This window comes from Phycodurus eques, chromosome 21, assembly GCF_024500275.1.
Source record: "Phycodurus eques isolate BA_2022a chromosome 21, UOR_Pequ_1.1, whole genome shotgun sequence".
Taxonomy (NCBI): domain Eukaryota; kingdom Metazoa; phylum Chordata; class Actinopteri; order Syngnathiformes; family Syngnathidae; genus Phycodurus; species Phycodurus eques.
Window position 1 is genome coordinate 6,176,652 of NC_084545.1, and position 288,358 is coordinate 6,465,009.

The window sequence follows — 288,358 nt, forward strand, 5'->3', positions numbered from 1 at the left end:
TGGTAGTTGGCTAGTTAGCAAGCATATACAGTAAATAATTATTTGTAAGTTGTCCGCGCTAGTTTGGTCACTTAGCAACAGTTAGATAGATAGATAGATAAATAGATAATTTGTAATTTCTCTACTGCAGTTAGCTAGCTTAGCGAAAGATGAAACCGCGAATGGCGGTAAATGGTTCGTTTTCCGGGTGTGTTCTCGTAACATCGCAAACGCAATCTCGTTGGCTGCGAGGGCGTGGTGACGTCACACGCGCACTTTCTTTTTCTCCAGGAGCGCAACATTGGACCTCACACGCGCGCGCGCACACACACACACGCACACACATCGGAGCACACCGGGAGAGCACAGATGTGTTCAACTTTTCCCTTTTGTCACATTTGAATATTTCATTCCTATTTTTTGTTCTTCTTGTTGGTTCACTTTGGAAGCGGAGGCAGCGCAATTGTGTGGGAGCAGAAAGCACCTCCGCGTGGAGGACAAAGCAGGTTTTTTTTTCCCCCTTCTTTTTTATTTCCTCCGGGAAGACGAAGGAGAGTTGCGGGGTTCCGCCGCCTCGGAGGAGTGGAGGATAACGGGAGGGGGGGTGGGGGTGGGGGGGGTGGGGGCTAGGAAGACGACCACCTCTCGGATATCCGTGGACATGGCGCTGGAGAGGAGACTGGACCTGCTGCTCGGACTTGTCTTGCTTGTGCAGTGTGTCCACGACGCCGGAGCCCAGACCGGTGAGAACCGACAACAATGCCACCCCAACCAGACACACATGCAGCCAAATGCAGAACTGCTTAGTTACAGTACACTATACTCCATCATTTGCTTTCTGTTGCACTTTGCTGACTTGAAATGACATGTATGAGTGAAAAAGACGCTGTCATGGTAATTGTTTTTCCAAGCTACTAACGAGAAAGATTTTACAGACCATATTGAGTGTATTAACCCCTCTTTGTGGTCTTAATCGTGCAAGTAAGAAAATATGGGGAAAAGGCAAAACATATGGCTGTTATAATCATAACATCATCATCACCCTAAGCAAGCACTGAGCAATTCATTGGTTTACAGCTAGGGGTTGGACTAAATCCATGAAAACATGATCATTATTATGGATTATGGATTATGTATGTGGCAGCATGTGGAACTAATGGTTGGCATGACTGCCTCGCAGTCATGAGGTTCTGGGTTTGAATCCTTCTTTCCTCCCATATTCCCAAAACAGGCATGCTAGACGGCTCTGAATTGTCCATGGCTTTCACTGTAATTAATGTAATAATTATTATTGGCGGCGAGTCCAGGGTGTACCCCGATTCTTGCCTCAAAAGTCAGTTGGGATTAAGTTCTTTCTTGAGGACTCGTGCTGTAAAACTCAGATAGAGTTTAGGAGGGGCTTTTTATCACAGTTTTTTATTTTTTATTTTTTAAATTAACTAAAAGTGCATCCAAAACACTGCAGCTCTGCTTAGCTTTTGGTTTTGACATAACAGTGCTCCCATGTAGTCCAGCGACTTGAAAGCGCATCCGACAACACTGTTAGAGGACTAAAACGTCACTTCCACATAATATGTCTCAGGATCCTTTTCAGGAGCGTAATCATTCTTCCTGTGCGGTACATGAATGCACCTTCACCTGTACTGTATTCGAGACAGGGAGGTCACGTCAGTTGTAGTACCCGGAGAAAAGTTGTCATCCCAACATCAGCACGCCGCACACGACAGCCTCGTCAGCCCCCGCCCCACCCCGCCTCCGCCACGGCCCCCTCCCTCCTGGAGCATTTATTGCCGCCAGTGCATTTTCACCAGACAGTGGTTCGGTGAATATGTTCAGCCGCTGACAGCGACTGTAAATTAAAACAGTGTGCGAGAAGCCCACCCGCCCCATCCCTCGCTTTTTCTGGGAGAGATGCTATTGGGTGGCACGTGTGTCGTATTTATGCGCCAGCGTGGTTTGACAGTTCAGTCAGTCAGAATGCGGACCGCATTTGAACGCCCTTGCAGGAGGCAGATGGGCTGAGTTACTCAAAAGAACTCTCAACTGCATTTTTTCTTCTCCTATGACTTGCCCTTGTTTGTTATGTAGGACAATATTTTTAGATATCTGGCTGAGGTGCTTCCTCACTCCTAGACTGGAACAGGCCCCGTAGACCAGTCTTCTCTCTAAAACACCCTGTAAAGGGAATTCAGAGATAATTCAGATGAGATTCAGATAATTGCTGGAAATGTGCTAAGACTATATAGTACTCAATTGTGGAGAGATAGCATCACCATTTCAGTGTTCCCAATTGTTTGGGGCGTGGCTAAAATTAGGCCCAGTGGCGCACTTGGTCCCTGGCATGAGTTGCCCGTCCCCCACTATATAAGAACTTAAGCACCTTTGTTCGTGTCAGCAGTTACCGGGCACAATTGCAACATACAGTTAGCTAGCTAGTGTACCATGGGAAAAAAAACACATTGTGTCAAACGGTACCTCTTTGTGGAAACATCTGGGTGAAATTACACAACATCCTGCCAGTATAATTCTTTTTTTTAAAAGATGTGATTCTCAGGAGTGGCACCCAAAATTGGAGCTGATTTCCAAGATAATTTGCGACCCCATTGGAAAAAGAGATGTTCCTCTCGGGCCTGGAATGCGCCGGCATGTGCAATGAGCGTGAGAGCGGCGGTGGCGAACGAGAGAGAGCGGGAGAGAGAGTGGCCGGTGTAATGATGTGGTTTTCTTTAAATGCCTTTGCTCAAGGCTGTTAATGTGCTAAGATTGCGGCGGCGTGTGGATTGCACCCGGATACACTGTAGTTTAGCGTTCCTGAGATGTTTGAGAGTATGGGACTTTCCCATACTGTAACCATGCATCATGCATTGGGCGACCACTAAGCAGCCCGAAATGTATGTGAGAAGTCGGGGCCGTATCGAAATGCCTCTGAGCTCGAACCACCCAAACACCCCCCCCCCCCCCCATAATCTGGTTATGTGATTTTAATATGCTGCGATTGGCTGGCAACCAGTTCAGGGTGTACTCCGCCTCCTGCCCGGTGATAGCTGGGACCCTAGTGAGGAGAAGCGGCTCAGAAAATGGATGGATGGATGGATGGATTTTAATATGAAAAATATATAAATCTATAATATTGTCTTTTACAAAACCATACAGTAATGACATACAATGAAACAGTTTTTGACACATTTACTGCTTCAATTCATTGTGCTGCTTCTTCTGGTGTGCGGACCTTGGCCATCTGTGGGGCGTATAGCAGACATATACATATACATGAAGCAGGTCAGTCGCTGAAGTGAGTCAGTTAGTCGTAAGTTAGTTGTTCTTTGCCGATGACAAATAATCTATACCTCTGAGTTTACTCATTTTATCTGTCTACATATGTTGCGCCACCGTTTGTATTAAATTTTCTGTTGCTTAAAGCATTATAACAGCGATACCTGGCTGATATTCGTTAGCCTGTCTATGGCATTTACCATTATGTGTGTGAGGTGGTTAGGGTTAAAATACACAATGTATAATTGTCTTTGTTATATATCTAGTTTGCGAGTGGCAATAAACAGCTCAAAGAATACTTTGTGAAGTGTTCACTGTTTGCCAAACAGCTGCTGTTGTGAACCGAGTTGACTTTACTGCCCCCATACAGCGCTCATATCTCAAATTGTTGCTCGCGATTCAAAGAAAAGAAAAAGAAAATCAGCTGTATGATGACACATATCTCGAAAAACCCATAAGTTTGTTCACTCTTATCTCAAGGCACCACTGTAAACCAAAATAATAGTCTTGTCTCAATTTTCTCGAAAATGTACATACATTTTTTTCGTCTGCTGTCTGACAAGGAGCAGAATGGCAAAAAATCACTACAGGTGTTTGATCCATGAATCGAGTAACACATTTCGAAGAGAGACCTCTATGCCTTTTGTGACTTTTCCAGTCTCTCTGTATACAGTATCTGTTGCAACCTGCTGATGAAACGCTATGATACTCTAAGCTCAGTGGCCTCTTCATTCTGAAAACATCCTGTTTGAAGCCATGCAATGGTGAGGTACTGTTGATCCATTTTTAGGTGTTGTCTTGGTCTCATGATGTTATGATGTCAACAGCATGATGGAGATTTTAAAACCAATTTTAATCGAACCAGGATATTTACTGTTCCAATCATGGCTCAAACACTTGTTGTGAACTTTGTTTGTTCAGCATGCAAAATTTAAATGGAAGAGTCACAGAAAGGTATTAGAAGTGTATGTGATTGGAAATTAAATAGCGATATTTTGCTGTTCCGCTCCTTGTTAAAGAACAGCAAGTTGTGCAAAAACACTGAAAGAGTGAAAGTGCATGAACAAGTTTAGAGAAGGTCAAACAAGTTAACCTGCTAGATTGCATTCTGAAATTTCACCGGGAAGCCCTAACCTTCGGTAAGTAGTGCACTTTTAAACATAGACACAGCCATAGCTCGGTTCTTTATTGCCCGTCTGAATGACCTGCTGAAAGGGTCTGCTGTGAATGCATCACTGGGGTTGGGTGCTTTGAGTGTGGGGGGATGCACGGACAGGATTGGGGAGGGGGCGGTTTATTGCGCTGCCCTCCACGACGGCCACGGCGAGCCTCGCCATACAACCCAGAAAGAGGGGCTGTCACCCGTACCAGCATGGAGCAGCAACATCAGGCCGGCGCATTAGTCACGCCCTGGAACCTCGACTCTCCCTTCCACGCCCACTCGGGCCGCTGTGGAAAGAAGCTCAGACGGGGGCGGCTTTAGAGCTCAGGAGTGGCACGCTGGGGTTCAATAGGCGCCCGAAACAAAGAGCCAAGAGGCCAGTAGTTAATGAAACGCAGCGCAGTTAAGCTCCTCTTCAAGTTTGCATCATTGTCTTTTCATGTGGGCTCGCCAGATTCACATCTCCCTGTGGTTGCGGGATGTGCTCGGCGCAGCACTCCACTTTCAAGGCCCGCTTGAAAAGGTCACAAGCAGGGAGACTTGTGATGGATAAGAGTTCAGTGCGCGATGACAAGCAATTTCCGCCCCTGATCAACATCTTCTCTTTTTCCCCCCACAAATGATTGGAACGCGCCCGCCTCGCCAGCAGCCTGCTGCACCGCTAGATATTTCGTCATTGGCTAGAGAAGAATAAAAGTCCAATTTTGGAGGAAGGATAAAGCCTACTAAAGCGGGGTACACATACTGCTCTTATAGCACAACACACACCTAACGATAGCACCACCAATTATCATGAGTCTCCTCACCCGAACCAGCAGAGGTGGCAAAAGTACTCAACTTTGTATTTATCCATCCATCCATTATCTGAGCCACTAATTCTCACAAGGGTCGCGGGAGTGCTGGAGCCTATCCCAGCTATACACCCTGAACTGGTAGCCAGCCAATCGGCAGGGCACTTTGTATTTAAGCAGTAGAAAAGTACACCTTTACACCTGTATGTGGAAACTATATTGTTAGTCCCTGAGTGCTCCATCAATCAGTCAATCAAGATCTCAACCATGGTTGACTTTATCTCTCGTCTTCCTGACTGGATATTTTCTGACATTGCCAGATATTTTTGTGAGTTTACTCCTGAATGACATGGCGATTAAATATCACATTTGTAAGGGAAACTGGCCTGTGGGGCTGAATGTTTTCTTTGAAGGACCCTTGGAAATGGTCAAAATGACATCGATGGCTGCTTCAAACATAAATGGAAGACTTTCTGTGTATTTACAGGCATGGGTTTTTGAGAATTTATTTTTGTTAGTACTCCCATTAGACCTTCCTTTTAAAAGTCATGTTACTAAGGTAAACTGGCTGAATTTTTTAATTTATCTCAAGATTCAAATTAATTTTGCTGGTTGCATTCCTTAACCAAAGAGCACTGACGTCCGTATTATTGGGAAACTTTTATTTTGAAGGTGGTTTTCGCCGCGAGTTGGTGACCTATTACCGTAATGCTTAGTACGAACAAAATTAGGGGCGGCTGGCTTGACTGCTACTACAAAGTGACACGCTTACGAAGCACAGTTTAAATTGTAAGCTATCAGTTACGCGGAGGAACACGGGCATCGAGCAGCCGCGAGAGAATTCAAGATCAACAAATCCATGGTTCGCAGGTGGAGGAAGCAGGAAAACGAGCTTCGCCAAGTCAAGAAGACAAAGCTGAGTTTCCGTGGGAAAAAAAGAAAAACAAAATGCGGAAACAAGGTGAGGTGGCCAGAGTTGGAAGACCAACTCGAGCAATCGATTAATGAACTCCGACCACTGGACATCGGTGTAAACAGGGCGTTCAAAGTGAAGTTGCGAGCGGCGTGGGAGCGATGGATGACAAATGGCGAACACAGCTTTACTAAGACAGGGAGGCAACGCCTGGCGAGTTACGCCACAATTTGTGAATGGATTGTGGATGCTTGAGCTAACGTGTATGCTTGCACTGTTGTTCAAGCCTTCGTATTTCTGAGGAGCCGCACGGGACTGACTCGAACCTGGCGTGTTTGATTGAGAACTTGCCCAGATGTTCATTGCGGATACAGAACATGAGTACTTTGATGGATTTGTGGATGAGGATTGCTCAAAAAATAACGTGAGTACATTGTTAAATACAATAAAGTACAAACGAACTCAGTTTTGCCTCCGCTGCCTTTTTAAAAACATTGTTTTAGCGTGCATGCATGCTACCGTATGTTTTAAGATAGCGTATGTTTTACCATGCCTGCACTCAATAATACGTTGCACCTTATAGGTGTTACATACAGAAATAGCCCCCGTAACTGAGACTGCGCCTTTTACCACGGTGCGCCCTATGGTTGTGAAAATACGGTATATTCAAGCAAGCCTCGTCAGAATCAGAATCATCTTTATTTGCCAAGTATGTCCAAAAAACACACAAGGAATTTGGCTCCGGTAGTTGGAGCCACTTTAGTATGACAACAGACAGTCAAATGACAGAGAATACTTTTGGGGCATAAAGACATTGACAAAAAACAGTCACTGAGCAATAAATTATTTGCTAATTGTTACGTTGTTATAATAATGTAGCACATGCTTTCCACACGAGCAGATGGGCTTTCAACAGTCTGTCATTCTATTTGTAAATGTATTAAATTTACATCGTTTACTTTGTTTTGATTCAGATTTTCTAGCATGTTAGCATTTTCTCTATTCTCATTTGAAATACTACCCAGCTACTTAGCAGGATGTCAAATCCTTATCAATGCACCTTTGCACTTTCTCTCCTCTGGTTGATAATTTTCTATATGTTAGTATACAGACTGTTAGCCTGTTGGCTTTTTATTTGTAAAACTCCCCACATACAAGATATAAAATACTTATATACAATACAATGTGTATAAGAGAGTTCTGACCTCAGGTTGCTATCTAGCTTTACGTTAGCATGCCAACTATTAGCACGTTAGCATATGATCAATCTTCTTCTAAAATACCACCTACTACAGTGCATGATTTAAAACCCTCATCAATCTGTGTTAGCACCTTTGCAGCCAGATTGCTATCTTGCTACATGTTAGCATACCAACAGTTAGCATGTTAGCATTATCAATTCTCATTTGAAATAGTAGTGCACTACAGGGTATGATGTAAAATCCATACAATGTGATAATTTCTGACCCGTTGTTGTCTTGCTATATGTTAGCACGACGAGTGTTAGCATCCTCCCTATCTCAATGGTCCGAGGCCATATAGAATTTGGCTCCGGTAGTTGGAGCCACTTTAGTATGACAACAGACAGTCAAATGACAGAGAATACTTTTGGGGCATAAAGACATTGACAAAAAACAGTCACTGAGCAATAAATTATTTGCTAATTGTTACGTTGTTATAATAATGTAGCACATGCTTTGCTAAAGGGTTGCTCAGATGTCATGAGATCGTGCAGGTGTACTTAATGTGACCCACTGAGGGTAAAATTGTAACCTCAGTCGGAGGTCATTTTGAATAGAATGTGATGCTGAATATAACCCTGTTGAGAAGATAACAAGAGGAGGGTTATCTTCCTAATAGGTTTATCTTAAATCCGGACTAATTAAATATAAAAATCCCAAAGAACCGAGCCAATCCAACAGAGATGATGCTCCTACGGAGTTATCCCTTGCTTCACTGAGCAGTGAAAGCAGTCATATACAAATGGTGAAATTTCGCACAGACTTGCTGCACAGGCATGTAGCAACATGCCGTAAACTTTGCGGCTGACAACTTGCTTTGTGGACAGACCCGAATGGCCCCCTCCTGCCGGGTTCAGGATATGAAGTCTGAATGAGGGGAGGGGGGATCTCGGTTATCCAGCGGCGTGCGTTATCTTCTTTCAGCATGCCTCCGTTTCATGGCAACAAGGCATGTAGTTCTTGGTTCTCCTTCATCGAACGGCTTCTTCAGGCTTAGTGTGGAGGAGGAGGATTATTTCCACATTAAGAGATGCTTTGAGCTACAATGTGCATGCTCAGGATTTTCTAAACAGAATTGTTCAGAATGTCTTTGATTAGGTTCGGGGTTCGAAATGCGAGTTCGCACATTCGGCCTGTGCTTGCGTGGGTTTTATGCGCGTGCTCCTGTTTCTTCCGACATTCCAAAAACATGCATGCCAGGTTCTTTTAGAATTCTGCTTCAAGATTGTGAATACTTGTTTGTCCTGTTCCCCCTGATTGACTGGCGACCAGTCCACGATGCATCCTGCCTGTTGAAGCAGGTGCAGTCAGAGAATAAGACACAGGGGGTAGTCTTAATTGGTCATTATTTGCACACGTAATGTTGTGTGGATAGGTGCTCCTTAAACTCACTTGAATATTATTAGTATCGCCATACCCACTTTATTAAAAACATAAAAATCATCCAGATTAATTGAAAGAGTTGATTTTCCCAATTAGGTACATTTCTTCTAACGCTGGCCCTAAAGTTGGCCTGCCATGACTCACTTTTTAACGTCTGCAAGTCATTTGCAAAATCCTATCCTCCTTCCTCTCGTTACCATGAGACATAAAATACTTCGTGACAGGTCGACCGAGTATCAAGCGTGAGATCACTCCATCTGGGTTTCGCATCATTGCCTCTTATTTAAGATATTAGAGCAGGTTTCCGCCGCAGCCGTGGTCGCCCTGTTTTTGATTCTGTTTACCCAAAAAAAAAGCCGGGTGTCAGAAATGTAAAATTACAGCCATCAAATCCCAGCTACAGCACGTATGTTGCTCCAACGTGCCATCTTTGAACCCCTCTGAGAGTCGTTTGTGGTTAAGGAGTCTGAAATCCTACGTGCAATAAAAAGACATAGTAGTAGACATAGTAAAAAGCATCATCATCTAATAAATGACTGTTTGGTCAGTATAAAATGTTTAACTCTGATAGCACTTTAATTTGTCAGCCATGAAAAAACAAAAAGAATAATATATTCTGTAATCTTCAAAAAGTTAAATGGAGGCGACGAGCCTTCTTGGTTATTGACGATGCATTACCTGTAATCCAGGAGACTGAGAGCCGCAAGAAAATGGACTGCTGCAGCAAAGGAGAGACTGTAGAGTATGATATTGCAGCCTCAAGTAGAGGCACATCAATGTGTCTCCATTATTGCAATTTCTATGACTTCGCGATGACCAAAATGCTCGGCCAATCAGCGACTATGAATACCACCTCGTCAATTGTGTTGAGATGAGTCGGTAGTGTCCAGTGGATAAGGGGCATAAGGAGCACTGGCCCTTCATACCAAGACTCTGTTAAGGTCGTACCCTACAAATAAAAGTGACCTGTTCATGTCTGTCTGGTAGGAGGCTCAAGGTTGGACCAGGCCTGGGATCCCCTTAGGTGTCCCTTCAGGTCGTAGAGAGTTACTGGGTATCCGGATTAGCTTTTGTAGCTAGGCCATAAATATACAACAATCAAATGGAAAACAATAAGTACGGCAGTACTTGAATGTGCCTTGTGACGACGTATTCTTACCCCAGCTGCGCCTTTCGTAACCTCGACATGCTGTATGTCGAGACCGCTCGAAACCCAGGACTCCCTGTTTCTTTTCAATCGTTTCGAAGCAAGGGGTGACTCGTGGCAACCCCAGTGTCTTTAATTCAGCCTGTGACGACCAAGCACATGCTCGCTGCTTTAACTTGAGAACATTTCTCAAGAATGTGTCACTGTCTGCCGGGCCGATTGCCACAGTAAGAAACAGCTCAGATTCATGGGTCCCCCTGGGGAATTTAGCCGTGGACATCGTCATCTGTCATTTAATATGTTTGTAAGAGAACGTCAACATGGTTGTGTGACTCCAGTCCGCAGATGAGTTATGAAGATTGAAAATCTGCAAGGCTCAGTCTGTTCATCGTTTGACCGTTGTGGATGAAGGACTGCCAGGGAAGGGTGGATAAAGGACGAATCCCAGAGGCAGACTGAGGATTGCAGAGGTCAGGTTTTTTTTTTTGCATTTGCGCGTAACTTCGCACGAGCTTGACCATGTGTCTCCTAAATGAGAGCTGCAGCTGTAAACAGCAAAACTTTGGCAGCTTGCTTTCATCCTGTTTACCACAGAATCAAACAACCTTGACAACGCAAGTCCAGACATGTTACAGATGGCCAAAGCAAACCAAAAACAAATTCGTTTTTTTTACCCGGTGTTGAGGTTGCTGTCTTAGAACAAAGGGCGTCTTTGAGTTATTGTGCTGGGCTGCAAGGTGCAACCGCAGGTTTCTCACAGAGACGTCTGGTTTCACTGCTCGTCTTCTCCGCGCAGGTAACAGGAGAAGCTCAGACGCAAGCATACCCGGTCGGTGTGTTGTCATGAGTCTATGGTGTTTCTTTGTGCTGGCTGATATAATTGAAGGCCGGGGTGTGGTGGTAGTGATTCAGAAGGCTCACATCGTTTCAATAAGCTTCATAGATCACATCAGTAATTTGGCAAGTATGCAAGCCTGGGCCTGGTTGCATGTGGCATCTCCATCAACAGCAACTATTTGCTATGAATAACTGGGTTTGGTAACATTAACATTCAATGCAGGATCAGTACCCACGACCGCCCACTCTCCAGTGACTCACCTTAATTCTCATTTTGAGAAATTCTTGGAGTCTTACCAGTTCCATTCATCAATATTTTTTTGGGCAGTGGAGCCCGTACCAAATGACTTATGGGAAAAGGCAGATGACACACTGCCTGGATTGGTCTTCTCCAAACAATTTTATCCAAGATGAGACTGATCAGAAAAAGAACAGACCACCGTAGCAAAGTGGGGCCTAATCTAATACTGTAGTCGAAACACCATGCCCGGACTGGTCTTCAGTCTATTGCAAGGTGATTGTCAACGGGGTATTGAGCGGGATTTACTCCCTCAAGTCATTTAGTTCTTGCTTTCACCACTTCTTTCTTTAAATTATATACATTACCTCTACGGTTAAGCAGGTATGGATTATATAAACCTAAACAAGGTCCAAGTACAGTATATTACCTTTCCACATCTCTACTCGGTTTTCACTTCAAAATAGTACAGTGGAAAACTACGAAAATCATTGTTTACCAGAGGAGAACTCCTGTTTTTGCTTCTCACCTTGTGGCTGTCAGTAAGGAGGTTGATTTTTTTTTCCAAGAGGAGACTCTCAGCAGCAAAAAAAAAAAAATTAATTAAATAAATAAATAAATACTGCTGCAAAATGCACACTGTGGGTAGTAGAAAGACCCTGCCTGGACTGGGCGTTTGTGAATGGGGCATTGACAGGCAGTAGATCCTATAAGTCAGTTACGTACTATGTGAACCACTACATTTCCTGAAATATGTAATATTACCTCTTGACAGCAAGCTTGACTATTATCATATCCCCGATTGTGTTGTACAAGCTCAGTAATGCCCGTTATCCTTCACTTTGTCCTGACTCGCTCACCCACATGTAGTAAATTTGCTTTCGGCCCTTGCAAACGCATTTTAATATGACTCAAGTATCAATATATCTTGTTCAGCTCCAACCTTAACCTATTTTTCTGCCTTGACGAACAAGCCAGGGTGAACAAAACATTCTCATTCTCAACTTCAAAGCATCCAATTATAATTTCACTCCATGTTTGCGCAAGTGCCCGTTTGTCAGCAGCTGAGAGGACTATGACTCCTGATTGACTCCTGATTGAAGGTCTTCAAACACCTGCACTCCAATAGCTCTTATTCCGACGGCTAACAAAATTAGCGTAAGCTGTTTAATTATCCATTCATCTACCCATTTTCTACACCGCTTATACTCATTCGGGTGAGTATGTTATTGATACCATTGGGTATCAATAACAGGTCCTTCAGTAAAAGGCCAGGGGGCGAATGCCAGTGTGACAAACTGTAGAGGACCTCTGAATCATTAATGACAGTGAAAGAAATATTTTTTTCTAGGGTTATTTTGTTAGAGACGAAGGAGGGGTTTCATTTCACTGCTGCCCCCCACTCACCCAAGTGATCGGAAGCAGGCAGGTGAAATTATCGATGAAATGCCTTGCCAGCTCACCATTCACCCCAAAGGCCTCTGGGACTGTGCATCATCGCATTAGGAGCCTGCACACTGCCAATTTTGGTGAATCCAAACATAAATAGTCACCTGGATCTAATTTGACATCTGCAATGCAATAAACTTACCTCTTGAGTTTTAGCCATCCATTTTCTGGACCGCTTGTCATCCGCCGGGTGTATTATAAGAACAAAATTGGGGAAAACGTGTGCTGGTTGTCACTGGTGCTCGGGAGAGGACTTTAATTCAACGATTCCCTGAGGTATGTTCACGCACTTTTAATACGATACGGCTCGCAAGCAGGCAACAAGACGTTATGTAGCCTAGCCAGCTAGTGCTAGCGCTAACGGTTGTACGTAAACATGCCAGCGTTCTGTCGAATCATGCTCTAAGGTTTTGGTGTGTGTGATTGAATTGAATTGAATTACAATGAAGTAATTCATTTACAGTAAGCTAGCACCCATTATTTCTGTCATGTTATAAGGTTGGTTTGACCTGAATACATGACCTAAATAGAGAATACCTTTGAAGATACTCAGTATAGTCTATGAACAAGTCATTTAAATAGACAGATTGCTCCATCTTGTGATTGGCTCCAAAAATCTTGATCGCAAAAAAAAGGAACTTCTATAGCGCTTGTCTTCATTCGGACCATTGTTGAACTCGAGCCTTTCCCAGGTTACTTTGAAAGAGAGTACACCCTGGACTGGTCACCAGTTAATTGCAAGGCACATATTGACAACCACCCATTCATATTCAAATTGAAATGTAGAGTCACATTTACATTTATAGTCTGCAATGAACCGAGCATGTATGTTTATGGTATGTGGGAGGAAGTACCGAGAAAATGTAGAACCAGCACTGACCTCCTCCCACTGTTCTCCTGTATGCCTGTATGTGCGTACACAAGGGCGATAAACACATTGACGCGGGCGGTGTCGGCTGGTGCTGCTGCCAACGGCAGCACTTGCCAGGAAGCCGCAGACAAACAGCGCGGCTCGTGTGCAAACACAAAGACAGGCACAGGCCCATATGGGGGGTCTTAATGGAAGCGAATGCACAATTAAAAGGGCTCATTACATCTTCACCTCATAGTTCAGGCATTTAGGCTCATGAATGCAAAGACAGATTCTGTCACGCAATATTGAAAGACAAAAAAGTATTGTGCCAAAAAGTGAGCGCTGGGATCTAAAAAGCACCCTGGCTAAATCGTAGATTTTTAAGTGATCGTTTTTACAGCAAACAGGCAAGTCGGAATTTAGAGTTGCGCACCTTTTGTGTAGTAAGATGTTGTGCAGCAACATGCCGGGGAGCCAAATTAAAGACAAGAAGAAGATGCGGAGGTCCCTCTACTAAGATCCAGTAATACTTCTGTGAGTATTGTTGTATGCTCTGTTGGTCAGTGTTGCACTCCACGTGTTTTAAAGTAGCAGTTGTTTGAAGTTTTATGATTACTGTTATGCGAGTTTCAGTTAGCCTCTATGGCGTTTCACATTATATGTCGGCATTAAGTTAGGTGACATTTGTTAGAATAAATTACAAGGCGTGGCTGAACATTTTTGTGTTTAAATATACGTTTTAATCTTTTTGGTTTTGTGTGTCAGTTTTACAGTAAACTTCAACTGAGAGTGATAAACAACTTGACGCAAGCACGATTTGCCTCTTATTTGGGGAACTGTGTAGAGCGAGAAATTCTTCTTTCCGTTTCCTCAAAGTCCCACTTCTTGACTGAGAGAGTGAGAACAGGTGCTAAATAAGTGTATTTTAATATGTTTAATAAGTTTAAATGTTTTTGACGTGTAAAGGAGGGATAAAACAATGTAAAATAAAAAAAGGGCACAGTTGCTCCATATCGTAGCATTCCATCTCTCGTGGTTGGGTCTGGAGCATATGCCCCTTGGATGAATGGTGATGCACTGTAATGTCGCTAAACATTGCTTCATAGAAGCAACATTTGTGCTTCTACTGGTGGGCATCTCCAACTACCATGATCCTTAACGGCAGACAAAAGTAACTGCACCCTGGCAGAGTGTTTTCTGGTAACATCCGTTAGACATTTTTCTTCTTTTGCCACTATCCGCCCTTCCAGTAAAAGCGGCACAAAAAGCCAAGGGAACAACGAAAACACACACACAGAGTTCATCTTTTGATGCCGGCTGAAATGAGGTCTACTGGGGCACTCTGAAGACATTTCAACTTCAAGGTACTACTGTTGTCTCTCACAGGTGGCCTAGCCTCTGTGCACGAGCATGCTGAGCACTCCAGGGTGGGTCAGTCTTTCATACAGTCATCTAAATCACCGATACAGTGTTTCCGATACAGGTTCTAACATCCTCTGGCAGATTTGCAGTGACAGGATTGTTGTGTGGGCATGACAGGTAGCACGTCTCACTCGCAATCAGGCTACAGGTACGTTTGAAAGGCAGGCAATGAAAGGCACCCCCTACCTCATCTAACCCCCTCAGTGCAGCTGGGATTGACTATGAGCGCTGGATCTAATCTTCTAGGCACGTATTTCTTCACAACAAGACCTGATTGTGTCCAAGATCATCTGATTCGATGTCATGTGATTAATTGACCTTTGGCTAACACAGACTGACTAATCGCAGCACAAGACAGAATGGAAGTCTGACGTTTTGATGTTTTGTTTTTTCTTGTTTTTGCAAAATCCCAAACTAACCTCTTGATAAAGCTATAGCACTTGTCCAAATAATTTGAATTGGTCAATTTATTATAATTATTACTATTATCAATATTATTATTATTAATTTTATATGTATGTAATTTTTATTAAACTAGGCAACTATAAACATTTTTGGGGGTATATCAATTGCTCGTTTTTTTTGCGGGGGTTTACTGTAATACTATACAGTTGTTAGTTTGTAATCAAAAATGCTATCGTTGTTTTACTAATGTAAGGCATAGTTAGTAGTGACTGTCCTTACATACTCCTGGTAGCAATGTTGGCCTGTTAATTTTTATTTTTTTTTCAGTGGTAATTTAAAGCCTGTGAACTGCGATTAACGGTCCCTCGCACACCCTTTTTTTATGGCGTATCTTTGATCATCAAAATTGGCCCATGTTGTAAGCAAATAAGCTTCCCACTTTAGCATTAGCCATCTGTTCAGATTCTTCTTACGACTGGGAGGCTTATTTGGGCGAGGTCCCTAGTAGGAACTTGTCAGAGATCGAGCCCTGAAATTCACCCAAAATGGACTTTCCAGTTCACTTTTGGGCACTGACCCTTGAGACCTTTTCATCTCTCTTTGTTACGATAGACATGCCCACCAAATTTCGTGTTGACTGATGAACTGATTTCAGGGGCTTCTTTTTTCTAACTTTCCAGGGGGCGCTACTCTGTTTGTCTTAATCCCTAAAAAGAGCATTAAACAGCTGCAGCTCATTCAGAATGCTGCAGATTTTACAGTTCTGCTACTGGTCTATAAATCACTGAACGGTTTAGGTCCTGAATACATGAATGAAATGCTAATGGCATATAAACTCAGTAGTGCTCTGAGATTGACAAACTCAGGTAAAATAGTGGAGCACAGAGTCCAAAGCAAACATGGTGAAGCAGCATTTCGGTATTATGCTGCACACAAATGGAATAAGTTGCCAACAGAAGTGCGATCGGCCCCAAGGGTGTTTTTAAGTCCAGGTTAAAAACGCTTCTTTTTCCCCATGCTTTTTAGAGCATTTCCACTTTTACATGCTATTTCTTGCCCTGTATGTATGCTGGTTTAATTGTATTTTTTTCCATTTGTTTTAAATGTTTATAAGCTGTTTTTTTTCGTTGTTTTTAAATGCTTTTAATCATGTAAAGCACATTGAGTTAACTTGTGTATGAAATGCGCTATATAAATAAATGTGCTTTGCTTATTCTTTATTTGTTTCAGTTTGATATGGTGGATGTAACATTCAAAAGGCATTTTGCACAGCCTGCTGTCCGCTTCTGTTGGAAATGTCGCCGTTTATTAACTTTGACTGCTTTTGACATTAACTATTTGAGCTTTTAGAAAATGAAACAATTGGTGGAGATTGGCTGTCCGAACAACTTTTTGTCCACTGTCTAATTTCTGGCCCGCTGCGAAAGAACGGAATGAGAGGAACGAGAGATGGGAATACCATGTGGGACTGCACATCTGTCCTGAAGAAATAAACAGGTCCGGCCTTGTCAAGAAGACAATGAACAAAAGTGGATGATGGAGTTTCAACAACAACACGATCCACTAACTTTCCGAACAAGATTGTAGCCATTTATCGGACAAGGAACCTGAAGCGGGGTACTTCACACATCCTGATTTGTAACATCTTAACCGATTTTTAAAATGTGATGTCATTGTAAAAATCGTGCAAAGAAAACAAATCAAGTGTGTTTGTTCTTTGTAGTGTTCGGTGTGCTCGATTAAAAAAGCAGGACATGCCAAACGATACAGTCATACACAGCTGGCTTTTTCTTCTCCATCGCTCAATTGGCTGGATCTTGTTGATCACTTGGCCCCGATGCAAGCGGACAATGCATAAAGTGAAAATAAATTCTTCACTCACAAAATATTTAGTGGGTTATTCTTCCCTACTTAATCTTTCTAGATAACTAACAAATAAATATGAGCTCTTCCCAGCCACGTTAAATACTCGGCTGAGGTAATATAAAACATCTGCACAACTTTTATGGGATGCAAGTTTTAAAAGTCAAAGTTAATCGTCAAGCTGTGTAGAGATTATCACACAAAAATCCACTCGCAGGGCAACAATCAACATTTATCAAGTGTCAGCCGCATCTTGCGAATTCCCTGAAAGATGATGACGTGCATGTTTATCCCGTCTTCTTACCTTGATGGAAATTGTGAGCTTTTACTAGTGGAGATTTTTTTTCCCTTGAGCTCTGGATCGTATCAGCCAACCTACATTTATTGTTGTATTGAATCGTGCACATGGGGTTTCATTACAGATAAGGTGCTTTTTCGTGTGCCGGAGGGATTTCTTATCAAAGACAAGGTCAAATAAACAATGTATCTGCTCTAGACACAGTATGTTATATATTCTTTTCAATGGGTCAAACCAATATTAATCCTGAAAATGAGTGGAAAAATCATTTGTTTTTTGTTTTCTTAGATTGATAGTTGTGCAAAACACGAAAGCGCTTGGATAAAAGTGGAGAATCGTTTCAGCTCAATGATGCAAGGTCAAATGTGGACAAAATGTCCATCTGTTGGACTCTCGAGGGAACGCACAATTTTTATATTTTATTCACATCTTTTAACCTTTTAAACAGGATGGATTGCACTGTTTTTACAACTGTTTGTTGTACCGTTAGCCTCATTGTAGCTTGCTTACTAGCTTGGATAAAACTGGAGAAAATGCCCTCATGTCGGACTAAATGTTATTTACCCAAAAAATTAACTTTTGTAGATTTGTTTATTCCTTTTCAACTTTTTTATTTCTGAAATAGAATTGAATCCTACTGAAATGAGCATTTATGCAATATTTTGTGACTTCTTCGCAAAGGATGGACAATCCTCCTCAATCAATAAAACGTTATTTGTCGCTATTTTGTAACTTCCATCCATCCATTTTCTGAGCCGCTTATCCTCACAAGGGTCGCGGGCGTGCTGGAGCCCATCCCAGCTGTCATCGGGCAGGAGGCGGGGTACACCCTGAACTGGTTGCCAGCCAATCACAGGCCACATAGGAACAAATAACCATTCGCACTCACATTCACACCTACAGGCAATTTAGAGTTGTCAATTAACCTAGCATGCATGTTTTTGGGATGTGGGAGGAAACCGGAGTGCCCGGTGAAAACCCACGCAGGCACAGGAAGAACATGCAAACTCCACACAGGCGGGGCCGGGGATCGAACCCCAGCACTCAGAACTGTGAGGCAGACGCTCTAACCAGTCGTCCACCGTGCCGCTATTTTGTAACTTAGTTTATTTAATTTGGTCTTCTACTACTAGTCTTTCTTTGTAATTTCGAGCAGTCTGGATACCTTGTCGCTTCATACTGCCGCTCACAGATCAGTCTTAATCAGTGCCCATCCATAATATAATGGGGCCATTTCAGGCCCGTTCCAGTGGAATCCTCAAAAGATGCTACAACATCACTTCGAATAAACCTCTTTCTTCCTTTTCAGACTATCATCCTGAGGGTATCAAAGGTATTTATTCCTTTGCAAAGTGGGTCAGTGTTTACTGACTGTCAGAAACTGACTCGCACAGTGTCTGTTGTCTCCTGGGCACATTATATGCTGCTTGAACATGTCGACAGTGACTTACTTGTCTTACATTAAAGTGTGTCTGCCAGTTACCTTGCAAGGACAGGGTGTCACGCCTAACAGTCTAGCGTCTCTGTGAGTGTCTGTGTTTCGAGTCCGTCATCAACTGTTTAGCAGCCTTGATTTATGATAACCGGCTTAAGCTTGTCACTCAAAACGAGAGCTGAACATTTTAGCGTGAATGCGGCCGGGCGAGATTACTGTTCAAGGTCATCTAGTTCAGTGACAAGATCAGGGAGCTCGACGTGTTGGAGCAGGTTTTGACGTGAGCCCCAGCAGATGAGGTCATAAATATGTTGTGGGAGAGATTGATTAGAGGGAACGACAGCGGAGCACGCAACTCAAGTGTTTTCACAGATTCCACCCAAGGAGCCAGAGGTGTTATTGAACACTTTTTCTACTGCATTGCTTGCTTAGTGCGGCGGGGACAGGTCTCTGCGAAACCTATGATGACTTGTCTTCCATTGCTTTCTGTTAAAACAAGGGTGTCAAACTCGTTTTATTTTATCGTAGGCCACATCAGCGTTACAGCATTCGATTATAATCGTTTTTGTTTTTTTACCAACAAACCGATAGCTATCTTTCAACAAATAAGAATATGTCCAGTTGTTTTGATTCAACCTTTGCAGATTACCAGGACCTGGATGGCTGAGAATATACACACACTGATATTTATCGTTATATTCATCTTTGTGTACCTGCCAAGTTGGAAAAAATGCCAGTTGACTCCAACCATTCACACAGAACAGCGACATGGGAAAAAAGATGGGTTTGATTGGATAAAGGTTTGAAAGGAGTGTCTGATAGGACATCTCAAACTGTGAAATTTGCAGGTTTACTTCAATCCATGCCCATTTACATCTTAATACTTTTCACACTGAACAACAACACTGGCGAAAACTGGCAAAAAGGAGCTTCTAATACGACCCTCCAAGTTGAAAAAATTACAGCGAACAGGAGCATGTAGATTCCCAGTTTCATTTAGAGGTCTTCAATAAAACTACACGGTAGGATTAGGATGCCACGACATAGCGGGGGAATCCGCAAATGAAAGTCGAGTATGTTCCAATTAGAAATCCACGAGTAGCTGGGGACGCAATATAGTGGCTGACTGTTTGTTATTTTAGCCGTATTACTTCCACCAAGAATGTTAATTTTCAATTGTTACTAGTAAATTATCAACACTATGTATAACCCCAATTCCAATAAAGTTGGGACGTTGTGTTAAACATAAATAAAAACAGAATACAATGATTTGCCAATCATTTTCAACCTATATTAAATTGAATAAACTACAAAGACAAGATTTTCAATGTTCAGACTGATAAACTTTGTTGTTTTTAGCAAATAATCATTAACTTAGAATTTTATGGCTGCAACACGTTCCCAAAAAGCTGGGACAGGTGGCAAAAATTACTGAGAAAGTTGAGGAATGTTCATCAAACACCTATTTGGAACATCCCACAGGTGAACAGGCTAATTGGGAACAGGTGGGTGCCATGAGTGGGTGTAAATGGAGCTTCCCTGAATTCCTCAGTCATTCACAAGCAAAGATGGGGCGAGGTTGACCTCTTTGTGAACAAGTGCTTGAGAGAATAGTCAAACAGTTTAAGGACAATGTTCCTCAACGTACAATTGCAAGGAATTTAGGGATTTCATCATCTACGGTCCAACATTGAATGCTCGTGACCTTCGATCCCTCAAGTGGCACTGCATCAAAAACCGACATCAAACTCTACTATGCAAAGCAAAAGCCATTTATCAACAACACCCAGAAACGCTGCCGGCTTCTCTGGGCCCGAGCTCATCTAAGGTAGATTGATGGAAAGTTGAAAAGTGTTCTGTAGTCCGACGAGTCCACGTTTCAAATTGTTTTTGGAAATTGTGGATGTCGTGAGGAAAAGAACCATCCGGACTGTTATAAATTTCAAAAGCCAGCATGTGTGATGGTATGGGGCTGTGTTAGTGCCAATGGCATGGGTAACTTACACATCTGTGAAGGCAAAATTTATGCTGAAAGGTACATACAGGTTTTGGAGAAACATATGCTGCCATCCAAGCAATGTCTTTTTCATGGACTGCCCCTGCTTATTTAAGCCAAACAATGCCAAACCACATTCTGCACGTGTTACGACAGCGTGGCTTCATACTAAAATAGTGCGGGTACTAGACTGGCCTGCCTGCAGTCCAGACCCGTCTCCCATTGAAAATGTGTGGCGCATTATGAAGCGTAAAATACGGCAACGGAGACCCCGGACTGTTGAACAGCTGAAGCTGTACATCGAGCAAGAATGGGAAATAATTCCACCGACAAAGCTTCAACAATTAGTGTCCTTAGTTCCCAAACGTTTTTTGAATGTTGTTAAAAGAAAAGGTGATGTAACACAGTGGTAAACATGAACCTGTCCCAGCTTTTTTGGATCGTGTTGCAGCCATAAAATTCAAAGTTGATGATTATTTGCTAAAAACAATCAAGTTTATCAGTTTGAACATTAAATATCTTGTCTTTGTAGTGTATTCAATTAAATATAGGTTGAACATGATTTGCAAATCATTGTATTCTGCTTTTATTTATGTTCAACACGTCCCAACTTCATTGGAATTGGGGTTGTATAGCACTACTGAAGGGGTGTGTCATGAACCAAATAAAAACCCATTCAAATTTGGCGTTGACCTTTTTTATTTTTAATTTTTTTACAATCTCAATGACAGATTTTACGAACTTCCATCTTGCGTCCCCTTAATTATGCATGGATGTTAACTAAATAAAAAAATATGCATGAAGTGAGTGTCTATGAAATGCTATTCAAAATTCTCACATGCACATGCAAGCATGATGGGAAATCAGTTAGAGAATGAAACTGCGTCACAAACCTCAGCATGACCAGTCTTGTTGGGCTTTTGTCTGCTTGCCAGACAGTAATGGACATTTTTGTGTGCTTTATGGTGTGAGTTTACTTACTATCGGTTTCTATGGCCATTTACTCATGTTTGTTTGTTTTAGGAAGAATGCTTTACCACATTCACTGCACGCAAAACTCCTTTTTATTTCATTCCTTTATAGTTGTTTTATTGTTGTCTGTAAGAATTTGCTCTAAAAATATCCGACTCAGTCTGAATTCTGCCTCATCTTTCCTTCTTCCGGCTGTCTTTTGCCTACGGGGCCCCTGAGTCTGATCAATGGAGAGGAAGAACGTAGGGGGGCCCATGGGTGCCGATGGCAGGCTGCCCGGAGGCATGGCAGCGACAGTGGGGAGGGACATAACGATTAAAAGTCCCTAAAATAGGATGCTGCAAGGCAAAGTGAGTGAAGGGTTATGGACTTTGGACGAAGAACTATAGTGAGTTGATGGTGAGAGTTGTTCAACCCCCGAAATGCATGGGGTTGTAGTAGGTTGAGTAGAAATAAAACACCCTGCAGGACTTTGTGCTTCAAAGTTGATTTCTTTGATTCTTTGGTCGAAAACAGGAAAGCCTCAACTCCACGTATGAACCGCTAACAGGCTGATTAAGGGGGGCTTGTTGACTCACAGCCAATGCAAAGGCAGCCTTAGTCTTCAGCCTTTGTCGTCCTCCCCCACGGGAAAATCAGGACAGTTTGTAAGTGGAGGCTGAGACTTCCAACGGCATCAGTCTCCCTATGCCAACGCCAACAAAGCTTGCTCCTCTTCCCCTCCTTCATCATCACCGACAGAGGGACCAGCTAACTCTCATCTGCAATGACTGTCTGTCGAGTATGAAGAGGATAAACCAAAAGGCAAGGAGGGTTTTTGAGAACAAGATCATTTGCATTCCATCCCGGTGTCTCTTAGGTTGTTTGTCAGAGAGCTCCTTAGCTGTCACTTTCCATTAAAGACTCAGCGTGGCCATGTTCAGCCCCATAAGGCATTCCTGTGTCCTCATCATGAGATCACGAAGCATATTTGCAAAAGGAATAGTCAACTTGGCAGCATGGCGACCAGGTGGTTAGCAAGTCTGCCTCACTGTTCAGAAGCTCTGGGTTCCAATCTGGGTTCCAATCTCTCACTATGAGTTCGCATGTTCGGCATGTGCTTGTGTAGGTTTTCTCTGGATATTCTCGCTTGCTCTCACATTTCAAAAATCTGCATGTCAGGTTCCTTGAAAACTCTATAAACTGTCCTTTGAATGTGAGTGTGAATAGTTGTTTGACTGTACAGTATGTGCAATGTAAACCGGCGACCAGTTGAGGGTGTACACTGTCAGCTGGGATAGGATCCAGCTCACCTGTGACCCTTTTATGTTGGCAGAATGCAAACCCTCAAACCTGTGTGGTGAGTCCCTCATGGCCTTCAAGTCTAGTGCTTTAAACCCTCAAAACAACTAATAGGGTGCATTAGTGTGGCTTGTGCAAAAATGGACTCATACTGTTTCTGACAGTGCGCGGAAGCTTCTGTCGGAAAGCCAACAGTGAAAAAGAAGAATATAAGCTGCAAATTGGTAGGTATTAGAGGGTGGGCTGGAACAATAGTAGGAACATGCAGGAAGAAATGCGAGAGTTCCGCAGTCGTTCATATTTCTTACTTTCCCCCTTGGCTGCATCCCAGAATGCAAAGCACACCTGGCGAGGAGCTGATTATATGCAGTGCACCTGGTTGTTGGGTTGGATTAATTTTGACTTAGGCCGTCTGCCCTGAAGCCTCATGGGCCATTTCCACCCAACATTTGAATGCATCTCCAGTGACCGATAGTGGTAGACCCTCACTGTGTTTGTACCTTGGTCGTGAACGTCAGGGGGGAGCAGCAATGGCAGAAATGCCGTGACCTTATGGGAAAGTAGCCGGAGCTGTCTGAGTGGGCTCCGGCTACTGGAGTGTGAACACATTTGCCAGGGTGGAGAGCTAAGAGACTGCATGCTTTGGCCCCCACACCCCGGGCCCGTTTCCACCTAAGTCCAAAAGCAGATTTGCCAAAAAGACACAGTTAATACACTGGCTGGTCAATCAATCTCCACCTGCAGGACAAGAATAAGCCTGTCCGCACAGCAGCCAACACGCACAGGCATGCTCTTGGTCTCGAAACCACTGCTCGAATCGATTCCTATTAGAAGGACACAAATGTAAAAGTGGTCAATGGCCAAAAGCACCAAAGTCTGAGCCATGACCTCGATTTTGCTAGCAGCCTACGAAATGTTGTCTTCCTTCAGGAATAAACATATGAGCGCTGTCCGATGACATGTTGCACTTTGTTATTCAGCGATTTACAACTACAGTATGACCGTTATTAGATACGCGGTGGTATAGTGGTTAGCATATCTGCCTCACAGATCTGTGGTCCGAGGTTCCTATCTCAGCTCCGTCCTTCCTGTGGGGAGTTTGCATTTTGTCAACGTGCTCGTGTGTTTTTTGTTTGCCAGGTACTCCAACTTCCTGCCACATTCCAAAATCAAGTTCCTAAGGACTCTAAATTGTCCATTGATATGAATATGACAGTGAATGGTTGTTTGTCCATTTGTGACCTGTGATTGGCTGGCGACTAGTCCAGGGTCTCAGCCAGTCAGCTGGGATAGACCTGTGACACTAATGGATGGAAGAAAAAGGATGGATAGATAGAGTGACCATAATTAGGCCGTTTTAGCACCAGGAACATAAATCTATCTACCTTTTCATAGCAATCACATTATATGTATGTTAATGTTTTAAAATGTTGCAAGTTACAAACTTCTTTCCGTGATACGTAGCTTTCATTATGAAATATTTACGAGACATACAGTATGTCCTGTTGATGTTCCCAACAACTTGTAATTACTCATATAATTAATAATTCAGGGGAAATTTCAAGGGAAATATACCTTTCTTATTAGTCATCTGCTGATGACTGCAATGTTCATCATTATTCATGGTTGTTGGCACTTGGTTCTCTAAAACAAAGTCGCTTTGGTTCTCATCTTGACAGTCTTTTAAATGCATTGTGAAATTTGTCAATGTTTTTTTGTGTTTTATTATTGATTTATTTATTTATTTGTGCAACATTTTCATGAGCGCGAGTCACAGTTTTTTTTAAGTTGACCTTCCGAGGTCATAGTTTGTACTGTATATTCACAAAAGACATCCTCCAGACCATTTCCAATTTTCAGCTCCGTTGAGCAACGTTCTAAGCAGACTATGGGAACGGTGAACGCACAGATGTGTGACTGTGTGTGTGTGTGTGTTTTCATAGTGAGATTTAAGTCTGACTGAGCTACAGCACCCCCCCCCCCCCCCCCCCCTGTCTTGTCCTAATGCCATTTTAGAGATCAGTTAGCCTGTGACCTTCAAGAAAATAGTAATATCGCCACCGGTTTGTGGGCAGCAGGAAGACTAATCTCTTATAGACTAATCTCTTATATCAAGCCCTGTGTCCAATGATGCATTGATGCTGAATTGTAAGGCTCAGAGTAGAAAAATGGAGCTGAGCCAACAGTAGTGCTTCATGGTCCTGTAGTCAATCACTCAATCTTGTGAAATAGGAGAAAGACAATGTGCCTGACTGGAATCCTAAATTCCTAAAAGCCTGTGTCATCCAGGACACCAACACCTCCTCCTTTTTGCCCGGTTGTTTGGTGTCTTTCCCTGAACATTTTCATCTTCCTCCACTGACCAAGTGGCTAACCACCAATTACATGAGGGAAGCCACGGTGGTGACAGCGGGCTCCTCGTCCGGCCTGCCGAAACCCGTGTTTTGGGTTTCTGTCACCCACGTGCCTGGTTTAGTTTGTATCCAGCATATTGGCTTGTTTCATCCAACTGCATAAATCATGCAGATGACAAAAAAAAAAAATCCTTTGTTTTTTACCATCTTTTGTGCTCTTCCTGTATTGCACTAAGATGCAACCAAAGCTCTGGCTAATAGGAAAGTCGTTTACTGAGGTAACAGAGGGTAGTGATAGAATGGGGAGCGTTCAAATTCGTGTTATGTCGCCGCCGCAGTAACGGAACTCCATTGTAAACCGAAGACCCGCCGTACCATCTCACCAATGGCACCTTATAGCCATCCCTCAACCGGTCCAAACTCGAGCAAAGAAAGAAATATGCCACTAGTTCGGTACTAGATGGCTAGATTATTTTTCTCATCCCAAACATATTGTTTCTGGAATATTGGACTTTTTGTGAAAGATCAGACGCAATGATATTGCGGACAGCATTACCGAATTACTATTCCATAAGATTGCTCTGATGTTGTCTATAAGCTTCTGTCAGCCTCCTTGTTTTGTTGAGCAAATTTTATGGTACCTAATGGGGGTCCTCGCTTTATGATTGTCCTGTTATAGGACATTATAATGCTCAGTTACCGGCATACTTACTGTCTTTCATTTGATTGTTTTATATTTATGGCCTAAAAGTGTTTTTTATACAAATGTGTACTGTAATTATGACTTTACTACTGCGATCGTGTAGGTTAGTATTAGACTATGGCACGCTCTGACTTCTCTGTGTCTGTTCTGACACTCCTTGCCAACTTAGGAACAGACCTATCATAAACCAATCACTTGTTGTTAGGTAGAGTTCACGGGTTGCGATCAATTTCCCGATGGAAACAGGATGAGGAAGTCAGATAGACACACACTCAGAACATTCGTTTTAAAAGGACACTATAAGGATACATTTGCATTTTTAATAGCAATTAAATCACTTTTTATTCTATGTAGTATTTAACTGTAAAATGAATCTTATAAATAAAAAATTGCACCATGTGTTGCTTCTAATGGATGTCATGAAGCATCCCCTTTATTTCAAAACGAGGTACTTCTTTTGCCAGCCTTGCATAAATATCATGACTCTAGTAGCCAGTCATAATTAGAAATCACTGGATTGGAGTTTTACAGCAATGGTGCTCTCCAAATGTATGTGCCAATACCCGATTAGATTGTTGTCCATTAATCTCTAAAAAGCCTGTAATAGTTCAACAAAAAGCTGAAAAGCTTGTTGGGTCATACCATCTTTTTTAATTTTTTATTTTACCCATCAATCGGCGGCACGGTGAACGACTGGTTAGAGCGTCAGCCTCACAGTTCTGAGGACCCGGGTTCAATCCCCGGCCCCGCCTGTGTGGAGTTAGCATGTTCTCCCCGTGCCTGCGTGGGTTTTCTCCGGGCACTCCGGTTTCCTCCCACATCCCCAAAACATGCGTTAATTGGAGACTCTAAATGGCCCGTAGGTGTGACTGTGAGTGCGAATGGTTGTTTGTTTGTATGTGCCCTGCGATTGGCTGACAACCGGTTCAGGGTGTACCCCGCCTCCTGCCCGATGACAGCTGGGATGGGCTCCAGCACGCCCGCGACCCTAGTGAGGAGAAGCGGCTCAGAAAATGGATGGATGGATGGATTTTACCCATCAATCTAACACACTGTGTCTAGGCTTCCTCTTTGCGGCACCACTTATTCCCGAAGTACCACGAAGGCACCCTTTTTTAAATTGGACATGCTCTATGTAGTGTAATTACCATTTTCCAAGCTGAGAAATGTTCCTCTATTTCCTTGCTCATTTTTTCCGATGTGGTTGGTGTTATGCCAGAGCGATTTAATCAAAAGGTCAGATTGTTATGTTTTTTACATCTGATTTATGATCCCAATTGTGTCGGCAGGTGTAAAGGTCAGTATTGTTGTTTACACAGGATTTTTCATGGCTCAAATAGAGGCAGAGGTGGTACCTTTCCAACTCTTTTGTGCGAGGTACTTTCATGTATTTTATTTTTCACTAACCTTTCTATCCATCCATTTTCCATACCGCTTATCCTTATCCTCACAAGGGTCTTGAGGATGCTGGAAACCTATCGCAGCTGACTCTGGGTGAGAGGCGGGGTACACCCAGCCAGCCAAACTGGGGTAACCGGAGAAAACCCACGCTGGCGCGGGGAGAACATGCAAACGCTACACAGACAAGGCCGGATTTTAAACCGGGTCCTCAGAACTGTGAGGCAGATGTGCTAACCAGTCGTCCACAATGTTGCACTAACGATTTATTTTTCTAAAAACACTTGGTGCCACCTCGCCATGAAAAATATTTGCTTATTTCACAAGACATCTCTGAAAAGCTAAAAACGCAAAGTGAGCGCTGATAGTTAAGACGTGATATCAGAATCAGAATCAGAATCATCTTGTTCCTGGTGGTCATGTTTCCATTTTTTTTTGTTTACCTGTTTGAAAATCCAGTTAAAAATAATCCAACTAGTGCAATACTGGTCAGATAATAACAGATTTTGTATTTTTTTAAATAGAAAATCAAAAAGCACACAGACACATTTACCCTCTTTTCCCCCTCCCTCAACCACTCACCCGAACTTGGGGCACAGGTACAGGTATAAAAAAAAAGAATGACATCATTTTTAAAAGGTAAATAAAAACAGCAAAAAAAAAAACCCTTAAAAAAATAATAATTTTAGAGCTTTTAGAGCCGGATGTGGCCTGAAATTAGGCAGAGGTGCCCGTCTCCAAATGTTTATATGCAGGAAAATCTCTGCTGTTTACATGGTGTTCTCTTTTCTCTCCGTCTCGACTTTAACCCTGTTTTCGTTGTGGTTGTTGCATAATATTTAATATTTACACCACAATATCCACCGCAAGTGTGTTCTTCTGTGGGAAAAAGCAGCGTTTATCTGCCGCTCCAATCTGAAGCCCTGAGGAGGTCTGTGGTGGAGTGTTTTGACTGGGACAAAACGTGACTAATCGTCCATGAAAACAGAAACGCTGATCGAGAGACCACCAGGAATTTAAAGTGCCTGTGCATTCAGCGAGTATAGCAGGGTACACAGATGCCAAAAATCGGACGAAATATGAGGAATGAGCGGGACGACGAATCGATTTTGAATTCATTTTTCAAGATTTAGTTGACTCGTGTCCTTAATTTCCCCCCGAAGAAATAGACGCCGTGAGAGGAATAATTTTCACTTCGTTTTCTGTATGGCAAGAAAGGAATCCTCTCACATTTGATCGGTTAAGATTTCAAAAATCGATGTGTGCCGAGTGCCCCGCTTTACCCTTATGTGCTGTTTATACAGATTCATATGTTTTGTGTTGTAATTGTTTTGAATGCTGCCATCACCTGCAAGACTGGTGTTGATGTGCAGACATTTTGGGCTTTGTGCAGGTGCCACCTCACTTCTTACCAGCTATTTAACTTTTCCTTTATGTACTTGCCTAATGATAGAGTAGGCTTTTATGTGAGTGAGTGTGTTATAAAAGCAAGCTACGGCATGTTTTAAAAGCACACTTTTGTGCCATTTGTCCCTCCGCTCACTTCATAAATGCACTTAAAAGCTCACCGGTCTATTTATGTACTAGGAATGTAACAGTACTTGCATGTGGTGTGATACAGGGTGTACTAAGTTCCAACACGGAACATGTTAGGTAAAGGACAGGAAGTGCCACTGCCTCGCGCTCTAGCCACACTTAACTAAACTTCATGTTGGTTATGTTTTTGATTGAGATGACAATAAAGTAATTGACAATGCAAAGGCTGGTTTTGGAACCATTGAAAGTACATTAAAGTATTAGTAACGCAAGTATTGATATTGAATGCAAAGTGGCTAATGAGCAAATACACTGTCTGTTGTGACAGAGCAAGACTGAATTGCTTAATCCAAGTAGTAACTTGACTCGCTTTCTTGATATTTGCCACGGTAACTTGGGACTTGCTTAAAGGTTAAGACTTGAATCTTCCTTATGACTTGCACATGCAAAATACTAAAGACTTTAGTAATAATTGTACCATAGCGTTTCATACGATAACACAGAGGTAATAACAATTTTACAGTGTTAAGTAGTCAGTGTAGAGTGCGTTTCCTCAAAATAACCCAACACACAGCCATTAATATCTAAACCACTGGCAACAAAAGTGAGTACACCCTAAATAAATAAAACAAAGCATTTACAACAATGTGATGGGTGTATTTGCTCTTGTGATGTATATGACTTATTCCCACATCTGGAAAAAATATGGATACAATCCATCTCATAAAGCATGAGAATTTCCAGTGAAGAGAAGCAAAACAGGCAAAGAAGTGGCTGAAGCAACACTTACATCAGCCTCATTTGTATTTTGCTGCTGAGAAAAGCTCTTTTCTTTTGGATGCAATGCAGCAACAGGGTTCCTTTCTTATTTCTTATGTCAGCTTCCCGTCAGCGACGGTGAGTCGGGTGGGAAACAAGCGGATAAAAAGTGGGTGCAGACAAGACCTCCATTCTGCAGCTTTATGACCTGCTAAATGTCCTTGAAAGGTTTTAGGTGGAACAAAATTACGGCGGGCTGTCGCGTTGTGTGAATCAGACGCGTTGACAGCTTAGGGTCTGGCCAATAAGGCTACGAAGCTACGCGGAGACGTAAGAAGAGGAAAGATTTGCTTTCACGCACAAGCTAAGGAATAGTCCCACACTGAGGCGACACTTTATCATTTTAGGTGTCCCTCGATGCTCTTCCGGGCATGACAAATGATGCAGACTCTGTAATTATGCACAGTGTGAGTAAATCAAAGAGAAGAGAAACACAGGTTCTCCTTTTAATGTCAAGAGTGACTCATTGGTGACCACTCTTAGCTCTCATTTATTCACAGCCACTACAGTATAGTGAAGTTTTTTTAGTACCTGCTGTTTGCCAGCTTTCCATCATACATTGACGAAGTGATGATCCTTCAAGGGAGACCTTTTTTTCTTTCTGGGGCCATTTCAGTTTGTCTGCAGTCGTCTGAGGGCCATATTAAATTCAAGAAAATGGGATGCAACAAATGTACACTAAGTGAACTTCCACCTTTTTGTAGTTCGCTATTCACGAAGTCACCTATTCACTTTCTTTTTAGATATTTTTTGGTGGAACCTATCCTCAGTTATTCACGTTTTTTTGTGCTCGTTTCTGGAATGTCTTGTTACACCACAAGATGCCGCGAAAGCCCTGGCTACTAGAAAAGTAGTAATCGGTGTCAAGGAAATATGTTGAAGTGATACATCTCGACTGTTCTAAAATCTTATTTATACGTATATGTTACACATGTGCATTGCATTTTAATCTGTAAGCCATTTATTTTTCAGGGTACTTTTGCAAGATGAGTTTGAAATGATATTAGCGTGTTTTAAGATCGTAGTTTGTTGTATCTTTATTATTTCAAGTTAATTAGTAAACCCAGTCAAGCCTGTGGAGGTAATGCAAACACCACAAAGAAAGGCTGCAGTTGAGGTTCGAACCCAGAATGTCAGATCTGTGAGGCAGTCATGTCACCTGTGAGCCAGCCCCTTGTGGAATAATGCAGTTTACTTTTTAAAATAAAAATGTCAGGTTCCTAAATGAAATGGTGTGGTGTCAAAATGTTTATTATGAATAGATTGTCATATATTCTGGACATAATAAGCAGATGGAGCCAAATATTCAGGCGCAACTGAGAAAAGTGCTTTCAATGAGTTATCACTTTGGGATGGGTTTAACATACAGTATAACAGCGCTTTGCGGTGCATGACATGCATGGATACATTTGGATGTTGTAATGCATACAGTATGTAACGAATAAAGTCTCTGGGCTCGCTTCCATTGAAGGCTTTATCGTTTTAGGATATGGGGAAATCTTTGAATTAATGACAGAGCAACTGACCTTTCATTTCATCGTCTTGTCATGATTGTTTTGTCATATCGTCGTAATCCGTCTGTCGCTAAATGCGCCGGGATTTATGGTTTAGTCTGTGGTCCTGGCTCGAGTTTGTTCATCAATCATCCCGGTCTCTCTTTCATATGCTCTCGATCTTCTATGAGCTATATGCATCATCTCCACCAGTTTAGTGGTGTTACTGTGCTCCATGCTTATCATTGGGGTGACCGTGCGAGGCACTGGTTCTCAAACAGACCCCCGGCGGTCCATCAGCCATAACTTGGCGGTCTGTAAAAATAATTTGCAATCCATTACATCATATTATTTTTAAAAACTCCATACATACATCTGGGGACGGGTGCACCAATTAATTCATAATAAACCAATTACTACTCCCTACCTTATCGTTGGGCCAATTAAAAGCTCTGATATGTTTGTCTCGTCTCACAAATCTGATATGCCTTCATGTGAGCAATATTTCTAGCGCTCTCGCGCTCTTTTTCATAGAGAGTTGTATGGCAACCTCGGCAGGATATTTTCGGCTTGGAAGCACATAACTTGGGCAAAGTTTCCTTCGTGGACGAATCTCTGGTTTTGTAACATGTACTACAAATGGGCCCCATGTCTTTGGCACTGTTCAGGACGATTGACGCTGTCATTTCCTTCCACGGGGCTCCTTTCTCGTCATATGTGAAAATGATTCCGCTCATGTCATCGTTTTCTTCGTAGGAATTAAAGTCACTTTTTTGAAAAGTTGTTGCTCGAGGGGTCGGAAAACTCGCTAAGTTGGCAACACTGACTGTGCTTTTGTAAACTAGCTCTGCATTCGCATCCATGTAGGCCATGTAAGCAGGAGGGTGTCATGGGTGTGTGTTCCGGTTGTTGTCTTCCCCCTGTCTCGTACACACCTGCTCCTGAGAGCATCTTCACCACCTCTGCCTCGTTCACCCTAATTACCCCTTGCATTTAACCTCGTGTCTTTCTAGTCGCCAGTTCGCCAGTCGCGTTCCAACATTCCTTGTTTCCACGTCAGAGACTCACAGTAAGACTAGACCCTGTTCCGATTATCGACCTCGCCTTTTTGCCTCACGTTTTTGGATACCGCTGCCTTTTTTGGATTGTCTGCCTGTGTACCGACCTCTGCCCGTATATTAAACCTCTCTTTTTTTTTAAACTGTCCATTTGTTTTAGAGTCGTGCATTTTTGGGTCCTGTCCTCTGTTCCGTTCATGACAGAGGGATGGTTTTACCGAGTTCCGTTTGGTATGCTCTGCATGGGACAATATGCCCTGATGAGCAATTCACTTTGCATTGATGCTGTGTGTTTTTGTGTCTGTTGTGTGTTCACCTACTCACAGTCCTAACTGTATCTGGCTTCAAAGTGCAGCTCACGGACATGGTAAACTTAAAACCATAATAAGCATGAGCAGAGGATTTAAGAGATCAAAATTTGAAGAAGCACTTAATAACCCTAACCCTTTATTCAACTCTGAATTAATTTCTTTTTCACTGTTGAGTACGACAAGTGTGTGACAACTGTTGACAGATATTTTAGGGTCACAAGAGTTAAACTTAACCTGTGCAGTGCAAGCATTTATTGCTGAGGATTTGCAGCCCTTATCTGTGGTTTGGTTACGAAAACCGTACCGAACTGTGGCTCAAAAACTGAGGTACATACCGTACCATTGGTTACCCGCCCCTAGTAAGTAGTGGACAGAAACGTTAGCACAATTTGAACTACGAAATCCATCCATCCATTTTCTGAGCCGCTTCTCCTCACTAGGGTCGCGGGCGTGCCGGAGCCAATCCCAGCTGTCATCGGGCAGGAGGCGGGGTACACCCTGAACTGGTTGCCAGCCAATCGCAGGGCACATACAAACAAACAACCATCCGCACTCACATTCACACCTATGGGAAATTTAGAGTTGTCAGGCATGTTTTTGGTATCATGCATGTTTTTGGGATGTGGGAGGAAACCAGAGTGTCAGGAGAAAACCCACGCAGGCACGGGAGAACATGCAAACTCCACACAGGCGGGGCCGGGGATTGAACCCGGGTCCTCAGAACTGTGAGGCAGGCCAGTCGTCCACCGTGCTGCCCTACGAAATCCAATTTTAAAAAAAAGATTTTTTTTCATGATAAATAAAGTTGAATTTACGGATTGACTCAATTAATCACTCAGTCCTAGTGCTAACAAACTAATTAACATTAACCGCTAACATTCTTGTCTCCTCCTCAGGGGTCGCTTACTCCTATGTGCATGGTAGGCAAGTGGTGAAAGAGGATGTGGCCGTGGACATGAAAACACATGCGCACCGCTGGAGGAGATGGCTTCCGAACAGCCTGCGGAATAAGGACAGTAACAGGGCCAGTCAGGAGCAGGAACGTGACAAAGAGGAAGCGGCGCAAGAAGAAGAGGCCGAGCGCTTCCCGGACCTGATGTCAGTCGAGGACACTGGCAACAGCTCACAAATTGAGGTGGGTTGCTATGTCTGCATGTATGCCAGGTTAGGCTTGTGAGGATAAGTGGTCCAGAAAATGGATGGATGGATATGATTTGGGCCTGAGCACCTGGCAGTGGGGGTCCAGAATCCGAACGTCTAAAACTTACTTACAGCCCCCTAGAAAGTTAACCAAAAAATAAAGTACAAGAAAATCAGCCCCCGACACCAGTTTCACAGATTGACATGAAACTTGGCGGACATGTCTGTCAGAACAGGATGCGCCAAAGTCTCAAACACCCATTGTTCATGTATCCTATACACGTGGGAGATTGTTTTTATTTGATTGTTTTATATTTATGCCATAAAAGTGTTTTCCGTACAAATCTTGTATTTACTGTAATTAGGACTTTACTACTTCGTTAGCGAAGGTTAGTGATAAACAAAACTGCTTTTCGACTGTGCAATGGGATGAGAGAATCTCTCTCGAAGGTTCTGAACTCCTTCGTCCATGCTAGTACCATGATGTCTCGGATAATTCTTGCCCAGAGGACTTAGCTCAACTTCCCATAGTTGACGTCCTGTTTTGTCTTCCGTAAAGCGGGGAACACACATACTGATACTCAAATCCAATAATCGATTATTGGATGTCTCTAAAAGATTATCCTGAGCAATTATTCTGTGGTATGGGGTGTGTCAAGACTTTTTTTTTTCTTCCCCAATCTACTTGGAAAACAGATGGGACAAACAAATATTTACTGTTGTTTTGACTTCTGCGTTAGCATAGGTTAGTGATAGATGACAGCATGACAAACCATAAGTGATCGAAAAATTTTGTAAATAATTGCTTTGTAATATTGTAATTTGTTTCTGGTGAACAAATGATTTGGACCGATACCCCTCAAAAACTCTTGCCGTTTATAATGAAGCCACCACTAGACTAAAAGAACATCTACGATGCAAACATGGGAAAACTGTTTATATGGAGTTAAATGATTGTGCTCTTGTAGAGCAACTTCCATAAAAAACCTCACTGCCTGGTGAGGGGCTCATTTATAGAAAATGAATCCATAAAGTCCGCTGCGAAAAGTATTCCGTCCTCAGCAGCAGCTGCTATAAATTGCTCCAGACGATGAGATGTTTGCAAATGAAGTGCATGGATTGATATTGTATAACGAAATTAAGATTAGGGGGCCACAGGGGGTGGGTTTCTAAATTGGAACCAGACAACAGAGCATGAAATTAACCCAGTGAGGCACAAAGGTTGGTGAAGCTACTGGAAATTAATGGCCGAGGTCTGTTTATGGGTCTATGTAAATTAAAGGTACGAGGGCCACATATGCTCTGCTGTGGCGCCACGGTTTGCGCGCGGCATCGACGCGCTTGGCCCGTAATGATGCCGGCCTCCCTCGGGGGGTCGAGGCAGCTCATTATGTTTTTTTTTTTTCCTCAACACCTTCTAATCTTGATGGGTTCACAAGCCCCGTGTCTCTAGCGAAGGAGGGAGAAGGAGCTTTGATCGTCAGCTGTAAACGTCCAAACACACACGCGCGCACACACACCCAGACATGGAAACACAGCCATTTAACCATACATTTACATTGCACGCACCGTAAACACGCACAGCCCTCTACTTAAAAGAAGGGCGCAATGCACAAATGGAAAAAACAGTGTAAAACAGGTAATCACATATTTATATTTTTGAAATTTGGGCAGAGAGTAGGAACTCATATTTGGTTGATAAAAAGTTATTTACATGTGGACAAAACCACACAAGGGTCCTGGCTGATAGGAAAGTAGTAATTGGTGTCCAGGAAGTATGTTGAAGTGATATACAGTATATCGACTGTAAGACAGATTTTTGTCTATCAGGGAGGAGGTAAGTTTAGTGTGTTGCCTCCACAAGTGAAAATCCTGTTTCTGTCTTTACGGGCTAATTTAACTCGTCAGCGAGATCCAGCCCGCTGTTTGGCATACACTAGCCGGTGAGAGGACAAGAGGCTGCCACCCGGTCATCATGGTAATGAAAGCTGGAGTCCTCATTGGCCTAGCAGTACATGGAGCGGAACCAGCACTGGTTCACTTGCATGAGACAGGGCTAGCCCCTAAAAATAGCTCCCATAGGTGTGAACGTGAGTATGAATGTGGTGTGAAGGCGGTGGTTTGTCTATTTGTTTCTATTGACTGGCGACCAATCCAGGGTGAACAGTGCCTTCTCTTTCATCCCTCTGGATGGATAATGATTTATTAAAGACATTTTTTTCCAAAGAGCACCCAGCACAGACTTCAAGTTTGTTTGGATCTGCTGAATCGCTGTTAACAATCACTTATTACACCTTTCCCCTCCATCACCTTTATGGCCGCTTTACACCACTGAAGAAATCCCTCCATCTTTTTTATGGACTCTGCATTGTGGTGGGAGGCTGTGTTTGGATTAACCGGTGCCACCCAGCCAGCTTTGGATCCCTCACCTGGAAATGCTGGTGTATAACACTGGCGGCACCGTGACAGCAGACGGGGTGACGCCTGGATGGCTGTGCATCACTGAGCTCTCCAGATCATTAAAGTCCGAATTAAACCGGTCCTGCGTTCAAGATGGCTTCGAATAATAAGGCAAGAAGAATAAATTGTGAGCCTGAGTCAGTAGGATTCAATTGGAGAGTGATAGCGTCCATTTTCAGGCTTCTTCAGATATGCTGAGATTAATATTCCGGACTGTTTAAACGGGGTACACACATGCCAAAAGACATCTTAAACAAGTTTTTAAATGTGGGGGACTCCAAAAATTGGTAAGTGGCTCGGCCGAACTCTGTGTTAACCACATACATAAGTATTTGCGATTGTAAATAATGAACAGGTTTACGATTGTCGGCCTTGACAATTTTCCAAGCAGTTCGGGGAGGACAATTCACTCTTAACACACCCCACACCACAGAATAATCGCTGAGGATAATCTTTCAGAGACAGAATCAGGCCTTTGCTGACTTTGATCCGAAGAGAGAAAAAATGGCCAAATCAGGCAAGATTATCGTTACGTGTTACCTGCTTGCATACCGCCCATCCCCACACACCCCGACCCCCAAAGAGCTTCTCAGTTCATTCTGCTTTCTTTGCTTCCAAAACGGTTACTCGATATGTACCGTATTACTGGACTAAACTCATGTACACACAAGTCACTATGGACTTCTGTGTAACCAAGGGTGTACCTCATGGTTCGGTTCTCCTATTCATTTATTTTCATCACAAATTTAAAACCAAACCTGCCCAATGTAAACTCACCATCTCGTGCGGTGTCTATCACAGGTCAGAATACTAAAACATTAGTGTCTCAATGCAGATATGTTAATATTTTAATCACTGGCTTTCTCTCCATTAGGCAAATTTTATATTTACGTTTTACAAATGTTGCCTTTCCAGAAACAGACATGTGGCTTAGGATCTTTTAATGGGACTGCTTACATATTTTAACCTCATTAACCTTATTTTATCATGTTAATAATATGGTGTGAAGACCGCCTTAAATTTTATTTGTCTTTGTCCCTTTCGGGCAACATAAATCGGTGGAAATTTACATTTGGTTGGTGTTGTGACCGTGACTCCCCAAAATTGGCTTTTTTGAAAATTCAGCAGCCAAAGCCCTTTTCACTTAGGAGCAGCATGAAGTTCGGTGGGCATGTCTGTCATGAGTAGAAGCACAAAAAAGTCTCCAAAAAACCTATGCTTGAAAAAAAACACAGGAAGTCTGCTATTTTCTTTTGAAGACATTTTCCAGGGGCCATTCAAGAACAAACTGAGAAATTCTGTTCAATTTCTACCATATTTGAAAAACTTATACCATCCCACAACTACAGCATACTCCAGAGTGAGCGTTGAATTTCCCCATGAGGGATTAAAATGAGGATAATAAATAACGATACATGAACGAAATAAAAAATAGACAGATGGGACAATGCTAAATATAGAGAATTTTGAGTTTCTGTGATTGTGTGCAGCTGTAGCAAGTTTGAAGTCATAAAACAAGAAACTCTAATAACTCAGGTCAGTTCTGTCATTGGGCAGTTTCACGATGTCATTGTGCCAGTCTTGAACAGGAGGCCTTTTAATCAAAATGAATTTTTCACACATTAAATAAATGTTTTAAAAAAACATGTCTCACCAGGATAATGCATAAATATTCAGGGTCTAATGGTTAATGTATTCACTTTCCGATTTTTCAGTAAGGAACATTATGTAGAGTACTGGGGCGTACTAAGTTCCCACACTGTACATACAGTGTTAGGTAATGGATAGGAAGCTAAACGTTACTCAGTAAACAAATACAGTGCAGCTCAGCCTCTGGCAAGTGGACTTTACATATTTCAAGCTGTTATATATTATTAAATATCCCTTTTTTCAATTCTATTATATAAATGGATACATTATTTTTTTCATTGTATTTGCAGTTTTTAATGTTTTATTTTAAATAAGTATCTTTTGCATTTTGCTCCTTTACTCTAATTTTAATCTTAAAATCAAGGTACGCACTGAAATGGGATTTTTGGCGTACAGTTACACCCCTAATAAATATCAATATGCATAAGCATTACATTGAGTATAATCTCAACACGATCGGGATGCTTGGCCGACAATTTATACTGTAGCTTGAACATCTGCTCGTGTCCATACCAAACGAGCTGACGTGGGGCGCTGACCTCGGACCTGGCGAACAGTTTGAAAAATCCGCTCGCAGCTGTCTGTCACCATTTGGGAGTCTGCTCTCCGAGCGGCATAAATACACAAACAGGCAGTGGAGCAGAGCGTATGCTGTGGCCCACTCCCTGCTGGATGTTCCCATCTACCCCCTCCTCCTTTTCCAAATACCGAATCGTATGTCAACGCTGCAGGCCGACACCGCTTAGGAGGGCCCAGACAGACCTATTCCTCCCTGTGCGCCCTCTCTAAGCACCCGCGTGCATTCCGTGGCCTCATTTTCACACCCTGCTGCTCATATTTACACTACGTGCGGCCTGTCTTGAGGCTATACCCGATGTCAGACATGACGGTTTGCCAGGAAAAGCAAACTGGAGTATGTGGGGTCCGACCAGGGACCTGATTGTGTGGGTCGTTCTAATGTGCGGTAATGGGGGGTGTGCTTTACGGTGGTGAGATTTCATGTCTGCGGTCACTCACACAGAGGCTCTTTTGAGGGGGGAATTCCCAAAGCTCGGGTTCCCAGTGATACTCTTACCTTCAGTGTGCTTTAGCTTCAAAACAGGCTGGGAATGGAAGGTGGTACAGGCAGGAGATGAAGTGGAGTGATACATTTGGTATCGCATGCTTAAGTAGTTGATGGAGAGACAACCATATAAACAAGGACACCATTTCTCTTTCTAGCAGGCGTTGGCATTGACTAGATAAACTGAAATGGACTGCTTGATGGAAACATCGGCATCCACATTTTCAAGTCCAGAACAGCTTGGACCTTGCAAGTTATTAGAGTTTTGTGGTTTTTGGTGATTCATCAGACTATGTCGCCATACTCCACACGCAATGATCAAAACTCGTATTGTTCACAATTTAGCATAGCCTATCAGTAGTGTCTCATTCAAATTTGGTAGCAACGCAACAAAATCTCTGAGTAGTTTGTATTTGAAGGACTCTGGAAAGTGGTGAAAATTACCCTAAAATGGCTGGTTCAAACCAAAATGGAAGGATTCCTGACATGGCTTTTTGAGACTTTTTTGTAACCCTAGTCATGATGGACATCCATTCATCCATCCATTTTCTGAGCCGCTTCTCCTCACTCGGGTCGCGGGCGTGCTGGAGCCTATCCCAGCTGTCATCGGGCAGGAGGCGGGGTACACCCTGAACTGGTTGCCAGCCAATCGCAGGGCACATGGAAACAAACATCATTTGCACTCACATTCACACCTACGGGCAATTTAGAGTCCCCAATTTATGCAGGTTTTTTGGGATGTGGGAGGAAACCGGAGTCCCCGGAGAAAACCCACGCAGGGACGGGGAGAACATGCAAACTCCACACAGGCGGGGCCGGGGATTGAACCCGGGTCCTCAGAACTGTGAGGCTGACGCTCTAACCAGTCGGTCGCCGTGCCGCCTCATGATGGACATGTCGACCAAATTTCCTGTTGCTAAGTGAAAGCTTAAGTATCTCTTCCGGAAATTTGTAGTTGAGTTATGGGAGTTTTGTGTTTTGGGGGATTCATCAAAATTAGCCACCTCGCTCCACCAACATGCAATGATGAAAACTGGAATTGCTCACAACTTACCATTGCATCTTGCTACATTTCCCAACATTGATTTGGCCAAGGGACGTACTGTATTTTACATTAAAAATCTCATGGCACACCATCAGACAAAAATGTCAGGATACATATGGTACAGTATGTAGTATACTATGTAGTATACTTGAATAATGGTTGCTAAAGAGCAGTTCTGCTTGTCACTATATGTATAATTTTTTTTGATGAAGAGAAATTAGATATTTTCCAAAAGCTCAGTGGGTGTCTCTAGCCTATCTCTAGTGTCTGATTCAAATTCGGTAGCAATCGGACAAAATCAGTAGTACTTCGTTTATGAAGTATCCCAGGAAATACCCAAAATGACCCAAAACTGTCCGCTTCAAACCGAAATGGCAGATGTCGTGTCTTTTCGGGCATGGGTTCTTGAGACTTGATGTGGGTCTACTCACGATAGACCTGCCTATCTAAAAATAAAGCAATTTTAAGAGCCCATTGCAAAGCAAGGGACCAATCAAGCTGGTCTAAAACGCCCCTAAAAAGCAGGCTGACATTGCAGGATTGTCTCTCATCAGAGAAACATTGGAGCAATGCTTGTGAAAAGTCCACACTTTTTATTGTTTCCTGCACAAAATTAGGAAGAAGCGCTCATATCACAGGATTTCCTGTTGCTTGCCTCCTCCAGCCCTGCGGGTCGAATAGGATGCCTCACAGCTGTGCCTTTTAGCTCAAAATCCTTGTTAAAAACTTTGTGTTTCAGGGACCAGACTTTTAAAAGGGATCGCTTTAATCGGAACTCCCACAGCATAGTTGATATTTGGACACATAGTTGTTGTTTGTTCAGAGTGTCCACACTTAGTTTGACCAAAAGGCCAGTAGTTAATTAAAGCCAAAACCTTGCTGGATAAGACTTTCCTTTAGAGAATACATTCCATGCCTCTACATAATATTAGCCTTGGAATATGAGACTTGAGATGAGAAATATCTCCATTACAAGCAGGTGTTCCTCCCAGTGATGTGATTTAAGCCAGCACAGCCAGGCGCCTTTCATCAGCGCTAACGCAGACAAATCAAGTCAGAAGAAGAAACACACCGCCGGGGCAGCCTGAGTCGGCGTTTTTTAGGAGAGGGAAGTCATAAAAGGGTTCAAGCGTCCATACGATAAGCACAGGATGTTTTGGGAGATGGTCTGAGAAGGAGGAGGAGTACTAAAGGTCAGAGATGGACACCTGGTGACTTGTCCCTGCTAGGGCCAAGGACGATTGGTGGGAGGGGGCTGTCATCCGGCTGGGGACTTGACCAAACTGCATTCTGCCCTTAAATGTTAAGCTATGCTGTGCAAAGGCCCGCTTGAAATTTTGTTTTTTCATTATTACTTGAGTGAACCCACGTTCATTGTGGTGGATACGTTCCAGACCCACCCTTTTTGGTGAAAATCTATGATAATGAGAGAGCACATGCATTTTTTGGTTTTAGTTTTACTGCTCATACATGCTTTAAGCACATTCAAACTTATTCAAACACACTTTTTAAACACATTGTAAACATATTTGAACACGAAAAAAATTGGCTGATGGGTAGCGTGTGACGTCAGCGAGTCTCTGTGTGAGTTTCTGGGCTGCGAGCTGTGGCTGACAGCAGCTGCAGTGTGAGTGTGCTCATTGTGTTTGTGTGTTACTGCTCTCTAGGCGTTCATTAAATGGCAGAAATGTGCGACGGCTCTCCTTTCCAACATGCGAGGGCATTACACTGAGTAAATATACTGTAAAACCCCCAAACTTATTGCTATAAACTGCAGAGTATAGCAGGGACAAACAAACACACACAGACAGATACGTTCCACCAAAAAGCTGCAATACAGCAGAGCGTGACCAATGCGGCCACGGTATAGCGGGGGGACACTGTAGCTGCTTATCCGAAACTTGTGCTGTTAGCTTAAGCTCATTTGTGTAGCCAACTGCAAATGCAGCTCCATTGACCTTTTTTCTGATAGCAGGGGCATTTCTGCATGAGTGCCTTCGCATGATCGTGTTTCAGACTCTGGTCGTTGCTTGAAAGCGACTGTGGCTCTACATAGAGGCTAGCTCGGCGGAGGAACTCTGGTTATTATGTAAATTAGCAACAGTGGGGTGGAAGTAAAAAACTGCTCGCTCACAGACACATTTCCTTAAATCCGGCAGACAACAAAAGATTGACTTGGTGATTTAATTTCCACCTGATGGGTGGGTGCCCCAGAGACACCATTAATTGTATATGATACTAAAAAGTACATTTTCCATAATATGTATAATTTCTAATTTGAAATGACTAGTATAGGCGGAATACGACAGCAAAGTTGGACCACTCGCCATAAAACATAAATCTCTACTTTGAGTCCTCCATCTGGCGCTCCTCCAACAGATGTGGGGATCTAAATTTACCACTTGATGCACGGATTGCATTCCAATGACAACATAGAAGAAATTAAATTGCAGGATACTGTATATTTCTAATTGGGTGTTTATATTGCATACACAAGCAGGGTCTTCATCTTGTGTTGTTTCTCCCCCACACGCAGGAGGACACAGATCACAACTACTACACATCCAAAATTTACAGCCCGGCGGAGCCAACAAGCAAGGGTTTGTGGGTAAACATTGAGCAGATGGACAAGGAGAAAGTGAAGATACATGGGATTCTGTCCAACACCCACAGACAAGCAGCAGTAAGTCCACAAACGACAACCTGAGAAGGATTTGTCACATGAACGAGTCACATGTTAATTGATTTTCCTACGTTCGGATGTTTGGTTTTGATACTATCCAGATTCTGACGGAAACATTTGAGGGCATTTGGGCTTTGAGAAAATCAATTATTCAAAAAAGTAACAAACATACCAATGGCTGGAAATAATAAGAAGTTTGAGCCCTACTTTCCATCTGTGCCCTGCAGTTAAACTATGATTTACGTTTATGAAATGAAAGAAGTCGTCATTAATGCAATTTGGTGTTTGTGGTGGAATGCTAATATTAAATTACCCTGGTAAAATATCATTGGAAACTCGAGTCCCTCACAAGCTGCCGTGTGGAGTCAACTGAAAGGCAAAACTACAGTCCACATTTGATAGGATTCATCACAAAAGCAGTTATTTGCAGCAAGGTTTTAAAAATCACCTTTGACAATGAGCCTCATGCTGCTTTATCATGTCTAAAAACAAAAAGACACATTTCCATTACACGGTTCCTGGTGATATTAAAGTAAAAAAGCCATGAAAAGAGTTCTGCATTGTGCATTCTGCTCATTTTCCTTCAACTGGTGATGGATTGAGCCTCGCGTTGGTACAATGGAGCCTGGCATTGAGCTGATTCTCTTCCCTGGAGCAAAGTGGGGTCTGACTTTGGCTTTTGTCCTGGGTGAAAATCGATAAGTGCATCAGGCCAGGGTCCTGAGATGAAGTGAAGCTATACGTGCTTCCATTCGGTAGCAGTGTTGCATTTCAAATTAACCAAGTTTCTAAGGCTGGCTTTACGGGTCCAATTTCTACATCTGTGGAAATTTCACTTGACACATACTGTGTCCCATAAGGCTGTGTTTACACTGACAGAACAGCTCAAAATTGCACATACAGTAAGTAACTTCACAAGGGTTGTGACAACACGGGAGTAAAAAATAATACATACATTTTACAAATACAGTGCTGCCTTGAGATACAAGTGATCTGAGCACAAATTTGAGATTTGAGCGCTGTATGGAGGCAGGGAACTCAACACTTCACAACAAGCAGCAGTTTGGCAGACAATTCTTCAAAAAAAACAACCACATAGCTTTCACTCCGCTTAGCTTAATGCTAACAAACAATACAAAATGCCATAGACGGGCTAACGGATAGTATCTGTGGTGGTCTTATAATGCTTTAAGCAACAGATATTGGAGCAAAAAAGGTGCATCACACAGGCAGACACACTATACTTCGGAGTGTGGTCACAGAACGAATTAAACTCACAGAAAGCACGACTGTATTAAACTTTACATCGCGCTTAGCTGGCCTGGGCGGACTCTATCCTCCATTGATTTAAACCTCCATATTACTCCACTGGCTGCCATATGCAATTATTTTTGTAATTTAATTATGGACACACGTTTACTCCGGGCACTCCGGTTTCCTCCCACATCCCAAAAACATGCATTAATTGGAGACTCTAAATTGCCCGTAGGCATGACTGTGAGTGCGAATGGTTGTTTGTTTCTATGTGCCTTGCGATTGGCTGGCAACCAGTTCAGGGTGTACCCCGCCTCCTGCCCGATGACAGCTGGGATAGGCTCCAGCACGCCCGCGACCCTAGTGAGGAGAAGCGGCTCAGAAAATGGATGGATGGAATTATGGACACACCTCTAATGTAGCATATTTACACCATATTTAATTGTGTATGCTTTCGCTGTAGTCTAGATTTATAGCCGTTGTTTTCCAATGTGTTCATTCATGTTGTTTGGCCAGATGCGGGTGTGTCTCCCTCACCAATCAGTGTGTTTCAATGATCGCGTTGATGGAGTGTATTTGATTTGGTCTTTTACACTCACGCTCAGTGGCAGATATCTGATGCACATAAGATTTGAATCCACATTTGGAAGAGGCCTGAATCCGATCTGAAGATATTCAATTCCATGCATTTTCTTCCATTTATGCTGCCATGACTCATATCGATACAAAGATCGGATTTGCGTCAGCCTTAAACATAAAACTCAACGACATACTGTAACTTCCATTCGCATCACGGCATCGCTCAAAATCTGACCTTCCTTCATTTAACGCCTCCTCTCGTCATCTTCTATCCCTCACAGAGAGTCAATCTGTCCTTCGATTTCCCTTTTTACGGACATTTTCTCCGTGAGATCACCGTGGCAACTGGCGGTAAGTCAACACAAGTCAGTAGTTCACTTTTAAATGTTGTTATTGGATATGCTGTCTATGCTACCAGGCTGCACTCAGACACATTTTACTGCACTGTGGTTTGGCAGAGGAATGTGTTCGGGATTTGTAAACTGCCGAGGCATTTATGAAATGTACAGTGTTGTGTGTATGTGTGTGCCATTATTGTGCTTTTTTAAAGTATGGCTGCGGTGCGGCAACATCACAGCCCCTAAGCACTGAAAAGAATCCAGCAGCAAAGGCGTTTCTGATAGGTTGCGAAGTAAATCTGATAAGATTTGGACCTCAAAAAGCTCCAACAGTGCTCGAAGTAGTCATTCTGACACATGACCACTTGCCGTTCTCACCTCGGCGGGAACGTCTGCTTGGAAAAGAGGATAAGAAAACAACCCCCCCCCCCCCCCCCCACCCCTCCTCTTCCACGCCCGCCTATGTGCGAAATTGAATTAGAGTAGAAAGCAGGTGATGGGTTTGGACTGGAAACGAGCAGGTCTGCCAAGTGGCTTCGTAGTATTTGGTAAGGTGACTGCGGTATCAGAAGACGGGTGTGTATGTGTGTCTAAGGGTAAGAGTTGACAAGGCCGCAGTGGGAATTGTTTTTTTTCCGTTGATACATATGTTGCTGAAAACGCTGGAATACATATGCTAAGCCAATAGTTAGCAATGTCAATTGATAAAGAAACAAACATGTTTTTTCTCACAGGTTTTTCCCCAAAATTACCTTCTTTAGCAAATTTTACAATTTGAAGTATTATGTAAGCAATATTGAGAGAAGACGTCCCTGACTTCAGCCACTTTAGCCTTCAAGTAGCAGACAGAGCTCCCTTGTGCTTCTAACACCTGCCACACCGATAACACTAACCCACAATTGTGTATATAGTAGTTTGACGGATAACATTTTTCATCAAATTAAGCAAGTTTGATGAAAAATGTTTCCATCGGGCAGTTTAAGGTCATGTACAAGTGATTCTTTATCTACATGTAACCTGTGATTTGCTGGCAACCCTAATGTGGATAAGTGCTACAGAAATGGAAGGATGGATTGACCAGCACCCGTTGTAACTGCACTGCCCCATTTGAAATTTTTTTTTAAAAAATGTGTGTATATATATATATATATATATATATATATATATATATATATATTTATTTATTTATTTTTTGTTTTTTTTGTTTTGTTTTTAAAAATGTTTCAAAAAAAAAATTTTAAATTACAAAATGTATATAATATACATTTTCTAATAAAATAAAAAAAAATTATATATTTTTAAAAATTAAAACATTTATTTATATATATATGTATACATTTTTTTATTGTTTTTCAAATGCGGCAGTGCAGTTACATCGGGTGCTGGTCAATCCATCCTTCCATTTCTGTAGCACTTATCCACATTAGGGTTGCCAGCAAATCACAGGTTACATGTAGATAAAGAATCACTTGTACATGACCTTAAACTGCCCGATGGAAACATTTTTCATCAAACTTGCTGAATTTGATGAAAAATGTTATCCGTCAGACTACTATATACACAATTGTGGGTTAGTATATAGTTATATATAGTTAGTAGTTAGTATATAGTAGTTAGTATATAGTTTTATATATATATATATATATATATATATATATATATATATACACATTTTTTTTTTAGGGCATCCTTGACTTCAACTCTTGACTAGCAGAGCTACCCTGCGTTCCTGACTATACTCCGGAGCCTCAAGTAGAAACAGCTAATAACAACCTGGCACACCTGTAACACTAATGCACATAGTAGCTGGATGGAAACATTTTTGATTGAATTTTGTTTAAGTTCACATACAAATGGTTTGTATATGCACCCAGTCCAGAGTGTGCCCTGGCATTTTGAGCGTAAGTCCGAAATAGTTATCTTCAAGCTTTTAGATAACCTTTGGTCAACTCAAACACTTTTATTCAGATACTGAACACCTGTAATTCTTGCCCAAGGCTCCAGACCGAGCCCTGTCTGCTACTTGAGGGCTGAACTCAGGGACACCTGCACTGTTTTCTCTCAACTGCATGAATGAGCGGCCCCAGACTCTTAACATACTTCCTTGATACCAATTACCACTTTCCTCTTATCCAGTGCTTTGGCGCCATCTTGTGTCATCTGAGGGCATTAGAGAAAGAGCGCAACAATCGTAAATAGGTCAAGACAGATTCCACAGAAAAAAACGGTAGTTTATTCGTAAATAGTGAACCTCGAATTGGTGGTTCACGGTACTTTATCTTGTGTCCAATGAGCTCAAAGGTTCTTACCAGATAGCTGGCAGACGCACAGAGGACGGATATGAGCCGGACCAACGGGAAAGAGGTTAGAAAATAGGACAGCACGGAGCCAAAATTCTGGATGTGTAAGGAAAGACAAATAATTTTCCCCTCGATAAGCTGTGTTTTACGGAGGCCGTCTGTGAGTACTGCTTTTTTTGGGAACGTCCAAAGAAAACATCAATCAGGAATTAGCGGGCCTGCTCGACTGGAGCTCCACTTTATTTGTGTTTCGACAGGCTCTTTTTGTTCCTCTCTGCCGCGCCGCCTGTTTCGGTTTGGGCTCGATGCTCTCCATCGATCACATCTCCTCTGGGTCGCCGGAGAGCGATCACACGCATGTCCAAGAGTTTTTGTTTACTCTGGCTCTTTCATTATCAATTGATAGAAAAGCCATACAGTCAGTTCATTAAGTGCTTCCCAGAGGATGTGTGCACACATCCGTAAGTGATGGACCACATTTAGTTGGCCATAATAATAATACACCATTTTAGAGCCAGAAAGAACTCATCACCTTGTAGACCTTCATATAATCACAGTGGCGTTTATCATCCATCCATTACCGGGTCAGCACAAAGTAACACTACGCGGACAAAATTATTGGGACATATCTTAACAAATGTATAAGGCCAACACCCAAAAATGTTTTTTTGCCAAAGCCCTATTTAACCAACATATTTTGAAAGCTAAAATATGATTATTACGTGACTGTTGCGAGCATTGTGGTTATGTGTTTGACTATTGAAATGTGCAACAGCGACTGTGACTCTCCCACGTGCAAGGGCATTGGTTAGTAAGTATACTGTAAAAATCCATAAAAACCAATAGCTTAAAAAGAATCTGCCCTATCGAAGGGGTGTGAACAATGAACCGCGATACAGGGTGGGAACACTGTACATAGATTTTCATATTTACTGGTACAAAGAAAGTAAAGCACATTAGTATTACTTGATTAAGACTTACAGTGGTGCCTTCACTGACGAGTTTAATTTGTTCCTTTCATAACTTAAAACACCTGTATCTCAAATCATCTTTCCCTCTTGAAAGAAATGAAAATGCCTTTAATCTGTTCGGCCATTCCCAAAAACACTAATAAAAATTTTGTAACAAGTTTGTAACATGAAAGTATCACTCGTCTCTAATGTACACTATAAACAACACGGTAATATCAGAATTAAATAAAATGTAAAGAATTGAACAGTTTGTGGATCATGCGTTCATGCTTTGTACAATGGACATTTTTTCCTCAAAGGAGAAAGAATAATTGTCCGTTAGTGTTATTATGTTGTCTGTCTACGTGTGTTGCTGCATCATTTGTGGTCAAATATCCATTGCTTCATGAGTTTTAACTACTGCGACCGTGATGCTTTTTTCCCCCACACGCCGCTCTTTAGGCAAATGTTTGCTTGCAACTCAAGACAAAACATTCTCAGCACAACAGCTCATATCTTGAAAAACTCATTAAGTCTTAGGTCTTAACTCTTAGGTCGAGGTACCATCCTGAACATATGAGTTTTAGTGGCTCAAATTTGGGAATTAATAGGTCAATTGTCTTTGAGATTCTTCATCCCTGTTCAAAATGGTAAAATGTTGAGATATTGCCGAAATGGAAAGAATATACATTAAGCCAATTCAGGATTATGGAGGGTGTTTTCCCATGGGTGTGTTTTCTTCCATTACATTTTTGTTGCTGTTTTGGCTTTGTCTCAATACATTTGGATTAATCATGTATCTGTTGTATGTACTATATCCTACTAACAAACAGTGGTGCACTGATTTCCCAAATTTCATGGAGAAGAAGAAGACAAGAAGAAACGTACAGAGTGGTGACAGTGAGCACAGATGCTAAACTGAAACGGAGGGAAGGAAGTGAGGAGTCAAAGCCTTAGAGGACCTGCAGGCGGAAGATAGCTGCAACCACCTCCTTCTCATCCTCACTCTCCACCTTCCATCTCTGTCTGGAAGAAGGCTTTCTTATCGGCTCCCCGCCACCCAAATGCTTTTTTTTCAAGACGCCACCTTGACATCGCCATTGGGCAAAACAGCAAGCACTGATCATTATAAGAGATGCGTGGGATTTTACTTTTTTAGTTATTCCACTCAGATGTAACAGAGCATCTCCAGGATATTTGGCCAAGAGTTACCTTTGAGGATCTTTGATGTGATAATAGCTGGCTGGCGGTTGTGGTTTTCGTCGTCAAGACTCAAGAGTGGAAAATTGCCACGCTGCCTCACCTTGTGTCTTCTAACTCCTCATTCCCCCCGACATTTTACACACACACACACACACACACACACACACACACACACAGGAGCTGGTTAGGAGCTGGTTACACCACTTTTAACTGAAAATGTTTGAAAACAGTTTCATTCCGGCGGTTCCTTTAAAGCAGGTTCTCAATCTACAGTGCACCAAAAGCTCATATTTTATATTCTTGTATAATCTCAGAGCATACTACCAAACAAAACTGTTATAAAAACTACTGTACATAGTGGTACCTTGACTTTTGTTTTTTTTAAAAAGAAAACTAGCATTGTTTTGCAAAAAAACATACTGAAACATAGTATAAGAGAGTGTAAAGAAATAAGCTGGTTTTAAAAAGTATAACTACTGTACGTATGTAGTATTCGTGTGTTGGCTGTGTGCCTTTAAGGGGTGTGTCCTAGTGAGCGACGGCAGGAGCTGGAGTTGGTGAGTCTGTGTGTGAGCGTCTGGGTGTGAGTTGTGGCCTACAGCAGTTCCTTGCCAGTATTCTCGTTTTTATGTGTTTGTCCCACTCAATTAACGGCTGTAAGCGCATTAGCGACCGTGGCTCTCCTTGCCCACATGCGAGAGCATTACAATACCCTGATTGCAAAATTAATATTTTTTTACATTACACCGCATCCAAAGCTCCCTCTTAACTCCCACGTCCATGTTAGGTTAATCGAAAACGAAATTGTCCAGAGGTGTGAATGTGAGTGTGAATGGTTGTTTCACTATATGTGCCCTGTGATTGGCTGGCGATCAGTCCAGGGTGAACCCTGTCTCTCGCCCAAAGTCATCTGGGATAGACTCCAGCTGATCCGCGACCCTAATGAGAACAAGCGATGGAGAATGGATGGATGGATACATTGCAGGTGTGGCTGATGTGAATAAAATCACACAGCTTGTAGAACTTAGGAATTCAAGCATTTTATATAGTTTTGAGTTGTTTATACTGTGGAGGTACACATTTGTTCTAACATTGCATTCAGAGCAAGTGAATGGAAATGTATCCTGCTAGTGGCACTTGGCTAAACTCTACTGACGTCCTAAATGGTACATAGTTGGAATTATTGCTGAGGTTCCTAACTGAATCCTGGCGTTTAAATCAGAATCTCGATTCCTCAAATGTGCAGCTTTTGCAGTTTTTCCTTGATTTATGCGCTGCTGGTTGGACAGAAATGCTTGAATGATATTGCCGTCTGCTTTCATTTGCATTCAAGGGGTGGATTTCTTTTCCAGAAGCCACGTTTGTCGCTGTTCATTTGTGTGATTTGCAGAAACGTTAAATACACAACTTTTTTTTTTCGGGGCGGGGGGATTCAGAATACAAACGTAAGCAAGTCGGTAGTTTGACGGTACTAAATAAAGTCACATGGTCATCATCCTCGCCAGCCCTCTCGTGTCCCCTGTGCTGACTGTGCTCAATATGGACTCTTCTTTGAAGGGAGGTCTTAAGGGAACGATTGATTTCATGTTCTGCTCCCTCTTCTCGCTGTGATAGATATGTGTTTGTAGGTCTCTTTGCTGCGTAGCATGAAAGAAGAGTCTCCAGCTTTAGTCTCAATGAGATTCCCCGCCACTCCCGGTTTGCATCCACCAAATATGCATCATAGTTATAAAGGTATACTCTTTTTTTTCTCAGCTGTGATACTTTATTCTTCTTTAGAGTAAAAAAATAAATTAACACTGTATGCAGCCAAAATTGGGAGCCAGACGGAATATACAGTGTACACTTATTACACACTCGAACTAAACCGACCTATCATGTATACTTACAGTGAACCCCTATTTATCACGGGGATACGTTCCAGACCCACCAATAGGGGAAAATCCGTGATATCCATTTTTTATTTAAAAAAACATTTTTTTTATATATATACCGGTAGTTTTACCACTCCCACACAATTTAAACACATTTAAACATTTTAAAACTCTTGAATGCCTGTTCTCACATTCGTGCCCACACAGTTCTCCTACTGAGAGGCAAAGCATGCTGTCTTACAACTGATTATTTGTCACTAGTTGAAATAGAAATATACTGTAAAACTGACACATAAAACAAAAGCGTTATACACTGTATGTTTAAACACCAAAATGTTCAACAAAACCAGGTAATTTCATCAAATGACAATCAGCTATCTTAATGCTAACATGCTAAACAAAAATGTAAATAAGACACTTGTTTTTGTTTGTATTTTTCATTAAATGAACTCAGACAACTAAGGCCTGCCGCACACTGCGAAATGCTGTCATACCCAATTTGAACGGACCGTCACATAAAATGAGTTACCGACTGACACCCGCACATTGAGCGATGGGATATACAGTATGGTCGCCCCGAACAGCGAGCCTGTCTAGGCATTTGATGTTGTACATACAGTATGTTGTACTTTATCACATTTATTAAACCATAAAAAGATAGATTCGAGTTTTAAATCGCAGTATAATCCGTGGCATACTGATTGGCAATTCATGAAAACAGTTGCCAAACCACGCACACAGCTTGACAGTTCTGTTGGGTTCAGCCGCGTCGCTCGGTGAGCGGCAGCCTGAAGAATTTTATTTGCACAGTGTTCGTAAGCACTTCTCCTTTGCCGAGACAATCTGTCCATCTCACAGGTGTGGCATATCAAGATCAGGAGTGCCTTCGGCCGTCCACAGTAAAAGGCCACTCTAATGTGCAGTTACATCTGCTACTGTAACACACAAGGAACAGCAACAAATACAATGATACCAACCATCGATAGTCACAGGCGTATATTCTCTCTGATCTGTGGGAACAATGAATGTTAACTGGCTGTGTACTGTAAACCCCCTTAAAAATTTGTGATGTAGTGGAGACGCGAACGATAATATAGCAGGGGGTTACTAGGCTATTTGAACTGTGCTTGAGCCCACTTGAAACCAAGAGTCCAGTACGGTAGGCTAGAGTGAGTGATCTGATGCATACTCAAGACCGGTAGGTACACTTTGCTTGGAGAAGTGGCCCAGCATGATTGAACCTGCAATGTAGACGTCACTTATGGTCATGTGATCTGTACTTAGCAGTTATTTATAATAACTACCACTTTTTATAATAGAAATAAACAGAACAGAACAACTATAATAATAATCCAGTCTCGAAAGTCTGGCATGGTTCGAATAGCCAAGGGTGAGTAAACCCTTCAAATTCAAAAATTCCGCATGCAGAGGCTGTTCCCTTGTGATGAATAACGGTTGTTTTCTCCGTTGCGCTGGAGTCCATTAATAAGTATGTTTACAGGCCGCTAAGTGGTGCAGATCTGGTTTGTGTCGAGCTGGGGGCACGTGTGTGGAGAAATCCATTTGTGTGTCGCTCAGAGGGCGCCAGAAAAGTTGCCATGTGTTTGTTTTGCAGTGCGTTCATCTTGCCCGTGACCTAGTGATTATATATGAGTCACTCGGCGTATATTTCCTCAAGGCCCCTTGTGATTCGGCCCTTCTGTTTCTGATAAAGGATGCTACTGCTAATTAAAACCATCACTTAAAGCAGCCCGAAGCCACGCTCTCTGTGTTTTTAGGCACAAAACAACATTTAAAACAAGGGAATCTCTCCAAAGACGTATTTATGTACATTTTAGCGAGGGTGGAAACTTCTACACAATATCCATCCATCCATTTTCTATACCGCTTGCCGTCATTCGGGCAAGCTGGAACCCATCCCAGCTGACTTTGAGCGACCCTGGACTGGTCGCCAGCCAATTACAAGGCACATATGAACAAACAACCATTGACACTCACTACTCACATTGCCACATATGGCCAATTTAGAGTAGAATCAAACTTACATGCATGTTTTTGGGATGTGGGAGTAAGTTGGAGTACCCAGGGAAAATCCGTCATGCACGGAGAGAACATGCAAACTCCACACAGGAAGCCAGGAGAAGAGATTTGATCAGACCTGGGAGGCAGACGTGCAAACCACTAGAACACCGTGTCACTATAAAACATTACTATATTATCCACTGGTCTTAGAATGCAGATAGCAAGTATGTTATGAGGAACTTTCTTAACTGTATTGGCAATGTCAATGTTGACATTTTAACATGATTAACTGCCATAAAGTTATAAGCAGTAATCTAGTTAGTAATAAAATTTTAAAAAAATCAATTAATTTATTTATTTTTTATTTTAATGATTTATTTAATTTACATTTTTATTTTTATAATTATTAAACTTTTTAATATTTTAATTTGTTTTAATGAAATTAGCTTGATTGAGTTTTGTTAATGTGTTATATATTGGAGTACAATTTTAAATGAAACATTTGCTCAGCCTCTCTTGTTGATTGGTTGGTTGGTTGCTCAGTTGGTTACTTAGTTTGTTAGTTCATCAGCTAGGTAATTCGTCCATGTCTTCATTTGTTAGTTTGCTGATTAGTTAGGTTGCTAGTTAGTTACTTTACTCCAAATGGTGCAACTTCTCTGGTGCTGGGTTTGCTAGTTAGTTGATTGGTTACTTAATGTATTTGTTAGTTCATTAAAACGTGTTAGTTTGTCCATGCATCCATGCATTTGTTGATCAGTCTGTTACGCTGCTAGCGAGCTAGCTTGTTCGTTACTTATCGCCAAATGGTGCAACTTCTGGAATTTTCAAACTTGAAGGTAACACTGGACTAATTGTGTTTGATCTCCCTCAGGGTTCATTTACACAGGCGACGTGGTGCACCGGATGCTAACCGCAACACAATACATCGCCCCCCTTATGGCCAACTTCGACCCGAGCGTGTCCAGAAACTCGACTGTCATCTACTTCGACAACGGTAACATTGTTATCTTTCTTCTACGCTACAGTTCTATGGTGATATGTCACCTCTTTACAGAGTTCTGAACAAAGAGCGCTTCTTTATGGCAAGGTGTAAAATCCTCTTGACCCCCATGACGGCCTCATAAATTGTCACTTCACGCTGAATGGATGCCGTCGGGTGGTTGGTTATCCATTACGAAGGTCGTCATCTCATCTCGAGCTGGGCTGTGTGACCTTCTAAGCTAAGCTCACCTGACTAGAACCACACTAATCGATTCTCAGCGCGCCGCCAATATGAAAGAAGAGTTATATGGTGCGTTAGAGAGAGGTTGGTGGGTTATTCAGTTTGTTTTCATTACTTAGTTAGTTAGTTTGTCTGTCAGTTCATGAGCTGGTCAGTTTGCTAGCTTGCTAGTTGGTTGGTTACCTAGATTGTAAGTTCATTATGTAGTTAAGTCGTACTTCAGCACGTCAATCAGTCAGTTTGTTATTTAATTTGTTAGTTCATACTAGTTAGGTAGTTCATCCATTTGTTTGTTATTAAAAGTTAGTTGGTAACGTTGTTAGTTTACTTTGTTCATTAGTTTGTCCATCTGTTTGCCCCTCAGTCAGTCAGTTAGCTATGTAATTCGTTAGTCAGTTAAGTCTAATTTCCTCAACTGCTGGTGTGTACATTATTAGCAACGTAGTGAAACTTCTGGTGTGGCAGTTTAATTCAAAAGAGCATTGTTAAAAAAAATTTATGTTGAAGTGGGTGCGTGGTTATTTAAAAAAAAAAAAAAAACTGGGTGTAGGCTGTGAAGTGAAGTGCACATGAGAAATTCTAGTTGTATGGTAGGGTGCATTGTGATTGTCTGCCATGCATTTGTAGTTGTGATAAGGCATGGGCTATAGCTACCAAAAACATTGAAATGATTTGTAAAAGAATCCTGAAGGAGAAAGTGAGAAGGGGATTTGTGTCTGCTTAGTAAGATGATGTCATTTAAACACTAAATCCATGGCCATGGATAATTTCACTAAAATGAGGTTGTGGTGGTGCAATTTGTAGTTTGTGGATTCACTTTTGTTTGTTCGGAGCTTGCACAGCCTGCTGAGTCGGTAAGTGGAAATAGAAACAAGGCCAACATGCGCTTCCCCCTCTCACCCCTCTTGGCTCAGTTTGCACAGCAGCCCGCTCCTGCTGAACAGGACCCGGATCAACTCTAAGTCGCTGACAGACCTCTTCCTCAATGTCGAGGTGCAAACAGACAGCGCCACATCGGAGCCCGGTTTTTATCTGGTCTTCACCTCATCCTTCGGAACTCGCAGCCTACCCCTGTTCCGCACATGTAAATCATTACCGGTTTTCTTGCGCCACCACTCTCCAGAGCTATCAGAAGAAAGCTTGCTTTTACGTTATATAAAAGTGCTCCGGCGGTAAAAATTTATGAGAGTGTTGGCAAACCTTGGCGCCCGTTCCTTGGGGTGGGAGGGGGAATGGCTGTCACATCGATAGGTTGTCCAGAGTCCACAGTAAAATTAAACAGCTACTTTGTGAGTTTATTTATTTAGTTATTATTATAGCTTGTTAGTTCATTCGGTCTGTCCTCTACTTAGTGCATGTTCTTATGTGTATGGAACTGAACCAGCATCAGAAGTCATCTATGAATCCATTTTTAAAGGGGAAATTCACTCAAATAATAAACATCATTCCAAGATTTAGTCCACTTATAGCGTGTCGAAGAAGATATTGGGTGTTCTTTTCCTGACATAAGAAAAAGTCATTCACAGCAGTGTCATTCGGTCTGATTTCAAACTTGCCAGAGCTACATAATCCATCATCATAACCGCCCGGCCTTGATTCACTCTCCCCCGGCTCACTGTTTTTATTGCACCGGGGCTGGGCTTTCATATCAGCTCACATGCTTTTTTTTTTTTTAATTGTCAATCAGCTCACACTTGCAGCAGAGGCCTGAGGTGTCTGCCACGAAAAATAAACAGGATTGTTCCACTGCATGTGAAGTTTACGAACACTGCATGTGTGTTATTGACCCCTTCAGGTACGGCTCTGGTGGTGCAGTGGGACCACGTTCACCTGCAGGACAACTACAACCTAGGCAGCTTCACGTTCCAGGCCACACTGCACGACACTGGACGCATCGTCTTTGCTTACAAAGAGGTACATCCGGTTATCTTTACTCGTCTACTAAGACTGCGTTTGTCCACGTACTCACAATAGGAAAACCGCGCTGTGCTTGGGCCCACTTGACACCTGAAATTTGGTAGTTTTGTCTAATGCTCCGATGCTCACTCAAGTTCTGTAGACTGGCATGGAAGAAGTGGGCTATGGCCCAGCACGAGGCAGGTTATATAGTTACTATATCGATTGTCCCTGACTCCATTGAGTCACAAAAAAAAAAAAAAAAAAAAAAAAAGAGCCCACAGAATCCTTGGTCATGCTGTTATATTTTCCTTCCTTGTCTTTCAGATCCCGGTAGAACTGTCACAGATAAGCCCAGTCAACCACCCAGTGAAAGTGGGCCTCTCGGACGCTTTTGTGGTAGTCCACAAAATCCAGCAGATCCCCAGTAAGTCTTCAGTTGTAATCACAGTGTCTTATTTTTTATGGATCTATCACACTTTTTTTTTTTAATCGCTTAACCAAGCATCACTTTTGTCTTGTCGGAAAATATTTTGAGCCAGAATATTTTTGGACAAACAGCAAATGATTGCACTAGGAAGTTGATTCGCTTCAAGACATATGAAGTGCAAAAAAAGGAGACATTCTGAATGTGAGCAGAAAGAGTGAAGTGTCGAACAGTGTCGAACAATTAAGTGAAGTGTCGAACAATTAAGTGAAGTGTCGAACAATGAAGAGTTTCTGTTCTGTCAAGAAAGGTGACAATTAGCATTACTCACTTTCCATTTTGAAGCGCTGCGGCTATGAGGATGGATGCTTTTAAAGGCATGTTCGTGCTTTTTAATAGTAGAAGCTTGCGGTTATTGCCGTTTGCTCAAGACTAAAACATCAATACAATATTTTCCACTTCCTACATGCTCACAGTTGGGGTAATTGTGAAAAAAGCCATTCGTGTGAGGGCGTAATTAGTATTTAAAATCAGAGCAAAAATGTATTTTCTTACAATATAAGTACCCACAAGCAAATCGGATTCAGCATGCTTTCTATTAAGCACGGGCAATCTACAAAATTTCCCTGATTAATTTATGTACTGTATGTTATTCATAATAATGTTGCCTGTAGGATTTGTGCCTGGATGTCACTCAACTTTCCATTGCTGATGTCATGTTTTGTAATTCTATAAACAGCAAACTTGTTGAAACTAGTTTGAAAATTCATAACTCTTGTATTGGATCTCATGAGAATGTGCAGGTTATGTACCACATTCTGTCTCCGGTGAGAAAAGAAATAAAAATGTCAATTAGTAGGCTTTATCGGTGCCCTTGTTGGGTTTTCACCAAATGGTCCCTAGCTTTATGCGAAGCAGAATCTGACTCAAAAAATATATATATCACAAATTATTTTTTAAAATATGTAGATACAGTATATTTATACACCAGCTCCAGTATTGCTACATAAAATCACAGAAATAGCAAATGAACAGGTGTTTATACAGTTTTTATGCACCGCAGGAACAAATGATATACTTTGTAATATACACATTTATGACTCAATTTCCCTGATGTTGAAAGTATATTTGTAATTTCTACCTTTTTATGCACAGTAGGATAATATTTTGGCCATTTCTAGGGGTTCTTCAGAAACAAACTACTCCAATAGATTTTGTCTGTTTTCTATGAAACTCTAACCACATCACGACAGAGATGGGTGATGCTAATTGTGATGAAACTGTTTTTGGGGATTTTTTTTGTGTCATTTGTCAGAACAGAATGAAGATTAGAAAAAAATGCACCCTGTTGTTCCCTAAAGCTGGACATACAGTGGTACCCTTGAAGCTGTAAGATTTGGAGTTTGACTTACATTTTTGTGACATTATCCTCCAAAGTTCAAACACTTTTTAGCACGAGCCATCAGCACATCATATTAGACCTCATTTCAACCATCATCAAAGTGTTTTTCATAAAAATATTTTTTAAATATTTACTGTATTTACTATATGTACTGTAGTTATACAACCATACTATACGATAGTACTACGATGCGTTCCGACTTTGCAGTAGGAACGGAATTCCTTCGTAAACCAAGGATCACCAGTAGTTATATTTCGTGATGCCACATGATTGTCCACGTCAGTTTCCATGCAGAACTTGGTTGTTTCAAATTGTGATGTCGTTGTATAACCAACCCCTGTTTACCCCTGACGGCCATGGGGTCAAAATTCACCTATACCCTGATAATCGGCTTGCAGCTTTAAGAACTGATGAATTTCCACCTGCTTGGCCTCATCTTAATTCCTGATACTTTAAAGTCATTAGAATCAATCTGTTAAAAGGGTTCGCCACGGCTTTGTGTATTTTAAAATAACCAAGGATCAATTAAATTTTTCTCCTCTTCCTCTCTCTACGGCCAGCAAAAAAAGGAGGACCCTCATTATACACTGTCCTGAGCTTGAGTTATAAGGGCCGCAAAGCAATGAGAGTCTGTGATGGATCGCGTGCGTTCCTCCATCTTCGCCTGGCTTATGACTCCTCGCTGTTAGTGCGAATGCCCGTCAACAGCCTCTGATTTATACAGCAGAAAATTGCCGCCTCCAGCTGGCGAGACAAAGTGCAAAAAGTAGGCCTCCCCATTTGACTTCATTCTGCCTCATGCTCTCTTCCCCTCTTTCTTTGGGGGCTGCCTGTCCAACTTTTCTATCCCCTTTTCCTCTCTCACTTCCTGCCTTGTCTTTTTTCAAAATGTAGATGTGAGGCGGCGGACCATCTACGAGTACCACCGTGTGGAGCTGACCAAGACAAGGATCACCAACTCCTCTGCGGTGGAATTTACACCGTTGCCCAGTAAGAGACATTCAATGACCACTTGTTATGGTCCCTATCTTATCTGTCCATGTCTTGGATTTGAGAGAATGTTTCCCCTCTCCAGCGTGTCTCCAGTTCACAACCTGTAGAGCGTGTATCTCCTCCCAGGTTAACTTCAACTGCAGCTGGTGCCATCGACTCAACAGGTTGGTTGGGCTACAAATCTCAGGTTGTGTCTGGAAATAGCATAATTTTGTGTAAATTGTGACTTTTGCTTACTATACACTATCACCTTAATACAAAACACATTGCACCGAGTATTTAAACCAGCGCTAACATTAGCATCAACCATTTGTTTCCCTAACTATTTGAAAGATGGTCAAGTTGAATGGCATTAGAAAGCTGTCGATAATTATGCTCCTTGAACTTTATTTAGGCAGCACGGTGACAAAGTGGTAAGATTTTCTGCCTCACTGTTCTGTGGTTCGGCATGGCTTTTTCTCCAGGTACTCCGGCTTCCTCCTACGTTCCAAAAACATACATATTAGGTTAATTGAAAATTCGAAATTGTCCGTAGGTGTGACTGTGAATGGTTGTTTTATTTAATGTGCCCGGCGATTGGCCTGATGACCAGTCCAGGGTTTACCATGACCTTAATGAGGACAAGCGCTAAAGAAAAGGGATGTAAAGATAAAATGTATTCAACTTATTATAAGCATGCACTGTGATGTCCTTGAAAGTGAACCTAATAAATGTAATATTCCATGATGGATGATCTGTACTGGGAGGATGTTGAACAAAGTGCATTTACTCGAACGCCCTTTTATTAGTATTGATGTTTTACTTCCTCTTTTTATGGCTCTTTTGTGTAAATACATATGGCACATGCACTCTCGCAAGCTAGCACGTCATCCACAAATCATCCGGGCCACACAACCTGGTAATGATCTGTAGAAGAAATGACTTCCTCCAGACGGTAAAGCACTCGTGTTCCTCTTTTCCCAAATTCTTCAAATATCAGAAATTTGCAATGTCTGGCATATTGGATTGCAACTTTAGTTTCATCTGACCACAACGCTTTCTCCCAAGCCTTCCATTAATCATTTAAATGTTCACTGGCAAACTGAACGCATACCGTACATGTGCCTTCTTGATTAGGGTGCACTATTAGATTTTAGTCCATTACGGTGGTGTGTTTTCTTGATGACTGAGGTCCTCAAATGCCTTCAGAAAAGATCATTAATAAGTTGAAGTTGCACTTTGAGGCTGCTCCCTTACATTTATCATGCTCACCCTCACTCCACAAGGCAATATTTCCAGACCAGGCAATTGATAGTCATATTGTGTGTCTTCCACTTGGGATATAATGGTGCCAGTAGTTGTCACCATCTCACCAAGTCTTTTGTTGACGGTTTTGTAACCTTTTCCAGCCTTGTGCAGGTCTAAAATCTTGTCCCTGGCATCTTTTGACAGCTCTTTAGTCTTTAGTCAAATTGGGAAAGAGATTGAAAAGTAAGAAATTGATTCCTAAAACACGTGTGCATTATACACATGACGAGTTGAGATCGGGAGGTAAGTGGTTGATTGTGCGCAGTGAGGGGCCACATGGGCAACAGCTAATCCGTGGGAGCCAGAATTCTGGCTGAGCTGTGATGGATCATATACTTATTTCACTCAATAAAATGCACATTTTAGACCTTGTGTTTTGTTTTGTTTTTCACATTTTTGAATGACATGCTTTCTAATACCTTCATCAAAGACTTACAAATACGAAATGAGTAAACTTACAAATTAAGCAGGGGATCAAATAATTATTTCCCCCACGCTATATTGATCTGTATTTATTGGTTATAAAAAGACTTTGTAACACAACCGGTTCTGTATGGAAATTGGTATGTAGACAAAACGACTAACAAGCAAACAATCCAAGTTTGCATTTAGGTCACAGATATGCCTGCAAGTTTAAGTAGTCAAAGAGCCGCACACTGTTGTCTTTTTGTTTACGCTTGACTGAAACATTGGGGCACTTCCAAGTTTAGGACTCGCTTTGATAACGCAGGATGAAGTGGTGAGCACAGGATTACCTCTGCTAAGGATGTTATGTGACGACATTTTTTCATTGCAACTTTTTTCTTCTCCACGCCACTCAAACCTAAGTCAATATTACAACTGCTCAAGAGGCGTAGGTGTTTCCTGGCGGCTGAAGCGGGGGAGTTTTGTTTTGCTGGGGTCGAAAAAGTTCCCGTTGAAGGAGAAAACAATAAAGTGGAACAGCAGAGAAACAGTTTAGAGTCAATTGATAGTGGCTGTACCGCAGTATGTTTCTGTCTGTCTCATGCACTTTGAATGCCTTCCGCATTAAATATTAATATTTTATTTTGCGCTTGATTATGTGAACGGCTCCCACGGGCTTCATTATTTACGACTAACCTCGGGCTTTGCTTTTTAAACAGAGGCAAAGTTGTTAACACGCAAAAAGATAAAACAAAGTGGGTAATTCGTGGAGGGATGCTGTTTGCCTGTAGCTGCCGTCTCATTAAGCCACATTTTAATTAGCTTTCGAAGTGTGTTTAAACTACGACTCGGCCTGGCTCGGCCCCTTTGTATCCTTACTTTTCGGGATATGCTAATTAAAAATCATGCTGGCCTCCTTGGGCTGCGCAGTGAATGCGAGGCGCTAACATTTTTAAGAGAACGACCTGAACGAACAACAGGCACATGGCTCGAGCAGGCCGAGGCTTGGAGTAGCTCCATAAAAAAAAAAAAAAGGCCAGATGCTTTCAGCAGGGCTGCTGTAGGTCATAAATACAGGCCAACATGCGGGGGGCATATTCGCCTGAAACACACAGCTGTGATGCTTCAAAAATGACCAAACAGAGAAACATTGACTTTTCAAAAGCCGCTTTTAACATGCAAGCCCAACACGGGAAAAAAAATAGGGAGGATTGCGGTCAGGAAGGGCACCCGTTTGTAAACGCTTATCCAGAGTGACCCTGAAAAAGGAAAAGCTGGGAAGAGGACGACGACTATATTTAAAATGAAAATACAACATATTTTGCCTAACGACCCATCTCATTGATGCTTATTATTGCAGTCTATTATGACTGCAGCACATTTGGAGTTTTATCACATCAGAGCTTTCTTCAAACTGATCTACAGCTGAACCACCCCGCAGCAAACTTTCGTGCCAAATTAGGTATTGATATTGGAATGAATGTCAGCAGCCCATTTTTGGTGGTGCCATTCAGACATAACAAAAGGCTGCTCACGTCACACCTGCTGTGCGCTATTACATGCAGTCTCACAGACAGGCAGAAAGTGGGGGGATTAAGATGAGGAATCTGTCTCGCCTGATTGAGCTGATGAGGTTGATTATGTTCGAAACTGAAGGGGGATAAAACGACCGGCATGATTATAGCGGTTTGAAATTTCTACTATCATAATATGGCGATGAAAGGAATCAAACATGCTGGATATATGCTAAAGTTCTATTGGGCAGTACATCATCAAGCTGTGTAACAAAGGGGAATAGGTGTCAGCAGGGTTCACCACAGGGTGTCAGGGGGTTGACGGCAGTATATTTGAATCACCGGAGGATTTGAAGCTACCGCTGGTTTACTGCGGTCACTCCTCAGAGAGCTTCCTCATGCTGCCAGTCCCAGAGGGATAATGGAGATGGGAAGACTGGTTTCTTGGAAGAAAAAAAAACTAGAGGAATGTTTGATTTAAAAAAAAAAAAAACCCAGGTTTGTTTTCAGCCAGGTTTGCTACATGGATCTCAGCTTTGTCATCCCATAAATCTATTGAGTGATTGCTCAATCAGTTTTCGATCATCAATTTTCACTGATACCTTATCCTCTTGACGCAGATGTTCCAGTGGATTTGACCGTCATCGGCAGGACTGGGTGGACAACAACTGTCCAGATGAGGTCAGAGCACAGCATCAACATTTGGGTAGTTGGGAACAATATTGTACTCAGGTAGCCAAGAGCAATCCTCAAATAGTCAGGAAGAATACTCAGGTAGTCAGAAACAATACATTGATAGTAAGGAATGATACCATGGTATTTGTGAACAATATTTGAGGAGCCAGGAACAATCCTCAGGTAGTCCGGAAGAACAGGAACAATATTAATACTGAATACTGAATTAGTCAGCAGCAATACCCTGACAGTCAAGAACTTAACAATGGTACTGGTCAGGAACAAAAGCCAAGTAGTCAGGAACAATACTCAGGTTGTCAAAAACAATACCCTGATCGTCAAAGAACAATAGCCAGTTAGTCAGCATCAGGAACAATACTAAGGTAGTCAAAAGAAATACCCTTATACTCAGGAACAATATTCTTTCTGGAACAATATATTAATAATCAGAAACAATACTCAGGATGTCAGGAACAATAAAAAGATAGTCCGGAACAATACTTAGATGATGATTTAAAACAAAAACAAAAAGTTTCTGATCATTAGGGACAATACCCATGTAGTCAAGAACAATACTTAGTGAGTCAGGAACAATACTCAAATAGTAGAAAACCATACCCCGATCATCAGGAACAATACTTCGGCGTACATGAACAATACCCACGTAGTCAAAAGAAATACACGGATAGTCAAGAACAATACTCATTAAGGAACCATACCCAGGTAGTTAGGAACAATAGCCTAGTAGTCAGGAAAAATACCCTGATATTTAGGAGCAATACCTGTACTTGTCATACATAAACATTTTGAAATCCTGGTAATATGTACTTGTCTTTCTAGACAAAGGACAAAATGTGTGACATAATTGACACCACATACCTCTACCCGTTCACCACATCTGTTGGCGCCAAGACCACACCCAGAAAAAAAGAGGCCCAACCCTCGACTTCACAGCCCCCCACCAGCGCCCCAACTGAAGGTAGTGTCGAACACCACCTTTACTTTGTTTGAAACAGCTCATGGATGATCTACTTTGGCAGATTACTGGGACATCGCCTTATTGCTATTGATGTTTCACACACAAACTAGCTCATGGTCCACAAATCATCCTGATAACAATCATTAACAAAGACTCCATATAAACTCACAATTTGAATAATGATCTGCTCTGTGCTATTGTCTCACGTCGTCTCTGCTTAAAACTCTTGCGCGTCCCTCTAAGGGAGTTTTGCATGAAAGGTTGTGGAGGTCACGCTTTGATATTGCAGCAGTAAGTGTGAGCACATGATCTGGCGCAGCCCAGCGGGAGCCTAAACGCAGGATGTTCTCGCTCATGCAAATCCAGTGTGAAAGGCACATTCTTTTGCTGATGATAGTCGAATGGAGAAGGTGTCCTCCAAAGTGTGTTTACCCCTTTGTGCTTCCTTTCCCCCCCGTTTTTAAATTTCAATAGAAATTAAAGTTGGGTAAATAATCCTGCAGATGTATCAGATCATTTCCCCTTTGTATGGCATTTTCCTCAGATTATTTAGTGATAGTGTTGGAAGCTGCTGTTAAAATATGGTACACAGTGATAATGAAGGGATGGATATAAGCAAAGACCATAGACAGGGAGTCAGGAACAATAACAATGTTGTTAGAAACAATGACCAGGTAGTCAGAAACAATATCCTGATAGTCAGGAACTAAGCCCGTACTTTGGAACAATACTGGGGTAGTCTGGAACAATAGATGAGTAGTCGAGAACAATACACAAGGTATTAGAACTAATACTATGATAGGATCAATATTTGGGAACAATACTCAGAAATTCAAGAACAATAGACAAGTAATCAGGAATCAGGACCAATACGTAGGTAGTCAGAAACGATACACTGATAGTCAGGAACGATATCTTGAGAACCATACTCTAGTAGCAAGGAACGATACTCAGGGATTTAGGAACAATAATACAGTAGTCAGGAACAATAGCCAGGTAGAGAGGACCCAAAATATAGTAGTCAGGAACAATAGCCAGGTAGTCCGTAACAATATCCAGGTAGAGGGGAACAATACCAGCTAGTCAGGAACCATACTCTGGTAGTTCCTGACGACCTGACTGTTTTTCCTAACAATACTCAATTCGGGTGGGTCAGAAACAATACTCAGCGAGTCAGAAACAATAGGCAGTCAGAAACAATACTCAGCGAGTCAAACAATAGGTAGTCAGAAACAATACTATAATACAGGTACTATACTCGAGTACTCCAGAACAATACCCAGGTCGCCAGGAACAATACTCAGGTAGTCGGTAAAAATTCTCGGATAGTCAGGAACAATATTCTGGTAGTCACATTCTGGTAGTACCCTTACATCAGGAACAAAACCTCAAGTAGCAGCAACTAATCACAGCCAATATACTGTAACCCAGTATTTATAAGTTTGTAAATATGCATTACTATATAGATTTATAACAATCCAATTGCAACAAAAAGAAGCATTGCAGTCCACCGCCTCACCTCAGATATTAGTATCGATACTTTTGGAAAGTAACAGAGGCTATTCATTTTGTCCCTCATGGCTTCTGTCATGTTCCACAGGCGATAGTGATCCATATTCATGATCAGTAATCGGGCTTTGGATGGGCTTTACCAAGCTGCTTGTTTACATTAGCTCATCACATTTTCTAATTTCAGACACACCAAAGCGTGTCTGGAAATTTACATGAAAGATCCTTTTGAATTAATTTGTTCAGTGAAACAAGTCTGGTGGTGTTTCATATGCGTATGGTGAATCTTTGTGTGTTTAAGTGTCTGCGTGAAGAAGTGGGTCACGCTACATTTCCATACTTCACACGTACACTTAACCCCACAGTCTGCTCTAATACCCTGAATTATACATGTTTAACCATTATAGTCGAAGAATACATTTTTAATCAAGTGTAAAAAATTACCAGTTGAAAAGAAGAAGACCTTGGGGGAGCAATTAATTTGGTTAGCAGCTGGAAAAACAAACTACAGACAGAAATATTGATTATTTTCTCTGACTGATTTGTTTGTACCCTACAGATGATACCAAGATTGCGCTGCATCTCAGAGAAAATCAAGGTATGTGTTTCTTGTTGTCGCGACTGTTTTTATGGGCGCTTTGTTTTGACCCAAGCAGTTTGGTCTTCTTAGAGGATGTGACTCCGGCTGCTGATAAGACTTTTTCGACATTATCACCCAATACCCAAGTAGCTAGGAACAATACGGGGGATAGTCAGGAACAATACTACGTGATTCAGGAACAATACTCCGGTAGAGCCACATAATCAGAGACAATATGCCGTAGTTGTGACCTTCAGACTCCTCAGTTTGAATTGTTCTTGGAATCCCATCGGCCACATTTAAAGAAGGCTCATCTTTAAAACATGGCGGCACATCAGTGCACTGGTATTATTGGATTCATTTCAGTCCACTAGCATTTACTGTGTCTTCAGGCTCAAGGCCGCTCGAGACTCACATCAGGCCGAAATTAATCTGCGAGCATTTGTAAGAGGACATCTTTGAGGTTTTGAGCACAAATGTACGATGCTCGTGTATGTGTTCTCAAGAAATACAGCGCATCCATGAAGTATTCACAGTGCTTCACTTTTTCCACATTTTGTTGCTTTATTTCAAAATGGAAGTATTTTTTTTCCCTTACAATTCTACTGTTATCTTCCAATATGTTGATTTGTTATAATGAAGAGAGGATCCATTTAGCATTGCTTGGCATTAGTCTTTACAGATGTCGAGGTCCCACCCGCAACGGGAACCAGTATAAAAATCTACTTGTTTAAAGGAGGCACAGCACTTCATTTACTATAAATCCTGCAGGTTATACAGCTGCTCCCTTGTTGGAATCCCATCAGTCATGCCAGGCTGAAAACAGCTTGTAGCATTGCATTGGGCTTTTAAATTTCCCAGAGTATGAATGCAATTTTTAAGAGCGTGTTGTATAGGTTTGATTGTTATGCGTGCTGGAAATCAATGAGACCGGTTAATCTAAGGGAGATGCTGATTGAATGACGAGCTCAGTGGAGGCAATCGCTGCTAATTAAAAGCACAACAGGAGGAGAAACTGTCAGAGAAAATGGTGCGGAAATGTTCCATGCTATTTGCTTCTAAAATGATTTAATTGATTTTCAGTGGTGTGCATGCTAGCATTGTTTTTGTTGTTGTTTCTCAAACGTCTGAGCTACAGATTATATCCAGTTTCTAGTTGTAGTATATCCAACGTGCCTCCAACTTGGAGCAAAAATAGTAGAGTTTCTCCACACCAACCTGGACTGGTGCTGTCCTAACTAAATCTTATTGATGAAGTCTGCTCGGATGGGAGGCAAAATCTCGACCGAGACAACCAGAAAAAGTTTATTAGCGCTGCCTTTTCAGTGATGTTTTTCAGCATTTCAGGGGACCACCACCTCCTCTTCCTCCTCTTCCTCCTCCTCCTGTGTGGACTATATAGCGTTCACCTTGACTTGACTTGACTTAATTCTTGCTTATACGTGCTGAAGCGCTGCAGCTCATGAATAGCTAAAGAGAGCCTGTTTGCTTTAAGCCAAGCATGACCTTTTTAAACAAAGTATCCCACAGAAGACATACAGGACTTTGCAGCTTTAGATGCAATCATTGCAAATAGCTTTGAATTTTCATGTCTGTTTTTCAATTGAGAGCACTTTACTTTTTCAAATGAGAGCACTTTACTTGTCCACTAGCTTACATATTATCGGGTCCTAACAATAAAATATAAGGCTGTATACATAGTGCCCCCAGCTGGCTGAGTAGATAACAGCAAAGCATAGAACACTTTTTCTGAGTTAACTGAATGTGATGATTTGTGTATAATTGTTTTATTATTTTTTTTGTTACTTGAAATGAAAATAGATGTATTAAATTGTTTGTGAAATATAATTTAAAAAACTTAATATGTACATCTATTTATTCATTATTCACTTCATGACCAAATTATATTTATTTCATGACTGATTTATATACCGTATTACATGAGCCTTTTATTAATTACATTTGTATTTATTTCATGGATGGCATTTTTTAAATGTATGCGTTTCTAATTAGTTACTGACTTATTCATTCATTTGATGGCTTGTTTATTCCATCATGCTGCAGCTCATTAAATACAAATTCCATATAATACATATAAATGCCATTAATGTGATAATGGTCTTGAAATAAATGTTTATTAAAGTAAATATCATTATTTCTGATTATATTTTACAACTCCATCCATCCATCCATTTTCTGAGCCGCTTCTCCTCACTAGGGTCGCGGGCGTGCTGGAGCCAATCCCAGCTGTCGTCGGGCAGGAGGCGGGGTACACCCTGAACTGGTTGCCAGCCAATTGCAGGGCACATAGAAACAAACAACCATTTGCTCATAGTCATGCCTATGGGCAATTTAGAGTCTCCAATTCATGCATGTTTTTGGGATGTGGGAGGAAACCGGAGTGCCCGGAGAAAACCCACGCAGGCACGGGGAGAACATGCAAACTCCACACAGGCGGGGCCGGGGATTGAACCCGGGTCATCAGAACTGTGAGACTGACGCTCTAACCAGTCGGTCACCGTGCCGCCATATTTTACAACTCAATTAATAAAATTAATGTGACAATTTCCAAAATTATTTCACAGTTGCATGAAAAAAATCATAAATGCATTTAAATTGATTCATATTAATTTAATTTTTGAATAAAAATGGGAAATCCCTATTTTGTTTATTTTTCTTTTTTTATGATTTTTAAATAAAGCTGTATAAAATAAATTAGTAATACTACTACTTTTGCTACGACTAATATAACATAACAATAATATGCACCAGCCTGCCCACAGGTTGTAGTGAATCATCATTTGTGTGTTTGCAGTGATGCCAGCAGACAGCACGGTGGACCGTACGACGGGCCCACATCCTCTGCACACGGGTTTGATCCTGGGCGTCCTGTTGGTGATGCTCATCATGGTGGCGGGGGTGATGGTCACCGTCTACATCTACCATCACCCGACATCGGCCGCCAGCCTCTTCCTGATCGAGGTGAGCCACACGTGCCGCTGTCAGCCGTGACGGACTGCTAAATAAAAGAACATAATGCAGTAGTATTAAGTATACAGGAACCATATTTGGTAACTTAACTCAAAATGGACGGCACACGCCTCAAATATCAGGTGGTACAACCATCACTTCTTAGAGGCCAAAGAAACTATAAAGAAAATATAAATGTCATAGTGATGACTTTTTTTATTAAAGAAATATACTTGAATAAGTATATTAAAAAAATAGGTGATTCATTTTTGTCATCAAAAACCTAAACAAAATACAACATATACAATACAAAAAATGACTAAATTTTTTTCTTGAAAAAAGTATGGCTTTATTCATTTCATTACTTTTTTGGCAGAAAAGACAACTCCCCCCAAACAAACTTCATAACAAAAATATTGAAAAAAATGTGAAAAAGGGTATTCTAAAAAAGGCTACATTTTCCAATGAAAATGAGTTTGTTTCATTGAAAAGAAAGAGCGGGTTCATTATAATACTTTCTAAGTAGCGATGGTAGGCTATAGTAAATTAGCTAATGTTTATTATTATAATAATTAATATTCTCTATACAGAAGTGCGGCAGCAGCAAAAATAGTCAGCAACATTGTATGTATGTACAGCAAGTAACATCATCTGTGTGTAGCGTTTACCGAGCTTCACCGTGTATTCTCAGAGACGGCCGAGCAGGTGGCCGGCCATGAAGTTCCGCCGTGGCTCGGGCCACCCGTCCTACGCCGAGGTGGAGCCGGCGGGCCACGAGAAGGAGGGCTTCATCGTGTCTGAGCAGTGCTGAGGGCCAAATTTCCAGCCAGTGAGGGACGCCGTCACCTGGATCATCCTGGATCTGGAGAAAAGACTCGTTTTGCCGAGCGACTGAAGATGAGGACGCCACGGAAGGACAACATGGCTGCCTCGACTGCGACTGTATGGCAACAGGAGGGAATGGCACCATATATATTTTCAAGAACAATGTGTGAAGGGATTTACACTTTATTGTGGCTGAGGTACTACAATACAGTATAGGCTTTGAATGTCCATCCGGTTATGTCTTACTTTGCATTTTCTTCTCATGGCATGTTTTCACAGGCCTTTTCTTTTTTCTTGTTTTTTATTTCACTAACAGCGTAGCAGGTTTGATTGACTTTTGTACAGCGTTTATGTACACATTAATCCTGCAGAGCCTACATCATCTATCACAGCAAAGTTCAGAAAATTATGGTTTTATTTGATTTGTGGTATTATATATACAGGTATATATATATTTGTTACTATGGCTGACACTGAAAAATAATCATCCCATAGAAATGAAGTGGTAATGCTACGGTAGATTAAAAAGTCACATTTTCTCTATAAAAATTGATAATATTATGAGAGTAAAGTAATTTTACGGGGGAAATTATTAAAGGCAAATTTTAATGAGGACAAAAAGTCATTTATTAGGAAGTAAATTCTAAAACATTTGTTTACAACTATTCTTGTAGATTCCTACTTTTTTCAAGAAAAAAACTGCTATATGACCTTATTATCTTATGAATACAACCTTTTCTCTGAGAAGACTTTTTTCTTTTCTTTTTTTTCTTCAAAATACAACCATTCTCATAAGATTACTACTTTTTTCCCCATGAAATCTAATTTGTTTCCCCTCGATTACTACTTTTTTCTTAAGGAAAAAAAACAAATTTATTTCCATATTACTACTTTTTCTGTACTTTTTTCTTTAAAATGTTTTATTTAATTCTCGTACGATTATTACTTTATCCACCAAAGTCGGACTTTCCCCCCCCCCCTTTTGAAAATGTTTTAATTTAGATTACGACTTTTTTTCAAAGAAGAAAAATAAAATGTGTTTCCCTCTCAAAATGTTTTATATTTTATTTAGATCTTTTTTCAACATGGTCCTGACACTCCTTAGTAGTTTTTGAACAAGTGATTAGCACTCCTCTAAATGATTTCTAATGAGTTCTAATCCAATCAAAAGGTTAGTTGTATGTATGTACATTTTTTTCTTATTTTACTTTTTTTTCTTTGCTACGTGCCATTTTGTGTCTGAAAAGTTTGCACTTTTTTTTTTCTTTTTTTTTTTTTTTTTTTACATGTGGTACTAATGCAAAATAACAAGACAGGCGCTTGTGAGTGTGTATGGCCAATCTATTTTCTTATTGTTTGTCTGAATGGGAAAAAACTAAATGACAAAAAAACAAGGGTTTTTAGTTGTGGTTGGATTTCCATCAGATGGCTCTGCACAGATGAATTGTTCATTGATTATCCAGAAAAACACAATGGTCCTGCTTTTGATTCCTGTGTTTTGATTGAGCAGTGTATCCTTTTCTTTTGTTTAGATTGGGCAGTCTTTGTTTCCTTGGTTCTGATTGGACAGCGTGTTTCCACCTGTTAACGTGACCCTTATACTGCCTCACACATTAATTATACAATACAATACAATAATATACCAAGACCAAAACATTTGCAGATTCAGGTATATCATGGTAAACATTTGTAGTATGGCTGCACAGTACAGGGAAAAATATTTTTGTAAGTGTCCTTTTCGACTTCGTTAAACCCTTCCAGTCTTTAATTTCACACATCATCTTATGTGTATGTATGTATATATTATTATATATAATATATATATTAAATACACATTTCACACGTCAGCCCAACGCCAAATTGCTACTGACAAATATGTACAATGTAACACTTAATGGCGAAATTAAATAAAAAAAATTTTTTGCCATGACCAAAGACACGTCTCGCCTCACATAAGCCAAATAAAATAGTTTACAGATGGTAATTACTAATTTAAGAGGTTGTTGCGAAATTAACATTTAAATATTCTTTTCGTCCAATTATGGCGCTCAAAAGTTATCCAAGGTCGTTAGCATGCTAGGCAAATTGGAGCAATTAGAATTAAACCGTTCGTTATCTTCAGTTGTTGTATTTATTCAACACCAACGTTTGTGTCTATGCGTGTACTGGAAAGCCATGATTGGAATTGTAATATTTGTAGATATTCATTAAAAAAAATACAATACCTATTAGTCGAAGACAACACAACATTAGTATGAATTCCCGCTCATCCTGAGGAAGTTAGCAGTATAGCCCGGGCTGGCCGTAAGCTGCGGAATGGAAGAGCACAACAGTCTTTAATTTTTGAAAGAGAACATTGAATATTTATTTAAACATGTTGAGTAAATTAATTTCCACTTAATTACACAGCTGTCATAAACTTTAAAAAAAATACCGACGCCTGAAACTGCAAGTGTTTTTGGACTGGCTAATTTCTTGTTGTTACACTTTGCTATGGTAATATTTTCGATGAGGAAACAAAATGGCTGACTGGTGTTACTCACTTTTGACATTCTGCTTCTGACTGACCTCCCCCCCCCCCCCCCCATCTTATTCCACACCTATCTCATCCTTATAGCAATTTTTTTGGGTTAAATGCATTTTACATAATCAAAATAATGGTTTAAAAACAAATAAAAAACGTGGTTTTATCATTCCCAAAGGCCGATTTATTTTATTTTTCTATAGTGCAAATGTACCTAATGAAGTGGCCCGTAATTTTTTTTTGTCTGTGCTGTCATCTTGCGGCAAGAAGAAATAGCACATGAAGCAACAAATTGATTATAATACAAAATTAATATTAGATCGAAGGAAGTCAAATTTGATGATTGTTAAAGAAGTTATTAAGGACACTTACTGCTCCTTCACAAAATGGCAACACCAGGAGTTGGCGATATGGACAATATTTTTAAGCACGTACGCTACACTAGGCATTATGATTCCGTTCGTACTTATTGCGCTGTAATTTATCACTAATGCAGTAGTAAAGCCACAACTACAGTAAATATTTGTATGACAAACATCCATCCATCCATTTTCTGCTTCTCCTCACTCGGGTCGCGGGCGTGCTGGAGCCTATCCCAGCTGTCATCGGGCAGGAGGCGGGGTACACCCTGAACTGGTTGCCAGCCAATCGCAGGGCACATACAAACAGACAACCATTCGCACTCACAGTCATGCCTACGGGCAATTTAGAGTCTCCAATTAATGCATGTTTTTGGGATGTGGGAGGAAACCGGAGTGCCCGGAGAAACCCCACGCAGGCACGGGGAAGAACATGCAAACTCCACACAGGAGGGGCCGGGGATTGAACCCTCAGACGCTCTAACCAGTCGTCCACCGTGCCGCCTATATGACAAACACTACAATGCAAATAAATGCAAAACATCTCAAAGTACAGCTGTCATCCGCTTGTAACATGGAGATATCGGATGTCAAGGCCATAAACCAAGGACCTCCTGTAATGTTGAAAATATTTATTGAACACACTTTACCACAATTTTACAGTATTTTTTCTATATTTGATGGATTTATGTTTCTATTGAGAATGAGTAAATATTGAGACACGGAAATTAAAACATAGGTGGGAATAACTGAGTATAAAATTGTATGAAACTTTTAACATTTATGATTTTATAAGGGGCGGCACGGTGGCCGCCTGGTTAGAGCGTCAGCCTCACAGTTCTGAGGACCCGGGTTCAATTCCCGGCCCCGACTGTGTGGAGTTTGCATGTTCTCCCCGTGCCTGCGTGGGTTTTCTCCGGGCACTCCGGTTTCCTCCCACATCCCAAAAACATACATAAATTGGAGACTCGAAATTGCCCGTAGGTGTGCCTGTGAGTGCGAATGGTTGTTTGTTTGCATGTGCCCTGCGATTGGCTGGCAACCAGTTCAGGGTGTACCCCGCCTCCTGCCCGATGACAGCTGGGATAGGCTCCAGCACGCCCGCGACCCTAGTGAGGAGAAGCGGCTCAGAAAATGGATGGATGGTTTTATAAAGGGAGACGGGCTCCCCTCATGTACCTGAAATGTTTCTCTGTGCTCCTGCACCACGAAGTGCTTTTTTGTTTTTTTTGCAATATCAAAAATCTGACTTTGCATGGCAAAGATGCCACGAGATGGGGGCAAAGCACTACATGAAGTGCCTCAAACCACTTTAACATAGTTCTTTAGCACCAACACACAAGATGGTGCCAAAGCAGTATTTTTATATCAGTTCTTCGGTCTGAACAGGTTCCCGAAAAATTAATTATTAAATCTGTGGGGGAGACCATAACATTTGATTTAAAATTGATTAAGACTTTTGAATGAATGCGAAGACACGCTAAACAGATTAGAAATGAAACTTTTATTAGGAATTATTTTCAATGAGAACTACAAAAACAGAAAAGGACAGCATGAATGAAAGGCGGACTATTGTCATCACACTCAATAAGTTCCACTGAGAGGAGTTTGGGGGAGGTGGACAAGCACAAGCACATTTTTGTACAATATAAAACAGCAATGAGAACCCCGCCCACCCATGCACATTTCATTGTCTTTACATTATAACAGCCCCATCAGCTCCGTTATACTACAATGCGACGTGGTGGCGGTGATTTTAAAGGTAGTCGTCGGCGTCAGTGTTTGCTCTTCTTGGACTTTTTGTGAGATCGGCTGTGCGGTGACCTGGACTTGGAGCGGGATTTCTTGGTCGACTTCTTGGGTGTCCGGGAACGCGACCGCCGCGACCGCTTGGGAGTGCGAGGGGATGACGGAGATCTGGGAGGACAAAAGGTTGAAGAATGAAGAGTGTGCCGTTCATTTAGAAATGTGTGACATCATAACTTCAAATAAATATATACTCTATATCCCCACAAGTGTACACAAATTATAAAAAAATTAATGGTAAAGACAATTTATGAGCCAATACAATTACAATTTCACATTTCTTAGACATTACACGCATACCATAATTCCGTTTTAAAAGTCAAATGTGGGCCTTAAGCACAGACGTTTGTGCCCAGCAGCCCCTCGGTTTAGACCGAAGGAGCCATCTTGATTGCTACTTTGTTAGGCAAATACACAGGGCGCCCATTTTGTGTGGTACCTCTTTGAGGACTTCTTGACAACGGAGCGTGGAGAGTCCTTGTGAGAGGGGCGCAAGGATGTGTCCTTAGAGTATGATCGCTCGGACCGCTCCGAGCGAGGGGACGGAGAACGGCCCCGTCTTCCGCTACCGCTGCCACGCGTGGGGCTGGGGGAGGCGCTGTGCCGCCGCTTCCTCTCGACAGCCGGGGACGAGTATCTGTCCAGACAGGAAGTGAGCGCACGTGAACGATCGCTTCAAGAGGAACAACAAGTGTACATTTGACTCACTTGTCTTTCCTGGTCGGCGTGTCTTCCTTCTCCTTCTTCAAATCTTTCAGCCTTGCGTCCGCTTTCTCTTTGTCCTTCTTCTCTCGTTCTTTCTCCCGCTCCAGTTTCTCCTTCTCCTTCTCCTGCAACAGCACAATGAATACATATTTAACAAACGAAGAACATTTTTGGAGGCGTATTTCCACATTTTTCAATCGATTAAAACCATTCCAATTTCAAAATGTTTGGCACATTCTCCTGCATGTACCACTTTTCCTGGGGAAAAAATTCCCATTAAAATGGATGTTAACATTTAGCCCATTTGACTTTATTATTCCATACTTCTCAACCAGTTCAAACCATTCCAAATGTTCAGCTCATTCACAACATCTTGGAAACCATTTTTCACATTCCAAGAATTACTTTTTTTTTTTTTTTTTTAATTCCACATTTTCCATGACAATATACCCAAATAAATGCAGACATTTTACACACTTACCTGCTCCTTCCACATTTCTCAACCAATTCAAACCATTCCAATGTCCATCCATCCATTTTCTGAGCCGCTTCTCCTCACTAGGGTCCCGGGTGCTGGAGCCTATCCCAGCTAACATCGGGCAGGAGGAGGGTATACCCTGAACTGGTTGCCAGCCAATCGCAGGGCACATACAAACAAACAACCATTCGCACTCACATTCGCACCTACGGGCAATTTAGAGTTGTCAATCAACCTACCATGCATGTTTTTGGGATGTGGGAGGAAACCGGAGTGCCCGGAGAAAACCCACGCAGGTACGGGGAGAACATGCAAACTCCACACAGGCGGGGCCGGGGAATGAACCCCGGTCCTCAGAACTGAGAGGCAGACGCTCTAGCCAGTCGAACACCGTGCCGCCCATTCCAATATCAAAATGTTTAAATCATTCAGAAAATAAGGAATACTACTGTCCCATAATGCCACATTTTCTACAAGAAAAAACATTCAAATAAATGGAGGAGCTAAAGGTTTACCATATCTCAGCCAATTCATGCCATTGTAACATCTCAAAATCCCCCCTAAAATGCTACTTTTAGTGCAATTTCTAATTTTCCATGCAAAAAATTAAACTGATTAAAATCATGCAAATTCATTAATGGAGACATTTTTTACAAAACTTACCACTTATCTCACTACAAGTCAGCTTTTATCATTTTTCAAAGTCTCACATTCTACATTTCAATTCATTGTACAGCATTTCAGTAGTGTCAACTCTTTGGCATTCACAGGCAAATTTTAGTTACTATTCTGCGTTCTTCCTACCTTCTGCAGTAGTTTGTCCCTGTAATGTTCCACCTGCTCCTGAAAGCTCTGACCAGGTTTCTTGGGCCTCTTACCCGATTCCAGCTCATCTTGGAACTTCATGACTTTCACCTTGTTGGGAATGACAAACAGCTCATTGTAACTACAGTGGAAGTGGCGCTATTATGGACAGTATACTTTTTAAAGGCTTGTATTGTGTTCCCTTGCGAAGGGACCTAACATTGCCGAAAACACATGAGTAATTGAAGCTTTTACTTTACTTTTGTCTAAATGTCGCTCCTCGAATGACTTCAACATAGCACCAAAAATGGGGATTTGCGAATGCAGAGCCGCAAATATAAGTAAATATTTTGGCATCTGCTGACTTCTGAAAATGTAATTGAGTGAAGCTGTTACATAACAGCGGGGCTAATTTACTTGGTAACTGCCACCACACTCAGTTTCTCTGCCAATGACAAAACCAACTCGGCAAGGAGAAGGTTAATTTCAGTTTACACCTGTGTACCAAGTCAATTAGTACGCCTCCTCCTTGGTCATTTACGTTTTATTGAGTCTCTCACCTCTATCTCTCGTAGCTTGGTTCGCTTCTCCTCGTTCATTTCGGACAATTTAGCCTTCAGGTCCGTGTCGTCCCTGACGGGGTTGGAGTAGCTCGGGGTGGCAGTTGCCGTGCGGGGGCTCTTCTCGTCGTCGCTGTTCTCCGCATACCTTCAAACACGCCACGCCCATTAAGACACAAAACAGGGTAATGCTGTCCAACTGTGGGAATTATAACCCTCGCCTCCTTCACCTTTTCGGTTCTTCAGGCTGCTCAAATGCTTCCCATTTCGAGGTGGTCACAGCTAAAGGCCAAACAAAAGACGACGTGTTTAGACAGAGAAACATCCTATGACTGCATTTAAAAATGAAAGGTTTAACGCATTCCAACCTTGAGATGCCAGCTCCGACTCGTCCACGGCTTCCCATTTTGAGGGCGCCACCTTGAAAGTGGTCTCCTTGGACTGGTCGACTTGAAAAAAAGAAAGACCAAATTGTACATGTAGCTACATAACCTTTAAAATAGTGTTCAGTATTCCGATATTTGAGTGCATTTAAGAAGAGCTGATTTTTTTGACTTTCCTTCATAAAGAGGTTCCTTGCAGACTTGCAATTTTACATTCATGTTTGATACCTGAATGTTACTCCAATTACATTGAAATCGTTTTGCAAGTTTGGTGCCATGCACAATATGAACTTGAGAAATAAAACTGTTGATTATCTAAAAAAGAAACCAATTGGTCGTTCATTATTAAGTGACATGCCTTATTTTCTCGTGTCTTCATAACTGCTCTATAACCAAACAAAAATATAGTTTATCTAAATACTCAATTATTCAATACAATTTTCATTAGGTTACTCGAATACTAAAATATTCAATAGTTGCATCCCTAATAGCTATGTAAAAAGGTATCATGTTGGGATACGTTTATTCAGACAACAGACAATTTGGATGTGCTCTCCTTTTTTATTCCTAATGTATTTCAGAGGTATTGGATCAGGATACTCCAAATCCAATGACTAACGCAAAAATGTGATTGGGACGTTCTTAAAATAACTAGTTGGTTAGAACTCCATTAATAAAAGAGTACAAAGTTAACTTGCATTAACACTTAGTATGAATTTTAGGAATCTTCAGATTAAATAAATGTTTTCAAAAGGCAACATTTCAAGCCTGGAATTAATTCACTTTACATTATTTATTACGAAGGGAATTTGTTTTGAAATTAGAAGTAGCAGTCAACCAGCATCACAGAATTTATTGCGTTTGACTTTGGCGCTTCAACAATACATTCATTTAGCATGAATCATCTTTATCATATTTTCCTCCATTTGACTCACAAGGTATCCCATCGATGTCCTCCTCCACGGGCTTGATGGGAACGCCATCTAAGTCATCCAGGGGGGCTCCATCGATCATGGCCCCGTCGTTGGGCCCCGCATCGATGGGCAGCCCGTCCATGTCTTCGATCGGCGAGCCGTCCACATACTCTCCTATTGGCGCGCCGTCGATGTCTTCTGTGGGCTCGGGCTGCGGAAAACGTCATCATCCAGTGTTAGATTGGAATGATACATTGATTCATCCATTTTTCATAGTTAACACTTCTGACAGACAATGAGTTATGTAGCTTGGCATAAAGTCATGATTTACGTCATAATTGATTCAAGCCCTACTAGTTTGCTTCCTAAAAGGGCTGCAGTCCAAATCAAAACAGACGAGGAAATGAGTACAGTTTCAAATGAAAAATAAATGAATAAATAAAAATTAACAATTTGTGGTAACTATTGCAATACGTATGTAGACGTGGGAAATGGAGAGTTAATGTTTTTAGGCTGCTTTTCACGATGATACAAAATATTTTAAAAAGTTCATTACAATGTTTTTCAACAAAATAAAACTTCTCTAAATACACAATTTTTTAAATAATTGTTACCATTATGGAATAAGTATTTTGTTGTGGAAACACTTATGGGAAATTCAAATATTCACAATCCATAGTTGACTGTTAAACTAACACCACATTTTTTCTAAATACACCCTTATCATTTACCTCAACAGGAATTCCGACAGGCTCCTTTTCGGACGCCAGGTTCACGAGACCCAGGAATATGTTCTGCAACTTGATGAGGAAGGGGTCTGGATACACGGCCCAGTCCTCCCATGCTCGGAAGCATGACATCACACGTTGCTGTAACCATGGAGACAATATGGCTGAGTGGAAAAAACACATACTCCTGCCTGAGGTCAGCTTTATAAAATTCTTCATGTTTCGTTTTGCATACCTTAAAGTTTTCACTCTGCAGGTGACCTTGGGTGGTTTTATACGTGGCGTTGAGGTCTGCAAAAATCTGGCAGAGCTTCACTTCAAAACTGTGAAGGACGAAGGGACAAAAGGGGATGAATGTCACATGCCCGTGCAGTCAAAAATGAGTGTGAAAGTGTGTTGCAGCCATTAGTACAAGTACTATATTTTGCAGTTACAATTCCCTAATGTGTGTAAATGCCAAAAGGTGACTTTCATGACAATACAGTTTATGTAAAGTGCTCATATACATATTAGGTGACTTTCATGACATAATACAGTGTATGTAAAGTGCTCATATACATATTTGTTTTCCCATTTGTGATGTAATGCTGTATAAGCAATTAAAAAGTCACTTTCCTGAATATGTCCCCTTTAGGCGAATAATTCACATATGGAAGAGCGCTAACTCACTATTTTCTGTAGTAGGAGGCGTTGGTTACTTTGGCGGAGGAGTTGTACAGCACGTCAGACACCAGATATAACCGTGCAATCTGAAACAATGACCGAAGTGTTCAATTGATTGAGTGTATGATGGAAGGGAATTACTATGATAATAAATCTGTGTGGTTACCTTCTTTGGGAGAGGGGTCTTAAGGATGGAAAGGGACTCCGTGACACATTCCACGATCTCTTCAGCGGCTTCGGCGTGAGTGAGACAAAACAACATGGCCTCGGCGATGTCGCCCCTTCTGGGTGTCAAGCCACGAAGCATCTCCTCTAGCTTGTCTCGCTCACTGTAAACATGCAGAGGAAAACAACTATTTTTCCGAACACAACTTCTATAAATCGCAAGTGTCTTACTCTTCTTTCAAGCAGCCTTTCTTGAGAGAGTCCTCCTCTTCCTCCTCCTCTTCGCCGTCGTCGTACGGACCATGGAGGTAGGGATTGAGTGGTGGCGGGCGCCAAAGAGAGCCGTTCTTGAACATCCTAAAGTCATCTGTTCGCCATTTGACTGGTGCTTCGCCCTGGAAACGTCACCATGTAGTGTTAATATCACAATGATAGTCATAGACAACCACCTCTGGATTGTTTTTTTTGTACAAGTCTAAATTATGAGTGCAGTTGCTTTATCAAGAATGCTTAGTTAATCGTAATTGCAAAAAGGTTCACATCAAATATGTTCAGCGCTGCACCCCAAAGGTTCCTGGGCCCCTCGAAAGTACTACCCCCAAAGCAGAGTCATCTTTTAACACCAATAAATCAACCTGGAACTGAATTTTATGATAGGTCCTGTAGTGCAAAGATGCAATGGTCTTTCAGTAGTTCCTAGTTTCAGGGTAAAGTTCCTGTGGCCGAAATGGGCCTCAAATGCTGATACAGCTGAATTAGAAGCCTCTTTTACACAGAGATGGTGCAAATTGGCAACATGAGAGCCTTTAACAAATATTAACATTAAGCCACCTTTGGTTTTTACACGGAACAACATTACCCCCACTCTGTGTCAGTACCTGGAAAAAACAACAACCTTAGGAGGCAGTGGAAACATTGAACCAACCCACCGACTGTACTCCCAAGTACATCGCTTTACAACTACTTAATACCCAATTACTGATTTTCATTTGAGTGATTTAAATTTATGGATGTGATTCTAGAAATGTTTCTCATACAAATATTTGCTCAAATTATGACTTAATTACTGCGTTAGCGTAGGTTGGCGTAGTACATTCTAAACGCAACTATGACATAAGCCAAGCACCACCTGCGCTGTGTAAACAGAATAATGACAAATTAGTTAGGCATCTCACAATTTGCAGCGTTGAGGTTTATAAAAAAATAATAATAATAAAAATAAAAATAAATAAATAAGCAAACAATGATCAAAAATACACTTATTTACGGAACATACAATAGTTCACATTTGGGAGCGTCACCATATTGTGATATGGTAGTTGTGCGATTATTTACACTTGCACAGATTTTTATTTTATTTTATAAATCTGACCATGATCGTGTTCCCAAAAAACATTTATTTCTATTAGATACAATTAACATGTGTTACTAACCTGCAGTATGGTGTAGAGCTTCCACCTGTAGTAAACATGCGCTGGGCTCTGGTTCTCAAACAGAAACCTTTAAGAGAACACAAATCAAAATGTCATACCAGGTGGTTTGGTTTACGAGTCAGTGGGACAGGGGAGCGATGGCTGACCTGTACATGGGGTTGTTGATTTCCCGGTTCATGATCATGGCTTCAAACATGGGGCCTTCACGCACCACAAACTCGATCATTCGGTGGATGAGAGAGAGCAAATTCCTACAAGAAAGACACAGTTAAAGCGAACAGATTCAGACCAGCTGGCAAGTCTAAACAGCTACACTAAACAGTTCTATTTATGCTCGGCGGTTTGGAACACTTTGAACTGTTGCCTCTTGAGCGATAATTCAATAGTAACTAAATTTGCTGTTCTACTCAAGCACTATACAGGTAAACAGACTTTGTAGAGCAACAGAGGAATAGTTCAAGTTGCTAGTCTAACTACAACCGACATGGACGACAGTCTTAATACCGGAAGACCCAAAAGGGTGTTTACAGCTGACGACTGCTGAATGTCACATTTCCTCAAATAGTGACCGCCTCTCCAATAAACACCACGTCCATATTAAGTCACCAGGTGTGTCATTCAATTATAAAAAAATAAACACATCCCCTCACGTCAACCACCCCTCACCTAATCAGGAAAAAAAAAATAAATAAAAAAAGATCATTCTGTAACTGTAATGTCCTCAGATTAACTCTGTTGCTAACCAAATCAGCAGCATCGACTGAAACATGAAAGCAGTATTCCAGATGAATTAAAGTTGCCAACAACGCTGCACAGTGTTAACAATCTTGAGATCTTTAACGACTATTAGCGTTGCAGTACTCTGCCATGAAGTCGCTCCATAATGTTGTGCGGCCACATTTATGCTACAAGACCCGTTTTGTATTATTGTATTTTTTTTTTAAGTTTCTCTTGAAATTCATTGTAATGTCCAAAAAGTAAATCTGTACAAAACCAATGTTTATACCTTGGTGATCAATAGACACTTGAGCCCTTATTTTAGGGTCTTATTTTGTTTTGTTTTAAACTTTGTTCCTGTTTTGTTTTTAAATTATCTTATGTTCAACTTTCTTGTTTGATATTATTTTCGTACAGCACTTTGTTTCAGCCGCAGTTGATTTTAAACTGCCCTGTAAAAAATTGTAGTTTGCTCCCGGCCCCTATTTTTTTTTTTTTTTATTCATCCATTATTTTCAAATTCTATTCTAAAAATAACCCACAATATTTATTGCTGAACATTATTTTGGAATATAATTAATAAATGCCCCGGCCACTATAAAAGGAAATATGGTAGTTAACTACAAAATATAGCATAAACTGCATCTTAAAACAGAGGCAACATTCAAAAGGTGTCATGTGACCAAGCATAAATTCAAAATAATCTATCACTTTGCCTATTTCAATGTGAATGACTACTATCAAGTGATATTTGTGTGCAAGTTAAGGAATGCCCTGGTGTCTGTATTATATAAGTGCAGTTGAGTTGAATGTTTTTAATGCACTGCTCAGACTCTTTCAAAGACACTCGGGAACGTGACACACTGACAGGACGCCGGCTGGACAAAAATTGGTCCAAACTTCGCCTCTCGGGTGTGTCACTCTGCTCTGCTGACTGGTGTGATGTAGTGTGTAAGGAAGCATCAACGTGTTAGCGGTGATGCCAAGTGGATAACTGCCGGTCATTTTTTGGGAGATGGTGGCCAAATTGGACAAATTAATTAATTCATCATGACAACACAGATCACAATTACTTGGTATTGGAGCCGATCGTACCAATGGCGGGGTACAATCCCGTATACTTTCCCAATCCATCCCATGACGCCTTTTTCGGGTCCCGCGCTGCCGCAGACAGTTCAACGTGTGCTGCTCACCAAGGCCATTGTCAAAGGTCATGGCTAGTCTAATTCAGAGTGGCTTGTTGGGATTTGGCAGTGGGGCCGGATTGACTTGAGGTCCCAATGGCGTGACAGAGGCCACGAGGGGAGGTTGGCGTAGGTGAGCAATAGTCAGACGGCGGGTGTGAACGCCTAGAATCTGATGTGGTGTAGCGACAAATGCAACATGTTTAGATGAGCGCTAAACTAACGTGCCGGAGGAATACAGCGGAACCTTCAAAGTCGAACGCAATCTGTTCCATAACGGCAACCTCTTCAGGGTAGAACCAGAAGAGTTTTTCGTTTTATGGTGGGTCATTCAACTTCACTGCCATGTTCATACCACACCCAAAGATGATTTGAACTTTTGCCGCATTTAATTATCATGAAACTGTGTTACAGGTAACTCCATGCATCTCTGGGCGAGTTTCTCGTCTTTTGATTTTTTACTTTCTATTTTTTCATCCAATTGGTGGTGTACTTAATCAAGTTATGTTTATATTAGCAATCACATAACGACTGCGTGGTGTGCATTTAGGGACACTAGGGGAATTATTTATATTGGAACGCTTTAGCTAACAATGGGATTAATTCTGTTAATGGAGTCACAGAGCTCCGAGGACTGCGGTGACACTTTTACATAGTGCCCCCTAGAGATCACACTGAGACGCCACTTAACTGAAATGCCTTGTGTTACAGGTTATATTTAAAGAACATGCAGTTGGATGTTAAAATGTCAGGTTTGTTACACTTACAGTGTTACATTAGGGTGAAACGTATGCTATGTTCAAGAAAAGTTTGTGTTTTGGAAGAATATTTGATTAAAATAAAACTTATTCATCACAATTGCAAGACTTAATGGTATTTCAAGTTGTTAAGTGAAACTGGCTTTGGGGCCAGAACTAAAAGTAAAAAATACTCGCTTGACAGACCCGTTATGCAGAGAGAAGAGGAAAACCGTTCGGGTCTTTTTCATTCTAGTCAATGGCAATCATGCTTTGCATTTGCATCTGCTTGGTGAAATTATTTTGGATATACCATAAATATTTGACTAAATACATGTTATTTTTTTCCCCTGAAAATTCTGGTTAAAATCCAAATCCAGAGCGTTTCACTTTGGAGGTTCCACGTATAAGCGAGTTTGAACAATAAAGACCACATGTGCATGACATTGTGTGCGTGTAAGCGTCTGTGTATGAAGAGATGATGACCTCAACCATTGCTCACACACACAGACCACCCTGTAGAATGCAGTGATCAACTGATCCAGCTTCAATATTATGGGATGTCGTTTGTGTTGTTTTGGTTTCTGAGATTGTACACCAATTTAGGGGGAAAAGAGGAAAAAAGCATGTACCTTTCTGTTGGGATAACCACTTTGACTATGGCTTGCGACAGAGTCTGTATATGAAGTCACATCAGATAATAAACATAGAACGTGAGTATTGTTAAAAAGGCAACAGGTGAAATATAAAAAATGCATTTGAAAAGTGACACTGGCCTAGTCAAAACCTCTACCAAAATCAATCATCAAGTATAAACTAATTCAATTAAGCAACAATGATAGCTAACAGGAGCTACCTTTCACTCAATAGAGTAACATTTAACAAAACACTGGTAAAAACCCATGAGAAAAACAACACACACAAAAAGCTGTCATTGCGAGTTACCTTCTCAAAGTCCTCCTTGTTTTTGGGTGGAGGGACCAGGGGGGCATTGGGGTTCTTGAGCCTCTCGCGGGGCTGTGCGTTGAAGGGGAGGCCCGAGGGAGGTGGCGGGAGGGTGTGCTCCATCATGGATGGAGGGATGTAGATGGGGTGGGGTGGAATGGGCACGCCTTTGCCCCATCCAAGTTTCATCTCAAAGTTCATGATACTCTTTCCTGCAGTAGACATTGAAAAGAAGAAGAAGAAAAAAAACTTTACTTCTGGTTATTGCTATCTGAGCCTGCCATGGACTACTTTTTGACTCGGTTTTACTTTTTGATCATCTAATTGTTTTGTTTATTTCATTATCATTACCAGTACCACCTCAAAAATACTTTTCTCTCCAAGAACCACCATAATGACCAACATTAAAATACAGTAGCATAGTAGTAAAAAACAAGTATATTTCATATATATTATATATAATAATATATAATATTAAAATTATCCCAAAACTTGTCTCGCTCCCATCGCGCCAACCTATTTCTCCAGTGAGTCAGCAGTAACATTAGTCCATGCGGGAAAAGAATTATCGCTGCAAAGCCTTCAGGCTGAGATTTTGCTTTTATTTTTATCGAAAAATTTAAGTTGTTTGATTAATCGGTTCAGACCAAATTGAAAATGCATTGAACATGAAAGTTAATTTTACCTAAATAAAAGTTTAAAAACAAACGGTTCTTAAGTATTAAATGTATTGAACTTAAAAAGATGAATACAACTGAACTATTCTTGGGCAGTTAGCAATCGCATATTTTTTTGCTACTTTGTGGATTTATGCCCATTGTGCAAGGTGGCCGTTATCAGTAAGTGGTAAGAGGAGCGATGGCATAATAAGACTGATAATGCATGCATGGGCCCATACATGCAGTGAACTTATTTGACTCTGGTGTATGATTCCAAGCTGTTGCATTTATTTGTGTTATACAAAGAATGAAGGCAGTGATGTGCATGAGCTATAGTGCCAGGCATTGGCCCACTTCTTACAAGGGTGAAAGAGGAAACGCATCAGTGCATCAGACCACTCACACTAGCCAAACGTACCGACCGGAATGTGTCAAGGGGGCTTAAGCACGGTTCAAATGAGTATGCCCAAACACATTTCTGAAACGAGACAGCATACCATTAAGATTTTTGAGGGCCCGCTCGGCATCCCTCCTGTTCATGAAGGCCACAAAGCCACAGTTCCTCTCCCGTGCCCTCTCCTCGTCCGTCCTTGGCCACATGATCTTCACACTGGCCAGTGGTCCGTAGCGGCCAAACTCTTGACACAGCATCTCCTCGTTCATCTAACACAAATCAGGACACAGCATATGTGATGCATCTTAATAAATGTTTATTTTGGAAGGATCAACTAAAGTTACTTATATAGACAAACAACCATTCATTCACACCTATGCACAATTTAAGAGTCCTCAATGAACCCCTTTAAATATTACTGTAATAAACACTGGCGATTTGAAAAAAATAAATAAGAATTGCCTTTCCAGTACGTTTCTTACGAGAAAAGGACAGAGGTTAAAGATTGTTGAGCAGACGCATAGATTGCATTACACAAGGTCCTCAAGCTAGCCTCGTGATCACAAACACAAAACTGTTTACAGCTACTTGGAACCTAGCATATGAGAATAACCTTGGGTAACATGATGTTTCTATTTACATGTTGCAGCCTGTTGTGCTCTATTACATTTTCGCAGGCGTACCTAATGATGAGCATGACTGTGTGAATTTACCTGAGGATTGATGTTTCCCAGATACAAGTTAGTGGTGGATGGGTCGCCGACGTCATGCGAACCGGGTGCACAGTCATCCAAAACTGCAGAGACACAAAAAAGAGGAAATTTTCCAACTGCTGTCTGATGAGGAGACGTGTTGTTGGCCGGGGGGGGGGGGGGGATACAAATTTGTAAACATTTTTAAAACTCATTCAAAAAACGATATTCACAGCCACTGTATTCAAAGTCAAAATTACCACTGGACGGACGGTTTCTTCGTGAAGAACCATCCGCTAAAAGAAGCAAAGAGGCACTGTAAATTAAGTTTGAGGTTAAGGCGCAAATCAGCGGGGTGAGCGGTGGCACAGATGACATTGGGACCAAGTCAGACCTAGTCTTTTTATGTTCTAGTAGTCATAAAAACACAGTGGAGCAGCTTTTGGGCCACACTTACATGAACGTCTTCCCTCCACGCCGCCTAGAGGTTCAAAACGACTAACTCGCCCCTTCATCTTGTGTCTTTCGTCCCTCTCCTCCTGAATTCTAAAAGGAAATGGGGGTTGGGGGGGGTGAATGAAATCAATAATCTCACATATGAACGTCACAAAGGTTAAGTAGGATAGACACGTACAGACAATCTGGCCAAATGTGAGTAGTTTCCCCTCCCTTACGATCAAAGTCGGCAAAACACGATTATCGGATGTCTCAATGATTATCTTGAGTGATTATCCTTTGGTGTGGGGAGTGTTAAGAGTGAGTTTTCCTCCCCGATCTGGCGGGAAAACCTTCTGTGCTGACAATCGTAAACGTTAAATCTGTTCAATATGTATGATGGCAAATCCTTATGTATCTGTAACATGTCAAATAAATCATTAGGTGTGTCCCCTGCTTAAGACTGCAATGAATGTTGGGACGTACTGCTTAAGCTCTTCCTTGAAAAGCTCCAGGTTGCTCTTCTTCTTTTCCTTTTCGTTTGTCTTCTTGGCAGACTGTAAAACAGTTGGGAAATTTGTGAATACAAGCAGAAAAAAAAGACGGAAAATAAGGAGGTAAAATGACAGCGGTTTGATTTTGTCACTGCATTTGGTACTCACATGGCGTTTGTCTACTGTTGAAAACTGAGGTGGGGTTTCCAGGGGTAGGATGCTTTTGGATTGGGAATCAAAGCGTGACTTGGGCTTGTACAGTTTGCCTCTCTTCTCATCTGTTGCTGTCTCTTCTAATGGGAAGACCAACAACAAAATTAAAACATCAGGCTACACCAGGAAAATGGCAGGTGGGTTTTAGGGTGTTTAGACTAAATATAAATGGATTCTCTCTATATACTGAGACAGAAAGATGAGGGCATGACGTACTGCCTCCATGTCCGAAAATTATGTTTTTCCTCTTCAAGTCCACACTCTGAGATCGGCTTGGCTCCACAAGTAGAAGTCCCTCAAGCCCTCCTTCGGTCGTAATGGTGACAAAATGTGTACTTGCCATTGACCCAAAAGTAAATGCGGCGGGGTATACAGTTGCTACATAAGCCACAGAATGAGCATGGAGAGTTCGCAGGCTCTTCAGTACCCAACTCAATCAATGAGATAAAAAAAAAGGTGTGTAAAGTGTCTATAATTCCAGATCCTTGGGGTATTTTGACATGTTTGTTACAGACATGTAAAGAAACATGGGAAATGTTTTAAACTATGAAAGAAAATACATCTTTCACACAATACCTGTGTACGTATCGACTTAACATCAGCCATTAGATGAACAGGGTCTTTGTGTTCATGTAAAATCCAGGAATAGCGTACCTTTTGTGGCATTTGCAATCCCACCACGGACAAAAGCTTTGATCTTCCCCTCGCTGCCGCCTTCAAAGGCAGCAAGGAACTCCTCGTAGATCTCCGCCGCTGCACGCTCATCCTCCTGAACACAGGAAGCAACAAAATAAATCACACCATTCATTCATACCTTTAGCTGCAGTTCTATGAATATAGTTAACCTGGGCAATAACCTGGAATCAAGTAGTGGCTGAAAAATTCACCTATTCGCACCTATATGCGTAATTTTGTGCTCTTTCTGTAACCAGCCAACCGCTTAGTTCCTTCTAAGGGGTACGTTAGCGGAGCATTAGCAGTCCAACAGGCAGACGAGGCTCCTTGTGGGGTTGATGCCGGAGAAAGCAGGGTAGATACCATGGCAGTGAAATATCAAAGCTCGGCTATGTACTCAACCACTGAACACCCAATGTTTAGATTTAGATTAAAATAAATGGTAATGATGTTTTTTTTTTTTTTTTTTTTTTTTTTTAAACACACCGGAAAATTTCGGGAGGTCTGTCGGGCAGGCAAAGCAGGTTGGTAAATTTATCAAAATGACGCAGAGAAAGCGCGCTATAGGCAGCAAAGGAAGTTGACAGTTAAACAGCGTTAGGTACAGTGAGCATCCAACTAAATATTGTCATTTGCGAAATATGTATGACAAAATTTCAACAAGGGAAAAAAAAAAAAAAAGTTTAGTTTCTTTTGTAACCATGCATGTCTTATTTCCCAAATAAAAAGCATCTTAAATTAGCGTTATTCTGCCCACCCTGAACGTGCTGCGCGCAGTTCAGCACATAGCAAACAGTTTTCTAAATAAGAGGCAAAGCGTGCTTACTTCAAGCTGTTTGTCACCTCCAGTTGACGTTTACTGTAAAACTCACACTAAACGTGCAATTAAACTAAAATGTTCACCTAAACCACATAACCACAAATCAATTACAAACATTTTTAGGTGGGTCCGGTGTACAATAGTCGTAAATTTTCGCGGTTCATGTCAGGGCTTGGTCCAGTTAGCGAGGGTTCACCGTATTCCACATGTACATCAACTCACTTTCTTCTTGATCTCATCCTGCTCCTTCTTGCTGAGGGTTCTCTTGGCCACGGACATTTTGCCGATGCTGAAAGACTTTAGTTTGCTTTCCAGCAGCGCCTGTGGATGCAAAATACAGCAACTTTTAAACCGTTATTAGCAACGTGACAAACGGTCGCCATCTTTGTGGAATGACAAAAAAAAAAAAAAAAAAAATATATATATATATATATATATATACACACACACACACACACACATCAGCACTTTAAACGCCTCTAAAATCCTCCATAAATGAATTCACAAAAAAATATTGACAACCAAACTGCTCATCTCACTAATTATGCTCCATTTACATTAAGTAGAGTTTTTAGGCCAATTGACACAATTTCAAACATCACAGTAATTTTGACGTGTCAACACCTGTGAATTTCGGCCTGTACGAGCTTATTGGTGGATATTTTAAATTGAAACTCAGCCAATCGGAGAATGGGTTCCTCAAATATCAAGTGAAACTAAAGTGTCAAGGAGATATGTTGAGAAATGATCAAGTTATACTGTTTTACTCTAGTTAGGAGTTTTTTTGGTATTGTTTTTTTCAACTAGATTTTCTTTAGGCGATATCACACAAAAACGCTCCCCAAAAAGGCATTTTCTCCTCAGCACACAAAAAATATATTTCTGCAAAACTCATCATCCGATTTTCAAAATTCTTGGTGTGTTCTACTCAGGTTGAAGTGGCCATTCTTGCCGGTTTTAGCATTTTGACAGACTGTCAGATTTAGGAAACATTGTCACGTTGCTGCCATTATGGATTCATGTGGATTTATCATCATCGTATTCTTGATTTGTTGACAGCTCGCATTAGCGCTGCTTAATCTGACCTACAATATGGAAAAGTGTGCCGTTGTATTGTCGTAGTAACAGTACAGTTCACCTTTAATTCGGTTTGTTAGCAGCAAATTAGCACGAATAGCAGGGGGGGGGGGGGGGGCTTCCACCGCTCGAGTTGTTAGGCCAAAATGCCTGTTAGTTAAACCTTTTCTCCATTTAAAACGCATTTCATCGTAATAGCATGGATCAGATGCACTTAACATTATAGCTGGGTAATAATTAACGAATTGATCATTTTGCGGGGGAAGGGATTGCGACTTTCGGTCCGGGAATTGCTAAAGCTAACGCAGTAGCAAGTGTGGCCACACAAGCGAAGGTTAGCAGAGGCAAAGTTAGCATGTTAGCACAGTGGCGTACAAGCTAAGCACTGGCCTATAGTTCACATTGTCGCCACCGTTCGACCCACATTAATATAAACATTGTTCACACACCGCTAATATGAAGGAGTGGATGCAAACGGAAAGGGTAAATTCACCTTAGCACTAGCCTTTTGAGAGCCTCCTGGCGTTCGCTCCGCCATTTTTTTTTCCGTGTGGAACTCAATCACAATCGATTGCCGACAAGTGGATCATCAAGCAGGCCAATATAAAAGCTAGGCCTCGTAATCGATCACCGATCACGCCACGTTTCCTCAACACTGAAAAAAAATATCTAACGAAACAATTTTTGAGTACGAATTCGTAAAAATTCCTTTGGCTCATGTAAATTTTTATTTGACTTACATTTAGAATTTCCTTATACCATAGACTCGAAATCAGAATATCGATTGAAAAAAAATATATTTTACAATATAAATATATGCAAATCTTGCCGCTATACATACTACATATATTATTTTGCATTCTATTTTTTAGCATATTGTATAAAGGTTTAAAGGTAAGATCAATAATTATGCATATTATAAATAACATAAAACACACTATATAATTATAATAATGATTATGATTCATTATAGCCAGAATAAGACTAATTCTACATTTTTAGCTACAGTTTCCTTATTTCTCAACCGATTCCCACCGTTCCAACTTCAAGCTAAGCTTTATTAATAATTAGAGGAACTTGTTAAAAAGTCAACTACATTCTTTTTTTAAAGACAATGCCTACAGAGTAATAAAATTGTGGGGGTAGATAAAATAAAGGGCTCTATAAAAAATACATCTAACATACTGCAAACAGACACAGATGTTTTCTTTTGATTTTTCATCTCTTCATCAGAAGGGGGGGGGGGGAAACAAGGGTTTTTATATATTACAATTCTTAAAAAAAGAAAAAAAAAAAAAAAAAAAGTGGTTTGTGCATGGCTCTGATTTGTTAGTGTAGTACCATAATCCTACCGAATGGTGGCGCTCTTATATATATTTTTACCTATAGAAAATGTACATTCCTCATGCTGTGTGCACACTGGTACTCAATTTGATGCGTCCAATGTTACATGTTAGTAATGCTTTGGATATACTTAAATTATGATTATTACTATTTTAAAGTCTCCATACCCTCTCCACTCCTCCTCCTCCTCCTCCTCCTCCTCCTCCTCTTCTTCTTCTTCCTCCTCCTCCATTGGAACAAATGCGGCATTCATCTGGTCCAGACTGGAGACTCGCCGCTGCTGCAGGAACTTCCACTTCACTTTGGAGCAGCAGGCTGAAGTCAGGCCGACAATGTGGAGAGTGTGCGGGGTGGTTTGCGTGTGTTGTCTCGCTCTCCTCGCCCAAGACTGTAGCGCCCAGTCGCAGAGGAGGTAAACTGCTGTACCAAACACTTGTTTTAATATTCAGCGCGTAACATGTATTCTTTATTCTTGTTTTCCCAGACCCTCTTTTACATGTGGGGGAAACATCACAGGACAAACTGGAATAATCGGGAGTCAGGGGTACCCTGGTGTTTACCCTCCAAATACTAAATGCGTGTGGAGGATCACAGTAAGTAAACAATTTCAATAGTGACAGTGAACTGAAAGACTTGAGTCTGTGATACTTGATGAAGTACAGTATATTATAGGTAGGCCTCTCTCTCATCAAATTAAACTAAGACATTTTACAATAGCACATGAAGCAAAACATATAGCAATCAAGAAAATAATTTTGTCGACATGTATATACTTTAATACATGCATAAAATAGGCACTAAACTTTCACAGAGGTAAAATGTTTATTATCCTGACGTATTATTGAATTAGAATATTAGAATTCTAATCATAAAAGTACAGAGAAGTAAAAATAAATAGTCTTTATGCATCATGAGCTTAAAATGTTGCTTTGAGATAAAACCTGTGAATCTCAATAAATTAAAATAGCGTTGTAAGCTTAATTTAGATCAGTAGTTCAATTCAGAACAGTTTAATATTTAATGATTTTATTTATTTTTTATATTACATTTTGATTATAGCTTACAGCAAATAGCTTACAGCTTATAGTTTACAGCAAAGGTCTCCTCCCCGTGGGACGTGCCCGGAACACCTCACCAGGGAGGTTTTTTACCATATTCAAATTAATGGAGATGTACATATATACAGTGTGAAATGATATATACAATTTTTTTTTTATTTATTATTGTATTTATTAATGAGTAATTATTATTGTTATTATAGGACATCATAATTCATTTTACAATCCACAGATAGACACGATAAAACTATGGTCCATATAGTCACACATTTGGGGAGTTACTTTTTTCTTTTTATTCAACAACATACTTAAAACATAGTTTATTTTTTATTTTTTATTTAAAACAAAATTTGGAGCGTGTCATGATAATAATTCAAGATGGAGAATTCCGTTCCTACGACGCTAATGTAACCTGAACAATTGAATGAAAAAACAAATGCAAATACCCACAATGCCCCCTGCAGGTGCCAGAGGGCAAGGTGGTGGTGCTGACGTTCCGCTTCCTCGACTTGGAGAACGACAGCCTGTGTCGCTACGACTACGTGGATGTGTACAGCGGTCACGTCAACGGGCAGCGACTCGGCCGCTTCTGCGGCACGTTCAAGCCGGGGGCGCTGGTTTCCACAAGCAACAAGATGACCCTTCAGATGGTGTCGGACGCCAACACGGCCGGCAGCGGCTTCTTGTCCGTTTTCTCCGCCGCGCAGCCGAACGAGAGAGGTAGGCGTTCGTTACAGTGTGTCCCAAAGGTCACTTCATTTTTTTGTATTTTGTTTTAAGAATCATTCGCGCAAACGTGAAGTTATCAGCAATTGATAGAAAAACTGCAAAAAAAAATAACCTAAGTATCATTCTCCTGCCCATGGAATTGACAGACACATTGGATAAATAATGTCCTGGCATGAAGTTTTTCTGTCCCCAAAATGCAGCTCAGTGTTAGTTTGAGAAGTTATATGGCCATCACACTGTTCGAAGTACAAGTCACGATGACAAGTTTCTCAAAACAAGATCTATTCTTGACAAACCACGCAGCAGAAGGCCTGGTACTAATACAACTGATGAAAACGCAGAACTCTTAGAGCAGGCATACGTGCAAAGCCAGAGGAAGTCTATCCGGAGGGCTGCACTGGAAATCACCAACAACAAAAGCTCGATTCAGCGAATGCTTCGGAGAGTGATAAAGCTTTCCCTGGATCGACTTCAAGGTTGTTCAAGATTTCTCTGGATCGACTTCAAGGTTGTTCGAGATTTCTCTGGATCTACTTCAAGGTTGTTCAAGCCTTCCCTGGATCGACTTCAAGGTTGTTCGAGATTTCTCTGGATCGACTTCAAGGTTGTTGAAAGACTTCAGCGGAAGATTATAATGCTCAACAATAGCTCTGGCCTTGAGGCTGCCGTGTTTGGACAACAACAAGCAATATCTCCTCTCATTCGGATGTGAAATTTCTCTGGCATTTTTATTGAGCCCTACCCACCCTTTCTACCCCCCGCAGAGGACAACACATGGTCAGACAGCCTTTTCCTCTCTGCAGGGTAGCAAACTCTGGTCTGCTCTCCAAGAGGAATTTTAATAGCATGTTCCTTTTACCACAGCAACTGTAAGAAGGCAGCTGGACGGGCTCTGACATGGTGGATAGTTGCAGAGAGTTTGTTGCCATACTGCAAAACAATATCACAGGGCTCAATTATAGTGTGACTATTTTTTTTTTCAACATGGCTAACCAGAATTCTAAATCAGTTCATAGGCCTTTATTTGCCAAGGTGACTATATTTTGCATCCTAAATACATTTTTCATACTTAGTTAGCGATACTACTTAAACAAGTGAATGATACATTTTTGTGCTCTAAGATGCCACCAAAGCCCTGTCTAAAAAGGAAAGTAGTACAGTAATTGGTGTCAAGGAAGTATGTTGAAGTGACATCTAGGCTGAGAGACACGTTGGGGAGAAGCTAGGTTTAACTTGGGTTGTTACTGGAAGTTACGGAGAGTCTTCGCCGCGTCTGCATGTACATGTGCACTTCTGTCCATACATGCTAATCACCAGACCACCATGTTGCCAATCAACACACCAAAGTGGCACAATTTGAATACGTGTCATGACAGATGTGCCAATAGAAATAACATGTCAATGCAAACCTGACGTCGTTGAAATATTGTAGTGTCTACAAATGAGTACCCTGTACAGGGTAAAGAGATTCTTAGATCTGACCGTGTCATTAAAGTGTACTGGAAGACAAATTTGACATTGTCACATAGTACCTAACATTTCTATCGACTACAGGGGATCAGTATTGTGGGGGCAGACTGGACAAACCCTCCGGAACATTTAAAACTCCCAACTGGCCCGACAGGGACTACCCAGCTGGTGTCACCTGCTCTTGGCACATAGTGGCACCAAAGAACCAGGTAAAGAGCTTTTTAGGGAATATTTTGTCCTGAAAATATGTAAACATGTTTTTAAGATTATACAACGCTCTCGACTTGTACTGTAAGACAGTTGCGTCATCCCAGAAATTGCAATGGAACCCTTCAATCATCTTGTTAGAAGCCACTGCTTGATTAAAGACTTCCCCGTTTTGTTTTTGTTTTTCTCCCCCTCGCTGCAGATCATTGAAGTCAAGTTCGAGAAGTTTGATGTGGAGCGAGATAACTACTGCCGCTACGATCACGTCTCCATTTTCAACGGCGGCGAGATCAACGACGCCAGGAAGATCGGGAAGTACTGCGGGGACAGCCCACCAGCGTAGGTCTCGCCTCTTAAATTTTTTCACTTTTCCACTCCTGTCACGCCCCCTCTTCATCTTCTTATCATAACTCGTCTGATGTTTTCTCAATACACACAAGATCTTATTTTACCTCATTTTACCTCAACTCATTCAATTTTGCCTCATCTCAAAGCGTTCTCATCTCATTCCATCCAGTCTCTTCCAAGCTTACGTTCCATCTCAACACATCCCCGTCCCTGCATTGCAGGCCCGTGTTCTCAGAGGGGAACCAGCTCCTCGTCCACTTCCTTTCAGACCTCAGCCTGACCGCGGACGGCTTCATCGGGCATTACAAGTTCCGCCCCAAGAAGTTCTCCGTCACTACAACGCCACCGCCCACCACCACACAGCCGGTCACCACCAGGCCCATACGTAGGTAGCAACATTCATCTTACTTCTCGGTGAATATGACACAATGCTCGTTTTCCCCTTCCTGTTGTTAAACGAGATCATTTTGCCATTAGGTCATTGCGATGGGCGAATCTTTTCCCACAACAACGTGAAGAATATTGAAACTGTTTTTTTTTTTCCCAACTATTGTGTTTCCCCTCTTGGAAAGTAAAAACAGGAGCAAAATTTAAGTAGTAAATGAAATGTGTTTTTGCTAATAGATTAAAATCTGCCATATAGAGAGGGGACCATATAAAATATATATAATATCTTTTTTTAAATGGCCATTTATACTTATTAAAACACACTTTTTAAACACATTGTTTTTGTGAAATGTGAACATACTGTGTATATCGTAGTATCTGTGTGCCTTTAAGGGGCGGGGCCTGGTGGGGTGGCGCATGGCGTGGAGAGTCTGCATGTGAGTGTCTGGGTGTGAGCTGTGGCCAACAGCAGCTTCTGCGTGAGTGTTCCCATTGTGGTTATGCGTTTTAATGTACTAGCGGATGTGGCTCACCTTACCAACATGGAAGGAAATTAGTAAGTATACTTTAAGAAAAAAAAACGTTGCTATAAAGTACAGAATTATGTGATGCAGCGGGGGATTTCCGCCGCAGACAAATTGATATGTTCCACAAAATAATCTGCAATATATCAAGGGAACACTATATTGTATTTTCTTTTACGGAGAGTACAAAAAAAAATCAGCTTTGGCTCACTGGCCAAATTACAATGCATTAATTGTGTGTTTGTTTGTTTGTTTGCAGCACTCAAGTACTCGGTGGCTTTGTGCCGGCAGAAGTGCAAACGACGAGGAACACTTGAGAGCAACTTTTGCTCCAGCAACTTCGGTGAGGATATCAACAATTTATTTATAATTTATAATAAGCTTATTCATTTATTTGTAGAGCCTTATTTATATTATAAACATTTACAAGGGCGGCACGGTGGCCGACTAGTTAGAGCGTCAGCCTCACAGTTCTGAGGGCCCGGGTTCAATCCGCGGCCCCGCCTGTGTGGAGTTTGCATGTTCTCCCCGTGCCTGCGTGGGTTTTCTCCGGGCACTCCGGTTTCCTCCCACATCCCAAAAACATGCATTAATTGAAGACTCTAAATTGCCCGTAGGTGTGAATGTGAGTGCGAATGGTTGTTTGTTTGCATGTGCCCTGCGATTGGCTGGCAACCAGTTCAGGGTGTACCCCGCCTCCTGCCCGATGACAGCTGGGATAGGCTCCAGCACGCCCGCGACCCTAGTGAGGAGAAGTGGCTCAGAAAATGGATGGATGGACATTTACAAGGCAAAGTTAAAAAAAGGGTGGTAAGCAGTAATTACATGAAAAAGCAGGAAAATTTTGCTTGACAAATAAAAGGAACTCAGACATATTCAAAAACTAAATATTATAATAAATATATAATTTCATTTGTAGCCATATTTAATATTTGCATATATCCACTGATTCATGGAATGATTCCCCTAAAAATAATGAACTACGACTAAGTATGCATCCTATACTGTATAGTGCACAAAAAATACAATAATTATAATAATCATCATCATCATCATCATTTTAAAAACTTATTTTAATCTTCATTATTTTTTTTCTTATTATTGTTACATGGTATTTTATTGATCCATTGTAATATATATTTTTTTGCATATTTCCTTATATTTGTGCTCCCATTTCCTGTTTCTATGGATTCATTAGTTCCCCCCAAAATATGACGACCAACCAAGAAGAATCATTATTACTATGCTATAAGTGAACCGGTACTTAAAAAAAGAAAAGAAAAATGCAACAATTATTTGAGACTTTAAAAAATGTTTTTATTGTTTTTTAATAAATTAATTAAAAATTGTTTATTTTTATCATTGTATTGCATTTTATTGATCATTAATATATTTTTGCATATTTCCTTGTATGCCTATTCCTTATATTTCCTTTATGATTCGGTTATATACAATATGTTTAATGGTAACATAAATTGTATCTAGATTTGTTTAATTATTTCCATGCAAATATGAAAAATTAAGATGAACTAAGCATTAATTGTAATAGTGCATTAAAAAATTAACTAAATAAATATACTGGTAGATAGTTGCTTTGTTAGAATAGAAAATAATCATTTGAGTGGATTATTGGTTCTTATTAATGGTATATTGCCTTTATTTGTAGACCATAATATTGCATAATATTTCACATGGTCCATTTTGAACACCCCTTGAGGAACCGTTCCTCGGCCCAAAAAAAACAAAACAAAAGGGCAACGATATCAGTGCATTTATACACTACATCCCCTTAAACGGAATTATTGAATTTATGAAGTCCTATGCCTCTTGATAGGCATCTCAAAGGCGTCCTTGAGAGGAAGGTGAGGTGAGCGTACAGTAAGTGGCTTTAAACCTTGATAAATGGTGTATATTCACACTGTGGTGTTTACCTCTATGGGATGTTTACCACATGACTTAGTTTGCTTGGCATTCCTAAAAAGAGGAGAGGAGGAGGATTGGCATCGAAAGCGCGCTTGGTGTATTATGTGGCGGGCACCTCAGGCTAGGGAGTAAATCCAAAAATATTAAAGGGGAGGTAATTATGGAAACTGCCTTTTTGATTGCTTGTAGCCAAATAGTTGGGTCTCTGTAGTACCTGGCCGCCCATCAACTGGGAAATTAAATGAACAAGTTCATCTTTTATTAGCGGCCTATTTCCGAAAATGTTTCTTGAAGTGAGCCGATGGAATTTTAGCCCGGTTGTGATGTTACAATTCGGCTCATTTGCATAATACCGCCCCCTCGGTGAGTTTCTCCGCCCATGACTTGGGTGCTAGGCTAAGGGAAGATTAGCCATTTTCAAGCAAAGCACTATTGAAGTAATACGAGCTGCGGATTTAGTACAGATTAGCTGTGAACCTCTGATAACCGGCACATACTTGGATGTTTGTCAAAGTTTTCAATCTCGGGCAGGGAGTATTATTTGACAAGTGTCATTTGGCTGCTTGGTGATGAAGCGCTGCCTCCACGAGCGAAAATACGAATGGGTGCACCCTTTTTTCCTTTACACCCGGGGCTCGTTGTGGCCGCTAGCCTTGTCCCAGCCCCGGTAGCCAAGTGTTACAAGTGGATTAATTTTTCTATACTTTGTGTAATTTGATGGCAATTAATTATTATTCTCTGTTTTTAATACAAAAATATTGAACATTTGAGAAAAAAAAAAAGAGTGAATTTAGGAAAAGTAAAAATTCTTATTATTTTGCTTTCGGCAGGCTACACAATGCTCCGTTAAGTAATTTGTCATTTTCGTCTGCCGTGTTTGTCTGTGTGTGACAGTGATTACTGGCACGGTCATCTCGGCGGTGACGCGCGGTGGGAGCGTGCACGCCACCGTGTCCATCATTAACGTGTACAAAGAAGGCAACCTGGCCATCCAGCAGGCGGGCAAGACCATGAGCACCAAGATGGTCATCCTGTGTAAGAAGTGTCCGTTCGTCAGGAGAGGTGAGTGCCACTATCTGTTAGCGACGTTAGCTCGGCCTAGCATACTTTTCAATATCATCTCATCAAGTAGAACCTTTAAATAGACATGCATTTATTTCTTCATTATTTAATATATGCAATTATAAACATTTGTCGGGGGAGCGGGGTGTCAATTTCTGATATTACCAATTGGAAAGACCTTTAGAGGGTCCTCTGTCAATCAAAATGGAGTCTCCCGGTTGACTGTTAATTAACGAGCGATGGCTTTTGAGTTTGCCTTCTCTGCTGAGTCAGCACACTGAGGCCATAGGACGTTCACACAAAGAAGTGAGGTGAGCGGCACAACTCAAAGTCTAAACAGTTCCGTGGAGTATATATACACTACTCGCAAAACGTTTGGGATAATGGGCTTTCGGGTGGAATTTAAGGATGAGCCAAAAATGCACTCTCTCTATATATATATATATATATATATATATATATATATATATGCCGCGACAATGAGGCGCTCTAAAGCGGCCACGCCGGCGTAAAGCCCCAGTTTACACGGTGGCTGTCAAGTCGGACTTTATTAAAAAAAAATGTTAACCCCCTCCCAACGCTTGCGCCTTTCTCACCGTGACGTGCGTGCACTCATGGCCAGCAACAAGGCGCTCTAAAGCAGCCACATCAATGGACTATCTGAAGGGAAGATTCATTTTTGGGGCGTAGGCATAGACTAGCTCACTGCACGTCGCAAATGCGCTGGATAACAGTTGATGCAAACGAAGGGGCTCATATCGGGTTGGTTATACATTCAAAAGGTTAAAGAAGGTCAAATGAAGTTGACCTGTAAACAGTAGTGTATTTTATGGTCATCCTGAAATTTCACCCGAAAGCCAATACCCTGAACTTTTAGTCAACAGTGTATCATGCAGAGTACAGTACCTGTGTGGAAGTGGAGCAGATTCTCACACGCAGCCTCCCCGTCCCCCCTCCTGAATGTCTCCGTCGTTCCGCCGCCGCATTCAGGTTCTCTCTGTGTGACCTCACCAGGCTTGAACTACATCTTCATGGGCCACGTGGACGAGGAGGGCCGCGGCAAGGTGGGCCCCCACCACTTTGTGCTGGCCTTCAAGTCCAAGAACCAGAAAGCGCTCAGCGTGCTGAAGAACAAGCGCTGCTGAGGGGCGGAGCCATGTAAATCAACAGCTACCTGAGCAAAACATCGTTTAGATTAGGATTCATTCACTATGCATTATACTTGGAGCTCATATATTCCTCCTCCTCCTAAAAAAAAAATTAAAAATCAGCGACTAGAGTTCTATTCATTAAAACCAGAATAGTGCACATAAAAATGTAAAAAATAAATAAATAAATAAATAAAATGAAAATTATTTTACACTGATGTTTAGCTGTTAAACAATATTTACTTTAAAAGTGGATTTATTTAAAAAAATTTTTTTTTACCAGTTTTAAAATTAGCCCCAAATTATGTTAATGAAGGTGAATGAACAACCACAAAACGCTAATTTATTTAAAACTATTTCATGTGATTTTTATAAATTAAGTACGATTCTTCCCTGCAGCAATTTGCCAGTCTCATGTGTCGAGTGCAAATAAGTATTAAGGGCAGCCTGAAAAGGAAAAAAGTGAAATTACACTACGAGATTAAAATCGTAATCTTACGTGAATAAATATATCCATCCATCCATTTTCTGCTTCTCCTCACTCGGGTTGCGGGCGTGCTGGAGCCTATCCCAGCTGTCATCGGGCAGGAGGCGGGGTACACCCTGAACTGGTTGCCAGCCAATCGCAGGAATAAATATATTTAAGAAAGAAAGTAATGTTTTCAAGATTAAAAGTGATATATTATGTCATATATTAATATTGCAAGAATGAAGTTTTATCATCTCAAAATACAATATAACAACCCTTTATATAAAATATACAACCTTTTTCTTGTACAATGACGACTGTAATCTTGAAACTACACAATATGCCATTTCCCCTCAAATACACAACAGATTATTCTTGTAATATTAATCTCAGTCTCATTATTTATCTTTTTTTTTTAAGGGTGGCACTAAGAATTCCATATTCTATGGATCTGTGAAGTATGATGAACATTTAAAATTCCTAAATTTATGTAGAGCTTTTTTAAACAGTGCAATATTTGATACATATTGTATAAACTGTATAGTACTTTATGACCGTTACCCTTACTGTATTGCTTTTTAAAGACAGCACTATTAGATATTTTCATATGACAAAGAAAATATGTGAATATTATTTCTATTTTATTGTTGTCATGCGCACTAATAAAAGTGCTGTCATAATCTGACTTCAAAATTTATTTTTTTGAAGAGTGAAAGCATTGTGCCACACATTGAAATGCTTGCATAAATATGTATTCATATTTCTGTCCAAAACAATGGCTTTCTGTCTTTACAAAAACGTGAGACTACATGGATATGGTTCCAGTCAGTTTGTGTTTTCCTCTTATAGAATAAATGAGTAGCAGAAGATGGAAAAGCTAAAGAGGAAAGGTAAAGGCTTCTAGCTCCTGGGGTAGAACATGGCGTATTTGGAGGTACGGAAACCCAACAGGTCCCGCATCTCGTTGCGGAACTTGGACAGGTCCTGGCGCAGGTCGTTCAGGTTCTCCACGGTGGCCTGGTCCGTGCTCTGCATCTTCTGCCGCGTGGACGTCAGGTAGCGGTGCACCAGGCAGCACATGATCTTCTGGTAGTTCTCATCGCGCTTTTGCTTCAGGTTCTTCCACTCCTGTGAGAGAGAGCAAGCTGTACCTGATACTTCAGTAGACCTCATTTCAGCTAGCATCAAAGGATCGCTTTGTTTGAACTAATTTTTTTCCCAGATACATTTTCCTGAAAAGGACGACGGTGAAACCCTCATTTAAAACTGTGAAACCCAAATACTGGCATGAAACGCTTATTTGAACCCCGGACCTTTGCTAGAAACCCTGTCTCAGACTTGAAACCCAAAAGATGTAGACTGCAACGTCACCATCTTGCGCGAGCTGCCGACTGGGTAGCTGCCCTATGACATACAGTGGAACCTCGACTTGCGAGTGCACTCATTTACTGTACGATTTTTGAAAATACATTAGATGTTTGTCTTATATAGTAAGCATAAGTTTAAAAAGTTCCAAGCAAAAATACAAGTGCTAGATCGTGGCAGCAAACTTCAAAACAAGCAGCAGTTTGCCACTAGCAGTTGTAGTTTACAGTCAAACTACACATAAACAAAGACAATTACACATCCTGTACTTAACCAAACACCACATACCTTTAACTGAAGAAAGTCAGGTAGCTTAATGCTAAAACACAACGTAAAACACCATAAACAGGCTAATGGAACTAGCATCGATGTCACAGTGTTATTACCCTTCAAGCAACAGATATTTGATAAACATAAACAGTGCAGTGACACGTATACAGAAAATCATAATTGTCACAGGCATATACAGTATTCTTTGAACGACTGATATTACTGCAGCTTACTGAGCAGTTTTGACTGTCTTCTTCATGTACAGTATATACGTATGCATTTATTATACTTGCCCCTGGTGGCCAAGGCACACAAACTAGAAGAAGCCACTCAATGAATGCATGAAATCACAATGCAGTGTTTAATTCTATAAATTCAATTGAATCCTGTTAAGACTTTATGTTTTTATAAAGTACAAAACTGTATAGTGCTATTTTTAACAGGTTTCTGCATTAGACTCTGGCTATCTGACGGTATGCTGTGTTTGAGACAGCACTAGCGATTGTTCTCACCTTGAGGCTGTTCTGTCTCTTGACTCGCCCCTTGGAGGTGTGCGAGCAGACCCACTTGCTCATGCTGGTGAGCAGGTAGCAGACTGTTTTGGGCGAGGGCAGGATGTTGAACGGGGGTGGCATCGTACACTTGTCGTCGAAGTAGCTCAGCCACAGTTTAGCCCGGGCAAACTTCCACTCCTTGTCCTCGTGATTCTGACAAACAATCAGAGATAGATAATGATAAGTAACTAATTCTGGCTGGAAACCCTAATTCGTACCCCAAACCTTTGCTACAAAGCCTAAACCAGGTTTCAAACCATTGTTGTACATTAATATCATTACACTTAATAAAGGTAACGTGGTTGACATGGTTTTAAGTGGAACACTCACAGCAATTTGTCTGAAGCTTTTATGGAGCATGGCCACCAGCAGCTTGGTCAGCACAATGACCACCACAATGTTGTAAGTGCCTATAATCAGGGCACCCACAAAGGAGCGCAGTTCCTCGGTGTAGCTGATGCGGGTGACAAAGAGTGCCACGTGAGCCAGCGAGAAGATGTACCAGAAGAGGGCGTAGCAGGTGCCCATAAACCTGCGAGAAGTGGGTAACATACAGTATATTATCTCTCAAAACAAGATATTCACGGTGAGGTTAGCTAATACGTACGTGTGAAATGCATCGTTGCTCTGCTGCTGACAGAAAATGCCCTGGCAATCGTTGGGCGGACTCTTCTCCGGGTCTTTCTGGTCCTTGCCGTAGAGTTGGGTGAGTCCAATGGTGAAGGAGAACAAGACGAGCAGGAAGAGGCCCAAAAACTTGCCGAACTCCTGCAGCATCTGACCCATGGAGATCTGGTGGGAAATGGTTTTTAATGTGAATAAAGAGCCCGACAGGACAACTGATTCTGTAACTGATTCTCTTTACCATGAGTTTACTTTTATGGTGTATCTTTACGAGGGTCTTATAAATAAAATTTTATTCTGCATGTTCTTGTGGTTTTACGAGATGTCACCCTGAATTATCCCCGATATGTTCTTCATATTTTTGAGAGCCTTTGTTTCATGAGGCTGTCAAAATTCTCTTTTCCTTGGACCTCCTGCTCGCAGTTTCCTGCAAAGCATTTAACCACTGTCTTGTGAACCAAATGCCTACGTCTTTGTTGGGGTCCAGGTAGGTCCAATGTTCCCTGAATCATCCCGTATAAGTTCCTCAACTGCCTCCAAGGGGCTCTGTTCCACAAGGACAACAAAACCATATCAAGTCTTACCTGCCAGTCACTCTACATTGACATTGCCTGGAACTCAAGATCATATGGTCTTATTTTCTAGGAACATTTCTGTTTCAAAGAACGATGGTCCTTCACAATGTACCATAGGTATTAAGTTTCTGGATTCGGTTTTTCTTCAGGTTCCAAGTAGGTCCCATATTCCTTACCTTAAATAATCTGCCTTCGTCATATGGTTATGTTCCTTGGGTCTTCTTAACCGAATCACCAGGAAAATTACTTTTACCCTGATTTTTGTTTAAAGCGTGGGTCTCCAAGCATAATCCTTTACGACATACCAAGTGCATTATGTTTCTAGCTTCAGGTCCCAAGAAGGTTCCTTGTTCCTGGGGTCTAATTCTTAACTGAATCATCCCTCATCCCTTCTTCATATGGTATTAGGGCCTGGACACCAAAACCATACCAAGAGTTGCCTGGAGCCCATGATCCTGTGGCCCTATTTTTCCTAGGAACATTCATTTCACCCTATAGGAGCCTTTGTTCCAAAGGATGATTTTCCATGGACCCCATGATTATATGGCCACTATTCTATGGTCCTAGGACTATGTTCCAAAGGATTATTATCCTTTACGATGTACCAAGGGTCTTATATTTCTAGCTTCCATTATTCTTCAGGTTATAAGAAAGTCCTATGTTCTTGGAGTCTTATGGTACCTTGAATCATCTACCTTACCTTCTTTATATGGTTTCTAACTGCCAAGAGGACATAAAAACAAACCAAAGGTTTGGAGTAATGGCCGGACCAAATATTTTGAGACCTTGAGGGGGACTTATCTGTTTGCTCGGGCTGACAGACGCTCCAGGAAGGTCAGAACACATGCTCTCAAACCGCAAAATAAGATGACACCAACACAGTTACTGATGTAAGGGAAGACCACTGCGTCTCACATCTCAAGGCAAGCACACCACCGCACTGTTTACTTGGCTCTTTTTGACAAGAAGCTCGTCTATGAGTGTGATCCTTTCCCTTGTCACCATTAAATCCTCTCAGTTTATTCTGCCACTTGGGATGCGTCTAATTTGGGAGCTGTGGCGGCTCATACTCCCTTGACAGGTGGCCTGAGGTGAAAACTGTACAAACACAAGAGGAATGCAGAGGGTCAGTACATCTGCATCCACTGTAACTTCTGTTTAACTGTGTATACACAGTCCAAGACTCTATTTTTATGATCCTTTGATCCAAAGGTAGTGGTTGGCAAACCTTTAAAATTAGATGCAGTAGATTAGGCCAACAGGGTGTCTTTATGGTAAGCAAGTCTGCCTCTAAGTTATGAACGGCATCATTCACAGGTGGAGTTTGCATGTCCTCCCGTGTTTGCGTGGGCATCTGCAGGGACAAGATCAGGATCAAGACCTCCACTGCGGTTTACTTTACCTCTCCCTCTCTCTACTCATCTTTTTTATGTGGTTACACCATCTGTGCATGTTGAATAAACTAACAATTTGACAAAGTAAGGAGCAGAAAGGATAGATATCTGCTTTCAAATGTATTGAGTAAAAGGTCGACAGAAAAATGAAGTGCTCAGGTACAGATACTTTAAGTTTTTAGTTTAGTTCAGTCAGTTCTCACCACTGCATTTGAGTCCACTTCAACACACTATTATGGCCCCTGACATGCTCTAAGTCAGTGTGTGCATATGCACATGAGCACTCAACCTTTCCAACCTCAGTAGGTTGTAATAGCGGGATGATGATTGCAAGGACAGAATGAGAGAGAACCTTCATAGCACTGACTGACGCACACATGTGGAAACACGTGGGCATCAGCCTCACGCACTCCCGACACATAATCATTTTTCCATTTGGCACAGACAGACAGTGATGTCACAGCAACTGATCGGGGGCTGAGGGCGAGGTGAGCAGAACAGCGAGACGGTGGAGGGTGCTAATTAGTCATTGTCTGGCTCTGGTTGTTTTATAAGACGACCACAAACATGGCGGTCTGACTTGACTGAATACCTGAGGCCGTCTAAACAGAGGTCGCACACTTTTTTGTCTCGACCTGCCAGCTTGTGATGCAATAAAAAGGCTAGTAAGTACAAACTCTCATTCTTTACGGTGCTAAAAAAAGATCATAGTCTTGTAAATCTTTAATAAAAACACGTCTTTGCATCACTGCTGGCGTTGTTCGTAGTGTTCACTTCCACCGTGGGCAGAATTTAGACATTTCGGGAGGCATTTTATCATGATGACATAACACTTTTTAGAGCTGTCCTTTCACAGATGTGCTTCACGCATCCATCACTTCATCCCACGCACCATCGCCTATTTTGGAAAAAAGCAACACATCTCTCCTACCTGCAGAGGCCCCAGGATGGAGCTAGTGGTGTACATGAAGAAGAGGCGCAGATAGCTGAGGACGTTGGCGAAGGCGAACAGGCCCTCAGCCACCAGGATGGGATGGAAGGCGTCCCAGTTCTTCCTCTCAGTGTCCTCGACATTCTTGAACTGCAGAGGAAAAAAATAAAAAATAAAACATTTAAAAATATTACGTTGTATTAAACAAATAAAAACAGAATACGATGATTTGCAAATCATGTTCAACCTATATTTAATTGAATACACTACAAAGACAAGATATTTAATGTTCATCCATCCATCTTCTGAGCCGCTTCTCCTCACTAGGGTCGCGGGCGTGCTGGAGCCTATCCCAGCTGTCATCGGGCAGGAGGCGGGGTACACCCTGAACTGGTTGCCAGCCAATCGCAGGGCACATACAAACAAACAACCATTCGCACTCACATTCACACCTACGGGCAATTTAGAGTTGCCAATCAACCTACCATGCATGTCTTTGGGATGTGGGAGGAAACCCGAGTGCCCGGAGAAAACCCACGCAAGCACGGGGAGGATTGAACCCCGGTCCTCAGAACTGTGAGGCAGATGCTCTAACCAGTCGACCACCGTGGCGCCAGATATTTCATGTTCAAACTGATAAACTTTATTGTTTTTAGCAAATAATCATTAGCTTATAATTTTATGGCTGAAACACATTCCAAAAAAGCTGGGACAAGTTCATGTTTACCACTGTGTTACATCACCTTTTCTTTTGACAACATTCAATAAACGTTTGGGAACTGAGGACACTAATTGTTGAAGCTTTGTCGGTGGAATTATTTCCCATTCTTGCTCGATGTACAGCTTCAGCTGTTCAACAGTCCGGGGTCTCCGTTGTCGTATTTTACGCTTCATAATGCGCCACACATTTTCAATGGAAGACAGGTCTGGACTGCAGGGAGGCCAGTCTAGTACCCGCACTCGTTTACTACGAAGCTACGCTGTTGTAAGTGCAGAATGTAGTTTGGCATTGTCTTGCTGAAATAAGCAGGGGTGTCCATGAAGAAGACGTTGCTTTGATGGCAGCATATGTTTCTCCAAAACCTGTATGTGTCATGAACGGAACAGAGGATAGGACCCAAAAATGCACGACTCCAAAACAAATGGACAGTTTCACAAAAGAGAGGTTTAATATACGGGCATAGGTCGGTACACAGGCAGGCAATCCAAAAAAGGCAACAGTATCCAAAAACATGAGGCAAAAAGGCGAGGTCGATAATCAGAACAGGCTCAAGTCTTACTGTGATTCTGTGACGTGGAAACAAGGAATGCTGGAACGCGACGACGAGGTACGACAAACTGGTGACGAGAGAGAATGAGACACGAGGTTAAATGCAAGGGGTAATTAGGGTGAACGAGGCACAGGTGGTGAAGATGCTCTCAGGAGCAGGTGTGTGTGAAACAGGGGGAAGACAAAAAAACGGAACACACACCCATGACAGTATGTACCTTTCAGCAATAATGGTGCCTTCCCAGATGTGTAAATTACCCATGCCATTGGCACTAACACAGCCCCATACCATCACAGATGCTGGCTTTTGAACTTTGCGTCCATAACAGTCAAGATGGTTTATTTTCCTCTTTGGCCCGGAGGACACAACGTCCAGAATTTCCAAAAACAATTTGAGCTGTGGACTCGTCGGACCACAGAACACTTTTCCACATTGCGTCAGTCCATCTTAGATGAGCTCGGGCCCAGAGAAGCCGGCGGCGTTTCTGGGTGTTGTTGCTAAATGGCTTTTGCTTTGCATAGTAGAGTTTCAAGTTGCACTTACGGATGTAGCGCCGAACTGTATTTACTGACACTGGTTTTCTGAAGTGTTCCTGAGCCCATGTGGTGATATCCTTTACACATTGATGTCGGTTTTTGATGCAGTGCCGCCTGAGGGATCGAAGATCACGGGCATTCAATGTTGGTTTTCGGCCTTGCTGCTGAATCTGGAGTGATTTCTCCAGATTCTCTGAACCTTTTGATGATAATATGGACCGTATATGATGAACTCCCTAAATTCCTTGCAATTGTACGTTGAGGAACATTGTCCTTAAACTGTTCGACTATTTCTCACGCACTTGTTCACAAAGAGGTGAACCTCGCCCATCTTTGCTTGTGAATGATTGAACAATTCAGGGAAGCTCCTTTTATACCCAATTATGGCACCCACCTGTTCGCAATTAGCTTGTTCACCTGTGGGATGTTCCAAACAGGTGTTTGATGAGCATTCCTCAACTTTCTCAGTCTTTTTTGTCACCTATCCCAGCTTTTTTTTAGAATGTGTTGCAGCCATAAAATTGAAAGTTAATGATTATTTGCTAAAAACAATAAAGTTGATCAGTTTGAATGTTAAATATCTCGTCTTTGTAGTGTATTCAATTAAATATAGGTTGAACATGATTTGCAAATCATTGCCCGATGATAGCTGGGATAGGCTCCAGCGCGCCCGCGTCCCTAGTGAGGAGAAGCGGCTCAGAAAACGGATGGATGGATGAATGTATTCTGTTTTTATTTATGTTTAACACAATGTCCCAACTTCATTGGAATTGGGGTTGTACTTCAGGGGTGCAATCAAAGCTTTTAAACTCTGAATGAACCCTCATTCATGATCTGGAACATTCCAGAACCAACAAAAAACAAGATAACCCTTGCACTTTTGTGAGGATTATGAAGGCTGGAATCTTCTCGGGGACATACTATGGATTTTTTTTGTTTGGCTTATATAATAAATGGTTGTCTCTTTGGAGTGTCTGCCTTGGTATTCCTGCTTTGTGAAATATCCATGTGCCACATACACACCACATAGTTTATGAAGTACTGTCACCAAAAGTGAAAATGCTTTTATTTCCTTTACAGGCATGTGATGAGATGACGATAACCACCTCGCCGAAGCTCTACAGTGGCAAAGGTTGGGCTCGGCTGGGGCTGGATGAGGGCTGACTCATTTGTGGGTCAGCCCTCATCCAGAAAGAGAAAGTAGGTTGATTGCAGCAAGACAAAAAAATAGGGACAAAAAAAGTCCTATAATTCTAGATCCTTGGGGTTTTTTGACGAAAGTATGTCACAGACATGTTATTATAACACATGGGAACTGTTTTAAATTGTGAAAAAAATGCATGTCTCCTTTAAGTGTGTGTGTGTGTGTGTGTGTACCTTGCTGTTAGCGACAATCTTGAGGGCGAAGGTAGCCAAGTAAAGGGAATTCATCACAAAGCTCAGCTGGTTCCTCGACTCATCCAGGAAGTCTTCCAGCCCCTCGTACCACAGACGCTTCACATCTGACCACACCATTCCTGAGGACAGATGAAATTTCTGAGGGAGGATACATCCTGACTGTTTGCCCAGCCAATCACAGGGCATATACTGTACCTGTATAGACAAACAACCATTTACACTCACATTCACACCTACAGTATATGGGCAAATTAAGAGTCCTTCATGAACCCAAACATGCATGTTTTGGGAATGCAACCAGAAGCCAGAGCACCCTGAGAAAAGCGATGTCTCTATATGGCGGATTTCCACCAGGGTTGGTCTGTCATCATATTATTCAGACATATCCAGGGGCTATGGATCTTGGTGTTTACCTAACTTAGGCTTTTCTCCCTGTGTTTTGAGTTAAAGTGGAATTTTATCTACAGGAAACTGGATTTGGATGCTTAGACATGTCTGCCATGGTTCCACACACACATTTTCTGCCATTGATTTGAGGAACCAAAGCTGTATTTGTTTTGTCTGTTTTTTTGTTGTTGTTTTTGTGGGGGAGTGGGGGATTTTTAAGATGGAAGGAAAGTGGAAGTGCACACACCCAGTGGGCTCACTGACGCACGCATGCACATGCGTGCCGCATCTGATTTGCGCATTAAGGCCAGCAGCGTGGGGCTCGAGGGAAAAGCAAATGCAGAGAGGAGGGGGAGTGATGAAAAGTAGTGGGGGGAGATAGAACAATAGGAAGCACATCAGCGCATACTGTACTGTGCACGTGTGTTTGTATATATGATTTTTTTCTTTGATACCAGCCAATTCTATTTAAATGACAGTACATTTGGTGTACAGTAGAGGTACGCAAAGTATGGCCCACGGCCCTCTCCACTTTAATTCGCGCCTCCCCCCAATTCCTCCCTTTAATTAGTCATTTACCTCATTAAACATTTGGTTAATTTATTTAGTGTATTAGTAAAATGATTTTTTAAAAATATACATGCTTAACATATTTGCATTTATTTGTATGAACTAATTGGTGAATTAATTATATCAAACTAATTATACAAAAATACCATTCAAAATGAGAATTAATTTCTTATCAAAATAAACAATTGTACATATTCTACATCCATAGTTTAACTTTTTTTTTTTTTTTTTTTTTAAACCTCATTTACAAATGACCTGCCCCATGTGTCTTTTTTAAACCTCAAATGTGGCCCTCGAACACATAAATCTTCCCACCCCTGGTGTGTAGCTTCTGCATGACAAAGCATAAAGAAAATAGCTTAGATTTGCAGCGCTAATCACTGGATGTTTCTATGAAGAGTTACGACTCACCAACCAATGAGCTGCCGCCTAGCGGCCGTAGAGTGCTACAAGCATGACTCAAACTATCACTGTCGAGAAGGCAGAGAGCCAATCCAACGACTCCACCACGGCGCTAATGGTTTCTTGGCAGCCAACACAGTGTCTCAGCATCCTCACGTGAGCTCGCGCACGTGTCAACGCTCGAGAGGTCGAGAGCGGATATCGATTTAGCAAAAGCAGGCTCTTTGTCATCTTGCATCAAGACGGCTGTTTGTTGTGTATGCGCCTGATAGGATTATGGACACGGGATAGGCCTGCTGCACCTGAGCCAGGCCCATAACACAAAACATCTCATTTACACTCCACTAGGCAGTGTCAGACATCAAATTAAAGGATATGATTGGCCTCCTTCCCTATTCAGAAAAGGATCAATAGTCACTTAGTTGGAGGAACCTGGACATACGATAACAGGCATGTATTAACATGAAATGAGCAGGCTGGTGGACTTGGAAGCACTGATGCGAGATTGAGACTTCAAGGCGTTGAGACTTCGGGAGTTGGGGGTTAAGGCACTGACACTAGTCAAAAGTCAAAACCAAGATTTTGAGGGTTGATACTGAGTCAAGACTAAAACGAAAATGAACTAAAGGGAGGTTGAAGTCACGTCAACAACAGGACAAAGAGATCAAATCAAGATTAAGACTTTAAGGGATTGTGCCCAAATCAAGACGAAGACTTTGAGAGGTTGAAACAATGTCAAGACTAAGACTTTAAGGTGACAACACCAGTCAAGACCAAGACTTTGAGTGTTTGAGGCCTTTAAGACACAGATTCCAAGTCAAGCTCTTCAGCTAGCCTTCCTTGGATAAAGTCTAAATCCAATTTAAAATACAATCTATTACCAGACAAGACATAGAACCCCCTAAAGGGACAAATCTCGAGAACCAAGGCCGATTACTACAAAACGCCAACACATACTATTTGGAGCCTACCGATGATCCACAGAATGAGCAGGTAGTCTATCATCTCCAGCGCGGGGCCCATGGTGTTCTTCTTGCCTTCGTTGTAGACCAGCGAGTAGAGGTTGAGCAGCAGAAGGAAGGTGAAGTAGGAGGCGCTGTGGATGATGAACTTGACGAAGGGCGTGTGGATGATCTGGCCCACACGGGAGCGCGGCACCAGCAGGTAGCACACGGACAGCAGCGGCCACAGCATGGCCACGCTCAGCACCGTGGCGATTTTCAGGCAGGTGTGCTTGCGCCGATAGCTGGCCGTCTCGCCGAACCACACCGTGTTGAGGAACTGCTGACAGTTGGACTGAGACACGAACTGAAAAACACAAGCGAGTGATGCAATAATGGGAAGTAAAAATTAAATATTTCATAACTTCACTCTGGCTTCTTCCCACATTCCAAAACCATGTTTCTTAGGTTCACTGAAGACTCGAAATTGTCCGTAGGTGTGAATGTGAGTGTGAACGGTTGATTGTCTATAGATGCCCTGCGATTGGCTGGCAACCAGTTCAGAGTGTACCTCACCTCTCGCCCAAAGTCAGATGAGGTAAATGACTGTGGCCAAGTTTACAATTTATCAAGGTCAAAATCCTATTTCCCGTCCATTTGATTCACACCGTGGCTAAAATTAGCAGACCTGCATGAGCTCATAGGAAAATTACTGCTGACTCAAGGTTTTAAATGCACCTATGGCATGCTCGATAAGTGCTGCAAAGATTTCCAAAGGTTTCCTCACCGCTTGTTTGTGAGTTATCAAGATGATGTGAACAACCTCCAGACACTTCCGCGCAATGGCGGGAGATCAAGGGGGAAAAAAACCCCATCCCTCCATCCTTCCATAAATTTTCACCAAAAAAAAGCATTTACACTCACATTCACACCTATGGACAATTTCGAGACTTCAGTGACTCTAGCATGCATGTCTTCAGAGTTTGGGAGGGAATCGGAGAACAACAAACAACAAACTCCACTTTGGAAAGCCAGAGTCCGGCTTCCCAACTGTGAAGCGGATTTGCTAACCTCTTGGACAACGTGCGGCCCCTGCTCCAGCTAGTAAGGAGCTATTTCCAAGAATGGCTTTGACGGTGATTTATGTGCGAGTCAGACTTTTGAAAACAAACCCCGGTTATAATTTAGCAGCTGTAAATCTTCCAACTTTCCAGCCCCGAAGATGAAGATGTTATCGCGCGGGGAGAAGTATGGCACAACCACGCAATAAGCAGCTGCACGCATTGCCCGACTGACCTCTTTCTGGTTGTACTTGATGGCCAGTTTGAGGCGGCTAAGGTTCATGCGCTCCTCCAGGAGCCCCCGCTTGTCCACGGGATCCTCGTTGGACGTGTGGTTGAGGATGACCTCCAGCTCTCTGGAGTTGCGAGCTTGAGCCAGCAGGTCCTTTGCGAACATCTTGCACTGCTTGGCGAGCTCCTCGTAGTCGTTCCTGCACATGCCAGACCACCGATGAGTGACCGAGGCGACTTTTGCTAGACTCCTGATGAGCAGTGGTGGGAAATAATCAGGCATTTGTACTTAAGTAGATTCTTCAGGTAGTTGTACTCGAGTTTCATTTTTATTTTTTTAAATCTGACTATCTGTATTTCTACTTAAGTGCAGAGCTTGATACTTTTGCCACCTTTGTGTGATGAGTAACAATAAGCACCTGAACTCGACCTCCACCAGGCTGAGCTCCTTGAGATCTGTGCTCAGCTCAAAGGCCCGGAGGATGGGGTCTTCCTCGGTCAGCATAATGAGCGAAGGGCTGGCCAGGCAGCGGTAGATGTCCAGGCGGAACCTAATTCCCCGAGAAGAGGCGGAAAGATAATGTGAGGTACCAAAGCTAGAAATTGCAATTCCTGTACAACAACGCTTAGGAAGGTACACACACGCTGATAAATCAGGCCTAAGTTGAACATTTTGCTACTCTACCGACGAAGGCCCGATTGTCAGATGTCTTGAAAAGATTATCCGGGGTCATTATCTTGCAGGATGGGGTGTGTTAAAAGAGTGATTTTCCCTCAGAAAAACACTATTGTAAATGTTAAACTTGTTTCATATTCACAATCACAAATCCTTATGCGTGTGGTCCAAACCGAGTTGGCCGGACTCAGTGATTTTGACATGAAACCAAACAACAGGCAATTTGGAAGTTAGTTACCAGGTAAGCAAACAGTTAGCCTAGCTTCTTCTATTTCTTCTTCTAGTAGTCATCTCGAAAATAACTCAGGGCGCACCTGGAGTGCCTCAAACTGTCCTTCTTGTTCTTGGCGTTGCAGAGCGTACACTCGCAGCCGACGGCGTGCGGCCGCGGCAGCGAGATGTCCTGCTTCAGCAGCATGGTCAGGATCTCGTAGTTGTTCCTGTGTGCCGCCAGGATGACGGGAGCCACGTCCATGGTGGTGGAATACTCTGGGTTCTGGATCCGCTGCATCAGTTTCTACGAGGGAGGAACGAGGTGAAGGAAAATGTGAACAATGATGGAATGTTTTTTTTTTTTTCCTTGCGCTGACACTTCTGCGGGGACTCACGGCAATGGAGGGCTTGGATGCACGTCTGGGTCTGTGGTTGAGGAGAATGTCCACAGCTCCAACCACTTCCGAGTCTATAGCCACCAGCAGCGCGTCGGTAGCCTGCAAGGGATCACGGCTCAGAGGACGGCTAAAACAAAAGCGTCCAGACACGCTGTGCGTTATCTTGCGGAACAGCTGTCTCAGTTCAAAGGTTGCGCCCTGTAGCTGAAGTCCCAAGACATCAGGAAAGTGAGCCATATTTATATTTATAGAGTATAAAAATGTTGGGCCAAAAGTAGGTACAGTACCTGTATATACTTTCATTTGATTACATTTCCAAATATTTTGCTTCCTGACCTCCTTCCTTCCTTACCTCAGAGTTGCTTTTTATTCACTCATTCTTACCTCCATCCTTCCTTTGCTGAAACCTACTTTCCTACCTTCCTGCTCTTCAGAGCCCGAGTTTTCCAGGGCATCTTTTTCTCTCAGTTTCTTTCTATTCATGCGTCCTTACATCTGTAATTCCTTTCCTAAAACCTACTTTTCTGCCTTCCCTCCTCCTTACTTCATTCCCTCAGAGCTGCTTTTTATTCATCCATTATTGCAGCATTCCTTCCTTCACCGAACCCTCTTTTTTTGCCTTCCTTCAGTCCTTTGCACTTGGTTTTCATTCTTGCATCCTTACTTCCATCCTTCCATCACTGAAACCTTTCTGCTTTCCTTCCTTCTAGCCTGCCTTTGCTCCTTCCTTTTTGACTTCTTTCCCACCTTCCTTTCCCCACAATGCCGCTTTTTACTGGGCATCTTTTTTTTTTTACTGGGCCTTCTGTCCTCCCCTTGCTTAAAATTGATTTTCTGCCTTCCTTCCACCACAGCCTTGCTGTTTTTCTTCTTTTTTGGCACACTGTCTCTTTATGCACTTTTTTCAAATGATACAAAAGAACACTTTATTGCAAATTTGTGCATCCCACAACTACGGCATAAGAAACCTGTGTGTCCGAGGACCCTCGTTCTCAGAACCAGGGACGTAGACTATTTGTTGTCGACTGGTGATCGTCGATATAAAAACAGCACTGCATGATGGGAAGGCCTGCGAGTGTTTACTACCTGGCAGCCATGCTCGAGGAGAAGCTGCAGGATGTCGAGGTTTTCATTCTCGATAGCGATGGTGATGGCGTCGCGGCCCAGCACGTCCACGCTGTTGATGTTGATCTCGCCCTGCCGGTTCTCCTCCAACAGCTTCTTCACCATGTAGTAGTCACCTGGTGAACCAAAAAATAGCGCCGAATAGACTGAGGCCAGCACTCCCACGAGGGGGGTCGGCTCAGGGCTAAGTCCTGTTTACAGTAACATCTCCCACAAAGGGCTGCTCCAGTTTCTGGGCCACGTTCAGAAACTTTATATGGTCACAGTCGCTGTTTTGTGTCCTGCCTGTCACAGTCCACATGCCTTTGTTTTTTTTTTTTGCGCTTCCTCTGTATAAAGCAGGGGTGGGCAAACTTTTGTGCTCAAGGGCCATATTCCATTTTTTAAAGCAGATAAATGGGGAAGATCATTTATAGATGAGTTTAAAAATATTTTTTGAGTGTACATCAATTAATTTATTTTAACAATAATAATAATACATGCAAAATGTTTTTATTTCTAATTTTAATTAACCAACTATTGAATTGTTTTTGTTGAAATGTTTTTATTTTGCAATTTTATACTTATAGTGAATCAATTAAATCACTGAATGACATAAATGAATGCTTTAAACTTATTTATATTTTACATGCATAATTTTTTATTTTACAAATTTTAACATTTGCACTAAATAAATGACAATTTTTTTTAAATGAGATACATAAAAAATGCATTAAAATGTACTAGCACATTTGAACTCATCCATTATTTGTTTTTTAAACTTAAACGTATATATAAAATGGTTTGTTGCGCTTATATTTTTTCATGAGTTACTAAAAAATCAACAACTTATATCATTATGTACAGTACATGTGAACATGTTTAATATAATATTTCAGTCTTGGATTTTTCTTAATAAACCAATTACTAAATTATTTATTGAGATGAATGAATGAAAACGAATACATACATTTCATATAACCCATTTTTGTTTTAGGTGAAATTCTTTATTTTACTAATATTTCATTGTTTGATTACTCTTAATAAACCAATTAGGAAAGTTACTAATGGGATAAATGAATACGAAAAAACAATGTATAAATACATTTTCGCCAACCGTTTGGGAGGCGGGGGGAATAGCAAAATGAATGCAAATAAAAATATACTCTTTATAATGTAAATGCTCGATGGTCTGGATTGCAGAAGCGAGTGGTCCATACTTTTGCCCGGCGGCCATCCTTTGCCCACCAATGTATAAATCCAAAGTCCCACTTTTGGTGCAACCAGGTGTGTCTCCATACATGACATAAAAACACTTTCAACAATGTATACACACGCGTACACGCGGATTGGTCACTGACCTTTCTCGCAGGCCAGCAGGAAGAGTTTTTCGTCCAGCGTGGTCTCCTCCTTCACCTCCCTGACGTCTTTCAGGGCGAGGAATTTATCCGGTGAGGCGGCGTCCGTGCCCTGGTACAGTGCTGCCATAACGACGGAGAGCGAGCAGGGCCAAACACTGACGTGCATATCCGCCCCCCCTAGTGAGGACCTCGTTCTGGGGGGAGGGGGGGGGGCTCGACTCAGGGCAGCCTTTCGTCGCTCGCGCGTCGCGGTGTGACCATCACAATGTCACCGGGAGTCCAAAGTTCGGTTCTGTCTCTCGGCGCACCCGAGAGACAGAAGAGATCGAGCGCGGCTGTGACGTCAGACCTTCGCGAGGAAGTGGTGGTCGAGGGTCCGGGAAGACAGCAGAACGAGCGCCGTGTTTACATGCGGCATCATTGGGGGTGGGGGGAGCTCGGTGGTCCTGATGCTGCTGCTGCTTCTGATGGTGCTGGTGACGAGGCTGCTACTGCGCATGCGCGCTCCTGGAGCTAGCGATTACGTAACAGAGCCCCCCCCCCCCCCAAACAGCTGTTTTTCAGCGCCTCACCCAAATGCACGACTGATTATAATAAGAATAATTATAAAAATTATAATACCAAACAAATGTGGAAAATAACAATTTCAATATCGATACACACGTAGACTACAATTAGGAAGCATTATTATTATTTCTAAATTGTAAATGTTGCCGTTTACTATAGAATTGATTTATTTTACATATACAGAGCTGCAGCATTCTCAATGAGCTGCCCAGTCAGAAGACCATTACAACAGTCAAGTCTACTGGAGATGAAAGCATGCATTAGCTTCTCCTGGTCTGCTTGGAACATGAAACCCCTCACCCTGGATATGTTCTTCAGCTGGTAGAAAGCTATTTTGGTGATTGATTTGTTATGACTGATGAAAGTCACATTGGAAGCTATCAGCACACAAGTTTTCAGACTTGGTCTGTGGTTTTTAAAGAGAGTGACTCCACCAATCCTCTTTTCTTCCCTGCCAAAAACAACGACCTCGGTTAATCCGGTTATTTATTTGTTTCAGACAATGACACAACACCTCAATTGAACTGTAGTCATCTGGAGACACTGCTAGATATAACTGTGTGTCATCTGCATACCCATAAAGGTCAAGATTAAAGTTGTGAAGAATTTGACCCAAGGGTTGTATATGCAGGCTGAACAAAAGGGGTCAAAGAACTGACCCTTGAGGGACCCCATATGTCATTGCTATTCAATGAGATTGAACACTTTTGATGGGTACGAAGCAACTCTTTTCCTCCAGGTACGACCTGAACCATATAAGGACTGTTCCATTTAGTCCTACCGCGTTTCCAACATGTTCAACACTGTGTTATGATCTGCTGTATCAAACGAAGAAGACAAAGAAGGCACATGTGTATTAAAATGCGATATTCTTTATATTGAATATATTATATTTTTTTATATTTCTTCTTTTTTAAATTTATTTTAGATTTATGTTATGTTAGATGCTCCTGAAATACAGCTTGGTGTACCAAATAAAGTGTTCCGTGAGTGTCGTTTGTGTGCGTTGGTAGACTTTAAATTGGTGTGTTACACGTGCACGAGTGAGATTTTCTCGCTTCTATGGGCATGGGGAGGTGTAAAGTCACTAGTACTTTATTACAGCACTTTGATAAGTGGACACAAGAAATTGCAGTAGTTGAAAATGAGCAGCAGGGGGCAGTGTGCACACGGATTTCGCTGTGAGCCGTTGCATGAACTCAGATGAGCCAAAACATGGCACGTGAAGTATATTTTTCTCCCGCTCTTTGCTCGAAAGCTACATGGAAAACTGAAGGGGCCAACTGAACAGGTCCTAACAGGATGGGAGATGGAAGATAACAATAATAGTGTCATCCAACTATGGAAAAGAAAAGCGGAAAGATTGAAGGATGGAGGAAGTCCACGACGTCACCTCAATCATGTGTGCCTTTCAGTTCTGAATAATTTGCTACACGCGAAGCGAAAATTAGGCCGAATTTGAACCTTTTTCACCCCTTAAGATTAAAAGCCCGATTGTCGCTCTTGAGGGTTTGGTGTGGGATGTGTTAAGAGGGATTTGGCCTGCCCGATCTGCTCGCATATAGGGAGCATGGGGACGACAATCGGAAATGTTATACCTGTTCGATATCCTGCATGTACCTGTCAATCAAACAACTTGCCGGATCACCAGTCAATCAGAGGGAACATATCAACAAAATGAATCACATCTTTCCACAAATTGGAATCCGGATTAAACCTAACAAGCATTTCAATTTTAATGTTTTTTTGGAGAGAAAAAATAATGTGTTTAGAGGGAATTGCCCCCCCCCCAAAAAAAAAAAAAAATCAGGAAGGTAGCATTCCTTAGTGCTATCATAAACAAAAACTAAGTATCAAAAAAGAAAAAGGTTTCACTGCTCGGTATCAGCAGATATTGTGTAAGAACTACATTTGACATTGTGTCTATAATGGTGTGTATGCTTAATGTATTAGAAACCTTTATTTATAAATGATGAACACAATGCACCCAAGATTCCCCATGTTTTTTCATGCATACATTGGACGTTTGCTTTTCTGGAATAGAAAGAAGATATACGAGGCACAACGTGGAGATGTCCATTTGGAGCAAATTCACAGTCATTTACTGTTTTAATACCCTTTACAGTTAAATTCATGGTCCGTAAGGGCTACCACTTTTGGAGGGTTACATGATCCTGTCATTTGATCCTGTAGAGCAGGTTGTGATCATGAAATCTGCGCTCGTATGTAAGCACGTAAGAACATGTGAAGCTCGATGGCTTCCTCTGGAGAGGTGGGTGGATGAAGACTGCTTTCTGCCATGGCGAGACAACAAATGTCAAACGCTGTATATCATCACAGGGGTACGGTCCTCTCTGAAGGCATTCTCCTCTGCAGATCTCTATCTTTTCTCGAGATACCTCTTTCAAGTACTCTCTGGCTCCAAAACGTTCGGGTAGGGTGTACATCATCACTGGGCGCCCACCTGGAGATGCAGCATTTCTGCATGGGCGAATTCCGTGAGTGTTCCAGAGGTGAACAACTTCCTGCAGTTCTCGCTAAAGAAACATCGTGATAAAATCAGCTCGCACATGTTATATACCAACTGCAGTACATATGTTGCACTTAACTAGCCAATGTGTAGTACAAATCAGCTCCAATTTAAACATCTGCGCAATACTAGTCTTAAGTGTATTAATTAAAACATCAAGATACCGACACAAACATTTTATTTCATTTTACAATTTTCATTTAAGCAATTCTAATATATTATGCGGACAATACTGTCTGATTCAGGTTTTGAATATAGCCTACAAAGAGTGAGCTCTTGACACTCATTTCTAAGTATTAGTACCACACCAAAACTAACCTACAGGGTGGTATTCTACTTCTTTTTGTGAAGTACAATATGGAAGTAGGTAGACAATTGGCAGGAGGGGGGTTGCAGTTCTTACCTCTATTATTTCAAGACTTGTGAACTGAATGATACTTTTGTCCAGGAAGTCACCAGAAAAGAAGTCTGAGTCTTTTAAATCTTGGAACAGGTTCATCCAAAATTGTGCATGTTGCCTCCTTCAAAAGCCCCACCAGTTCTCTATTCTTTGGTTGTGATTGCTCGATCCATACAGATAACATCTATACGAAAAGTTGTCCAGATGGTCGTGCCTCAAGAACATCTGCATTTGCTCAATAAAGCAGTTCTCGGTGCCAAGGTCCGAACGAATTCGGGCAGAAGTCCCATTCTTTGATGACACCTTATTAATAAAGTATCCAGCAATTATCTTCGGGTCACTGTTTGTCGAATAAGCATGTAGCCATATCACCATTCGTGAAAACCATCTATTGCACCATTGATACAGATCCCATATGGTTTGAGTTTGTCATAAGAGTCTACATGCCACAAAAAGTTTGGGCCGGGATTGTGCTACATCGGCGAAGCCGATTCCGGCGTCTCAGTTGCACACTGTGCAACGGGTCCAGTATTTTCATAAGTCTCCTGATCGTCTCTTGAGTCACCACGTAGCCAGCCTGAATGGATTTTAAATGCATCATCTTGTATCCATGGAGCATACCATATTTGTCCAACTGATTCTGGACAAGCATTGCGAGCAGATTTGAATGAGCTTTCCTCCTGAACAAACGCAAAGTCTGCAGGTGCCTGCGTAATTTCGACAAACTAATAATAATAAAAAATAGTCAGAAAAACAGGTGGAAAAAAATTGTCCGGAAAACAGAAAAAAAAGTCAGAAAAACAGGTGAAAAAACAATTAGTCCGAAAAACAGAAAAAAATAGTCAGAAAAACAGGTGGAATTTTTTTTTGTCAGAAAAACAGAAAAAAAAGTCAGAAAAACAAAGCCCTCAAAAAAATGACTCAGAAAAACAGGATTTTTTATTTTATTTTTATCCAAGTGAATGCAATATGCTTCCGTACCAAAAGCGACACGGATATAGACTAATTTTTTCCGACATGTGACGTCACCACATTTGGCAGCCTGGCTGCCCGCTCAGCCAATCGCGTGGCTAGTCGGCGACGTAGCGTGTTACTCCGCGGGTGTAACACGCCAGCCATTAGTTTCGGATTGATTGTCCTGTGTGTGTATTCGGCAAAAGGGGAGCAGAACGGCAGGAAGAAGCGAACCAAAACTCTTCCAAATATACGCTAGTTATGTAGATTTATGGCTTCTTCACAGCGGATGTGGATTGAGTCGAGGTGAGCTCCGCCGAGCCTCCGCGCCACATTGGTGAGAGGGGGGATTATTTTTTCGTCTGGGATGCGCATTTTCGGGAGTGGGTTTGTGAGGTGGACGCGTCCCGCGGTGAGTGGGCGGGGGTCTGGTGTTGGGTAGAGTGCTCCGGCAACAACATGGGCGCCTGGCGCCTGGGACAATAACGACTCGCCTCCTTGTTGCTTCCCCTCTCATCCGGCGTTGACATGAAGATCGTTGCGCAATGCAGCGCTAAACCGGATTTGGAATCGGCACGGATTACATAATATAATCATCCTTGTCTAGCCCAACCTGTTTATTTCTTTATTTCCCCCCCCCCCAACGTATTGTCAATGTAAGGAGAGTCATATTTCGGGGGGGGGGGGGGCGCGGGGGCTGTGTCGTGGGCACAGATGAGAGGCAAAACATATCACCCGCCGCTGAAGTTGATAGCACCCTGGGAGAAAGATGCTGGCTTCGGCAGGAAGCTCAAGACCTACAGGAACCATACCAAGATAATAGCGCAGCCCGGCATCGTGATGAAAGTGCTGCGCAGGAAGCGGATCGTGCTCTTCGGGGCCTACTTCCTGCTCCTGGTGCTCACCATGCTCAACTTGGCCAACTACAAGTGGACCAAGGAGCCGCAGCCGTGCAGCCACCCGATGAGGGGCGCCGCCTACCAGGGCCGCTCGGACCTGCGCTACCTCTACAGACCCTCGCTGGCCAAGAAGAGGCAGCTCATCTACGTGCTGACCACGTGGCGCTCGGGCTCGTCGTTCTTCGGCGAGCTGTTCAACCAGAACCCCGACGTGTTCTTCCTGTACGAGCCCATGTGGCACATCTGGCAGAAACTGTATCCGGGCGACGCCGTGTCCCTGCAAGGGGCGGCGCGCGACATGCTGAGCTCACTGTACCGCTGCGACTTGTCCGTCTTTCAGCTTTACAACAACCCCGGGGGCAAGAATTTCACCTCGCTGGGGTTGTTCGGAGCCACTCTGAACAAGGTGGTGTGCTCCTACCCTCTGTGCTCGGCCTACAGGAAAGACGTGGTGGGGATGGTGGACGACAAGGTCTGCAAAAAGTGCCCCCCGCAAAGCCTAAGACTGCTCAAGGACGAGTGCCTCAAGTACAACACGGTGGTCATCAAAGGGGTGCGCATTCTGGACGTCAACGTTCTGGCGCCCCTCATGGAGGACCCCTCCTTGGATCTGAAGGTGATCCACCTGGTCCGAGACCCGCGGGCGGTGGCCAACTCCCGCATCAAATCCCGGCACGGCCTCATCCGTGAGAACCTGCAGGTGGTGCGCAGCCGGGACCCCAAACTCCGCCGGATCCCGTTCGTGGATCCCGGCCACAAGGCCAACAAGAAGGACGGCTCGGACTACCACTCCATCGGCGCCATGGAGGTGATCTGCGACCGCACCTCCCGGACGTTGAGGACGGCGTTGAACCCGCCCGGCTGGCTCAAGGGCAAGTACATGGTCGTTCGCTACGAGGACCTGGTGGACAATCCGGTGAAGACGTTACGTAGCGTCTACCGCTTCGCCAACCTGACGACCAACCGCGACATCGAGTCCTTCGCCCTCAATATGACCAGCGGCTCCAACTCGTCGTCCAAGCCGTTCATCGTGTCGTCGCGCAACGCCACCCAGGCGGCCAGCGCGTGGCGGACGGTGCTCAGCATCCAGCAGATCAAGCAGGTGGAGGACTACTGCCACCACTCCATGGCCGTGCTGGGCTACGAGCGCGTGCGGACCGCCGGCGAGGCCAAGGACCTCAGCAAATCACTACTGACGCAGTCCAAACTGTGAAGATGCCACCAAAGACGCAGAGTAGGAGCAACTCGTTCAACGCCACATTTGGAATGTACCGCCTTTTGAACAGCATTTGCAAGGACCACTTTTGTTTTCTTCTTCTGGAACACTGGATGCGATTAATTGGCCTGCCACTGACCAAAAAAAAAACAAAACAAAACAAACAAACAAAAAAAACCTTAACTCAGGGGTTCTCAAACGTTTTGGCTCCAGGGGCCCCAGGAATTTTATCATTATTATATTTTTTTTAAACAAGGACCCCTCATAATCCAAACGCTAATTAAAATGTACCCCTAAATGTCTTTGGGATTAGAAAGTGGCCTCTTTTGGAGAAAAAAATCATAACAAATTCATATTTTTGGAGAGAAAAAAAAAAGACAGTCTTAGTCTTTACAAGAACAAACATTTTTGGGGGGGACTAAAAGTGGGGAGAATAAAGTAGTAATAGTACGATATTAAAGTAAAAAGTTAAAGGAGGGAATACATTTACAATACTTTATTCTCATAATATTATGACTTTTTTCTGGAATTTTCTGGCCTTTATTCTCTAGGACAGTGGTTCCCAACCCTTATTTCGCCAAGGCACATAATTTACATTAAAAAAAAATCTTCAAAAATGTCCCAAAAAAGTGGATTCATAGGTTTATTATGTACCTTGCGCCATCTACTGGAAAAACATTTAAGTGTTCTGCCTGTCACTATACATCAATGGTATAGATAGATTAACAAAGATTATATATTATTTGTGGTATATAAATAACTTTTGGGCCAATTAAGTGAAACTGGATAATTTTCTGTGGCAAACCTAATCTCTTAATGTACACTAGCAGGGAATCACTATTTTAGAAATGTTTTTTTTTTTAATTGGCTGCCAGTAGATTTGCATTTTTTTAATGTATTTTTTTTTTTTTTCTCTAAAAAAGGTACAACAATTTATTGCAAATGATTTGACGGACCCTTAAGCTACGGCTCGCAGACCCCAGTTTGAGAACCCCTGCTCTGCCGTTCGTGTATCTTGAAAAAGTGGATGTTATTTTTTGAATGTTGGGAAGAAGAAGAAAAATAATGTTTTTTAGTCTCCATATCATCTGTACAAGTGAAACTAGTGGATGAAGAAATGTTCAAGGTCAAAGACAATCAATGCCATGTTTGAGTAGGCCACATCGGATTAGTTTCTTTAATTTCTACTGTTTTAATTTTCATTTTTTCCCCGTGTGGGACGATGCACTGTGGACAATGTCTCGACCGCTGCGGAGCTGCTAAAAAAACCTCCTTGTCGTCGTTGATGTGAGCAGTCTTGTTTTTCCGATGTTTACAATGGCTCGCTTTACGCTCATCCAACTCTGTGCGCGCGTGTGTGTGTGTGGGGGGGGGGGGGAAATATCGAGTAAACAAGCAAAGAGTAACTATGCTTTTTGGCCCGAGTATTGATTTGGTACTGCACGCTTTAATTTACTTATACGCCTCTTTGAGCTAACTGACATTTAACACCAGGGGTTGCAGGAAGAAATCACACTTGTTAAGTTAAAGCAGGGTACACACATACATAATCCCAGTTACATCTTCAGCGCGGTATACAGACAATCGGACCAAATTTGACCTTTTCTCCTCAATTGCGATGAAAGTCAGCAAAGGCCAGATTCTCAGTTGGATGTCTAAAAGATTTGGTTAAGATGTTAAAAATATTTTCAAACAGATTTCTTGTTTATGATGCGACAAACACCACACATGAGCAAAAATATCAGCAATTGTTTTTTTTATTGCTCATATAGTGTGTCAGTGCTGACCAGACACATAACGATTTATGATCGTAAATACTGAAAATGTTTAACATGCACGATTGTCAGCCCGACCATTTTCCAGAGCAGAAAAAAACACTCCCAACCATAGAAATCGCTCAGGATAATCTTTCAGCGATGTAAGATAATTGAGCCTTTGCTGACTTTAATTGTAAGAGAGGAAAAATGCTCAAATTTGGCCCGATTATCGGTGTATGTGTACCCAGCTTAAAGAAATATCAGCACAATAGAGACTGATACATAATGGTACACAAATTTTACTCATAACACATTTAGCTACACAAGAATTTGCAGTCGTAAATATTGAACAGGTTTAATGTTTACGATTTTTGGCCACAAACCTTTTCTGAGCAGGTTGCAGAGGGGGGAAAAAAAAAATCACTTAACACACCTCACACCAAAGGATAATCGCTCAGGATAATTTTTCAGAGACATTGGTCAATGGATAATTGATGCCAATCAGGACCCCTATAGATGAACACCCATTTATATTCACCCCTTTAGACAACTTGAACCAACCAACCATGCATCTTTTTAGGATGTTCCAGGGAGCCAGAGTAGGGAAAAAAAACCAAAACATGCTAGCACGGGGGAGAACGTGCAAATTCCACACAGGAGCCGATGTTCGAACCCAGAACCTCAGAACTCTGAGCCAGACATCCTAACCGCTATCGACTGCCACGAGAATAATATCCATCCATCCATCCCTTTTCTGAGCCGCTTCTCCTCACTCGGGTCGCGGGCGTGCTGGAGCCGATCCCAGCTGTCATCGGGCAGGAGGCGGGGTACACCCTGAACTGGTTGCCAGCCAATCGCAGGGCACATAGCAAACAGACAACCAGTCACACACTCACATTCACACCTACGGGCAATTTAGAGTCTCCAATTCATGCGTGTTTTTGGGATGTGGGAGGAAACCGGAGTGCCTGGAGAAAACCCACGCAGGCACGGGGAGAACATGCAAACGCCACACAGGCGGTGCCGGGGATTGAACCCCGGTCCTCAGAACTGTGAGGCTGACACTCTAACCAGTCGTCCACCATGCCGCCGTGAGAAAAATAATCATTTATTTTTTATTACTGTCTTACTATATGTAATGTAGTTCATTTAAAAATGTATCAAGGATATCCAAGTCAAATGGCCATCACTGGTATTTATTATTATTTATATGATATGATTAGGCATGAGGTTCGGGTTTCGAATCTCTGCTTCGGAAAACATGCATTTTTAATTAATTGATGATTAACTTGTTCATAGGTGTGAATAGTTGTTTGTCTATATATGTCCTGCGATTGACCAGCTAGCTCATAAGCGCTGTTGAAAATACATACAGTAGATGCTATGATTATTTGCTATTTTTCCATTGAAAAGCTTAAAAAATGTCTACAATTTAAACAGGCTACTTCTAGATGCTAAGACTTTTCTTTGTAGTGTGGTAAAACAGAGAGAAGGGACAAAAAGAACACGATTTTTGAGTCGCAAAGTGACCCCAGAATAACGCATGCAATTGTAATCTTGTCATTGTGTCTCACTACAATGACAAGATTACACAGCAAAGTCTGTGGAAGCTTTTTTTTTAATTATTATTTTTTTTTATCCTCTTTCCCTTCTTCGTCTTCTTCTCGCCGGCAGTTTATTCCCCCTTGTACTGAAAGAGCCGCTTCACACTCCAGTGTCTCTAAATCGCTGCACTAACAAAAAAACGAAAATAAAATCATCCTGAGGGAAAATTCATTCTTAGCAGAGGATCGTTTTAACGCCTGATCTGATCTTTTATTAATTCAGTTAGACGCTGACAACCACAATCTAGATTGTGCTGATTACCTTTTGACTACAGTCCAGAATCACCTCACAAGTCAAGATATTGATGGTGTTGAGATTGTGTGCTAGCATCTGCGCGCAGGCCAGTGCTTGAACACTAAAACAACCATAAAGTATTTATTTTACAATGTTATGAAACATTCTGACCTCGTCTTTCGCATTGTGGCTAACTTGAAGTGACAGCAGTGGCTGACAGTTCAACTCGGAATGCGTGAGTTTTTATACAGACACAATGTAATAATAATACAAATAATAATAATAAAATCCCATCTTCCATATGGGACACATCAAATATGGTTGAGTTTAACAATAATAGCCGGGAAATTATTCAGATGCTCCACAAACAAACAAACAAAAAACAACAACAAAAAAAGGCGGCTCCTCCAATTCTATAATAAAAAAAACCGACTATAAAAAATACTACATGCCTTCATACAACTACCACACTGTAACATGGCATTCCTATTTTTTTTTTTTTTATAAGATCCTCAGAGGGCCATGAACATTTTCTGAAAACAATAAAAACAAATGTTTAATATTACTTTTTAGGAGCTTTTACCTTAATGTTTTGTTTATGCTTTTAAAAAAAAATTTTTTTTTTATTGTCCTGCTTTAAGGCTCCCAAAAAACACTGATAGTGACGCACTGTGGCAGCTGCTCAATGCCCAAGTAACGCCTGTCACACAATGGAGAGCTCACATTTGCCTCACAATCATCTCTTTGTTCAAAATACTGTTATTAGATTTTAACATTTGGAAGTGTGTGTGCCTCTCACATTGTGGGAGATAGCCGCTCCCCGCCTGTTTCCACTCGGATGCCCCCCGGCCCGGTGACCCTGCTCATTGTGGGAGGCAGGGTCTTTGCTTTCAAGGGCACCGGGGGCTGATAAGATGGCGTCAGAGGTAAGACCTCCCTGGTGGCAGCCAGGGCTTGCATCCTTCCTGCAGGTGTTTGACATCTACTGTATTAGTATCCTCTCAGACACACACGCACACACACACACACACACACACACACACACACACACACACACACTGCAGTAGTAAAACATAATAGTTAGAAAGGATTCTCATATTTTATGATGTCATCACACAATGCCATTCAATATTACCTGACACTTTTACTGGTTTTAACCGTACTGGCCCTTTAAGACAGGGATGCGGCCTGGGGAAAAACAAAACAAAAAATAGGAACAGCTTCCCGAATAAACATGCACACAACATTAATACAGCAGCCTCCACATGATATAAGACCACCTTTAAAACACAAACCTTGTGGAAAATGCTCACACTCATTATTTTGGTTAGCTTTACATTTGTACGTAAACAACAGTGACTATGAACTAAGATGTTAACTGTTACTACTGTCTAATCCACGGATTGGTCCCTTTTCTTCAGCGGCTCTAAAAAAAAAAAAAAAAAAAAAAAAAGGTGATTGACGGAAAGCATGATCTTATATAATAGCTGCTTTTTCCTTGTCAGAGAGACCTGAAAGTTAGAGAAAGTATGGATGCCTTTGCTTTTATAATGACGTGTCTGGAGGAAGTCCTGCATTTAAACACAGCAGAGCCGATCTCTCTTCGTGGTCCCACCTGGCAAAATGACCTCCGATGTCAACTGTAAAGTGCAAACGGGGCGAAATTTAGCAAGCATAAGATTTAAAAAAAAAAAAAAAAAAAAAAAGGGTGAATTAAAGATGAACGTGCATACATCCTGAATTCATTTCAAGCAAATTGCTCCTCAGTGGAGTTCCACTTTGGGGCTCTGCAGCTTGCAAAAATGTCAGTTTTCTTCCGTTTATTCGGGGTCGGGTCGCGGGGGCGGCAGGTTCAGCAGGGAAGCCCAAACTTCCCTTTCCCCAGCCACTTCATTCAGGTCTTCCGGAGGAGATCCAGAGGCGTTTCCAGGTCAGCCGGGCGACATTCTCTCCAGCGTGTCCTCAGTTGTCCCCGAGGCCTCCTTCGGGTGGGACGTGCCCGTGACACATCACCAGGGAGGCGCCCTAACCAGATGCCTGAGCCACCTCATCTGGCTCCTCTTGATACGAAGGATGACATTTCCTGCAAAATGTCATGCCACAAACTGTAATACAGCCCAAAGTAAAAAAAAAAAAAAAACAGGCCACAAGGGTTAAAAAGTAATTGCGCCCTTTAGCCCTGGAGTGTAAATCCAGCCTTTGTGTTTAGTGCAAAGAGTCCATAAAGTAAAAATGATGTGCGTCTGTCTTTCCAAGCACGGCGCCCGGTCACGAGGCCATTAAGCGCTCCAATTGGATTAGTTTAAATGTAATGGAGTCGGAGGGACTCGGGAGGGCTTTCCCATTTAACTGCACGTCTTTGCCGATGTTTAGTGTTGCGTCTATCGATAATAACAAACACTCACTGGTCACTTGTTTCAGGTTCGCCTGTTTCCAAGCCTTCCAGTTAAAATATAACCATGCTCTTTATTATGGAAAACTGATTTTTTTTAATGGCTTGTATGCAAAACCTAGCTGAGCAAGTGTGAATTCAAACACCCGAGGAAATCTTTTGTTCTCTGCCAATTTCTGAAAACGTTCTGCACTTTGACCCCACTGTGATGTAACAGTAGGATTCATTTGCATAATAACTGCCGCCCCACACACTCTGTTTTCTCCGCCCACGCAATCATCAGATGCAGATCCGCCTTCAAAGCCGGACTGTCTGAAACATGGGTGCGACGTCCCTGCTGATGTCAAACCAAAGCCCACAGGTAAGCAGAGCTGCATCGAGGTTTGTGTGAATGTGAGTAGTTGTTTATCTCCATGTGCCCTCTGATTGGCTGGCGACCACTTCAGGGTATACCCCGCCTTTTGCCAAAAGTCAGCTGGGATATACTTCAGCTCATTCCTAGTGAGGACAACGTGGAACATGGATGGATGCAAGCGCCGTAGTTACGATTACATTATCTGGAGCGGTAATAAAGATTTTACGATGGCGTCAGTTTGAGTCCTGGAAGGAAATAATTGGCTTCACAGTACTGCCTATGGTAAAACCACGCAGATTAAATGTACGAGTGGACAATCGAGGCCGACGACGGTCATGGGAAGAACACTCGTTACCCATCGGGGCGCAAAACCCCTCTGGGCGCTGGCAACATTCATTCACTGCCTGATGGGAGCACTGGAAACTCTGCATCCAAGAATCTGTTGACTTTTGCCCACAAAGCGGCATCTCTTGGTGTCTTTTGGTCTTGATTTTTGTTAGTTTTTTTGGTCTTTGTTTCTACCCAGGTTACCTAACCAGGTTAACCAAGGAGTCTTTTGCTATTGCATTATATTTTCACTTTTGTTTACAGAGTTCTATCAAGTGTTGTTGTCTTTTGTTCTTGCGTGTGTCCTCGTTTCCTCCCAGGTTACCCAACCATGTTCCTGTCGGTATTGCTGTTTTTTTGGTTATTGAATTTGCATGATGTTTTCTCCTTGTTTAGACCCAGTTTCCATTGTATGTTTGCCTTTCTACTTGCCTTTTTTGGTCTGTGCTTTCTTTTGTCCTTGTTTCCCTAGGTTACCCAACCAGGTTCCAAACAAGTGTTGTTGTCTTCGGTCATTCTATTCTGAAGCCTGAATGTTACTCGCACCCAGTACAGGACTTAATAAGGACATTAAATTGCAAATGATTTCGACCTCAGCCATTGTGTGTCACAGATTAAAAGAAAATCAACGTGGTTCTTGAACCGACATGGAGAAGAAATAATAATAACAACGCGTGAGTCGAGTTTTCTTTCAACCAAGAGAGGAACCTTGGCCCGCAGGCAACAGGGATGTCGGAATATGCGGCAAATCCCTTCTCTGTGGGGGGGGGGTTTGTGGAAAAGCTTCTCCGAGGACAGACTTCCAATGTTTATGTGATTGTCATCATGCCAAAGTGAAACATTTGTCATCTGTTTGTTTGTTATCTCTCAAAAGTACAAATGTGGAAAGATATGTTGCTTCCTCGGTGTTATCTTGGCAAAATGCAAGCGAAGGCAAAATGTTTTGTCTTGTTTGTTATCTTGCCAAAGCGCAAACAAAGGCATATGTTGGCTTTCCAAAGTGTAAGAAAAGTTAAGGCAAAATGTTGCTTTGTTTTTCACCCAATTGTTTCATCTTGCTTTTCAGTCTCTCACACGTCTCTCTCATCAGCACCCAAATATTTCAGAATCATCGTATAGATTATTTGTTTTTAGAGCTTTGTGTACGTCAGAGCCGAAGGAAACCTTAACGAGATCGCCGAACGTTAAAGTTCACTGGAAACGAAGAACACAATCGATTTGCGAGAAACCACATCAAGTCATATGTCAAATTCAAGCTCCCAATGAGGGTTAACTGAATATGTAACTATGCGGTCAATATGACCTAATATGTCGATGGATAGCCCAAAAAAAACCAAAAAAACTAAAATCTTTCTAGCTTCAGAGGCTCCATAAAAGGTTTCATTTCTCAGTGTGGATGAGTTCTTTAAAAAATAAAGCAGGACTTCTACTTGCAAGGATGCACAACTGTGCTTTGGAAACACCTGACTGACTGCGCCTCATTAATCAATGCGGCAAAAAATGCCAAAGATTGTTAATGAGATTGGGCCATACCTCCATTTGCTGTGCAGCGCAGCAATGCGGAGGCATAAGCAGAACAGCGGAATACAGAATGCCCCTCTTGGGAATTTTGGGGCTTTTTCTGTACAAAAGCAATCAGGGAAAAGTGGCTTGCATAGACAAAAGCAATATTTTACAACCCGCGAGCTTGTAGATGCTGACCGATAAGCTCTGTATTGACTGACACAAATCCAGACTGGCGAAAAATGGGAAGAAAATCAAATTAAACTGTGGAGCTCTACTACAGTGTATTACTGGGAACGCAATCAGACGTAAAGTCAGCATCCGCCTCGGTTTGACCTTTTGACGCAATTTCAACAAAATCAGCCTCGTCCTCCGCAGATCACACCAAGAAAATGTCAGCCCCCTCAACCTTTGATTAGCGACAAACAGCGCCGCAATTATACCTGGTTGTCAGCCATTATTACCCCGCTTAGGGGCAGGGAAAGGGAAGGGTGGTACTTTGTGACTCCCTGTCGGCAGTTTTTGATACATGGATAATGTCATATTAAGGTCGAAATGCAGTCTTTGACGTCCATGTATCCCAGCAGACCATTTTTTCATACACTACAAGCAAAATGTTAGGGATATTTGGATTTTGGGTGAAGTGGGGGAAAGCTAAAAAATGTACCCAAAAATCATAAGGACGGGATGGACGGAGCCTAAAGTAACAATAACAACAACATCATGACAAACTAATATTAGATGTGGACACCTCTGAATTTTGCTCTGACATCATATGAAAACATTATCCGACGACCATTGCCATTAAAAAAAATATATGTCTTTGCGCTTATGAAATCTAATGTATGTTAATTATAACCTCATAATCTCCCTGCTCACCATGCATACCACCACCTGCACCCTCCATTCCAGCCAGTGGGGGCGGGGGGGGGGGGGGGGGGCATACAGACTCGTGTGAATGATCAGATTGGTACCTCCGCACCAATTTGAGCCAGGAAAAACCATGGGATCAGGTTGTCATTTGTTGTGTTTATGTAGGATTTTATTACATGACGGTCCGATATGGATGATTTTAAGATCTGAGATTAAGGGATGCTCACCTATTGATTTTACAGGTAACAAACAGTTTATTTAAAAAGCAGCAAAAAGGTCCAGTTTTCTACAAGGACAGAGCGCTGGGAGGGATTCCGAGAACGAGATCCACAGCCTGTGCCGTTCGGGTCAGCAGTTAACGGCCTCTCGCTGTTTCTGCCCACATGCTCGCATTTCACTTTGAACGCCGCCGATGTAAAGTGTTTGCAGGGAACACGACGGGTTAGGGGATTGTGGCCGAGCCCAGCAGATTTTCGTCTTGGCTGCGTTCCCTGTGCCATCCAGCTCTCTACTGATGCGCCCGCTTGGTCTTTGTTTTCTTGCAAATATCACAGATCAAGCATCTTGGTCGGTGAACTCCTTTATTAATTAGATGTGGATGCTGGGCTGTGGCAAATCCCAACATGCAGTACATCCTGTTATCGAGTGTACACTGCTTACTTATGTTGTTAGTGTTTGGCAAAGGAAAGATGGGTGGTTTACGTCATACTGCATGCGGCTGAAGTAGCAGATGTTTACATTAGATTATAGCATGTGAGTTAACCAACATATGTTTACATTTTGTGTATGTAAATGGAAAGACAGATGCGTATAAAAAAAACAAAGCCAAAAAACTTTCAGTCATATCATGCATAATTCACCATATCACGGGATGAGTCTATGCTGTAATTTTCTTTTTTGTGTGGTAAAATAAACACTTCCTCGTCAAAAACAAAACTACAGAGCAAGTCATTAAAAGATGTGTTACAAGGAATACAATGTACATAGTGTACACTACGACTGTGCATTACTGTATGGTAAGGAGTTTACAAGGTTTAAAGTGTTTCGGAGTATAGAAAGTCTATACTCCGAAACATACATAAGAGTATAGTAGAGGTTAATCGGAGTGTGAGGAAGATTAGTAAGGGAGGGTCATACAGCTTTAAAATACGTATATTTACTGTATATATGTGATACTTACTGCCTGTTGTTGTGTGCATGTAAATTGACAAACGTAATATGTGATGCTTTTAATTAATTGACCTATATTTCCATCCTTTGTGTATATGAAGGGGTTTACATGATGTGTGTTTGTGAACAGACACAGATGTTTACGTCCTGTGTGAATGGCGAAAACGTGTGTGTGTCTGTGTGTGTGTGTGTGCACGCGCGTATTTGATGCACACAGACATCCAAATCCAAACTTATCTCGCAACTGCCAGTGCACCTGCATACTGTACATTTGCAAATGATGCAAAGTAGACAGCCGGAGGGAAGAAACAGCGATGGAGGAAGTATGGCTATGCATTTTGCATTAATGTTTGTATATCAATAGCAACTGCTGAAACCATAGCACAGATCATGTAGTGTAAAAAAAAAAACAACAACAACAAAAAAAACACCTACTCCCAGATCCCTCAAGTCAAGCCTTCCTCGTTCTGACCTTGCATAGATCAGTTCCAGTTATCTGTAGTCTTTTTTTTATTATTATTATTATTTTGTGCTGAGCTCCACTTTGAAGGAACCCCCCCCCCCCCCCCCCCCAAAAAAAAACCTCTGTCCAGGATGCAGCGCAGTGCACTTTTCTCCCTCGCTGCCGACTCATCGAGGCTTTTGGGAAAAGTTGCTATTAATAAAGCTATGATGTGCAAGTCAATGCTTTCGGGGGCTTTACGAAAACCTTGTCCAAGCACAAATTGTGTCCCTATGAAGTACGGAAAAACAAATTATAGAAATTTTCGGACAGGAAAGTTGTACTTGTTTCTTAGCTTAAACTGCAGTGTGATACAATTTTTTTATCTGGCTAAATTTTCTAGGATCAAGGTGTATAGAAATGGACCGACATGTTTACATTACGAGTACTCAGGTAGTCATGTCATATAATTACGTGAATGGAAAGAGAAATGTTTAAAGTAGGAACAAACATTATTTGTCACTTATCCCCTGGTTATAGTCATTGAGTAGCAAGTGTAGTCCTGTCCATATGTGCTTGTTTTTACGTTTTGCAACAAGTCAGTGGTGCAGACTTAACTGCAAATGAGATGTTGTGCGTGAGCTGTGACTATAAAATAAACAACACACTGCGAGCCCCCATTTGTCTTCTTGCAACCTTGCAAAATAAATAAATAAATAAAGACCAATCCATATATAGTCACCGTAGAATGGAGGCCATCTCCAAGCCGAAGCTTAGAGCGTGAACTCCGCTGTGTCCACAGTTTATTACTTGAACTGCTGTAAACATGAAATTGGCAGAGCTGTGCATGTGAGTGTGCGTGTGCATCTGTATGGGTGTGTGTCAGCATGTTAATCTCACATTCGTACATGCCTTGAATTGATGCTCACGTATAGAAGACTAAGTATTTTTCGGTAAGTATTATTATTGAGCTACTATGTTTTGGCACATAGATGGATTAACCCACTCGACAAATGCCCACATTTGTTGTTCTAATTTTGGCTGCAAAAAGATGATGATGATCAGAAATAATAAGAGATATCCCACCTCGCCTTGAACTGGAGCCAGCAACCCACAAAACAGATACTTTGGTCAGCTGGGGGAAAGAAAAGACAGCGTGAAAGTACAACTTGTAATTATGAATCTGTTAATGACACAGACCCATCCACAAAGGCACAAGAGTATTATGACAAAATCAAAATAAATGTACATATTTCAAGAGGTAATGTAATTGGAGAGACAGATTCCAATTTCTGCATTCCCAAAGCAAAGCCACCACAGCTGAATGCCTTACAGACCCAGCAAAGATTTAACACACTTGCCTATCTTCTCTGGATCTCAAACCTCCAGTGTAGGTTTCCATTATTAGCAAGGCCAGATTAAGATGGATCAAATATACATGAAAGGTTTTCCCTGCTTTGAACCCCACACAGTGGGGAACACAGCACACATCATTAGCGAGGCTAAGTGGGCAGCTTTCCAGCACCCTGGGAGCAAGTACGCACATGGGTGCACCACAGAGGTCAACCCCACCTCCTTTCCGGTTTATGGGGTATCGCCGCTGTCATCATCACCCCAGCTGCTCCATCCACGCTTTGAATCCACGCCGTCGCCTCAGTGGAGGAGGAGATTGTCTCCATCGTGGAGGTACTCATGAAATTTTGAGGGCAAGCGATGAATTATTTAGGCGAGGAGGATTATGAAAGAAGCTTCTTGGCACATTGCTGCGGGGGATGAATCGATATAAGAACCCCCTCCAGCCCCTGACACCACAAACAACACCACTGCTGACCCCCACCTCCCCTTTTGCCTCTACAGTCATACAACAAATAACCACTGATTCTTGTAATAAGCGGCCACAAGCCTAGAAGATTGAACACCAAATGCTGATTGTACCAAACCGATTTTCAGCCCCCTCCAGTTGGGTACCAACCCCAGTGGTGCTGTACCTAAACGGTGGAGCTACACATGCTGCATCCATACAACATACGAGTGTTGATTGGTTGTTGATTCTTCCTGTAATAGAGCCAAAACTTGGCTGGTGTCTGCAAAATGTTTTCTTTATTTATTTTAAGGCAGATAAGACCACGCACAAAATGACAAAAACATTAAAAGTGGGTTTTATTCCAGGCTGTGTTACATAACCACGTGGTCACCTTCGATGAAGATGTGATTCGACTGGGTTGATTTGCACAGTCCTGAACCTCGAAGGTTTTCAAGACTGAATAAATAGATGACCATCTCCTGGCGCTTCACTTGATTGTGAGTTGGGTCCATTTATCTCTGTGTGACTCCCTCCCCCTCCTCCTTGAGAATTATTAAATCCTGGCTCCCCCCCCCCCCTCTCTCCCATCTCGCAATGTTGTTTTCTCTCCTCCTCTACCTCCACAATAAGAAGCCAGACAAGGCTTGAATTTCACGGCACCGATCAAAGGCGAAATGGAAGCGTTTCAACCTAGCGGCGAGCTTAGCGTTCCCCTCCGGAACGTGTCATCGTCATTCACAAGACAGACAACCGTGTAGGACTCCGAATTGGCGACATGTACATTTGTATTTCCACTCTGCCGGTGTTCCATTTCCACCCTCCAAAAAGTCTGACCTACATGTCCTTGCCCGAAGCTACGCCACACATCTTTGATCGTGAGCTAGGCCCCCGTTAGATCCTCATATCAGAGGATTTTAATGGTCCCAAGATGAGAGATGAGTCTCTGGAACAAACTCACATCAGAATGAGCCAAATGTACTCCCCTCTCTCACGGCTACAACAGAGCTTGACTAACAGTACGTGTCGGGCTGATCATGCAGATGTGTGTTGGTGTGGTTCTATGCAGAAAAGTGATCCTTGAGAATTTAGTAGAGTTCATACTACATGTGATTAGTAGACGGTAGTGGGAAGTAACAAAGTCCAGATACTGTTACGGTACTTACAGAATGTAGATTTTTCATGTGTAGTAATCCCTCGTTTATTGCAGGGGTTAGGTTTGGGACCACCCCGGCAGTAGGTGAAGTCCACCAAGTAGTGACCACATATTTTTGGGATTATTTATACATATTTTAAGGCTGTATGAACCTCCCCAGACTCTTATTAATCTTCCCCACACGCTTATTAACCTCTACTATACTCTTATAAACACTTTCTATACTCAAACTCTTTTTAAACTCTTAAACATATAAGTAATGCATAGTAGTACAGTACACTATGTTTATTTTATTCCTTGTATTCCTCTATTCCTTTTTTCTTAAACAGTTGATGTTTTAGGCTAGGAAACATTTATCCTGCGATATGGAAAATTATGCGCAGTATGAATATGGAAAAAAAAAAAAATCCTCAATGTACTGTATCCGCAGTAGGTGAACTGCGATATAGTGAGGGAACACTGTATCTATCTTTTCCTTGAGCATTTATTTTTCTGATGACTTTTTAGTCTCTAACATTTAGTCGTCTTTGTTTCGAAATCCGTGCAATGTGACTAGTGGACAGTAGGGTTAAATCCCTTAACCACCTAATTTAAAGTCTACTGTATCATTACAGATGCTTTGGACTGGTGACTATGAATCCATTGAATCCCTTCATTTTCTAGGTCGGGGGGAGCTTGAGTCTATCCCATTTCGAGCGTAACGCAGATCACACCCTGCACTGGTTGTCAGTCAATCCAGGGCTCAAATAAATACAGACCATTTACACTCACGTAGGACCTACGGACAATTTAGTCTTCAATGAATGTATGTTTTTGGAGCAAAGCCTCTACAGGAAGGTCAGAGCTAAGATTCAAACCCCAGAACCACTTACCCACCCTGCTGCTGCCTTTTTGTATAATTTCCATAACAAAATCTGAACACTATCTATCCATGCATGTAAAGCATGGTGTTTGATATTAAATTAATGAAGTTGGTCCAGAATTTCCCTTTCCAAAGGACAAATTTGATTGCGATGGCTACCATTGTTTGCCTTCTTTAAAATATACTCATCAGGCTTCTCCTTCCAACGCTGCTAATTATTCAAGAAGCACAGAGATGAAATTGCAGCATGCTAAAAATAATGGCGCTACGAACAAGTGGCGTCCACTTGGAGTGATTGAGAGGCAGCCGGGGTGCGGGAGGGTTGGGACGCGGGCCAACTCGGATTAATTGGCACGCTCGTCTTCCAAACAAGGGGGCCTGCAAAAACACGATGTGGCGGCGTCCTCGAGATGCGGCGCACACAGATTTAGCTCCATCAGCATCATCTTTCAGCCCTCATTACCACTCCCTCCAGTCCTTGGAGAACTCTGAGCAGACGGCAATCTGAAAGCAATGTTCATCTACCGGCAGCTGTGTGTGCAGCAGTGGCACCTCATGTCTGTTTTATTATTCATACTCATGTGTGGATCTTTTTTCAGCCCACGGACACCTGCCAGAGAGATGCACTGCACATATTGATGTTCTTCTGCCTCCACGTAACACCAGCAACCATTCTGGACAAACTACATCGATAATATTGGTGTTTGATGTGTTCTATATGCTTTGTCGTGGAAGCAACACGCAGATTACAAGGCGTACGGCAATCCTGTGGCAGCTGCATGAAAGTCAGCTATATCATGAACAACTATCCTACCAATGGCTCCGAACAAATGCTTACGAGTTAATCGGGGTACACACTTACCGACATTCGGGCCAAATTTGCAGCATTTTCTCTCTCTTGCAATCAAGGTCAGCAAAGCCCCGATTATCGGATGTCTCAGAGACTTTCTTGACTGGTGTGGGGTGTGTTAAGAGTAATCTTTTCTTCCAGATATGCTTGGAAGACGGTCGGGGCCAACAACACACTTATAATCAAGCTGAATTTTAGAATTTTTCACCTCTTCCGATCAAAGTCAGCAAAGGCCCGATTCTTGGATGTCTCCAAAAGATTATCTTGCGATGTCTTATCCCGGCTGGGGCAGACAATCGTAAATGTTAAACCGTGTTCAGTATTTACGATAGCAAATCCTTGTGTGTGTGATCAACACAGAGTTCAGGCAAGCCACGGGCTTTGTGACTGGCATAAAATGGAGTCATAGCCAATCGGGAAGTGACCTAAAATTCACACAGTTTCCAGACAGAAAAAGAGGAGGAGCAACTGGTTGTACTGAGGTGTCTCCCAAGTCATTCTGCACAACAAAAATGATTAAGAGAAGGGTTTGTAACAGTAATTCAGTTACCAGATAAGAGTTACCCCAGCTTCTTCTATTTCTTTTCTTTTTCCAAGTCTGGAAAGCACTGTGGCACCGGTCTGCCTATCACAGGTCAGTCTCGGTACTACGACAGATATCTGGTTTGGTCTGGGGGAGACAACTCACGATTGTCAGAGGAGAAGGCAAGGAAGGGTGGAGCCAAGATTCAATCCCAGGACCTCAAAACTGTGACGCAGACGTTTTTAACCAATCGGTCAGCATGCTGCACGGTTAAATAGATACATGATATTTTGTTTAGTGCAGGCAATCTCAAAGTTTTTGGGTCCAGGGACCAATTAGAGGGGAGTATTTTTTCCAAGGGACCCTCGTTTGAGAACCACTGGTTGAGTACACGTTAGGTTTTCATAACCACATGAGAGTATCTATTTGGCCTCATAAGCCAACAAATGTAGCCACCCACACAAAAGTACACTTTTATTAGCCCGATGCTCTCTTTAATGGCCCAACTCCCTCCTTCCTTCCTTCCACTCTCTCGATTGACGTCACATCCATTAAAGCTTTGCCTCCGGGCCTTATTACTGGAGACTCCGATGCACAAGACCCCCACCGCCGCGAGCTCAAGAGTCAATCTCCACCTGATAAACTCGCCGCTTCGGCCGACCTGACAGGCACAGTTAGCACAGCAATCTGTCTGGCCTCCATCCACCCTATTGCTACGCATTTGATACCAGGGACCAATATGCTGAATGTAGCGGTTTTAATTAGTGGGTTTCTCTTCAACGAGCCAGTCCCATCTTTGGGTAATGCAAGACAATGACACCTGAAGTATCTTACTTAGGTCCAGTCTAATTTGTAATTTTGCTTTGGTCGTAGTCCTATCAGAAAATCCCAGTTTTCAATTCCCAATTCAGTTTTAGGCAGTTTTGAACGATTTATTGTCCCATTTGCCAACGTGTTGCCACATATTGGGTAGCGCAGGCTTGGTGTGTGAGAATCACCTGCAGCGATCTATATCGATATTTTTTTTGTAGATATTGTCTATTATTCTGTTTCCTGGGGGTTGTAGGGTCTTCTTCTGATTCATAATTTAGCCTTTTCCCATTTCCGAAGCTCTCCAAAGACGTTTGCTCTTTTTACTAATTTCTGGTAGCTTGTGAGCGTACTTTTTTTAAACATCGCATCATGTGACCAAGACAAGCGGTGTGTACACAGGCACAGGTGGATGCACCTATTTTATAAAATAAAAGTCACAGGGATTTATCTCAAAGCTACATATATTTTGAACTGATTAGTCGTCTTTACTACTGTGCATCGAGTTTAAAGTTGGAAGACGACTGATGCCCTCGCCGGATTATTACGCTCTGTGGAGCAGCAAAATGTCCGGCCAACCAGCTGACGTACAGCTGCACAGGTCTGAGAATACGAAAATCAGATGGTTGTGTATGAGAATAGCCGTTTGCCTTGCTAGCTTCAGCTATTCCGATTGCCGCTAGTCTTAAAGTATTCATACCACCGGGACCGTTTGTTTCCAAGCCATCAAAATATGACTTTATGTGAAACCAGTCCGTAGCACAAAAAAGGTTGGGGACTGCTGTACTCTGCTGAAAAAATATCAAGGATGTCATTGATTAATCGACTTTGACTTGACTGTTATCACATTATATATTCGACTACACAAAAATATTTTGCTATTCAACATAACAAAAATGTTGAATAGCAATAGCAAAAATGCAATACAACAGCATGCAACAGCCAAGTAAATCATCTGGAGCAGTTCACAATCCATATTTATTGAATAACATGACAAAAAGATTTAAATAAAACACATACTCACCTGAGATGCTGATGATCAAACAGTATAATTTACAGTAGGTTGTTAATGTAGATCAGTGCATGCTTGTTTATTTTCTGTACACACACAGACACACGCACGCACGTGCGCACACACGCGTGCACAAACACACACACACACATCCACTGTCAACACACAAATACAGGATAAATGAGCCAAGGGATGGCGGTCGGTATCTGATGCCACAGAGAGTAACCCTTGCAAGATCATTTTAAGGAGATAAAGTTTCTCCCATTTGAGCCGCTCATGCAATTTGTTCTCCCTAAAGCCATCTCTCACCACTTTTGGGACCAGAGTTTTATTTATTTATTTTTTTAGAGGGCCATCTGTCAAATTAAAATGAAGTTTGATTAGGCATCATCAGCGGCGGGTGCAGCTGGTGCGACTAGACGCGGCCGCCAACTGGAGCCCCGGCGTCGAATGATGAAAAATGAGTGAGTGCACCCGGAGCGAGAGCGGATAAAAAAAGAATAAAATAAAAAATAAAAATAAATAAATAAAATTTCCCAAGGAAAGGGAAAAGGAGGAAGAGAAGAGAGGATAAATGAAGTGTGTATGAACTCCACATTGTTTTGATAAATAACAGCAACGGTGCGTTGTGGGTTAGAAGTCCAATCCATCTCCGGCTTGCCACTCTGCATGAATAATGAATGTGTCTGTCTCTGGGAGAAAATATGAAAAAAGAAGAACCATCACACTATTTGCTTGAGTCATAAAGCAAATCAAGCTAATGCCACTAACAAAAGTTGCCCTTATTCTTGTGCCCTCCTTTTTTGGGGGGGAGGGAGGCGGCATTTATTTTAGCATGAAATGGTCTTTTTAGTGAAATCTTTGAAATCCAGTGTCTTCCACTCTTCCAGTTGAACCCCTGTTCATTATGTTCCACACCAATCTGTTACAGTATAGGTGGAAAAAAAGCAAGCTAGTCAGACCTTATCATCCATCCATCCATCCATTTTCCGAGCCGCTTCTCTTCACTATGGTCGCGGGCGTGCTTGAGCCTATCCCAACTATCATCGGGCAGGAGGCGGGGTACACCCTGAACTGGTTGCCAGCCAATCGCAGGGCGCATACAAAAAAACAACCGTTCGCACTCACATTCACACCTACGGGCAATTTAGAGCCTCCAATTCATGCCTGTTTTTGGGATGTGGGAGGAAACCGGAGTGCCCGGAGAAAACCCACGCAGGCACGGGGAGAACATGCAAACTCCACACAGGCGGGGCCGGGGAATGAAACCCGGTCCTCTGAACTGTGAGGCTGACTCTCTAACCAGTTGTGCCGCCCGAGACCGTATCAATAAAAAAGATATTAATCGTACCTTCCCACATGCTTTAAACACTAAACTTATCAAAACACACTTTTAAAACACATACAGCAGTGGAACACTTTACAGTGTTTTTTTTATACTCTGTTGACAGATTTTGCATCGCCTGGACACCCTTGTGTCCAGAAATTTACACAAAACACATCAATATTTTTCAGCCCCCCCCCCCCACTTAAACAACTTCAGACTTGCTCAAAACTACCAAACATTAAGATCTTAATAATGACATTTTTAATAGTTCAATTATGGGGTAAAGGGTTAAAATCCTAAAAATATATGTAATGGTGGTTTTGAGCAAGTCTGATGTTATTTCAGCGATTTATTTTTAAAAAGCTGGAACAATATCAATGTATGATTTTACAGTGAACTCCCACTTATTTGCACTTCGCGAGTCACAAATGCACATATTTGCGATTTTTTTCCCCCCCTGAGATGCCGTCAAAGTTCTGCTTAAATAGGAAAGTAGTACAGCAATTGGTGTCAAGGAAGCATATTGAAAGGATAGATCTCTACTGAGAGAAAAGCTTTTTTTTTTTTTTAATTTAGCCTGAGGTTACGGAGAGTTTTTGTCGTACGCGCATGTTTTCTCAATCAAATGATCTGAAATCCATTTATTTTCAAGGGTAATGCTGTATGATAAGTTTGAAATTAAAGTTTTTGGGGATCATACTTTGTGGTATATTTACGAACTATTAAAACTCATTCACTGGCAGCCTTCACAGTTAACATGGATATTTGACTTCTAAAGCCGTCAATGGCAGTGAATGTGTTAATATAGGAAATTATCACATTTTTGTGGCAGGGCGCCTTCCATTACTGGCACATTTTTGCTCATAAATGCATATGGAGACTTGCAAAATGTATCTTAAAATGAAATCCTTCGCAAAACATTGACTATGCTCTGACGACCATACCATCATCTAAAATAATCACACAGGAACTGTCCCCGCAACCACAAACATACTCAACAGTCTAATCAGTCATTTGTCAGTATTAAGCAAGTCACATATGTGAGACTAAAGGTTACAGATTATGATGACGATTTAATACATTTTCCATCAAAAGACACCAAATTCCTCTGACCACCGGATTGGGGGCTGGCGAGAGAGCGAGAGATAACAGGTCAGCGGGCCATGATTGAAAGCGAGTGACATCCCAGACTTGCTTTTCCACCCGTCCGCCCATCTGTCCACTCACATCGCTGGAGACACTCCAGCTGTCGAAGCCTCTTAGCCTCCGACGGGCTAGTGCCTGCTAATTTACAGTAGCGCGTACGCACGAGAACGCGGACGTCGAACCAGTTAATGGGTTTGCGTGTTGAGCAATTTGCACATATTTATATTGCCCTCCATCATCCGCACTCCATAGAGTATGCAAATGAAGAATCTTTCACAAAAGCTGGCCTTTGCCTGACATTAAGTGAGTAAGGGGAAGCGGCGATGGTCTGTAATAAACATGCAGCAGGAGGCATTAAGTCCTCTGAACTCGTGACCACCGCTGCTCATCCACAGTGCCTCCTCTCACTATTAATAGAGAGGTGCGCATGGTGAAAGCCATCGAAAGTAATTAGTCACTAAGAGGAAAAATATAAAATGTTTCAACTGAAAGGCCTTGAAGAGGATGCAGCTGGACAAGGTTCAAAGCCCTCCCCCGGACCGCTGGTTTCGTGGGACCCCAGGGGGTCCCGCCGTCATATCTGGCCCTCGTCAGAGCTGAGATTGAGAACAGGAAGTGCGATTTGATGCCAAACTATGTCGGATTTACAGCCAGAGTCACTTAAATTTGAAGTCATTTCAATGACTATTGTGGGGTTTTCCCCCTCTCTTTCGTTGTAAGGTACCAACAATCTTGCCTTTAGAATGGAGAATATTTGTTGGCCAATGGCAATTTAAAACAAAGTTGTAGGTTTTAACATCATCAAAGTTTGGTGAAAATGAACCGTGATCCTTACAATAAAACGACAGTGGGAAAAACAGAACCCCCCGAGATGTGAAAGTCTCATTTCTATCATTTTCCTTCCCTGTCATAGTGAGCTTTGAAGTACTCGTGTCCGCAGAGTGTAATCACGTCGTCTTTGGACACGAGACGAAGGCTCGCTACCGACTTTATTTTGCTGCAATATGATGAAACTCAATGACGGTGCCTTGAAAGTGAGACTGCGAGAAAACAGACACACAGTCTGGTCCCATTAAAAGGACATTTCGTCTTGTTCTGAAGTCGGCTGGCTGACCCCGCCGACTGCTTGAAGTACTCGTGAACTGGTGAAGCCTCAAGCCTCAAATGGCCATACACATCCATGGCTAACAGCCAAGGCATGAATAAAAAATAGCGACTTACGTTTAAGACGGATTTTAGCCCTGTTTCCACCATACATTACTTTGATCCAGTTTGGTAAAACGTTAAGCATCAAGGCCTAACCACATTTTTTTACGTGGTCTCTCGATATCGCGGAATTTTACCTATCGCGGATGGGTTTAAAATGTAACCTCCGCGATAAACAGCAGGATTGCTGTTAAACAATGATAGCGGTATGTTACATAAACCTAAAAAAGACCATTTTAGAGAAATAGCGCAAAATGACTGGGCGGAACTAATAAATTGCGTCGCTTCCCGAAAGATAATAAAATGCATGCACATAACACTTTGAAGCGACCACGTGTCAGTCTACTGGACGCTGTCTGCACACAACGTAAAATTATCTTTAATATTGCGCGAGGATCTCCTTTACGTCATGTGGTATGACTCCACCCTTTAATTCATCAGAGAGATTGTTTACGTGAGTCGCTAGGTGCTGCTGTTTCGACTTGCAATTTACTTCAAATGGACCCAGCAATTTTCTTGCATCTTTATTCCATTTTCTTTTTGGCTGTAGGAAGAAACAAGGTTGGAGAGAAGGAAAAAAACAAAAACAAAACAACCTTCATTTAGCTGAATAATGCATCACATCAATTCCATCTCACAGGAGGCTCTGTGCAAGAGGCTGTGAAATCTGTTATCTGTGTGGAATTACTCCCGTTATTTTATTTCCACTTCGCCTCTGCAGCTGCAGCAAAAACTCCCTCCTATACGGGTGTTGAATATAAAAAACAAAACGGGAAGAATAAGACCAGAAATTATGTCTTCTAAACTCTGCGAACTAGCATCCAGGCAGCTGTTCAAACACAGGTCAACGGTTGCATGGAGTGTATGAGACCATGCAGAAGAATTAACAATCTAGGCACAGTGAAGACAAGAAATTGTGTTGGACATCTGCCTATTTTCGATATTTACCGAGCATAAGAAAGTTTAAATTTGGTGCTATTCTGGCGACCAATCCATGGACCTCTGTGTGGTATAGATTAAATCCCAATCTAATCAGATTTCCAATTCACCTCACAGGGCTAGCCCACAATACAGATTGGTCGGTCAGCGCAAAAATTTGTTTGACAAGTTTGACTGGAAAAACACATCCCTAGCAATCTGTACACATTAATACATTTTATGGAACTCACCAGTTGCGTCGATTCAACCTTTGCAGATTTCATAGACATCCGAGAATCAAGTTTTTACTGACTTTGGGGCGAGAAGTGAAAAAAATAAAAATAATATAATAATAATAAAAAGAAAAGCTCAACTGTGGCTCGATTGTCCGTATGTAACCCACTGAATTGCAGACTCTAACTAGTGATACTATGGCTCTCGGTGCAGTTCATAAATGTTTGCTTGAACTGAATCTTATTTGCCCATGAAAGGTCCAATAAACACCTCGGCAGATTACATTACAAAAGGCAATCTGCAACTCATTAGTCATAAAACAAACCCAGGTTTTTACTACACTGACGAGCTTCAGTTGGGGTCGTTTATAAACAACTGAACAATGTAATCTGATATCTGTTACAAGACACAAAGATGGTGAAGCTCAGTTTTGATTGACAATCTAGGTGTTATTAATTTAGGCAATATTTATTAGTGCTGTGTGAAGGCCCTCTCGAAATTACACACACACACACACACACACACACGCACGCACACACGCCTTTAAATTATTCTCCTCCACACTGTTACTAATCAACCACTTGGGATTCAGTAGCAGTACCTCGAAAGACTGCGCCACAGCGATCCGGGCCTCAGATTACCGTTTTAATATTATATTGTAAGGATCTAATAATTAGCGCCTTGCATCCTTCCCACCTCTTCTCCACGCCTTCCTCATTAGCACCCACTGGCCTTAAATCCATGCTGGCCCGTGGAAAACATTAGTATTTTTCTGCATTTTACCGCCACGTTCCATGCGTCTCTGGGAGCTGGAGCGGCGTTAGTGGCCCGCCGTAATGAATTCAAACGTGCGGGTAACAGCTTTTGCAGGGAACTGCTGCCACCGCTGCATTAAGGACTGAAATGTGATCAACGGTATGGAGAGCCGTAGCACCTCTGAGGTTTCGGCTGTAATCATCCGTCAAAGCGCTAACCCGCTAGCCAAGGGGACGAATTAAAAAAGATCAGGCAGTCTACTGTCATAGACGTATTGCTGATCCAAGAGCAAATGTGAAGTTCACATTTCAGTTCACATTGATTAGACCAGTGATTCCCAACCACTGTTCCAAAGGAACACTTAACATAAGTTTTGTGTTTAAAGCGTGTGGGATGGGTAAAACTATCAAATAAAATCTGGTCTCGCTATATTAGGGGTTTTCACCTATTGCGGGTAAGTCAATAAATGGGCGGTCACTGTATGGTGTTTTGGAAAATAACCAGGCTTTTCTATGTGAGAGGCAAAGTGGGTCAAGCCAAGCAGTCAGACAAGCTGCTGCGGCACGAGCCAATGTCACTTCACATCAAATATTCTTCGAGGCACCATTGCGACCGACAGCCATTCGTCTCGAGACGCGCATGTGGGCCACCGCTAAATTTGCGGCCCAAAATAGATGAGCGAGAGAGAGGGTTCACAGCAAAGGTGTTTGATGGGGATTTTTAAATCAACTTCTTCCATGCCAAACGTATCAAAGCACACTTCACGGACCTTCTTAGCCAAAATGTTTATCACTATTGGATGCAGTTTTCCAAAATAGATCAAGGATGATGATCAGAGGGTGTGGAATTTTAATCATTTCATAAACACTATATGGCTCACACAAACATTCAAAAAGTTGAATGCTGAGACCATTCAAACTGCATTGCTACCCAAAACGGAAGAACGTAGTCTCGTGAATTAAATTGCATCATGTCGTCCAACGGATTGAAGACGACACTATCTAGTAGACTCAGACATGCGGTTGCTCTACAGCGTTGTGCACTTCCATGTTTATACAACCCCAATTCCATTGAAGTTGGGATGTTGTGTTAAACAAATAAAAAAAGAATACAATGATTTGCAAATCATGCGCAACCTATATTTAATTGAATACACTACAAAGACAAGATATTTAATGTTCAAACTGATAAACTTGATTGTTTTTAGCAAATAATCATCAACTTTGAATTTTATGGCTGCAACACGTTCCCAAAAAGCTGGGACAGGCTCATGTTTACCACTGTGTTACATCACCTTTTCTTTTAACAACATTCGATAAACATTTGGGAACTGAGGACACTAATTGTTGAAGCTTTGTAGGTGGAATTTTTTCCCATTCTTGCTTGATGTAACAGCTTCAGCTGTTCAACAGTCCAGGGTGTCCGTTGTCTTGTTTTATGCTTCATAATGCGGCACACATTTTCAATGGGAGACAGGTCTGGACTGCAGGTAGGCCAGTCTAGTACCCGCTCACTTTTACTACAAAGCCACGCTGTTGTAACACATGCAGAATGTGGTTTGGCATCGTCTTGCTGAAATAGGCAGGGGCGTCCATGAAAAAGACGTTGCTTGGATGGCAGGATATCTCTCTCTAAAACTTGTATGTACCGCTGAGCATTAATGGTGCCTTCACAGATGTGTAAGTTACCCATGCCATTGGCACTAACACGGCCCCATACCATCACAGATGCTGGCTTTTAAACGTTGCGTCCATAAAAGTCCGGATGGATTCTTTTCCTCTTTGGCCCGGAGGACACGATGTCCACAATTTCCAAAAACAATTTGAAATGTGGACTCGTCGGACCACAGAACACTTTTCCACTTTGCATCAGTCCATCTTAGATGAGCTCGGGCCCAGAGAAGCCGGCGGCGTTTCTGGGTATTGTTGGTAAATGGTTTTTGCTTTGCATAGTAGAGTTTCAAGTTGCACTTACGGATGTAGCGCCGAACTGTATTTACTGACATTGGTTTTCTGAAGTGTTCCTGAGCCCATGTGGTGATATCCTTTACACATTGATGTCGGTCTTTGATGCAGTGCCGCCTGAGGGAACGAAGGTCACGGGCATTTAATGTTGGTTTTCAGCCTTGCCGCTTACATGCAGTGATTTCTCCAGATTCTCTGAAACCTTTTGATGATATTATGGAATGTAGATGATGAAATCCCTAGATTCCTTGCAATTCTACGTTGAGGAAAATTGTCCTTAAACTGTTCGACTCGTCCCATCTTTGCTTGTGAATGACTGAGCAATTCAGGGAAGCTCCTTTTATACTCAATCATGTTCCCAATTAGCCTGTTCACCTGTGGGATGTTCCAAACGGGTGCTTGTTGAGCATTCCTCAACTTTCTCAGTCTTTTTTGACACCTGTCCCATGTTTTTTGGAACGTGTTGCGGCCATAAAATTCTAAGTTAAATGATTATTTGCTAAAAACAATCCAAGTTTATCAATTTGAACATTAAATATCTTGTCTTTGTAGTGTATTCAATTAAATATAGGTTGAGCAAGATTTGCAAATCATTGTATTCTGTTTTTATTTATGTTGAACACAACGTCCCAACTTCATTGGAATTGTAATTATGTTCCACTTTGAAGCTTATAAATTTTTTAAAAGTACATTCAGTGTAAAATTTAATTTAATATATACATTTTTACTATAAAAATTGAAAACAGTTGGAATTAAAAAAAAAAAATTCTACATTTTAATTTCAAAATAAAAAATACAAAATTAGAAAAGCGGTTTATATATGACTGACGTTTTGAAGCACACACAGAAAGCCTACAAATCACAGCTTTGGACAGTAAAATTAACTTAATTTTCTTGAAATTTAGAGGGTACATGATGATTTACAAGCATCGAGCTAAAAGATTAGAAGATAAGAAAACTCCGTGTCTGCATTTCTGGACAATCGCACGATTGTTTGAGCGCAACCCATGCACTTTTGAACATATTCGCACTTGGCTCACGTACCCTGTTCCCGTCCGGGCTGCTGGCGTGGCGCCAATGCAGAGCAGTGACGCCAATCCCACTCTGCCAGCTGTCTCAATTGTGCATTTCAATGCCACGTACAGGACAGGACGGAATGCCAAGCGTCCGCACACCGACGAAAGCTGCACAATATACGCTCCACCAAATCGCTCCATTTCTGTCTTTCTAATATGTATCTTTGGCTTTTTTGTGATGTCGCGACAGATGGAACAGCAAAGTGAGGGGTACAGTACATCAAACCCTGGACGGGCCTTCGGCCAGTCGAATGGGACCCACAGACATATAACCTTTCACAGTCACAATCACACCTATGGACAATTTAGAGTCTTCAACAAACCTAACATGCATGTTTTTGGAAAGTTGGAGGAACCCGGCAGGGGAAACACGCAAACTCAGAGATTTTAACCCAGAACCTCAGAACTGTGAGGCAGACGTGCTAACCACTGGTACAATGTGCAGCCCTATGATAAACAAACCCTGGAAGATTTAAAGGTCAGTTCCCCAGTTTGAGTGTCTAGGATACGGGTATGAATTGGTTTCTTTAGCGCAAACATTGGAGCGTTTGAAACAGCAGACTGTAGAGGATAAACAGTCGTGCGGAGAACTAATATTTGCACGGATGAAACACAAAGAAATACAAACAGAATCTGTACACAACATCGAGCCATCACAGCAGGGGGAGAAGATGCCACCATCAGAAATAAAAAGAGGCCCTCTGAAGACACGACGAAGAAGCTTCAACAGAACATATCCCGCGTTTTCCGGAGAGCCTTCCAGGAAGTCGAATACTTCAAAGAGCCACAAATTATTGAGGGGAGGGGGGGAATAAATAAAAAAAATAAATTAAAAAAAATAAATAAATTAAATCAAAAATAAAATAAAATTAAAAAAAATAATTAAAGCGGTTAATGATGGGGAGGAATGTCAGAAGCGAGGGCGGGGGTTCTGTGATGTCTCCCCATGCGAGGATATAGCGACAGTGAATGATCATCAGATCATATCGGGAAAACGAATGAACACGACAGCAATTGTGGATGTTATTCTGTCATCCTTCAAGATTAACGTCTGTCTGCTAAGGAGCTAATTATTAGTCTTCTTTTTTGTCTCGAACATGTTCTCTTGAGTTTAGTATGAAATCATATAAAAAGTTTCCAATACAGTGAACCCCTACATATTCGCATCCGCAAATTTGCCTATTCCCGGCTTTTTCTTTTTGGAACTATTGGGGGGGAGGGGGTGTATGAATAACTTGCAATGACACGAGCATGGAGAAAACATGCAAAATAAGTAAATAATGTACATCTGTTTCTCCTAATTACGCTGCATTTTCTTCCTGACTGAAATCCAAAATCCAAAAAATGCGTGACGGCTCCTCATGACGGGTGAGTCAAAATGAGAAATAATTTTCCGTCTACATTTTCTTCACAAATTCAATTCGCCGCTCCAGGTTGGAACGCCCCTTGCCGTTTGGACGTCTGCAATGACGCATCGCCGATTTAGACCTGGATGATAATGATTTATTAAACATCCGTGCACGTGAGTTACACAAGCTTTACGCCTCATTTAACAATAATGAGATGCCTGGGATAAAACTATTCCTCCTGCTTTCTGTTTGAATCGCGTCGAAATGACCAATTACGGTACAATGCTGTGTCTGTTAAGTCACATCGGAGATATATGTATACGTCGTGAACACATGAATAAAAACATACAAACCACTCCGAACCACTTTATACTGTAGCTTGTACTACTAAATAATGCATGACCAGATGAGCGCATGCATGATGTAGTGCAGGCGACAATCCCTACTGGACAAATGGACAACAATATTACCAATGCATCAACATAACACAAAAGCTACAGTAATCGCAGTTCACTATTCACAAATTTACCTATTCACGTTTTTCTGTAGTACCCATCTTGAGCTATTTGCTGAAAAAAAAACGCTATTAACATTTGTTTTGTTCTTTTTTAAACATGCCAAAAGATGCCACCAAAGCCCTGTGTAAATAGCAATTGGTGTCAAGGAAGTATGTTGAATTGATACATCTCGACTCAAACACAAGCTTTTTCCGTGGGGGAAGAGCCAGGTTTAGCCTGGGTTGTAAGTGGAAATTACAGAAAGTTTTCACCACATGTGCATGAACAATAGCACTTTGAGTAAATAAAAAAAATAAAAATAAAAAATATCTATTTTTAAGGGTAATATTGTAAAATGAGCATGAAATTATATTTAAGTGTTTTGGGAACACAGTTTTAGTATATTTATTTTTGGAACGATTTATAAAGGTAGTTCAAAAAAGGGCCCCTATCCCCTGCAAATACTGTAATGTATTTGTCTTTTGACTTGGTGAAGCAGCATGTGGTTTTCTATCCAAGCTTATCGTCGTACGGCCCAGACCGTTCGCGGAGCAGATTGGTGAAGAAAAATCACTCCCAACACACCCCGCACGACTACTTTTATAGATATTGAGTAATTGGACATTGCAGACTTTAATCGGAAGGGGTGGGGGCTCAAATTTGGTCTGATTATTCGTATATGTGTACACCGCCTAAGTATTTAAAAATCAGTGCTTGTGTATGCGCTTTACTTTTAAAAAGCCCATATAAAAATACAGTGTGGAAACTGATTAGCATATGCTTGTAAGCCAGATCTTCCCAAATGTCCCGGTCTGAATCCTCCAGTGTACAATTACATCTGAACTTGAAGCAAGAGCAAGAGCAGCCCAACCCAGAGACCACGCATTCTGCTGGTCGCACTGAATACCAGATGTCCACATGACGTATGCAAAAATCGGAATGGAACGCGTAAAGCATGGGATCCTATCAACCAACCCTGTAACCACCCACCGAACCGGCTCCAGCTGAACCCAAAACCAGCTGTTGAAACAACCACCGGGCCAAGAGCTGGACGTCTGTTGTATTTGAAAACAAATGTTGCAAAAAGGCCTGATGTCATCGAGAGACTGTCCCTGGTATGAGGAAAGATGACAAGCCCAGGAGAGTGGGATGTAGACAAAGCGAGGTCGACAGGGAGGGAGTGAGGAAGACTCTCCTTGCTGGTAAAAACGAGCTTGGGCGACCCAGATGGAATGTGAAATGCAGCCTGGGAAGAAAATAAAAGTGTTGCAGAAATTCAATTTGACTTGTTGAGAGAAGATGAAAATGATTGTGATGGTGAGCCACAGTCATTTTATCTCCTAGCAGTAGACTGCTTCGGGCTGTTAATAATCTTTTGCGAAGACCTGACTCTCCTTAGTTACTGTTGCAACGTCCAATAATCTTAAATACAAAGAATATGCATAGTTTTATGAGAATAAGTCATAATACCTATATATATATAAAAAAATCACTGTTTAAATTGCAAAGCCACAATAAATGATTAATTTTTTTTTTACAAGGATTAAGTTGTTATATTGCGAGAAAATAAAATAATAATAACAATAATAATCAGAACTAAATTAAGATTGGGATAATAAAGTCAAAGGTTATGAGGAAGTCATACAAGTATATTACCTGAAAAAGTGGTAATTATAGTTTTTTAATTAAGTTTTTTTTTTTTTTTACAAGAATAAAGTTGTCATGCTGTAAGGAAAAAACATTTTACAAGAATAGAGTCAACATTCAGAGAATAAAGTCATAGTTAAACATGAACTGTTAATACAATGAGAAATTCAATTTTTTCATGAGAATAAAGTTGTAATTCAGAACAAAGTTAAACTTTACGAGAATGAGATCACATCATTACATGGAAAAAGTAAACATTACGAAAATTAAGTCACAATGTTCAGAGAAAAATTCCCATTATTTTTTAGAATATAGTACTTTTTTAAATTCTAATACTGCAAAAAATATGTCACAATATTACATGAAAGTCATAATTTTATCAGAGTAAGGTTGAATTACACAATGTCAACATTTACTAGAATAAAACCAGTTTACAAGTATAAAGTCATAATATTATGGGGGGAATGTCATACCGCAAAAAAGAGTCTAATTTGAGGCATTTTATGGGAATTAAGTCATAATGTTACAAGAAAAGTCATACAAATTAAATATTTCGATTTGAAAATTGTAATTCAGTGCAATATAGCGAAAGGTCAACAGAAGCCAATTCATCCCACTCCTCGCTCACTGTTGTTTTCACTGTCATGTATACACACGCAGCATGCATTAACGAGTAGGCTGACCTGCACCGAAACGTCCTTCGCAGCACTCTTCAAGTGCGTCTAACGGACCGTGCCGCATGTAGGACTCCATTTGCTTGACAGTTGCGCCCGTGTTGATGTAACAACCGCAACGCTCGTCCAAGCTAGTAAGAGATAAGATGCCACCCCGTAATGAGCAGCTGCAAGGGTCACAAGATTAATGATGGCGGAGCCTGAAAATCATTAGGTTCGCCCCGACTATGACGAGTGCTGTTGACAGAGACCGGCTCAATTAGCAAAAGGCCGCCAAGGTGGCTTTCACATCCCTCACGAGAGATTAGCACTCAAGGAAATAATTTGTTCAACAATTGTTCAATTGATTTTTACAAAGTAGTTCAGTAGCAAAAACAAATGCTTGCACCATCTTCACGTTATTAAAAGTTAATATTTTGGAACAGATTATAGCAAGAAACATGAAGGAGCTTTCCCTGGCCACATAAAATGATGTGGTGGGCCGCATCTGGCCCCAGAGCCAAACGTTTGACACCTATGAAATATCAGATCGGGACACCCCTAATAAGAATAAAGTAATTGGTGTCAAGGAATATGTTAAAGCGACATGTCGACTGTTGTAAGACCTTTGTATGTCAGGGAGGAGCTAAGTTTAACCTGTTACAGAGAGTCTTTGGTGCATGTGTATGTTTTTGCTCTGCTAAATAGCTATTATAAAGCAAAAAGAAATCTATTATTTTTTTAAATTAATGTTGGAAGATGAGTTTGAAATGATATTAAAGTGTTTTGTGATCCTCGTTGCGGGTCTCGATTGCTGTGTCAGCCCTTGTTAAAAGCTTGAATCGAGCCAGTAGTGTCACACGACGCTAGCTGGCTATATGTTAGCATAACAAATTATAACTGGAAAGTTTAAGGTTTTAACTTCAACATACGCTACTCAAAAAAAGTTGGTGATAGTGGGCTTTTGGTTGAAATTTCAGGATGAAACTAAAATGTAATGAAATCAACTCTTCAGTGTTTCGGTGCTTTTTGCACAACTTGCTGTTTGGGAGCGTCCTTTTTCTTCAATTTCCAAGGACGTCTATATCAGGCGCAACTGAATAAAAGGCTATGAGAAGATGCCGCACCTGAACTAGGCCACGGCTAGTATTTTGCAATGAACCATGGAGATAGCGTCTTTACTAAACCCCCCTCCCTCGGGCTCTTTATGAAATAATATCGAGGGTAAAATCCTTGGTTTTACTGAGGCGTGCCGCCCACACCGCCGTGTACTTCACAAACACCCGAGTCGCAAAGGTCAAGCGATTTTTATTAAAACGCTCTCCCCCGCCGCCGCGAGCAAAAGGAGAATCGCAATAAGCCGGGCCAGTGGAATCCGTCTGATGCCACTACAGCAAATGCTGCTGACTTTTGTTCCTTACCATCATCAGAAGTCACAAGCATACATGCCTACCTTTTTAAAGTTAACAATAATCCTTTCTAAAGGAATTAAATGAAGAATAAACTGAAGTTACCTTGCCTAATTGATTGAGTTACAGTAGGAGGCAAAATAGTAGACACTTAAAATAAATCGAACAAAATAGCGCTCACAGTAAAATCAGCTTCAGGGAGGTACTGTAGAATATAAGGTAGGTCAGTTGTTCTCAAAATTAAAAGTTATCGATGTTAAAAATTAAATACATATGAACTAACTAACAAATATACTGGATTAAAAAACGTAATGTTACGTCACATGACGTAACATTACGCACAGATGGGATATTTAATTAAGTGATTCGTGTACAACTAGAGTGACTCCGAGGACCACTTGTGAGACTCGTACCACATTGAGAATCCCTGCTGTTTTCCCTGAATTTTTGGAAAACAAGAAAAAAACACAACAAATTCAACAAATAAGAAGAGTCCAATTTCCTCGATTCAACCAACAATTTTCAAGCATATTGATATTGTGACGGAAATTTTAAAATGACATAGGAACTGTATGTCTAAAGAAGTGACGTGCATTAGCCAGGCTGCCTTTAACCAAAAAAAAAAAGAAGTTTATTTTCCTTTCATGGTACAGTATATATATTGTATTTTCTTAAAATCTTTTATTTTTTTTGCTTCATCCATCCCCCCTTACATCTGGAAGCGTTTATCTGCAATGTCGTATACATACCAAGTTGTGCAATATTTTTTTTTGTATAGCTCTTGAAAAGAACGCTGACAAGCCACTTTGATGGGTGAGTCTCGTTTTATTTAACAGTGCAGCTCAATAATATGAATATATCTGTCGATCCATTCATCTGTAATGGACACTGTGTTGAAATGAGTTAAGGGAATGGCGCCTGGAAATGGGATTAGTGTAGTGCACCTCTGCAGACACCGAGCAGATCATTTACTGATGAATTATATTCTTGCACTTGCAATAAAGTTGCATAAATGTCCAGTGGCGTCGGAGCTTCACAGTCTAACAGCTGTCGGCGCTATTGTGTGTGAGACTGTGTGTGTGTGTGTGTGCGTGTGCATATTGTACATATCGAGCCATCTATGTGGAGGGGAGTGAGTTTGAGTAGGTGGTAGAGACGGTACGCCTGAGGAGAAAAGGGCAGTCGTTGATTAAAAGGATTTGTATCCTGTTTGACCTCCCCCCCACCACCCACAGCGCACCCATTCCCACGCGTGCACCGCACACACACGAAAACACACACCTGAAGGTCCACTCATATGAGGGGAGGCTGCTCAAGGACAGCAAAGAGGAAGAGGAGAGTATAACTCATGAGCTGGAAAATGACAACAGTATTCAATGCAATGACTGTGAATGCAAGTTTGTTTTTTTGTTTTTTTCCATGCATGTTCTCCCCGTCCTAGCGTGGGTTTTCTCCTGGTATTTCAGCTTCCTCCCACATTCTAAAAACATACATGTTCGGTTTATTGAAGACTAAACCATGTGTGTCAAACTCCCAGCCCAGTATGCAATTACATCCGGCCTGCGGAACCATTTGACCAATAGCTTGGAACTTGGCCATGCAGCGTGCGTTTAAATAAATAAATAAATAAATAACGGAAACACGGTGTCTTTACTGTTCTCAGCAATATCAACAAACATTGTAACTCAGGGTATCAGATTCATAGACACCACAAGTAGCAATAATTTAACTGTACATTAGAAACGACACCACCTAACTATTACACTATGTTGGTACAAAATAACATCAAAAAAGCATGATAACACAGTCAAAAGGTGATAATTGTCGCTACAGCAAAGCATGCTGGGAAAGGCCTCCTCTTCCAATTCCACAACACGCCACAATATCGTTTTAGCTCCATCGACATGCCGTCTCGAATGCGTAGCATCTTTAGTAGCACGTCTGTGTGAGCAGCTGTTCTCTATGATGAAGAGTAACAAAACATCACATACTGTAGGAGTTGCCTCACCAGTGAACACCTGCAATCCATGCTGAGAATCACTACAAAGCAGAACCTTAGCCATAGAGCTATTTTTCTTTATATTTTCTTTTTTTTTTTTTTTGCAGCAGCAGCATGTTCATTCATTCACGTTCAGAATTTGTATACATTTTGACAAATATTTTTTAATGCAGAGCAACACACAGTGGCGCATTGGGATACGAGTGATCCGAAATACGAGTTTTTCGAGATACGAGCCGATGTTTGGCCTACCTTTTGCTTTGACTTGAGAGCAACATTTGAGATAAGAGTGCTGTATGGTGTCACTGAACTTAACTCAAATCACTTCACACCAAGCAGCAGTTTGGCATAGTGGACAAATCTTCAAGTCGTTTAATGCCACACCGAGTTAAAGTTTATGGTCAAACTAAACATCAAACAAAGTGAATTACACAATTCCTATTGAACCCAACCATATAACTTTGCCTTTGCGTCTGCTAGCTTAATGCTAACACATGCTAGCTTAATGCTAACACATAAAGGGAAATGGAAGAACAATCCTCACAGGCATATATTCTTCACCCTCTGTGAAGAACGACTAATATTACTGCATATTACTGTAGTTTACAGCAGTAGCGTGAAACTTCGCTTGTCTGCATGACTGTATTATACTGCCACCTGGTGGCCAAATCGCACAGACCAGAAGGCCGCAATGCATTCATTACTCATGATGCACAAACTGTTTCATTATTTATATTTTATTTAATTATATGATTTTATAAAGTACAGGGTGATTAAAAAAATAATATGTAAAAATCATTACGTATTTATTAAGTTTAAAAGCATTGTAACGGACTGAATCCGTGGTCATTTGATAGGGGAGTTCTCCAAGTTTGATTGGGTGTGAACGTCACCGCTGTGGTGACGTACTCCTCTGACGCTGTTCGATTGTCGAAAAAATTACGTTTTTATTTTTTAACACTCAAAATGGTGACTCCTCAGCAGAAAGCTTGAGTTTGCGAAAACAAATGCCATTGTCACGGTGCAGCGTGCTTTTAGACTTTTTCTTGTGGGGGTATGTTAAAGACAAAGTTTATGTTCCACCACTTCTAGCAAATATCGATGACATGAAAGATCGAATAACAGCTGCAATCAACACGGTGGACCAAAACACCCTGAGTCGCATTTGGGAAGACTTCTCATATTGGCTTGACGTTGTCCGTGCTGCCGGTGGTGGCCACATTGAGCACTTGTAAAACATGAAATAAAAACTTTAAGGTATGTACTACATATGTGTCCAAGCTGGAGTTTTCTATTGTTTTTCGTTTTTGAAATATTCTGTGCTGATTTTGGCACGTTCTTTTTGAATCACCCTGTACATTATAGTATATTTATAAGTATATTTTCTTTATTAAAAACACATCACAAACATTTTTGTTGTTTTTAGTTTAGAGTTTCTACTGTAATCGCACCACTCAGTCATCATGTGATTATTTGCAATGACAGAGAGGAGGGCAGTCGTAATTCAAGACAATTGCGAATGGCAAACTCAACAAACATTTTGACAATTGATTTAAAGAGACACAGAGGCAGGCTTTTCCACCACTTGAATAAATCCTCATTTTGTACTTGTGCTCTTGCTGAGATTAGTCATCACGAATAAGAGCTGCAGTTCTGTCCCAAACAATACGTCGAGACACTGTAATATTTCACGCTTAGGTTTTATTAATGCAAGTCAGAGAGAAACGCTGCACGAGTCTGTGCTTCATCGCGAGCAACTGTGTGATTGACAACCGCGCCACTGGCCTTATTGTTGCAAGAGCAGTTTAAAGACTCAGCCATCTCGTGTTTGTGAATAATGGCGGTATACCATCGGGGTTTGATAAAGACCTAACTCTAAGGTAGGGAAAAACAAAAAACCATGGCGGAAACTCGGAAGGAAAGAAGCATACAAAGGCTGTTTTAAATTTAAAACCAAAGAGGAAAGAGACACCCCTGCCGAGAAAATAAACGGCAGACAGGATGAAGGTATAAGGGGTCAACGGTATAATCCCCACCCATCCGAATATGGAAGGTCATGGCCCAGAAGAAAGTGTTTGAGCAGGATTTCATCTTAAATTATTGTATTCCAAGTGGATTTTACAACACACGAGTATCATTTTGCCCAAGTGTGAGGAAAATGTTAGATTTGACTTAACTTCATCAAAAACCAATAATCCCTCACATATTCTCAGTTCACTATTCATGAATTTACCTATTCGCATTTTTTTCCCCTTCTGTGGAACCTTCATCCATCCATCCATTTTCTGAGCCGCTTATCCTCACAAGGGTCGCGGGAGTGCTGGAGCCTATCCCAGCTATCAACGGGCAGGAGGCGAGGTACACCCTGAACCGGTTGCCAGCCAATCGCAGGGCACATAGAAACAAACAACCATTTGCACACACATTCACACTTACGGGCAATTTAGAGTCTATAATTAACCTCTTATGCATGTTTTTGGGATGTGGGAGGAAACCGGAGTGCCCGGAGAAAACCCACGCAGCCACGGCGAGAACATGCAAACTCCACACAGGCGGGGCCAGGGATTGAGAACTGTGGTCCTCAGAACTGTGAGGCAGACTCTCTAACCAGTCGGCCACTGTGCCGCCTCTGTGGAACCTATCCTCAGCTATTTACAGCAAAACTCAGCAATTGGCGTTTTTTGTTCTCTTTCTGAACTGTCCAAATATGCCACAAGATTCCACCAAAGCCCTGTCTAAAAAAATAAGGGGACTGATTAATCTGATCTGATCTGAGGGATTGTGTACATAACTCGGTGGTTGCTGCTTTTTTGGTTTGCAACAGAGTGGGCAAATTTGCTTAGCAGTTAACTATTTCATATCCAATGCCCTATTGACACCTCCTTTTTCCTGTGGGAAACACTTTAGTAGTCAGAATTACAGTAACAATTTATATGAAACTCAATTAGATGGACATGCACTATCTGAAGAAATTCTGTTGTTAAACCTGAGAGGGCTAACCACATCAGAAAGATTAACATGCAGTACCAGTTCGAAAAGAAGTGGTAAGTGTCTCACCAGTCTAATTAATTTACTGGTTCATGGCCAATGCTTTATTGCTTGTGGAAGTGAGTCTTAAAATAACATTTTATAAAGTTGAATTTATTCGGGAACATATTTTGGGTATTTATTTCGTATACCGGAAGCCCCCTTATTAGTTTGTGGGAGACAGAGCGGCGCTATAAATACTCCTGTGCTCTCAGTGGGGGGAAGGGAGACGTCCACATGGAAGTAATTGAGTGAAAAGAGGCCTCACACGGATGAAAGAGGGAGGCTGGAAATGGGTAAGAGCTCGGGAGCTAGGGAGCAAGCGAGCCAGCGGTCCTGAGGTGAAGCGGGCGGAGGCAGGCAGCCATGTGAGTGGTTGCGGAGGCCAACTCGCTTTGTTACCGACCCTCTGACGCGCTCGCTTTGGATTTTGAACGTCAAAAACAATGACTCAGCCTCTTTTTTTGGGGGGGGGGGGGGGGGGGGGGGATACAGCTCCTCGTGTGTATGCGGGATAGAACTAGCAGAAACTTGCTTTAAGTGACTACTTAAAGGGATAAAAGGGATGCGAAGAATAATATATCAAACAGTTGACAAATGGCTGGCAATGTATCTTCAGTTTTCACGCTGTCGGACTGCGACATGCCTTAATTGCCACTGCAAAGACAGACCAATTCATCAAGCTGTTGCTAATGAGCTCGACAAACTGAGAAGGAAAATCTAATCCGAGGTGTGTTTGCATTTGTGAACTCAAGCGGGCTACACACGAACCATTTTTTTACCATTTTAGGCAAATTTTCTATTTATTTATTTTTTTTAAGACAGAGACCCCACACATGACGAAGAAAAAATCAGGAAGACCAACATGGCGCACCACACACATCACGATATCTTCACCGACAATCGCAAAGCTCCTCCTCAAACTACGTCTTTCATAATACTAAGACCAGAGGTGGGAGTAAGTTACATCTGCAAGTCCTAAGTAAGGCTCAAGTCTTAACCTTCAAGTTTCAAGCAAGTCCCAAGTTACTGTGGAAAAAGTGTGGCAAGCAGACTCTCCATTAAATTACAAGATAGCCGAGTCAAGTCATTACTTAGGTTAAGCAAGTTCTAAGTCAAACCATAGAATTTCCACCATGGCATTTGCTTCATAAGGTGGCCTCTGCGCTCCATAACCATAGCTCTTGAAAATTATGATTTTCAAATGTAAACCGGCAAGACGTGTCAAGTCATGTAGTTCAAGTCAAAGTCAAGTCCAACATGTGACTAGAATCCGCCAACTCTGACCGAGACGGACCTCTGAGAGGCAGCATAGAGCCACAGATTGCCAGAAAGATACAAAGAAGACAAAAGAAGTAAACGATCACATACAAAGAGCTAGGCTAACTGTTAGCTTGTCTGGTAACTGCATTTGGGTTCTCCTTATCATTTTCATTGTAGTGAATGACAACTAGTTGCTCTTCTGTTTGTGCCCGGTAACAGCGCGAGCTTCAGGTCGCTTCCTAATTGGTTATCGTTCTATTTTACATCACACTTGTTGTACATACAGCACTTTGTGTATGTTGGTATGCAAAAAAAACAACAACCTGCGATTAGTGGGTGAAAGGTCCAGGGTGTACCCCGCCTCTCACCCAAAGTCAGCTGGGATAGGCTCCAGCTCACCTAAGGATACCCTCAGTGTTTGATTACTTACAATAAAAATGGCCACAATTTAATAAAAAAAAAATATATATACATTTTCAGTTAAAAGCGTTTAAATGCTGCCTCAGGAAAATGGCATGATGACTCCCTTCTTGATAACTACCAGTCAACCGGGTCAACGGGGGCCTGGTCGACACGGCTTTGGAGAGGGCGCGCCAGCGCAAGGTCGTAAGCAGCTCCCGGAGAGCTTGTTAACATTCCAGTGCCAGGAACCCTGCGTGGCTCCCTAATAAGGGCCGTCTTTGTGCACTAGGCCAGGGAGAACAGCAGGCCGATGGGCCGGTCAAGTGACGGGGATACAGGGGCCGCTCACGCCACTCAAGGAACAAACACGGCACTGTGTGACGAATAAAGGCATGGTCGCCATGGCATATGCGTGACAGTTTGCAACCCCCAACCCAAAAAAAAAAACAACAGTAAAAAATAATACACAAATGCCTGACGTATGCAAATACAATCTGTAAAAACATATTAGATCATTAGGCTGTTTTCCTGGAAAAGCAATTGACCGTTAAATACGTAAGCTACAGAAACAAGTCCTTTATTTTTGGAGGGAGTGTGGCATGGGCAAAAAAAGTATCTAATCCACAATGCTATATTGCAGCTCATCAGGAAAGTAAAGCCACAGTTGCCTATACACTTTTCCGCTGTTTATGGAATGGCAAAACTCGTAAATAATTTTAAATATATATACACAGTCTCTATATTACTAATTTTCACTTATTGCAGGTTGGGCTGGAACACATCCCCTGCGATAAACGGGGTTTCACTGTGTATCTTTGATTAAACACCATTACAGAGAACATGACAATGTGATGCACAATATTGCCACCTACAGGACTGGAGTGGAACATCGCTTTCTTCACCAGCCTTTTTAAACACAGAGATCCCGCAAAATTGCTGCATCAGAGCTACAAAAAGGGATCTGAAATGCATCTGACTTTTTTTCAAAACCCAACTCAGCAACTGTGTGATTTCATACAGAAAATGACAAAGCATTCAGCAATCAGATAACGGGATGTAAAAAAACACTTGTCAGACAGCGATGATTGCTTTCAACAAAAAAGGTTAAGGGAATTGGGTTTCAGGTCCCGGCATTGCGGGATTCCCTTCCACACACAGCAGTCATCCTGCCTCTCTTATGGCACTAATAGTACCTCTGAAAGCAGAAATTCATCCATCTCCCATTACAGTCAGCTTTTACAAGCAATGTAAAAGGGGCTCATATCAGTATCGTTCATCCTTGGCAGTAGGTCTTGTCTGATTTGATAGTAACCAAAGTGAAGGGCTTGCTTTGTCCTTGCCTCCTCTGTCATGGTCCCTTGCCAATCCTACACATCAACCTCTACAATTCAAACTGGGAAACTCACACACATGTTCCCCTTACACAAGACACAAATATACTGTAAAAGTGAATCCTGACAGACCAGACACCTCGTTGTCGAACAGTGGAGTGGCCAGAGCGGCATCTGACAACAACCCAAGGACTGAGACTGGAGAGACAAAACAGCAGATAGCATATCAGGGCTGCCATGAAGGGAATGACAACTGCTAGCCAGGACATGGGTATCATCTTGGCTGGAGTCAAAAGGAGGCGCCGAGGGAATTAAGTGCTGGAAATGGCAGTACACATTTAACCAACTCAACTCTAACGCTAGTCAGTACTTACATTTGAATATTCACCGATTAAGAGTACCGATACTTGATAAAGTCATTACGGCGCGCAATTGTGAGGGGTTTTATTTTAATCAAATATCTTTCAAAAACACATTTTCTTGAACATGGCATAAGTTTCACTCAAATATTTTTTTGACTTAACTTATCAACTTATCATTACTGCCATTTTAACATCCAACTGCATGTTTTACTAACATTTAACCTGTAACACAGTTTTGTGGTGTTTCAGTCTGAACACTAGGGGACACGATATACAAATAGTAGAAAAAGAGACAAAGAAGAAATGAGACGAAGAACCTCGAGTCTGATGGATATACAGGGACAAGTAGAAATACACATTCCATGTTATCTCTGTGTGTTTATCACACAATCGCTTACCTAATTTTACTTGACACGATACAGCGGCTTTGTGGTGGGAGCGTGGCTGGCTTGGCTGGAGCCGACCAGCAGAGCCAACGAACAAGCTCGAGAAACTTGCTGGTTGGCCCGCCGACGCAGCCTTCATTACCAAAGCAGAGTTCATTCATTTTGCAGAGCATTATTTGCAGTCGACTAACAAAGTGTTGTCATCCTTGTTTACCAGTTTACAATAACTGAACAACCTAGTATCCTTGACTTCTGATTTCAGAATTAGTTATTCATCTATTTGCTGTGTATATGCAATATGAGGCGATTAACCATTTACATGGTTTCACAGGGCGGCACGGTGGTCGACTGGTTAGAGCGTCAGCCTCACACTTCTGAGGACCCGGGTTCAATAACCCGGCCCCGCCTGTGTGGAGTTTGCATGTTCTCTCCGTGCCTGCGTGGGTTTTCTCTGGGCTATCCGGTTTCCTCCCACATCCCAAAAACATTAATTGGAGACTCTAAATTGCCCGTAGGCATGACTGTGAGTGCGAATGGCTGTTTGTTTCCATGTGCCCTGCGATTGGCTGGCAACCAGTTCAGGGTGTACCCCGCCTCCTGCTCGATGACAGCTGGGATAGGCTCCAGCACGCCCGCGACCCTAGTGAGGAGAAGCGGCTCAGAAAATGGATGGGTGGATGGTTTCACAGTCGTAATGGCCCTCTGAGGGAAATCGTAACTACAACATGGCCCACGACAAAAATGAGTTTGACACCCCTGCCAAAGTATCGTCATATTGGATCTTTTTTTTTTTGTCCAAGTACAATACAAACGTAGAGTACCAGCATTGATACAGATACTGGTATCAGTATTGGTGCATCCCTATCTAAAACTAAACATAATCCTAAAAATAACCGTAACACTAATCGTAACACATAACCCAACGATAATCCCTAACCCTAATATAAAAAATAACCGTAATCTTTAACCCTAACCATAATTGTTAACCTATCTCAGTCATCCAAACTGAAGAATATGTACAAGTGCAATCCCAGTTGAAAAGACAATATTTAAAGGTTTAAAAAAAGTAGAGAGTGTAGATGGATAATATAGAGCTCCCACAATACTACCTGGTTGACAACAACATGTCCATGCACCACTTACAGAATTCGTACAAACACGCACACGCACGCATGCACGCACAGTCGCACGCACAGACACAACGGTGCCAGGCTGTGTTGCCATGGCTCCCCCTGTGCTACAGCTGACAAGTGTTCATCAGTTACCATGGCAACACACTAACATGGAGAGCCGATTCACGCACAAGTACGAGAGGTCATATGAAACCAAAAAGAGCTTTTATTGTAATATTTTAATCTTAAATTCACCTTTAGGTCAAAACAGGTAGTGTTTTCTGTGCTAAGTGATCATATTCTCTGATACATTTCTGGTGTCAAATCAATATCCATAAAATGCAAAAATTAAAAAATAATAATAAAATAAAAAGTACGCTGGTTTGAACACTGATGGTACATCACATGTTTTAGATTTCCTCCTTCCTGCTTTCCCCCCAATCCCTCCTGTTTCTCATTTGTATGCACTAACCTGAAGCAGATCCCTGTGATCTGTCTGATATTATATTCATGCTTGTGGCCACAATCTGTGAGAGAATTGAGAGGTTTGTTTGAAGTGCATGGAACCAAAAGCATTCCGTGCCACTGGGCTGAGTTTTAAAGGCCGACGACCTGGGTCTGTCCGGAACTGAAGGTTAGCGACGAACACGTCATCGTGTGTTATGAGGCTAAGTGTATAAAGGACGAATGCATTTTATTTGTCTTTTTTTGTGTGTTTTTGATACATGTGCTGGCAAAGACGAAAAGTGCAATGATGACCATACAACAGGAAACAAAATTTATTGCCACGTAGCGGTAGCATAGCGACGAAGTACGTGCGTCTCTGTACAGGCTGCTAAGAACAATATGCCTAAATATACACTCAGACACCCTCTCCCGCTCAGTGATTTCTAAATCATCGACTTCATAAGTGCATTTAACTTTTTTGTGTGCATCATTATTTCTGGATTTTTTTTTTTTTTTTTTTTTTTTTTTTTTACCGGTGCTGGTAAAGAGGAAAAATTTGATAAATCTCACAGAATAGGAAACTAAACTTCAGGAAAACAGTGCATGTACAGTGGTCTGAGAGTACAAAAGTAAGTAGTTGTGGACGATTGTCACGGTTAGCCTTGTTAGCTTTGGCTATTCCAATCACCGCTCGTCTTACAGTCCCTATAAAATGAAAATTAATGTCTTCTAAATTTCACACACCACAGAGAACACCACAGTGTTGTTAACAACCCTGCCAAATTTTAATGATCAGTGTAAGTATATGGTAGTATATAAAAGGAAGCTTCAAATACATGAAAAATCAAGCATTTCTCTCCGCTCCTGAATGCTGTGTGGGTGTGTCCGCTGAACGGGCTGAAACCACGCCCCGCTCAACTGTCAATCCAATAGCACAAAAATGGATGTTACATCGTCCAGCATCTTATGCCTATAATTTTTTTTTAAATGTGAAAGCACCCCATATTTCCAGGAGACAAATCGCTGTGTGTGCTTACTACTCGTAGCTCAATAGTATGTGGTGTACTCGTAATTACCAACACAGCACACCACACACACAACGCTATCTGTTGTTGAACCAAAGTTGACCTGTGAGAGGTCAACTTTGGGCAAAGGGCATTCAAACTGCCAGAAAATACAAAGAATATGAAAAAGTGGTAGCATTAGAAGAAATAGAAGAAGCTAGGCTAACTGTTATCTTATTTGATAACTGACTGTGGTTATGTTTCACATCAAAATTATGGAGCCCATGGCTTGGGCCAACTCTGTGTTGAACACACATAAGGATTTGCAATTGTAAATATTGAATAGGTTTAGCATTTATGATCATTGGTCCAGATCGTATTCGAGCAGATCAGGGAAGAAAAATAAATAATTCTCTTAACACACTGCACACCAGAGGATAATCGCTCATGACATCCAAAAATCTAGCCTTGACTTTGATCACCAGCGAGTTAAAATTGTTGGTACGTGTGGAACACACTTTTTGTATTGACATTAAAACAATTGTAGTTGAGCAGCTAAACAGTCTCGAAAAGAGATGAATTTATGCTCATGGTACGCAGTGTACAGTATGCATGCCATTTGACGATTTGCCATTTGTCAGTAAGGCTCCGTCGCTCCCAGGAAACTCTCTTGGCACACCCGACTCACAAACAAGTGACACCATAATGTCAAAGAATGCGAACGTGACCCAGCTTGTCAAAATCGGCCCGAGTTCCCCTAGAGGAGTTAGGAGGAGTGAGGGCGTCTGGGTTTCAAGGGAATCTAACGACAGGTAGGGTTCTAAAAAGACCGTCAAGAATGTGCTTTCACACAATGGGGGAAAAAAAAAATATATATATACATATATATATACATTTTTTTTAAAACAGCAGATGAGATTATAAAAATACATTGGTGAAGGTGATGGATGAATAAAATAATAATTTAAAAAAACAGTAAGTGAATGTTGAGCGCAGTAATTCCAGTAAAATCAGTATAAAATAAATCTAAAATCATGATACAATCTAATAACAAAACAACCACCTACACTATAGATTATTTTGTGTGTGGAGCAACAAAGAGCTTCTTCACGCAGGCTAACAGGGGCACCTAGTGTTCAAAAGACAGACCAGCAAGGATACGCTGCTGTTTTTTTTTTTTTTTTTTAAACACTTAAGTATACCAGCACAAGCCAGCTCTGTTTTGATTGACACTGTAAAATATATAAGTTTAATAATATGTTCATTTTTGTGGCTGTATTTAGCAGTGGTATAGAACTGCCCTGCATCATACTGATGGCTTTAGCCTTATTATGAATCGAAACAGCATGATTTAAAAATACTCTAAAAGTACTTAAAGTTGTGGCCAGTAGGTTTTGTTGTTAATTTATTCATATCAGGACATAATTGAACGCAAAGAGATTACTTTTGGAGGCTTTATGTCAGTTTTGCATTCATTATATAAAAACAAACATTCCCACTGGGGGACGATAGTGTCACAGGTAAGAATGGATGTCATCGCCAAAATAGCTCCAGAACGGGACATTTCAAGAAACACAAATGACTTAATGGTACAGCTGTGAAATAAAACCACCACAACAGGGTTGCCGGGGTTCAATCCCTGGCCCCGACTGTGTGGAGTTTGCATCTTCTCCCCGTGCCTGCGTGGGTTTTCTCCAGGCACTCCGGTTTCCTCCCACATCCCAAAAACATGCATGAATTGGAGACTCTAAATTGCCCATAGGTGTGAATGTGAGTGCAAAAGGTTGTTTGTTTGTATGTGCCCTGCAATTGGCTGGCAACCAGTTCAGGGTGCACCCCGCCTCCTGCTCGATGATAGCTGTGGTAGGCTCCAGCACGCCCGCAACCCTAGTGGGGAGAAGCGGCTCGGAAAATGGATGGATGGACAACAGGGTTGTACAATCCATTCATTTTCTGACTTTGGGCAAGTGGCGACTACACACTGTACTGGTTGCTGGCCAATCGCAGGCCAAATACTGTAGACAAACCACTATTCAGAAACACATTCATACTTACGGACTATTTCGAGTCTTCAGTGAACCTACCATGCATGTTTCTGGACTGTGGGAGGAAGCCGAAGATAACCTGGAGAGATGCGAACTCCACACAGGAAGGCAGGTTCATTATTACAGCCGTTCCTATTAAACTATTAAGGCCTTTATTACTCACAAACATCTCACTTCGTTCCTTCCCAGGTCTGACCGGTCAGCCTGCTTAGCTCCATGAAAGATGGCGGACGACGGGATCAGAGGTCTCTCGCAAAAGAAGGACAGAGCTGCTGTGTTGGTGATTGACGGGCCTCCCTCGCGGATTCCGCTTACTGAAAGTGACTGACACATATCACGCACAAGTAATTCACTCCAGGTCAGCGTTTACAACAGCCTTACCCAGTCCTTTTCCCTTATAAGAGTCCAGAAGAAGATGTTGTTTGACACCAAGTTCTCATCCTAAAAATACACCAATTACCTCAAAATGTCAACAATCAATCGGCAGGGTGACCACCAGATGGATTACATAACCCGATACCCCTTGCTTGGCCTGTAATATAATAACTGCATTAGCATTCTATCCCACATCCTTGACTGGGGCCTCCAGAAATGATGAAGAGCGTAATACAAAATGAGAAGGCAGGCGGCCGTCACCACTGAATTAATTAGAATAAGCGCAATGGCCAAGACGCGTGCGCAGACATTCAGCGGATTAACGGTGCACAGAATGACAGCCGCTAATGGCCGCAACATACGGTGCCAATAACACGCCAAGGAGTTGTTTTGTTTTGTATTTTGACACACTGAGCACACAGCTGCACACTCTGCTTACCTTTCAAGCAAGTCACCGCGATATATGTTGGCTCAAATGGTGAAAATGAGTATTCCTGATCAAAATAATTCAAGGGCTGGTGCATTCTGGCAAAATGTGACAATTGGTAGAGCTGTGACGAGGTCAGGCACCTTAAATAGACTGATGGTAGGATGGCATTTTTGTTTAACAGGAAACTAAACCCCAACATTTTTAAAGAAACAATACATTGTATGCACCAGCACTGGTCAAAACATGGAACTGATTAATATCGTTTGCGCGGAATAAGAATCAAACACAATAATGAATTAACGTCTTCCCTCACCCTGCGCAGCCGTGCGGCATAATTGTCGCCTCAAGATTATTTTTTTCAGACAATAATAAATAAATAATAAATAAATAGTTAGGTTAGATATATTTGAGTAAGCCTCTTTTGTTCAAAAGGGATCGCTGTTCGGCTTCAGTGCAGAAGGAAGTGTCAGCCACAAAGGTCAGCTCATCGTTTTATTTATTACATCACTCATAGCTCTTATGTAGGCCCTTGAAAAAGAGTTTGGGAAGATGACGGAACCACAATCGTTTGATTTTGGGAAGCAAAGAACCATTAAAGGTTTTTTGTCTGGTCGGGGCGTGGTTACTTCAAGTGTAAAAACGCAAAACTAAGGCTATGAGACTCACTATTTCCTTTATACGACTTATAGTTTCACTGGAGTTCAGAGTTGTAAAGTGCTCACGCTCGTCTCTGTTATTGCGAGTACAATTACCTGCACTGCACAATAGATTAGATTATCTCAATATGAACAGAGGCTGCGCATGACGATGTCTGCATAAAACGGATCCAGACACCCTTACTGATAAATTATGCATAACGCTCATGGCTTTATTTTCAGGGTCACCTGCAACACAGTCGGGGATGGAGGTGTGGTGTATACAATAATTGCCCGTTCGGCCAAGCAGCGCACTATATTTTATTCGACCACAAACTCCCCGGTGGCGCATAATGGACTTTGTAATGCAATGAAATTTTTGATCTGCCCCTACAAGGTCCCCTTATGAATCAGACTTAATGGCGCGAAGTCAACACAGAATGGTCTCAGCCAGCGTAATGGCCTTTGTGGTTGCACGTTTGCTAATGAGGCAGCAGCAGAGTGGGGAGATGCACTTGGTCCAGGTAATTTGCAACGGACAAGGGTCACGACTTCTTTTCCACCCAAATGAAATATCACTCCCACATTCAAATAGATTACTAGTAGATATACTGTATTTTACGTCCCCAACCCCCCCCCCCCCCCACACACACACACAGTTGACAGGTTTATAATAACATTACACTGTGACATGCGTTCATTAAAATATCCCAAGGATCAAGAATTACAGCACCCTATTTTTTGTCTTGCTGAAATTAGCGCATTTTTAGACGTCACGCAAGTGAGCGACTGTAGAGCTCGCCCCATAGACCTCTGGTCCAATAGAAAGTCTCTTACATTACCATGGCGACCGGGGTTCGATACTTCTACTTTCAGGAGAAAAGTCCGGAGAGTGAAAAAAAAACCAACTAGTTAATCTAAAGAGAAAGAATAAAAAAGAAAAGAAAACATTTAACTCGTGGAGGCAGCAGTTCATACACTACACTGTGTGTATGTGGCACATGGACACATCACCAAACACAAATATGATTGTTCCTCTGCATGACAGTAAAGGTGCTTGAAAGTGGTTCTGTGTCTTCGCCCAGCCTAGCTTATTATGTCATGGGCAGAGAAACTCAGTGTGGGGGCAGTTATTATGTAAATTAGAAAGTGCAGAACGGCTCGCCCAATGACAATATTTATGTGGTTGTTTAATTTGGGCAGGCACTCCTGAGACCAAACTACTATATACAATTTTACATATGATCCCTTGAAAACATTTGTATCTGTCCCTCTTAAAATGATAAGACATGTCTTTTTCCTATCATTATTTTGGGGGCACAAAACAGCATGTTATTGTAGAATTACTTCAGGCACTTTCATCTCTCCGGCGGTGCATTGCAATCCAACATTAATGACTACTTTCTCCCGAATCTCATTATGGGAATTTGGTATGTAAATTTGAGAAAAATATCTCGAGGGAACACCTAATTTCCACACAAAAATAAAATAAAATAATTGAATTCAGCCGTGAACTAAATGGAATTGATATATGCAATGAATATTTTTTTTTAAAAATGGTCATTGTCATCAAATTATCATATCGTAGAGGCTACCCTCCACGATATGATCATTGTTAAACCACTAACGTTGGCTTCTTCATTGCACATTTACTGCAATCTTTATATCTTAGTGCCCCAACATCAACAAGAAGTCTCACATTATGAAAATAAGTTAGCAGTCAGTGGTACTTACCATGTAAAATTTTTTTTTGTTTTTTTGTTGTTCCGTCAATACCTGCAGAGTTTGGATTTCCACTTGATAAGTTGAGTTAGCTAATAACTGCCAAATTGTTTACAGCGAGCAACACTCGACTCTTTGGGGTACAATTAAAGTTCTTTAGGGGATTCTCAATTATATGATTTACTTCCGCATCATTTTGTGCTGCGTTCTATGTTCCTAGGAATTCTCGCAATCAATTTATTTCAGTTGTCCCTATAAATTGGTGGGGGGGGGGGGAAATCCCCAACTAAACAAACGGGCCTACAAGTGGCTTCTCCATTTCGACCACGAGATGGGGATGACTGCAAACTAATTCATGACGGCGTTCAAACGTTGACCCCACCGCAGTTAAGCCGGAAATATCGACTCAATGTCCTATTTGGTGGGAGTGAGCCGGCCATTAGAGATTAATTAATCAATTAGTCATCCGGCTAATGTGAATTGTGTTTGGCATGTGCGTTATTTCGCTGATTACGATAGTAATAACATCGTCTCTATGATAAAGGAGGCCAATTAACGAGGTATTGTCTCGGCTACACAAACGAGTCCCTTGCTTATTAATGTAAATGCCCCGATATGGTGCGTTTGGTTCTGGTTTCTTTATAGGCCATGAGATCGAAAAGCGATTATTTTCGACCAAAATGGGGCATATAATTTTTAACATATTTTAACCATACCATAAAATAATCAATTTATCTCAGCTATGTTACTTGGAAGTGGGCGAAATGTGGCATTTTAGGCAAACTTTGCACTTTGGGGGGCGGCGTTCCGTTCCCGTCGAGACAAACGTTGGAAGCGTCGCCTAGGCAACGCGAACGTAAAGCGACTGCGGCGGTCGTAAAACGCCTGCTGTTGAAAAAGCGTCGAAAGAAAACCCATTGTGGTTGTAGACTAGCGGAGTAGTGATCCGCTACTCAGGCGAGAAGAGCGAAGAAGAGCGAAGAAGACACACGTTTCTCTCCCCCATAAAAGCACTCATGCTACGCGGACACACATGGACGCCAACGCGCCACACTAGTGCGCGGCTCTTTTGTGAGGAAGACGCCAGAGGGGCCGGTATACGAAGAGTTAAGATTCGACATCCCAACTGTTTATCTCGGCGGCTAGCAGGCTAGCTGGCTACCTGCACGGGGAGCCGCTACTGGGAACAGAGGAGAAGCTCGCGTGTTGTGTTCGATGGGAACCGACTTTGTAGAAGCTGCCTTTTTTTTGTCGCTATTTCATTTTATTTTTTGTTGCCTTTTTGTAACCCCAATTACTCCACGCATCAACTTTGAAGAATGACAGAGTGAGAGCCGAGCGTCTGCAGTTATTCTTTCTCCACTTAAACCAGAAAGAGGGAAAAGTCACACAGGTTTGTTGGCTTGGCTTCAACTTGACTTTTACAGTGTAAGACCATTTCGACTTTAGTGTTAATGTTTATGCCTTTAAGTGAATGTGTAATTTTTACTTTTTTTTTCTTTTACACGAGGCTTCGCGTGACACTTTTGTTGCATTTCTTTTCTGATGGAACGAGCAGATAAAAACATTTCTTCTCTTATCAGATGCCCTCATCCTCTCTGATTGGTGACAGGACGGGTAACTTTACCACTAAAAGAGCTGTTTGATGTTTTGCGGCAAAACAAGTCTTTTGTGAGTCATCTGAAGCCCATTTTAATACATCACTTGGAATTGGCAAAACTTGCATGAAATGGGTAGAACCATGTGGTTGTCTTGCATTTGGAGACAGGGTGTTTTCACTGCAAAGCAAATGATTTGATAACCAAAATATTTTTTTTTTTTTTTTTTCAGTGCAATGCCCACATAAGGCATTTGGCATGTGGTTCCCTCAAATGACCCGAATTTACTTAAAATACAGTACATCAAGTGTTGCCCTAACATTGAAATATAAAGTATTTATGTTAATCAAAATACCGCATCAATAAAATAGCTTGCAACATTTTACTCTGTCAGTGTCATTTTGGGCCCTGACCCCAGGTTTGGCAAACTCTTCTTGAAAATAACCTGTTACTATTTTTAAAACACACTTGCCGAAATCATTTGCATTCATTTGCTTTGTGTTTGCATGACTCGGGTTGCTTGTTTGTTAGAAAAATTTGTCAGGATTTGAAATGAAACAAGACCTTTTTGCACACAAATCAAACTTCCATGCTACCTGCAACAATACCTGTGTTTGTTACTCCCATAGTGGATCTTAATTTCTAATGAAGGCTCACATGGTTTCCCTGAAATGAGAATATTTGTGGTGACTGTTGGTCAGGACTCAGGTGGTGGGGGTGCCTTGTAATTGTAGCCTCAAAGATGTACCAGGAATAACACACACTTTGGTTTGTGACCAGAAGCCGAATTAGAAGTGTGTAAAAATGTGTCTAATGAATCAATGAACAGCTGTACTGTATGAACAATTTGTCACCAGTGTCTGGGAGATTTCATAATCACCTGGTTTGTCTGGTTCATCTGCGTCATTGACAAAATAACACTGTAGATACATGTTGGATACCTTTTATTATTTAACAACGTTGGCCGCTCGTTGGAACTCAGGCCTAAGACAAAATGTTTCTATATTAGGGATGCTGCTTGTTTGATTTGGGTGAGCCTTTAAACATTAGGTAGGTCTTTTAAAATCAATCAGAATAAGCACCCAGACCTCGAAACAGTCGAGCGCATTATAAACATGAGATCCTCCAAAACAAATAGATCCCTGGGCTAGTAATGTCAATGTGAGACAAGAAGGGGAACTGCTGTTGGTCTTTTTTTTTTTTTCATTTTTATTTTTTTATAAAGACGACTTAATGTTCTTCTAGGAGAGTTTAACGCTACTGTTGTTAGGGTCCTCTCATTGCCGGCTGCCTGCGCTCTTTCTACTATTAATTTATTTTATTTATTTTGTCTTGCGATCAAACATTGAGTCCCCCGGTCGATAACCTTGGCAACTGGAGCCTTGCATCACAATGACAGCCGGGGTGGGAAAGTGGAAGCCTCATCTGAGCTTTCCGCTTAAGCCGCCAGCAAACAGTGTTAAATGGTTTTGTTTTTCTGTGTGTGGGCTTTGAGATTTAAGTTCTATTCTGTACTCAGGTCCCTATAAGGTGTGTTGATACAAAAACTAATTACTAAAAACTGGTTAAGATGACTGTGTTGTCAAATGAAGTTGCAAAAATGAAAACACTGTACATGCGGTCCTCTGTTTATGACGGAGCTTTATTCCAAAGGCGGTGATTTAACCTGAATATGTACACAAGTAAGATTACGCTCTATCACAAATGTACGTATGTTTGCTAACTCAGGAGTAAAGTCATAGTTACAGTATTTTTTTTAATGACAAATACTTCTGAGATATAAATATAAAACAAATGAGTAATAATGTACAAAGGTAACTGAGTGGGCTGAGATATTCTTACATATGCTGTGCAAAGTAGTTCATTATGTGCTGCTGTTAATGTTAGAACATCGGATTTCGTCAACAAAAGACCACTTCTATTATTCATGCGAGGCCAGTAGTTGGCGATCGTTATTTTGTCAAACTCTACGGCCTCTTCAGAAAATCAGATCTCCCAATTTTCACACCACCTTCCTCTACCTTTGTGGAACACGTCATCTGGTTAAAGTCAGATGAAAAGGTGCTTTCTTTCTAACATGGGAAAAGACTGCACCGTTTAAAATGAATTCAGCTCTACCTTTTCTGACTGACATCATCGCGCGTCGGCGTGTTTTGCTGACGTACCAGTAAATCTCTAGTGTGAATATTCCTGCCATAAAATATCATGGGTAACAAATGTTTTTTTTCCTACAAAGGTTGGTCAGGAGTAACCTATGTTGAAGGTCGCAGAGATGAAAATTTTTAGACTTCAAAAAGCCTTTCCTCCAAGTATTTCTGGATCATCTTGTAGACAAAACCTACTTTTAAGTACCATTCGTTGAAATCTTTTTTTTAATTTTAAAAAAAAATTATATATTTTTTTTTATTTTCTCTCTATTTAAAATGCGGGCACTGCATCATTTACAGCAACCGAGTCAGCCGGCACCAGGGGTTGAATGCATGGTTATGGCTTTATTAAGCGCCAGCACTGCACGCCAGTGTCGACTTCAAAATAAAAGCCTAAAATGGCATTGATGTAAAGCTTCATATATATATATATATATATATATATATATATATATTACTACATTGGACATCAATGCCATTTTAGGCTTTTATTTTGAAGTTGGACCTCTCGGCATGTTGGCAGAGAGGTGGCGTGTCACGGTAAAACACTATTAACAATTGTAGCGGCGGCCTTGACTTCAACTTTTTGCCTGGTCTGACCGCACTGAAAAAACCCCGGGAGTCAGAGAGAGTGAAATCACAAATGTGTGACCGTGCACGACTGACCAATGGCCAAGCAGATCAATGGAGATGTACCGCCCTCGACAATTCAGTACATTGATGACCGGGATTTTCCAATGAAAAGTCGGTTCTTGCAGCCTAATGTTATTGCCTTCGATGCATAAACTGTATTTGCTTCCATTTGTGATTTCACTTTCTAAACTCACATTTATTCAGTTAGCCCTTGCTAAAGTAGAATATTTTTGGGGTATATATATATATATATATATATATATATATTAAATTATCTATTTATTCTTATTCATTTTGAACTGAAAACTTGTTTAAAAAGTAGTGCAATCAAAATAAAGATTTTTCCCTAACATGAGGAATAATTGTGCTTATTATTTTGGCCATAATCGTGCAGCCCTAGTCAGTACTGTCATAAACCAAGGACCTCTGTAATATGTGTGGCCAGTATTTGGCCACTTTGTCAAGACACACAATGTGCATGACAAACAACTGCTTTTTTCCTCCCTGACAAAACCATTAGTTTTTTTGTGTACCATTTGTTGGTGGCTCTGCTGGATGCACTGTAATTAATTTAGACGTCACTGGTGAAATGTCCCAATCGATTTTTAATGTCAAGTCAAGCGTTAACACTTATTAAAAACCTCTTCCCTCAGAACTATTTTTAAAGGTTGGCATTTTCAGGTTCATGTAAACTTCCATTAAGTATACAGGTTCATGGTTTACGACGATTTTGAGGTTACAAACTGTGCGCAATAAACTAGTTTGTAAGAATACATCATATTGTTGTGTTTTTCATACAAATATATACTGTAATTATGGCTTTATCACTGTGTTAGCAAAGGTTGGTGATGGACTATGTAACGTAGTTCATCACGTTCCAGCATCCTACAAATTCGGGATGCGTTGCCGCCTGTAATCTGAAACACCAAATGTGAATAATTTTTTTCTATTTGTCCGAAAAAGACACAAAAATGTGTCGCAGAAAAACTGATTGAGAATTGCAGACTTTTACAGCTCAATGTCAGGAGTTTGTTTTGGGGACTATCAAATATCAAGGTGTCTGATTTTGTGGTCTTGTTTTCCCTAATGTCAATACACCCTGCCTTATTTAGTGAGCCCAACTGTTAACCTAACAAGTGCATGAGGTTATGAATACAGATGACGATTTTACATTTTATAGACTGAAACGTGTAATGACTTAATTTTGACTATTGCTATTGTGCCCACGTTTAGGCTTAATAAAAGTTCACTTCAGGTGCCATGAAGAGAATTGGTTTATCCCGCGGTATCCGAGCCCTTTTTAATATCTTAATCTCAATCCAGCTTTACTCGACGAACAACGGAGAAGATTATCCCTAGAGAAAATTCCCTATCTTATCTGTTTTATCCTGTCAAACCCTGACGCTGAAGACGAGTTGAAATATTAGAATATTACAGCGTCATCGGCCACCCATCGCAACCTTGTCATTCTGTTTTAAGTCAACACGAGGCCGAGCTATCTCTTCGTCGTGCCCCTGTTCTCTCCCGGTAATGAGGCAGTTTGCAGCTCTTAGCATCTGCCCCAACTTGAAACTTGCATTTTGCACGCGAGGTTCATTTCCTATGCATGAGGAGTGGGGCGCCCTTTGATTTGCCCTCCTTTCTTTGTCTCTCTCGTGCTCACTGGAGAAGGAGAGCGAGAGTGCTGAAAAAGTTTCTCCCCCCCACTTTATGTAATTTGTTGCTTATGCTAAACCGGGTTTTCCGCTCAGTTTTGTGTATCCCTCCTCGTCCCTTTTGAGCGGAGTGCCGAAGGAGACAAGGCGCCGCCGGGGTGGGACGCAAGATTGGGGCTAATTTCACACTGTGGGCACAATGGGGCTCGGCCACAACATTAAATGATATTGGGCTCCGCTTTCTATTCTGTTGGGCAACATCTGGTGGCAAATACAGAGTGCCTGGGTTCCATTTAGAGCTTTAAGCGGCCTTTACCCTTGTCAAGAACCAGAGGGGCCACCTTGCCAATGGGAACTTTAAAGAATCAAAGATCTATGTGCACCGTGAGCCTTGATTGCGCACTGTAAAAGAGAGTGATGAGTTCATGGCTTTGCAGGTTTACAAATTCAGAACCAGCAGCAGTAGAAGTGTAATTACCGGGGACTAATATCCACATTATGAGTTGCCATTTACAGGCTTGCACTAAGGCTTGAATGTTTTGCACTATTGTGCACATCACAGCAGCAGACTGGTCGATTTCTCTTGTATTCACGCTGGCTTTGTGTTATTAAGAAAAGGCCAGCAATGGTTTATTCATGCATGTATTTTGCCCAGTACTTACACCTCGATTTGCCTCTCGTTAATAGACACAAAAACTGCTGCATGCACGTTATCCTTTCGCCGCGGCAATTAACATGGCCATTGACATAATCCAGGTAACGCTCCGTGGGTAATTGAGGCCTAACACTTGCTCTCTTGAGAGACTGCAAGACGCTACGTGGCTTATTAGCCGCCTGCCTGCGCATCTCGTTACTCCGCCGTGTCCGGCTCTCATCCGGGGGCTTGTTCAAGCTCGTCGAGGAGGTGAGCGACTTCTACTCACTCCTACCCACAACCCCCTCTTCCCTCCCTTGAGCCCCTTGCTGATCCTAGTTAAATCTCATATCTACTCCTAAATTCTGCGCTGCCATGTTGGTACCCTAAATGCCTGGGTCAGAAGCTAAATGGCTTTTGAGTCTATCTTACAGCGACGTAATAATCATTTTTTCTACCCTCGAGCTCGTCTCTTCCTCACTACTAGTAGTGAAATGTAAAATGTATCCTTTCTGAGTCTGTATCAATGTTTTGTTGTTGTCTGACTTCTTGTTCTAATTTTCGCTCGACCAATTAATCTTCCTTTCCCAACTGAATACGATTATCTTGGAGAAATAGATTTTTTTGGGGGGGGGGACCCCATCAAATTATCGTGTTGGCTTTTTAGCGCAGGCTGAACGGGCACTGCTCCTGAGAGGTTGTTCTGTTTATTGTTCATTCCTCACGCTAGAGACATTTTGTGGAAGTCGGCGTGATGCTGAGGTGCAATTTTTTTTTGTTTTTTTTTGTTTTTTTGTTTTAGCTTCTGCAGTGAAATGTAGTTTTCAGACTTAAAAAGCCTGAAGGATTGCCTTGTACTTTTCCACCTCCGACATAACTCACAGTATTGTGGCTCTGACATTGTATACTAAATGTGCCCTCAATATTATTGACTCGTAAAGCCCTAAAAGTGGTGATGTTTTTTTATGATTTCATAAATCAGTGAATGTCATCCGGATTTGGCAGATCACCATTCAGGCTTTCCATCTTGTTTATGATACATTATACGCTCACCGGGTTTTTACGGTGAGAGAAGACAGACAGCATGCATAAATCTTGTTTCCTCTTTTTACAAAAAAAAAATCTAGTGCAGCTGTCTCTACTTCCTCTTAATTGGATTCGGTCTATTTCTAGTGGGATTGGCCAAGGTAGGCTCAGACGGCGGTGGGTGCAGTTTCTTATCGGAGGCTCGACAGCTGCTCCAGTCCCTGCTCTCACTCATTGGCCACCTCGAGCTCTGTGTCGCGATCTCGCATCTCGGCCGCTCGGCTTAAAGGCTGAATACAAGGAATCCATCAGCGCAAGCCACACTAATCTGCCTGCTCGTTAGCCGCGCCTTCTCTCTCGTCAGCTGTCCTAATAGGCATGTCCGAATGAGCTCTAATTGAAGACTGCTCATTTTTATGGCTGGGCTCATTGTGTTTCTTGTCGCATCTTAAAGCTCAAAAGCTGATTGGGAGTCTAACAAGATTTGGTCTCGTCCCTGATCCCAGATTGTTTGGTCTTTGTTGCGTGCGTGATTCTTGACACGACCCTTTTTGCCGTCTCGGCAAGTTTATGCCTGACGGCAAATTCATCAATCCATCCATCCATTTTCTGAGCCGCTTCTCCTCACTAGGGCCGCGGGCGTGCTGGAGCCTATCCCAGCTATCATCGGGCAGGAGGCGGGGTAGACCCTGAACTGGTTGCCAGCAACCATTCACACTCACAGTCACACCTACGGGCAATTTAGAGGTGTCAATTAACCTACCATGCATGTTTTTGGGATGTGGGAGGAAACCGGAGTGCCCGGAGAAAACCCATGCAGGCACGGGGAGAACATCCAAACTCCACACAGGCGGGGACGGGGATTGAAGCCCGCTCCTCAGAACTGTGAGGCAGACGCTGTAACCAGTCGTCAACCGTGCCGCCCAGTTACAGTACGTGATGATCATTAATGTGCTATGCTCAAAAATTTGAACTTGACACGGAGCAGAAAGTGGAGGAAAGCAGTTATTCTTCTAAAAATGAATTATATTTATTTTGTTTTTTGTTTTGTTTTGGAAACACAATCAGCCATGAGCGTGAGGACTTCAACAATGGTCATTTTTCAAAGAATATTACATGTTATCAAACAAAAGCAGGCTACCTTTGATCAAATATTGAACTCTGCTCTTTTCTCATTGCAACGAGAGAGAGCTCCATTTGTAAAGGTAGGAGTAGGGAAGTGATACAACCGCAGCATGAGGAGGCAGTGCAGCACGTTTGATTTTCAGTAGAGCGGAAAGGTGTTTTACTCTTAATTTGATGCCTGACTTTATATCCCCACCATTTCCTTTCTTTTATTTCTCTTTTTATTGCAAGTGTACATACAATGATCTTCCTAGAGAGAGAATGTTCCAACAGGTGCTGGCAGCTTTATAGCATTGCCCATGGGCCATCTCATCTATGGACATAAGTACAAAAAGATCTCAGATGACCCAAAACAATTTGTTTGACAATTTCTTATTCTCAGAAATGCACCTCTTTCAAGGTATCTCACATAAAGTTTTTAAGCTCAAGTAGTCTTTTACTTGTTCGCCATGAACTAAATGGATAAAGTTCCGTGAATTTATTTTCTACTGTGACCTGGTCTAATGAGTTTCCCGCTCTTTCTTCTTATTCACTGACAGGCTTGCTGGCTGAAGGTCACCCATAAACAGGAAGCCTGGTTGAACATGACTCACCAGCCTCTGCCAGCGACTGCCAACCTTGCCCCAGCTATTTGCTCTAGATGCCAACCTGATGCACCATGACGGAGAGGCATTGAAGTCAACTCTCTGACAACCATCTGGATACCTCTCGATCCGACAGATACCTCAAGACCACCCTTTCCCTGCCTCGTCCTTTCCCCACCATGCTGCGCTTCCTTCCTCTCAAACTTGGCCGCCTGTATCGCTGTCTGAAGCTCCTCTTTCTGGTGGGACTGTTTGTCATCTTGCTGATGAACACCCACAACCTGTTTGCCTCGTTTCAAAAGAACGAGCTCACGGACCGACGCTTCATCAACCTTAACAAGTGTCCCGCCTGCTTCGGCACGAGTTGGTGCCGCAAGTTCATGAACGGCCAGGTTTCGTTTGAGACTTGGGGGCGCCTGCGCTTTCTCGACATCTTCAACGTCAAGAATGTTTATTTCGCCCAGTACGGAGAGCCCAGGGAGGGCACGCGTCGCATCGTATTGAAGCGGCTCGGCTCCAACCAGGAACTGGCCGAGATAGACCAGAAGATCTGCAAGAGGGCCACGGGCAGGCCGCGCTGCGATCTTATCCAAGCGATGTACAAAACTGAATTTGCCAGGATCAATGGCGACGTTCGTCTACTTACTCCAGAGGTGGTGCAGGGCTGGTCAGATCTGGTCCACTGCCCCTCTCAGCGGCTGCTGGACCGTGTGGTTCGACGCTATGCTGAGACCAAAGACTCTGGGAGCTTCCTACTCAAGAACCTTAAGGACACTGAGAGAATGCAGCTGCTCATGACCTTAGCATTCAACCCAGAGCCACTTGTCCTGCAGGTATAGTTTGTTAGGAGGTTAAGGCTTCATTTCTATCCACAACAGTGTTGGGGCATTGGCCAAGGAAAGCCCAATTACATTTTGTTATGCCTTTGTCCAGCGTGAAATACATTTTCCTTCATTTCGCTATCAACAACTTAATGACAAAATTCAGATGGAGGCGGTAAGGTGAAGGTGTACAATGTGGTGCTGATCCAAATCAGTTTTTAAAAATAATTTATTTGTCCTTGGTGGCCTGGGGGATCTGCGCTCTACTGAGTGCCATTATAGGTTCAAATGTTCTTAATTCCTGCGAGGTTCCTCTTTGACTGTTATTCCCATTAACTATTGAAGGCTGAGCCATGGCACCAGGTGTTTTTAAATAATGTCATTCTTCTGGGTTACCTTTGGATAGTGTCACTGATACCAATCGAGTAAAGACCTTTTAATAAATGACAGGGTAGGAATTCCTCTGCCCCCCCCACTGTCCGACCTCACAAGGACCTACAGTATCTTTCTCTTCTAGAGGATGGTTTTGAGAGTTGTGGCCTCCCGAAAGATGAGAGGTTTTTGCTGGTGGCAATACTGCATATTTAACACTATATGTAGGGCATATTTGAATTATTCAAGATTGCATCTGTAAATGTTCCAAGTTGTTTTTAATTTGAATACATCTCTGTCCAGTCTGCTTGGAGTAAAGTATATCACAGGCCTGCAAAGTGTTGTCTAGTTTATTTTAGCTTTATAATAAGAATGCAACTTATTAGGGAGGGTTTTTGCATGTTGATAGAGAATTACAAGAATATTCTGCTGTAACTTGCAAGGTATGCATGCGCTGAAAGAAAACTGAAGTGCTCACAGGCTGACTGAAGGCCTTGACTATAAGTCCTGTAGGTGTTGGGAGTGTGCATCTGGCGCTGCAGTCTTTTAAAACGCATCAAGAAAAACGAGATTTGTTGTTCCTGGAATGCAAATGCTAAGAACATTTTTAAGTTTGCCTTTATTCGTGCTGTTGTGAGATGTCAGTGTATGTAGACTAGCAACACACCCTTTATAACAGGATATGAATCTCAGGAAAATCGGGTGATATTTATTTTTTTAATTAATTAATTTATTTTTACTGTGTGAGACCCGACGCTTGCCGAGGAAGAAAATCCGCAAGTGTGTATTTACTGCTCTTATCGTGTGATGTACTCGAGATGAGAGAGCTTGATTTGGGCCCGATTTTTGATGTGTGTACCCTGCTTAGTGACACCTGATGATGAGATTTGTGAGTGAGTCCTTATTCAGATCTTCGTCTGATTCTGGTTACTCATAGCGTATGCTCAGTCTGTGTATCAGTTATGGTCTACCTTCCATACCAGGTCTCTATTCTGTCATCCTGGGTGCCACAAAGGCTCCACTAGGTCATAGAAGCATCTCCCACCACTGCCGCTACTTCCGCCTCCCTCTAAGATTTACAAGCATCAAATCAATTTCAATTTCAATCTGCCATTGACTATGTCTCGACAGAACAACAATGGTCACAGCCTGTGTAGACATTCAATAACTTGGGGTGTGACCTACAACCCTCGCCCGCTTTTTACTCATGGAGGCAGACGCCTCCAGGCATACCAAGAGACAAAAAGCGAGATCAGCTTTTATGGCCAGTAGATCCATAACGCCTGATTAACCTTGTGTGGTCACTTGCCCTCCCGCTTCTGTCTCTTCTCTTGGTCTTTCCGCCTGTCTTCTGTTTCTGTCAGCGTATTAATATATGCTCCACAAACTCTGGATTATTCCATCACTGTGGCCTCTTGCCATTCTACCACTAGCCAAAGGCTGTGCGATTCAGACCCACAAACGGAATCCTAAAGACATCTCACACACCACCATGTGACACTTTCCCGTCGTCCGCATCGTCCTACTCTTTGCTCTTCACAGCCTTTTCCTTTTGCGCATGGCTCATCCAAACCCATTCTCGTCTGTCCTTATTAGAAAACACCTTTGGGTCACATGGATGTGCAGAACCGAGGTAGCAGATGGTTTCCATCAATAAAATATTGTGAAATTTGTCAGGAATTTCACCAATTCTGATGCTATGTTAGCCTCACTGGTCAACAAAAGACCAAAAGACCCTATGCGCAAGCTTGGGCAGCAGTAGACCATGACGAATTAATGGGCCCTATAGAGATTGAACATACTGTAGGACAGCACCTTGATGTCTGTCTTTTTTTCCCAGACGTTACAGTCGATGTGTGTAGACTGGATTTTAACAGAAGATGAAGGAACGAGTATAGAGTTTAATGAAATCGTATTCCCACGGCTTTAATTTGCCTCGTTGCAATCTTCTGAAAGTTTTGAAGGCCTTCATCCTATGATTAATAATTTTCAGGTTCACCATCTTTAGTACATTTTCCTACTGTCATTGTTTGGCTGTGCATCTCTTTCCTCTGGCTTTATTCAGTTGAATAATGTGCGTAACATTTCTACTGTCTGCTCAGTGAGCCGAGCGGTGTCTCTCTCACTCTCAGAATGGCTTGTGTTTTTGCTCTCTTGAAGCCACTGGCAGTAAATCGGCCCTGTTTCACTGAGACACCAGACCTTCTTTGTCAGTGAGAAACAATCTGCTGTGCTGTTTTGGCTCAGGCCAACAATGGCTCGTTTCTCTCTGTTGTTGTGCAGTACATGATTATTACACAAACAAAGCCCCCTTCCTCTGTCACGTGGAAAACCATTTGGCCATAGGGAATAAATATTTTTAGATGACAAAAAATGACCATGGTGAAATACAAAAGCCTTGTGCAGTGCTCTTCTCTGGTTTCCTCTCAGACAAATGCAGAAAGGAAAAGGCTGTGAAGAGCAAAGAGTAGGGTGATGCGGACAACGGGAAAGTGTGGCATGGTGTTGTGTGAGATATCTTTAGCATTCCGTTTGTGGGTCTGAATCACAGCCTTTGGCTAGGGGTAGAATGGCAAGAGGCCACGGTGATGGAATAATCCAGTAAGTCGTGAAACAACCAATGAAAATGTTTTACGGCCAGTGTCTCCATTCTCTGATACAACTGTACAATTACTTAATAAATGCATATAACCTTGGATACAACTCAGACATGGGTATTCGAGACAAGGCTGCTTTTCAAACAATCGTACATACAACAAAAAGATTTGATTGTTGTGCTGAAGCTGTCTTGTATTTGTAGTAAATTTTCTATTGCTTTGGAACATAAATGATGTTATCAGATGGCGGAGATATTTTTGTGTCAAGGCGAAGAGAAGCCACATGATGGCAATTGATTTTACCTCTTATTCAACAGTGGCATCATAATTCAGTTTCCACGAAAATCAAGTCATAAGGAGATGCCCGGGGCTAATTCTTTGGAATCGATACAGGCATATTTTAATGGATCTGTCTTCTTTTCTCACTGTACACCACACCGGCCTGCTGTGCTTGCTTGCAGTACTGCCCTCTTTTACTACAGCGGGGGAAGGCTCAGTGAGCATTCCAACGCATTAGCGAATGTGAAAAATTATTTGCGCACTGATGAGTGCCTCTCGAGTTCAGACATGGGGCTTGGTAAAATGCACAAATTTACTGCGTCGCTTGATGGCAAGCCAAATTTTAACATGATTGTTAATTGTTCCCTGGAGCTGGTCAAGTTTTGGAAATACGTACTATGTCGCCACATACTAGCACAGTTCAAAACACATGAAATGAAATGTGGAAATTTTAAAAGGGCAGATGAGTGTCTGCGTTGCTTCCGATTTGGTAACGTACTACAAAGGCGAAAACATTGCAAACCTTGTTGTACTCCCTTTTTAGATGGAACATGCCTCGGGATGTATGTATTTAGAAACACTATCTTGCTTCTCTCCCCCACCCTTAGTCATAAAGCCTCTTCCGCTTTGCAGTTAATTTTCCATTCTTGGCGCCTCTCCTTGTGGCTAAATGACTCACCGATTCATCAGGTGATGCTCGCGTTTGATGGGCTACAGTACATCTGCGCCAATCGGAAATTAGTTTGATTTTGCCCGGTCTTCCTTTCCAAATCATTAAGCCTTGCAAGTGGGCCAGGAACATGTGACTGCTCTCGCAACCTTTTTGGTCCTCGGCTCTGTTTTGCTCAGTGAAGCTGAGAATAGGAACTGACAGGCTGTGGGCTTCACTCAGCCAGCGGTACTCTCATCTCCTCCATACTCAAATCTGTGCCGCTTTCCCCTCCCTTTCAGTTACCACCTTCCCAAGAACCACCTCCTCACTTAACACTCAGTCCTCAGCTGACACCGACATGCTCGTCAGAGCGATCCCGTCGCGTAGCGCCATCTGTTTTTCCGCACATCTGACACTGATGCCGCATTGCAGAAGAAAGAGACGCACAAATTTGATGGGTGACCTTATCTTCGATGCCTACTAAGATTTTTGACAGCAATATCTTAACGTAAATGTGAAAGTAAACACTCAAAGCTCTTTCAGCAAACAGTCTGGCTGCATTCTTTGTTTTTCCCCAGATTGGGGGGGATCTTTGCCTTGTTGTTGATTTAATGAGGTTCTGCATAAGCATTCACAATACTCACCTTCTTTGGGAACTCAATCTTGAGTAAACGTAGAGGGTCCTTCTGGCTTATGGTGGGGCAAAGGTGACACTTGAAACGTGACTCTCCCAAGATCGATTTATTGTCAAGCCAAGAGCCAATTCCAATACATTACATGGGTGTTATTAGTAAGAACTAGCTCAGCCGCCATTCATGAAACCCAGAGCAGTCCTGTTTTGCAGGTCCGTCAATATCTGCTATGTAACCTTTAAAGCTGTACTTTATGGGACACGCCTCATGCAAATGCAATCAAAGCCTGATTTTGCTGTCCGATGATATTTATTTCCTTTCTCGTAATCGCGGGCACACATTCAATCCTGTGTCTGCCTCCCATCCGTCAAGGCAATTTCAGTGGCTGAGGTCTATCAGTAAATAGTCTTTCGTGATTAATACCTTATTTTGTTTCTGGTTCCCGGGGATCGTGACACTCCTTGGCGCATAAGAGAGGAATTGTTTACGGCGCTTAACCCTGCTTCAAGTGGTCCCAATCCCCCGTTCATTATTCTTCTAGGCCTTTGTGTACAGACTGAATCCTGTTAGGATAGGGAGTTATCCCGGCCCAACTCCCCTCTTTTGGATTGCCCTCATTGGATGGCGTCTCTGCTGAAAGGCGGGAGGGCAGGGGAAGGGTTGATGGGAGTCTGTGTTGTACAGGCCAGAACCTTGTGGTGTTGTCTCCCATTTGAATGAGCCTGTCTGCTTGTGTCACTATAATCCTCAACAAACACAGACACACACACACATGCATGACAGCTGTGTTTGGATAGGTGCAAATGCCTGTGGTTGAGCCCCCACCGAAGCACCCTATACCGCACACCGGCTCCCCCCAACTCGAGCTTCCTTCTGTTGATGCCTGCTACCCAACCCACCATTATGTCCACTGGCCTGCTCCAGAGGGCGCAGCACATTGTAGAGTCAAACCCAATTTAGAGTCCCCCTCGGGCCCCTTGACAACATGACCACAACCAATACAAATAAGGAAAAAGTGTCTCTTTGCTCTTCCCCTTGCCCCAGAGATTCCAGTGCCTTTATTTTGGAGCAAGACTGCTTTTTAGCATGTTTGCTATCCCTCTGTAATAAAATTGCCTATCACATTGAAGAACTAGGAACTTAGTTCCTGTCATATAAAATATCTACAAATAATGGTGCATCTTTAAATATCTGTTTTCATTCTCTGAGTCACTGGAAGTGTAGCTGCCTTGGGACAGTGCAACCTCCCTGTGACTGGTTCATTAAATTCTCTTCTCAAAGGGAAACTACCGACTTGCTAGATGGCTGTGTCTGCAGCGAGGTTTAGAGCACAGGGTCAGTCGCAGCAGTCGTTCGACACTCTACGCCGCTCTGTGCCCCCCCCGAGATAATTGCCTCCAGTTCTGCAATACACAACTCTTAATGCCGGCCTCAAACCCGCAGCCATCGGAACTGAGGCCTGAGTTAGAGTTGGATTACACCCCACTGCGTGGGCGGCGCAACCACCCAGGCTGATTCAACACGGACTCCCTTTGACTTTATACATTCCTGGGTTTCCCTGTAAAAGGGATTTATGAGGTCTGCTCAGTGGCTCAGGTTCAGGTCGGCACACAGTTATCACTAGAAACCACTAGGTCTGCCCCTCCCTCCCCAATTTTCCCTCCCCCTTTTTGCTCCCATTCTTCATTTTCGTCGTCCAGTTCACTCCAAACGCAGAATGCAAACGATCTAGCTCACACATTTCTATCTGTGGTCAGATTTTCTCCAGTTTTACACTAACTTTTTATTTTAGTGAAGAAGGCTCATGGCTTAAATGTGAGATGGAAACATTTACTTTTTTTGTCTGCAAGCTGATACATGGCAAGCATTTTCCCCTCATTTTTAAGTAATGAATGCTTCCCCGAACAGACTTTACTGCCAGCCATGTGTGACATTTTATTTGAAAGGAAGGGCAAAAATAATTAAAACACTGACTGACTGTGTAAAAGCAGTGTCTTGCGCAAGAGCCACAAACTAATGTGTATACGGGATTTCAAGCTCTGTGTTAAAGCTTAGCTAATTGATATTCTTTGATAGGAGCTTTGACACACACTGAATAAATAAATAAATAAATAGTGTGGCTCACTCTAGGAGGGAGGAGAGACTGCATTAATCACAATCAACCAACTCCAATTATACGTATAAAATATTTAAAATGTGCAACACGGTCAAATGTAAAGTAGACCAAATGCACTTATAATTCTTTTCTAGTTTGAGTTGTCTTTGCAGAATGATTTTTTCCCCCCTCTTCCCAGGAAGGCTCCAAGCTGCACAGAGGGTGACTTTTCTGTCTTTGAACAGCGTCCATAATAATGAGGCAGACTGAGGCCATTTGTAATCAAACCACACTCCACATCCTTTCTCTCGCAATGCTTTGACACACTAAATGCGCAAATACTTTCCTCCAACTTAGTTTGCTGACTAAGAATTTACACCTTCAAGAAACAGACAAAACTGCTTCCCTTAAAGGCAGGTTTGGTGGCTGGAACAAAGAGGGCAATGAGGAAGTTTGGTGGCGGAAGCTTTCTAGCCGCATGTGTGCTAAGATGGGGCGTTTAATGCTGGTTCCCTAGTGAGGCCTGAGCTCTTGCTGTGGCCTACCGTACTGGATTTGAGACTTCAATTGCCCCCAACATGCCAGAAGGGGCTCACTAAACATCCTCCATATGCACAAGGTGAATCAGAAATGTGTGCCTTTCCTTTCGACTCCTGACTCCAGCATGGACCGTACCAGCTTCACAGAGGCACATCTGACTCTGCCTCAAAGAGGAGTCTCTATGATAACCCGACTGAGTCATGGCTGGAAGTTCTGGTGTCTGGCAGGAACGCGTCTGCCCTTCCTCATCATTGCCATTTGATCTGTGGGACTCCCCTCCAGATTCCTGTCCTGACTTGCTCGTCATAGAAACGGCTGGGTTTCGTTGAGGCCAGAAAATGTCGAGAATTTAAACCGCACCTTTAACTACTCTTGTGGCTAACTACTAATTTCCTCTAAGTAGCCACTGTTGCTAAGATGAAGCCCTTTTTAAAGCTTTCATGTATAAAGGCTGCTCTGTGCCACAGTATTTGCTCACTTGTGTGTATGCATGTGTTTGATTGGCCAGTGTTCTTGCAGGATATCCAAGGCAATATCTTTGGAGCCGCTGATGTTTACTTGGCCCCTGAAAAGAGGTTGTTATCAGCCCCGGTCACGTGGCATTTTCTCATTCATATGCGGCGGGATACAGTTTTACGTGGACACACAAACACACTCACAAAGAGCCTCTTTCGAAGTCCCGCGAGCATGCCCGTGCCCTCCCCCACCGAAGTTGTCCAGTAGAAGGGCACGTCTTTGTCAGCAGATGTCAGGACGCAGGTGTGTGTTCCCTGTGCCGCTCCCTCTATTTGTTTCAACCTCCTCTTGAGGCTTCCCATTTGTCTGTGGCCCCGTTTCATTTCAGCCCACTCCAATCCCCCCTACCCCCGGGAGGACGCCAGTGTGTCTGCATTAAAGGGAGGGGAACGGAAAGCACACACATCCCCACTCACTGCTGCTGTTGTGCACCGGCTCTACCTTTTTACATTAGATTAGTAAGAGCTGGACCTGGATGTCACTGTGAGGTCACCTGCAATAAGAACATTGTGTGCCTGCGTGCGTGTGTTGGTATGCCAGCCTTGTTCATTACGTTTCTAACAACACTTCAATTTGACCATTCTGTATTGAGGTCAGTGTTAAAGGGTTTTGTCAATCTGTACATACACTGTGCACAAGTTGGCTGACTTCCTTGTCAAAAGTATGACAAGCGATCGGCAACTCATAACCGCGGTCATATGCCCATCAAATTAATAAATGACATCAGCTGCGACAGTGATCTGGCACTTTGATGCAGCGTTACGACTACATTTTCCAGCACCATGCCTTAAGGTTCCTGTTGTGGATGCATGTGTCCCTCTCCCCCTTTTGAATTTTAGGCACAACTCAAGGCACAAGCACCTACCAAAAGCTTGCTTTTGTTGCTCGCATTGTTTTTCGCATGAGGTGTGACTGTTTAGCCACGATTTATTCACCTGTGCTTTTCAGATGTAGCTCAACAAAGCTGGACACTGCCCTGTCCAAAGTGTGTATTCATACTGCTGATACAGGTTTCCCTATGAAGATAATTAAATGAGGGGCATGGCCAATGAGGCTCTGTTACGCTTGTGATACCACGTTGGAGGCTGACGCATCAGTACCTTATCCACAGTACACCGAGCCAGAAAAAAGCAGTGTAAAAGAGGCTAGTGTGGGCTCTTAAATCATTCGCGTTGAATTTCCATCGCTCATACAATGCGAGTTGCCATTTGAAAACCACACTTTCACAAATCGTATAGCGTATGCCCAGTTTGAGCAGATTGTCATCCACTGGCATGGACAGGATTTGGCTTTGCAGAAGTCGTTAAAAGTTGCTGGGATGTGTCGTAACCAGTATTGCACTCTCAGCATATTTAAAATGCATTGCATAACCGGGAGAGACAAACTTTTAAATTTACCACCTGTGCGCTCCACATGTTCTCGGAAAACTTCCCAATTCTGCTCGGAGATGGCACAGTAGTGTAGCCAATTCATTTTGGTCTTCATTTCCCCAACCTGGCTGCAGGGTCTTCGAGTGGGGAGTTTAGCCATTACTGTATTACTGTACATTGGACAGGCTCTTTAGTCAACATGGCCGAGAGCTGCTTAGAGTTGCATCAACACTGAGCAATCCAAGGTTTGAATTTGGGTCAAAGGGAAGGGGGCCTAATAGGGATGTACCACCAGATGATCTTGCTTTCTATACCCCCTTTGTCTGCTTAGAAAGCCATTTTAGATATTTAGCCTTTGGTCTCTAATCCTAAATTCCTCTGGCATCTATAAATTGTCATTTTTTCCCAAGCCGTAACAAAGCAATGCACACTTAAGCTTGTACGAAAATATCTGCTTTGTCACGTTCCCCTTTGCTGTCAATTTTACAAATGCAGAAAGTTGTTGAGGGAGGCTATTAATCCAAAAGTAAGAGCGGAATGAGTCCTTGCCAAGACAGAGGATGACGGGCCCAAGCAGAGTGACAGGCTGCTTGAAGCCCGTTGTGCTTCCTGGACACAATTTTGTCTGTGCCCCAATTGATTGCTGTACCTTTGGGAAAAGATTCAGCCAGGCTGCACAGCTTGCAACTTATCCCTGTCCTCCCCTTGTGGTCTTAGATCTATTTTGGTCGTGCTAATCAGAACAAAACTCTGGCCTATGGTGTACATTTACAACACTAAAACAAACTATTTTATTATATATTTTTTTTTGGTCAGAAGTACATCAATAGCCCTTATTTTGGGCACAGCTTCTGTGGGGATGTATTTGGCTTTTTGCATGTTCTGTAGCTCGAACTGGACTGATGCTTTTGTCTTCAGTTCACTTGGCAAATTACAGCTCAGTCAATGCTGCAAGTGTGGTTAGCACTGCTGCCACACTGCAACAAGGGCGCCCTTTTCGTTTTTAATTTGAAGCATACAACTTTAGGGACTGTGTGAAGTTTTATGTTCTCGCCGTGGCTGCGTTGTCTTTTTCTGGTATGGGGTTCCTCAGTCTACGATGTCGTTCCATTCCTGCAGAGGTGATGTAATCTGAATTTGTAAGCCAGTAAATAGTATGAAAACCACTATGCTTTCTTGTGTCGTGTGACTAGATATTGTTCTGCAAAGTAGTTCATTGTGCACTGTTTGTAACCTCGAAACATTAGAAATGGAGGCCCGCATGTATAGTAATCGGATACAACCCAAGGCGCATATTACCTGGACAAAGGCAGAACTTTAAAAAATGGCTAAAGATTGACCAACTCAAAAGCAGGATTTCGGATACTCTGAGGTTACGCAATTTATGGTAATTTTTATCTATAAAGCACTTTGAAAACAAACGCAGCTGAAACAAAGTGCTGTACATTAAATACAAATCGAAGCTATAACACAAAACAATTGAACGTAACAGTTTAAAGCCAATACAACCGTAACAAAGTTAAAACAAATTAACAATAATAAATCAAACTTTCACTTTTTAATACTTGGTTGCAAATCCTCTGCAGTCAATTACAGTCTGGAATCCGGAACACATAAACATGATCAGACACTGGATTTCATCCCTGGTGATACTCTGCCAGGCCTCTATTGCTACTGTCTTCAGTTCCTGCTTGGTCTCAGGACAATTTCCTTTCACATAATGAGGGAATAACACCTGGCCATGGAACAGCTCAACAGCCAATTGTCCCATTACTTTTGGTCCCTTAAAAAATGGGAGGCACATATAGAAGCTTTTGTAATTCCTACACCGTTCAACTGGTATGGATATAATTACCCTCAAATTAAAGCTTGAACATTTGCAGTTGAAGCACATCTTTGTTCGTTTCATTTGTAATCTATTGTGGTGGTGTTTAGAGCCAAAAAGATGAGAATTGTGTTGCTGTTCCAATAGTTATGGATCTGCCTGTACAGTGTGTGCTCACTCTTACGTGTTCCAGTTTAGAGGCGAGCGCAGCATTTTGAACAATCTTGGAGATGTTTGTTACGTGCATTCACTTTTCTATGGAGCTATCTGTGAGAATAACCACATACGTTTAAATAATTTGTATTTCATTAATATCTAACGTGCGCTTGCCATGCATATGCAAAAGCCAAGCCTCGTCGCCGGCACCCAAATCCAGCAGAGCGTCAAGTTACCTCCGGTGACTGTGCGACACGGTGGTCAGGAGTAGTTCACACCTTGCCAGCAGTGACTTGCCGTGTTCCCTGAAATTTCACCGACGCCATCAGGTTGCAGGACTCGGAAACACGAGTTCCCTCCCCTCCTCTCTGTCGCTCTGTGGCAGCCGCCTTGCCAGGAACAGGAGCCTTTGTGGTATTCGTTACATAGGAAGTTGCAGCCTGTTGTTAAGCCTCCCATCTGCTACGTTTAGCCACCCAGACAATGTGCCACTTTATTGCAAAAGGACAATTTAACTGAGTTTCGTACTAAAAGTAATGCACTTAAATTCATAGAGACACGACATGTTGTTGCAGTCCGGTTTTTTTATTTCATGACAACTAATTCCTTACCTAAACCCATCACTGCTTTGAAATCCAAATAGTGTTTTATTGACACGGCAGTGTTTTCAACGCAGCATGTGTTGCAGCTAATGGAGAATAGTTACAACAAAACACCTATTCGTAACATTTCCTTGTAAACACATTTGCATAAACATGTTCTTTGTTGTGATAACCCATGGATATAGTGGGGGTAGCAGGAAAAAAGTAATTCTTGTTCATTGGGATGGATTTGTTCCTGTATTTATTTTTATTTTTTTTCTTCCACAGACTGGATTTTATGCATTTGCACATGATGCACGCTTGCCAGTTCTTTTTCAGTCAGTTGGGTTAAATCGGAATGAAATTGTGGGGGACGCCACACCCTTCTGGCGGAATTTCCCTGTAATTATTTATCACGCTCACCCTGGAATAGACTGTGACTTCTTGTTAGCCTGCCCAAGCTGCATTAACGCAGTTAACCAACATCACGCACCAGTTAAAATCATTACATGATGACAACCTAAACCTTCAGCTTCCGTAAATAACCTATCAGTTTTCTGGAATCGCAGGCGGCGGATATCAGCTCACCGCTTTAGGGCTTCAACGCAAGCTGGCTCTTTTTCTATTTAGATTTAATCCGCTGTAGCCAGTACTGGCTCTGTTTCATGCGCTCCTTTTGGCAGATTTTCAACTCTTGTGCTTCCACCCCCATATCAAATGTTACTGCACAGGAACTTTGTGTTTGATGTCTGGGATTATTCCCTTTCTCTCTTTGTAAGAGGAAAACCAGTTCATATCGCAAGTTAAACAAGTACTTTCCGACTATGAGAGCGTTAACATGTTGGCCCACTTGGCTTTTCTTTTTGCCAGGTCTCTTTGCACAGCAGCCTTCTTTATAATCAGTGTTTTAACTCAGGTTTTTTCCCCCCCTCTCCTCTGATGTTTGTCGTTCCCAGAGCTTTCCATCGGACGAAGGGTGGCCATTTGCCAAGTACCTGGGGGCGTGTGGGCGCGTGGTGGCTGTCAACTACGTGGGCGAGGAGCTGTGGAGTTACTACACCGCGCCCTGGGAGAAGCGCGTGGACCTGGCACGGCAGCTGATGGATATAGCCGAGCAACTGACCAACAACGACTTTGAGTTCGCCCTCTACCTGCTCGATGTCAGCTTTGACAACTTTGCGGTCGGCCCCCGCGACGGCAAGGTCATCGTTGTTGACGCCGAGAACGTTCTTGTGGCCGACAAGCGACTGATCAAGCAGAGTGAGTGCCATCATTACCTGAACACCTCCTGTCCATCTATTTCTTCAGTTGCCATGGCAGTTCTTCCTGTGCATGGTATATCAACACAAACAATTAACGCTAAAATGATGAAACTGTCAGTCAAGGTTAACTAAAACAAGTAATAACTGTGCTTCTGGGCTTTAAAAATATATCCCTTCGTCAAAAAAATCTCATCAATCAAACACAGACCAAAGCCTTCTATCCATGTAAAACACTGCACTCTATGGTGTATGCGACCTATTAAGTGTTGTTTTTAGACGCTCTTCTGGGAGGGGCTGCTGCTTGGTCCAAACCTCCTTTTCTAAGAATATCCTCATCCAGCAGCAGTTCTTCTGCCTTCAACATGTTCATCCCAATCAAAGCAAAGAGGGCCTCCGATAACGAGCTGTCTCTCTCTTCCCCCCCCCCCCCCCAACCTTCTTGAAATAAACCTCATAACAAGGACCGAGCTATACATCACACGTACCGTGTGACAGATACTTACCCCTTGGTCAACCTTCCCAGGGCTACTTCACACAGAGGTAGGACCACCCAGTCACTTCTTTTTAATTTGTCCCTTTTACCAGAAATCCTATTAAAATGATGGACTGTTGTGTCACGGGATACTAAGATACTCCACCAGCGCTCCCCGTGACAGATATGAAGTGTTGTCTGGGTTTTGTGTATGTGTTAAAGAGAGAGTGCGCTTGTATTATATCAACTTTTACAGATAAAAGCAGACCCTTGTGATGAATTGGTCCTGATGATCAGTTCAAACAACCCCCCCAGTGTAAGTGTATTTCCTACCTTTTTATAGCCGATAGCTGCAAGTTCTCCACGCTGTCATGCTGTGTGTTTTACTCGCCTTAAAACTCAATCCTGCCTTGAGGCGCACTCTGTCTGGCAGACACATCAGGAGCTTGACAACTCAAGCCTCTTACCCAGGCCAGCGCGTCAAGAATGTTTATGGGGCCTCCATTGTGTCTGTTCGCCCAGATCGGTTTGTGCGCGCGCCGAATGTCGCGGCTCAGCGTGGAGGATGCGTGAGCGACAACGGCAGTAAACGGTATTACAAGGTCACAGGCAGACGCCGGGCGGTCGTAGGACATTCGCGCTAACCCCCCAGAAGCCGACAATCCAATGACTCACAATTAGTGCTCGAGATCCAAAGTGACTGGTGATTGAGTTTCATCAGTTTAAAGTGAGGCCAATTGATTTGTAAATCAAACGTGTTAGATGGAGCATGTTTTACACAGTCCATTACTGCAGTCGACGGCATTCATTATGATCGAGTTCATCTAAAGGCTTCTTTATACTTGTGCGGACGGCGACCGCGCTGACGTCACTGCGGCTGTCCCTCGCATAGTTTGCCTTTATACTCAAGTGCAACCCATGCACGCAGTTTTGAAAGTGTGCTACAGTTCTCCTCCAAGTCGGGGTGTCGCTATTGCTGGTATTGGATAGGACACCACAGGGTGGAGTTTTCTCTGCATTTTTTTTTTTTGTCATTTCCGGTAGCCGTTTTTACTTTCCTTTCAGTAAAAAGGAACAAAGCAACAACAATGGCGACCGCGACGGAACAAATGGACCTAGATGATGCGTTTAATTATGCTGCAAAATCGATCGAGGTGGTGGTGCTGTAGATGGTACGCAGAACCAAGGGGCACGCTGGTACGTCATCACAGCATGCGACTAAAATGGACCAATCACGAGAGATGATCTCCGCGGCGTTCGATGCGCAGCAACTATTTTTGTCGGGTGCCCGGCAAGCTACGCAGAGGTGCTGCGCGGGGCAATTCGCCGGTCACGTGATGCAATGCGGGTGTTGTCGGCCGTGCGACCGCGTGTGTATAAAGAGGCCTTAATTGTGAAGGTTTTGGAAAACTTAGTCCAAAGGCCATTGAGGCACTGAGTGTGCATCCTCGAAAGCGCCCATTTATCAGTTTTCATAGCATCCGAGTTCTTTAGATGATTCTTTAGATTTCAAACTGCAAATAATTTAAAATACATTGTCGTGTATCATCAGCTGCATTAATAAATATGGGGTACATTAGCCTTGCCAAAATGCATAGATTTTTTTTATAGCCCAAAAAGCTTTTTTACCCCCAAAGAGAATAGTCCTATTATTTTTACAGAATAAAAAAATCTAATTCACTATTTAAAATCTGACTTTCTTCCCCCATTAAATTTGACTGATTTATATACCATAATGTTATTAATTTATGTTGGAAAATACCGTACGACTATTTTTGTAAGATTTGACTTTTTATCCTGACAAAGTACGTCGTCTTGTAACTTTTTCTTCTTGAAAATATTTATTCTCAGGAATTAAGAAATTCATCATGACATGCTATCAACCTTAATGTAGCCCCTTAGTAATGGGAAGGTTGGCTTTTGTACCTTTTCAAGGACCATCAAAGTACAGATGTTCCCCAAGCTGTAAATGTCAAGGTTGCCCAAACGATACCTTTTTGAGGTTAACACCCCAGTGACAAGACGTGCTTGTAAGAGGTACAATGATGTGCTTTTCCATGAGAGGGTCCATGGGAAATAACAGAGACAAGGTGACTTACCATGCACATACCTCATGTTCTCCAGTCCATTTCGACTGAAAATAATTTTCTCCGCTTTTGGAAATGTACGTTCATCATACTCGGGCCCCGCAATGTGAGCCGAACAAAAGAAAGTGATGAGCTTCTTTTGCTTTCTGTTCCGAGGTCTGCCCTCGCCTTTTTTCCCTTAGCTCAGCTTCATCCTTGAGAAGAACCTCTTTGTCTTCTTCTTTGTATACAGTCTATCCTACTGCTTCAATTGTGTTAGTGTGGCCAAGAAGAATGGTACGCTTTCTTGATGCCGTTTGTCAGTCAGTCAGTGGCGAGGTGGAGTGCAGAAACATTAATTGCTCTCACCTCGGTGCGTGAGCGTATGTCTTTATCTCAGAGAGAGAGAGAGAGAGAGAGAGAGAGAGAGAGAGGGAGTGTGAGCAGATCAATCTTAATCAACCTCACTGATTGATGTAGATACACCCCTCCTATTTTGGGTGGGGGGGGCGGGGCGGGGGGTTGCACGTGGGCTCCTTTTGCTTGATGGTTTGATATAGTTGCTGTGATGAGCCAATGAGAAGTGCATTAACACTGATGCCCCGAGTATGTGTTTGCATCCTCTGGTGGGTACGTTCACCCACACAACGTCCCCTCAGTTCCGCCCCTTCCCCTCCTCATCATTCCCGTTTATTTTCTTGGCTCCCTCCTCCCCCGCACCACTCTCCCCTCTAGAGAAAAACGGCACCAAATAAGCTGGAGAAATAATTTTCATTTGCTTTGTAAATCTTGAGAGTGGCAAAAACCTAAAACATCAGTGAAAGCAGTGGAGTCAGAGATGGGAAAACATAAAACTTTAAATGTTAGTTTTATTAATAAAATAGATTAGGCGATGGTCGATATTGATTCAAAACATTATTTAAATAAAACTACTTGATAAAATAAAATAAAAAAATTACACAGCAGTTCAGCTAAACAAAAATAAAATGGTTCTCGCACCTCTTGAGATCTGTAGCCTTGTTTAAAATTCAAACGAGATGAAAAGCAGCACACATTTCTCTTTGTTTCCTCATTTATTTTTCGGACAGTTCATAATAGCTTCAGTAGAAAAGAAACTGCTCAAAGAGGTGTATTGAGTGATTTTTGTGAAGTCTACCTGTTTAAATCTGCTGTTGCTGTGAGCAGGTTAATAGTCCTAGCAACACATCTGTGTCTTCACCCTGCAGACAAGCCGGACAGCTACGACGTGTGGTACGAGAGCCGCTTTGAGGAGTGCGACCGTGAGGCCTGCCTGTCTTTCTCCAAGGACTCCTTGTGCTCCCGGGTCACCGTGGACCACAACTACTACGCCGTGTGCCAGAACCTGCTGTCCCGCTACGCCACATGGCGGGGCACCACCGGGGGCCTCCTCCACGATCCGCCAGCCAACATAGCCAAAGACGGCCAGCTGGAGGCCCTGCTGGACGAGTGCACCAAGCCCAAGAAGCGCTACGGCCGCTTTCAGGCGGCGAAGGAACTGCGAGAGTACCTCACGCGGCTGTCGGGCGCCTCCTCGCCAGCCAGGTAATTAACGGAGTTGGCGTCAGCCCGACACGCCGAGAGACTGGATCCTGGACCCGTAAAAAGCTCCAAACTCTTGAGATCCTTGATGTCATTAGCACTCCTTTGCACAGGAGCAGGAAGGCGTCCTGAATTCCTGCGTTAGGAAGACCCTTCAGTTTTATTGACTGACTGACTGACATTGCTGCTGCCTGAAAATAGGAGTCGGCCACTAACGAGATTCTGCTGGGAACCAGAATACAGAGGGCAGGATAGGAATCGGAAGCAACCTTCTTGGATGGTTGCGCCATCTTTAAAGGAAGGGGGCGGGCTCTGAGCGACACTTTGCTCGCAGGCTAATGCTACGTGTGCGACCAAGCGGCGCTGACCCCAACCCCCACCACAATCACATGAACACACGCATCCCCCGTCTTGCCGCCTCATTTCATCATCGCGTTACATGACATTGAATCGAACACCAAGGAAAGTTTGCCCCTGGGATCTATTCTTTTTTTTATCCCACCATTCATTAACTGCTAGATTTAAGTCGATCGGTGCCTTTACATTTTTGCTGCACCGTAGCTCCCCCCCCTCTTCCTCCGTAGCATGCTGCTGGGAATGCAGAGGTAGCATGAATCTCCGTTGTCAGGTGGAACTGAGAAGGCAGCCCCTGTGATAGCTTGGATGAGTCTTAATGGTTTACTGCTCCAATCAGTCGCATCGTTCACAGGGTCTGTCAATGTTGTGGCAATCATCTTTTTCTGCCCACTACTACCCTTCATTAATAGGAATCCGTGAGAATAACAGATGCCCTCATAGGAAAAAGGCGTTAACTAGACAGTCCTGTGATGATAACGCCGATGTACCAAAGAGGCTGAAGGTGAAATTAAGGGCAGTGCAAAGTGATGCCCCCTTTCCTTAAACTTGTTCCTCTACTGCAACTGTACCATCCAAAACTCATATACTCTTATCTATGGCTCATCATTAAAAAAAAATCAAATAAATTGAAACTACTTTACCATTTCCGCAAATAGTGGTTAGGCCTGTAATAGACAGGTGTGTCATTTACTTGGAACAAATAGACAAAATGGAACCATTATTACCTCAGGTCGTAGAGGCTATCCCTTTCACAAAAAATGTTAGAAATCGTTTAAACCCAGCTGCTAACCAAAACAGCAGCACTTCCTGAGGTACTCCCCAAGTATGGTGTCCTGTTAGTCATGGAAAAAAATATTAGTGCAACAAAAATGACTCATAAGAGTTAGAATTAAGAGCTGATATGTGGCCATTTTCAATGGTTTTCTTGATAACCAAAATCACTGGGAATAAAATTAAGCTTTAGCATGTCAAACAGGACTACGTATTATGGAGTCAGCTGTATTTTTGTTGTGTTCATTGTATTCTTCAGGTAGTATACCTTCAGTGGTACCAGATATTAAAATAAACAAGAAGGGTGGTATTGAAGAAGGGTGGTCTAATAATTTTCTCCATGACTGTACAAAACAAGTTCCCTGCGCTGTCGTACTACACGAGGAGACGGCGTCTTTGCTGGCAATTTGTGATCTCTCATTTGCTGCCACTAAAGCTTTATAGTCCCTGTAAAATGAAAATCTCTTTTAAATTTGACACATCACAGAGAAGTTTTGTTAACAACCCTTCCAAAATTGACTGATCGCGAAGTACATAAAATGAGTCTTCAAAATTGTGAAAAACCAAGCTATTGTCGCCATTCAAATGTTGTGGGCTTGTCCGCTGAATGCGAGAAACCACACCCTGCTGAATAAGGATGCTACTCCAGCTGGCATCTTTGTTTTCTTATAAAATTAATCCGCATAAATATACATAAATAATAATGTAAATATCTGCTATATCTCCACAATTAAGTACTGCACAGTTCTCAGTCTGAGAAGAGCTTCATATAATGTGTTCAGAAACAAATCTCTGAATGCACTTTACAGGGTGTTTAACCTCGGAGTACATTTGAACTCTGTTGCTAATCAAAACAGCAGGACTTAGAGGCACGTAAACTGTCTCAAGTGTGGAGTCGTAAAACTGGTCCCCTGCGTCGTATTGCCGTATGTGAAGACGATGTCTTTCCTGGCAACCGGTGTTCCGATACACTGACGTGATCGCTCCACAATGTTGTGTGTCTTATTGGTTCCACCCAGTCTGCCCCAATTCTTACCATTTTTTTCTGTCATAGTACTTACCCTATTTTGTTTCTCGACTTTCACGACAATGGACGCCTCCCACCCCCACCCGAGCAAATAAACGCCACTATTTGCATAAGCACGGTAAGTTTCTTGTTTTGCCATTCTCACTTCACATCGTTGGATTTTCCACACCTCGCCCTTCACCGTAAGCGAAAAAGAATACTTTGAACACGTTGCCGCCCAGTATGTCTCGTTTCTAGTCCCCCTCGATGTCGTTACTCACACGTGCCCATTGGAGTGTCGCGTAGCGCGGGCAACACGTCGATTTTTCTAGACGCTGTCACCTGTGACCGTTTTGGAAAAGCAATACAAATGTGGGGACAAAAATTAGAAAAGTTTGGCTCCTGGCTTTTTGAACATGCCTCTTTGTTGTCTGATCTGTTGCCCTTCCCCCCTCCCCCACCCTGGAGGAGTTTGTATGTGTGTGACTGTCTGCTTTTGTACTGTCCATTTCCTTTTGAGTATTATATCAGCGTTGTCTGATTGTTCCTGTGCCTTTCATTCAAAAGTTGTACTTACAACTTTTAGTGGGTTTAATTATTGAAATAAAAGATATATCTATATATAGAAATACATGCTTGTGTTCACACTCTTCTTGATTCTGTCTTGAGTGATATTTTACTATTTCTACATTCCAGTAGGAGCATTTTGGCAGCACGTCACACTAAAATTGGATCCACCGAGTCAGATGTTGGCTGGTTTCCTTCTGCCGCCTCCTCCTCCTGTTTTGATCTTTCACATCTTTGGGCTTCTTTTGCCCGAGATCCTCGTGTTTTCTACGCTTGAGTCTCTCTGTCTTTAATCCAGACAGCATCGAGTATTTGAAAAGTAATTGAAGAGTTCTGTTTTTGTTTTTTCTGCAACCACATTCTCAGTTGTTTGACTGCACTGCTTGAAATATTAAAAAAAACGAAATACAATTGAGTTGCACAGGTTATAGGTCACAATTGTAGAAAAGGTTTTTAAAATGGGTTATCTTCTCATTTCCCCCCCACCCCACCACCACCACAAAAACCTGCCATTTACACTGGTGTATAGACTCCACTATTATCCATTGTGTTATGTGGTCTTTGCCGTTTCAGAAAGCAGAAAGACTTTTTATTTTTTAATTTATTTTATTTTTTATTTTTTTCCCCCTTCTCTTCTCTCTCTCTCTCTCTCTATTCCCTTCCTGTAATTGCCTTTGTTGGACACACCCTTTGGTTTGCGGTGAGTGCGTGACATCACGCCCTGTGTGGTAAACTCGGTTCCAACCAAACCCCCCACCTCCCCTAAGTCTCTAGAATGCTCAGCCTGGCCTGATGAATGGCTCCAGGGTCGGCTGGCTGGATGTAGGAAAACACCACAGACGCGCACCCTCACCACTGCCCTTGAGGTTTAAATAAACATGAGGCCATTTTAAGACACGGCCACGGTAATTTTAAACATTAAGACTCGGTAGGTGAGAATGCGGGGGGGGGAAAAAAAAGGAATTTGACACCAAAGGTTTGCTGAGTGCGTAGAAAGCAAATAGAACTGCTAAAATGTCCCCATTGAGTCGGTTTTAGCTGCAGATTTGATCTTAGTTTAGTATATATTAGCACTGTAAGTGGGACAAAATATTGATATGGTGATATATAATCGTTAGCCTTCCACTGGCCACCTAAGCCAGCATTTGCACTGTTTTTTTCCCAGGCTCTCTTAAACTGGGTGCATACATACTGATTTTGTGTGTAATCAGACCGCTCGCACACGAAAAAGAAAACACCATGTTCTTACGACGGAGCCTCAAACATGACTTGAAGGGGAAATAAAATCAATTGTGGCAACAATATAGATACAGTTGAACTTCGGTCTTCAGATGCTGTATTTCTCGTACGATTGAGTCCCATTTTTGCGCATCCACTTGGTTTTCATAGAAAAACGCGTGATTCGGCCATTATTTTTCCAGAATCGATGCGCCATGCCGTGTGGTTGTGATTCAGTCTGCTGAGGGATCTCATGGTGAACATCACTATGCATGTTCATCTGAATCCTTTTGTGTAAAAAGGGTTCAACGGACGGCAAGGCGTATTCCAGTAGGCAGGCTGTTAATTACCAACTCAAGGCAATAATAACATCCCTCTCGGTCTCCTCTGCAACATTTGCACAACGCATGCTATGAAAATTCAGGCCTTCAAAATAAATATAAACAGTATAATAGTTTCACAACACTGGGCTCATGGTGGTTTGTTTAGCAGTCGTATTTCAACAACAACAAAATTAGTGATTGCACATTTTTGGGGTGGTGCTGTTGTTAATGTTGGTTTGCAATGCCATATGATGGCAATATAAGGTAAAATCAACTTGATTGATGATGCGGTGTTTGATAACTCAAACAAGATGGCTTTTTGGGGGATTTTCTGAAAAGGAGTAATGTAGGAGATGCGAGGATTCAGGATGGAACACTTTGTAATGTTTGTTATTCGCAACATTTTTGATTGGATGTCAAAATACTCTAACTCTACACGATGCCGTGATTCAAAGTTCATATTGCGGGGTTGGTGCAAACGTGCCGGGAATAATCATGCCGTACCGGCGCGCACTTCCGGGCCTGCATTTTGAAATGCACCCCCGAGTTTGTGCTTATCAGCGCGGCACAAGTGTGAAAGGCAGAGGTGGATATCATTGTTGGAGTGTTCTGCAACCGTATTATCTGGATGTGCACGTCTCGCCTGTCATATTCCCAAAACTGGCAAACCGCTGATACCTTATTCAGGTCGGAAGCTAAAAGGTAGGCGGGCTTGTGTGAGTGTGGATGTGGACGCTATATGTTAGATTACAGCAATGCGGCGGGATGAGTAATGGGCAACAAAAAAAAGCAAAGTTTCTTGGTGGACGTGCTGTAAAGTCTATTTCATGCTCTGGCAAGCATCAAACCCAGATTGCCATTTTTAGTCCCGGAATGATCTATATTTATTTTTTGGGAACTGAAAAGGAGGTGGGCTTTGTGAGTGGAAGGTTACAAATCTGTAAAGCGCTTGTGTATGTGTGTTTATGCACACCCTGGCCTGTTGTTGTTGTTTTGTTTTGTTTTTCCTAGGGGGGGCTTTTTCCAGGATTGGCCACAGCTCAGGAGAAGCAATCCGGGGCCTGAGGAGCCTTCCTGCTAAATCATCACTAATGCAACACACAGGAGTTGCTAGGAGCAATGTTCCTGGCAGGCTGCTTACATCCCTTCAACGTGATTATGTCACGCGTCTACTATGCCTCATTTAGATAAGCTGTTGTGGACTCCAGTCCAGACACAAAAACACGACTGCTTCGAAATTTGGAAAGCGCGGCTCGACCGGCTTTGCCGAGCGGTTTTGTGGGGTGTAAAGTAAACCAAGATTGAGATGTATAAACAGGGCGAGTTGGGGGGCGGGGGGGGGGGGCAAATAAGTACAGGAGTACCTAGAAACTAGAATGCTCGCCATGGTACAACATTTCCTCTTGAGATTGATTATATTTGGAATATTTAGTTGTAAATAGGTTTAACAAATAGCAACGGTATCACACAACGGATGTTTCAACACAAACAGTGGAGCAACACGTAGACAGACAATATAACAATACTCACAGGCATATGTTCTTTATCCTCTGCAAAGAATGACTAATATTATTGCAGTTTACAGAGGGACCTTCACCGGTTCCATGCACAGTATATCCGTATCTGCCTGTGAATATTCTCATTTGTACAGGTCATTTCATTCTCAGGGCATTGAATCAATTGCGACTGGACTGTTATGATTGTCTTGGAAGACGTTTCGCCTCTCATCCTAGTAGGCTTCATCGGTTCATGCAACAAGGGTTACTTAGGACACACTAGGAGTGTGTCAGCTAGTGTGCTATGCTTTGTAGCATGAACTGATAATGCCTGCTCGGATCAGAGGCGAAACGTCTTGTAAGATAACCAGAACAGTCCAGTTGCCATCGATTCAATTCCCTGAGAAGGTTTATGTTGGACAGTGGTTCGCTATATGACAATTGCATCACTAAACATGGAGGTTAGATAGTTATATCAAACCATTGGACCGAATACATCAGCCTTGATGTGATTAAGTCATTACAAGTGCTTCTGGAATCTTCAATTTTAACCTTGACATTTTTGAGGAAAAAGCAGTTCAGAATGATTCGCGCGTCTATACGGTCGCTAATTAACCGCAAAGTAGTCCGCCTGATGCGTGAGTCTTTTTCCTTGACAGAGAGTGCCACTTTCAAGGCCAACTCGTGTGAGGAGAGACGGCCTCGGCTGCTTTAGTTGCTCAACGTGTCTGGTAGACTTTACACGATCAGGAGTTTTGGGGCCGATCGGCGAGTTTAAAAAAACGATAAGCGATCACCGATCCGATCACAAGATGGAGCGATGCGTCTATTTAAATGACTTGTTCATTTACTGTATATACTTTTATACTGTATACTGAGTATCTTCAAAAGTGTTCTCCAGCATTTTAGACAAAAGGTAAAACATCAATGACCTCTAGGGCGCATTCAAGGATTGGCCACTGACATAAGTTAAAAGTTACGTCAGGTCAAAACCAACATTACTTGAGACAGAAATAATGGGTGCTAACTTACTGTAATTAAATTACTTTATTGCAATTAAATTACTTTAATGAATAATGTTAATAACATGCCAACTCTAACTTTCTCACTGTCCCAGTGAGAAAATATATATGTAATAATAATATATAATAATATATATAATATATTAATATAATATAGTGCCATATAATATATAATAATATATATATTATTATTTTCGGCCTTTAATATTATTTTCGGCCTTTACCTTTTTCCTCTCCCTACTTGTATGTCCCTGTTTTAATCTACAAATACATTTACATTACGCCCTGTAGAGAATAGCTCAAATGCTAGCATGCTAAAAACTATAGCCCATTTTGACAGAGTCCAAATACTGTATGTTTTAAAATGTAGGGAGTAAAAACTTAAAAAATATATACAGTAGGCTAATAGACAGATATCTGATAACTCTACTAAAGTAAGTATTTATTTTTTGCCATTGCTCAGTGGTTGTTCGCAAGTCGTCACTCTCCTTCTAAGCATCCCCTCATGTTTTCTTTTTTTTTTTTTTTTTTTTTTCACGCCTCCCTTTGCTCTTGTGTTCCCTCCACGACACTCAGCCGATGGAGACGTGCTGTGGCTCCCCTATCCCAGCTCTTAACAGGGAACGGGTCATCGGTACCATCAGACAAGCTCCATCCGGCAGGAGCCCAGCATGCCTCGCCCAAGTCATTACTCCGGGACGTGCGGCCGTTTACAAGGCACATTATCGTCTGTCACAGAAAAGACTCTCTTCGCTTGACGATTGGAAGCTCATCATGACCTAACATCCTACGCCGACACCACCACCACCATCATCGTCACCGCTCACCATTCCCTTCTCCCCGGGTACATTAGCTGACACCCTGGGCTATGATTCTAAATATTACATATTCTGAAGAATCAGTTCTCCACCCCTGATAAAAAAAACAAACGATCTCATCATTGCTAGATAATAAAGTAGCAGGAGGGGATGGTTAAGCTCCTGAAGGATTTTAGAAATTATTATTATTATTTTTTTTACATAATGCATCTCTCACCATATGGCACATTGTGACTTACTCAAGTGAGATGTAATGAGGAGTCAGCATGTTGGAGATGATGACATTTGCGCTGATTGTAATAACTTCTCCCCCCCCCCCCCCCTTTTGCCATCAGAACTTCGGCACTATACTTCGTCGCATATTCTAAGCTGTCACATAAATCGTTAAAAATGACAAAGCACTGCCTTGACTTTAATGAAGTAACGACATTTCGAAGCCAGATAAAAGGGTGCTTCCTTTCGAACACTGGAAAATACAGCACCGTTTAAAATGGATTTGACATGGTAGTCTTTCTCAAATGTGAAGCTTGCATTCTGTTTTTCTATAGTGTAAATTATGGGTCGCAAATATAACTATTAGATGTTGTCTAATGACACCCAAGTTTTTGTTTTGTAGCATATTCTCCACAGGTACTTTTCTTTCTTTTGCAGCTGTACTCTCAAATGTCTTCGTGTCGAGTCTGTAAACTTCGTCAGTGACCTGTTGCTTTAAATATTGCTGCCATAAAGGATTATGGGTAACATGCTTTTGTAAAGGGTTAAATGTTGCATAAAGGCACCTTTCCCAAGGATTCTTCAAATTAGAACAACCTTTCCTCCAACTACTTCCAGGTCATCTTGCTCGAGTAGGGGGGTAAAAAAAAAAAAAAGGAAAATACCGAAGCAAAAACCATAATCCCAAGAGGTCCACAGATTCCAGTCTTCCTACTTTGAATCTCCGTCCACTCATTTAACTTCTTGGTGAGGTCATCTTTTGCAATGAGTGTCAGTGTTTGCTTGATGTAGATCATGTGAGGTAAACTGAGGTCTCACATGATATGCTGACATGTTCAGTGATGTCATGATCGACGGCCATCCATGTTACGGAATAAGTGTCGCAAAAAAATCTTACAAAAAAGCCAAAGAAATAGCAAAATGTGCAGAGTTAATCCTTCGTTTACTGAGCTTTGATATTGCTGAGGCCTCGCTTGGAATTCTGACATCCCATCATGATGGTTGTCCGTCTTTCAGAATGGTGTCGCTGAAAAGCCACAAATGCAAAAGAAAAAGCAAAACATGAGTTAATCCTTGTTGAACTTAGTTTTTGCATATTGCCTTTCTATAGTGTGGGGTTTTCGGCTATTGCGGATGGGTCTGGAGCGTATCCCTGGTGATAAAGGTGGCTTAACTATATTTTGGCTAATTTTCCTCGCCCTCACACATGGGGAAAAAACACCACGAAGGCCCCCTCACCGCACTCCCGCGTTCAGTCCCTCAAGGCAGCAACAGCAGCAGCTGGCCTCCGTCTGGAAGCATCCGTCACTTAGCGACACACTGAGTGGGCAAAAGTGGAACATTTGCTCCGACGACTGTCCACTCTCCGTCGGGTGACGTCTGACTAAAACCAACAGCACGGAAACCTTCAACCCGTGTGACACGAACTTGCTTTGAGCTTCCCTGTGAGTCTGAGGGCGCAGATTCTCCCTGACACAGCTTGTCCCTTTTAAACACTTCTACATTGTGAAATCTTTTGCTGGCATGTTGCACAAAGAATAGCTCCTAAATGACAAACTGGATGAAGACACTCTCTGGATGCACCTTTCACCAGGAATGTTTGTAGCAACCCCTGATGCCCACCATCCATATTGAGGTGACGACCTCTTGTTTGTTTTTTGTTTTTTTTCCCATTCTTGACATATGCATTTTTTTACTTGCAAAGAGCAAGCAATTCTACGCTTGAAGCTCCTGATCAAAAGGGCTTACTTGGATGAGGAGTGGCATGTTTACATGCTAAGGCTATTTATGTCCATAAATACTTTAAGAAAAACAGTTTTAAAAATTTGGTCGCAAAACCAATGCGTTCAAAGTCCAGATCACATAAGTTTACAAGCCAGTACACAATGATGAACGCCAGACATTTTCTCGATATAGTGTAACCCATTTGTCTAGCTTAAGTGGTTCAGATTTGGTTGCAATCAGACATCTCTAATAGTACTGTTGTTCATTTTGAAGGACTCTGGATAAAATTACCCAAAAATGGCTGCTTCAAACCAAAACGGCGGAGTTCCTTTGTCCTTTCAGGTATGGGTTCCTGAGGTCCACCAAATTTCGTTTGCTAGTGAAACAAGCTAAGAGGGTTGAAATGTCCAAAATACCAGACTGAGCTGCTTATCGGAAAAACTCAAGTCATTTTCAACACCGATTTCTGTCTGATGTTTCCATGTTGACAAGGAAACCAGCATTTTATTTCCTGTTATTTATTTGTCACTGTTGTTTAATGTTGAATTTGAAATCGTTATACATCTTTCCATTAATCGATTATCGTGAATTGTCATCCTTGTGTAAAGGGCGTACTTAGTTTATGACAGTTTCACTCCTACAATGGTGACGTAACCCTAATTTGTACATAAATCAGAACGCGCCATAATTGATCACTAACGTACACTAACACAGTGGTTAAGCCATGGTTACACTAAATATTTTTTTAAAAGAACTTCGAGTTGTGTACATTTTTACTCCTTATTCACATTTTATCAGACATTTAAGTTTTGGGAAACGTTTCTGCAATTTCCCCAAAAATATTATTAGTATTATTTACATGTTGATAAGAAAACCAGTATTTTGCTTTCTGTTATTGTTTTTTGCTTTTTTGCGATGTTGCAGTGGAAGTCATTCGCTCATTACATTAATCGGTTATTGTGACTCATTATACTTATACAACGGCTCCTCGCTTTACAGCAGGACCAACGTGTAGGAACAGAACACCTTGGTAAACCCGGAACCCGAGAGCTGCTCGGCACGCAGCAGACTAGCATGTCACGCTTACGCTTCAAATGACGGCGGAAGCCGCCAACAAAGAGGAATAACGGTTATAGCTGCTCGTTTTCGGCGGCGGCTGAAGAGAGAGAGCGCGTAATCAGCAAGTCACAGCTCTCGTTTAAATGCTGAGACAAGAACTGTGCAGCAGACCGAACGACCATTTTGTTGACTACTGTTGTGTGACTGCCAAGTGGCCACACAGTTTATTGTAATGCCCACTTTTACATCACGGCGCCTTCAAAGCAAATGTGCTTGAAAGTGTACTTAATTATAGGCCAAAAACCCTTAACCCTTTAAAGGACAAGAAACCATATTTATGTAAGTTATGATTCATCTAAAAGGTGAAGTATAATGAAAGAAATGTGTATTTCACTTGTAAATCAGTGGTTTACTGTAAATATAATGATTAAAAAAACAAAACGGTAATGCAACATTGTACAATGATGTTCTGGAATTAAAATGTACCAAATATTTCAGCGAGTGCCTGATAAAAAGAAACTCATTAGAATGATCCTGTTATTGTACTTTTGTTTATCATTTAGAAATATTTGGCTATTATTTGTAAATCTATTTACTGTACATCCTGTCACCCGTACAAAACGTTTCTCATCATTAAAACAGTGAAAATAATAGATTTGAATTTTAAACATTTAAAAAAAAAAAAAAATTAAAAAAAAAAATTTCAAAAAGGTTTCATTTTGAGTTAATTTTTTAAATATATATACATATGGAATTAATCATTCAATATAATTGGCACTATTTTTTTCTCAAATTAAAACGAATATTGAAGAAATATGCGGATTTCACCTTTTTATTATATGGACGAAAGGGGGGGGGGGGGGGGGGAAGCACACTTGACAGTTTTAAAAAAAAAAAAAAAAAAGAAAAACTTAGCAATAATCAAATTAATATACCAGTATTGGCATTCCACATTACATCCCCTGGGGTCCTCGCACCACACTTTGCAAACCCTTGCAGGCTACCAACTATCCAGTTTGGACTTAAAAAACATTGCAGCCCAAATTAAAGCACATTACTCATCGTCTACTTACAAAGGACAATCTTAAAACATAATGACATTCTAATTACTCAAGGGGGTGGTATTTTTAAGGGTGCTAAGACCAAATGGATAGTGTTAAAGGAGCTTTTTCAGGCACTGAGTGGAGAGCAAAGTCAATGGCGTATTGATGTTTTTGTCATACCTGCTGCCTTTTGTTGGAGAGCTGCTGGAGTTTGTCTTTTCTCCTCTTTGAAACGGGTGAGTTGTGCGGTGACAAAAGCAGCAATTGCAAGCTTTACAGGTGGAAGGGATTTTTAGAGAGACTTTTTTTTTTCAATTTAATTTTGATGTATGAAACAGATTATAGTTCCTCAAAGCGAAATCCAACTTCACCTCCAGCTGTAGACAGTGGGGAGAATACGTATTTGCTGCTTTTTAAGCTTGCTCACAACAACAAAAAAGTACAGTGGTGCCTTGAAATGCAAGTGACCTGACTTGCACAAGAACTCAACTCAGCTCATTTCACAAATAACAGCAATTTGGCATATCTTACAAAAAAATAAATAAAGGCTTCAAACGGTTTCATGCCACTCACAGTTAACGTTTACTGTCAAACTAAACGTAAAAAAAAGAAGAGAGAATTACACGTGTATTTCAAACAACCACCGAACTTTTCCTCTAAATCCACTGGTTTAATGCTAGCACATTGATGGGCTAGCAAATAGCATCTATGTGGTGGTGCTATAACGCTTTATTGATTGGCTATTTGTACATGTAGAGAGACAATATACTGATACATGTTTATTCTCTAACCTCTGCCAGAAATGACTATTATTATTGAAAATAACTAAGTAACTTAGAGTAGCTGAGTGAAACTCTTCTTCCGTGAGTAACACACTGCACTGTAATAGTAATCTTGCAGTACCTGCAAAATCCCCCTTGCTCTATAAGGCAAGCCCCCCTTAAGTTTGCCAGTGAACGTCTGAATGATTCAGAGAAAGTGATGCGGTCAGATGAAGCCAAAGTTGCTCAAGGGTTCTCGCATCTGAAGTAGTAGCGGAACGCAAACCAAAGTCCTTGGGTGAATTCTTGTTTTCATTTGAAAAGCTCTTCACTTCTTGCCACCTGTGAATCACGACGAGTCGTTCATTCATCCGACCTGGCATCATTTTTCTTTAACCCCCACTTTACATCGTACACGGAAGTCCTCCATTCAATATTTTCTTTAATTAAATGTCACTTTTCTTTCTTTCTTTTTTTTTTCTTCCCTGGCTTGACGTTGGATTTATTCGACCTTTCAAGCACAAACACCCACCTCTTAGAGGAGTCATGCAGGAAATTGCAGGCTCATTAATGGGCCCAGGTGCATGCGGGGAACGTTAAAAAATAGATTGAACACAGCTTAAGTCAAGACTCAAGACCGAGCTGCTTTTGGAAGAAGTAGCCTCCTGCAAAAGAATGAAAGGTTGGAGAAGTTTGGTTTTGTTTCTTTGGATACCTTAACTCCTCAAGCCTTTGAACAATCATGGAGATGACTAATGTTTTGAATTTGACAAGGTGTTTGAATAGGATGAGAAGTTATTTTTTCCTTACATATTTATATATACTTGTATTTCCCATTAACCAGTTAATATTGCAGGATAATGAATTAGGATGTTTTTTTTGTTTTGTTTGTTTTTTACCAAACTCAGCTGATTTAGAAATTATTTGATTTATTTTTTCAAGCACATTTTTTACAATACAGTGAACCCCACCTAGACGTGGTTCAACGTTCACAAAAATACACTTATTAGCATTTTCTCCTGTGGAACCTAACCTCACTTTTTCGTGTTTTTTTTTTTTGTTTTTTTTTTTTGTGCGCTCTTTCTATAACACTCCAATATGCCACAAGATGGTACCAAACCCCTGGTTAGTAGGAAAATAATATTTGATGTCGAAGTATTTGATATGATAACCGGGGTGTTTCACTCATTGGGGACGAGGGCCTTGCATGATTATGTTTGTATTTCAGTCATAACTTGAAGTGACTCTGGATCTTCCAGCTTGCAGCTTGGCGCTTCCAAGTCATAGGTGGAGAAACTCGGTGTGGATGGCGGTGTGATGTAAATTAGTTGAAATATGCTAAATTGTTGCTCACAGACACATTTTCAGTAAAGGTTTACTTGGTTGTGTAATTTTGCACTTCATGAATGGGCATCTATTTGTACAAGCTGTTAAAAACTGCATTTTCCATAATGTCCCCTTTTTAATATGGTGCTTCAATGTTTGTATTATCCATCCATCCATAGTTTACTGAATTCTGATGAAAGGCTTGAATCCCTTTATTACATAAAATCAGTCCGAACCTCCTTCCCTTTCAGAGAGAAGCGATTGATGAGAGGGAAACGAGGCGATCATCAGGAAAGGCGCTTCTATGAGATGAAATCTAATGCTGGAATAAAGCCTCCGCCGTGGATTAGATGCGGTTAGGTGCTCGCGGGCTTTGCAGGGAAACAAAAGGATTAGCCTGAGAGATGGATGTGGGTCACAGCGTGGAGAATGTGTGAGAGAGAGAGAGAGAGAGAGAGAGACCGTCTGAGCCTGAGGCCTTACCAGATGGGGCCGAGGTCACCAATGAGAGTGTCAAGTTTTAGGTGGTGGTGTAAACTTTTACCAACTTCTGATGCTCTTCAGAGTTGTCAGAGGGGTTTTCCTGGACTTTGACCTCCGTCTCAGCAGTGAAGTCACTGTGAGGACGCTGTGTGTATGCCAGACAGGATTGGGATTACACTATTAAGCTCCTTGTTAACCCCATTGCATTAACGCACCAAAGCTTTAGGCGGAGATGTTTAGGAAAAATATGACGAAAAGCTTTCTCTCATCAGATAGGCAGCTAATCGCCTTTTTTTGCTGGTAAATTTACCCTAATTTTTAATATAATAATAATCCTAAAAATGCAACTTTTTAATGTGGCGCTACAGTGAAAGGGCTCACAAAACGTTAGGCAGTTGACCGAAAAAAAAAAAAAAAAACCATGATTTAGAAGGGGACATATGTAAAATTCACCTTTTATGGCCTGTATACAACTACAGTGGTGCCTTGAGATACAAGTTTAATTCGTTCCGCGACCATGCTTGTAATGCAAAACACTCGGATCTCAAACCATTATTCCCCATTTAATTGAACGGAACGCCATTAATCTGTTTCAGCCTCGCCAACAAACAAACCAAAAATGTATGTTTTTAATGTGAAAAATAACACTATAATAATGTACTATGTAACAACATTCAGTAAAGATATATCCATCCATCCATTTTCTGAGCCGCTTCTCCTCACTAGGGTCACAGGCGTGCTGGAGCCTATCCCAGCTGTCATCGGGCAGGAGGCGGGGTACACCCTGAACTGGTTGCCAGCCAATCGCAGGGCACATAGGAACAAACAACCATTCGCACTCACAGTCATGCCTACGGGAAATTTAGAGTCTCCAATTAATGCATGTTTTTGGGATGTGGGAGGAAACCGGAGTGCCCGGAGAAAACCCACGCAGGCACGGGGAGAACATGCAAACTCCACACAGGCGGGGACGGGGATTGAACCCCGCACCTCAGAACTGTGAGGCTGACGCTCTAACCAGTCGTTAGGGCTGGAATGAATTTTTTCTACAATTCAGTAGACATTGTGCTGCTCCTGGTGTGCCTGCCTTGGCCACCTTGGGGTAGTATGATACAGACAGAGACGCACTCGAAGAAGAATGTCACAACCTCTTGATCTCATTTGGGCAAGCCGGGTTATTGCATTACCTCGGGTTTCACTTTTTTTTTATTTTTTTTTATTTTTTTGGTATCTATGATTTTTTTGAATATGATATAGGATCATGATGTCTGGGGTGTAGCGTGTTCTACTCAAGTCAAGCAAAGCACTTTGTGAATGTCTTTTTAAAGGTGCTATATAAATAGTTGTTATTATTATCATCATCATAATTACTAATTTCCTATTAGCCTGGCTTTGGTGCCATCTTTGTGACATATTAGGGCACTACAGAAAGAGCACAAAAATTGTGAATAGCTGAGAATAACTTCCACGGAAAAGCACGCTACTTTTTTCCTGCTTTTCTGAGGGAATATTCAACTCATGTCCAAAAGTTTGGCGTTTGGATGGAGAGGCCACTGGAGGATAAGCTGCTAAGATGGTATCACGCCAAGGTAATTACTCTGACATGGGCTTCTCCAGACAACTCAAAAGGAACAGAGGAAGTTCAAAAAGGGGCCAAGAGATCCGATAGGGAGTCATTCGGCGGAAGCGTCCTGAAACAAGCTTGTCTTTATCGCGACGAGATCAGCACGTGTCCGACGCGGGGTGGACTCTGTGACCTACATCTCCATCTGCTACCTTACCATTCTACCGAAAAGACCGTCGATAAACCACTCAAGGCGGACCCTGCCACCTGCCTAAAAAAGAAATACATACAAAAATTCAATCAAACGTCGCCATCTGCACGCAGGAGGATAATTACAGGACGCACGTTGGCATGTTGGCCGCACAAGGAGACTGAGATGATTATCGCGGTTGTGGCATCGAAATAAGATTGCTTTGTGTTCTCCGCTGCGGGAAAAAGAGGATTACGAGCGTGTGAGACGCCAGTAGATTAAACGCGGGCCCGCTCGACTGTCGCCTCCACCTGGAACCTTCCGTCAGGCGGGTCGGGCCCGACTGCGCACGGCCGTTACAGAGCACTTACAGTGAGGTCGACCTGTAATCGTCTGTGTGAGCGCGCGAGCTCGCTCAGCGGTCATCAAAGAGAACCGCCCACGATTGTGCGTTGCTAGTCGTGTAATCAACGGTTATAAATAGACATTTGTCATGTTTGGAAGGTGTTTCCAAAAATAGACACAAATAGCCTAAGTAAGATACAGTGGATATAAGAAGTCTATAAACCCCACTTCAAAAGCTAGGTTTTTGTGAAATAAAAAAAATAATAAAATCCGACCAAGATAACCCATTTCAAAACTTTTTCCAACCTGTAAAAACTCAATTGAAGAAAAAAAAAATCTTCCAGAGAGGGGAAGTAAAAATAAACAACTGAGATAATGTGGTTGCACAATTGTGCACACCCTCATAACTATACCTGTGTTCAGAATGAGCCAATCACATTCAAACGCCAAATGTTAAATGGGAGTCAGCACACACCTGCCACCATTGAAGTGCCACTTAAATGCCTCTGAGTAACCCCAAATAGTGTTCAGATGTTCTAGTAGGCTTTTCCTGACCTTTTTGTTTTGCTTTCTAGAACAAGCCTGAAGGTTTTGTGCTAACACTGTTATTTGGAACTGTTTATAATTACCTCGACTAAGGCCCCAGTTCTAGCTTTTTCATAATTTTGAACATGAGTGTGTAGACCTTTAATATCCATTACATAATATAATAATATGAACAGTGAGAGGCTATGCTAGACACTAGAGCAGTGGTTCTCAAAATGAAAAAAACGTGCATATCGCTATATGGGGACCGGCATAATTCTAAGATGTGATTGTGCATACTACAAAGTGCATACTCAAGCAGGAGCTGCTGTCAGCCACAGCTGACACCCCGACACTCACGCGCAGCCTCACAGGGCCCGCCTCTTAAAGGCACATGCATGTATCTAACAGACACACACTACAATATGTAGAGTATTTTCTATACACCAAATGCTTGCTATTCCTTGTTCACTTTACAATATGATTAAAAATTGTGTGTTAAAAAGTTTAAGTTAAAAAAATTCTTATATGGTCTGTCAATATTGCTGATTTTCACCTGTAGTGAGTGTGTCTGATGGGGCGGGGGGGGGTTCACTGTACTTAATTGTGTACTTAATTTTTTCCCCCCAGTTACTACAGTTTGTAGTAACTACAGTTTGTAGTAACTGGAAAAAGGGAGAAAGTGTTAAAAGGTTGGGTATATGAAACACCGAGGGAAAACATTCAGGAATGACTAAACTGTCAAATCCGGCGAGTGACTTTGCGCGGCCTCCTCCTTTACCGAGGTCAATCTCAGCTGTCGTGCGATGTCGTGGGCCGGAGGAGTTTGACGGGTGACGTATCTGCCGTCCTTGCGTCATACAGACGGAAGCCATTTGGTCACGCTGCGTCTTGACTGACAGGACGCACCGCTGCACTCGAATGGCGCCATGACGAAACCGCTTAACGCGTGAACAGAGCGGAGGTGGACAATAAAAAAAGTGGTACTGTTTGCAATACAGCCAACATTTCCTGTTCACTTATGTTTTTTTCTTTTGGTGTTATAGTTATTTATACTGGACTTCGATATTTTTTAATTTAAGACTTTTCACCTATCATCAGATGCCAAGTTGCCCCTAGGTTACTGTAAATTTCGAATTTTGAACAGTAATTTACTGTAACAACTCTGTTGCCAGAAAGTTAGTGTAAAACTTTAATTACAGGACTTTATTTTTTAGTGTTGTCGCTCAGATAAATGCTACCATGTCGACTAAAAAAAAAAAAAAAAAAAAAAAAAAAAAGAATATCCAAACGTCACACACTTTGCAATTCAACCAACATTTCCCCCCCAAAATCATCAAGCAAAATTCAGATTTAAAACCATCCTTATGCGTGACCTCAGCAAATCTCATGAGAATTCAGCTCAGGGAGCATCAAAAGGAGGGGGAGGAGGGGCTTGGTTCTTCAAGCCGGCCCACCCAGCATTTACATTGTCCTGTAATATTTGTGCATTAATTTAACATTAAAGTGTATTCATTTACTTTCACATTTTTTAAAATCATCTCATCCATTTGTTGATTGATTGTGAATGTTGTGTAAATAATAAAAATTTTAGATAGATTTTACATTTAGTATTTATTGTAAGAAATAATAGGTTAAATATTTAAATTAATCATACATAATACAATTAAAAGTAAGTGATTTTTCTGAAAAATCAAAATAAATTAACGTTTTTTTGTACCCACAGTTTATCTTTTAAAAAAGTAAAACTACCCGCACTTTAAAAGATCCTTGACCGTATATATTTTTTACGTAATTTTTTTTTTAATTTCACTTTTTGTTTATTCGTCTTTGCAGAGGGGAACAAATAAAATTAATAGTATCTAAACTAGGATTAACTCCACACGTGTTTTTCTTTTTTTTTTTTTGTATTTTTAATTTTTTTGTTACAGTTCTGGCCAAGAGGGGAAATATAAAATGAAAAAAACTAAGAAGAAAAAACAAAACATGGCTAATTTATCTGTTCATTTGTCTACTAAGGGTGGGGGTAATGAAAAGCTTAAATTATAATCAAAGTTTGAGTTTGGAGAAAATGGATTTACATTATTTCTGATGGGGAAAATATTTTTTTTAAATTACAACTTGTCACGAATTGTGTTCAACTTTGAAGCTTCCGCCGTTATTATTACCATTAATTTGTTTTATTATTATAAGATATGGCCGCCAAGAATCTGATGTCAGAATCACTTAGGAAGGCTAGTGTGTGTGTGTGTGTGTGTGTGTGTGTGTGTGTTCAGCACACACCCGAGTGACTCCTTATCTTAGCCTGGCGAGTGTGAGGGTTCATCTTATTCGACGTTCAAAAATGGCGATTCTCTCATATGGGGAGATTGGCAGGGCAGTCAGGGAACTGATTTCTGTACGCCATCCAATTTAATTGTGCTGTGTGTGTGTGTGTGTGTATTAAGTAAGGAGGTTTAATTTGCTCTGGAGTATGTATTCTCACTCTGATAAGCCCAAATATAATTGGAGTCGGGGACAGGAGCGGCGGGTTTTCATTTGAGATTTGAGAGTGTTTATTTTTTGCGCTGTGAATTGTATCGGCTAAACCTTTTTTTTTTTCGCCCGGTGGGTGCAATATAAAAGCGATCTGTGGCGTGATTACTAAATTTAGTCTTTCTTCGTTCACTTCCAAAAAAACTGCCAACACTGTGAAGCTTTTGATTGACTGTCAACAAATATAATGTAAATGTGTTGTATGGATGGAGTTAATTGCATGTTCTGTCATCTAGTGGAAGCATTTTATCATTCTGTGTGTCACTATATGTCGCTGGCATAGATGGATGAACAAAAGTATATTTTTTGTATTAAATATTTTTTGGACCATTTGGTGAGATTGGATGATTTCTTGGAACAGTGGTTCGGAACCAATGGTCAAGACGGTCTAGTCTGTCTTTTTTTAAAAATTGTTTTTAAATTTCCACTTTCGAGGAGTCGGACACCCCTTGATGTTATCCTCGGGATGGATGGATGGAACATGGAAAATCGGGTTGACGGACTCCTTGCTTAGCGTGAGTCTGTGATCATGGGGGGAGAGAGAGTGAAGAGTTTAGAATAAGAAGCTTATTGTGACTATTGACCTACTATTTGTGGAGAAAAAAGAAGGGTGGGGTAACAGGAGGGGATAAAGAAGTGCAGTTGAATGCAGGGAAGAAGAAAGAATAAATAAAAAAACCTTGAGGGATGTATAATCCCAAAAAATGAGATAGTTGTGACTCGGAGGCATTAAAGCAACTGAGGACAGGAAGGAAAGCCAGATAAGAGCTTTGCCTCCGCTCAAAGAGAGATGTGATCATGAGACAAAAGCAAACAGTGTTGGAAAGCGGCCATCGACAGATCGAGAAAAACAATGGTGCCATTCCCGGGGCCGCAGCTAGGATAATACCGGCTAGCCGAGGGAGAACAGAACACGTTACAGAACTCTATCAAAGACCAAATCTAAAGAAAGTCCGACTGAGATCGAATAGCAGCTTCCCTTTGCATTGGATTGTGCTACTTCAACATAAAAGAGTTTATCTTAAAGAGCTTGAAGTAAAGCGAGGCAGACTGGCAGTAAAGGGGGCGGGGTTTTGGGGGCAGCTTTTAAACTTCAACAAGCTCGTTCCCAATGCTGCAAGGCTTTATTTTAAGCTAACCTTCTTTCGGTGGTAAAATTTATTTTAGGGTTCTTAGTTTCGAGTACTTTGACGCTCACTTTTGGGATTTTCCAAAGGCCTTTATGAATGCGGACCCAGTGTGAAACAGTGGAGTTCAAACCTCAAAGACGGAACATGTACTAAAATATCATGTATAGTCTACAACTAGGGGCTGGAACTGACATTTGTATACAGTGAACCACCACCATTCGGGAATTCACCTACTCAAGATTGTTTTGTTTTTTTGACATCCGAACTTCCTATCCCTTCCCTTACACAGAACCAGGGAAAAAAATGGACGTTTGCGTGATTACTGCTCTTATCGTGTGTGGTGTACCCAAGATGACCAACACAGCACACCGCACATTTAATGATATCTCCTTGACAATCGCGAGTCTCCATAACATATGTCGTAGTTCCAAGACTGTATCTTGTCAACCACGCGTATAAGGATTTACCATTGTAAATATTGAGCGGGTTTAACATTTATGATTATTGGTCCTGTTTTCTTGAGCTGATTGGGGAAGAAGAAAAAATCACTTCTGACACACCCTGCACCGCAAGATAATCTGAAACATTAAAATAACTGGGCCTTTGTTGCAATGGTATCTTGTCAATAGAGGACACATCAGGACTTGCTATCGTCAATATTGAACGGTTTTAACATTTACAATTGTCGGCCACGTTTATTTTGCGAGGAGATGGGCGAAGAAAAATCACTCTTAATACACCCCACACCACAGGATAGTTGTTCAGAATAATCGTTGAGAGACTTTAGATAATCGAGCCTTTGCTGACTTTGATCGCAAGGGATGGAGTAAGCAAATCTGACCCAATTATTGTCGTTTGTGTACTCTGCTTTAACAAGGAGACATCGGACAGTGAATCACGTCGACCTCGGACCGGTGCTGATTTTCTTCCGGTCTGAAGTCTCTTCCAGGTTTGTGAGTTTTTGTAGGTATTCTTCAGTGCCCAAACTGTTGCTCTTGACATCAACATGAATGCCGATTAGAGGAAAGATGTGTACAAACCGTATTTTTATTTTCCCGGCTCTCCAAAGGCCGCATTTTCCTAGCGGAGATCAACGAACCAAATGACTTCGCTTCGGTGTCGATGGTAATTCAGAATAAGCTGACAGACCGAACCCACGCAAAAGGTCACAGCCAGACGCAGGCGAGCACGGCACAGCTCCGATTTGCAGACTTCAGAAAAATACTTTTCACCCACGTGGAAAGACTTCTTTCTCATGTGCACGAGACAGGGTTCAGTCAGGTTGGAAAAAGACGAGCGGCGAGGCTCGCCGTCTGTCGTTTCCAGATAAATCTCGCACATCACGCAGCTTTAATTGAAGAGGTGGAATCAAATGGCTGATTATTTAAAGCCACGCTCCTCCTCATTATTGTGATGTAACTTGAGGAACTGTTTGGTGTTACATATCCTCGTAACTAAGAGGGGAGGACTTTTTTTGTGTTGTTCCGTTGTATGTTACTTATTCAAGAGTTTTTTTTTTTTTTTTTTTTTTTTTAGTATGTAATATAGTTTTTTTCCAAAATCCATACAAGATTATTCCCTTTTGTTTAGAATAATAGTCCAGAAAAAAAAATGATTTTGTAAAAAATGTATTATTATTATGGGGAAAAAAAGTCTCTTTTATAGTAAGCAAGTCTTTCTTTTTCAGCAATTAAAAAAACATTTTTTGGGTCATGAAAAAAAAGCAAAGTTTTCTTTTTATTTATTAAAACACACAAGTATACAAAAGAAATATACTAATCATACTATATCTTCTGTGAATGTATTGTGTTGCAGTTATGGTAAATATTTTTTGATCAGATGTAAGAAGAGTGAGAATCAGAATCGGAATCATCTTTATTTGCCAAGTATGTCCAAAAAACACACAATGAATTTGTCTCCGGTTGTTGGAGCCGCTCTAGTACGACAACAGACAGTCAATTGACAGAGAACACTTTTGAGACCTGAATTTTTTTTCTCTCTTGCAATATTACAACTCAGTTCCCATAAAAGGCGTTGGAGGGGAGACAAATTCTGAATAATTAAAAAAGAATATTAAAAACAAATCATTGGACAGTCCTTCCAGATGATTTCGCGGCGTACAAATAAATGTCTAATGTGTTCTCCGACGATGACGAGCCCGTTATCACCTGCCCGGCCTGGTCTTAATATTCAGGGCTATTAAAAAGAAACCAATAAATTGCCCAGGAAGTCGCATTGGAATGGTGGCTGCGCATATGTGAGCCCATTTTATTTCATCAAGTGCAGAGTTTTCGTCACCTTTTTATGACACTGCTGGGAAACGCCATTTAATATTCCGGCTCCGGGAGCCCGCACACACACGACTTGTTCCAAAATGCCAGGTGGAGCCAATGCAAACATCTTTCTGCTAGTTTTTTGTGTGTTTTTTTTTGTTGTAACAACAACAACAAAAACATGCTAGCACTTTAATCACATCCATCAGCCTAATTAGCGTGTGAGGGATCCAAATACTGAGAGTGTCTTACAATGTTTGCACTGTTATAAATACATAAAGCACCATCTGCTCAACACAGGCGAGACTGCGCAGCTACTTAGCCTGACTTATCATTGTTTGGACTTACGGTAAAAAACATAACAAAACTGCCGCAACTGAGCCAAGTTAAAGCTGTGTGGTGCTCATTCTACACTAGCACTTATGTTTTTCGACTTATTTCTATTCGGCCCGAGGTTGGACTAGTAACCATCGGAGAGCCTAAAATATTCAGGGGCTCCTTCCAGAAAGCTGCAAGCTCTGATGAATGGGCCCTCGCACCCCCTTTTTCAAGGCGAATCCTTGAAAGGATTATCAAAATTTGATACATGCTCCGCCTATGTTATATGGCAAAAAAACTTCACAATTTGTCTAGATGCTATTAATTGGGGCCTCATTTGGGCGAATTCACGAAATCACGAGACGGATTACATGGAATTTGCCCAGAATGGCTGACTTTCTGTTCAATTTTAGGTATGGGTCCTGTAGATTTTTTTTCGTTGGACAATTTTCGAGTTGGAGATCGTCAAAGTATGTGCCCTAGAAGTCACTCAAAATGGCGGCTTCAAACCAAAATGACAGATTTCCTGTTCAGTTTCCTATATGGGTCCTTCAGGCTTTTTTGTGCATCCTGTCATGATAGACATGTCCAACTGCCATAAATGTCTTTTTTTATGGGCCAATTGATAACAGTGTTCAAAAGGGTGCTTGAAACACTCCTGAGAATGAACAATTATTCAACAATTCAAGAAAAGAGGCTTGAAGCTGTTTAATGCCACTCTCAGTTAAGCTTTACTCTCAAACTAAACAAAACAAAGAAAATGACATGCTGTGTATTTAAAACAACTGCATAATTTTGCCTGAGGAAAGTGCGCTATCTTAATGCGAACACATATTCTAACATTCTAATCCAAACTCATATATGACCATTTATAATATCACACAGGCTATTAATACATTTTGAAAAGATCTGTAGTTCATAATTTGATATTTACAATTATTATGAAGCGATTAAAAATTGACCCGGGACATTCGGTACTATGTATGCATGGAAAATGAACAATATAAATAAGGTTGTTTATGGGAAATGTCTTGCGTCTCCAAATCTGTTGTTTAAGTACAGATACTTGAAAATCTACTTAAGTACAGTTCCCGCCATTAATTTTCATCGATGATGTAGTTTGAACGCCCTTTCTAGATGAGGAAATATGTTTGATTTTAATGCTTTAAATACATTTGTTCAGTCACTAGTTTTGGCCAGAGACTCTTGCCTGGCTGTTTGTTTGTAACACAATTGTGCTGAAAATGACTCACTATAACGAGCCGGGCTCCAGGCTGGGCTCCATCCGATATCTATTTTTCGGAAACCGTGTCGGCGCTGCCAAAACATTGAGGGTGAGTCGCACACAAAGAGCAAAGCAGTGAATCCGGTGGGATTGTTGAATCTTGTTGCGGTGGCGCAAACAAAACAAACACACACACATATGTGCTCCGTGGTGTGAGGATGTGGACATATGGTCCGTGCGAGCCAAAAAGCGCCGGTCCTCCACGTCTACTAGGAAATGTTTCGGAACTGTGAAAATTCCAACTAAAGTGGTGCTTCTGAATGAAATTTCACTTTCAATGCAGTATAGTTTTTGCCGGTCAAACTGAATTAAACCTCAAACATTTATCGTGTTTAAAAAATAATAATCATCATTTTGGTTTGTAAACCACTGTAGCAACAAACAGATCCCTGTAAATGTTGGCGTTGCATCACTTTAGATTTTGAGATAAGCACAACTTTTGAGTAGAAGATAAAGATGAAGTGTTGAATCTCGACTTGTCACGTCGATTTTAAGGGAAAGAAATGCCAACACAGAAGTCAGACAAGTTTAGGCACCTCCCTCTCAAACAGAATCTGTACAGTGTATAAACAGAGCATGTGTCATGGTAGGTAAAAAAAAAAAAAAAAAAAAAAAAAAAGTGTGTCGCGATCGTGGGAATTCATTGATTGAATGGCGGCGGGAAAAAAGCCACTGACGTTCAACTCAGCAAAAATTATTAGTTAATATCGTCACCATCCAATGAAAAGCATTGATTATTTATTCAGTAGAACGACTCCGACTCACAATTTGGAGATTCTTATTGGACAGCGAACATACAGTAGAAAAAAAAAAAAAAGAAAAAAGATTTTTAACTCAATTGTGTGAATTTTGCCTTTTTTTGCCACCGCTCGGCTTAACCCACTCAGATTTAACCTCTCCTTGGGGGAGCAAACAGGGCCTCGTCCATTTAAAATTCTTGTCACAGAATAAACATTTCCAAAAGTGTCAAGCTGAATCACAGCCAGGATGATGCACATGAGCAATGTGGGTCTGGAAACCTCACAAGACCCGCCGCAGGATATTTCCGTGCCTTTTGTTTCAAAGCTGTGTGAGGAGTAAAGGTTCCCGAAGTGCTTTGAAATGTGTCAAAAACGCTATCAGTGAAATGCTGTAAAATAGAAGTCATAATCAGAGATGATACTGGCTTAATCAGGACATTGATTAGAGTTACTAGATCATTACCACTTGTAATAATTGCATGGTGGTACCTTGACGTACATCATTTGTATAAAAGCTATTAACCTTTTAGCTACCCACTAGACCAGATTGGTAGAGCACATTAAGTAAGCCATATATATATATATATATATTTTTTTTTTTTTCATAACTTTGCAAGAATTCAAATTCTCCTCCGAATGTTGCTGCATTATTAAGGGGTGAACGGACCGGTTGCAGTGCGCGCATTCTCTTTGTACCGCATTCCTTAATCCGGCCCACCTCGACATCCCACCGCTACGTGTGTCCTCTGTGAAGTGGAAATGTTGCCCCCGTTAAGACGCATCAACCTGAAATGGATCACTGCTGCACTTATGCTAATGTGGGCACAAGGAAGTATCACACGAGGAGGAGAAGGGGAAATAATGTATGAATTGGAAAAAAAAAATGATTTGAACTGAAAGTGTAAATTATATGGCATCTAATTGGCTATGTTATTTTTATGTTGGAGAACAGCCTTTTCCAAAAAATGTCAGCCTTACAAATATGACATAGAGTTGGCCCACCCCAATCCTTGTCACCAGACCTCCCCAACCCCACCAAAATAACATAAATCCCTTTAGTAGATGGTTACCATGTTATTACAGTTATTACAATTGTTGACTTACATGTGTTCCAAAGCCCCCCGTTCAGTGTATAGCCGCATTATTCTTTACGTTGTAGAACAGCCTTTCCAAATATTTTAAAGCCCTGCGCCCACTTTAACACTCCAACAGCGGTGGCAAACCCCTGTCCTCGTTATCGCAACTGCAAATTGAAAACTATAGAAACAATTGAGCAAATACAGTAACTACTGTGATTTTACAATGCAGAACAGCCTTTCCAAACATTTGAGGCCACCCCCCCGTCAACGCCCCAACAGAGTTAGTGCACTCTTATCTTTGTAGAATCTCCCCCCCCCAAAAAATATTCTATTTTGCAATTACCTATGTTTATTTTATGTTGTAGAACAGCCTGTCGAGGCCTTTAAATTTGTGCACCACCTTTAAAACAACACTGACAGAGTTGGCACACCCCTATCACCGACACACAAACCCCCCCAAAAATGTTTTTTTTTATGTTGGTCACCTCAGACCACCTGTTTTTCACTAAATAGTGTAAATGTGCTGTAATACCAAACGCACTGTTCCTGTACTGTTGCTCTCTGACACTGACCAATCCAAACTGAGCATAGCTATGTTGATATTACATTCGAGAACAACCTTTTCCAAACCTTTTAAACTACACACCCTGTTAGAAAAATATATGCCTTTGCACATAATAAACTGTATTCTATGTTTATTATAACCTCATATTTATTTTAGTGTGATATAGGAGAGTAGACTGTATTCCTCTCGCTCACTGATATTGTATTATCCCTTTGCTGTGAGACAGAGGAAGATGTCTGCGGTTGGGGTGCCAGTTGCATAAGGCAGATGATAACTGGCTGTTCATGTATGTGTGCATTTCCTCGCCTCAGGAAAAATAAGCAGACGCTTAGAACGCAGCCATCGGGATATATTTGAACAGTATCCTTGCATGCACATTTTTACTAAATAATACTCTCATTCTTCTAAAAGTTGTCCTCTCCTTGTCCTGTCTCTTGTAGTCGGACTCCTCTCTGCGAAAAAACAAACAAACAAACAAACAAACTAGTTTATCATTTTACTGTAGCTGTATTGATTATACGTCGTAGAGCAGTATTTTAATCCATGAACTCTCCTCATACCCCCATCAGAGTTGGCACACCCCTGTTCCTGGCACCACAAAGAAACCCTGGTCCAGAAAATCCACTTAGATCCCACTCTGCTCCGTTTAGAGAAAAGATAATAAAAGTCGCAGACTGTGAAGCATAAAATGGAAGAATTGTTTTATCCTCCAGGCAGGTGCGGCAGCGTCTCTTTTTAATTTTCTACACGCTCGCTATTCAGCCGCACGGATCAAAAGGGACACTTAATTTTCCTGCAGTGAGGTATGAGGCGGGCCCTCGCGGGAACACGTTTGATTATCGCATTTTATCGTCGGAATCGTGATTCGCACACGCGGCGATACGGGGCGTGATCGCAGACGGTCAAAAACATCGGCAAAGTGGACTATTTTCCACCTGACTTGTGCTCCCGAGTGTTATTAGATTCTAATTGCTGATTATGAGACGACGAATCTCATAGGATTTTAAAATATTTCCATACGAGGGGGGGTTGTGGTAAAATAATCTGTCCGTGGAGATGGATGGGGATGCGTGGTTTAAAAGGTCCGGGAAAGGCTGTTCTACAGCGTAAAATAAAAGTTTTTTTTTTTTTTTGGGAGGGGGGGGGGGGGGGGGTATGTACTCTGTACTGACATTGTAATAACGTTTGTTGCCATACAATACATTGGATTTTAGATGGAGGCGGTGGTTGGATGTTGAGTGTCGGGGATAGGGGTGCGCCAACTCTATTGGGGTGTTGAAGGAGGTGTGTGCTTGGCATCATTTCTTGGGGAAAAGGTTTATTCTCTGTAAAATGTACTAACCCTGCACGTTAAACAGGGCTTTTCTGCCTGGATTTTTTTGGGTGGGGTGGTGCTGGGGATGTGGTGCGCTAATGTTGTTGCCGTGGTTGGCAACATAAAATCAACATGGCTATGCTCAGTTTTGATTGATTGTCAGTGACCAACATTACAAATACAGCATCTGTTTTATTACAATGTTAATACACTTTTATTACAGTAAAATTACAATGTTATTACAATGACTGAATAATATGTTCCTTATAAGGGGAACAAGATTGTTCTTAAGGTAGAACATTTGAATAATTTTTTACCCACCATGACGAGCACAACTATGAATTTAAAATAATCCGCAGCCTCGTGATGGACAGGGTAAAAAAACAAAACTAACAAGTGTACCCTAATGTATTCAGCATCCTTAATTAGCGCAAACAGCTGCGCACCTCTTTTGCAAATGCAGAACATCTTGATCGCACACGCGCCTCATTGTGTGGGTTACCATGGCGACAAGTACGCTGCTAATAGGATGAAGGTTTTTTTTTCTTGTCTTTTCTTTTTTCAAACCATTGCGGGAGAGAATACGGTGACATCAGGGCGGCTCGTTGTGTTTAAAAGCCCGGCTCACCTACGACCCCCCCCCGCCCCCCAACCTTCCGCCAACACACTTTTCAGGTGAGCGCGGCGAGGCTTATTGCCTGCTGTATGCACAATGACATGGTGACAATGATAATGATGATCGCGCGGCAGTAAAAGATAATCATATGGCAACAGATGTCGCCCCCCCCCAGCCCTCCCACTAGCCGACTACCACCACCCACCCACCACCCCAGATGTTTAACGACGGCGACTGTAGGGGAAAATTAATTTGAGGCTCGTCGGAGCGACTCGTTACTTTTCCCAGCCGCTTATTTCCAGAACTAGCTGTCCCGTGCTTTTTATTCAATGTTTAAATGCTTTTGTGTTGTTTTCCTCTCCCTGCTGCGGGCGTTGTCGGAACGCGATGAGACAAGATGTTGCCAGAGGACGGCTGGATCTGCTAAACTAAGTTTAAAACAGTGTTTCCATGAATAATGGAACGGCTCGCTACGATCGGGTCTCGACTTTGAAAGCCCCAAATGTGGGGCTAGTTCATCATAACAAGACAAAAAAGAATTGGTTTTTTATTTTTATTATTTTTTTAAATAAAAAAAGTTGTAATTGCTCCAAAGATCCATTTTATATACATTTTAAAACGCAACTTAGCAAGTTGATAGTTATTAAATAATAATTACATTGTTATTATAGTAATCCCTGCATATTAGTGGTTCACTGTTAACAAATTCACCTATTCAGATTTTTTGGGGGGAATCTGCCCTAGCTATTAGCTGAAAAACTCACCTGGTTTTATTTAATTTTTTTTTTTTTGCTCTCTGAAAATTCTAAATTGGTGTTAAGGAAGTATGTTGAAGTGTTATCTCTGGACTGAGAGACATGCTTTGTATGTTGCGGAGGAGCTAATTTTATTCTGTGTTGATTTAGACAAAAGTCGGTCTTTGCCACGATCTCGGGGGATCTCTCGTCAGTTAAAAACGCGCCAAGAAACTATGTTGACGCGAGTTGAGGGGCTTCATTTAGAAAAAAGTAGTCCTTTGCCACCATCTTCTGGCATCTCTCAGCAATTATGAAACCTTTTACGGCGCGTGTCAACTCATCACGGTTTTTCGCTATTTGCGGCATGGCTCAATCCTATCCTACATGAATAACGGGAGTTCACTGTATCAATTACAGTAAGTCTCATAAAATTTCAGTCTGGCACTAATACTTCCTTGCAGATTTGATTGACAGTGTCAGTCAGTAAGAATAGAGACACCATGTAATTACAGCTTTATTACATTGTTGTTACATTATTACACTGTTACTACTGCACTGCGTCATACTGTTAAAAGTTTATAATGAGTGGACTGAAATACAAGTTCTAACAGCTCCAAAGTTGTGATAGTTGCTAACAAGACTTACAAGGCGGGCGTGGCGGGAGGGATGTTGGGGGGGGGGGGGGGGGTTTAAATATAGCGGCCTTGTGTTTTCAAGTGGTCAAATCCCTCAAGGGGAGCGAATTACTCCCAGAGATATGCGTGTGTGTGTGTGTGTGTGTGTGTGTGTGTGTGGTGGACCATACGAAAACAAATGCACATGCGAGGCAGAGCTTTAATTATTGTCAGTGTGAGACGACGCCGCGTGCAGCCTATACTCATGGTGGGGGAAAAAATATATAGACCGGAGAATTAGGCGCCAGTTTTCACTGGCCCTGACAGCTAATTACACTTAAAACTAGCTAGTACGGCAAAAAAAAAAAAAAAAAAAAAAAAAAAGCAGCCAGGACGATCAGCCCTCGGCAGCCCAGCTGCGTGCATGAGACGTCTTGCCTGTCATTGGCGTCGGCCTATTGGACGCACATTCGTGTCAAACGTCCAACGTGGCGGATGCTAAAGATACAATCGTATACGTCTTCTTAATTCCCGCGTCTCCATAAACCGACATTGACTGCGATGAAGCCGTGAGAAGACTCTGTGGATGTTTTTTTTTTTTTTTTGTCTGGTGTTTGCTTCATTAATCTAATCTGGAGGTGTTTGTATAGACATAGTTTTGTCTCTGGCGTTCCTTCTCTCTCATCAATGTGTGAAATTAAATAACCAAGTAAATCCTTTGTTAGCTGCCGATTTCAGAAAATGTACGTGTTCTGCAATTCTGGTCCACTGTGATGTAACAGCGGGGCTAGTTTACATACTGTACTTACTACCCGCCACAGCATGTTTTTGATCAGCTATGCTGGGATAAGATCCAGTCACTTCCAAGGACCCCACTTATGGAGAAACACTGACATCCGGTAAGCAGAGCTGCATTGAGTTTTGTTAGCTGTCGTTTTTTTTTTTTTTTTTTTTTTTTTTTCTTTGCACGTTAGCTTCTGATAAGAAGAACTTACTCGATTGCTCGGTTAAATTCTGAAATTTGTGTTTAGTATCCATGCATGCATCCATGCACCACTTACACATATACAGTGTTGCCCTGCTATGTTGCGGTTCACAGATTTTTCCAGTATACTTAAAAGAACTTGTAACTGACTGTAATGCCACAGTCTCTGATGCACTTTTCAGTCATTTATTGAACACTGGAACAATCAAAACACATAAATACAACGAGCACACTTACGCAGGAGCTGCTGTCGGCCACCGCTCACGACTACTGTACACTCACACACTTACTGTAAAATAATAGTACATTTCCTATACATTTTATGTGTGCAATTTACAATGTGTTTAAAAAATGTTTCAACAAGTTGAAATGTGTTTAAAGCACGTGGAATGCGTAAAACAATACAAACAATATATAAATAAATGTTTTCTATAAAGCAGATTTTCACCTGGGTCTGGGACGTTCCCCATAATGCTATGGAGTTGATAACAGGAATTAGCATAAATGTAATTCTAAACCTTCAAACAACTACCACTTAAGCACACATGGAGCAGCAACCCATACAAACAGAGCATACAACAATACTCACTGGCGTATATTCTCTCTGCTATTACTATTACTGGAGCTGTGTTGGGGACCTTCTCTGCCTCTTTTTCTTGCTCTTAATTATGCTGCATTTCTTCCAGTAGACCTCAGTACTGCCTGGAATGTTGTGGCACAGAGTGGTACTACACCAAATGTACGCAACTCTAAATTTGGACTTGCCTGTATCCTGTAACAATCCATAAATAATGATCTCTTAAAAATCTGCGATACAGCCGGGCCGCTAACGCAATTGCCAAGAGTGGAAAACCTGTTGTCGGTTTTTCCCCCGCACAGTGCCGAGAGAACGGAAGCAGGTGTATTTGTGTACGCTTGGCGTTTGTTTCGGAAAATGACTCAATGACTCGCGTGACATCTTCGCAGAACAACAAAGTGCGAGCCGACCTCGGCGACAGCCCTTTTCGACTCGTCTTTCCCCCCCCCCAAGGGTTGTAACTGATTCAAAATAAAAATAGCAACTGTGTTCATCTAGTAACTCATAGTTTGTAGAAGTGCAGTGGAGGTGAAACTGCAATGAAGAGAGAGAGAGTTGTATGCAGCAAATTTGTAATCATTGCAAACGCTGCTAAATGTGCTCATCTGATGGACGGTTAAGGGTCCAGTAATTTGAAAAGTAGTAGTCGTGGAGGTTGGAAAACGAATTAGACTAAAAGCTCTTTAAAGTGCAGCTGTAATCCAGGAAGCGGTGAATGTCAACAGAGCCTTTTTTTTTTCTTCTTTTGGTTCCCACTCATTTTGTCGCACATGGATGTCAGTTATCAGTCGGCAGTGATGTTTTACTTCGAAATGTGAAAAGGAAGTGCATAGTGTATGCACATGTGGTGTTTGATATATATATATATATATATATATATATATAAACACACATTGTTAAAAAACATGCAAAATATATATAGAATATATATATATAGAATTTTAAGGGAAAACATTTATTTAATCAATTTTAGAGTACGGTTGTAATGTAAAAAAAATGTGGAAGGACAGATTTTTTTATGTACAAAAAGTTAAATATTTTCTTTCACGTTTTCCTCATGGGATGTGTAGAATTTAAAATATTTTTTTTTTTCCCGATTTAGATTATAACATGTTACCTAACACTAATGTGGAAAGAGGGTTTGTAATACTGCATGCACACTTATTTTTAATAAAAGTGCAAACATTATCATTATAAGACATTGTGTAATATTTTAAGGGATTTAAAAAAGGCACGGGGAGAACATGCAAACTCCACACAGGCGGGGCCGGGGATTGAACCCGGGTCCTCAGAACTGTGAGGCTGACGCTCTAATGTAACATTCATATATATTTTAATATTTTTTTCGATCGACTACAACATAAACTCACAATTCTCAATAATATTAAAAATTAGCATGTAAGAACAATAACAATCTGGCAAAATTCTCCTATATAAAGTGGCAGTTACAGGGCAACATCCTATTTCAAGCATAAATGATCAATAAAGCTCACGTAATAAATGACGGGATAATCTCCATAAGGCCAGGTTTGATGGTTCCTCCCAACAGCCATGAATAACGACGCGGTTCAACCAAGGGGGGGGGGGGAAATGGCTTGCTTTCATTGAGAAAATCCCCTTAAGAGTTCTGAAGTTCTACATGGGTATGTCAGGCTGAACTGCTGGTGGCTCACGACTGTTGGAAGTGTGTAAGTCTAAAAATAGGTCGAAGTGTAGCCTCAGGCACGAACATATCTGTTTGCTTTGCCCCCCCGTTCTCCTCCCCCACCTTTTGCATTACAAGTGGCCCCCATGCATCATCGGTGCATCTCCAGTCAAAGCAGGCCCGCTTTTGCATACTCCGCGGAGCCCAAAAGTTTTTATCGTATTTTTACGCCACTTACTTATTTATAAGGTCCTTTTATTCTGCACAAGAATTCCCTCATCATACTTCTACAGTAAACCTAATATCTGTTTTTTTTTGCCATGTCATTCCCCACTACCCCATATTTTCTTTTTACTACTCAGTTATTTTCAATATATGCACTTGTCATTCCCCTAGTGTCTCCTTCCCTATGCAGAATAATGTACATTTCTGTATCACTATGCACACTACACTTAAGACCAGTTCAGAAATGCTTCTTGCAAAAACACTGCTGCAATATTTCCCCCCCCCCAAAATATTTAAAACTGTAACAATATGCTTCATAATTAAGAAAAGTTCACTCAAAAAGAAAAATTACAAGGAAAACTTGGCAACGTGTGTCCAAGTTTGTCCCGACGATCGTGTAGATACTGTATCACAAATACGTTAAAAAAGTCACCGATGCACACCAAAAGCAGAAAAGCAGCTAACGTCACGTGAATAAATTCGTAACGTTATGAGAGGGAATAATTTTATGAGCATAACGTCATAATGTTACGATGACGTTAGAAAAATGTAGTAATGCTAACGGAAAATACTTCATATTGTGATAAACAAGTTCCAATGTTTTGAGAAATCTTACTTTTCATTTTTTAAAGTAGTAGTATTACGAGAAATAAATTGTTAGATTACGAGAATAAAGTCAAACTACTTCTATAAAATTGCAATATTATAAGACTTAAGTGTGCTTTGTTTCAAAAACTTACAATAAACAGTGCTCGTCTTAATGCATGCATACGTTGGCGCTTGTAATATAATTGTAAAATGACGACTTACTACTCCCCCCTACAGACAGAGTGTGTTTAACGGTACATGAATCATGACTTCGTTACGACTGACAGCTGCCAAAACATGAAACAAATAGCATGTTTACAGCCAAATTAAACCATTAAAATATATTACTTGATCATTTGAAGGAAAACATAATTTCATCCAGCAAATGAAGTAGCTTGGTAAATATTTTGCAATAGTCGCATAACTCGATCCAAAACTGGTGTCCTGGCCGACAGTTTCATCCTCTGTTGCCTCCAACGCAGACCGTGTGATACTTCCCAGGAAGAATGGAGATCCTCTTGACAGTTGCATGGAAACAGTGAGTGAGGGCAGTGTGCCACTAGCTGGCAGTTCAAAAGAACAATTAAATCCGTAATGGGTTCTAAAGCGTAGAGACAGGCTGAAAAGATAGAGGATGGAAAACTCGAGAACCCCAGCGAGACTTTCCCCGTATGTCACAGCTAAACACTTCGATATTTGCGCAGGCCAAAATGTGTTGTGGATTCGCCTGGAGGTGCACGCCGAGGAAATGAAGTTCGGTGACAACTCTGTGGAGTCAATTAACGGAGAAGCCTGCAGTTCAGGCGGAATGATGAGATGGGGTGAAGTCTGCCGGGCCGCTAATTAAAAAAGAAGCAGAGCACGTCTCTCTGTCTCCCAGCGACACATTGGACTCAAACATACGGCCGGCGAGAGATTTTGAAATGCCATGCAATTATCAAAAGAAATAAAAAAAAAAAAAAAAAAAAAAAGAAAAGCAAAAAAGTGCATAGCTACATATGGGAACCACAAAGCCAACATAAGGCAGCTGAATGAATGAAATGAAGAAGAAAAAACCTATTATGATTGAGCCATGTCATGTAAATCAGTGTGCTGCAGCCATTCTCCTTAGCGCTTCTCGATACCACAATGAATACATTACATAAACCATCCAAACAAAAAATGATGGCGACATTTCTCGAGGTTCATCCGATTTTATTTCATGGCTCTAAGTGTACTTTCTAAAAAGAGAAATATACACTCGTTTGTCATTAGACTTCTGTGGAGTGTTTTGTTGTTGCAAGCATCTTATTTTAGGTCCGAAATGCGGAGCCAAACCGTGACGATTGTCCCGCTCCAAAGAGCTGGTGAAGAGCTGTACTGATGCCGGCTAATCAGATCCATCAATTCCCGGCCACTTACACGACATTGAGAAACGCGATTATCAGCAACGGCCTAATTTGCCTCATTAAGATTCCGTTTGCCATCTTTGCTGATTTTTATTTTATTTATATATATATATATATATATATTTTTTTTCAATCTTATCGCAAAGGCAAGCGGTGGTGGGGGAAAGCCAACGCATGCCCTATCTGCTGACAAAGACCTTATTCCATTCCTTTCATTGGAGACTATTACAGATAGCTGCACTGTCTTTTATAATACAGTATATTGCTTTGGGTCCTTGCTAATAAGCAAATTGCAACAATGACTCACCTCAATTTCTCTTGGCACGCTCTCATTTTACAGATATGTGGCTTAATAATGAAAAGTGCATATATTAGTGAAGGCTTCCAAATAGGGCTTGGATGCAAGATGCAACAATTTGTCCTGATATTGATTATTTTGGGCATGATTATGCGAGTCTGCTGGGCTTCATCTTACCAAAGTTACACGCCAGTGTGAAATGAGTACATTTTGTATGCACTGTAATGTAAAATAATCTCAAATGTTGCCCGGCGCTCCTTCCTGGAAAGCAGATGGACTCAAATGCACGACACCAGTCGCACAAAATCTGAATTAAAGTCCTTTGTTCACAAAAAGCTGTTAAATGCCACTAAAAAAAAAAAAGGAAGTAGAAACCTACTAAAATCAAAGCGGTAACAGCGCGACAAGCTAACGGACAAGGCTCCATCTTTCTTCGGTGCTCCTTCCCGGCAAACAGATGGCCTCAAATGCACAACACCACTCACCCAAAAAGCTAACCAATACCACCATTTTGGTCTTACTCCAAACTGTCCAAGTTTGAATGTACATTACCACCACCCGCAGGACTGTGGCGGAACCACGGAAACCACGATAAATGTGTATGGAGACTTTTTAAATCGATTACTACAAAGAGAAAATGTAACAAAATCTTACGTTTAATGGTAAACGTTTGCCAAGTAATAACCTCCAAGTATTGCTTACAGACGCACACAGAGTGACGAGGAGCTTATTTCCTGTGTTTTCATGGATGAAGCGCTGAAATAAGAATCAGGCACCCGCAGATGCCATTCAGAGAAAGAAGGTGGAAGTAAGGCAGCAGAGATTTCTGAAAAAAGTGGCTTTTCTCACTATTCCGGGAACTTCACATGAGCAACCTTTGTGTTTTACTTCCCTCTGGGGTAATTTAACAATGACAATACTTCTCTCCGCGGCAGGGAACGCTACCACCTGGAAAACACACACAATGGTTACCATGTAACCAGAAGGAGCAGTTGTGTGGTCACACATGCAGGAAAATTCACTTGTTGGATGCCATCGTACTTCCCTGCTGGCCTTACAACAAACATAATTACTGTTGTTGCAGCTCAATTCAAGCATTTGTGAGCATGATTGGCTTGTAAATCAAGTTTATTATTTCGGTGATACAATTCTGGAATAACCTATAACAAAGTTAGCACTGTTAAAGCTCTAATAGGGATGCACGGGCCCGTGCATACCTTTTCGTGGTAAATCCGTCCATGCGCGACCCTAGCAAATGAATGACGTGAAACTGCCTTTGAGGCCTCACTTTTCCCAAAATTCGGAAAAGTGCTATTGACTAATCGAGGAAGTGTCACGCTTATCATATATGCGATGGTATGGGTTTTCTATCACACATGATGCAGTTGACAGATTGAAACATGGATTCATTGTGCCTGCGATTGCCTCCATGTTGCCTTCAGGGTCCACACTGCCTTTCGCCCAATGTCCGTTGAGAAAGGCTAGACCACGATAAGTGCTGTAGAAAATGGATGCACGGATTCATTGTGGCATCATAGCTGGCCTTTAGAGTTTTGACTGGCAAAAGAAAACTGATAGAAAAAAGGTTCTCCTCCCCCGCAATACAACCATCATTCTATGTGCAGCAAACGGCATAGCTAGTAATGTTCCCTCCATGTCGCCGTCTGTGCTTTGACAGCTAAAATCTCCGCCGGGCCGATTGATTCCAAAACCACCGCCGAGCAGGAGAACAATTGACGTCAAGACCGCTCTTAAATTTGTTTGTTCGGTTTCTTGATTGGAAGTGATGTGGAACCATCACCGAGAGTAGAGCGGAAAGTGGTTGGCACAGCGGGGACTCGTTGAAATTCTCATCGCGAGGTTGTGCTTTATTCAGGGTAAAGTCACTCCCCCCCCCCCAGCAGTCAACTTCCTGGACTCAACCTCTTTGATTGTCCTCCACTGGGGATCTTTGGGAGCACCTGGCAGCACTATTTACTATTCTAAAAGAACTACACTTGGGCGCTGACGTCATCAAAGCCAAACAATAGTGCATGAAACTTTATTTCCTAAAAATAATGTCTCCGACCGGCAGCACGGTGCGCGAGTGGTTTGCATTCCTGCCTCACAGTTTTAAGGTTCGGGTTTGCATCCCTACTTTGTGGACTTACAAAAATTGTAAAATGTACATTTTATTGAGTGAAATCATTCATCCCGAGGCAAAACACAAGTTGGTACTTAGTGGAGAAATCCTTATTGGCAAGCACATCGATGAACTGTTTCTTGTAGTTAGTTACCAGGTTTACAGACAGCTCAGGAGGGAATTTGTCCCACTCTTCTTGACGGAAACACTAAATCCTTCAAGTTTCTTGGCCGCTGCTTAGAAACTTGATTGACCTTAATATCTTTCTTCTTAAGACACATATTTGTTGCCCTGGCAGTATGTTGTGGGTCATAATCTATAATAATAATAAAAAAAGGACTCTTTGGACCAGAGCAGTGGTTTTCAAACTGTGGTCCTTGAAATTATTTAAAAAAAAAAAAAAAAAAAAAATCCCATGGCATTTAGGGCTTCACATGATAGTTACGTTGAATTAGCGTAAGGATTGTGAAGAGTCTTTGGACAAATTTCTCATCCCTAGACTCAAAACGTTTATAAGTATTATTAATTTGAATAATGTTAGAGGCACATCGTGTATGCCATCCAATGATGAGTTGTGAGTGTAAATAACTTCTGCCTTTGTGGTTGCATCGTTTTTCTAAACTTCAAAATGATGTTTAAACCATGCTGGGCTCGTACTCTGGCCTAGATGCCTCGCATGCAAGAGTACTTTTTTATTTTATTTTGTTTTTTTTTTAATCGATCTGCCTCTGATTTGTGAGTCGGGCAGCAACTCAAATGCACCAGGTCACTTGATGCGGTCTTTGTTGTTCGGTGTGTTTCGACACCTCCGCGGCCTTCCTCGTCCCTCGTCCCAGGACGGGTGATGTGAAAACAATGATGTTTGACAAATATTCTTCTCCGTGAGCGAGGCACCTCGTTCCGCGTTCCACGACCCCCACAGGCACCTGGAGTGATCCGGTTTGCTTTCAAAGCAGCCTTGACATTTTCATCTTGCTTTTTTTTTCTTCTTCTGTACTCCAGCATGTAGGGCAAACAGTTTGGGGATTAGAGCGGCACGTAGATGTAAGAGAGTGTGGGTGGCGTGTATACAGAGCTGCCATTTTATCTGTGCGCTCCCCGAACCGTCGACAGTATGATCACGCATCAAAGTGGCAGCGGTGGCGTCGGACGGAATAATCATCGGAGCAAATCTCACACTCCGATTCAGCGCTGCGTTATCGCCGTGGATATTGTTTTAACCCCTTGTAATGCAGCGCTGCCCCCGAGGGATATGCAACATTTGTTCCTCACATGCACGCTAGCTCTATTGTACAGATGATGCATTCAAGTACAACAGATTAGGGAGGCTGCATCCACTGGTGCCAATAATATGATAATAAGGGCTCAAACATCCAGGCAGCCTGAAGGCGCTCTTGGGCGTCCCAAACACGCCTACCACCCAAAAACTCATTGAGTAGCACCACCTCGAAATAAAATCTTTCAGTTTATTGCCATTCCCAGTCAAAATTGACTGGAAAACTAAACCGAAAACAAAGAGAATTACATGTTAGGTATTCAAAACAACCACGTGACTTTGCCTCATGAAAGTTCTCTAGCTTTAATGGTAACACACAATGCAAAACGCCGTAGATGGGCTAACGAAACTAGCATCAAAGTCGCAGTGTTCTAACCATTTAAGCAACGAATGTATGAACACAAATTGTGCATTAAGAATGGAAAAACTTTAGTTCAGAATCACTGCTTACCGGGTGGTTACTGACCCCTCCATGTTGCTGATAAATTGCTCGCCTGTGGACCTCATTCGTAGCAGGGATTTAGAAAGAAAGACCACAAGCAATCAAGCTTCTATTTCCGCTAGTAAGCAGTCAGGTTGTTGCCTGGAGGGTGAGCTCCTATAACTAAAGTGGATGAATCAGGGTTGCTTACCTGCGCAAAGCATAAAATGAGAAAAACTGGATAACTTTCATGTAAACACAATCACATTTTTCCTCGTAGAGCACTCCTAAGGTTTTTTTTTATTTTTTGGCTTCTCGTCTCTGGTGGGTTTCCAGTGGATCAAAGGCCCACACACTACAATCCCCACGGAGGCATCGCAAAGCATTAACCTACTGAAGGAAAAACAGCATCACAGGGCCGAGGAGCAAGATGGATCTTTTCTTTCCTCAGGCTGTTTGTGTTTGGTAGCAATTTGGTCGGCCAGTTGACGGCTTCCTTTTTTTTCCTGAGGAGGTTTCTGGATGCACAACTGGGGGGCTGAAGCTGAAGTTTGTTTTCCAAAGCCTGTTTGATGCTCCATGTCACTCAATTCACCGTTGAAGCTCTGGCGGCTGTGGGCGTGTTCTCCTTGTGGCCTGCATTTCAATCCAAATATGTATTTGTCTTACATTCTTTAAATTGAGTCAGTTTAGATGTTCATTCTACCAGGTTCTCTTTTCATTTGAATTTAGTAGGATGCTGTACAAGTAGGGTGCCACCTTTTGGGGTGACTAGGAAAAGCTGGAATTTTTGTTTGAAAAATCTTCCAGAAAACACTTTTGGGTGAAATAATAATACTTGTAGACATTTGGCCAGAAAAAACAAATGAATATATTTTGTTGTATTAAAAATATCACACAGAATCAATGAAATATAATTGCTACCTTTCATTGTCAAATGTGTTTCCTTTTTGACAGAATTACAGGGAGAGCTCAATGGGGCTGCTGTAATGATTGACACGTGATACCAGCCAATCACCGTGCAGGAAGGCGGGATTGAGGACAGCAGTGCTGTGATTGAACCTCTCACCTATGTTTTTGTTCATCAGATTGGGGTAAGTAGTAAATTTTGAACAACAATTTGTTTTGTAGTCAACGCTGAGGTGCTTCAAGAGGTGATATTGATGAATCGACGACGTCATTGATATTTTTACACTTGTCACCTCAGTGTGCGCTCTTTCACTTACAAACACAAGCTCACTCGCTCACTTTCAATTTCAGTGAGGTGTCCGTGTTGTTAATGCCAAAACACGTGATTGCAGATTCATCGACTTCAAGCTATAATCGTCACTGAGCAGTGGTAAAGTCGACGAGTCAACTAGTCCGTTTAACCCCTATTTAATAGTCATTTATTTTATTACTGTAAATTTTGTTCCAAAGGTAAAATGTTATCATTAGCTGAATTTCTTTGGGGGGTTGGTAGTCATTAATCGTATTATTGGGTTGTATGAAAATAATTCAAGATTGAGGGCCAGGATTCCATGTTGCTGCATGCACATGGAAGACCAAATATGTCTGCAAGCAGCGCTGTGTGCCACTATGCCATGGATGTTTTGTTAACTTTCATCCAAAAAAAAAAAAAAAAAAAGTCTTCACTCAGGCTTTCATAATTCATGCACCAAAGAGTTTGAAACATTCCAGAACAAATGTGTTACTTAACATTTAACACATATTATCTACTGGATGAGCATTTTTACACCTTTTCCTCACCAAGTTTTCAGATCAATTTTCACCTTCCCATTATAAAGTATTAGTAATATTATCTCCTCTCTGTGAGAAGAGGAGAAACGGCTCACAGTAACTTTGCAAAAAGGCAGAGACAATCTGGGATACGTTGCATTGAGGGAAGCATAACAAATTGCTACAGGAGCGACCTTGTCCCTTGGGTGCATGTCGGGGTGGCAACCCAACTGCTGCTAACAAGCAAGGTGCATGCAGACAAATGCAAACGATACATTAAGGAATTTGAGATGCAATGTGCAGCAGTTTGGTGGGGGGAGGCGGAGGCGCCATCCATCACAGACTGTAGGTGATCCATCAGAACGCACCGGGGTCACACAGTAAAGGGCAACAAACACGGCATGTAAGGTGTATGGGGGTTGGCTACAAAACCATGTCAGCCAGATGTTCAATGCTATTTCCAGGATAGCTCATCTGGCTGGAGTGGAGTTGTGAATGGTGTGGGTGGAGTTGAATGCTTGTGTATATGCAATATTCTTTAATTATTATTAAACATGAGCTGCATTGTTGCTACGGGAACCAAGACTAAAAGGTAGACTGAGGTGACAATATAAGGGGTCCTCAATTCCTATGGCCGTTGTCACATTTTTGTTTTTTGGTGCAGTAATAATTGAAAAATGGCTACAATGGGAAATTTCTTCAAAAGAACTAAAAATCCATAGATCTGAATCCATAGAAAATGTCCAAGTTTGGATAACAAAAAAAGTTGTGAAATGTGTCACATTTCTGTCCATGTTATCGCAGTACTTCAAATCAAAGACCTGCAAAGGCTTTTTGCATCACTTGACATTGTAATTAAGCTACTTGGTTGCTCTAAGTTTGACAATGATACGTTAATTGTACAGTGCCACTTTTCCTGTGCCATGAATTGTCAGGATATTATAGACAGATTTTTTCATTTGTATTTTTTCTTACATTTTTTTTTACTGTTATTCCTACATCCAACTGGCAGAACCTTATTGTCAGTCTTATCAGGGAGTGGGCTTTGAGGTTGCCGGGGTCCGACCTCATGCTTTGAATCTTTCGAATTGGCGAGTAAGTGAAGGGGGCGGTCCCGCTCCTGATTGCTTAAACTTCACAGGAAGAATTCCGCCTCCATCAAGGGCGAATATCTTTTATTCATCCCGTTTTAACTCTTTATTTCTTACTGTCCTCGCTGCCCTTCACAATCTCTTTTGCAGCCGGTTGCGGGCATAAGACCACCTCTTGGTTTTGGCCAGTCGTTTCCAGGCCAAACCTCGCATCCGCTTCCCTCTCGGGGATTCCACGTGACAGAACTTCACGCTGATTTATGCAGCAGCCGCTCCATTCCTTTACGGTGTCTTGTCCATATTTCTGCTTGAGGATGTTTTGCATATCGCACCATCCCAACGGACGTCAGGGGTCTTCATTTGCATTTGCAAAGAACTTCGGGACAATTTTCCTGTTTCAAGATCCTTCCCTTGGCAGCAGGAAGAGGAAATTAGTTAACCTGCTCTATTTTTTTTCCCATTGACTTGACTACCGGGAGTGCAAACAGGTCACAATGGATCGCTCAAATGGGTTCCATTGATTCAGTCCTTCATTCAAACTGAAGCTTGTCCGTCTTATCATCTTGGCACTGTTGTAGTTCTAGTAGTCCATTCTGCCTCTCAGGGGGTCCTCAGAATCAGAATCATCTTTATTTGCCAAGTATCTCCAAAAAACACACAAGGAATTTGTCTCAGGTAGTTGGAGCCGCTCTAGTACGCCAACACACAGTCAATTGACAGAGAACACTTTTGAGACATGAAGACATTGCCAAAAAACAGTCACTGAGCAATAAAGGGTTAACAGTTATCTGGTAATGCTGGTACATTTTCAGTTTACCTTCCGTTTACGAAAGTGTCGACATGCAACGGGAGAACAATAAGGAACAATGCGCAATAAACTAGTAAGAGTACGTCATCAGTCCTGTTTAGTACGCTCAGCCTTGCTGCCCAAGTCATGGGCATAGAAAGTTGTACACACGCTTTTAGTTGACTCATTTATGTATTCAGCACGGTCTGTGTTATGAAATTGTATAATTTTATTTTACAAGCAGTCAACATACATGCAGAGTTTCACTGACTTCAAGTTTTAACCTCAGAAACTTTAGTCTTTGTGACCTTTATTATAGTATGTTAGAGCGCACATGTAACAAACAGGGAAAACAGGTATTGATTCATGCTTCCTGTTCTTGAGCGAAAAAACCCGGCGGATGTTTCCAACATTGTTGTTTCCAGTCTTGGGGGATCAGTAGAGAGCGAGGAAAGGCTTCAAAGAGGCAACAGTAAACACTGCAATGGCTTCCGTTTCCCACAGGAAAGCCAACGGGCGAACAGCCAGAACCAGAGCGTGGGCCTCCTATCTCTTATCAGAGCACCGTGTCGAGCTTTTAAAGGCAACAAACCTCCGCTGTTCGCTGTGACTGACAGGTGCAAGCTTTGCATCTCTGTGACGAGGGGAGGAGAAGGGAGCTTCTACAACAACAACCAAAAAAAAAAAAAAAAAACAGTTAAGTGATCGGTGTCTCATGATCTGAGGGTTGGCGGGCGTTCAACAGCTCTACATGATAAATTGCGGGATTCTGCAATAGTAATGTTCTGGACATTTCTCTCCTTTTTTCCAAGGATTAGTAGAGCTGGATAAAATGGCCCTCTACTGCTTCCAATCATTAATCAGGTCACCCATTTACCATGTCACTCGATGGTGGACAAGTAAGAGCAAAATTTGGAAACGTTACTTAGGGTACATTCACACTTCTTCAGATCAGGGGTGAAAAACTTGTTTTCAGCATGGGCCACGTCGTAGTTGAGGTTGCCCTCAGGGGACCAGGTATAACGGGGTAAACCACATAAATGTCTAATCGTTCAGGTGAAACACCAAAAATCCCAGTTCGGTATGTACCTTGTCTTTAAAATCATGTTTTGCTTCCCATTCTGTTCAGTAAGGGAACAAAAAAAGCAAAAACAAGGGACAGATTTGAATGACATTTAAAATGAAAATCAAACAACAGCGTTGGAAATGGAATGTTAGCCACTTAAGCAGGGTACACCGAGGGTACCGATAATTGGGACAAATTTAAGCATTTAGTATTGTCTCAAAATCTTGTCCTGAGCGATTGTCCTGTGGCGTGGCGTGTGTATAGAGAGAATTTTCTCCCCGATCTGCTCAGAAAACGGGCGATACAGTCAATAAAAAGTCTTAAACCAGTTCAATATTTATGATCTCACATTCTTGTGTGTGTGTGGTCAACACTGAGTTCGGCCGAGCCACAGACAGCATAACTATGATGTGTAACACTTGAGAATGAGGCAGGCCCAGGCATCTGGGGAACGATGGTGGGTAAACAGACTTCCAAGTAAAATAGCATTTTCCCACCATCTTTAATTCTACATCGCTTCCCAAGCAGCTGCTTTGATGGATCTTTTTGTCTCCTTAATAGCAGCTCCGAATCCCTGGATTCCCTTCACTCTGCTTCCACAAAGGAACTTCCATGTGAAGGATGGGTGGAAGAATCGGGTAAACATAAGGGATCAACTCGGGCTTTATTTAGACTTCACCTGCTCTTGCCTTTTAATTTTTTTTCTTGCTTTGTCAATATTAACTAGCTGTCGCTCACCCCTTGATTTTTGAAGGAGCCCAGTATGAATGATGCAGTCCTTCAAGCTTGCACAAGCCTCTCAATCATGCATGAGTGGTGGATAAGCGATGGTAGCAGCCACGGACCGCCACTCTCCCATCCTTCCCTCCCCCGCAGCTCTCCATTTTAACAGAAGGCGATGGAGGTACACTGGATGGTGGAGGTGGATGAGAGAGATTTCCTATCACACCCACCGCTCAAATATTGAGAGCACAAAAGAGTGCCAGTGATGTGCCAGCAGATGTGCGTTACAGTGTGAGCTATATCAACTAGAGCAGTAACATTGTTGGTGCCGCACAACATTTTCTTTGCCTTACTGCAACATTTATTATACATGCTTGCCTAACACTTTTCCAATTAGATACCCAGAATGGCTGATTTTAGCTTCTGTTGCTATTCCTGCCATGTGATTCCACCCTCAATTACTGTATTTTCTCAAACAGACAACATGACCAAAACTTCCCATTTCCCCTTATGGAAGAAATCTGGTTGTAGCTGCATCTCAGTGTATATACTCTATTGGCCCCACACACCCATTTGATAACCAAAACAGCAGCTCCTACCGAGGCATGAAAAACAGAGGACTCAATGTCCATCATCGTTATTGCATTTCCTGGTGACATCATGTTATATAATGGAACACTTGTTGCTCGGCAACACTTTACCTTAAAATTTGAACCGCTTTGCAAACCGTTGCATATCATCAATGCATATCAGCGGTATTGCTAAGGATTCTTTTGCCTGGTGACATCATATGCTTTGTAATGAACTGCTTGTTGCTAGGCAGAATTTGTAGGGCCACGTGCCATGGGAAGACACGGGCAGTGATGGCAGCTTTGTTGCGGTTTGGATGAGTATGTGGGTGGGCGCTGTCAGGTCCCTCAGGTGGGATGTTTACGTCACATTGTAGGTGAGATCAGTTTCTTATCATCTTGCAATGATGGCATCAAGTCCCAAAGGAACAAACATTAAAAAGACGGAAGAAACGCAGTACTCACACTGTGAAGGGAACTGAAGTAATGGATGTAAACAGGAAACACTGTTAGATAACACACGTACGCTGAAGGTCATTTAGTCAAAACAAGCATTTTTTTTTTTATATACATATTTTTTTCCACAAATGTAATGGTATTTTTCTCATTTAGCCAGCAGGAGCATCCACCCATGTTAGGTATGTAGGCTTTCAACATTCAATATGACTTAAATGGACAGAGATAGGAAAAGTAGAAAAAAAGTTTTTTTGCACGATACTTCGAGTACAACAAATTAGTTTTGTGATGTAATACTAAATGCATCATTTGTACAAAAAAAACCTATGTAACAAACCTGAAGGGTGCTAACCTCCACCAAGGCCGAAGACCTGATTACAGTCTGATTACGTAGATATCTATGCATGAATCATTTTCCTAAATGACTCACTGACTCAATAATTTCCAGCTACTGAGCCATGGTGCATGAGTACGCCATGAGAGATCATCAGGTGTTATTTATCCAACTTAACTATTACTAAAAGTCATTTGTCTTCGTTCATTTACAGTATCTACATAAGCGACATATAGTGACATGCCGAAGTACAAAAGTACTATATGTGCTTCCTGCTCTTATGGAATGCGGTGTACTAAACACAGCACACCACACACATTATCTTCAACAACAATCGTGGGTCTCTTACCCCAAATCAGATGTACCAAGATTGACCTGTGAGAGGCAGTATTTTGCCACAGGGTATCCAGACTGCTGGAAAACACAAACAAGGAGAAAGACAAGTAGTATAAGAAGAAATAGTAGTTTGGCTAACTTGTCTTGGTTTTTTTGGTTGGTCCTCTGTTTGTGTCTGGCAAGAGCTCAAGCTTCAGGTCGCTTCCTGATTGGCTATTGTTCTGTTCTACGTCACAACCACGGACTCGTGGCTCGGCCAAACTTGGTGTTGACCACAGGCGTGAGGATTAGTCATTGAAAATATGTCGGCGCCGACCGTTTTCCGGATCGAGGAAAAATCACTCCTAACAAACTCGACACCACAGGATAATCGCTCAGGATAATCTTTCAGAGACTTCTGACAATCTGGCATTTGAGGACTTTGAAAGTTCATTGCAAGAGAGGAAAAATACTCATATTAGGACCGATTGTCGATAAGTGGATGCCCAAATTCGCCATCTTCTAACATGGTGTTGGAGTCGGAACGCAAAAGTTTAACACCCAAGACTCAATGTTCACGGTCTTTTGTGTTGAAAGCAATAGTTGCTTCTAATTATGCTCATAGAGTAACCCGCATCGGCATGCTCTGTCTGAAAGCCTCTACGCCTCTTACCACGAATGCAGTCAAAAAGCGGCTGAACTGATTTACAGAAAGACTGACTTGACTCAGGTCACAAGGTAGATCTTGCTCACAATCCCGCCTGTAAATTCCAAGGTAGTAATGCGGGAAAACACCGAGGGGTACGCCGGGAAGCTGCCGCCCGGAGTGATTGAGGTCAATGGAAAGGTCCTCATTTTCTGACCAATTTTCCTCTCCCTTTGCAACCAATCAGCGGGACCGCCGAACCCCTTTGGCATCCCGCTACGGTACAAACCGCCCCTCTCTTTCGGAATTTAACTAGCGCATGAGGGCTTGTGATGTTGACACGCTTGTCATATTTCCCCCCCGCTGGAGAAGAAAAAAACACTGTATGCCTTCATTTTAAACCTTTGTCGAAAAAAAATGGTCACATATGAAGACAGAGCAGCTGACTGTTATTTTTTAGGTGGCCCCCAGAGATGGTGAGCAGTATATCTGTTGTTGTACTTATTAAACCGCCGGCAAGTGGCATTTAGATGGGACACGGTATTTGGCCTTCAGCATGTGGCTACTTATTAACAGCACGAGTGGAGACTGTTGAACGACACAAGTGGAAAAAAAAATACCATACTAATATATAATGGTAAATATTTCATGGCTATGGGTCAAAGGGATGTTGATGTTTTTCCTTGGGAGACGTCTCCCTTTGGTAGTGTTAGTCCATGCACAGTATGTTACATATTACGCTAGTCAGTGCATTCAGTTGGATGTGCTTTTGGATTCATTTACAGGGGCACATTATAGAAAATTGCCTTTTTAAAAAAAAAAATACAAATAGTTTGGTCGGCCCACCATTAAGTGTGAAATTAAACAACCAGATAAATCTCTTATTGTCTATTTCTGAAAATGTGTCAAAGAGCGAGCCATTCGGGATTTCCACACCACTGTTATGTAGCAGTACATCATAACCGCCCCCACATTGACTGACAACACATAGAGGCTGACGTCTGATTGGACAAAAAAATCCACATACACGTATCGGAGCCAATGCAACCAATAGAAACACGACACAATGAAGAGAGCAGACTTTTGGGATTAACTTAATACAATTTCATGGACCAAATATTAACATTTTGGTTGTAAATGTTGGTTCCCAATTCCAATGAAGTTGGGACGCTGTGTTAAACATAAATAAAAACAGAATACAATCATTTGCAAATCATGTTCAACTTATATTTAATTGAATACACTACAAAGACAAGATATTTAATGTTCAAACTGATCAACTTGGTCAATCATTAACTTGGAATTTTATGGCTGCAACACGTTCCAAAAAAGCTGGGACAGGGTCATGTTTACCACTGTTACATCACCTTTTCTTTTAACAACATTCAATAAACGTTTGGGAACTGAGAACACTAATTGTTGAAGCTTTGCAGGTGGAATTCTTTCCCATTCTTGCTCGATGTACAGCTTCAGCTGTTCAACAGTCCGGGGTCTCCGTTGTCACATTTTATGCTTCATAATGCGCCACACATTTTCAATGGGAGACAGGTCTGGACTTCAGGCAGGCCAGTCTAGTACCCGCACTCTTTTACTACGAAGCCACGCTGTTGTAACGCGTGCAAAATGTGGTTTGGCATTGTCTTGCTTTTTAGTGTAGTCAATTAAATATAGGTTGAACATGATTTGCAAATCATTTTATTCTGTTTTTATTTATTTTTAACACAAAGTCCCAACTTCATTGGAATTGGGGTTGTAGGTTAGTGCTTCTGATGTTCAGGCCATCAGAGAAGGCCCACAAAGTGCTCCGTCTTCAATTTAGCAATTTGTAGCACAACAAGAATGTAATAACCCTTTTATCCATTTGCGTGTGTAGAATGCTAATAGTAAACCTTGTTAGACCTTGCTCGTTGGCGACGGTCCGCGTTTGGCACATCAAAGCAGGTGAACGGCGAACAAGCCCTTCACACAAGGTAACAAGCTTTGACGGTTCCACCCGAAACCTTTTTAATTTTCCGCGTCATTAAGAGCCCCGGTGGCACCCGAGGTCGAGAGGCCCCCTTTAGGCTGAGGCAGACCCTTTAACGACCTGTTTACCGGGACGAGGAAACGATGGGACAGCCCGAGCTTGTTAACGCTTTAACGGCCTCTCTGATGGATTTAGGGATTTGCTAAAGGGCAGACTTGTTTTAGGGTTGCATCTGAGGTTTATGATGCGCATGGATCATTTGCGGGGACGGGTGGCTGTGATGAAGCGTAATTGGAAACTACCTTTCTCTTTTGTGACACCCTGATAGGTCACAAATTGTTGTCAAGCACAGCAAAGACAAGAGAAGTAAATTAGCTTCAACATAAATGGACGTACAGTATACATATGCTCTACAGTGCCATTTGTGTATGAATGTGAGGCGATACTCCAAGGCACTGCTGTCGAAAAAGAAATACAAAAATAAACCGTCTAGGTCCAATGAAAAGCAATGGCTCTCCAATGTTTTTGGATAGGGTAAAATAAGCCAGTTGTGGCTTTGTGTGAGGTAATCAAGAGCGTTAGCTTGTGATAAGCAGGGCTTACTCGATTGCTTTGTGAAGTTGTCGGGTATTAGGTAGTGTGGTGTTTTTGTTTTGTTTTTGAACGTTTCCATGTGTCACATACACACAGTATAGTGTATGAATTGCATAATTAAAACATTTTATTTTTTTATTTTTTTTTAAAATTGTTGTCAGCTAAAAATGCTAAACACTATATGTTGAGACACTGTACATACTCAATGTGAAGTGACAATAAGGTTGCTTAATGTTCGACGGGGTGCAATTTTCCGGTGTTGATTTAGCATTTAGTGGAAGAATATTGGCCTATTATTCATTAAACTAAGAAAAGTCACATCTTATATTGTTTTTCAAATATAGAAAAACATGGCGATACAGATCGAATGTCTTTCCATGGTCAGCCACAATGCTAATACTTGCTAAATGCAACATGATATGCATTTTTCCTTTTGTCTTTTTATGCTTAAAACAAAGGAAGTAATATTTTAAATGTTGGAGATGGATTTTCTAGGGATGGCGACGACATGCTGACACTTCCTAATGTTTGCTGGCGTGGGAATTTTTGTCTCACTTTTATTCAGATAAAAAAAAAAAAGCATGGAGAAAATGTGGATATACTTGCTTGTCATTGGAAAGCGACCATATGCTAACAATAGCTAAAAATGCTTAGAGTATTTTTTGTAACCCATTGAACAAAGAAAAGCCAATATTATTCATGTTAAAAAAAAATAAAAAAAATAGAGAGACATGCATGCCTTTTCATTGGATGCCTGCATTATACAAATGCTACACAGAATGTCTTTTTGTTTAGATCGATGAAACAAACAAAATTCCATTTTATTTTTCAGACAAAAGCAAAAATTTGGCGATACATGCTTTTTCGTTAAGAAAAAAAAAGTATCAACGTTCATGCGTAATATCGTAAACTATAGCGATGTTTGTCTTTGAAAACCTAAATATCATCCAACGTATTAATATTTTGGCACATATGCGCGATTATAGTTGGGCTTTTTTTTGTTTTTCCATGGCCTCACAGAAACACAATGGAGCTGCTCTATGAATAATTTAACAGGCAAAACCGAGCCGATAGTGGAAAGAAAAGCCCATAGACTTGGAATAATGAATGTGAATGTTGTCAGATAGCTTTAATTTAAAAGGACAAATCTGACTCTTTTTTTTTTTTTTCTATTTGAATGGCGAAGTGAACAGATTGTCGTTCTTTTCCCCTTATTTCGGCAACTTGGGGGGAATGTAGCAGATGACAGGTGTCCGCGTTTTTCCTCCGTACCCGCTTTCTTATCTTGCTCGCTCGGAGGCCCTGCTTTTCTCTATGGCAACAACAGGAATGAAGATGGTGACATTATGACTTAAAAGTAACATGTTTTAGCTGCTTTTGACAGCTCCCTCTGCCTTTTCTCCGCTCGCCTTGATCCTGGTGGCTCTGTCGGGGGCAACATAATAAAACATGCAAGGTTAAAGTTGTCCGGACAAGGACTCCGGGGGCGGTGGGGGCACACGATGGACCTTGACTGAAACAAGCGTGAATTGCATTGGAACTAGAGTGTGACCAAAAGCTGCTCTGACAAATGTGTCGTATGAGAGTAGCAGTAGTAGCAGAGGGGGGAGTAAGTCACATATGTGCAAGTCATAAGTTAAGTCTCAACTCTTAACCTTAAAGAAAGTCCAGAGTCACAAAAATCAAGCCGAGTCAAGTCGCCTCTAAATTTCAAACAAATCGAAAAGTCATTCCTTGGGTTAAGTGAATCATAAGTCAAGTCATACAATAATGCTCAACATAGTTTGTACATACAGGTTTTGGAGCAACATATGCTGCCATCCAAGCAAGGTCTTTTTCATGGACGTCCCTGCTTATTTCAGCAAGACAAGGCCGAATCACATTCTGCTGCACGTGCTACAACAGTGTAGCTTTGTAGGAAAAGAGTGCAAGTACTAGGCTAACCTGCCAGCAGTCCAGACATGTCTCTCATTGAAAATGTTTCCGGGCGCAATATACGACAACAGAGACCCTGGACTGTTGAGCAAATCAAGTTGTACATCAAGCAAGAATGGAAAAGAATTCCACCTACTAAGCTTCAACAGTTAGTGTCATCAATTCCCAAATGCTGATTGAGTGTTGTTAAAAGGAAAGAAAATGATGATGTGATGTAACACAGTGGTAAACTTGTAACTTGTTTTGGGGGGAGGGGGATTAAATATCTTATCTTGGTTGTGTATTTAATTTAATATAGGTTGAAATTTGCAAATCTCTGTAAACATTAAATATCTTATCTTGGTAGTGTATTCAATTGAAGATAGGTTGAAATGTGCAAATCACTGTATTCTGTTGTTTTACACAATGTCCAAACTTCATTGGAATTAGGGTTTCTATTTCAAAATATTCTTATTTTATTATTTCATTTGCAATAGATTTTTTCACATCTTCTTATTCAAGGTAATGTGGTTGGCCAGTTACCACTGGTTGAGACTCATGAATACCAAGTCAAAGTCAAGTTTAGCACATGCCAAGTCCTAAAATTGACGACCCAAGTCTGACCCAAGTCAAGTCATGTGACCCAAGTCCCACACCTCGGATTAGTGCTAACTGGCTGCGACATGGCTAACCCAGGGCACGGTTGCCTTCGTCCTCATCTGCACGTTGAATTAAAAAAAAAAAATAATCCAAATACAGCTTTGATAACGACCTGGACAGAGGGCAGGTCAGTTTCCGCCGAACGCTTGTGGCCGTTTCTGTGATGGTCGTCGGTCACGACTGGCTGCACTGCCTCGGCGTCATGCCGAGTCCTTCCGAGTCACTGGTCGTGACACGCTTTCCCAAGGCTCTCTTTGCGGTCGTTGGCCTCATTGGTCACTGTACTATGGCTTTCTTTGATGAAGCTTAAACCTGAGCAGCACGGTTGACTCGAGTTTAGCATGTCTGCCCCACAGTTGTAAGCTTCTGCATTTGAGTCTCTGCTCCAGCCTTTCTCTGTAGAGTTGCTATGTTTTCCCTGTCCTTGCTTAATTTTAATTATTATTTTTTTACCTGTCCTAATGGGCTGCTAAGTCAGACAGTATGTTAGCTCTGTATCCTTTTTATGTTGGAAAAGTTTTGCTGTGCAGATTTCTGCCATGTTTCATGTAACCAAGTTACTTTGAAGGCTTCTGTGTGAGTCCGCATGGAGACACCGTTTGAGTGGTCAACTGGGGTCAAATGTCACTAGTTGGTGAAACAGAGTCCTGTGACACAAGTAGCAATTATGACAGGACAGGAAAGGACTGGTAGTGATCCAGGCAGTGCTACCAGTGTGTGGTTGGAGTGGCTCACGTGACAGCATTAAAGTCTGTTTTCACGTGATCCAAGCAGATACATTTTTATCGAGGCTCGGATGACAGCAGCTTTTTTCACAGGTCAAGTGATATTCGGTTCGCTTTACAGCCGTGGCGGCCTGTTAATAAAACAACGCCATCCTCCCTGTCTCTTCTTGTAGGGCATTGCTACTATACACGTTCGCATTAGCATACTAAAGGTCACTGTTGCTGCTTTTCATAACGTCGGCGCACGCTAGCGGTGACTCACCGGCGTTAAGTAGATTTGGACATGTGTCTGTGTGCCGCTCGCATTTGCATTCCGTCCAATGTGAGTCCGGCGTCTTCGTCGCATTTTGACGTTCAATTTAGCATGCCGGATTGTCACATTATGCTAACGTTTTGCTGATAATGTGACACCGCCGCGGCTCCGGGGAAGGAATCAATGCATAAAACCTTCTATCAGCTGTGAAAGCGCTGTCTAATCCAGTTGTTCTTACATATTGGTCGCCTGCTTCATTGTGCATTGAGGGCATGATTGGAATATCAATACTGAGGGAGAAGCCCTCGGTGTTTGATCCAATGTTTCTACTGGAAACGATATCCGGAAGAGGCGACACGTGAAGCACAGTGGTTTTGTTTGCCGAGATTCTATCAGAATTCAATACCGCGGACCCCAGTGACTGATGTCGGGAAGCGACGGGAAGGAACAAGTGGTGGAGAGGATAATTACAAGGCCTGTTTCCTGTGCGAGTCATTCACGCGCCAACGGGTATGACAGCCCCAGGTCTCTGCCGCTGTATTGTTTTGATGGCAAGACAAATGGCTGCCCGATTGTCACGGTGACGGGCCGTTTGGTGTATTTACCCGCGTCCTATTCGACTGGACCAGACACTACGCAGATGAAGTCAGTGTATACCCCGTAGAGCTTTGTTTCCAAATCTTTCTCGAGTCAAGGCACGTACACTGGATATAGAAAGTCTACACAACCCACTCCAAGATAAATAATTTCAATACTATTTCTACCATTAATGTGATCTATAACCTGTCCAACTCATTTGTTGCTTTTTTCATTTTTTCGAGAGAAATTCAAAACTTTTAAACAAACTGAAATAATGTGGTTGCACAACCTCTCATAAACTGGATGTGGCGGTTTTCAGAATCAACCAATCACATTCATGTTACGTAAATGAGAGTCAGCACACACCTGCCACCATTGAGTGCCTCTCATTAAGTAAATTTAATATGTTCTAGTAGGCTTTTCATGATGTTCAACCTTGGTTTCATTAAATCAAAACAAAATCTGTGGGAAAATGTCGAAAATCTTTTGATTTATCTTGGTCTCATTGTTTTTTATATTAAAAAAAACCTAATGTTTAAACAGGGGTGTGTAGACTTTTTATATCCACTGTATTTTACATTCGGGAAATCTCACACCTATACATGATCACGAGTGATGGCCTGTCAGCGGAGAGGTAGCTAGCACAAGAAGCTAATGTAGCGGTCTACATCTTCACTCAGTGCTCCTTCGTGTCGAACATCACAGACAGATGGACTCAAATGCACGATAACAGTCGTCTAAAATTGTTCCGTAGTGTCTCCGGCTGGGAGTCCTGTCAAAGCAGCGGGAATGGAAGCAAAACAAGAAGTAGAAATTTACCAAAATAAAACCAACTACGACGCTACACATGGCTTAACAGAAGTAACGCTTCTGATTTCGACCAACCAATCACTGAATAGTGACGAAAAAGTTTCTCAATGACGGTCAGCGGGAGGGCAGGACTTGCACCGAAACGCGAGCTGAAGCACAGTGGAAGAATGCATGCTGACAATTTAATCATCCCGACCAGATGTTTCTTTGTCTTAATTTGAATATGGCTATTTGGGCCAAACACTACCACTTAGCCCAAATTCTTTAAATGAGCTCTAAAAATGGCTTTAAATTTTGGTGTTGGCTGAGTTAATTTCCACCAGCTGTCAGCAACATGAGGATTAATGGAGGTGTCATACTCACTTTATTCAAGAGCTTAGACACAAACGGCTCTGTCTCACTTTTTAAATGACTTCTTAAGCTTTGCATCCATTGAGTTCAGCGCTGATTACATACTGCTGAAAAAGTAACAACTCATGGATTTAACTTGGAGAGATGCTTGAGAAAGTTTGTCTGTGTACGATTATGTCAGAAATAGAAATCTCTTTAGTACGACGAATCTATAAAAATGTATTTTTTAGATAGAACCAATATATAACCAATAAATGGAGGTTTTTGTTTAATAAAATTCAAATATTAGAAGCTACAAAAGCCAATAAATACAGCTATTTTCATAATATTACACAATATAATAATATTGAAAAATAAATCAATTAATAGTATTGTGTAGTAAAATAACTACTGTATATATCTCTATATATATATATATATATATATATATATATATATATATATATATATATATATATATTGTTCCATACCTTTACACTACATACTGTATATAGCCTTCACGGATATTATTTGCGGCGATATTAAGAAACGCTTAAACCAATCAGATCCATCTTTTTGTGTAAAATATTCAAATAACGAGGAGCAGTCGCAAAATTAAAAACCATTCTTGCCAGGTCTTGTATCATTCTCTGTGACTTTGCACCCACGCCAGTTGTTGCCATGCAGTTTGTTCGTATTCGCTCTTCAGACCTTCATTAAAATCTAAACACATGACGCCAGTGGCAATGAACCAGGTGGGCGTTGGAGCAGTGTGAGTCCTTGGTCTGACTCATACTTTTGTGTGCTTACCCATTGTGAATGCATCCAGCCTCCCCCCAAAAAATCCCCCGTCGCGGACTACTTTATGGATTCCTGGAATTGATTTTCTTATTTTAAAAGCTAATGATCTGTATAGAACAGGGAGAGAAAAACAATTGCCCTTATCGAGTGTATAGCTTGTCCTCTGTGGCCGACATGAATAAGTTAGTTTGCCGCGCGTAATTGAAAGCCTTATGAATTCATCAACAGATGAAAGACGAATCTCGGAATCCCATTAGTGGCTTGACAGATGGTCGCCAGGACCGACGTGTCGCTCCCTCCGATTAAACGACGACAAAGACGTAGATTGATTTTGATCCTTGTCTGACGCAATGCGTGGCGAGCGTAGCTGAAGTCGACGAGGGACGGTTGCTCTATGTCAAAGCAGGATTCCTTTTTATTTTGAAGGTTTAAGGATAAAAAACAAAAGCATTAACCCTATTGATTTGGAAATTGATCCCACACAAGGACAACACATGGACAACACATGGACCAAACAGATAAAGTTAGTACTCCTGTACAACACAGGTGTGAAGCAGTTGTCAGAAATAATTAATAAAACAACTAAATATTAGCTCAGTGATTAACAGTAAAGCAAAATCTTCAATGTAATATTACATTTAGTTGTATAAGCACGATTCGTGAGATCTGCTTCACGTCTGCGCCGTATTGAGTAGACCAAATTCTGACACCAGTGATTTGCAATTTCATAGTTGGAACTCACAAACTGCTAAATATAAAAACATTGACAAGATTTTGCATGCAGTCAACCAAAACCTCAGTAAAGGCAGTTCCTGGGGCCAAACCAAGAAATGCAAAGGATGTGTTTGATGCTGGAATAGCTGTTGACAGGTGCCAAAAGTTGCTTGACTTCATTCAACACAGATGTGAAGCAGGTCGAAGAAATATTAGCTCAGTGATTCAGAGGAAAGCAAAATCTTTATTTTATGACTAATATTTAAATAATGCAGGTACTGTGTCCTTCTTTAGCCTAAGTTTATATAGAGTATAGGGGAATACATGATGTATTTTAATAAGTTCCCAGGGAGGAACTACAGTAACTTTCAAATTTGGGTCTTGATTTGAAAAGGTTTGGATACTTTTTTTTTGTCCCCTTCTGTGCTCATCATGGTCTCAGTTGGTCCCTGCACTTTGGCCACAGGCTCAGTGATACTGTTTACGGTGTCTGCTTACTTACAATGGTACGTTGCGCTCGGGTGCACGCTGTAATGAAAGCGTAAAAGCCGGAGGGGTCCGCACCCGCAAGCACATTTGGGACAACTGCAGCCATGTTTAATTAGCACAATTTTGCTTGGTTTTAATCAGTTAGAATTTTGTACAACATCAACCCCGGTTTGGGCACCGAGTGTTTGAAGGGTTGGAGGGAGGTGTGAGGTAAGGTTATCATGAGCAATGAACTTTTTAATGAACAGAACAATTCAAATGGATTGACCTATGGATCACAAAATTAGAAGGAAGTCAACATATTTATAAAAAAAAAACTACTTTTTAAAATGTATTATTATTTTATTATAAGTAGTAGTATTTAGTATCATTGAATCAAATAAACAATATAAAAGCAACTAATTAATTCAATTAAAAATGTAATTCAAAATTCTAAATGAAATAATCTTGAAATGACAATATATATTTTTCTACTTAAATTATCTTTTTGTTGAAGTGACATTTTTCAGTAAATTCAGTTTAAATGTTATGATTTATTGATTATTTTTCAATAATAAACACTGATGTATTCCATTTGTTGGATGCTTAATATTTGATCTTTGTTTATAGTTGACGTTTGCTGCATAACTGTGATTGGTGAAATCAATCCAAATTGGACCAGAATATTTTTGTGTGTAACCTTTGTCCGTAAATAAAAAATAAATTACCAAATCTAATTCCTTGGCAGTGCAGCCCAAAAAAAAAAAAAAAAAAAAAAAATCTACAGATTTTTTGATAAATATTTAATTTTGTTAATATATATATAGAACAATACATTAAATAAAATACAAAGTAAACAGTCTGTAATTTAATCAAATAGTATGTAAGAAAAAAGAATAAAAACTACTCAGCTAATTCCTCAAAAATAATGTGTATATTTTTTTACCTCATCACGATCAAACATATCAAGTCAGATTCCATTCAAAACATATTTTTGTCATTGTTTTTTCATGTCTCGTCCCTTTCACTGCGTCATCGGAATCCGTAGAGGTCGGCGTCTTGGCTTTGACCTGTGTTTAGCGTTGAAATGGGACCACGCTTTGCTTGGGCTGTGATCTCATCGCCAGGCCAGCGGACTGTATTTGATGTAAAGCCGGGGCATTAACGAAGATCCCTCCAGAATTGAGGGAAAGGGAGGCGAGGGGAATGGGGGGGGGGGCGTCGGATGGTGGTGCAGGTAATGAACAGCAACAGAACAAAATGGAGCGACTGTGTTATTCTAGACTTGATCTTGTCTCTTGGCAGGCTGGGCTAGTTCAGTCATTGATCTGCAGGAAAGGCCTCCCAAGCCGGATGTTATAATATACAACATAAGTGGGCTTTGGCATATGATTGAAAACACTCCGTGCTGCATCAAATGGATTAGGTTTGTGTTTGTGCTTGGCTTTATTACAGTAAATCATAAGCACACCGTTAAAACCCATAAAAACGATGACTTAAAAAAAAAATCTGCGCTATAGCGAGGGCACACTGTAATTTAGTCAGTCTGGATCTCGCTAGTAAGTGTGTGAGTAAAAGTGGGCTGGATCTCACCAGTGAGTGTGTGTGTTCAAGGCAGGCGTCCAGATTTCTCCTCTTGCGCCTTGCTTGGTGGGTGGGCTCTTGGTGGTCAGATCGCTGGAACGTGTATTTGTAACGGCAAGCTGGATCTCGCCAGCGAGTGCGTGCCATCAGGCGGCCGTTCAAATGTCTCTTCTATATATCGCTCGGCCGGCTGGCTGTTCTCGCTGGCAAGTTTAGGCATGACAGTGGGCCGGATCTTGCCGGAAAATGCACGCTGAACAGTGGGCTAGATCTCTTTGTGTGTGTGCGTGTTCCGTCTGGTGTTTGGCCATCTCCTCTTCGGCGTCACACGTGTGGTAGCGCTCATCATCTCGCCGGTGAGTGCGCGCATTCCAGCCTGCTACTTTTTTCTACCGTACTTGCAGAAGCAGAGCCTGTTCTCCATGAACTTACACTTTATATGAACCTCATATTAAAGTTGCACTCGAACAGCAGTGATCATACAGAGAAAAATGGAATTGTGTTTTTCTGTGCTGAACAAGGTGAGGAAAAGGTACAAAAATGTTATTTATGTCAAAGAAATGTAAGATGAGCAGCATTTTGTTTTAAAAACACCCACTCCATCCTTCCACGCAGCGGGGTAATTCATCTTAAACAAGGTGGCATGCATGAAAACAAACCTGGAGGCCTCGCTACATTTAAATTGCACACCTATACTCTGTGTGTGTTTGTGTGGGTGAGCCAATTTTGTGCATTTTTCCTGGAGAGGTGGCCAAATAATCTTCCCTGCACATTTACTAAAATGCTGTCTATCTTTTTTATTGGAGAAGGCGGGCCCCTTGAAAGGCTGCGGGTGATCGAAAACAACAAACCTCTCTGCACTGTTGATTGAGAGAGAGAGAGAGAGAGAGAGAGAGAGAGAGAGAAAATCTGAGCTACTCTCAATAAACTGGCTGTGTACATCGGGTAGGGGGGCGCTGCAGAGCTGCATTTCAGAATCGTTTGAAAAGGGATGAAACCAGAGCAAATCGCGTGCGACTGAAGTGTGCACACTCGATTGGCGCCACGCTGCGATGTGGAACACTTCCAGCGCGAATAACTGTGCTCTGACGCGTCGGCGATGTCGCGTCACGTTACGTCTCGTGTCGGCGCCTTTGAGAATGTTTTGGGGAATAAATAATGATGTCTTTTCACATCAGGCGCAGCATCGGCCCCCTAAATTTAATCCGCCGCCGCCACGCTCGGGCGGCCTTGCTGAACGTCAGAGGAGGGGGGGGGGGGGGCAGGGAGGGAGAGGTGAAATGTGGGTCAGCGCCACTGAATCACAGCCCACGGCATGGCAGGAAGGGAAAAATGTCTGAAAAATGGGCGCAAATACACACGCGCGGCCTTCATTACGCTTTTATCGCTGCGCTCCGACACGGATGTTTTCCCTGACTTGCAATCTGGGGGAGCGAGGATCCTTCCTGTCGATTGCTTTAATGTGTCCTTGCTTGATTTCCAGCCAGAGGATGGACTCTGGGATAAACAAATATATTCACATTTGAAGAAAAAGAAATCCCTCCAAATGATGACCTTTTGCCCGCTAGGGAAAAAAAATGTTCAGTGAGTATAATTGCCGTAGTCAAGTTGTCCTTGTTCTCTGTTCACCAATTACAACTTTTCCTGTTTGGCCAGTGCTTCTTTGGGCGTGCGCACAAAGACCCAGAATAGGAATAAGTTCCTTCTGGAAAATAAAACAGTAGTAGACACAGACATTTAAAATGAATACTAAAACAATGTGTAAATATGAAGCAACGATGGAACTAATGTTAATTATTAATTATTATACCCTGTTTTTCCTTCTTTCCCCACTAGGAAAAAGTTCAGTCAATTGTCTCAGTTCATTGACGCTACTGTTTACTCACTGACATGAAAGTGTTAAGCCCATTCTAACTCTGTTGCTAACCAAAACAGCAGACCACGAATAGCAAAAAAAAAAAAAAAAAAACCCAACAAAAAACGCAAGTGATTGATGCCGCCCCACAAATGTTGATAATTGTCTATACTGTATTGATAGTTTAAACCGTAAATATACCACAAACTATGAGTGCAAAACAGTTCAATAGCATTTCAAAGTGGAGCAAAAAATAAAAAAAATGGCCCACAGATAATTTGATTTCGAAAAAATACACTAGTACTGCTTGTGCACATCAAGATGCATTCGTTCAATGTACTTCATTGACACCAATGACTAATTTCCTATTAGCCACGGCTTTGGCACCATCTTGTGGCACCATGGAGCATTACAGAAGGAGCACAAAAACAAAAATGCGAATATCTGAGAATAGCTTCCAGAGAGAAATATACACTCGATGAATAGCGAATGACATACTTTATTTCTTCAAATAATGTTCATTCCTCTAATAGAAGCCCCTCCCCAATTAGCATTGTTGAATTAAGATAAATAAAGAAAATAAAATAAAACAGTATTAGCTGTAATTATCTCAGTTCATTGACACGGACATTAAATGTTTAACTGCCAAGCCCATTTAAACTCTGTTGCGGATCAAATCAGCAACACCTAAACTGTATACTGTAAATAAATAGAAAAAAACCTGCCTCCAGTAATCAGCCCAAACGCCAAGGGGTGTTTGTGCTTCAAGGCGTGGGCAGCCTGTCGGCAGCAGATGAAGCCGATCTGCTCGTAGATCCTTAAATCCGAGTTAATGCTTGATTTTACAGAAGCACACAATCATTAAACTCGGTTAGCTGGCTTTGCGCAGTTATTTACAGTATATGTTTTAGCGTGCATGCTTTGAAGTGTCCCAAGTGTATTTTTTATTTTTTTCTTCCCAAGTCAAATGCAGTGTTTTGTTTGGTGCTACAGTTATTTGTTCTCAGATGCATAGTAGTATGTAGTACAGTGGGGGAAAATAGTTATTTTATCCTGTTTGATCACTTTAAAAGAAAGGAACTGTCCATTTTTTATGGTTTATTGATTTTTTCAGATAGATATGAGTCAAGCATGCATAAAAAAAAAAAACACAATACACTGTTACCCCGCAATTTGTCATGTCACGCGATATCACAGATTTTACTTTTACAGGTACTTACAAAAATATAAATGCAGTTAGTTTTTGCTCCCATTTTTCATGAGTTGAACTAAAAAATCAACCGTCTAAATCTGTGTTAGCGAGCACTTCTCCTTTGCCGAGATAATCCATCCATCTCACAGCATATCGCGATGCTGATTACACAAAACCAGTCAGTACCCGGTGTGACCACCAGGTCAACAGGTTGTTGATTGCAGTTTTCGGAATGTTGCTTCACACCTTTTCAGTGGCTAGCTATTAAAATGCTATTTGTTTGTTTTGCTCATTGTCATGCTGGATGACCCATCTGTGACTGCTCTGGCTGAGGAAAGGAGGTTTTCATCCAAAATGGGACGCTACATGGCGCCCTTCACAGGTCGCTCGATGCGGTCAAGTCACAAACCCGCATTTTGTCATCCTCCAAACACGGCAGGTCGAGTTAATGCCGAATCGCGCAACCTTTGGTTTCATCTGACCACAGCGCTTTCTCTCTCATTTCTCATATTTAAAATCCAGCATTGGAGGAAATAATTATTTTCCCCACTATATATGCCTGATATTCATTATTCACCCTTAAAAAACAACAACAAGCAAATACGTCACCTAATGGACTAAGTTGTAGAAGTTCCATACTGTATGTATGCTTCAAATCAACTGGAAAAACACTTTGGAAAGTAGATTCCAATGCGCCTTCAGAGATTCCTCAAGCATTTCTCCGCAAAAGAGTCCAAATCCGCAAGCTTGTTTCAATTAACAAACCGGCGCCGACAGTACGTGCCCCGGTAGCACTCGATTCTCTTTCGTCCTCTGGTAAATTTTGTATCAGACAGGAAGTCATGTCCATCCCCGTGAGAGTTGGCGTTGCCCAGCCAGGCCATAGAAAAATAAACAAACAAAACAAAACAAAACAAAACAAAAACGCTTCAGTCAGTTGGGAATACGGAGGTTTGCAGATACCACGAGTGCCTCGGGATCAAAGACGACCACGTGCTTGAAGCCCAACAAAAAATGGGGTTGGAGGTTTTACACAAAGGTTGCTGAAGCTTGAATCACATTTGAAAGCTGAACACGTTCTGGTGGGATATAGAAAAGTCATAGTTTTATCAATAAAACCGGCGCACACACATACAGATAGTCGGGCTAAATTGGAGCATTTTTAACATTATACCCCGCAATGAATGTGTTTCATTAGAACTGTGAATCATTTTATGTTTAATGTAAGAGTGACCTTCTATGCTACATTCTTTTCATCTGCTCTATGAAAGCTCTCCTTTTCTTGCTAGATGGGGGAAAAAAAAGACAAATCTTTATATTTCCCAACATTTATCACAGTAAAAAAGAAAATATCCAATGTTGCAGCATGAATTCAAGCACATACTGGTTTTAACCCAATAGTCACGAATTTCCTTTTTAGCCAGTTAAATGTCCACATTGTAAACACCTGCGAAGCATCTCACTGAGCGTCAGCAGGATGAAATATTTCAGAAGATGCTTTTAGGAATAAATCATGGTGCGATGTTGTATAAAAATAATACACACAGGAGCTTAGCTTGAACGGAAAGAACCCCGCCAGGAACTCCATTTTGTTTTTTGTTTTTTTCATTTTCCATTCACGCTAAAGGCCTCATGAATAAAATACACAAGCGGGAGGAACCATAAGCAATCCGTTTGGCTGGCGAGACGTGAACTTTTCCGGCTTGTTGAATTTACCCGATCGACTTCCCCGCCCTGCCTGTATAATAATGTCTGCAGTGACATTAAGCGGGGTGCACGCATAACAATGAGTTTGCCGAATTTGAGCCCCCCTCCCCACTTCTGATTAAAGTCACCTAAGGCCCGATTATCATATAGTATGTCTAAAAAAAAAATTTGCTGAGTGATTATCCTATGGTTTGAATTGTGTTTCCTCTACAATCTGCCCAGAAAACAGATCAGCGACAACAATAGTAAATGTTAAACCTGTTCAATATTTACGATCACAAATCCTTGTGTGTGGCCGACACCGCGATTGCGACGTGAAATGCGATCGTCAGAGCGGAGGTGATTAACTCCACAGTCTCCATTTTACTGCAGAGCTCTGTTTTTTTTTTTCTTGCTGCCATCAGTTTTCTCATGAATAAAGGTAGATGGAGCTAGTCTCATTAGCAGACAATGTTGCTGAACCCTGTAATATTTTAGTCCACCGTCTCCATTTCTGTTTTTTTATGCAGCCCTCAGTCTCTCCTTGGATAAAATCCTCTTACCGTAACACAGTAAATCCATCAGACTGTTGTTCTCCGCCATTGTTGTTGCTTGTTCGCGTCTCCTGTTGTGCCTGATCCGTTCAATGCAGCGTGATTTTTGGTGTTTCGAAATGGGTGAAAAAAAATGTAATAAAAATAATCCTGCCCTCCCTCTCATAAATGATATGTTTAAAGACCACAGGCAAATAAATAATAAATATAAATAATAAAAGATGAAACGTTCATAATATCCTGGAATATTTGCACTGATAAAAAGTCAAAAAATGAGATCGTCAAGTTGGCTCGCTGATATTCGTTAGTATTTCCAACTCACTTTAACCTGCCGACCGCCTCCTGGAAGATGAATTTATCTCCAGACATTAATCATTCATCGCTTCCATTTGGGGGAAAGTCATCATTTTCATTTTCCCCAAATGTCCATAAGAATTAAGCCGATGACTTGCGGTTAAGGCAGAGCACTGAGATGTATGGGATGTAATCACCGTAATAATACTAAAAGCATAAGCATCGGTTATCTCAACATATTCTCCGAAAACAGGACGGGCCGACTAATCAAGTCTTGTTTAGCATTATGACCGCTTTACCCGGCGTTGAGATTGCAACGTCATTTATGCATATCCATAAATTCCCGTTGCCGCCGCATCCGTTTTCCCGTCACGAGCGTGAGGCTCGCACTCGTCATCGAAATGGCTCTTTCATAGCAGGGAAACACAATTAGTTTAAGTACTCACAAGCATCAGCTATCGGTGACAAGCCCATTTGTTACGGGCGCTTTTAATAGTGCATTAAGAGATTTGCCCGACGGAACACTAATCAAAAAATGTATCGTCTCTGCACGAGCCTTTACGGGGGTACGCTGTAATGGTGTTTGTGCAATTTACCAGATGGCGACTGGGCACCGTATATCACGGGATGCGGCTTGGGTGTACAGTAGCTCTCCTACGGTGGCCATATTGGCGGTCAAGACGAGCGACACGGACCGTTGAGTGATGATAAGAAAAATTTGCCGTCTCTGGCGCCGCACTTGTCAAATTTGCCACAGATCACAATGTCAGCATCGACCCCTGGCTGCCCCTTTCTCTCTCTGGCTGGCTGCCATTTAGACTGGGAAATTCAATTCAAAAAATGTATTCATTCTTGATTGTAAGGGACAAGTTTCCGCTGTTTTCCAGGTCTCTTTTTTTCATTGAATTTTTTTTTTTTAAATTTGAATTCTGTTAGACTAGTGGTTCTCAATTTTTTAATACCAATTAGCACCTGAAAAATATTAAAGCTCTCCAAGTTGTCCCTCCCCATATCCCGGTTCACTTTTTGCAGTCTCACTGCATCGCATATTTTTAGATCTAGCTAATACACGATTAGAGAGAGCCCACGTGTCACACTTTGCATTAAACCATCTCCATGGTTTAATCTTTTGCATTAAACCATCTCCAAATTTCGAGTAAACTTATGCAAGTATGGGGAGAACACGTAAACTCCACACAGGAAGGCTGGAGCCGACATTCGAACCCCAAACCTCAGAGGCTGATTTGCTCACCGCTAGTCCACCTTGCTGCGCTTCTATATATTTGTAATTATATTTTTATTCATTTGATTTATATGATCACGATAAATAATAAAAATAAATAAAATTCATTTTAAAAAACGGTAATAATTTGTTTTTCCTGATGGGAACAAAAAGTGGCGAGACATGCTGACAGTGACGCACTGGTAAAACTAAATGAAACACATTTTTCCAATATTTTACCTTATTATCAAAATAAAATGATCCATTGTGATGATATTCTGCACCCTTGTGGTCTGGCATGCAAAACAACACCATCTTGTAACCGTAAACTGCATGAATCCTCGATGAGCACGTCCTCCCAAAACACCGCTGACTCCTCCCGCCCACGCCGTCCCGAACTTGGCAAGGAACTCTTGTTTAAAAAAAAAAAAAAAAAAAAAAGAAAAAGAAAAAAGACCTCCAGCGCCTGCACGAAACACAAGCATGATTCAGCTAATAGGCCTTAAGCGACATCCATCAGCACTTATTATTACTGCTGAACACAAGACGCCTGCCAGCCGGGTGATATATTCACATGGCTGAAGGGGAGGACAAAGCATCGCATCTATCACGTGACTGTATAACAGTGTTCCCCCGCTATTCCCAGGGAATAGTAGCCAAGCCCTGCCACGATTAGCTAAAAACCACAACCGATACCCTTAAAAATGTTTACAATTGCCTAGAAAACAGGCCTGTTTCAATGGTATGCGAAAGAATCACTGCCTGAGTACAGTTCAGTTGTATTTAACTTTTAAGTTTAATATATTTGCATTTCATCTTCAGAAACATGTTTCTTAATAGCAGTTTTTAAAACTTTTATGTACAATACATTTGAATTATTTTAAGTAGGCCGACAAGTTTTTTTCCCCCCCTGTATAGTATTTAAGTACACAGTTACTGTTTTAGATGTTTTTATTTTGCACAAATGCACCGGAAATACACGTGAATTCACTTGCCGTGAAGACTCTCTGTAACTTCCACTAGCAACCCAGGCTAAACTTAGGTCCTCCCCAACATACAAAGTCCCTCCGACGAGATGTATTACTTCAACAATACTTCCTTGACACTAATTACCACTTTGACGCCATCTTGTAGCATCTCAAAACAGCGCAAATTAAGTGTTAAGCACCAAGCCCTGCCATGAATAGAGAAAATCCACAATTGACACACCACCCTTAAAAGGCGACAAATCACTACTTTTGATGACTATGGCATGATATGGAAAATGAAGCTCCTCCCATCACATCAACATACTTCCTTGGCATCAAGATGTCACAAGATGGCGCCAAAGCAATACTTTTGTATTTGCCTCTGGCCTGAGCGCAAAAACAGCGAAAAACTCTGCCAATAGCGAATCGAAACACTGTCGGGAGTTAGTGACTAGGTGGGTGTTCACTGTAATTCTTGATCTTTGGGGTATTTTGATGAATGCATGTCCCAAAAACGTTATTAAAACACCCGGGAGCAGTTTTAAATTGTGAAAAGAATGCAGAATTTGCCACCTTTAATTGATTGATAATTTATTTATACCTTTGGATATACAGTTGTTTTGGTTTGTCACCCAAGACAATTCCTGTGCTTTTGTTTAATTAGTCATCCTTATAGTGGCAATAAAATAATGTATAATTGCGGCTGTAATGTTTGCAGATTACACCTACGCATATAGATGGGAGCTGTAGCGCAGAAGGTGTTCTTTTTGCATTTCCTCCATAATGCACCAAGCTCTCCACCATGCCGTAATGTCGTTTTAGATCATTCCCAGCCCCATTGTGAAAGCGCAATGTTGTTTTAATTGTAATTTTAAGGGTACGCAAACACCGCAAAAGGGCCTTTATTAGTAAAGCGTGGCTGTAATGTAACCGTGCGGTCGCATATGTCCTAATTTTTGTATTTTCAAAGGCTTTTAAATGGGAAATAATCGAGGCAGGAAAAACAAGTACATGTACTTGCACCCCCATTAATGGTCTTCCTCCTGGTTGTTGTCTTTTAAATGTTCATATGAAATATGCAAGATTCAGGCCCAATCATGAGCATCTCGCACTTTGAATTCAACTCCCTTTTATTCGCTGGTGGTAATGAGCGTCCGTTGACTTTGTACGCTGCAAATCTATCACACTGTGGCAGAATGAGAAGGATTGTAGGCGCAGAGTCAATATTTCTCCTCTTGACGCGGGCGCTTTTAAAGCCCATTTAAGAATGGATGTTTTGCACTTAAACAAAATTAATCCGGTCGTTCGTCATTACCCGTGTTGTTGACATAAAGCCCCGGGTAAGGCGCGTTTGGGCAACATCTGACGTACGTACGCCAGGCTCCTGGTGTTCCCTCCACGCTTTTCCGATTGCAGTCCCAGTTCGAGTGTTATTGTTGGTCTGCTGTAATGGTGGCTAATGGGGAGCGTCATAGAATAATCAATCTGGAGGGGGTGAGATCACAAATGAACAATACTACATTTCATATTGTTTTTACAGTAATCTCGCCAGAAGCACTTGGAGCTTTAAAGTCATCACTTTCTGATTTATTAGCTATGTCTAAGAGCAAATGTTTTGGAATGGCGCTGGTTTTGAAGAACAGATGTGTACAAAAAAAAGTAGAAGTACTGATTCAACTCCTGCAATTTAGCTCACTTCACTACTCTGTTCTCCCCTTGAGTGTCTGATCAAAGCACACAACACACAATTTTATTGGTTTGAAGATTTATTTTTTGGGTATATTCAATCAATTAAAAATCAAGACGAGGTGATAACTGTGAGGTTATACCTGTTGAGCAGAAATGTTACCAAATCTGCATCGCTTCTGAATCTTAGCTGCCCTCATGAGGTCCCTTCACTCTGTTTGTGTTTGCTAGTCTTATGCCATGTTGTTGGGAAATGAGGGATGGACATTTAAAAAAAAATTCTGCCAACGTTTGAGCAAAGCTCCTGAAGCCCAAGGTAACAGGTCAGCGCGAGGCCTTGGGAGTGTCCCTGCTAAGTGTACGGCAAATGTTTGACACCTCCTTAGTCACGGCTTATGTCTCAGATTGGTTGTATTTCATCTGGTGGTTTCTTCAAAATTTCTTTGGAGGGTACAAGATGTGACCAGAGAGGGATGATTTTTTTCTTTTTTTAAATTAATTTGCTTTTAAACAGATCATTTTACTAATGTACTACTTTCTTTCCCAAAAAAGTACAGACCCTGCAATGTGCTTAAGTATAAACGTATTATGTTTTATATACAGTAAAGTGGTACCATGTACCTTGAGTTTTTTTTAGTTACGAGGTGTTGCTTGTTTGATTTATTTATTTTATTTATTTTTAAAAAAAATATTTATTTACATTTTGTTTTTACATTTTGATTTTATTTTTTTGCTTCATATTGCGAGCCAAAATGTTAATTCGGAGCTGGCTTCAAATACACCACTGCTCCAGTGAAGTAAAAAGAAAAAAAAACATTTTGGACATATGCTGCTAATTTTTTGGGAACAGTTAACAACATTCCCACAGACACACTCCAAAATCTTGTGGAAGGTCTCCCCATATTTTCTTCCACTGTCACTTCCCCCAGGTGTTTCGCTGTCCAAATGGCTGTAAAAACAGGCGTAATAAGGGTTTAAGCTGCGGCATTTTGCGAATATTTGCTTCGTAATGAGGAATCTCCCGTTTTCCAGCGTGACAAATGGCCGATCCCTCAGGCAGTAGTCTGTCACGTATTAACCCGAAGAAAATCCTTGGGCCGACACTGCTGATTTTTAAAATGTATTCATTTCTTTATTTTCTCAGGTTTCACTGAGGCTTATAGCAGCTGCTCTCAAACACTCGTTGCTTGGACAAAGGCCACCGTGCCAAAACAATGAACCAGAGCCATTGTACGGCAGAATCCATAGCTAATTAGAGCAGATGGCTTTCAAGCCAGACAGTTTGACGAGGGGCATCAAGGCAGCATATACGCCGCGTGTCGATACCGCTTCTACGGCTCCCTCTTGTATCCTCCTGCCCGAGCTCAGCAATATTCTCCAGTTTTTATTGCCCGGCGTTACAGCGTCTGCATGCAATAAAGGGAAGCTAAGTCGCAGTGAGTGTTGGAGGCCCGAAAACGATTAGAGTGCAGAGGAAATTTTGTAGTTGACCTTTTCATTATTGCAATTACACTATAGCAAATGTTAAAAACAAACAAACAAGCAATTGGCCTTTAGGAACTTAGCTAGCCTCGTTTGCTTAGCTGGCGAAAGTTGCAAGCACCAAGGATAGTAACTCGGCTTCACATCCGTAGCATTATGTTTTTTCTCGTTTATCTGTGTAACAACAGCAGAAGAAAAGACATGCCTGTTGATTTTTGATGGATTCATCTGACTGTGACATATGTGTCGCATAGTCAGGTTTTCGTACAGTGGGTACGGAAAGTATTCAGACCCCCTTAAATGTTTCACTCTTTGTTATATTGCAGCCAGTTGCTAAAATCATTTAAGTTCAATTTTCCCCCTCATTAATGTACACACAGCACCCCATATTGACAGAAAAAAAGAGCTCACAGCTCACAGTGCATGTCAGAGCAAATGAGAATCATGAGGTCAAAGGAACTGAACTGCTTGAAGAGCTCAGACAGAATTGTGGCAAGGCACAGATCTGGCCAAGGTTACAAAAACATTTCTGCTGCACTCAAGGTTCCTAAGAGCGCAGTGGCCTCCACAATCCTTTAAATGGAAAACGTTTGGGACGACCAGAACCCTTCCTCGAGAAAGTTCCAGAAAGTCAACCATCACTGCGGCCCTCCACCAGTCTGGGCTTTATGGCAGAGTGGCCCGAAGGAAGCCACTCCTCAGTGCAAGACACATGAAAGCCCGCATGGAGTTTTCTAAAAAAAACAACTGAAGGACTCCAAGATGGTGAGAAATAAGATTCTCTGGTGTGATGAGACCAAGATAGAAATTGTTGGCCTTAATTCTAAGTGCCATGTGTGGAGAAAACCAGGCACTGCTCATCACCTGTCCGATACAGTTCCAACAGTGAAGCATGGTGGTGGCAGCATCCTGCTGTGGGTGTGTTTCTCAGCTGCAGGCACAGGGAGACTGGTTGCAATCGAAGGAAAGATGAATGCGGCCAAGTCCAGGGCTATCCTGGACGAAAACCTTCTCCAGAGTGCTCCGAACCTCAGACTGGGCCGAAGGTTCACCTTAAAAAAAGACAATGACCCTAAGCACATAGCTAAAAGGAGTGGCTTCAGAACAACTCCGACTCTGTTCTTGAATGGCCCAGTCAGAAACCCTGACTTAAACCCAATTGAGCATCTCTGGAGAGACCTGAAAATAACTGTCCACCAACGGTCACCGTCCAACCTGACAGAACTGGAGAGGATCTGCAAGGAGGAATGGCAGTTGATCCCCAAATCCAGGTGTGAAAAACCTGTTGCATCATTCCCAAAAAGACTCATGGCTGTATTTGCTCAAAAGGGTGCTTCAATTAAATACTGAGCAAAGGGTGTGAATACTTATGGCTGTGTGATATTTCAGTTTTTCTCTTTTAATAAATCTGCAAAAATGTCAACAATGAAGTTTTTTTTTCTGTCAATATGGGGTGCTGTATGTACATTAATGAGGGAAAAAATGAACTGAAATGATTTTAGCAAATGCCTTCAATAGAAAAAAAGTGAAACATTTAAGGGGATCTGAATACTTTCCCTACTTACTGTGTATATGTTCTAATTGGCCAGTCTGAGGTCAATAAACTGGCTATGTATGCCTATTTGAGCACTATAATGGATAAGGAAGCATTATTAGTTCAGATAATTTAGTAATTAATTATTATTATTCTCGTCTATATGCACGAAACGCACCGCTGGCGGCTATAAAATGGCTCCGATCGACATTGACATTTTCCCTTTTGTCAGCCTGTGGCGACATGCTTCATAAAGCAAACGTTCATGTGCGTTTGAATTGACTGCTACAGTGTGTTCCAAGCTGTATGAATTTTTTTGTTTGCTTTTTTTTTTTTTTTTTTTTTTTTGGACAGCTCTTTGAAATGCATTGCCACCACTTTGCCTGGAGTCGAATGCAGAGATTGGTAAAGCCCGTCTGTCGCTCTTATTCGATAATAAATACTTGTATCGATATGTTTCCGGATGATCGATCGTTAATTAACCGATGCTAACCTTAAAAACAACCCCCTACCGGGTTTGACATTGACACAACATGCGGCTTGGACTCATGAGACACGCACTAATGTGCCTAACAGATGCTAGCTAGCTTCATTAGCTGCTAAAAGAGCTAATGACTAAGATGGCAGCTGTTCAAGTACTGTGACTATGTGGTGTATAATTCTTATAATTTTTTTAGTCTGTTTCATTTTCAACAATGCAGCATTCATTTTAGGCTATCAAAAGATAGCTTCTGTTTTAGAAAAAAAAAAAGGCAGCTCTTTAAATCAAACAAAGACAACACATTCTTCTTGACATTTATTGATCAAAGTAATCTCATAGTACTGTAACTGTGAATTTATATGCTGTCATATTAGTTAAGTCCCTTTCCCTCTCAAAAAGGTTGCATTTTTCACCAAACAATAGCTATCTTATTTCTACTGAAAAATAAGTAAAAAATACACAAGCTTAAAATCTTTATTTTATGAGAATAACGTTGTATATTTTCACATAAAAGTCATGCAAAATTTGTAATCCTACTAGACTAATGTATATTTTAGGAAAAAAGTATCTTTTCAAGAGAAAAGTTGTGTATCTTAAAGACTGAAGTCATCATTTTACCAGAATGTTGAGTTTTCTCGTCTTATTTTGAGATTTAAGTATTATGTAGTATTATTATAAGTATTATTATTTAATAGTTGTGTATTTTTGAGGAAAAATATATTGTGTATATTTTCACAATGAAGTCATATTTTGAGATTAAAATCAGAATCCTATGAGAATGAAGTCATATATTTTTGAGGAAAAAAAATATTTTCAAGATGAAAAGTTGTGATTTTTTAAATAGTAAATTTGTTGATTTTCGAGAAAAAATAAACGACTTGAATCTAAAAGTCTATGTTTTTATCTTGCAATATTCTGACTTTAATTTTGACAATATAGAATATTTCATCTCTAAAATACAATTTATTTATTTTTTTAAATTAATGAGGTTTTTCTCAGAATATTATAGCATTAATCAGGCAGTGTATTTTTTTTCTTCATAGTGTGTCTCTGACACTCTTTTTCAGTATTTTAGAAGCTAAAGGCAGCAACAACAAGTCACATGAAAATGCTAATATGTTGTCGAATTTGTGAAAATAATGCCCCTTTCCTGAGATTTTTTTCAAATAAGCACTTGTTTAACTCAATGCTAACTTGAATGTTATCTCTTACAGAAACTTGTGAAAAGATTTAATTTCCAGACGGCAAGATGTAAGTGGACTAACCTTGAGCTAATCATGCTTTTATTGGCGCGTACCTGACCCGAATTCCTTTTGCAAAAAAAAAGGTTTTCCAAGCCTGTCAGACAAAGCTTTGAAGGACACTTTCTTTCTAATCGAAAAGTCCACCGTTTTTTTGTGTGTGTGTTTTTTTTTTTTTTTAATTCTTCTTCCACTGCCAAACTCTCGACTTATGTTAGATACGTCGCTATCGATCTCACTGGCGTAATTAGAAAATCCTATGCGGAAGATGGTAAACAGTGCTCAAAGCCGGCTGCGGCGTGCCTCTTCATCCTTAATGAGATTTCAGTGGGAAAGCTTGCGAGGCATCCCAGGAATCGATCGTTTTCTCTCTCGCTTTCTCTCCTCAAATGCTTTTGATAATCTACTCTGAGCCCCCCCAATCAATTCGGACTGATTCATCTCATTAATAAAACTTGTACGGGCCAACTTGGACTGTGTTTGAGTCTTAGAAAAAACGTGTTTAAAAAAAAAAAAAAAAAAAAAAAAATAAGACAAATGTCACTCGTCGCTCTTGGCGTCTCGCAAACAGGATTTATTTGAAGCCACTGTACTGCCACCTCGACCGGGCCGTACCACCTCGCACAGGGGTGGGCAAAGTATGGCTCCGTTCTTTAATCCCGCCCACTGAGCATTTCCACCAGGGGTCACCAAACCTTTTGAAACTCTACCTCATGGGTACTGACTAATGGATTAATGGGAAGGGCTACCAGTTTGACAGACATAACAAATAACAAATTTGCTCAAATGACCTTTGATTACATATTATTATTAATTCATGATATTTATCTATATATAATCTATATTTAACACTGATCATGCGAATGATTTCTCACAATAATTTACAACTGGTAGCAAGGTAGGACACAGATGAATAGCAATAGGCAACAATTTATTTCTATAAATCTCAATGTGTTTAGATGTTCAAATGATCACTAGGAATTCCTAGGAAGTCACAATGTCCCGTCACTGTGAGCTATTTATAGAACAGGCCTGAGGGCACCATGTTGGTGACTTTGATTTACACTAAGAAGAGTCCATTTTTAATTGTTGCGTTAATTTAGAAATTATTCCCCCTAAAGTTGGTACTTAAAATGTATCTATTCATTAATTGTCCTCATTTACAGTATCTCATTGATTTATTGTATGTAATCAATTAAAAAATGATCCCTAATAACATTTTACATCATTTCAAACTCATCTTACAACATTATCTTTTAAAACAAATTGGCTTACAGATGTTTTGAATTCGGACAAAAACATGCACTGGGTGTGCAAAATGTAACTTCCACTAACAACCCAGGCTAAAGTCTTAGCTCCTTCCCGACATAAAAGACATTAGTCTCACAGTCAAGATATACCACTTCAACTTAATTCCTCGACACCAATTACTACTTTCCTATTTTCCAGGGCTTTGCCGACATCCTGTGGCATCTTTGAACATTATAGAAAGCGCACAGAAACCGCAAAAAAGCTGAGGATAGTTTTGACAAAAAGTGAAAATCGCAAATAGGTGAATTCATGAATTCTGTATTTCTACTGTACTGTATTGTTTGTACTGTGTTTTACACATTTGTCATACACGTTTTAACTTTTATTTTACCTCATAGCCTAACTATGAGCGGCTCGGACCATCCATTTTAAAAATCAAATGTGGCCATCCCTGATCTAACATGTTGCCAGCTGACTGACACGAATGTGGGCGTTATCTCATTAAAGCTTTGTCCTTTATTAACATCTCTTCTCCCACATGGTCGAAAAACCATTTGCTTCAATTTGTACCTAGCAAAGGATTACGTTCAAGCGTAAACTCACATTAATGAAGATGCGGAGATGCGATCCATGCCAGCAATTAGTTTAACTCAATTAAATGTAATTCAATTCAGTATTAATCCATCGCCGCCAGTTGACGTGTACACTCCTTTCACGAGCAACTTGGCTGCGAACAGAGAGAAACTAGTTTACAACAGCGATTTGACGGCTATATTTATCGACTTTTCTGAGCTCTCTACCAACTATTATTATTTTAACTATTATTAAAACGCACAAGGTGACTTTAATTACTGCTAAGAAACAATACATAAGCGGAATTAATTGCTGTACTGTATGTGCCCACTGTTTTACTGTTGTCCTTTTTTTTTTTTTTTTTTTTTTTAAATAATTGATTTGGAAATATTTACCTAAATTCCTATGTATGTCAAATTTCATAAAGATTTCAGAGTTTTGGGGAAAAAAAGGACAGTCTCTGGAGAAGTGCGATATTGGTTTTATTGCTTCGTAGTGAATCATGCGACCATCCGCCAGTCCACCTATTCGTACTGTGTACTCAGCTAAAGTAAACCATAACTAGCCAACCGGTCCAGTCCAGAAACCTCTCGCTCTAATTGCCAGAGTGTGGGCGCCTGCACAGCGTCAAGCTTGACTCTCACAGCAAGAGAAGGTCCTGTAAACACAAAAAAACTGTGAATGTGCACATAATGGACTCATGCATAATACTGACAAGGACTGAAATTATTCTGTTCCCGCTTAGTGACAGCGTGTTGACAAGCGAGAAGCCAGGAAGAGCATAGGGCACCGCTGTTTTTTGTTCTCTCCATCCTTAACAGCGACCTATATTGTCAGGTCTACTTTTTAACAACTAGTTGAATTTAAAGTAGGACAAGAATAGTCCTTAGTCGAGGGCAGACCTCTACTGTGTTAATGTTTTTGAAAAATAACTGTGGTACACAGTTTTTCTGACTGTTAGACTGTTGGTGAACAGGATTTGCATACTTGGGCATAGGCAGCAATGGCCACTGATTATTACTAAAATGGAGAAAAGAGAAATAGTAGTTTAAGAAACAAATCAGAGGGCAGCGTATTTTCATTTGGGTGGCGGTTTGCTATCGAGCTACTGTCACTTCCTGGTTCATGGACGCAATACTTTAGCATTAGGAAGATGGGACTCTATCATTAGCGTTCTGGGGCGAGTATCATTGTAACTGAAACGGCAAAAATGGGAAATCATTGTTTTAAACAACAACAAAATCATTGTACAAAAATATCCCACATATTTGTGGTTCACTTCACTAATTCACCCATTCAGTTTTTTTCAATTTATTTTTTATTATTATTATTTTTTAATCGGTGGAATATATCCCCAGGAACTCACTGAAAAAGTCCCTATTTTTCAATTTTGGAATTGGTATCAAGAAAGTATGTTGAAGTTTGTATGTTGAGGAGAAGCTAAATTTAGCCTGTGCCTATACTGCCGGTGAAAAAATAAAACAATAAAATAATCTGTAAACCGTTGATTTTTAATACTGTATGTGTAACATGTTTTGGGAGCATAGTTGGTGGTATATTTACAGTTTAATATAATCAGCAATTGTAAAAAAAAAAATTTTGGGGGGGTTTCAATTACTTGCTTTTTTTTTTTGTGATTCGCTGTGAGCGGCTGCTTGCTGTACACGCGTTCTTACTGCGATTTGCCTGACGGAATTTTCTCCGTTAACGATGCACTGGCGAAAGCGAATCGTGACATTGAGAAAAGTGAGATTAATATAGACGACGAGGTAAATTTAATGGCTACAGTATGTTCCCTGAAAGGGAGAACATGTCAAAGTCAAGCAGGTGACACAGGGAGACCAATTACAGGCCTCGCGCTCGCCGGGCTGCGCCCTCAGAGGGCTTCCGTGAGCCCGGCTATTAATATTGCACTTCCTGCTTGAGAGCAAAGGACACGTCGCCGCCTGCAATTGACAAAGGCACACAAAGGCCACCACTCCAAAAAGCCTTGTACTTTAATGAGGCAAAAATATTAAACAGGACATTCTTGTCTTTGATCCACGTTACCACCTTTGGGTATGATAATAAGCCACATGCTAATGTGCGCGGCGCTACCAATCGAGAGGAACCGCGCGGGACAAAAGGGCCTGAATGCTCATGAATTTTAAGATTCGCTCGAATAAACTTTTTGAGCATTCAGCCGGACATTGTCGAGTCGGGTCTTTTTTTTTCTTTTTTTTTTTTTTGCATGATTGCACAGATTTTAAAATGATGTAGAAGTGACTTTCACTAACCCCCTCACCTTTCATAAATTTACCTACTCATGTTTTTAACAATTTAGCAATTAAGGTACTGTTGTGCCCCTGCACATGGGCAAGGAGAGCCCGTCGCCGATGTGCTTTTTTATAAAATGAGAACACTTGCAAGAAGCTGCTGTGGGCCACAGCTCACACTCACACGCATTAACCGATCCTGACATCTCTTTAGGCCACACCCCTTAAAGGCACACATATCTCTTTTCTTGTGTTTTATTGTTTTTATAGAATACAGTTCTATTCTTCTTATTTAAAATCCGTAACAGAACTTATTATTTTTTTTGCGAGGCTGGAACAGATTAATGGCATTTCAATTCATTTTAATAGGGAATAACGATTTGAGATAAGTGTTTTGACGGAACAAATACAATTTGTATCAAGGCACCACTGTATGTTTAACTGAGTTGCGTTAAGTTTGTATGTCAGAGTAGAGCTAAGTTTAGCCTGGGTTGTTCGTGGACGTTATAGAGAGTCGCCTTATGCGCATGCGCATTTCTTGTGATTTATTTATTTATTTTTTGAATCAAATCATCTGTAAACCATTTATTTGTGAGCAAAACATTGGAATTAGAGGCTCCAGGAAAAATCCCTGAATTGTTTCTCACTGCTAATGAACCTAGCAAAAACTTAATATATGAAATATTAAAAGCAACTTTGCAACTCAAAAATATATATATATTTAAAAAAAAACCAGATACAGACAATCTTTGTGTGTGAAGCTGATGGCTTTTAATGTAACGAGCGATACGACACAACAAAGACAGCCTTCTTCGCTGAGATATTTGCGCTGAGATGAAAACCTAAATCGACTGCCGTGGCATGCAAGCGTAGATTTGTGCTGATCTTCGGGTTTTTGTTAGAAGACAGCCTGGTACACATACGATACGCGCATGGATGATTGCAATCATCCAAATCCAGCTTCTTTTTATTCTTGTATATAATCTATGTTAATTTTATATAGTATCGCCATCCTTCATTTAACCTTGTATGGAGCTCTAAATGAGACTATGCATTTTTTTCACGACTTAAAACAGTTCCCATGACATTCTTTCAAAGAAATATACACCAAAGGATCAAGAATTATAATATACTTCACAGCAACTCTTGCCTGGCTGAAATCAGCATCCAGTTCTCTACCAAATTATTAAAACATATTGTTAAGGGCAGAATTTTGTATACAGCTATTTTGTTGGACCTCATTAAATGAGTTTATTGAATGTGAGTTTTTTTTTTTTTTGTATTATGTTATATCAGTATCATTGCTGCATCACTTTACTTTTTTACTCGCTCAGAGCCGTTATGTGCTAACCATACACCCAACTGGCAGAACCCTCAAATAAGCGCGAAAGACCAGCGTGCACTCTGGGGAATGGTAATAATTGTAATCCTCAGCCGCGACTTTTAGCCGACACAGAGCTATTAGAAGACCTACTTTGATGCTGTTATGTGACGGTTGTTTGCAGGCCTTTGTGGGTTAATGGCGGGATAATCGGCACCGTTTGATCTTGCTGAAGTTGAAGCCAATGTTGGGCTTTGACAGCGGTTCGGCCTCGTCTCGCTGTTGGGAAAAGAAACATTTGATGGAAATTTCACGTCCCTATTGCAATGTCTTTTAAATGCAATACCTGTAATACAAACTCATTAAGAGTAGTGGTTCTCAAACTGGGTTTCCACGGATCGCCTGCAGTACGCGAGCCAGCACTTGGTCCACAAAATAAATTGCATTAAATCATGTTATCTCGTTAAAAATAAGTGCTTACCTACAGTACATGTGGAGAGCGGGCCGTCAATAAAACAAACATACTAAACCAATTACTCAATACATCATAGTTGGCAACCCTTTCTGTGCTTTTGTAAAATAGCTCCTCTTAAGTTCACAGTCATGTTGACAGTACAAGCAGTCAGTTAAGCGACAATGGCTAAATATATTCAACTGAATTCAAATGAATTTGAATGCGAATTTCCTTTCTAATAAACACTTTGGTCTCATTTTTATATCGTTATACTGTCGATAATTTTATATATCTCTGTAGATGGACTTCTTTCCGTGCAGCGTTCTCTGTCAGGACCCTCGGCAGGCTTCAAAGTCCTCGGCCTGATCAAACGCCGCGCACTGCCTCGCATCGCCTGGTGTTTTAAAATTGCACGTCTATTCTCAGAACGTGCGCGGCTGACCGAGCGCCTTTGCCGCCGCCGTCATGTTGCCCGGGAAAATAGCTCAATCAATCAGTCTGCGGAGGATGACAAAATAACTAACCCCTTGGACTTTTGATGCGCCGGCTTCATTACCAACTTGCAGTGTTAACAATGAATTTCTGCTAAATGTATCCCTATAATTTCTCATACTTCCCTCAATAGCTCATAGACCAACATAAGACTTGATTACTTATATCAAGTATGAACAATAAAACATGTTTTTGCTCAGTGTTGTCCTACTATAAATAAAGGCCCTTAAAAATATAAAACTAGAATAACTATATTTAAAAATAACTACGATATATTTTCATAATAAAATCTTAGACCACAAATATACTGTATGATATATCCATTTTTTAAACTATAATATTAATACAGTGATATAAGATATACTGCACATAAAACTGGTATATATTTTTTTTCTCACAATGTTATCAGAATATATAGATTATATAAATAAATACATACAAATAGTAATATTAAAGTCAATGTAAAAGTAATCCAAAATATTATATTTTATTGCTTATCAAAGTAAAGGCTCCTAAAACAAATACAATAACAAAACATCATATAACAATGAAAACATACCTATAAAACATATTTAATAATAAATATTTGATAATAAATGTATGTACAAATATCAATAACATATATATATATATATATATATATATATATATATATATATATATATATACACACACACACACACACACACACACACTGTATGTATGTCTTTCCTCCAACAATATAATATTTAATTTTGTTATCTTGCCCTACGGGGTCATATCAGACCGTCGCGGCAAAAACACCACCCGGTGTCGTATCATCCTCCAAATCCCCCTTTATCTTTATTACTGCGTCTTCAATCTATACTTTGTATGGGCTGCTACACACTTCCAATTAAACTGCCAGCGTGACATTCTCTCGAGGGTGATCGGGGCCAAGAATTAGGTGACTCATGAAAAAAAAAAAAAAAAAAAAAAAGGCAGCCCGAGCAGACTAGTAAAAGTGTAAGGGGAGAATAAAACAAGAGCTGGCGAGGTTTGACGGTGGGGCGGGGCGGAGGGGATTATAACTTTCCGGGTCGTGAAAACCGACCGAAGCGGCCCATGCTGCAGTGCGCGTCGCTACGATGCACTCATTTCCCATTGTCGCAAATATATGACACACTTTGCTCTTAATGACTCTTTATGCCTCGATGTGCACGTGAAATATTAATCTTAAAAGAATGTCTGCCAGCATTTAGCGTGTTGTGAAATTCAACATTTATAGAAAGCAGTTCTGCGCCACTGCAAATGACGACCACAATAATAAACCAAGTTGTAGGAAGCTGTGTGGATCACCATTAGTTGGTCGGTTGATTAATCAGCAAGATTCTTGATTACGCAGCCAGAAAATAACACTACATTTGGTTGCATGGTTTCTAAATACATTATACACATTTGAAGATAATTGCCTAAAACACGTGCAAAGACTGAGAACTATGAAGCACTGAATTGTGGAGATATACAAGAGCATTATGTGTGTTAAACGGAACGATAGCCAATTAGGAGGTTCAGCAGGATGCACACATCCCGACAATCAGGCCAAATTTGAGCATTTTCTTTCCCTTGAGATCAAAGTCAGCAAAAATCCGATTGTCGAATGACTCTGAAAGATCATCCTGAGCGATTACCCTGTGGTGTGGATTGCGTTAAGAGTCATTTTCCTCCCCGATTCGTACGGGAAAACGATCGGGCCAGCGAACGTAGTTAGAGTTAAACATGTACAATATTTATAGTAAAAACATAGATGCAGATTGTTTTTCCTTGTCATTTGTGGCATCTCACGCACATTGAAAAAAATCGGTGTGTATGCACCTCACAATCTGCTATGATTCCAACTTTTAAAAGGAATTAAAAAGTTTCGATACAGTGTTGGAAGCACTTTTTTGTTGATGTTGTTGCAGTCCTTTCACAAGTTTCTTGGACCATTTGTGCCGGAAGCGAGTCTTGAGACGGCGAAGAGCTCCATACATCATTGTGCCGCCGCATTACCGCGGGTAATGAAGTGTGAACCAGGAGCGGCACTTGCTTGTGTCATAAAGAGTGGGATGGAGATTGTGGGCACTCTTCAGGCGATCACAGCCAAGCGCCTCAAATTACAGCTGTCAAAGAAATGGAGTCCACGTTACTTGCCATTGCTTTTTTACATATCACCCGGGAGTGGATGGTAATGTATGTGTGGAGAAGCGATTCAGATGAGAGATGAAGACCGTCTTAAGGATGAGTGGATGTATTGTTTTTCAGCTCCCGTGAACATTTATCATTATCTGAAACCTGAGCTACTCTGCACGGCGCATGCTTTACTAAGGCAGAACCCCAGGAAATGGATGCTTGCATTCAACAGACTACCCAAAATATAAAGTCCTTACATGCTCTCTTACAGTTGAATTTGAGGTCATTCTAACTGGATTGGTCAACAGTTCAAACAGCATAGCATTATAGGTTGGGCGGGTCCTCGTTAGGTTCTCTGCTTCCATAATTTGAGATCGCTGCGTCAGAAGAGGAGTTTAGGGTTGAGGTCTGATATGATTGGTTGTAAGGGTTTCTTCTTCATGGGGTGTCAAACTTATTTTCATTGCGAGCCACGTCGTAGTTACGGTTGCTAGAGGTGTAACAGTACGCGAAAAATCACGGTTCGGTAGGTAAATTGCTTTTAAGGTCACGGCTCGCTTTACAATCCATACAGTATTATTGTGCTTCAAGATGAGGGCTTGGGTTGAGGGTCTTATCTTGCAGTCCAAGTTTAGGGTTACAGTGTGTTGTTAAAGTTAATATCAAAGAGATGAATGGAAATTAGAATTAGGATTATAGTCCTGGGTTATGTTTTTGATGAAGCTCTCTAGTCAAGTGAGGTTTATGATTGCAAGTAAAGTCAGAAGGTATTGCTGTAGATGTCCACATGTCCTCATAAGGGTGACAAACAAGGAATTACAAGCAGATGACCTGACTATATAAAAGTATCCTTTATTGAATTCCCCACCTCTTAAATGGGACAATGCAGTTTTGATCCGATTCCATCATCAAATCATGGACTGAAGCGAGCTCCCTGGTGGAAACATTTATAGGCCTACAATTGCTTCAAGGCCGACGCCTATGATTTTACCGCATGATTTATTGTCCGCACAGACAACATTGCCCTGGGATATTTCGAAACGAGCGCGCTGTATTAAAAAAAAGCATCGGTCTGAAGCGGCCGCGCATTCAGTTATCATGCTGCATGTTGAACGGGCGGAAGAGTGGAGAAAACTTGCAAAACAATGCTAATCCTATCATCTGATGATGTGCCACATTCTTTTGATTGAAGAATGCATGTTGCCTCTTTTCTGTTCTTTATGGGACTTTTTTTTTTTTTGCCGAAGTAGGCTCTCTGTACTAATTCACCAGGTTTCTTTTCTCTAGGTAATGTCTGAATACATAACTGTTTAAGTCATGAAAATATATTCGCTTAAAGCATCTGGTGGCTGGAATATATCGCACTGGGTCATCGTGCAACAATGAGGCTCTCTAAAGCGGCCACACCAGCGTGAAGCACCTGTCCACACGCTGGCTGTGAAGTTGGACTGTTTCTGTCTTTTTTCCCTCGCGCTCAAGCCTTCGCTACATGAGGTCCGTGCACTCACAGCCGACAACGATGCACTCTTAAGTAGCCCCGCCAGCGTTTTATCCGAAGGGAAGATATATTTTCACTTTAGACTTGCTAGCTAACCGCACGTCACAATTTATCCAGATTATTGCTTTTTATATAGTGGTGGAGGAGGTGGATTTGTGCCCAAGTCGAAGTGTGTCACTAGGCACCGTTTTAACTAAAAAACTAGGGAGCGTGAAATAGTGAAAAACTGTTTAACGCTAAATCTCCACAATTGTGTATAAAGTATATACATAGTACTCAGTCTTTGCACGTTTTCAGCAATTATCATCTATTTACAAACAAATCTCTGAATACACTTTACAGAAGGTTTTTAAATGAAATGAAAATGCTCAATGTGTCTACTTTAATGTTGATTACAAGTAACGCTACGCCATTGCTTGTCGGTTCGTTGTGATCACCAATAAGTGACGACCGCGGCAGGGACTGTAGCGTGTTGACACAGCAGTCTGGCATCCGGAGTGATTTACAGCAGGAAACCCGTGTGATAACAGGATGACTAATAGCTTGTCCCTATTGCGGAAGAGAATGTGGCTCTGCCGTCGTTGGGTGTGTCCACGTGGACGGTGTAGTGTATTCAAGATGCAATAGCAGATGTGACAGACGGATGTTTCAAGTTGAATGGTGGTTGATTTTTGTCGCGTTTTGCAATTTTACCTGTCAGGAAATGGCAATTGCAATCAAAATGTCTCTGCGATGCGCACGCAAGCATGGCGGTGGTTCTCAATGTGACACAAGGTAATCAGCTTGATTGGCTGTCACTCACTGATATGGTGAACTAACTTCAACGTTGTTTTCTAACAAAACAAAGAGAAAAATCATAAATACAAGTATACTAAAGCTAATTTTTCATCCTGTTCACAGAGATGTTAATTTATCAACCTATTTATTATATTGCTTATTGTGCACAATGTCAAACTGAGGGTTGTTTGGATTATATTGGATTATTACACGCCAAAAATGCTGCCAATCAAATTGAAAGTGGGGGGAAAAAATTACGGTGAAACTTCGGAAGCAGAAACAACACGACAAATAAAAGCACCGTCACATGATAATTTAGATGCATCAGAGGGGCCGAAATATTAGGAACAGCTACCAGTACGATGCGAACCAATGCCATCGTTATAAACATGTTTTTAAATGCATACTTCTCTGACACTTTGTAAAGGCAGGCTTCTGTTGGATCTCATTAGAATGTGTAGATGTACTGTATCTACAGATGTGGCAATTCAGTGCACAATTTGAGCCCAAAATGATTCCTATTAAACAATTTGTATTTATTTATATCTGGAAAATGCACACTGACATGAACCGAGACTGTAAAGTCATTGTGCTATATGTTCATTAAGAAAAAAGGGTCATTATTTTGATATATTTTGTATATTTTATATTTTATATTTTCTTTTTCTTTTTTTTTTTTTTGGTCATTATATTCAATTTTTAAAAAAATTTAATAATTTTATTCATATCGCTAATACATAAATTTTCTAGCCCCCCCAAATCCCTCCCTAAAATAAATAAATAAAATTTTAACAAAATTGATTTGTTTACAACATTAGACCAGGCATTTTAAATGGAATAAAAGCCTATTGTAATGGTGCAGTGTGCACCCTGCAGATCTTATTTGTCACTGTGTTAATTTATTGTTGGTGTGGCGTTATTGAATCAAGGAGATTGCAAGCGCCAACCATCTTAATCTGTGATTAACTGCTGTTGGCTGTGGGGAAGTCCGGAGGAGGAAAATAAAAATATGAAATCGAGTTAAGTCTTAATATTAAATGCGTATCCCCTGCGCATTGAAAACAACCTTCTTTTTTCACTTTGAAATCTGTTATTTTGCTCCGGTGGATGAAAACAACCACTAATAACAAAGCTGTATTGAGATGTTTGAATCATACATTGGAAAGTGATGTCATATGAATGATTCAAAGCCAGGAGGAGAGGCGTGGCTTCTGACAGGCTCATGAGAAAATAATGATATATCGCTGCCGGTGTGTTGTTTTTGTCTCAACAGACCTAATTACAGTAGCTGGAGTGTGAGGCTTTCATTTGATGCTGGGAATCCTCACCATTGTACTTGAATCTTGACCTCTCCATTCTGAAGAGTCTCATCTCAGCAGGCTTCATTTGCTTAAATTAATAAATATACAGGGGCTGTCAGCGTTTTATATATTTATGTGTTTATCGCACGGTATAGTCAGATTGTTTATTCTGCATGCATCGTGGTGCCTTCTCTCAGATGCATAATGGATGATGAAAAATACATATCCTCAATAGATGCGTATGTGACTCGACTCAGCCAATCACATTCGGAGAAGCTTTGTGAGCAGAACGAGCGGGTGTGTGTGAGGCAGGTAAGCGGTGAGGAGAGGAAACTTGCATTTCTTCCCACCTGACATGATTGAGCAATCAAATTCAGAGCAGCTTTGCAAGTGGAGCGAGTGGGTATGTATAGAGTATTTGAGGCGGGCAAGCGGTGAAGAGAGAAGTGCCTTCACGACAGCTAGCGCGTGGGGCGACTGCAAACATCCCATTGTGAGCGTCTTCAAAATGTCACCGCGAACACGGCTGCGAAAGGAAGACATCTCCACGAAGCAGCCACCCTGGAGATAAACGGCATCCTCTCGGAACGAAAAGTGCTATCCAACACTGACGGCAGTGTTAGACTGCGCAAAATTTTAGCTGCTGGTACTGCAGCTAAACTAGCATACAATGCAAAATACAATAGGCAGGCTCATGAAAGTAGCATCGATGTTACCTTTAAACAAATTATATTTGAACACAAGCGGTAGCAACAAACACAACATAAAACTACTCACAGGGATATATTTGTTATCCTCTGCAAAAGAAATGACCAATATTATTAATATAAATCAATCAATCAGACTTTGTTTCCACAGCACTTTTCATACATTAAAAGGTAGCACAAAGTGCGACACACAATAAAAGCAAGGAAAACAAACAGACCCAATGCTGCTGACTTAAAAAAAAAAAAAAAAAAAAATTATATATATATATATATATATATATATATATATATTATCGTTGTTTCAAAAGTTAGTGAAGGATACTGCGTGTGACCAGTTGGTGCCAAGCTTTAATTCCTAGACTGAAAATGGAAATAAACCTTTCCAATGGTACAAAAGAAGCATTATTACGACCGACTAATCGAAGTACAACATGGATCCAGCTACTCGCTACTTGCTTCCCGCAGTCACGTCAGCAAAGGCTCAACAAATGGAGATGAAGGAGCTTCTTTACTCTCCTGTGTAACAGTTGTACAGATTACAAGGAAACTGTAAGAAGCTGCATGATTTGAATTTAGAGAGAGATAAAATAGTGATGCTCGGCTGAATACGTCTGTGCACACTTTTTGCTGGTGGTGCACTGGAACGTTCCCTTTGTGGGTTCATGATAAGATGTTAAATATAGGCAAAGCGTTCTATTCATGGCCCCGGTGAGTCACAGCGAGTGGAAACACTAATCGAAACGTTTTAAAGACTCACACCGGAGCCATATTTCACACCAACGCCCACTGGAAATGTTTAGAATACTTAATGTCAAAACATTTCACCAGCACTGCACATTTCACGGTATCCATTGGTACTTGTCGATTATAGATTCATGTTACCTCCCAATTCACTGGGAAAACGCCATTAACTCCTTTTTTTGTTTGTCTCTTATTAGAAACCAAAGCCCACGATGTGCTCTTGTCACATTTCAGGGAAAACACATTCATATTCCGAGCACAAGGACACTCACAGAACAGTAATGCCTACTGAAAGTAAATGTCTCTCGTTGCGTTCGTCACAGTGGTGGCAAGTAATGAAGCACAAATACGTATTATACTATTCTACTAATTACACCCAAATACTTTATTATTCCCATTTTCCGACCGCATCAAGCGGATTATGATGCTCAACAACCTGAAGTCAGCACAGGTGAAGCTTTATTACTCTCTGAAGAATCTGAGGTATCAAGCTTTATTTGATGCCGAGCTCCAGTGCAGCCCTTCAGATTGACTTTCCCTGGTTTTGTGCGAACGCCAGCTCGCCAGAGTTCAGTGTTTTCATCAGTGGTGGCAGTAGAAGTTCTCTTGCTGCGTGGTTTGTCAAGAACAGATCCTGTTTCATGAAACTTGCCATGCCTTGCTGAACTGCAGTCGAGGACAGAACAATTTCTTGCCAGGTGGCAATTTTGCAACACTGCTACAATGAGAATTATCAATCCATCAATCCATTTTCTACCGCTTATCCGAGGTCAGGTCGTGGGGGCAGTAGCTTTAGCAGGGACGCCCAGACTTCCCTCTCCACAGCCATTTCCTCTAGCTCTTCCGAGGGAATCCCGAGGGGTTCCCAGGCCAACTGAGAGACATAGTTTCTCCAGCGTGTCGTAGGTCGTCCCCGGGGTCTCCTCCCTGTGGGATGTGCCCGGAACACCTCACTGGGGAGACGTCCGGGAGGCATCCGAATCAGATGCCCCAGCCACCTCATCTGGCTCCTCTCAATGTGGAGGAGCAGCGGCTCTACTCTGAGATCCTCCCGGATGCCCGAGCTTCTCACCCTATCTCTAAGGGAGAGCCCGGACACCCTGCGGAGGAAACACATCTTGGCCGCCTGTATCCGGGATCTTGTTCTTTCGGTCACGACCCACAGCTCGTGACCATAGGTGAGGGGAGGAACGTAGATCGACCGGTAAATTGAGAGCTTCACCTTTTGGCTTAGCTCCTTCTTTACCCCAATAGACCGATACAAATTCCGCATCACTGCAGACGCTGCACCGATCCGCCTGTCGAGCTCTCTCGTTCCATTCATCCCTCACTCATGAACAAGACCCCAAGATTATCGAACTCCTCCACTTGGGGAAGAATCTCCTCCCCGACCTGGAGAGGGCACCCCACCCTTTTCCGACTGAGGACCATGGTCTCAGATTTGGAGGTACTGATTCTCATCCCAGCCGCTTCACTCTTGGCTGCAAATGGCTCCAGTGAGAGTTGGAGATCACGGCTTGATTAAGCCAACAGAACCACATCATCTGCAAAAAGCAGAGATGCAATACTGAGGCTACCAAACCGGACCCCCTTTACGCCTAGAAATTCTGTCAATAAAAGTTATGAACAGAATCGTTGACAAAGGGCAGCCTTGGCGGAGTCCAATCCTCGCCGGAAATGAATCCGACTTACTGCCGGCAATGCGGACCAAACTCTGACACCGGTCGTACAGGGACCGCACAGCCCGGTATCAGGGGGTTCGGTACACTATACTCCCGAAGCACCCACCACAGGACTCCCCGGGGACACGGTCGAACGCCTTCTCTAAGCAGAATTATATGCTTACAAAAAATACAAAGCCTCACCAGAGATGGCCTCACCAAATGACACTTAAAACAAAATAGAAAAAATATATAGTGAATTTTGAAACACCCTGTACTATTCAGTGGAACAAATATTAGAATTGTAAATGTAGGTCAGGTCTTCTGATAGTGTTTAAGCCAGCAGAGAAGGCCTGCGGCCAGCTTGGGCGCTACGCATAATTCCAACGGAGCCTTCCACCAGAAACGCTGTGGGCTATCATGGCGTGTGCGCGTAATCATGTGAAATATCTTGTTTTCCTTGGGCCGAAAAGGAGGGGAAATGAGAAAAAAATAATTTGACAGCAACCCGCCGTGGCGCAGCGCTTCACTCCGAGTAATTGGCAGTGTAATTTGGGCTGTGCGGTGGGAGCGAAATGAGTTTTCCCTGGAGAATTTGGCCACGGATTCTGCTTTATGTCGCTCGGAGGAAACGCAGTCGAGTCAGGTCGCTGCTGAACGGATGCACGAAAGCAAATCTTGTGACATCGGCGCAAGTTCCATCAACAAGATTTTAACTGCTTGCGAAGAACCAGTCAAACTTCTTTGTATGGTCCATACATGCACTACCACATTACAGAAGTAAGTAATTGAAGGCCTCACTAAGGGGGAGGATTTGATTTGGAAAGAAATTCACCGGAAATG

At 41.6% G+C, this 288,358-nt stretch overlaps 6 protein-coding genes across 9 annotated transcripts; 4 read left to right on the top strand and 2 right to left on the bottom strand.

Annotated features, from left to right (window-relative positions):
• The first annotated feature begins 307 nt into the window (after window positions 1–307).
• Window positions 308–71,082, top strand: plxdc2b (plexin domain containing 2b). 2 transcript variants are annotated; one of them, XM_061666300.1, is made up of 14 exons: window positions 308–722; window positions 33,507–33,745; window positions 42,505–42,651; window positions 44,766–44,835; window positions 54,046–54,168; window positions 56,192–56,310; window positions 56,620–56,719; window positions 59,016–59,111; window positions 59,197–59,278; window positions 62,941–63,001; window positions 63,836–63,974; window positions 66,043–66,081; window positions 68,879–69,045; window positions 69,725–71,082. In XM_061666300.1, exons 1-14 carry the CDS (start codon window positions 641–643, stop codon window positions 69,842–69,844), a joined length of 1,584 nt encoding a protein of 527 aa, XP_061522284.1. In that variant the 5' UTR covers window positions 308–640; the 3' UTR covers window positions 69,845–71,082. The 2 variants fall into 2 exon arrangements, with proteins under 2 accessions (XP_061522284.1, XP_061522285.1); XM_061666301.1 differs by lacking the exon at window positions 308–722 and adding an exon at window positions 10,304–10,359.
• A 3,143-nt stretch (window positions 71,083–74,225) lies between these two features.
• On the bottom strand, window positions 74,226–90,989 carry u2surp (U2 snRNP-associated SURP domain containing). 2 transcript variants are annotated; one of them, XM_061667005.1, is made up of 25 exons: window positions 90,916–90,989; window positions 89,568–89,666; window positions 88,505–88,619; window positions 87,806–87,930; window positions 87,630–87,700; window positions 87,166–87,254; window positions 86,730–86,812; window positions 86,120–86,285; window positions 84,964–85,175; window positions 84,651–84,694; window positions 81,527–81,631; window positions 81,381–81,447; window positions 80,179–80,342; window positions 79,949–80,111; window positions 79,789–79,868; window positions 79,355–79,442; window positions 79,123–79,260; window positions 78,413–78,602; window positions 77,463–77,543; window positions 77,325–77,376; window positions 77,095–77,242; window positions 76,535–76,645; window positions 75,256–75,377; window positions 74,987–75,184; window positions 74,226–74,658 (listed from the first exon to the last, which is right to left on the bottom strand). In XM_061667005.1, the coding sequence occupies exons 1-25, from the start codon at window positions 90,958–90,960 to the stop codon at window positions 74,517–74,519; spliced, it is 2,898 nt and encodes a 965-aa protein (XP_061522989.1). In that variant the 5' UTR covers window positions 90,961–90,989; the 3' UTR covers window positions 74,226–74,516. The 2 variants fall into 2 exon arrangements, with proteins under 2 accessions (XP_061522989.1, XP_061522990.1); XM_061667006.1 differs by lacking the exons at window positions 84,651–84,694; window positions 86,120–86,285; window positions 86,730–86,812; ... (4 more) ...; window positions 89,568–89,666; window positions 90,916–90,989 and having other exon boundaries at window positions 84,964–85,100.
• A 1,030-nt stretch (window positions 90,990–92,019) lies between these two features.
• pcolce2b (procollagen C-endopeptidase enhancer 2b) lies at window positions 92,020–101,808 on the top strand. The gene is made up of 10 exons (XM_061667010.1): window positions 92,020–92,178; window positions 92,251–92,359; window positions 93,289–93,544; window positions 95,108–95,232; window positions 95,433–95,569; window positions 95,748–95,963; window positions 96,359–96,444; window positions 96,749–96,832; window positions 99,307–99,474; window positions 100,489–101,808. Exons 1-10 carry the CDS (start codon window positions 92,099–92,101, stop codon window positions 100,617–100,619), a joined length of 1,392 nt encoding a protein of 463 aa, XP_061522994.1. The 5' UTR covers window positions 92,020–92,098; the 3' UTR covers window positions 100,620–101,808.
• A 19-nt stretch (window positions 101,809–101,827) lies between these two features.
• trpc1 (transient receptor potential cation channel, subfamily C, member 1) lies at window positions 101,828–117,818 on the bottom strand. Of its 2 annotated transcripts, XM_061667007.1 has the most exons (13): window positions 117,354–117,818; window positions 115,975–116,129; window positions 114,886–114,987; window positions 114,592–114,794; window positions 114,021–114,152; window positions 113,606–113,801; window positions 112,340–112,676; window positions 109,989–110,128; window positions 106,805–106,954; window positions 103,888–104,072; window positions 103,611–103,812; window positions 103,239–103,433; window positions 101,828–102,219 (listed from the first exon to the last, which is right to left on the bottom strand). In XM_061667007.1, the coding sequence occupies exons 1-13, from the start codon at window positions 117,517–117,519 to the stop codon at window positions 101,992–101,994; spliced, it is 2,391 nt and encodes a 796-aa protein (XP_061522991.1). In that variant the 5' UTR covers window positions 117,520–117,818; the 3' UTR covers window positions 101,828–101,991. The 2 variants fall into 2 exon arrangements, with proteins under 2 accessions (XP_061522991.1, XP_061522992.1); XM_061667008.1 differs by lacking the exons at window positions 114,886–114,987; window positions 115,975–116,129; window positions 117,354–117,818 and having other exon boundaries at window positions 114,516–114,605.
• Window positions 117,819–121,941: 4,123 nt separating this feature from the next.
• chst2b (carbohydrate (N-acetylglucosamine-6-O) sulfotransferase 2b) lies at window positions 121,942–125,649 on the top strand. The gene has a single exon (XM_061667009.1). The coding sequence runs from the start codon at window positions 122,519–122,521 to the stop codon at window positions 123,914–123,916; it is 1,398 nt and encodes a 465-aa protein (XP_061522993.1). The 5' UTR covers window positions 121,942–122,518; the 3' UTR covers window positions 123,917–125,649.
• A 47,589-nt stretch (window positions 125,650–173,238) lies between these two features.
• On the top strand, window positions 173,239–202,392 carry dipk2ab (divergent protein kinase domain 2Ab). The gene is made up of 4 exons (XM_061666794.1): window positions 173,239–173,706; window positions 181,671–182,548; window positions 195,108–195,411; window positions 199,178–202,392. Exons 2-4 carry the CDS (start codon window positions 181,895–181,897, stop codon window positions 199,516–199,518), a joined length of 1,299 nt encoding a protein of 432 aa, XP_061522778.1. The 5' UTR covers window positions 173,239–173,706; window positions 181,671–181,894; the 3' UTR covers window positions 199,519–202,392.
• The last annotated feature ends 85,966 nt before the right edge of the window (window positions 202,393–288,358 follow it).

Bases quoted from the DNA above. Each gene is read 5' to 3' on its own strand.
- plxdc2b (XM_061666300.1), top strand. From the start codon at position 641: ATGGCGCTGGAGAGGAGACTGGACCTGCTGCTCGGACTTGTCTTGCTT. The intron at 56,311-56,619 runs GTACATCCGGTT...CTTGTCTTTCAG, and splicing joins TCGTCTTTGCTTACAAAGAG to ATCCCGGTAGAACTGTCACA. The intron at 56,720-59,015 runs GTAAGTCTTCAG...TTCAAAATGTAG, and splicing joins CAAAATCCAGCAGATCCCCA to ATGTGAGGCGGCGGACCATC.
- u2surp (XM_061667005.1), bottom strand. From the start codon at position 90,960: ATGGCGGAGCGAACGCCAGGAGGCTCTCAAAAGGCTAGTGCTAAG. The intron at 81,632-84,650 runs GTACATGCTTTT...TCTTTCTTGTAG, and splicing joins GTGGTTATCCCAACAGAAAG to GAATTTGCTCTCTCTCATCC. The intron at 79,261-79,354 runs GTATGCAAAACG...CCATGGTTACAG, and splicing joins TGCAGAGTGAAAACTTTAAG to CAACGTGTGATGTCATGCTT.
- chst2b (XM_061667009.1), top strand. From the start codon at position 122,519: ATGAGAGGCAAAACATATCACCCGCCGCTGAAGTTGATAGCACCCTGG.
- dipk2ab (XM_061666794.1), top strand. From the start codon at position 181,895: ATGCTGCGCTTCCTTCCTCTCAAACTTGGCCGCCTGTATCGCTGTCTG. The intron at 182,549-195,107 runs GTATAGTTTGTT...TGTCGTTCCCAG, and splicing joins CAGAGCCACTTGTCCTGCAG to AGCTTTCCATCGGACGAAGG. The intron at 195,412-199,177 runs GTGAGTGCCATC...TTCACCCTGCAG, and splicing joins CAAGCGACTGATCAAGCAGA to ACAAGCCGGACAGCTACGAC.
- trpc1 (XM_061667007.1), bottom strand. From the start codon at position 117,519: ATGCACGTCAGTGTTTGGCCCTGCTCGCTCTCCGTCGTTATGGCAGCA. The intron at 114,988-115,974 runs GTAGTAAACACT...GATCCCTTGCAG, and splicing joins TCCTCGAGCATGGCTGCCAG to GCTACCGACGCGCTGCTGGT. The intron at 112,677-113,605 runs GTCAGTCGGGCA...TGTGTTTTTCAG, and splicing joins TCAAGTACAACCAGAAAGAG to TTCGTGTCTCAGTCCAACTG.
- pcolce2b (XM_061667010.1), top strand. From the start codon at position 92,099: ATGTGGAGAGTGTGCGGGGTGGTTTGCGTGTGTTGTCTCGCTCTCCTC. The intron at 95,964-96,358 runs GTAGGTAGCAAC...TGTGCCTTTAAG, and splicing joins GGTCACCACCAGGCCCATAC to GGGCGGGGCCTGGTGGGGTG. The intron at 96,445-96,748 runs GTGAGTGTTCCC...GTTTGTTTGCAG, and splicing joins TGGCCAACAGCAGCTTCTGC to CACTCAAGTACTCGGTGGCT.